Source organism: Ciconia boyciana, chromosome 11, assembly GCF_034638445.1.
Source record: "Ciconia boyciana chromosome 11, ASM3463844v1, whole genome shotgun sequence".
NCBI classification, from domain to species: domain Eukaryota; kingdom Metazoa; phylum Chordata; class Aves; order Ciconiiformes; family Ciconiidae; genus Ciconia; species Ciconia boyciana.
The window spans coordinates 7,178,207-7,408,728 of record NC_132944.1 but is presented as its reverse complement, the minus strand read 5'-3'; the positions used below and the strand labels follow the sequence as shown (position 1 = coordinate 7,408,728).

At 48.1% G+C, this 230,522-nt stretch overlaps 6 protein-coding genes across 20 annotated transcripts; 3 read left to right on the top strand and 3 right to left on the bottom strand.

The window, feature by feature from the left end:
• Nucleotides 1–1,864: 1,864 nt before the first annotated feature.
• GLYCTK (glycerate kinase) lies at nt 1,865–21,469 on the bottom strand. Of its 4 annotated transcripts, XM_072875958.1 has the most exons (9): nt 20,709–21,266; nt 19,980–20,156; nt 19,415–19,511; nt 17,847–17,893; nt 14,780–14,891; nt 12,456–12,849; nt 11,946–12,097; nt 9,886–10,061; nt 1,865–9,253 (listed from the first exon to the last, which is right to left on the bottom strand). In XM_072875958.1, the coding sequence occupies exons 6-9, from the start codon at nt 12,740–12,742 to the stop codon at nt 8,345–8,347; spliced, it is 1,524 nt and encodes a 507-aa protein (XP_072732059.1). In that variant the 5' UTR covers nt 12,743–12,849; nt 14,780–14,891; nt 17,847–17,893; nt 19,415–19,511; nt 19,980–20,156; nt 20,709–21,266; the 3' UTR covers nt 1,865–8,344. The 4 variants fall into 4 exon arrangements, with proteins under 4 accessions (XP_072732059.1, XP_072732061.1, XP_072732058.1 ...); XM_072875960.1 differs by lacking the exons at nt 17,847–17,893; nt 20,709–21,266 and adding an exon at nt 21,394–21,469; XM_072875957.1 differs by lacking the exon at nt 17,847–17,893.
• A 141-nt stretch (nt 21,470–21,610) lies between these two features.
• On the top strand, nt 21,611–40,536 carry WDR82 (WD repeat domain 82). The gene is made up of 9 exons (XM_072875965.1): nt 21,611–22,033; nt 27,254–27,351; nt 30,730–30,796; nt 31,001–31,100; nt 33,142–33,258; nt 34,063–34,218; nt 34,308–34,377; nt 36,216–36,358; nt 36,853–40,536. The coding sequence occupies exons 1-9, from the start codon at nt 21,873–21,875 to the stop codon at nt 36,880–36,882; spliced, it is 942 nt and encodes a 313-aa protein (XP_072732066.1). The 5' UTR covers nt 21,611–21,872; the 3' UTR covers nt 36,883–40,536.
• Nucleotides 40,537–41,573: 1,037 nt separating this feature from the next.
• On the bottom strand, nt 41,574–49,206 carry PPM1M (protein phosphatase, Mg2+/Mn2+ dependent 1M). 2 transcript variants are annotated; one of them, XM_072875961.1, is made up of 10 exons: nt 48,940–49,206; nt 47,538–47,661; nt 46,600–46,854; nt 46,016–46,146; nt 45,358–45,442; nt 44,911–45,029; nt 44,364–44,427; nt 43,323–43,430; nt 42,875–43,023; nt 41,574–42,610 (listed from the first exon to the last, which is right to left on the bottom strand). In XM_072875961.1, the coding sequence occupies exons 1-10, from the start codon at nt 49,164–49,166 to the stop codon at nt 42,466–42,468; spliced, it is 1,407 nt and encodes a 468-aa protein (XP_072732062.1). In that variant the 5' UTR covers nt 49,167–49,206; the 3' UTR covers nt 41,574–42,465. The 2 variants fall into 2 exon arrangements, with proteins under 2 accessions (XP_072732062.1, XP_072732063.1); XM_072875962.1 differs by having other exon boundaries at nt 46,016–46,128; nt 48,940–49,205.
• A 78-nt stretch (nt 49,207–49,284) lies between these two features.
• TWF2 (twinfilin actin binding protein 2) lies at nt 49,285–74,329 on the top strand. Of its 2 annotated transcripts, XM_072875963.1 has the most exons (10): nt 56,430–56,536; nt 56,999–57,090; nt 59,444–59,521; nt 63,728–63,906; nt 65,445–65,540; nt 66,398–66,502; nt 71,828–71,953; nt 72,050–72,200; nt 72,637–72,758; nt 72,938–74,329. In XM_072875963.1, the coding sequence occupies exons 1-10, from the start codon at nt 56,445–56,447 to the stop codon at nt 73,103–73,105; spliced, it is 1,209 nt and encodes a 402-aa protein (XP_072732064.1). In that variant the 5' UTR covers nt 56,430–56,444; the 3' UTR covers nt 73,106–74,329. The 2 variants fall into 2 exon arrangements, with proteins under 2 accessions (XP_072732065.1, XP_072732064.1); XM_072875964.1 differs by lacking the exons at nt 56,430–56,536; nt 56,999–57,090 and adding an exon at nt 49,285–49,399.
• A 7,679-nt stretch (nt 74,330–82,008) lies between these two features.
• Nucleotides 82,009–89,392, bottom strand: ALAS1 (5'-aminolevulinate synthase 1). The gene is made up of 10 exons (XM_072876524.1): nt 89,078–89,392; nt 88,133–88,339; nt 87,013–87,168; nt 86,709–86,931; nt 86,038–86,222; nt 85,265–85,444; nt 84,896–85,060; nt 83,534–83,802; nt 82,894–83,056; nt 82,009–82,297 (listed from the first exon to the last, which is right to left on the bottom strand). Exons 1-10 carry the CDS (start codon nt 89,277–89,279, stop codon nt 82,137–82,139), a joined length of 1,911 nt encoding a protein of 636 aa, XP_072732625.1. The 5' UTR covers nt 89,280–89,392; the 3' UTR covers nt 82,009–82,136.
• Nucleotides 89,393–91,612: 2,220 nt separating this feature from the next.
• Nucleotides 91,613–208,406, top strand: POC1A (POC1 centriolar protein A). Of its 10 annotated transcripts, none has more exons than XM_072876527.1 (12): nt 91,860–92,486; nt 92,603–92,771; nt 94,099–94,243; nt 128,527–128,698; nt 132,831–133,010; nt 134,114–134,221; nt 135,579–135,694; nt 141,000–141,133; nt 151,397–151,465; nt 154,523–154,621; nt 171,017–171,157; nt 184,553–184,834. In XM_072876527.1, the coding sequence occupies exons 3-12, from the start codon at nt 94,108–94,110 to the stop codon at nt 184,649–184,651; spliced, it is 1,254 nt and encodes a 417-aa protein (XP_072732628.1). In that variant the 5' UTR covers nt 91,860–92,486; nt 92,603–92,771; nt 94,099–94,107; the 3' UTR covers nt 184,652–184,834. The 10 variants fall into 10 exon arrangements, with proteins under 10 accessions (XP_072732629.1, XP_072732627.1, XP_072732628.1 ...); XM_072876532.1 differs by lacking the exons at nt 91,860–92,486; nt 92,603–92,771 and adding exons at nt 120,367–120,924; nt 125,195–125,279 and having other exon boundaries at nt 94,163–94,243; XM_072876530.1 differs by lacking the exons at nt 91,860–92,486; nt 92,603–92,771; nt 94,099–94,243 and adding exons at nt 117,583–118,070; nt 120,367–120,924; nt 125,195–125,279.
• Nucleotides 208,407–230,522: the final 22,116 nt, after the last annotated feature.

Below are 230,522 nucleotides of genomic sequence, written 5' to 3'. Positions count from 1 at the left end.
GGCAAGGTGGGTGTCCCTGTGCAAGCGGTGGCATCTCCCAGTGTCAGCTGTGGAGATGGGGACCAGGACCGTGGCATGCCCCACCATGTGTTCCTGTATGCTTTGCATCCTCCCTGCCCTGTGGCTCTTCTGCCATGGTGGCACATGTCCCCCCTGTTTCCTTGGGTCCCTGTGTTCCTGGCTGTCCCCCACCCTCAGGGCTGTGCCACCAAGCCCCCTTGTGTGGGCAGCCTGGTGCTAGGACTGGGAGGTGGCAGCAGGAGCTGTGCCAGCCGCCGTCGCCGGCTTGTTTGCTTCAGTGCCAGTTCATTAATATCGAAGAGCTAATTAGGATTCCGCAGTCCTTCCTACCCGTCCCTCTCCTTCGGAGGCTGGAGGATACTTGTTGTCTGCGGGATTTTGCTGCAGCCCTGCGTTAAAAGGATTCAGCCCTGGTCTGTCCCAGCCCGGCAGTTTGTGTCCCTCTCTCCGCTCCCGGCTAATCCACATGGCTAAAGCCCCTTGAAGCCTGGCAAATGGGAAGTGATATTTGCCAATAATCCCTCCGCTCCCCCAGGCGGGCTTCTCATATTACGGGTTATTAAAAATCCGAAACCCAGGCAGCAATAACTGCGGCCCGGGGAGAGCCCAAGCGCAGATTGCTCCTGGTCAAACCCCACCCAGCAGAAGGGCTGCTGCAGGTGGAGACGGCACGGCACAGCCAGATCTTGTGGGGCATCTCTAGGCAGAGCCCAGCCCCTCTTGCAAGCAGAGAAGGGATGAGCCACAGTCCTCTTGCTCCCTGGGGAGCAAGCAAGGATTCACGAGTCGCAGACTAAATCCTGTTTCTCTCCGCAGAGGCAGAATAAACCCCGCTATCGCTCTCTGTGGCTCCCCACCCCGGTGCCGGCATCTTCCCCACGGCTGGGGCTGGGCAGGGGCAGCTCCTGCGCTGGCACCTCGTGGGGACAGCATAGAGCCGGCACTGCTCGCCTGCTGCCCCTCTAGAACAAAACCGGCCTCTACTCCCAACTTTTTGCTTTGCTTTGCAGGGCTTTTGAGAAAACTTGCCCAGAATTGGCGATGCCGTTTCCTCCGGGACAGGGCAGTGATGCTACCTGCAAGGACAGGTTTGTCCTGCAGGACATTCAGTCTGCAAAAGATCTGTAGTTACTTGCAATTTTTTTTTTTCCAAAAATATCGATTTCCCTGCAAAGAGTCTCACTGCAGCTCGAAATGTTTCATTGCATGGGTTGGGGGGTTTTCTTCTGGTTTTAAGTCAACATTTCCCCTTAAAATGTCACTCAGGGAAGGCTACTTTTTTTTTTAAGCAAAAGTCTGTGATGACATTTTTAAGTGGAGAAGAAAATTGCTGCTTCATTTTAAAATGTCAGCTTTGAGTGGGGCGAGTTTGGGGTTTTTTATTCCAGTGTTTCTCAGGGGAAAAGCAAAATGGTTTCATTAAATTTGAGTAACTGTTGCCCCCCCCCCCCCCCGTCACCCCCAAAATAAATCCCTTTTTTAACCCGATTGCGTTTTTGCAGCAGAGAAACTTTTGCCAGGAGAAGTTGTGCTCTGGTGGGGTGCTGCCCCTGGAAGGGACAACCCTGTCGCAGCCAAACCAGGTCCCCTCTACAGCCACCAAACTCCAGCAGGGACCTGCGGGAGAGACTCCATCGCTGCCGGCCGGCTTCGATCGCTGCGGGGATTACAGGGATTACCGGTGTGTCCAGGTTTTGAAGCTCTCCTCTTTCTGCTTTCCCTCTGCCTCGCACCCCTGGTTTTCTTTCACGCAGCTTGCCCCGAAAATCACTTGTGCTAGATTAGGCTAGAGACTGGAGTTATCTCCCTTTTATTTATTAGGGTAATTATACCTAATGATTCACATGCTCGTGGAGAGTAATTACTCCCAAATACAGCACCGGCGGTGTTCTTACCCAGCCTGGGTACAGTGATTCACAAAGGCATCATTTTGTACAAATCGTCAAATGATGATCCCTTAATTGCCGATTTGGTTTGGAGGCGGTTAAGCAGCGATTGAGGACTCGCCGGCACCGTCACTGTGCCCGGTTTGCTCTGGTGGTGTGGTCACTCGCCCGCTTCTCCCCCCCGCCATGCTGACGGCCGTCACTGCTCGCCTCCTGTGTGGGTTTTGCTGGGGATTTTGGTTGGGTTGAGCCCCTCAAGCTGCGGGACTTGTGCTTTTTGAAGAACTGCGACACCTGATCTGGCAATCGCTGTGGCACAGCCTGGCCAGGGGAGAGCTGGGGCTGCCCCCCTCCAGGGTGGGGATGACCCCTCTCCATCCTCCCAAAACTCGGCAGTGACGTGGCTTGACCCTGTCTCTTTGCAGCTCTTGGAGCAGGTGGGTGAGAGCTCCTGAAATACTGATGTGGAAAGCCAAACCCTCCAGGTTTTGCACCAAAACAAGGCCCCTTGCTCCAAATTGTTCAGCGTGGGGCAGCTACAAGGGATGTTTCCCCTTTCCCCAGAGCCTGGCAGCCCCTGCTTGCACTGCCCCAGGGAGGGGACAACATGGGGACCCTCACCCCTGCCTGTCCGGCTGGGCAGGAGCATCCCATGAGAGATGACGTGCAGGGTCATCCTGCTGAGCTGCCTTGGGCTTGGGAGAAACCCTGACCCTGGGGATGGAGGAAGGTTTCTGGGGGTGTTTTGAAGGGTATTGATGCTTCCCAGTGCTGCCACGCGGCTTAGAAAGGCAGCCTGGAGCTTGAAGTTCCTCCTCGTGGGTTAAGGGGAGCCTAGGGTGATGGCTCTGGGGTGGCTCAGCCACTCTGGTGCTGCCCAAGGCAACGCTGCAGTGCTCGGCTGGAAGCTGGTGATCGGCCGTGGCCTCTTTGGGCCAGTGAAAAGAGGTTTTTTTGGTGCCCTCAGTGAGCAGAGCATGGCTGTGCATCACTGCTTTGCTCTTTTTTTTAGCTAAAAGAAACTCTTCCCTTCTTGGTGCGTGTCTGGACTGCATTGCACAAGCCCACACCCGCCACCCGTCTCCTCCTGCCATGGGCACTGTTTCGGGTCTCCTATCCCGCAGATGCCAAAATCACTGCCGGGATGTGAGGCGGGAGGAGAAGAGGCAGCACAAAAACTCCTTTCTGCTGGCTGCCACTTGGCTTTATCCCCGACATCGCTTGGGTGGGCTCCCGCGGGAGCCTGCCCTAGTCACCCCCCTACCCTAGCACGTGGGGCTGCCCGCAGCAGCCGTGCCGGTGCCGCTTGGTAAGCGTTCATTAGGGCAATAGCTCCCCAGTTTCATTCCACCCACGTCCAACTTCTTAGCGGAGGATCCGCGCTCGTTCGCGCCGGTGCCTGGCCCCCTGTCAAGAGCTCCTGCAGGCAGCTGGGAGCTGCTCGTAATGGGCTGCCAGGGGATTTGTGCTCCGACAGTCGGGCGCTGACAGCTCCCTGCAGCCGCTCACTCCACCCGCCGGGCTCTCCTCTTCTTGGCCAGACAGCGGAGGGTGCTCGCACTGCTGCGGGGAGGGGGCTGGCTCCTTTTTCCCCCCCCACCAGGTGTTTGCAATGGTGCTGAAGGGTTGTGGTACCCGTTGCCTTGGTGGGGCTGATAAAGCCCCGGGGATGATGGTGGTGCAAGCAGAGGGTCCCCAGGCTGGAGAAGCCCCGGAGGGTGATGCTCTGGGATGGGCAGAGGGGAGGTCTGGGTGTACCACAGGGCAAGTCTTGTCTCGGCTCCAAGAGGGCGCGTGGGGTGGGAGGCCCCTGTTAGCTGGGAGCAAGTGCTGACGCCCTGCGGGGCTCCCTCTCTAGCGGCTCTGGGGCCTCCCATGCTTTCTCCTGCCTGAAACATCGCCTCTCTTCTCTGTTTGATGCAGGGTTCCTCTGTCTCCCCACAGACCCCACGCAGGGACTGGGGTGGGGGGGTGCCTGGGGGCTCCCCGGAGCCCAGCCCCATCCCAGCGGGGGCCGTGGCAGCGACTGCAGAGGGACTGGCCTGTCGCCCTGTCAGCACGGAGCAACTTGCGGCCTGCTGTCTTGTATGGCTTTTTATTCCTATGTGATTATACATCCCACTTCATATAGGGATTGAAGCCGTGCAATACGCCGGGGTCCTACGGCGGAGAACAGCCCCTGTGCCACAGGAGCCACCAAAGTTATCCCCTGAGGTGCTGGAGGAGGGCTGCTGGCCTCAGCCCAGGCTCTGTCCTGCATCCTGGGCTCCCCAGCCCTCTCGGGGGGCAGGCGAGGGGTGCCAAGCTGCTTTGGGGTGAGGCCGGCACAAGCCCACTCCTTGCATTGAACCCTCTTGCAAGGGTGGGCCTGGTTCTGCACCACATCCGCTGCGGAGAGCCCCAGCGGCTGCACTGGTGGGCTCATCCCTGGGGAGGCTCCTGCTTTGCTTTTGCCCCCCGCTATCCCAGAAGATGGGCGACAGCCTCTGGCAGCATCTGGGTGCAGGCGCTGGAAGGAGGTGCTGCTGGCAGGACACAGGGGGGAGGAGGAAGAAGAGGAGGAGAAGAAGAAGAAAGGAGCTGGGGAATGACCACGGCAGCAAGGGCTGTCCCAAGCACGATGCTCTTCAAAATTTCTCAAGAGGCCTCAGCCACTCTTTCAAGGTTTGCATTAAATCTGTCACATTAGCGAAAAATAGTGAAAATTACCTGGCTTGTGGAGGAGATGAAAGGCAGCCCCCTTCCGATCCCTCCATAAAGGAAGGGCCCCATTAACACCTAGTGAAATATTAGCCATTAATCAGGCTCCGTGCAAAATAAAACCATCCACATTTATCATTATTGGATCCTTAATGAAGTGATAATGGGAATGCTGGGGAGCTGTGATATTAATGTCTCCTAAGAGGCAAGAGCAGAGCCAAGGGCGGCAGCCAAGATTTTTAATTTACTGCCAAAAGCTTGCGCTGTTAACGCAGTTACTTTTCCCGGCCATTAGCACTGTTTGGCTACGAGCAGCCCGCTTAGGAGAACAAACCGACCCCAAAGGCACCCGGGCTTTGCTCGCCTGCTCCCTCCCCAGCAGCTGGGTGTGCTTTTCCCGACGGCCGTCCCTGTGTCCCCTGCCCACCTACGGGGATGTGGCCAGGGAGCTGTTGGCCATCTCCACCCATCTCCTTCCTGGAGGCTGGCTGGTATAGAAAGAGTTTTGCTTTTCTGATAAAAAGGGAAGGAACTGGGAGTGTCAAAACCAAGCAGCTCTTACTGTCCTCACTCTTTCTGTGACTTGTCTCCTTAGGCGCAAGCACCCTGGAGCCAGGATGGCACGGAGCTGGTCCCAGCATGGCCCACGCACTGGGATCACTCGGTGTGACCACAGTTGCACTCTGGGTTTCTTCATTTGCCCAGGTACGCTCACGTGATGCTAATATCCCATCCAGGACAGCACGGGCAAGCTGCAAAGCCCTGCTCTAGCTGTGGTGACTCACTCAAGTTCCCGATGGGAAAGTCATCACTCCTGGCAAGCTCCGACTGCCCAGAGGCAAATCGTTACTTGGCAGGTAAGCGATGCTGATGCGTCTTTTGGTGCAACTGTTATCTCACAAATCCTTGCAAAACCTGACCAGTGTAGCCCAAATGTATGCTGGCGCATGCATGGGGCCTTTTGCTGTGAGTGAAGGGACTGCAGGTCAGAGGGAGCTGGCTTTGGGCTGGAGCAGTGACAGGCAATTCTGTGCTGAGCAGTGTCCAGAGGAATAAAATGATGCCTTGTTTGTAAGGGGTGCACACACTCCCAAGCAATCCCTCAGAAATGGAGCTTCAATCTATCCAGGTAGAAGCATCAGAAGAGGAAAAGTGTTTCTGTAACCTGGGTGTCCTTTGTCAACTTCCCCCTGTCCTGTTATCTCCTCATTAGAAAAGAAGGGACAAGAACAAAAACCATATATGGAGGACAAGCAATATAGATGTGAAGTGCACTTCAAACAGCTCCATCCTTTCAACAAACCTTCTATTAGCCTTCTCTCCTCCCCAACACAAACTCCTTTTAATCATTAGCGAAAAGCCACTGTTTAGAAAGCAAGGACATTGCTCAGGGTACGCGTGGTATGCATTTCCCAAGAGAAGCCAGCGAGTGCTAGCCCAAGGTCTTCTGAACTTGACTGCGACGCGGTGCAAGCGGCAGCTGCAAGGACTAGCACGGTGCTCAGCAATGTGGCAGGGCTGCGGGCAGAGCGCAGGGGTATGGCGGACCTGTGACAGCGTGCCCAGGCTGGCACGCCGGACCTGCTGCTGAAGATGCCAGTGACCCTTCTGCCAGGCACCCCAGCCTGAAACTGGAGTCACTCTGGATTTCACTGGAGCAGAATTGGACAGGAAGCATTAACAACATTTTGGAGCCAGCTTTAGCCAGTTACCCTGGCCGCAGCCCATACTTTTTGGCTATATCCCTGCGTGTTAGTGCCCCTGTGGTGCTGGCATGCTGGGTATGGAGGAGGCGACCTCCAGAGAAAAACACACAGCACAAAGCAGCTTCTCCTGCGCAACCGCCACCTGACACTACAGGGGCACAGCGAGCTTTATAATGCTTGGCAGGTTTTCCCCAGCAGATCTCAAAGCTGTTTGCCAGCGTGAGCAAGTTCAGACATGTTACAGAAGACCTTCAGACTCTGAGGACAAATGAGATGTGTGGATGAGTTTAAACCACTGGGGTAAGACCAAGGTTTTGAAATCCCCAGGCTTGTGCCTTGACACTACGCCTGGGCTGTGGCCCAGACAGTCCAGCTGCCAGCCTGGCATCAATACCAGGCCCTATGACGGTCCTGCTGATATCCCTGCTTGTTAGATATTGGCTTCGAAACCAAAGCAGGAGGTGTCGCATCCTCCTCAAAAATCCATCCTCCGATCCATCTTGGAGCGGGGCGCAGAACAACTGTTCAGTGAGACACCACGACTCACGGTGTTGGGCAGGACGGTGTATTTATGTCACGAGATGAGATCAGCCACACGGAGTAGGTCTGTCTGTCTGTCTGGAAAGAGTCTGAGTCAAGCGTGTCCTATTAAATTAGGGCTGGATTTTCAAAGGAGCTCAGCTCCCACTTAGGCTCTGTAACAAACAGGCAGATATTCAAAAGGAGTCAGACGTGTTGGGTCATACTGGCTGCTGAGCTGAAGTCCTTTGAATATCCAGCCAAAACCATCACCGTGCCTGTTGCTACAGGCAGAGCCCTTCTGAAATCCAGCCCCACTGTGGGCTCTGTGTTCTGGGAAACCCAGCTCATCTCTGCTCTCCCACATATTGCACTGCAGTAGGTGATGAAACCACGATAACCACCCTATCCTCATACATGTGGGGGAGCAGCTCCCTGTCAAAGCATGGCTCTGGGAGCTTTGCCCTTTGATCAGTTCAGCAGCATGGGTCAGGAGAGCCAAGCGTGAAGGTTTCCTTGCCTTTTGTTCTGCAGAATTAGCGGAGTTAATCAGAGTGACAGCGACTTCTGCCTCGGCGCAGAAGAAAGGTCAGTGGCTCAGGCTGGCTGCGTGACTGTTTTCTAGGCAGTTGGAAAACAATGCTGTGAAAGCTCATAGCATACATGCTGCTGGCACGGAGGCTCTCCCCACAGGGATCAGCAGGGGAGATGTCCCCATGGAGGAAAGGAGGCTGGAGGAGAAGGGCTCCACACAGCTGGCTTGCCAACTGCACCTCAATTGTCCCCTTTTTTATGCTGCACAGTGAAGGTATACCACTTTCTGCGTCACCGTGCACTGCTTTTGTCACGCGTCGGAGATGAAACGCTGCTCTCAGCCAATGTGCTCCTTAGCCACACTGCTGGGTGTGCGTCATGCTGGGCTTGGGGTCCCAGTGTCACCTCAGGCACCCTGGTGTGGGAGGAGCTTCAGGGCACTGCACTGGCATGTTAAGCCAGTGCTGAGTGTCCCCTTCCCACTGCATCCCCCCAGCACCTCCATGCCTCCAGCTGGGCAGGCCTTGCTATTGCTTTGACATCTTTCAGTCACTGTAATGCACTTCTGTGAACTTGCAAAAGCCCCCTCATGAGCTGCTCTTGAGCTGGGGGCACTGGTGGTGCAACAGCCACAGTGAGGGCTCTCCCTGGCAGCCCTGCCATGGCCTTGATTTCCCCACATCTTTTAACTATAGTTGAAGCAGTCACAAGAGTTATGGCTCTCAGCAGAAGCGTTAATAAATCTGGCCTCTGTGTCTGTAATGTGACCTCTTACTTTCCTCTGATCCCAATTACAAGTGCTTGCTTTTGCTGTGGACATCCACTCATGTGTCTAATTAGTGGATTCTTTCTGTCAAAGGTATCAGCACCCTCAACAGTGAGCCTTAATTTAAGTAGTTTACATTTGTCTGCAGCGTTCATGCCTTCATTTACCCCTGGTCCTAATTAAATGCATCTGGATATCTGCAGAGGGAGCTCTCATGATCTCTCCATGGCTCTAATTAAAATGACCTGGATGTCCATGACATTGGTGCCTGTCAAGCCTGTCACCAGGAGGTGACGCCCACCTTGGAACTGGCTGAAGAACGTATAGGAGTCATTGTTGCTGAGAAAGGCCTCCACATCGAGGCCCTCCTGCAGTGCCTCATCCACCAGCTCTGGGCTGCAGAAGGCCCCTGCCGCCTCCGTCGGCCCATCCTGCCCGTCCGTTCCGCCGCTGAGGAAGACAATCTCGCACCTCCCTTGGGGGCTGCTGACTTTCGTAGCCTGTGCCCTGTACAGCCCCAGCCCCACGCGCAGGGCCAGCTCCTGGTTCCTCCCTCCCTTGCCGGTTCCTTGAAGCTTAACCGTGGTTTCTCCGCCAGCCAGGATGCAGACTGGTCTTTCAGGCCCTAATCCTCGCAGGGCCTGTAGAAACTCGGCAAGGTCCAAACCACCCGGGATCTCTAGCTCTGCTGCCAGCTGCAAGAGACTCCCCCTCACCTCGTCACTCAGGGGCCCTTCTCCGAGGCCGGTGAAGCCTAGGCAGACCAGCTGGATCAGCTGGCAGTACAGCGTGGCGACACGGCCAACTTCCCCGCAGATTGCTGCACTCAGAATCAGAGTTGTGTAGCCCAGGCCCTCGGCTTGGCATTTGGCCTCATCTAAAGCCAGCGTATTTGACCCAATGATGATGTTGCAAACGTGGGAGTAGTCTTCCGGAGCAGTGGGCTCGGTGGGAGAACTGGACAGGACTGTTTCCACTGACTTGGGCAGGTTGTGCAGCAGGTTGTATTTGGCAAGTATCTGAAGGCAGTCTTGGACACTGTGGGAGCTGGCAGCAGTGGGCCCACTCGCTATGATGTCCAGGGGGTCACCAATCACATCAGAAAGGATGAGGCTCACCACCTACAAAAAGAAACGCCCACGGATTATTGCGGGAGGCAGAGACAGGTGACCACGCAAGAGCTCTGGCATAAGCGCTCCTCTGAGTTACGCTTGCGCCACCCCCATGTCAAAGCAGATAGAAACGGGCAGATCTCGGACCATTTTTGTTTTACGGTCCCTTGCCCTTCTCAAACCCACAGATCTACAATGTCCTTTGATGCTGCACCATCACATTGGAAGACGTAACCCGTGACACTGCACTTGTCAGGCTGATAACCTAGTGTGGGTTCAGCAATGGCACGCGCTGAGAACAGCCCCCAGGGGAGCCGAGGGTCAGACCCAGCCTCAAAAGCGCTGTGGTGGAGCACCAGCACATTGGAAGTACCTGCTGGGTGAGGGCTGGGGTCTGCTGAGAGTGGTGTGATGGGACAGCCGACATTTGCCAAGTTTGAATTCCCTGTCTTCCACCTCTGTCTCCCTGAGAGTTTGGGTCCTCGGTGACATCTGAGCCACAGAGTCCCAAAACAGTGTGCAAAGGTGGTTCACTCAGTAAGGAGAAAAACCCTGCAAGCATGCTTAGGTCAGTTGCTTAAACCCCTATTTTGAGGGCAGATGGGTGATCTCTGGGCAAGAAGGGGCTTCCCCTCAGTTACCTGTGCAGGATATGCGAGCCGGGCCAGCCCTCCACCCTTTAGCAAGGACAGAGTCTTCCGTACAATGTTCAGCTCCTGTATGGCAGCTCCTTGGGAAGCCAGCATCTTTGTGAGTTTCTCCTTCTCTTCGAGGAGGATGGGAAGGATGGGAGCAGGCAGTAGAGCTGATCCACCCCCTAGGATGCAGAAGAGATGGCAAGGACATCAGGACAGCAGGAAAAGGAGGACAGGAGGAAAGCAAGGCTGTTCAACGCTTGAGCCTTTCCTCTTCCCTCACCAGTGTGCAGTGGGAAGGCAGGTGTGGTTGGGGAACTATGCTAACACCTCTGGAGAATTCAGTCTTCACCAATGGATTTTAATCACTGCTGCCCTGCGCTGTCTGCAGTCAGCTACACTTCACCCGGGCGGTGTAAACCTCACTGGCCCAGGGTACCGCATGCCTGCAGTGTTGTGGGGATGACAGAGAAGGGCCAGCAGTTACTATCCCCATGACATCAGGATACTAGTGTGTCATCACATTGATTTTTCAAGGGCTACCTGGATGGGTGAGCAGGGAGCACGGGCTCCATGACTCACACAGCAGTCAGTGCTAAGCAGATGGAGACACTGCCTGCTTTGCTGGTTCCATTTATTCAGGACAGTGTGTAAAAACACCAGCTACGGCTGCAGCAACATCGGAAACTGCTGAACTGCACTCATCTAGGCCTGGGAGGAAAGGAAAGAGGGAGAGAGTAACACAAAGGAGAAAGCGCGCCCAGAGCCCAGGGTGATAGCGTCATTGATGGGAATCCTGTCTGATACAAGTGGGCATTGGAAATGCAGAAAAGAAGGCAATGAAAAAAGGCTCTAATGGAAAAGTGGAATGGATGGACAATACAGAGTAGAAAGGAGCAAGATCTGAGCAGAGAGCGAACATGCACAGAAGTGCAGCTGAAACCTACTGTCAAAAGGCAAAGCCTGCTCAGAGGTTTGAGACAAATCAGCATCAATAAAACATGATGAGCAAGAAAAACAAATGCAAATGCCTGTGTTTCAGTCAATAGCTGGGGATCTAGCTGAGAGGCAGGAGCAGTTGGGGACCGGCTGCTGTGTGGGAGTGCACATGCATAGGGAGTCACAGCCACGGGGAGATCCTATACAGGCTCCCTGAAGGGCTGAGGAGTCTCTTGGAGATCCCCATAGCCAAAGGACAGGAGGAAGCCCAGGGGAATCCCCAGCAAGCACAGCTAGATTCCAGTTGCTTGGGTGTTCGCCTAAGAGCACTACTCTCTCTGCAACAGATCAGGCTCCAGCATCCACAGAGGAACAATCACTGAGCAGAGGAGATCAAGGGGTTTCTACAGAGCTGCTCCAAGCCCCTGCATGCTTTTGCCCTGTGATACCCACTCACCCAGCCGAACTCAGGCTGAGGCGACGTCACTGCATCCCTCTGATGCACAGTATCTTACCTTCCTTACACAGCCCTAGGTCTGGGGACAGCCCAGGGGCCCAGCAGACGGGGCCTGGGGGTGTTCAGGGCTGACCCTGCAAGGCATGCAGCTCACTCTGCTGGAGCCTGGGGACCTCATTTCCACTGGCCGGGAAGCAGCAAAGCCCTGGGAAGCATCAGTCCTGAACCTCAGCTTACAGACACACCCCTGCACAAATTTGGAGCATGCAAGTCCACCAAGTGCTTGCTTCTCCAAATCTGCATCCCCAAATGTAAAGAGGGGGCAGGAAGAAAGCGTTTCCTTGCCAAGGGGTGAGAGCAGCTGGCAGGCTGTGCCCAGAGGTGCCATCTGACAGTGGTGGCACAACCGCAGGACCCAGCCTGTGCAGCTCAGCCTCTCCCTAGGGCTGGGAGATAGCGTGTCCACTGGAGCAGCAGGTAGCCCTGTGCCCTCCCCTGCTGCATCCCTCGAGAAAGTCTGGTGGGAGAAGGGAGAGGAAAAATCACAGAGGTGCAAGCGTTAGTGCTGAAAGGGCCAGCACAGCGCAGCGCTCCCCTGCTGCATGGCCATGTGTGGGCAGGTGGCTAGAGGGCCATCAGCAGAGCCCATTCCCTGGGATCCCCACGCTACCTGAGATGAGCACAAGGAGCAGGTCATCCACAGTCAGACCCTCAGCCAGCTCCTGGATGGCAACTGCTCCCCTCAGAGCCTCTGGGTCTGGGAGGTTGTTCTTGGCACCTTCGATAACCTGGATTTTGCTGTGTGGCTTCAGGAGCATCTCCCTGGTGAGGTAAGAGAGGCAATCACAACACTGATGCGTGCACCTACACAGCCAGCCAAGCTGTCACTCAGCAGGCAAATGGGCCTGGTGCACCAGAGATGCACGGCGAGTGACCAGGACAGGGAGGTGGCCTTTGCTGAGTGTCTCTTCCCCAGGGCTGGGGAGGCAGCACATCTAGTACAGGAGGTGGGCTGTGCCACTGGGACGTGATCAAGGTTGAAGACCAGAGCAATGTGGTGGACAGGGGGGGCACCAGAGCGAGGGCAGCTGGAAAGGACTGAAGGGGTTCACAATAACATCCCACAGAGGATAAATCTGGCAGCCTACCCCCCAAACTGTCCAGACACAGCCCCCCTTACTGCATTCCTGCTCGCTGCAGGCTCTCCTGGATGCCTAGAGGCACATTGATGATCCCCCGAATGAGGTGGTCTCCCAGGATCTCTTCTGCTGCTGCGGCCATCCCCAGCACAGCTTTGCCAAAACCCACCAGGTATACGTCCCTCTTCACTGCAAAGACCTGGCCCTTCACCAGCAGCTGAGGGCACCCATCTCCCTGGAGCTTCACAGCCCTCTTCAACATCGGAGCTGGCCGGACAGTGCCCACTGCGCTGCGGAAGAGGGTCAGTGCGTGCTCGCGGAGGGACATGCTGTGCAGGGCAGCTGGGCTGAGTCAATCTGCTTGGTGGGGTGGGCTTGTACACACTGCCGACACTGGCAAGGCCTCGAGAGCTGGGGCAGCCAGCACCCTCCAACCTGCAAGGGAAAGTGAACACTAGAAGAAGAGACAGGGCTGTCACAGAGAGAGTAGGGAGGCCAAAACATGAACCATGGAGCTCTAGTTCCTGTTTCCTCTAGATGAAGATGCCACATCAGCAGCATTTTCAAATCTTTGCCCAGGCAGGAGGGAGGGAAGGACAGTGTCACATTCAAACTGCCTGTCAGCTTGTGGTTCCCCTGCAACCCCATCACCTCCCACAGGGAAGGTAAGCCCTGCCAGCCAGCTTCTCCATCAGGGAAGGTAAGCCCTGCCAGCCAGCTTCTCCATCACTGTAGATTTGCCACTGGCAAGCCATAATTTCTATTTGCTCAGCATTTGACGCCTTTCCAAACTGTGGAAGCTGCTCTCTGTCCTGGAGAGAGCAGGGTGTCTGGGTGGAACAGCTTTTCACTACATTAACTCCCTTCCTCATGCTAGCCAAATGCTGATCTCATTCTCTGGCTGCGCATTGCCCCATGTGTCCCTGCAGCATCACGCACGGACTTTGGAGAAACAACAGGCTTGCTGGCTGCCTGACCTCTTGCTGCTGGTGGCCACAGTGAGACCAGTAATGAGGTTTCCCCACCAAACAGCAAATTAACACAAGGCTTCATTCGCCTTTATTTTTTAGTCCTCTCATTATCCATTAAAATTTAGAGCTCAAATAGGACTTCAGATCCAGGCAAAGTTGCCAGACATGTCTGTGAAAGCCCATTTGAGCTAGTCTCCACTGAGTATTAGCATTATATGCAACAGAGATGAGTGCGGACCAAAGTACCTCAACCGCTCAAGGGCAGACACTTGTCCTGACAGAGGAAAGGCAGCCCCTGCCAACATGCATGCACCTATTCCCTCCCAGTGTTTCTCCTTCCCTCTGTTAACTGGCAGCAGGTTCACTGCTGGTTTCTCAGGATCAAAGATCCTTGTGATCTGCATCTCTCCCGCTCATGGCAATTATGGTGCAGGCAATTAAGGCAGGGGGCCAGGAGGCTGAAGCAGCCTGGGCAACACACTCGAACACAGACACATTCAAATTACCTGAGAGAGTTAATCCTCTCTCTAGTAAATGGATGCGTTTCAGTGCAAGGCCAGTGGCTGGCTTCTTCTGGGAGAGCTCATGAGTCCAGAGGTCTCTTTGTCCTAACACTCCCATAGCATTGCAAAGTGTTAATCATTAAGCCAGACAAGATTTCCAACAGCTCCTCTGGGTCTAAATCTGCCCTATTTTGCTGCAAGGACCCAGAGGCTCTGTGAAAACCTCCACACAAGCACCTTCTCAGGCAATGAAACTTCGGCACACTCTGAAATCTATTGGACAAGGGACTTGCAGGTAAAACTATATGGACAATCATAGGTTTGCCAGAGAAAAAAAAACGATTAAATGCTTAAGAGAAACAGATTTTAAAGGCAAAACACAGGGCAGATAAATTACCTATCTACACTCCCTTTAGATATTGGTCAGGACTGGCTTTTCAATCACAAGGAGAGATAAAAGACAGGGTGTCCTGACCGCTTTGTTACTAGACTCCTAAACTTCAGGGCAGTTAGCGCTGCCAGCAGTTTAAACCACTGAGCCTCAGCCCTCTTAGAATGAGGGCCAGAGTAACCGTGCTAACACCAGTGAAGTCAGCTGTACACCTCTCAGGAACTGAGATTAGCATCTCCATTCCCAGCAGGTCTCCGATTCACCTGGCAGCACAGCACAATCAGAGGAAGGTGTTACAAAACAGAGGTGCATCACGCCCCAGGTCGGCTCGTCTGAGCTGCGATACAGGGTTTGCAGAAGTCGTTGGAGAACAAGGCTTAAATGGAGCCAGGGGAGTTTAAGAAAATAAAGCCCCAAAGCTTTTAACGGGCTCCGTCTCTGCCTTGATGTTTCTGTGCATGGCTGACCCTGAAGACCAGGGGAATTGAGCACAACCAGACCTGCAGCTGCGGCTCCTGTCACACGTGCCCTCCCGGCGGCTCTGCTCAGCTCCAACTCCAGACACAACACAGCAGGCGTGAGTTGTTTAAAAGCAATCCTCTCCTACTGGAGCTGAAAAAAATAAATGCCAGCTTAATTCATCTAGCACTTGTGTACATACTGCTAATGCTTGCTCTGGAAAGCATTTCGCTACAATAGCAGGCATGTAATGCGTTTTCTGCACTCTGAACTCAGATTATATTTTAACCATCGAGGCCTGATCCAGCATCTGTTGAAGTCAGCATGCGTCTTTCCATTGCTTCTAAGGATTTTACGGCACGCTGTCTGACACTGATCTCAGTGCACAGGTGTAAACGCAGAGTAAATCCGGTGTAAAATCCCCTTGCAGTCAGAGGTTATCCAACTTTACACCAACGCAACAGAGAGCTGAATTTGGCACAGACCCATTAGCTTTGGAGGTCTCGGTGTGTAACTCTGCTCCTTGTCAGCTCTGATTAGACACGCAGGCTCACTGGAGGCTCCCCTTGGAATGGGGGTGCTGCTAATGATGCCACAAATCCATTTTTATGTAATTTATTTATACAGTCTCAGGCACTGGGTATTAAATGTCATCAGGGAACAACTATAAACCAGTGCTATGAAATCTACTGTAGATATTAACAAAAAATAAAACTCCTACTCATTTTACTAGGGCTTTAAAAACAAGATCAAGAGAACTGAACATCACCCCACACCAAGACATAGGCAGCCTTGGAAAGAAAAATAATCCAAATGGCAGCTCTCAGACTACCTCCACGGACAGTGGGAGTAGAAATGATGTAACTGCCAGTTAGCTGCTGCATATTGCATGTGGGGAAATTACATCCTCACATCCCTGTGTTTTCCTCTTCCCACTGCTGGCTAGGAGGAATCTGGGCTGGGAGAAGGGGCTGATGATGTGACTCATATTGCTTCACACACTAATCTTTGTTCCCCGGTTTCTCAGGGAAATCACATAGGGATGAACGAGCCCCCTTCTATATGGATATAAGGTGGCATGCTACAGGCAGTAGTGGGACTCAGGTTTCCCCTTGCTCCTGCTTGGGATAATTTGGAGTTGGGGTATAGACAGTCTTTTGGAAAGTTTTCTAGAAGTTTGCGCTAAGCTTAGGAGGAAAACGATGCTAAGAATTGCCTGTTCCAAAGAGAGCAGGAGGACTGTAAGGGGTTTAGATTAATCCCCTTTAAATGAAAAGTTCCTCAGCTTTCATTGATGAATAATGTTCACCATCTACATACTTGTTTGCATGCGTTACCATTGTAAGTTCTTCCTTCACAGGGCTCCTCCTAAGTCTGCAGAAACTTCCACTGTTAACTCTCACAACAAAAAGCAGCAAAAACCCAGCTCCTCATTTTCACCATCTCTGGCAAAGAGGGAGGGAGAGGAGCTGGCCTGTGAAAAAATACAGGCAAAGCGCTCGTTTGCATTACCTTTCATTAACTTTTTAATTAAAGCAATTCTGCAGGCGAGGAGCCAAAGTCAGAGGGAGACGGAAACAATCCAGTACGAGGGGCAGAAATGTGGTAAGCTGCCAGGTAAATTGGATGGTGGCATGAGACCAAAAGCATGGACATAGGGGGGCATAGTCTGAGCCATAAACTTGGAGTCACACTGGGGAGGAAAAGAGTGAGCGAACAAGCTGGCCGTGGACATGCAGTGAAAAAAACTCGCTCCATGACAGGTACTTGAAAGCCAGAAAAATATTCCCTTCTAGGGGCCAGTCTGCCATCGCTGGGCAGAGCTGAGCTATTCCAGATGCTGTGGTTGAAGGTTTGTTCAAGGGTTTGCATCATGGGCTTGTGGTTTTCTTGAAGTTGGGGCAACTGGGCTTGTTGCAGGCCAACCCAATCACACATCCTGAACGTTTCAAGTGCTGCAAGACTGGAGGATGCTGTGTATTAATGCTACGGGATGGTTAATTTAACTGAGATCTTTAGGGGTCTAAGTTAGTTTATTTTTAATGTCATTGGGACTTCTCTGGATTTCCCCCAGTGTGGCAGTGGTCGGTGGCTGGCCCACCATGTACAGGGTCCACTCCAAAATCCCTGAGGGGCTTGGAAAATATTTGAGATGGCACTGGATCAAACCCCAATTGTTCAAGGATAATTTTGAGCTCAAGCTCTAAAAGACAGATTACATCTTTGTTACAGCAGTAAACTACCAGACACAGCAAGTTTTAGCAGTGTCTCTTGCTACTCGTTTTTCTTGCTACATGACTTTCTTCTGGCCTCTTGGTACATAAATTACCGTTAGACTCACCGAGGCTTACCGCTTCCATTTTTCATGCATTACCATGGGAGTTTACCTATGAAGTACAACAGAGTGGAGATTTTACTGCCTTAAACTCCCATGTTCCCACTTACTGACACATCTTTTCTATCATTTGATATATCAACTTTAATTTGCCTGGTGAGCCCTGCTCAAACTCAAACTTGCTGCTCCAGATGGTCCCAAAAGCATTATGAGAAAATTTTCCAGGAGATGCACTGAACCCAGGAGGGAAACAAAGTGGTGAAGGTTTGTTCCAAGTGACTGTTCTGGGAGGATTAGATGGGGGATTTTTCAAGACTAATCTCTTTAAATGAAAATTTCAGAATTTGATTAATTTTTTAATCGGCACATGGATTTGCATAAAATTACCACACTGCCTCATTTACACTTTGTAAAAGAGAAAATGCCTGCAGCTAGGAGGGACCACCTTATCACTGGTCAGCTATGAAGGGTCCAGCACACAAGTGGGTGCGCAGGGACAGGGTGAAAGGTCCTTTTGCCCCTGCTCACTGTGGTGCTCCTGCATCCATAACTGGGAAAGAGGATGATGGTGGACAGAAGCAGTACGATGAGACCAGAGAGCTGCAGAGAGGGTTTGCCAGGCAGGCAAGGGAGAAAGTAGGATGGAGTCTGAATACCTTTGCTTCAAGAATATGCTGAGCTTTGGGAAACCCAGGAGTCCTAATTTCTAATACATGGCTTTCTATAGGTTTCTTGGAAAAGAAATATGTTGCTCTCATGACTGATTTACTCACCAGGAAAGTGTCAACAGGGTCTCTTTGCCTTTGATGGGGAATGTAGCCTAAGGCCAAACACAGGGAAGATAAGTGTTCTGTTCAGCATTTTATATATATAGATCAGTATCATTAGTAAAAAAATTAACTGGATTTGACATATGCATCTTACTAGTTTTTCTAGGTCACACTCCCTTCACTCCCTATATACCTTTTGGAAATGATTTTCCCATGCACTGGGGATTGCAGGGAAGAAAAATTTTTCACTAAAAAATCCTTCTGTAGCTCAACGCAGAACAGTACTACCCTGAAGCCAAGTCCATGCCAAATCTATTTCCTTTCATGCTGTAATTTCTCAAACTCCCTATTCTGAGTCAACCTGCAATCAAAGTTGAGAGTCATTTAAAACACAGGGAAGGATCATAGTATTCTAGAGAAGATGAAAAGTTGCCAGCCTTGAGGACTGGAATAATAGGAAGGGGTCGAAACTCAGTACTGCAAAATACAAGGTCATGCTCTTTGGGATTAATAGCAAAAAATTATGATCTCCTCAGTTGGAAGTAATATAAGAGGAGAAAGAGCCAGGAATATTAATCAGTCACAGGATGACAATTATGGCTGCCCTCTAGGCTAAGACAAGGGGCTATGGGGAAAGTGTCAGATGTAATCTACCTTGACTTTAGTGAGGTTTTTGACACCGTTCTCATGAGCACGCTGAAGAAGTGTGGGCTGGGCAAACACACTGTTAGACTCGCTGAAAAACAGCTTGACCACTGGGCTCAGAGGGTAGAAATCAGTGACTCAGGGTCCAGCTGACAGCTGGTAATCAACAGGGACTCTGCTGGGGTTCGTGTCACCCTACGGCTTCATTAGTGACCTGGAGGGCCGCGCAGAATGCCTAATTTGTGGGAAGTGTTGACAGAGCCACCTTCCAGAGGAACCACAATAAACTCAAGGTCAGGGCCAACAGAACAGAAACCTCATGACGCTCAGCAAGGAGAATTGTGAAGTTTTGCTGCTGGGGCAGGATCCCTGTGCATCAGGGTGGGCTGGGAACCAAGTGGTGCAACCAACTAAGGAGCAACCTAATAGCAGCTACAACTACTTGAAGGGTGGTTATAAAGACAGCGGGGACGAACCCTTCTTGGTAGTGGGAGAAAGTGTAAGGAGGAGCAATGGCCACAATTTGCAAGTCAGGACATTCACGTTGGACATTAGCAAAATAGAGAGGGTCGCACAGCACTAACTGGATCAGGCCACTCAGAGAAGTTGTGGTCTCCATGCTAGGTGTTTTTCAGCATTTGGCTAGACAAAGCCATGGCCAAGCTGATCTTGTACTGGTGAGAGTCCTGCGCTGAGCAGGAGAGTGGAGCAGGCAGCTCCAGAGGTCCCTTCTCCCCACACTTCTGTGATTCCATGTTGTAACAGCAGGGACAGGGTTTGATGCTCCAAAGCATCACGCTTAGTTTCAAGAGCCCATAACGAGATGCCAAGTTGTAGGATACAAACCCTCCACACAAGCCTTCAGTCATAACCGTTACCCACTGAGAATCATCACTCCCAGCAGAGTCCAACAGAAATATATTCACCTGAGTAGTGTTGTTTCCAGAAGCACCTCTCTGAAATTCATGTCCACCCATCTGAGCAAGCACGGGTCTGTCTGTATTGTGCAGGTTACGGTGGTATCTAATATAGAAATGCATAGGTAGAATGACTGCATTTGATCAATATTACTCAAGCAGCAATTAAACATTTTTTCCATTAACTAGTTTTGCAGGGGCATTATCCATAATTCCTACATAATGTGACATTTTTCTAGGAGATCCAATTATCCTGCCAGATAAATTCCAGCTTGGTATAAACTGACAAACTACGTTCCAACAATTAGGAAGAAAGGCAGAAGAAAGAATAAAAAGGGAGTGACAAAATATCAAATCAACAACCCACGGTGTTATACAACTCTAAAACTTAGCTAAGTATTGTAGGTGTTTTGAAGTAAATTGTCTTATGATGGTATTGGTGAGTCACCTTCAGGGCCCACATGAGATAATCTGGGCTTTGATTGTGCAATTTACAGTATGCAAGAGGCATGCTGTTCTGCACTTCTCTAAAATCTCTCCTCCCATGAAAATCAATCATAGGTTTTGGACTGACCTGCAATGGGGTAGCTGACCCTGAGACCCTCGGAAGTAACGAAAGCGTCTTTTGTTGAGTGTCCCTAGACTCCTGTGTGAAAACCTTGTCTCCGTTTCAAAGTAAAAATTGGTGAATCATTCTGACGAGCAAATCCCATCACAGCATGAAGGGGTGAATTGTGTTAGACGTCTAAACCTGTAATGGTGAACACCAGTAAGCAAACAGTAAGAGCAAGTAATCTCAGAAAAGGCTTTTGTTTCACTAAATCGTATATGCACATAAAATAATTAAGTATGTTTGAATAACGTGCAAGCAGACCTTTGACAATAGTTCCCGGACTTACTGTTGTTTGACCACAGGAGGGCAATATTATTCTAAAAGCAAAATCAAACTCAATTGTGGAGACTATGAAAGGAAAATGCAATTAACATTTATGAAGGCATCTATGGTTTTTTTTTGTTTTGATTCTGAGTTTCTGGAGGACCGAAATGACAGAAGATCTGGTGTCCTTCTAAAATTAAAATAGTGGGGTGCTGGAAATCTTCATGGGGTGAGAGATTCTCACAGCTAGTTATACTCCAGGAACAACTGTTTAAGGTACGAGATGTACCAAAACACGAACACAAAGCCTGACATCAAGAGTCATGATAGAAAAAAATAACAGTTCCAAGGTGTCTGTATTGGAGCACCAGCCCCAAAAGCCAAAGCGTCTTTCTCCAAGGTTAAGCGTGTGCTGCTCATCATTACCTGACCTCGTACGTGGTGGAAGACCGTAGTGCTATAGCTGCGGTGCTTCTGTAGTACTGCTTGGAGGCCAGTTTTTAGAAAAATAAAAAATACTGGCAAATAAAAACGTGTAGTAATAAACTGAAAGTAGGAGGGGAAAAAGAACGAGAAAGTGATCGCTGTGTATGTCAACGGAAGGGGATCTGACCCCGCCTCGCAGTGGGGAGGGACACACGCGGGAACGGGCGCTCGCCAAGGACCTGCGCTCTGGGCTGTCCCCAGCAGATCCCCTTGTCACTGCGGGTCCCCTACGGGACCCCCGAGGGGCCGGCGCAGGCCACGCGCCCCCCACATCCTGCTTTCTCGCTAGTTACCACAGGGAACGCGGAAAAATACGTTAAGTTCCGCATCGGGCATCCTACGCGCCGCGTCAATCTCGCCCGGGGGTCCCTGGCCGCCGCCGGAGCGCGCAGGCCCCGGGCGGGAGCGCGGCTTCACCTCACGTTCCCCCCGCGACGCGAGGGGGTCCGGCCCTGCCCGGCACCGGAAGTGACGCCCCCCAGGCGCGAAGCCGTTGCCCGCATTACGGGATGACGTCACGCCCTCAACGCGACTTCCCTGCACCCCGCGAGGCACGGGTGGGTGGGTAATGACGGCCCGGCCCCGCTGCACCCGCCCGGCCCTGCCCTCGATCGCCCCTTCCCACCTCGGGCCCCGCGAGGGGCGGGGACGCTGACAGCCACCCCAGCCGGTGGAGGGCAGGCCTTCCTGCCACACTCAATATGGCCGCCGGGCACAGGCCACCTCCCCGCAGCGCCCTCCCCAATCCCAGCAGGCCGTGCGCACGCCCCGCCCCCCCCACGCCGAGCTCCCCCAACGCCCCGCAGGGGCCGAGCGCGCGCCCCCCCCACCTTCCCAGGGTGCCCCGCGCACCGCCCCCTGCCGTTCCCGGAGCAGCAAGATGGCGGACACAATGAGGAGGAGCCGCCTCTCCGCGGCCTGAGCGGGCCGAGCCGAGCCGGAGGGCGCCGCCCGCCCCGGCCCGCCGCCCCTCCCCGCCCTCTGCCCATCCCCGCCGTCCCGCGAGGCCCCGCACGTCCGCTCCCGCCGCCGCCCGGAGCCCCGCCCGGCTCCCCTCAGCGCCGCCGCCGCCCTCGGCGCGGCCCGGCCCGGCCCGGCGGCGGGATGAAGCTGACGGACAACGTGCTGCGGAGCTTCCGCGTGGCCAAGGTCTTCCGCGAGAACTCGGACAAGATCAACTGCTTCGACTTTAGCCCTAACGGCGAGACCGTCATCTCCAGCAGCGACGACGACTCCATCGTTCTCTACGACTGCCAGGAGGGCAAGTGAGTGGCGGGGAGCCGGCCTGGCCCGCCCCTCTGCCGGGCCGGGGGAGCGGGGTGCCTGCCTCGGGAGGGCTGGGGGAGTTTCTGGGGCAGGGTGGGGCTGTGAGGGGCGCCGGTTTGGCCGCTGCCCGCTGCGGCGTTCGGGGAGAAGCTGTGCCCGGCTCCGCACCGGTGCGACTGCGCTGAGGAGGTGGCAGGTCTGGCTGGTAATCTTTAGCTTTTCTTTTCTTGTTTTTTAGCGTAGGCTTGTAAGTGGAACTGCAACGATGTCTGACCCACGGGGGGATTGTAAACGGCTAAATTGGGGCTCAGAGGTGGGAGCAGCATGGTTTTGTCTGCGCTACGGGTGTCTCTGCTTGTTATCTCTGGTAGGCTAGAGCCAGTGATGAGGCTGGAGCCAGCCATGGTAATTTCCCAAGTGTGAGAGAGTTCACTGCTGTGAGAACTAAATAGTTGTTAAGTTTAAGGGGTTGAGTCTGGTCACATTTCCAGGTCTCGGGATTGTTACAAATATGCAAACTGACTTCTCAGGCTTCTCTGGACTTAAGTCTTGCTGATTAAAATAGAAGCAATTGCTGTGAACAGTGCACAGATGTGCCATTTTAAACAAGCTAATTTGAGTGTAACTTCTTGGATAAATGCTTTAAGCCAAAAGGTGAAGATGGTGTGGCGTGTGTTTACTGTAACTTCTAAAAACTTCATCGTGTTTTCCTTAAGAACCAGTTCCTAAGTGGTGTCTGGAAGCATTGCAGGAAAAGGTGGTCCTCTGTGCTTTAAATCCTTTTCTCTAGTTGCATTTTTATCTGTAAAGCACAGTTAAAATACATGTGTGATTTACGTGTGTCTTCAAACGTTGTCTTAATTTATATTTAGTCAATCAAGGTGCTTATTGATTTCTGTTACTTAAGATTAATGAATTAAGGTGTGTGTGTTTCTCACTGAACAGAGTTGTCTAGTTTATCTTTCTTCTTTCATTGATCACACAATGCTCATCCAGAAATTTGCATGGCACTTGAGATACGGTGCTCTTGTTCAGAGGATAAAACCGTGCAAATAAGACCACCAGTAACATTTGCAGTTGATGTCTTGGAACGTACACAAAAGGCATTTGTATTCTATGAGAGTTGGAACAAATTGAGCCCAATGATGTCATCATTCCATTAAAATCTTTCTCAGTTGGTAGAAGTATGCATTTGGCTGCTTTAAATTCTTTTAAGTTTTAATTTTCATGTGCTTCTTGGTGTAGAGATGGAATTCTGAGGTGATATTTTTTTTGTAAATTCAAGACTAGAGACCATCCCATACATATAGAAAGTGAAAGAAAGATGAGCATGTGTATTGTAGGAGAGAGAATAAAAGGACAGGGTAATGCAGGAATGAAAAAGAAATGGCTTGGGAGTACCAGGAGGTAGATGTGTCAGTGTTGTGTATATTTTTTAGTAAACCAGATATTCCTAGTCCTCCTGCCTTTTCAAGCAGACCAAGACATCGTACTTGCTGTGTTTGAAAGATTGCATCCTGCATACTTTCTTAATATTGCAGAACACTTACTATATGTTATTTTACACTTCTGTTTAGTTTGCTTGCTTTACACGTTAAAATTGTTGGTGTTCCCCATCTGATAGAGTGAACTCTTACTTGAAATTATTTAATTTTTATTTGTGTAAGAATAGGTAACTTTATACGTATGGTGTCTGCCATGGATTGTATTCTAGATCCTAATTATATAGCATAGTAGAAGGGCTGAGTGATGTTAATGCAGATGGTATTGATTGCTCTTCCCCTTTGAAACTTGTAGAGAATAGTTTGATGGGTTGGGAGGCATTTAGTCCTTTCATCCCTATCTCCATCTAGTCCTGATGTATGCTTTACAGTCAGAGGGTTTGCTTTAATTAAGTTAAATGTAGAAGATCGATAGTCGTCTGCTGCAGTGCTACAGGGCAATGAGAGTAGTTTCATCAAGGTAACCCCTGTTTCAGGATGCATTTATCTAGTGGCTATAAAATTAATTTGAAAGTTTCTCTTGTACTATCAATTGATTTAAAAGTGTAACTGTGATTTTTAGAGGTACCTAGGGATGCAGGACACACTTTTTCTCTCACCTGGAAAGTTTTAGCAGTGAATTACTTTGTCACTAGAGATTCACATGGAGATGAAAACCCAAATCTGTGACTGATCATTGCTGTGACATGGTGGAAATTGGCAGTTTCAGGCCTATAGTTTATTTTCTTTCTTTAACCACCATTTCAAGGGCCTGGAACACTCACCTTCTTGTATATGTCATTGCTAGCGAATGTAATGGCCAGGAGGAAATGTCCTGCTTGCTGGGTTTCAGTATAAGATACCCTACTTCATCGAACGGCCTGAATGTTAAAACTATTCACCATGTAAAAGTGGCAACCTTTGGGGTTTTTTTCCCCTGTTAATGAGCCGTTCTGCTGTTAGAATTAAAATGCAACTGTATTTGGTTATACTTTGGGTACACCCTCACCTAGTTTGCTTTGTTTTGCCATACCAAAATGAGCCATACAGCTACAAGAGTCGTTACCAGTATGACCAAGCCCCATTTCACTGAACGGCAGTTTCTGAAAGTGTCAGGACAGTTTAAGCAGTGATGTGTAGCCAAGGGCTGACAGGGCAAGATTATCTCCTTGAAACACAGATTCTCTTATCATGTATATCCTGAGCTTAGGCAACAAGCTTGAAAAATTTGTCCTGCTTCTTCATGAGCATCCAATAATTTTGGACCTGAGATTCCAATTCTATTGCAAAATGTGTAAACAACTAAATTGTTGTTATTTTTTTTAACTAATTCTGCATCACCAAATATCTCCACAATAGGCTGGCTCAAAAGCATAACCAAGAGGCTTACCTGTGTCTGTTAGGGCTTAAGAATGAACTCTGAAAACTTTTATAACAGCGTTGTGCGTTGGGATGTGCAGCAGTCCTTGAGGCTGGGAACAGGAGGCTCGTGACTGCAAATTTGTAACTCTGGTATGACATAATGGTGGTCTAGCAAAAGTTTAGCTTGTATTTTAGTATATATCAATTGTGTATTATTTATACAAATAAAAAGGTGATGGATCTGGACTCCTGCTTAGCTGTGGTGTTTACTAGACATATCAGTGAGCCTGGTTTTGGGTGATGGTTTTACCTGCAGTAGTTAGTGGTTCCAACCAAGGCACAGATATTATTACAAACCTCGCCTGTGGTTTTTTTCATCTTTGTAGCAGATTTGACTGTGATCTCGTAAAGCATTTTTCTTTGGTGATATTGCTTGATTAGCAAGTGAGCTGGATGGATTAACCTTAAGCTTGGAATTACATTTAGTGATTGTGATTTGTTTAAAAAATATGTAAAACTTAGTTTTCTCGGTTGTGTTTTTAAGTAGTTGATTGGGAACAGGCGGTCAGTCTTGTGTGAAGTGACATGCTTCTGCTTATAGCAGCTTACATGAAAACTTCACCTTTCTTAAAAAACAGAAGTACTTTCTTTCCTTTTTTTTGGTAAATGTGCTTTTGTTCATCTGTTGATCTTTATTGTCTCTGTGTATATTCTTTGGTGTATATTCTCTTATTCTGAATAGAACTTCTAAGCTTTTAACTTCTCATAGATAAGGAAGAGCCAGACTAGCCATGAGAGTCCTAGTATGTTTTGCGTTTTTTGTCGGGGTTTTTTTTTGTTTTGGTTTGGTTTTTTTCCTTCCAATTTGGTCAACAGCATAGCTGAGGTAACTACAGAGAGCAGTATGGGGGAATATATCAGACATAATGTTACAGAATTCTGCTGTCTAAATTTACATTTGATATTTTAAAGCACATGTTTATATGTACTGTTTTCAATTTGTAGCATGTTTGCATCTGAAAAATTGATCTAGAAGTCTACTGGAGCAACTGAGGAAGAATATGTTGAGATTTGGTCTAAGTGGTACATGTGGTGTATGGGTTTTAATTACACTTGCTGTATTGGCTTTCAGTTAATGGAAGCTTGTCCCCAGCAAATTCGTTTGAAGTCAAAGCCCTATGGCTTCTGCTGTTTGAGAATTAATCTTTAAGAATGAATGTCTATTTTTGTTCCGATATGAGAAGTCTCCAACTCATGCTTTCATTTGGGTGTGTCAATTTGAGACTAATGAAAATAAGGAAAAAGTTGAGCATTTTAGAAATACCTTGTCAGAGGGTGTAGCCTGATAAACTTTTCTTTTGGCAGTGATATTGGTTTAAACTGCTCCTGCTGTTTGTTTCCATTCCCATGCTCTCGTCCTTGGTTTGTGTTGGTAAAATATTTTGTGGGCCTGTGTAATAACCGGAGTTATGAATTTCTGGATTAAAAATAACTCCCGGAAGAGATTGTATAATTTCTGATGTTGATTGGTACCCCTCTTGGTTGACTGCCCAGCTTTGAAACCACTGTGCTACCTCAGTTGAGGAAGAAAGGGGAAGGAGGGTGGTGGACACCTTGCACTGCTTAAACAGGTGCTGCTGCTGCTGCAAGATACGCTTATTAACCAGCTACTCCTACATTTACTTTGCAGTTTAAATTTCTAGTACTGCAGTACATCACTTGCTTACCAGACCCCTAAAAATCCAGTTCTGTATGTTGTCTTCACTCTCACTAGAATGTCTTTAATTCTGTTGCAAAATGTTACATTTGAGTTTCATGCTTTAATTAAGATTGGATATGAGTGTAATTCTCCAGTAGGTTGAGAGTCCCTGTGTTACCATTGCTTTTTTAGACTACTGGTATATATACATGTTTGTGTTAATACTGAGAAACCCTATTCTGAATGAGATGCCCTGTTCTAGGTTTTGAAGTAACACAGAACAAAAAGACAAATTATTCTCAAGCTAAATAAGCAGCAGATGAATTAGAGGTTTGGATAGGCAAGGGAACGATAAAGCAGTGCTGCTTGACATTAAGGGCTCATTATGCTAGCTCCTTGCAGTCTTTTTACAGTAGACATCATGGAGAAAAAGAATTTTTGGAGGAGACAAAAGGTGTTACAGGGAACTCCTCAAGCCTAGGGATGGTCTTGGAGAAAGCACCAAGGTGCTCATTTGAAAATCAAATACAAATGCTTTTTTTTCTTTGTATAAAAACATCTGACTACTTGAAACAATCTTGTAATACCTCAGTGAAAACAGGCCTTGTTAATGTGGTGAGTTTCAGTTTGAGCTTTTTGTTGCAGTGAATGCAATTACTTCTGCTTCCTTCTGACAGACCAAAGAGAACGCTGTACAGTAAGAAGTATGGAGTGGACCTCATCAGGTACACACACGCTGCCAACACTGTCGTGTACAGCTCCAACAAAATAGATGGTAAGTGATCTGCTGGAGTTTAGCATATTTAATATCCTTACACTTAAAACTATATGCCTGGATAAATAGCTCTAAAGAGCTGGGAAAAAATTATAGCAACTTTTCAGTGATAAATGTGCTGTCAGAGACAGAGGAATTAATGTTCATCTCTAATGCACAACTCGGTGATATCCCCTTGAGCATGCTGACATGAGTGTTGTTCACTGCTGCAATAACTAAGGGATTAAACATTGTTTGTGCGATAAAAGTTCGGTTCTTGATCCTGCTGTTCACTTTGCTGTTTGATACCCGTGCCGTCAGGTTCCATGTCTTAATTTCTTATGTGTGAAATGAGGTAGAAGGAGCATGTGGCCAGAAGGTCAGCTAAATGCCATAGCTCTGTCTGATACACACACAAGTCAACTGCAAAGGAAGGGAATGTTTTTCCATTCTCTGTATGCAGCAGGGAAGGCAGGAAGTTCAGGTAACTCAGCAGATCACCAGCCAAGCCTGGAGGAGGTCACAGAGCTCTTCTGAGGCTAGCTTTGCTTCTGTTAATCTGTTTTTTCCATGTAGTAGACAAAAAAACCATTTTCATGCCATTTCTCCACAGTCAGGGTCTGTGATAGCTACACTCTGTAAATCGGTGACATCAAAGGGCTTCTAGAGCTTCATGACAGGCTCTCAATTAATGTATTTGAGTTTAATTTAAAATTCAAATTTAAGACCTGGCACAGATAGGTACATTAATTCTTCTATCAGGCAATACTTCCTAAGGTTGGAAACAGGTAGTGTTAATTTCAAATTTTGTCTCAATTTTGTTTGTTGTAGTCAGTGTCTGACATTTTTTCAGTGAACAAGTCTCTTAGCACAGCACTTTATAAATGGATTTTAATGTCGTATTTGTAAAGTCATCATAATTTCTGGAACAGTGGTTTCGTTTTGGTTTTTCCTTTGCAGAGATGGAGCTTGACAGTAGAGATACTGGTGCCTTGTGTTGTGTGGTAGATTACTTAAGGAATTTAGAAGAGTATGAATTTAGAGCAGATGGAAGTTAAGAGTTAGGCAGTCAGGTTAAACTAGAACAAGCTGGGCCTGAAACTAGAGGAACAAGGAAGTTTCCAACGGAATTGGATTTAATGGTGTAAAAGGATTAGAAGTGTGACGGGAAGCACTTGCCTTTTTAGTCTGTTTCACAGCCTACTTATTTTTTTTAATAAGTTTTTACTTTGTTATGTCACATTTTTTTGACTTGGCTGTTATTTAATTTACAATTAACAATTTAATGAACCATTTTTAATGCCATTTTGAGTTGTGAGTTTTGGTTCCTCAAAGGCTTACCAGTGCTTATAAACAAAAACTTTAGAGTCTTCATCCTGCAGGGTAGCATTATGATAAATACTTAATTAGAAGAAAATAAGATAGAATGTGAAAGTATTTGTTGCTGTTACGAACTGTAAGCCTAATAAAACCATCAGTGTGTTCTGTAGGGGTTCAGATACTTTGTAGTCCCTAATGCATGCAGTCTTGGGCAAGGTGCATTGTATTTAACCTGATAACATAGTTATTGGGAGGGAAAATTAACCCAGGAACACGTTACAGGAGGGCTGGCGCTTGCTTCCAAGCATTTTGTGTGTTGGAGTTGCTACCAATCCACTTACTTCTGAAGATTTCCTCAAGACCTTTGAGCCTACTTCCTCTTGCCTGATTCCAGGCTGAGGTAGTAGTTTGTACAGTTTGAGGGTCTATGATACCACCCGGTACAGGAGATAACTGTACAGGCCACTGCCTTGCCTGGGACAGAGCGCTGCCAACAAAAAGGATCACAAAGGATCACAGTTCCTCAGTGCTTCCTCTTTAGCAAAAGAAGATGAAATTCTGCATGGATACTTTGGAAATCAGGTAACGACAGTTCTTGCAGGAAAAACTAGAGATGTATCTAAACAGCATGCTTGAAGTGTATTGGTTCTAGCCGTGATGGGATGTGACACTGGTGTTGGGGACTTTGGAGAGTCACCTCAGGTCACTTAGAGCCTTTTGGAGTGGTATGTCACCAGCATCACGTTTCCAACTTGATCAGTCAGCTTTAGTTTTCTTGTCAAATACTGGAGGGTGGTCTAGAACTCTGATCTCAGCTTGATGTGAAACCTCAGGCAAAAATGGTAACTTGATCATTTTTTCCACAGAAACTAAATTTTGCTGAATGAGCCTTTCAAAAATCTCTGAACACAGTAGCCTTTATGAGTGTTAAAATGCTCTGTGCATATTGCGTCCTCCTGGCTCTTGTTCTTCCGAGTCAAAAGTAAAAATGTCCTTTCCTTCAATTTATCTTTGGAGCCTCAGCAGGACTTGTTGTTACAGCAGTGTGGAGTCTCTTGGTGTTGTATTATGCAGGTGCATAATGCAAATCTCTTCCATCCAGCAACAGCTTAAACTAGTATCCTTTAACTAGTGTGAGAAGGGATTTTGCTGATGCTGCTTTCAGATATCAGAGGTTTAACTTGTGCTCTTCACGTTTCATTGCTCAGATGGATCTGCACATAAAGATTAAAAAGTGGCTCCTGTGCTTTAATAATTGTTTCCTCTTACAAGGATTTATTTTAATTTTGGGAGAAAGTCTCAACAGCATCTTCCAAAATTCTGGGCTACTCTTGGTATGTTCATCTACACTCAGAATAAAATTACCACTTGAAAAATGTTGTGGTGCTGCTCAATATATGTTGAAGATTGCTTTAAGTGCACTAAGCTTTAGATTACTCCTCTGTCCTCTTCTTAAAGCTTAGCTGCTCTAAGTGCAGAGAATGTGTGAAGCTGTTGATTGTCAGATTAAAAAAAAGAAGAGAGATTTGCTACTTTTTAATGGTCTTGTCCTGGCTTTGAAGTTCATGTTTTTATCTTCTCGTTGGCTAAATGCTAGAATTCACACATTTCCTATGCTTACTGTTTAGTTGGAGATTTATTTGCTGGATGTGTATGTAGGTAAGACAGCAAGATTCCTGTTGTATAGCAAAAAAAAAGTGGTAGTATCAACTTTGTAAATTTGATACTCTCAATTTGTGAGAATGATAGAATAAAACCTACTGGTACTTAAATTTTAGCAACTTTGAAATTAACTTGCATAAATCACGTGACAGTTTGCCTTTAAGATGCAATATGACTTCAGACTGTGGGAAGTATCTTTTCCTGGTGCCTGATTTCCAGTTCTGCCTTGGAAACGAAGTTGTTTTATGTCTGTTTCTAACTTGATTCTGTTTCAAAGTCTGACTTGAAATCAAATGACCAGAGTTATTCACTGTGCAAGATTGCTGTTGCTGTGGGGAGCAAGTTTACTGTGTGACCACTTTTAGGTAACGTTTGGTTCATGGTATAATGGAGCATATGGTTTGTTTATGTTTTCAGATACAATCCGATACCTCTCCCTGCATGACAACAAATACATTCGGTATTTCCCGGGGCATACAAAAAGGTAAGATTTGGCTTGGAGACAGTACAGGAGAAATTGAAATAATGATTGTAATGAGCTTGAGTTATGTTACACTCGATTCACTCTGGTTTTCACTTTGTAGAACTGTTCATGGCAGTTACAAGCTTGTACACAACTGTTGGGGAAGGTGTTGCTCCGTTCACTTCTTTTGGGTGTCTCTGATGTGTGTGGTCTTCTGTGTTGCAGAGTGGTTGCTCTTTCAATGTCTCCAGTGGATGATACTTTCATTTCTGGATCCCTTGATAAAACTATTCGACTTTGGGATCTCCGCTCTCCAAATTGCCAGGTAGGAGATCAAATTCATGCGCATAGTGTTGCATTTTCAGTTAGAAGGATGAAAAATGGATGTGTGCTTGTTATAAAACAGAAATACTGCCAGAAATGTATGCTGCTGATTTAGTGTTGACACCTTCTTGGCATGCTGAAGGAGCCTTGATCACAAAGCTCTGAGAAATATGTATGTCGCATTGTGTAATGCCACTCACTTTCACCTATGCCTCTGCTGGCGAAGCACTGGGAAGAGCAAGAAATAACACCCACAGCTGATGAAACAAGAGAAGAGCTGGGTGTCAGCTTGTTCATCAGGCTGCTACCCCATGCAGAGAGTGTTCTCTCTTAGCCAGCATCTCTCCTGGGTTGAGAATGCATCTTATCTGAGTGTTTATAGTGTGTGTTTAAAATTGATGCCTTGATGCAATTAAATTTGATGAAGAAATTGATGATCTAAAGTAACACAGCCACCATGTGGTCTACTCCCTCCTTGCATCACCTTCGTTGTTCATCAGACCTGTTTGTGAGCAGATTTAACTCTCTAGCAAGGCAAAACCGTATTTGTTTTTATTTATTTGTTTTGCTGGAATACTTTACTGTACTCTTTTTAGTGGAAGCAGGCTTGTGTGGGCTGAGAAAAGTACCAGAGCTGGCAGCAGGGGCAGGAATGAAAGACTAGGGGTAGAGTCTCCACCTTTTACTGGTGATGAGCTGTTTTGTCCCTATCTCTGGACACGTAGTGTTGTGCTCTCATATTTTCCCATCTCACTGGGACCATTTTGCTTATGAGGGGGCTATTTACTTATTCCAGATGATGTAACTGTAAATGCAAAAGGAAGAAAAGGTTACATTTCTTACAAAATTGTTCTATCTGTCTTAAAACCAAGCTTTTTCTGACAAGGAATCTTAATTTTGCCTTTCTCTGGGAGTATGCCTTTAATGCCAGCGTGTAGGTTTCCCTTGGGATGAATCTCAATCTCAGAATTGCTACAGATGAGATAGGGTTGTAAATTCAGTAGCAGTTCTGTGATTTATGCTAATGCCTGAAGTTGGAAGAATGGTAAAACTTGTGACTGGAAGCTGCATCCAGCAAAGTTTGGGAAACAGGTTGAGTGTTACTTGTAATTTTCAATTTGCCCATGAGATGGCAGCCGTAGTACCTAGAAATATGGGGAAACCAGAGATGTCCCACTTGCGAGGGCCCTGAGTATTGGCTAGCTTACTGCCTAGCCTTCAGAGATCACAGGGAAAACTGACCTAAATTGGAAAGAAGAGAGGAGCAGTGAAGTCTCTAGACTTCTCCAGAGAAGAATGGTATTTCAGAAATGCAGAAACTTCTTAAATGTATTGTTGATTTAATCAAAGATGTGTTCTTATTTATGTGCACACAGTTACATAAAGACATTTGGCTAACATGCACAGACCTGCCAGTCAGGATACAGAAAATTATATATCTTGTTGGCTTTTACCAAATTTTCTCAAGTTTTTTCTACTACATGAGTTTAGGGAAAAGTTAACATTAAAAATAAACACTGATAGTAATCTGTCAATTTTAATACGTAAGGTCTGTTGGCTTCCAGAAGGTATGAGTTTTCATTAAACAGGCATGGAAGGTTCAGCAGTGGTGTTCACTGGAGCTGTTTCTACTTGCTTTCAAAAGACATTTTATTCCCCTCCTTCGCAACCATACCTGGTAGAGCATTGCTATGAATCCCAGCAGCAGTGTTTTGTGGCACTGTCTGGTATGGTTATTAATACAGCCACATCATCCTCCCGTGTCTGGGTACTTTTTGAGTGGATGACATCTCAAATGAGGTCTTGATGTTCTGATGTAAACTTTGTCATTGCAGCAAACTAGAAGCTCCATATGATGACCTGAAGTAGTTGGAGTTGCTTTTGAGAAGCTGAGTTCTGAACCTTTGTAAAACTTCAGTATTTACAATTGAAATTAAGTTGTTCCACCCATAGGCTACTGTCCTGCTCACAGTGGGCTCAAAGGGTGATGGTAGAAATGTGAGCATCAGCTTTGTGAAATAATTTGGACTTCTATTTTCTAGGGTTTAATGCATCTCCAGGGGAAGCCTGTGTGTTCTTTTGACCCAGAAGGGTTGATTTTTGCTGCTGGAGTAAATTCTGAAATGGTGAAGCTTTATGATCTCCGTTCTTTTGACAAGGTGAGGTACCCTAACTTCACTTCTTACACTTTTTATCTTGCAAGAAGTAGTGTAAACTCAGTGCTCAGAGGCTGGATTTGTTTACTCCAGCTTACTGTCTGGGGGTGCCTACTTGGCACCTAGAGAGTTTTTGGTAAGTAAAGATCTCTCAGACAGAGAGGGGTATGCGCTGTCACCTAATCCTGAAATTCACTCTTGAACCAATGTTAAACTAGTTCCGCTAACTCTTTAACCTGTTCCAAACTCCTCTTTAGGCTTTTTCTTGTTGTTGGGTTTTGGTGTTTTGCTTGTATTTTTTTTTTCCTTGCTGCTTATTCTGGAAGAACACTGGCACAGATGGAGCCAGGATTGTCAGAAAGGATGGAAATTTCAAAGGAAACTAATTGGGTGGGCAGCTGAACTGGCTAAGCACGGAGCATAGTTAGTTCCATGGTTTTCAAAAAGTCAGATGACAATAACACTGACTCAAGCTCTTTCTCTAATTTTGATTAGTAGCCTTGTTTGAAAACTTCATCCTACCTTAAATTAATTTCTGCTGTTGAATGTGGTAGTGTATGGGACTATTGGGTATTGAAACACCCTACTGTGGCTCTTTTTTGCTATAGAAACTATGGATTCATACTTCCTTGAAACTTACACATGCAGTGACATGTTCTTGCCATGACACTTTTCTTTGGTATCTTAGGACTAAAGATTTCCTTTTGAAAAATCCTAAACTTTTTCCTGAGCTAAGGTTAAAAGCAGACTTTTGTTAGCAGCAATGCATACAGAGTCTACATTGTATTTCCTGTTTTCTCTTTGAAGGGGCCATTTGCTACATTTAAAATGCAGTATGATCGAACATGTGAGTGGACAGGCCTGAAGTTCAGTAATGATGGCAAGCTCATCCTCATATCGACTAATGGAGGGTTCATTCGACTGATTGATGCCTTTAAAGGAGCTGTCCTGCATACGTTTGGGGTGAGCACGTTGCCTGTGCAGATGCCCTTTGGTTGCAAGATTACTGTGGACACACTCTCTACTACATATTCTCCTGTTTTCTGCCATAGGGTTATAACAATAGTAAGGCTGTCACGCTGGAGGCATCATTCACACCAGACTCTCAGTTCATCATGATAGGTAAGATAATTATTCTTGAAAGAACTTCGGTGCTCTCAAATTAGGTGTGTTACGTAGGACTAAAGTTGTGTCTGTGTTGGGAAGCAGAATGCATTTAAATAATACAGTGCAGCTGTAAGCTTTCTTTGCATTGACAGTTTTCTGTTTTGTTGGTTTGCTCAGCATTTTCTAGACTGAAACGTAAACAAGCCTGCAAGAAGACTTTTATTTTTTTCCTTTAGATATGAAAACTATGCCAAAAAAAGATAAGAAACCAGCAAACTTTTGTAATGCGTGGAGATCTGTCACATAACTTATGTCAATGATCCTCACCCTGTGGCTAGGATGCACTCATGTGCTGCCTCTAAGTGTTTTGGGGCTGTATGTTGTGGCCTGCCCTCCATTACCTTGATGAACAAGGCACCTGTCTGTGCTTGGGCGATTGGTCTCATAGCCTGGTGCGTTTGTACACCTCCCAGGGACATTCTTGCACTGGCAATGTGCTGGGCAGCTGCATTTTGTTCATGTGGCTCTTGTAAATTCCAATGTCTGTGGAACAAACTCTGCTTAACCCTTGATAGAAGCAGTAGGCATCAGCCTGATGGCTCCCAGCATGATTCCTCTGGCCCAGGCCCCCTTCCTCACCCCCTGCAGGAGGGACTCCTGAGTGAAGTGGGTGGCAAAAAGCAGTTGCAGCTCTTGTAAAGCCTGGTGCTGCAGGTTGGGCACCCCAAGGTAAGTGCTTCAGATACTCTGCTGCCCAACAGGACCCATGAACACAAGTCAGACATATTTGTGTGGTGCTGCCCTCTCCTAGCACTTTCTTTTTGTTCTTATTTATATGTCTGGTACATCAAATATGTTTAACTTTGTGGTAATTGGAATCCTGATCCTCATTTTTCCTGGATGAGTGATGGTCTTGGCAAAACTTCTTTTTTTTGTTCTGGCTGAGAACTTCCTGATTGCAGAGAAGGCGGGGGGGGGGGGTGTCTTTGTTTAGTCTGTCTCTAGAGAGCACTTGTATTGCACATATTTACTTTCCTGCTGTGCCCTTCCAAATGAAAACTATAATGGAAGAAGTTCCAAAACACTTATTTCTGTTCAGTTTTTACATATGGTTAAGTTGTAACTTGTGCTTCTTAATTTTTCCTCCTTGAAAGGCTATACGTATAAATACAGAAGCAGAAGAAAATTCCTTGCATTTTTATTAGGAATCCTATCTAAAATGAGACTATTATAATTCAATTCTGCTTTAGTGTTAAGTGCCCAGCCTCAGAGTTTGCGAAATGCCATGTTAAAGTGAAAAACCTATCCCGTTGTAGCAATGTGGAGAGTTGACATCTCCAGTGAAGCTTCTGGTATTTGGCATAGTGCATTGCAGCCTGGTTACCTTCAATGGTAAAGCCTTTGATTTGATTCTGTGCCTACCAAGTGAAATATTTATCTCCTGTGTCTGAACTGAGAACTTGTGTGAACAGTGACTCTTATACCCAGCTTTTGGCCTCTTGCACATGGGTGCAAGTTGGAAAGGGTCTTTCCTCCTTAGCTGGATGGTGTCAGCCCTCCTTTTCTACTGGGTGACTGTAGTTGTTAACCTCTTTGCCAGAATAGCATTGCACTGTTGCATAGTTGAGTCTCTGCAGTGCAAAGATACAAACCTACTGTTTGGATACAGGTGTGTAAATTTTAGTGATGTTTTGTAAATGCCCTAGTGATACTTTGAGAATTTTAAAGTTAAGCTATGAAGACGAGGCATGCTTGTTCCTACAGTTCTCTGACGGAAACCATTATGTACTTCACTTTCTCTGCTGGCCTCTCCAATGTATCTTGCATATCTTGTTTTCCATTCCTGCCTGCAGGTTCGGAGGATGGGAAGATTCATGTTTGGAATGGGGAAAGCGGGATGAAGGTGGCTGTGCTGGATGGGAAACACACAGGTCCTATAACCTGTCTGCAGTTCAATCCAAAATTCATGACTTTTGCTAGCGCATGTTCCAATATGGTAAGGAAAGTGTTTTAAGTTCCTCCTAGCTCAATGAAGTGCTGACCCTTTTAGAAATGAATCTGAGATGGCTCAGTGCCACTGATGGCTGTTTCCTTGGGCTTTGGTGAGAGCCTGGTCCCTGTCTGTCCCACCTCGCTTGTGCCTTACCTGGCAGGTAGATATGTGGGGCAGCACACCTGGCAAGCCAGCTTTTGTACACACACCTGAAAGCAGAGCAGTGAGTGCGCACGCAGAAGTACGAGTCTTTAGGTCACTGTGCATGGCTGGTATATTCAGTTTGTGTAAGACTGGCTTGCTCTGGAGAATGTGCAATGCAAACCAAACCAGCTTAAGCAAGGATTGTAACCTTAAACTGCTGGGAGGGTGTTGCTGCCTCTTTGGTAGTCTGCCTGTGTGCTTACAGGAGGTAGCAGTGATCAGCTCCTACAGTGTGCTGTAGGAGAGATTTGTGTTCTGCTCTGTAAAATATGTTCTTTCTTTCCTCTTTGTAGGCCTTCTGGTTGCCAACTATTGACGACTAATTCCTATGCTGCGGCTGCTGTCAGATGACTTCCATACTGCGAACAGCAGCACATCATTACAAGCATAGTATTGGAATTGCCTGGGTCTCCTAGACTGTGTTCCTGTTCCTACGTATGTTTCCTTATGTCTTACCTTTATTTGCTGCATTCCTTTGTGAGGACTCTTCCACTTGGCCTCCTAGCATGTTCAGAAGCGGCATGCTACATGTTCTCACCTTCCAGTCTGTGCCCAGCAGGCTTCAGCTGAAGTTGGAACTGACAGTATTATTTCTAAGAGCAATGAAGTCTGTTTTATTTACAAAACATTTGTGGCATTTTTTTAAGCTGTAATTGTGTGTTTTCCTTCTGTAAGTGCACAAGGCTATTGATGTTCCAAGGTGGAACGTGCAGTTCCTTCCCATAAGTGCATGTTTTTCACATCTGGGATCTCTGGTTTCACTGCAGTCCACAGATGCAAAGTTACTTCTGTGCCAAATGTGAACACTGACAGTTTTCAACTTAAACAGCAGATGCTGGATTCTCTGGCAGTGGAACACGTGCCGAAAGAGTGGGTGACTGTAAATATGCATTATATATCCTGTCATCCTTTTTTTGGTGATTTAGTGTGCAACAAACCATATAGGTTTTGTCCACTGCCAGAGCTTGCTGAAGCCTCCCTGCTGTTTGCTGTGCCAGCATCCCAGAGGGCGCAGACAGTACTGATGAAGTCCAGTCAGCAACCCAAGCAATAAAGGAGTCTGTCAGCAGGAAGATGGAGAAACCAAACTGAGACTGAAAGCACAGTCTGCCTGTGTATCTTCCTTATGTATCATCTTGGCTGATCTTACTTGTAAATATCGTGGGGGGAGGGCAGTGGGAATGGGCCATATTTTTTTACTTTTAGATATTAAAGAATATGATGTGGGCCAGTATTGTGGGGTGTCTAGGCTGTTTACCTTCACCGATGCAGTTTTCCCCTCCTGGTTTGTAAATAAGCTCCATTAAATTCTCCCCACACCAGGCTTAGACCTGTATCCCTTTGTTGATAAAACTGACATGCAGTTAGTTCATCATGCATTTTGTTACAGGCCCTGCAGGTTTTCAGCGATAGCCCCAAAAGAGCGATGCTTCCTTTGTCAGATGGTGTCTTCAGAATTGAATTTTTAAAATCTTACGTGTGACTCTGCTGACTCTGTTTTGCTGTGGCCCTGCTCCAAGGAACACCCCTGCAAGAGATGGGAGGGACATGCTCTCCTGCTCCAGAGGGGCTTGTGGACGAATGGCACAGAAAGGCTGGCAAGCTGGTCTTCAAGCCTGGTTCCAGTTTCTTTTTCCTGAAACACTGCATTGATCAAAGGCATCCACCAGTAGGTTGGGACAGGCTCAGCGTAAATGTGGTGTTCATTGTATTCTTGCCTTTCCAAACACACTTGGCTTTATGTGCTGGGTCACAGCATGGGAAGTCCATTCTTTCCCTCGCCCAGTCACCTGCGCTCCCCCTCTCCTAAATGTAAAATGCTGGTAAGGTGACAAGCACAGTAATGGGCATGTTCTCTCTGCTCTCAAGTGCCAGTCCATACTGGAAAACAGTGCTCGAGCATTTTACCTTAGGTCAGTTGTCTAGATGTTCCCCTCTTACAGCAAAGTTCATCTCAACTGTGGGGCCCTGTATATAATTCAGAGCATGTCTCCCTGGAAAAGTAAAGCGGCTTGTAGAACAGCTTCCTCCGTTTTGCTTTTCCTCGCCTTTTTCTTTTTTTACAGCCCTTGCCAGCGGAAATCTGCTGTGCTAAGAGCTGGGGATGGGGAATGAGCATTTCTCCGCTGCTGGTGCCTTTAAAGTAGCAGCGCATGCTGAGCTGCAGCATTTGCCTGTGACAGTCGGCAGGAGGACTGCCCACACGAGGCAGTCTGATAAACTTGGCATTTGAATTGATGCTGCGGTTGAAGCTTCTCCTTAGGCTCCGTGGCTTGCCTCTGCTGATGCTACTGCACGAGTTCAGAGCCATTTCTAACAGCACGGTCTGTGATGTGAGTTTGCTGTCCGCCAGACTGGAGGAGCGAGGGGAACAGTGGACTGATGCTTTCGATCCTGCCAAACAGACCTGCTGTTGGAGATGCAGATGAGAGATTCATACTACTACACCAGCATCCCTCTTCCGGCTTGTGACAGTGGGACAGCACCTCTAAATGCCCAGCGCAAAGGGAGATGGTTATCTCGGTCCTCACAGTTGAGTAGTTTTCCACAGCCACCTCTTCAACTCAGTATTGTTGCATTTCAGGCTGCTTGGTGCTATTTTACCATTGTTGGTGTTTCTGTAAGCAGCTGTATTTTGCAGAGGTTTTTAACATACAGGTATTTGGGGTTTGTAGTGCATTTTAACAGTTAAACTTTAGTGTTCAGTAGCAAATTGTCTTTCAGGGTTTTACCAACTCTGTTGCCTGAAGAAGTGAACAGATAGCCCCCAGCCATTTTTCTTGTTACTTTTCACAGGGAAGCATTTGGAAGTCTTTTATTCTAAAAATGCTCTTGGCTAACGTGGTTTGAGTGCTTGTCTAAAAACTGTTGTTCAGCGCTCTTCCGCTTGCGGTGTTGTAAAACATTGTGCGTTGCAGCATGAAATCTTTAAGAAGAAGAGGACCAAAGGACTGATCTAGAAGGACACATACACTAAGAACATCAGTGGCTTTCTGGAGGGAAGATAAATTTACAGGTTTGTGCACAACACAGCACTAATGCTCAGTTCAAAATTAAAGCTGAATGCCTTCTCAGGGCTGATTGCCACCCACACAGGCAAAGACATCTTTCTTGGTTGATGTAGCACTGAGTGTTTTCCATCTGCCTTTAAAAGAGGGCAATGTGCCAAGTATTGTCAAGGAACTTGAGTATCTCGTGTTTCTAGAAGGTTAGATGGGAAAGGTGAATAAAGCTTTTAGCTTCCAGCTTCTATGTGCTTCTCTTAAAGCATCGGGATTGCGATTCCTGTGCTCTTCAGGGCAGCCAGCTAATGAGAAACTGACCTCATTAAAACAGCTCTCCCAGCTCTGATGGAGTGTCCAACCTTATGTAAAGCCAAGCAGGAAACGGCATTCCCCCTCCAAATTTGACATTTAAAAGATTAATCCCCCCCATGTTCTTTGGGATGAAGTAAAGACATTTCTTCAAAACAAGGGGGAAGTGAGACTCAACAGCCCACTTCTGAATAAGCAGTGGTGGTGGCGGCTGAGCACATCTGCTTGGGCTGTAGGAGATTTGGGTGTAATTCTCTTCTCCAAGTTGGTCTTTGAGAGAGTTTTGGTTTGGTTTTTTTTTTTTTTGAGGCTCCCAGGTCCTTGGTTAATGTCCCAACCCCTGCTCTGGGAGACACAGGAACAATTGAGTGAACAAATTTGGAAGCAGCAGTGTATCTTTTCCAATGCCTCTTGACTGTATTTGCACTTTAAGAGACTTCACCTTGGTTTGAGGTCAGGGGCTAGGATCCTGGCGAGCCTTTTAGAAACTGGTCTCTTTGGTCATGAGCTGGTATGCGGAGTTTGACTCCTAGGTGGCATCTGCCAGATGAGTGTAAATACATAAAGTCATATTATGCTTGGTCACAAAATACTACGTATGTGGAGAATTCAATGTTGTGGCTGTTAACAATAAATATTTTGTAGAGAGATCGAGTGCTGTAAATTCTGTGTTTGTCCAGTGTGATACAACTTGCCGTTTTCTTGGAAGGGAACGGGAAAATCATCCATTTTTTTTAAAAGCCCCTTCATTTCGGAAAGTCAGAAGCTCTGCAGTGGAAACTCTGATGCTCTGAAGCTATCCCTACATAAACTGCCCGTTTTAAGAGACACTTCTTGCCCAGGAATGTATCAGGATAGGGAAGCGGACTTGTGACAGCTACTTGCTTGAGGTATGGTCCCCTAGGTAGAGGGATGTTCACAGAAGCCTGTGGTCTGGATGGAAGAGCTGAGCCCTTTCTCAGCAGGAAGGCAGGGAAACAGCTTGTTGCTTTGGAGTAACAGGAGACTTGGATCATTACAGTCAATGTATATATAGCATTACAGCTGCTGTAGGGGGAACGGCAGCTAGCATCAGGTTAACATGGGTAAAACCCCATGTGCATCATTTTCAGGTTAAACTCAAGAGGATGGGGGAAAACCGAAGATGAGAGAAATGGGTTTTTTTTCCTATCCCTTGTTTAAACCATGAGCAGATAGCTGAGAAGGCTGCCTCATTCCTGGGTCCAGGCCTCCCACTGCAGGAAATCATCTTCTGACACCTAGCCCTAGGGGTAGTACTGCTAAGGGAATACTTCTAGTGACAAACAGGTTTTCAGCAAAGACAACACCAAAGCAAAAACTCCTCTGCAATTTTCTAAGGCTGTTTTTCTCCATCTCAGGTCTGTGTAAAACCTCTGGCAGGAATAAAACTGCAGTAAGATGCGTGGGGAAAAAAAAGTCTTCTTGTTTGGATGTTCATCCTTGTTGAACTTACAAATTGGGTTTGTCCGCTTCACTAGGGAATCCTGCAACTTGTGTACTGAATCATGAAAACAAAAGTGGGGACTCAGGGGGGATGGGAAACTTGTCCAGACCTGAATTTGCCTGGCTAATGAACTGGTTGAGAAGCAGATCCTCAGAGTTTAAGGCACAACTCAGTTTGGCACGTCTTCTGCACTGCTGTTCCTGTTGTAATGAGCATAAGTGGTTCTGATTCAGCAGTGCAGACAAATTTGAACAAACAGGTTTTATTTTACTTGGAGCTTTTCTACTAAATCAGCTGATGTACTTAAACACTTCGGTTCTCATCAGCGCTACTGCTACAAAACCACCCTTGCTGTCAGAAATGACCTGAATGAATAGAAAAAGTGTTACCAAGTGTTGTGGACCAAGATTTGTTAGAAATCCGTACGTTGCATTACATGCTAATATACTTAAATGCTCTTAAATAACAGTAAGGCATGTATCTTTACACAGGAGGCTCCTGTACACCAACGTGTAGCTTCATCTGCTAACATCGTCTGTTTTGAGGTGGTGCTGCCTACAAACGGCAACTTTCTCAAGAGGTCTGGGCTACTGCTTCAGCATTTGCATCAGGCAGGCACGGCCATGCCTAATGCTGTCTTAGCAGCAACTCCTGGGTTTTCAGTACATCTCACATTACAGCAAATGGATACGAGGGACACTTTAGCTTACGCATCCAGCTTTACACAACTTAAAGTCTGATTAAAATCCAGCTCTTGAGACCAGTTGGATCTCAATTGATCCTCGTTCTTCAATATTAAAAAGGGAGAGGGGTCACTAGAAATGTGCATTTGAGTCTGGAAATAGTACCCTTCAGCTTGCTTGGCCCCCTTTGCAATTTCCCCTTGGCCCAACAAAGAGAAAGGAATAAGGGGAATGATTTGTTGCCCGCTGTTCCTCTCTTCCATATTCTTAAGGAACTAATGTTCTTGTTGATCTTCTGCATAAGTGCTAGCTGTGCATTTCAGGTTCCACTGCAGATGGTTTTGCTGGAAGAAAGTGTACATGCACAGCAGAAATCCCTCAGTCTTGGGCTGATGCTGAATAGCACCACAGTAGGGAGACACAGAGATCCTGCATGTCATGCCGTCAGTCCTCATCCCTGTTGTGAACTGGGATGACAAATACAGAGATGTCATCGTAGGATGCCTCGTGGCTGTCATCCAGCATCCACTGGTGGCCTCTCTTCTTTCCCCTTGCTCTGCATACCAAGTACTTGGCCAGTTCTGAGAATCTGTGGGTGGAAAAAATACAAGGTTTGGTTTAATGTGGCACTATCCCTTAAGAACAACATTAAGATGTGGCTTTGTGTTGCTGAAATAGACACCAGCTTTATAATTGTTTCTTTAGGATGGGGAAAGATTCAGAGGCAGTTTCCAGAGCCACAGAAAAGAGAGCTTGGCCATGCCAGAGCTGACCTAGGAGCAGAGTGATCTCAGCCTGCTTTTGGTCTGACCAGGTTCTCGGGAAGGGAAAACGACGGCAAGGCTGGTATTACCTGTGAGGATCTGTCCTGTTTTCTGCAAGGAAACTCCTGACCATATGGGCCACCTCTTTGTTGCACAGAACATCCCAAAGGCCATCGGTTGCCATGATGAGGACATCATCTTCCTTAATGTCATGCAGAGCAAAGTCAAATACGTTCACCTGGGAAGCACAGGAGTAAATCAGTGACAATTCCTGCAATGTACCGGAGAGGTCAGGGAGATGACTCTTCCTCTGAGAGAGGACTTAAAGTGGGACCAGGGTGCTTTGAATCTTTTGCGTCCCCTTGCTGCTATGCTTCTAGATTCCTCTGTCTTGAGGATCCTCTGGGCAGCATGCAGAGAGATGGGGGATGGAAAAAGGACACGGCTAAGACCTGCCAGGTCTGTAAAAGGTGGGTGCTACAGCAGAGGAGCAGCCTGTTTAATTCCATCCTGCAATTCCCATGTGCCACAACTGACCTTGGGAATACAGGAGAGGAAAGGTTTGACTTCGATGTTGGTGTCGATGACTTTGAGTTGATGATCCCCCAGACCTCGAGAGACAGCCAGAGTCCCCAGCAAGCGAGCCTGGCCCCAAACAAAGCAAAATAACTTTAAAACCTAAGAAAGTGGCACCTTTAAAGGCTAACGTGTGGCTCGTCCTGACTGATCTATGTGTTGCCTTTAGGACCCTTCTCCAAGCATCACCCAGAGGTGCCCCTGGAGATTTCAGAGATGGAGGAATGATCAGAAGTGATGGCCTGATGCGAGCGTGGAGACAGACAGCCTGCAAGTGGATGGCTTGTGGTGGCCCGTGCTGTGTTCTGGAGTTAGTAGCATGTACTCTGGGTAATGCTACAGACCTCAGGAAGCCCATGGTGGCACCTGGGTGGCGAGGAAGAAAACTGAGTTGGGGGGGGGGGGGGCGGGCAGGGAAAAAGGGTCCTTCTGGCAAAGGAAGCTCTGCACTGACTCCTTGCAAAGGGGGTGGCATGTGGGTTGTAGCGCTGGCCTGCTCGACCCCAGCAGGCAGACTGGATGTGTGCAGTCATCGCTTCTCCCTGCTGCCTCCTTCCCTCTCCCAGCTCCTTTTCTCAGCCTCTCCTTGAGGAAGAGGGTTTGTGAGAAAGGCGCTAGTTAGAGCTGGAGGAGACAGTCCAAAGTGGGATCTGATGAAATGAGTTCTCATCTGAAGTGAGTTCTTGTGTGCAAGGAGAGATGAGGAAAGGGCAGGCTGGCTCAGGGCTGCTGTCTGCTCTGCTAGCAGGTGCTCCGGAGGAGGGTGCAACCTCTCTGCTCTGGAGGGCTCTGGTTTACACCAGCCAGGCAGCTTGGCGCTAGTGAAGGGAGCTGCTGTATCGGGGCTGTGGGACTGCACCGTGCTGGACAACCCCAGAGCACTGGGTGCTCCACAGCTCCAGTCTGTCGTAGCGCCCCGGAGCGTGACCATGAGCGACGAGGATGCTGAGGACCCCCAGCAGCCTTGCCTCTGCCTTCCCAGTGTGTAAAGCATTAAGCTACCTGCTTCCCATGACCATGGACAAGAGGATACTTGAGGTCAGCTTTCTCCACCGTCTTGTATCCCCTAGAACAGAGGATTCAGCATTGATTTGGGATTTGTCTGACTTGAAGGTACAACCCAGCCCGAGCATTTTGACTGTGATTTAACCCTTGTGGTGTCCCCACGCAACTGACTGAGGCAGGGGCAAAGTGACTTGCTGAAGCAGATGCAGTGAAGAATGACCCCTTGCCAGATGCCCAGGGATTTGTCCCTCCCCTCTTCTTCCCCAGCTTGTACCTGCACCAGGCTGGGGCTCTCTGCACCAGCCCCACCTCACAGGAGCCCACCATCTCAACTGCTCCCTAACCACCCTGCCAGTGCCCCAGTCCTTCAGTCGGGGGGGGAGGCTGCTCACAGAATCCTTCACTTGATCTGTCACAGCTTTGCACCGTCAAACCTGCTGCTCTCGCCAGTGGGGCATGCCCCTTCTCCTTTCACCTCCCCATTGCTATGAGCAGGTAAAGCTGCCCTGTGCCACAGCCTTATCCTCAGGCAGAAAGGACTCACCAGCCCTCCATGAAGTAATCCCGGTACAGGACTTTCTGGCCCACGTCATCTCCCTTCAACCTCCGTGGAAACTCAAAGCGTGTGAACTCGCCGTCCAGGAGCTTGGGGAAAAGAAAAGCCTGGAGGAGGGAATGAAGGCATGAGGATGGACAGACTCTGCTTCAGCAGAGATGGGCACCAAAAATGCTTCTGCCTCAGGACTGGCACTCCCAGCAGCAGAATGGAGAACAGAACTGGGAAAGCACATCTCAAGGGGGATGTGAGCATCTCCTATACTAAAGGCTGTTGGCTGAATCTTGCCCCCAGCCCTCCTTGGCTAGTGCCAGATGACATTCTGGCCACACAGTGGCCTTCGAGGAAAGCTGGTGGTCCTCTTGCCACAAGCTCTCTCTGACCCAGTGGGATGCTCACAGCTGGATTGTCTGATGCACGGAAGGAGTCACTCACCAACTGCTGGATTCGCTGCCTCTCCGTCTCGGGTGTGAACTCACAGCTCATGGGCACAATGTTGTCCTTCAGAACAAGAATCGCCCTATGAGGGGGAAGAGGCAAAAAGCTGAGCTGTGTCCGTCACTGCAGCCCTCCTCTTACCGAGGCTAGCCCCAGGGTCAGCCAGGTGTGGGACTGGAGGTAACCAGCAGCAGAGGAATGCCAGAGAATAGCTCTGCATCCAGGAATGTTTAAAAATGCTGGTGTATTTTAAATAACTCCATTGCAATTGCATTGTTGCAGCAGAGAACTGAGCCTGCCTGGTTTGACGATGGTAGAGCTCACTGCTAGAGAAACGGTGGGCCAAGGCCAGATGAGGAAGCTCTTTAGGATGCTTTGAAATCACCTTCCACTTTTAAACACCTTCCACGCTGAGCTTACTGCTGCACTACCATCCCAACACTGCCCTGTGGCTGGGCAGTGTTAGTCCCTTGAAATCCTCAAACCCTTCCAGGGGGCATGAGAGCATCCGTCCATCCAATAGGTCCTGTGGCAGGCAGGAAGGAAATGGCTGGGCTGCACATTTACCTTCCATAGGGTTAATTAAGATGCTGGAAACCTTGCTTATCTCCCAGCTCTCATCCCCCAGCAACTTTGCCCTTTTATTTTGGCTCACCTGCTGTCCCCAGCATTAGCCACATACAGCTTTCCCTGGAAATAAAGGGCAGCCAGAGCAGTGCAGCCTCCTGTCTGGTTCGTAGCTTCCATCTCCTGGCCGATGACTTCATCCTGTTGATTTAAACAAGCCTGGAGAGTGACATGAGCTGGGCTGCTGCTTTCTGCAGCTGCCTTGTGCCTCCCAGCAGAAATCCAGAGCCAAAACTGATTGCAGATGGGCCATGGGAAAGCCAACAAAGCTGTTGCTACTGGACTAAGGACTGTTTTAAGAGCGTGATGGGGAGATCTCAAACCTGTATGCGCCGTATGAGTCTGACAATAGCCACCGTCTAGCCCTAAAGAAACGTATCCCCTGGGCACAGCGTAGCTTTGCTCTGGGTCAGCACTGCCAACGTGCAACAGAACTAAGGCAGATCTTGGGGACCTGACCCAGCGTGATCTCAGCACGCTTAAAGGTACGGCCGAATGTTCCTGCCTGCTCGATGAGCTGTAGAACTGCAGAGCTTGCCCACCCTGGGAAGCAGGGAGGGACAGACTGACTGCTTGGGGCAGCAGGACCAGTGCCCTGCACAGGGTACTCACACATTCCTGGAAGGCATTCTCCAAGGCTCCCACCACCAGGTCTTCAGCATGGATGTGCTTCTCCTCCACAAACTGGGGGTCGCTGTCGCAAACACAGCGTCCGCTCAGATGCATGGGGGGACGGGCCTCTATGATGCCTCCCACAACCTCCTCCAGCTTCTGCTTGATGCAGTAGTGCAAATAGTTGGAGGCGATGATGGCAGCTTCTGGGCCACCGTGGCCGTCAAACAGTGCCCAGTAGTAACCAGTCAGAAACTGCAGTGGGGAAAAGGGAGAAGAGAACAAAAGGGAGCTTCAGAGAGGGAGAAGACAGGGGCTGGAGAGAGGTCGTGCAGATGGCAGGCTCACAGCCAGGATGTTGCTGTACATGTTTCGCCTGGCTCTTCCACCCCAGCTACCCTTCCCTGCTGCCAGTTAATCCCCTGTGCAGCTCAAACTCATGTGACGCCCATGGGCTGCTCTGCCAGAGCCATCATCTGAGCTCTGAGCGGCTGGATTCACAGCCACCCACCCTTACGCGCTATTCCTCTGGGTTTAAGGGGAGATGGGGCTACTCCATTTTACAAGAGGCGAGGCAGAGCCGCTCCCAGGTGAGAGCATCCCGTGTGCCTGGTGCACGCTGCTGTCCCCCAGTGATGACAACACACACCGGCCCTTGAAAGAAGAGCAAGGACAGTAGAAGAAAGGTGAGGGCACCGAGTAAAGGGCTTGGATGACCTCAGATGCTGCAAGGCATGGGCCGTGGAAGTAGAAATGGCAGAGCTGGGCATTTGCTGGCCAGACATAGGGTACACGGGTCCCCTAAATGCATCCAAGGAAGGATTGCAGCATGAGGGCATGTAGGACTGATGGGGCAACCCCATGTTTCCTGTACCTGGGCCCTTGGGTGCGGACCAGGGCTGGCAGCGGGGTGAGCACAGCCTGCCCATGGGCTATACCTGTGTGGAGCACAGGATCAGCCATTCCTCGTCCTCCTCCAGGCCCGGCTCTCTCCTCCGGATGGAGATCTGACAGCAGGCAGCCTGGTCCTCGTTGAATTCCGACTTCTCAGCATTGATAACCCTGGGGGTGCAAAGGTTCCAGGTAAGGCACGCGGACGCACTGCACCTTGCCTGCTCCCAGCCAGCTGTGCTGGGTGCTCAGCAGCCACGGCGAACAGCTGCACCTTGCCCCATCCTTCCAGCCCCATGCTCCCTGCTCCCTTTTCAAACTCGAGGATCTCTTTGCTGGGGACCTAAGCAACAAGTCCTTTATGTGCAGCAGGAAAAAGCTTGGTCAGGGACACAGGGACAAGTGGCTTTGGAGCACCCTGGCCTCAGGCAGCCTTTGTCAGCAGCCCACACTGTGCTATTTCCTTGGTGACACAGTGAATTGCAAAACCACCATCACTGTTTTTCCTTCCAGCCTTGCTCATGTTTGTTCCCGGATGGGAGTTTGCTCTCTTTGCACAGCTCAGAGGTTTCTGAAATTCTGGTCTCCCCCACCTTTGTTTTTAAGGCGCTTTGCTAGGAGCAAGGGGATGGAGGCCCAGTGCCGCTAGTCCCAAAAACCACCCCCCACCCCTAACATCCTCCCTGCTCCCCCGTCCCTTCCCCCTGCAAGGGAAGGTTTTCTGCCAACCGCCGCCCAACACAGCAGCCCCATGGAAGAGCCCTGCCCGACCAGCTCCCTGCAACCAGGGTGCGGAGCAGGGGACGGGTGACATCCCAGCGATAAAATTACAGTGTAAACATCGTTGCATTAGAGGCTGGGCTGACCTGATGCTGCTCTCAGGCGTGCCCCTGCCACTTGTCACAAGCAATGGTGACCTGCTCTGCGGCTGGCAGGCTGCAGGCAGCTAAATGCAGGCAGGGAGGTGGGCAGGTGTGTCCCACGCTGCTGCCAGCCACCGAGGGGGAGGGAGAAGGGCCGAGGAAAAGGGAAAGGGGCCGCCACGTCAAACTTCGCGCTGCTGCTGTGCCTGGAGGAGGAAGCTGCTGCCCTCCTTGCAGGCGGAGGCGGGCAGGGGGGCGATGTCTGCCTGCGAGCCCTCTCCAGGGGACGGCTGGAGCTGCGTGCCCGGGCCGGGGCTGCAGCCCAGGGGAGCAGCGTGGGGGGAAGAAGTGGGGTGCGACCGCCCCCCTGGGCACCAACCCAGGAGTCCCCTAAACCCCCCACGCACCCCCTACACCCCCCAAGAGCCCCCTAGCCCCACGCAGACCCCGGAGTCCCCCCAAACCTGCGCTACCCCCCCAAAACCCTACAAGCACCGCGGGAGCCCCTCTAACCCCGCGCCCACGCCCCCCCGGGGGTCTCCCCGAGCCCCTTCCCGGGGCGGCCCCGCTGCCGGCCCGCACTCACTCGGCGTAGCCCGCGCCCCAGGGCAGGGACCGCTCGGGCCCGGTGCCCCGCACGGCCCGCCCGCCCCGCGGGTTCTCCTCGACGCCGCCGCCGCCGCCGCCACGCAGGAACTTAGGCCGGCGGTAGCAGAGGGCGGCGGGCGGCGGGCCCGGCCCAGGCCCCTGGGTGCCGCCGGGCCGCTCGGCGGGGCCGCCCCGCCTCAGGCGCCGCAGCCACTCGCCGGACATGGCGGGGCCCGCTTCGGGCACGCGCGGCGCCGCCAAGCTCCGCCAGGCGGCGCCACAGCGCTGCCCCGGCGCGGCGGCTCCTCCCCGGGGCGGGGCGGGGCGGGGCGGGGCGGGCGGCGGCTCCGGGCTCCGGAAGCGGGTGGTGCTGCCCGCGGAGCCGTTTCCTGCCCGGGACGCGGCGGAGCCGGAGCCGGAGCGGAGCGGAGCCATGACTCACCAGACCGGCATCCACGGTAAGCGGCGCCCGCCGAGCCGCTGGTCCCTTCCCGCGGGGTGCCCGCAGCCCCCGCTGCCGTGCTGGGCTCGGCGGAGGTCGGACCCCCCACCCCCCCCCACCCCCCGGGCTGCTCCTCTGCACCCCCCCTCGGGAGGCACCCAGCGGGGACGCGCCCTGAGCGTCCCCCGGCCCCGCCGCGGCTGGCTGCCGGGCGGCGTCGGTGCCGCGGTAGCGATGATGAGAGCGATAAGATGACGCTTCCCGAAGGAGCTGGCAGGTTTTCCTGCGAGTAGCCGGGGGGAGGGGGCGCTGAGCCAGGCTCAGAGCATCTGGGGGCTCTTAGGAGGCGAAGGAGCGGGTCTGGCTCCGGGGATGCTGCCGGTGCGGGGCTCTCCTGCATCCTTTGTCTGGGCTGATGCTCAATAAACTGCCGTGACACCGCTCGTGGAGACGCCTTCTGCTGCGGCAGCACCGTGATCCACGCAGATCTGCTTCTCCGCAGCCCCACATCAGCCCCGGCCAGATCCCCCCTCCTGCCGTGACGCTCGGCCCCAGCGCTGCGCCTCCTCCCAGGGGGGTTGCGGAGAGCCTGAATAAGTTCCTGCCTGACCGTTGCCGTTGTACCTGGGGGGAAGCTCCCCGCTTTCTCCGCTCGCTCCCTACAGGACCTGGCCAGCACCCTGAGACAACGGCTTTTGCATTTTTGGGTGTGTTTGGTGCATGACTGTGTCCTCACGGTATTTCCCTCCTGCTCCCCACCAGCCAACTCAATTAACAGTATTAATCGGGAGTAGAGGTGCTGCATAATTTATGTAACTGAATCAATATGCAAGCAGGGATGTGAGAGCAGCCGCCCCTGAAGCCCTGCTCCGCACCAGTCGGGTGCGAATCCAGCACCGCTGCGTGCCCTGGGAGAGGAGCTGGGACGTTGGCCTCGCAGCTCCCTTCCTCATGGCCAGCACCTTTGCGCAAGGGTGTCGAATTAGCGGCTGCTGTTCTTTTGTGGCACGAGCATCCTTGTTGCTTGAGTGCACGGTCGAGAGCATCCTTCCCTTTCAGGTGCTCCTGGAGGAGCTGTAGTTGAGAAGCGGCTAGCGATGGTGCTTAGATGTTTTTCCTGCTTTGCCTGGGAGTGCTGGTAGCTGACGACGTCTGAGTTCAGTTTCATTGCTTCTAGTTTAAGCTGAGACACTGAAGTCCAGGCTCTGGGTGAATGTTCCCTCTACTGTAAAAAAATAATAATAATTTAATTTAAAAAAATCAGTGGGATGGACCCCAGCGCCCACCTGAACTCTTGATGTGCTGGCCCTGCTCTGCAGAGCTCTCTGTGGGGTTTGGTGCAGGCAAGGCCTGCTGCGCTGCCTGTGCCCCAAGAGGCTGCTGCCTGTTGCTTGCTGCCGTGCCCGTCCGCTCCTACACCGTTGATGCCATCCTTCCTGGCACCCCACGGCTGCCGGGGGGATGCTCTGGCTTGGCAAAGCTGTTGAGCTGCTCTCCGAGAGTTGCCCACTGTTTGGCAAACCCTGCCGGGACCAGCACTGAGAGTCGCTGCAAGTTGTCGTTGCCTGTAGGACGTAACGTGCTCCGTCAGCAGCGCTCTGCTGGAAAGGGGAAGGGACTCGGACTTCCCCTGAGGAGCTGCGGCTGGTGCAGGGTGGAGATAGACCCAACAGCTCTGCCCAGGCAGCAGGTCCCCAAGCTGTGGGTGGTGTAAAAACCTCCCCATGGTTACGAAAAATAACTTGCATTGGGTGGTCTTGCTCTCCCAGCATCTTGGACATCTCTGGGTGGCTTCTCTGGGTCTGCTCCTCCATCCCCTGCTGCGCGGTCCCTCTTCCGGGAAGCGGCTGTTTCCTCTCTGAATGCAAATTTGCCACTCGAACACCTGTGATGCTGAACCGGGGCACTCCGGGCTTTAAGGGAACCACCTGGGGGGACTTTTGGGGTCTTTTGTTCCTCCCCATCCAGGCACAGTGATCAAATTAATTCCTTTGCTTGGCAGATGGCAGATTTGGTATTGGATGAGGAACAGCAATCCCGCTGCTGAGACGCTGAGGTCTGTTGTTTGCTGAGGAGGAGGGATTTTCTGCATCTTCCTGGTTTCTGGAGCCTTGTTATTTTTGTGTGTGTGCATTGCTTTGTGTTTTTTCATTCCCATTTCTCCCCCTTTGCAGGAAGGCGTCTGCTCCCAGGGGAATTACGATTGCACCCGCTGGCCGGCTTAGGGGAGGTTGCAGGCAAGCTGGCGAGAGATTTTGGTTGCTGCTGTGGTAGATCAGCGTGAGAGCAGGGTGATGCGGTGATGGGGCAGCCCCTGGAGCACCCCCCTGCTGTGATGCTACCGAGTACTAAGTCATCCCGGCTTTTGGGGAGAAGCGGGTGCTCCCTGGGAGGGGAGTGATGGTGGTGCTCGCTCGGGGGTGCAGAGCCACAGGTTGGGGGTGTTTTATCAGGGCTGAGCCTTTCACGCAGAGGCAAGAGGCTAATTATTTTTTTTTATAGGTATCTGTGGCAGCTCCCTTGAAGGTGCTGGCAAGAAAACCGGGCTGCCATGGAGACTGCTGGGCTGGGGAGGTGGTTGGAAGTATTGAGGGTTGCTGTGGGCTTCTTGGGGCTGGAAACCTGCTTTTTAACTGCAGCTGGGGGATTTGCCAAGTATTTTTCCAGTCCTTGTTCTGCCCTGAGTGGCATTAGATGAGGACAGCATTCACTGTTTGAGTTTAAAAGCCAGGCCTGGCCACCATGCCTTAGGAAGATGCTGCTGAACCAGGGCTTTGATGCTGATGGGATGTCACCCAGTTGCCTCTGGGTGCTCTTTTGTGACCTCTGCGTAGGGAGAAAAAGTCTCTTAAACGGGATTTTTTTTTCATCTAGAAAGTAAAGAAATCAAATGCACGTTGTTTCTTCAACCAAAAAAACCAGAGGTTGGTGCCTGCTCTTGCTGGGGGAGGTGGCAAGGCGTGGGGATGGGGAAGGACCTTCGCTCCTGTCCACGGCTGAGCCTCTGCTTTGCCCCAGGTCTGGATCTTGCATTGGGAAAGTGTCTGGTAGGAATGGCCGTTTGCTTCAGGAGAAGCATAACCGTGATGTATGCAGGCAGGAATGATGTCAGATTGGGAAGAAAGGAGCAGAAAGGGGGGACCTGGGAGCTGCTGGGTCTGCAAAGGTCTCCTTCAAAAGCAGATGGCTTCCTGGCTCTTCAGCAAGAAGAAAGCTGGAGAAGAAAGAAGGAGCTTCTCTCCCCATCCACCACTTCCTCGGCCCCTCTCCTCCTGCCGTGCTGGGAGGCAGTGCTGTCTCCCGAGGCACCTAGCCACATGAATTCGGGGGTGGCTTCATGGCTGAGATGCCAGGGGTAACCCCCTAACTGGGGATGCATCACACTGGGCCATCAGTGGAGGAGGAGAAGGGATGGCTGGTCCACAGCCCCTGGTGTCCATGGGGGACAGAGGGCACCGGGCTGCTGCAAGGATGGTTTTGAGGAGCTGGTTCCTGCTTGTGAGCTCTTTTCTGGGGCCAGCACCCAACTCGGAGGTTGACACCTCGCTTGGGGTGATGGCCCATGTCCCAGCCAGTGGCATGCCAGGATGACAAGAGCCACAACGTGGATGGAGGACCAGGCAAATAGCCTGAGATGTCAAACCCCTTGAAGTTAAGCACCTAAAGTCACAGGGTAGAGGAAATCCCCTGGAAAACATTTGTCAAGAGGCTCTAAATGCAATGAGATCACTGCCAGCGTCTGTCCTGGCGTCCCTGTTCCCCTTGATGCCCAAACCAGTGCTCCCAGTGGTGGCTTTACTGGGCAGAGAAGAGGAACAGCAACCAGCAACTTCTGCAGGCAGAGTAGGACTGTGCATGCTTGGCTCTGGGATGCTGTGTTGCTGACTGGATCCGACCGATGCTGCCTGCATGGTGGGCACTGCCCACCCCGGAGCGAGGGAAGGGCTGACTAACTCCAATCTGAGGTGCCAGAGCAGAGAAAAGACGGGTCCCAGGCACGCAAGTGGAAAATTGGGTGCTGAGAAGCAAGCGGCTGGCGTCAGGCTGAAAGTCTCCAGGTGGGATTTGCAATATGGACCAGGAGTCATCCATGTGAAATCCTGCAGGATACGGCCCAGCCTCACAGTAAACTGGGAGAAAAGCTTTGGTTATGTCCTCTCTTGCTCAGATTTTTTTTTCCCCTTCTTTCTATTTTCTTCTGACATCTGTAGCTTTTTCCCTGAGAAAAGATTCCCTGCAAGGACACATATTTTTCTTTCCATGGTGAGAAATAAAATCCTCTTAGGGCTTAAACTGGCCAGCCAAGTCTGTCAGCAGAAAAGCGTTCTGCAGCGAGTGGGTTGAGCAGGCGCTGCATGACGGAGTTACACTGGGATAGACTGAAAAGGAGGAATTTTAGCAGCAGCAACAGCTGTTTTGTGCCTGTTGCAGTTGTGCCCTTGCCTGGATGCCCTGGCAGGAGTCGGGCAGAGCTGCCTGTGGAGGGAAGGTGTGGGTGCTGCAGGTGTAACCCGTCTTTTATCCATCAGCATCTCGACTACTGTCAGGCCAAGCATCCCTGGAGCTTGGACAAGTTTTGCCCAGGTTAGCGGCTGGATTTTTGGCTGAGTTTCCCTGTTGCATCCCAGGCACGCTGTGCCTTGGATGGTGAAAGGGAAGCAGCCACTTGAAGTTGCATCGACTTGAAAATTATGTCCAGGGAATGAAAGATTGATGGCCGGAGGCTAGGGTTTCCCGTTGGGAGGGCGAGGTGACTTGGTGTATTGAGAGAGGCATCTGTTTCAGGGAGCATGTATTATTGATCTGGGAGCTGCCATCGAGTTGGGGGGGATTGGGAAGGGTTGAGTAAGCAAAAACCTGTTGCTCCCCCAAGAAGCGAGCGAGAGGATGGAGGAGGGAAGGGTGCAGGGGTGGTGGCACGGCTGTCACCTCCGTCCCCATCCCTGTGGTGCTTCCCCGGGGGTTGCGTGGGCGGCTCTGCCGGCACCCTGGCATCCCCAGGGAGAGACCGGCCCGTTGCCATGGCGACGGCTGTCATCACGGCGTGGTGCCTCTGTCTCCCTCCAGCCTCCTTACAGCCTGGCTCTGCTCAGATAAGCTAACTGGGGCTGTAAACATCAAAAAAAGGCTCGGATCTGGGGACAGCTTTTGTGGCAGGGTGGTACCCGCAAGCACCATCTCGCCAGCGTTTTTGGAGAAGTGTGATGCTTTGAGCCCGGCACTGAAATGTCCCAGGGACCGATCCAAACGGCCGCATTCTGGGGCAGGGCAGCCGCTTGCTCTGGCTGCAAACAGCACACCCACTGAGTAGATGCAAGGATCTGGCTGCCCTGCTGGTCCCCAAGGCGTGGGGTCTTCAGGCTTTGGTCTGTGCCTGCTCAGTGCTGCCAAGAGGGGAGGCACCTCCGTGCCTTCCTACCGCGAGCTCCTCTTCTCCTCTGGCAGCTTGCCTGCATGGTCAGGGCCACCTGAAGGCCACCACAGGGCCACCATATCGTAACCTCCCTGCTGTGCCACGAGCTGCCCAGCCTGGGTGCCCGGGTGCCGACGGCCGGCTCCGCTCAGCCCTCCGTCCCAAGTGGGTGACAGGTGCCGCTGGGCGGGGAGGTTTTGTGGTGCGAGGGGACCTGGGACACACAGTTAGCAGGCTGCTAAATGCAGGTGGCTCACGAATAGGGGACAACTCATCTGCAGCCTGCGAACAGGCGGGAGAGGGAGGTGCTGCACGACTCGGTGGCTGGAGGCGATTTTTGGGCTGTCATGGGAGGGTGGCTGAGGAGGCATGGGTGCTTGTGCCTGCCGTGTCTGCCAGGAGGGTCGATGGCAGGGCTGCCTTGTAGAAAGGCCAGAAGGTTCCTCAAGATGCCACCGAGCTCACCCTGCCTCAAAGCAGCAGCATCCCAGGAGGGTTTCTGGCGGTTTTTCGGGGCAGGGATGGAGGCACGGTGTCCTTCCCGGGGTTTGATCACCCTCATTATGAGATTTCCCAAATGCCAAGGTGGGACCTGATGTTTCTGGCCAGAAAGCCAGTACAAGTTGTTCATCGTTTTTCTTCTCTCCTCTGGGCCGACCAGCCCCATTCCTTTGGTTGCTCCTGCATGCTGCGCCTTCTGGCATAGGTGCCATCCGTCCTGTGCCTTGCTCCTTGCACAATGCTGAGCCTGGACATGCTGTTCGTGCTGTGCCTGCAGCCTGCAGCACCAAATAACATGGTCATGCCCTTGTGCGTGCCTTCACGAATGACTTTGCCTGCAACGACATGAAGCGATTAACCTGAACTTGGCTTGCAACCCACCTCTCTTCTCTGGAGCTGCTGGATGCTGCCCTGCATCAGTGTAGCTGGTCCTTCTCCTAGTTACGGTGCTTTGCTTCCTATTGAGTTTCATCCTATTTCTTTTTTTTCCAGCCCGTTTCTCCAGTCTCCTGAGAGAACGGTGAATTCTTCTCCAGCGTGCGCTTGCATCTCCTCTAGCTTCCCACCTCACAGCTGCAGAAAGCACTGTTGCAGTTGCCAGAAGTGTTCATGGAAATATGGACTAAACCTGGACCCACCACAGGTCCCCAGGAGACCTTGCTCAATTCAACCTCTGATACCTCCCGGAGTGAGCTATCCGTGCAGTTTTGTGCTGGTGCTGTAGGGGTTCACCACCACTGTGTTTCCCAAGCTGGCTTCCAACACTTGGAGACACTTAAAGCTGAGCTGAGACCCTTGAAGCCCACAGGTCTGTGGCTCTGCTGGAGGAAGCTAGGTTGATCTCATGCAACTTGGTCTTGGTAGATCCCTGCTGGCTGTAGCCCACCTTGGGTTTGTTTGTGGATTATTTGTTCCAGGATTTTCCAGGAACCCATGTCTAAAGAGCGAGTTGGACGCGTGGGTCCCCCTCCAGTCCTCTGCCCTGTCGCTCCTCCCTTCCCCATCCAGACACGAGGATGGTCACAAGCTGGCCCTATGCATTGGCCGTGCTGATGTGTGCCCAGCATCTTCTTTCCCACCTTGCCTCGTTGTCAAATGCAGAAGGAGACGAACCAGAAGAATAAGCTGATTTTTGTGGTTTCCCCACATGTGGGTTTTTCAGCCCTTGAGTTGGGCCCTGGAGACTTCCCAGCATGGAGAGGCCTCCGGGCGGAGGTACCGCTTGCTTCCATCTCCAGGGTAAGGTCTCCTCCTTGCCTTTCTTCCAGAGCTGGCTTTGGACTTTAATATTAATATTTCAGGCATGCGAGCCATCTCATCAAGTCTGCTGTGCCAATTAAGTCGTAATCATGCTGTAATGAAGCAGTTGCTGAGCTCGTGCTGAAAACCTTCGCTAGCTTATTCCTCTCCCTCCTCGTTGGCTCTTGGCACTGCTTCGTGAGAGACAGAAGGGGATGTCAAAGACACCCCAGTGATTTTTTCATTTAAAGGAAAATTGCTTTTTTATTATTATTTTTTATTATTTCAGCAGAATTAAAGCTTGGAAGCCCGCTCTGTGTTTTTTGAAAGCTCTGCCACTGTCTCCTCTGGAAAGCATCTCCTTCCTTGGCAGACTTTGTGGTATTTCCCATCATGCGCTCAGCTCCTCTGGCAGCATCTGTGCTTCTCCCCATCCCCTTAAACCCCTCTGTATCTACACAGGTCCCAGCGCTTGGCCGTCACTTGTCAATCACTCAACTGTCAATCATCCCAGCTGTTGATCCAGTACTTTTGGGCACTCCTAGCATTTCCAGGTGGGTTGGGGGGTTGCATTTGCCCAGACTCCTGGTTTTCCAGACCCCTGTGCGTCCTTGGCCTCTGGGAAGGATGGGGTCAGGCTGGAGGGATTTGCAAGCTCATTAGTGCTGCAGAGCTTTCCTCTTTTTCCCCCAAAGTTGATGCTATAGAAACATCCACATCCAAGACCAATGTAATTTTCTCCTATTTTGGCGGTGCAATAGGATTTGGTGAAGCTTAATGCTTATCAGGAGCTTTTGTCTCCTGCCTGAGGTTTCCTGGGTGTATAAATGTCTCTCTTTCTCCTCCTCTTCCTCCTCGTGTGTTTGCAATAACCACAGATGCTGCCAAAAGGAAAGAGCCACTCTCAACAGAGAAAGGGGCTAAAAATATCGGAGCAGCCTTGGATGGGAACAGCGGGAGCAGGCTGAGCTCCCAGCCAGCACTGGGAGAGGGTGAAGGTCTGCGCTGGGAACACATGCCTCGATGCTGATGGAGGGAGAAGGACGGTTTGCTTGTGGTGGGATTACCCCAGCAAACCTTCTGTGTGTCCCCCCTAAAATGCCATTAGGGACTGATGTGCCTTTGCTGGGGTGTCTGCACGCCCGTGGGGTCCTGCTGGGGTGGCATCTCTGGGTTTGCATGGGAGCGCCGCTGTTTGCAGGATACCGGCCTGTGAGCTCTTCCTCATCTGTGCCTCTTCTCTTCGTGGGAGGAGAAACCATCCGGACCTCTGATCAGGGCAGGCTTTGAGCTGGTGGAGCAGATGCATCTCAGACGTATCGCTTGGGGGGGACAAGCAGGAGTTCCCCGGGGAGCTCCCCGGGACATCCCTGTCCACCTCTCTGCCTGCATCGTCAGCGTTTGTGCGTGGGGACAAATCCATGCCCGCTCCTTCTCCCTCGGGGCTGGGGGAGCTGCGGGCAGTGCCCCAGCCCGGGTCTGCCTCCAGGGGACAGAGGGCACCAGTGTGTGACAGAGTCGGTGGCCCTGTGTGTCCTTTGGGTGAGTGATGGCTAACGTCCTCCCGCAGCGATGCTGGGGGGCTGTGCTGAGGGGTGGTACCCGCTGCCAGTGGGACTGAGGCGGAATGGACACGGTCCCTGCCGGCAGGGAATGGCTTCTCCAGCCGCTGCACCTTTCTAGCTGACCTAGCGATGGCTTTCTTTGCAAAGTGCCTCGGCCATGGATGCTCCAGGGACCAAAGCAGGGCTCCTTCCTGCCGTGGGCTGCTCCGGCAGAGTGATCGGTAACGGGGAGGCGGTGTGGCAAAGCACTGGGAGTGGAGGGTTGCTGATGGCAACTCCGAGCGTGGATCCTGGTGTGGACTAAGAGGGGCGTCTGCCCGGGGCTCTAATCATTGCAACACCGGTTTCTTTAGTATTTCTAACAAGTGCAGAGCTGCCTGCGGCTTTGAACTCACAGGACCCCCTTGGCTGCGTGGCCGCATCCAGGAAAGGGCTTGGGCGCGTAATCGAAGGGGCTTTCAGGGGGAGCTGGGCTGAGAGATGCTGGGCACTCCCTCGGCTGGGAGATGCTCCTTGTCGGGGGGCTCGGCCCCTCCAAGCTGCATCTCTTGGGCGTTGCCTTTGCACGTAGCATATCCCAGGTGGGATGGGGAGCTCTGCACCAGTGATGCTTTTGGGGTGGGCAGATCAAGTCTCTGACGCTGGCTACAGACTGCCCCTTCAGCATCTGCTGCCCGCTGTTGCCTCCTGGTAGGATGCTGAAGACCAGCTGGCAGTGCCTGGTGCTTGGGGAGGGGGGATGAGGAGGAAGGTGGCTCCCCAAAACACTTCCCAAAAGCCTTCTGCAACCAAAGCCCCGCCGGCTCTGGAGCAAAACCCCAGGGACTTTCCCTTCCCCAGGGACTCAGCTTCAAACCAGTGCCTCCAGTTTGGAGCCGTGCTGGTCCCCGGCTGCCTCAGGAGTAGCATCCCCACAGCGTGTCACGAGTCCAGGACGTCACAGCCTGTTGGGACATCTTCCAGCCACCCCCCATATGCAAAGCCTGCCGCTCTGTAAAGCGAATAAACTTGTCACTTGAGCTCTCCCTGCCTGCACTGGCCAAGCCATCGTCTAAATTTGGGTGATTATGTTCACCCAGGCCAAGTATCAAGTTTGCTGGATCACATGCACTCCCAGCTGCTATTTAACGCTGACGCCTCGGGGAGACGCAGCAGTTTGCTCCCAGCTGTTTGTGTTTTGTATTATTATTTTTATTATCATTTTTTTGGCACCAGAGATTTTACTTTTTTTAATTTTTAAATTTCTGTCCTGCCAAGTTGCTCCCCTCCCTGGGTGGTCGCCGAGCAGCCCAGTGCCTGCTTTGACTACTAAATCTGATCACGATGTTTCTGGTTCTTTCAGCCACCACGGAATTAAGGGACTTTTTTGCCAAAGCCCGAAACGGTTCAGTTCGGCTCATCAAGGTCGTCATCGAGGACGGTAAGTCCCATTTTTAAGTGCTTTGGTTTACGCCATGTCGGTTCTCTGTTTTGCCTCTCCTCCTTTCCTCTTTGCCGCTGTGGTGCCAGCTCATGTTTTTGGAAACCCCAAGTAAAATCTTTCTGGGATTCCCTGGCATGTGGCAGCCCGGAGCTGAAATACAAGCCCAAAATTTGGTTGTGCTGGTGAGCAGCTATTGGAGCACCGGGGTGGCTCCGGGGAGGAGTAGCGACTTTGCCCATGGAATGACGCTGGTGTCCGGGATCGCTGCTGGGCTCTGGGGGGCTCTTGCTGCCACTGTGTCAAATTTTATTACGGGAGCCCTGTGAGAAGCTGCTGCCGGTGCTGTGGGGCTGTGGTTGGGGGCAGCGCGCAGCACCTTCCTCCTTGGAGGTGGCATCCCATGGCAGGCAAGGAGGTGCTTTGGGCAGGGGGGTGCTCCTTGGTGCGAGGCTCAGCATGGGGCCCCAGCTGCATCCCACGAGGGATGCTACACTCCGAAACCCATCCTGTCCCAGCCCCTGCTCCTGTGCTCCTGCTCCTAGCCCGGTTTGCAGGCTGGCGCCAACCTGCCCATGTTTGCCCCATGGAAAGGTGCCTTTGGGTGGCCTCTACCTCTATCAAACAAGCAAGCAGAGCAAAGCACTGATTTAGCATCCCAGCGGGGAGCCTCCCTGGTGTAAGTTTTCCATCGCCTCGGCCTCATACAATTGCATATGAATGAGTTGTTTCTCACGGCAGCGGGGACATTAATGCCCTGCCAAGCTGCCATCACCACCTCCCTTGGGTGAGCCACCAGGACCACGCTGCAAATGCCAGGGTGGACGTGGTCGTAAGGAGCCCATGCTGGCCTTCGGAGGGGCTGTGAAGCCCCATTTGGAAAAGCAGCGTGGCTTGTAACACGTGGGACACATCAGCAGGGCCACTGTAAGGTTTGTCGGTGCTGGCTTTGTCCTCGACGAGGTCCTTGTGTGTTGGGATGTGACATCTGCATTGTTTCTTCAGAGCATCTTTGACAACGATGTTGCTCTCTCGGCTCCTTTTTCTTTTAAAAAGTGAGAGTCAGGTTTGCGTTAGGATAAGTCATGGGTGCTCCTAAGCCTGGACTTAGGGTGCTAGGGCTTGTGCTGCTGGCTTTGGGTTGTGGCCAGTGACACCAGCAAGGGAGACTCTTTACCATCAATGGAAACCACGTCCCACCATCTCCACTCGGGCTGAATCGGATATATTTATCTGACTGATGTTGGCAGCAGCAGCTGCGTCATGGACCAGCCTCGCTCAGCAGTGCTTTGTGCTTCCCAGTCCAGCTCTCCCACCCTGCCGGCTCCTTTCCCCTGGCCTGGACCAGTCATGGGCAGCTCTGTGAGATGCAGCAGAGCCTGAGGCTCCCGTGGGGAGGCAGGTGGAAGGAGAGCCAGGAGCATCTCTGCACTGAAGGGCTTGGTCTGCTGGGGAGAAGGTGGTGCTGGTCCCACCAGCCTGGCTCTGGGACCTCCTGTCTGCCCTTCTGCCTGACTTGGGACAAGGTGCTCGGTCCCTCTGGGCCACCACTCTTTTCTGTAACACAGAGGGCATCAGCCTGCTGCTACCCACCAGAGAAGGACCTTTGGGCAGTAATGAGTGGCCAGACAGATGTCACAGCTGGGCAGACGGACTCAAGCACGCTGACCCTGGAAGGGATGTGTCCTGAGCCAGCTGGGGAGGACATGCCAGATGCCCTGCCTGCACAGGGGACGTGGAAGAGGAGCCTCTAGCTCTGCTCGATGGCTTGCAGAGGACCTTCTGCCCTACAGGGCATTAGTCTTGGGGCATGTTGGAGCAGGCAGTGGCGGGCGGAAGGAGAGGAAGACGGTGCAAGGAGCCTTTGTCTGGACATCCCCAGGACAGCAGCTATGGCTGAGCAACCCTTTGGGATCTCTTTGAGCTGATGTTGCCTTTGGGAGCCTGCTGGGAGAAGCCAAGGTTGGATGGAGGAGGAGTGAGGGGGAGCAGGTTGCTCACCAAGGCTCAGCAACGGTTTTCTGGTATGAGAGCAGCTTGTGGTCCAACGTGCTTTTAGATGATGCTCTACTCCTCTCTGTCAGTGGGTTTCTGGACAAGGTTGGCTTTGTGGGTTTCCCTGTTGGGTGCGTTTCTTTGCACGTAAGCGATGTTGTGCACTGAGCTTTGCAGACTCACGGCTCCTGCACTGTCTCCCCGTGGCACCTGCCAGAGCTGCAGGCAGGGCTGCCTTGTACGGGCATTTTGGAGCTGAGTGCTGGGGGCACCTCGAGGGCCAGAAACGCTCCCAGCTGCGCTTTTTCCAGCAGCAGCACCCTGCAGAAATAGATCCTGAAATAGCCAGCGCTGACGGTGATGCTTTGCTGAAGGGCGGCTGCTCCGGGTTTCCCTTTCTCGATGCTTCCCGGGGAGGAAAATTTGGCCCTGAATGTGTTGAGCTGAACTGCGAAGAGCCCAGTGGGAGGCAGGGGAACAAGTGGCTCCTCCAGCCCAGGGGAAAGCTGGAGGCTGCTGGCTCGTGGCAGCACGGCGGGGCTCTGGCTTGGGCACAGCCCGGGTATAGCCTGGAGTGACCTGGCACCGATTGCCTCGTGCGTGAAGTGTTGGGATGTTTGGCAGATGGAGACACTCACAAGCTGCCAGTGGGTTTGGCTGGGTTAAATTCCTTGCAGTCTCTTTGGGATCCCAGGTCTTTGCGATACAGAAATCTATTTGCAGGGCTTTATGTTTATTTTAGGGGTACATTGAGGTTTTTATGCTTCTCTTTCCCAAAACAGGTAGTTTTGCTGAAGGTAAAGTATTTTCAGCACCTTTTTCTCCGCTGTCCTTGTTACTGTACTGGTAGCATGTGCCCCTCGTGCGCAAATAATTATGGGTTCAGCGTGCGATGGCAGATGCCGTGGCAGGGTGGCGTTGGGCAGGGAAGGACTACGCTGCTGTACACGGGGGGATTCCCTGCTCACATGGAAAGTGGGGGTGAGTGTAATTCATCCCAAACACTTTATTCCTCAACTGTTTTCCTTAAAAGCTTTCCTGCCGTGGGATTCAGAGCTGCTGAGCTGGATGGGTTGGGAGGGAGAGGGCTGTGCCCCAGCCAAGGGGCTCCCTGGCTCCCAATGGGCAGCAGGACTGTGGGCAGGGGTCCAGGCAGGGCACGCGCCAGGCTGAGCATCCCCTCAAGTGCCAACTGTCTAAGGCCCCAACTCATTTTGCTTTGGCACCTCCGGATTTTCCTACATCTTGTTCTGAGTCCTGACATCTCCCCCCAGACCTTTCTGCATCTAAAAATGGAATAAAAATACAGGCTGTTTTCCAGCAACCTACGCTGATCATCTCCGGTGCCATCGCTTTTCCATCCAGCCATCCCAAAGCTTGGTTTGACCCTCACAGTGGGGGTTTTCATGTTCATAGGATGCCTGCACCAGCGTTTAAATCCCAGCTGAGCGCTGCCCGGCTCGCGGGGCTCCCAGCCCCACCACCGCTTGTGTAACAGCTAAAAAAATACCCTCCAGATACACGCGTGGTAGCGTCTCAAGTGAAATAGGTAGGTCGCTTCCAGAGGCTGGGGCTCTCCTGGCAGCATGGTCCCACCCCAGGCTGGGGTCTCTGGGACAGCTCTTGTCCCCGCAGATAGGGGCTTCAGGTATCAGCTCTGATTTTGACCCCTCTGAGGTTATGGGGAATCCGATGAGAGCAGCTTTGGCTCATCATCCTGGCTTTTGCGATGGGACCTTTATTTTTCTCAGCACCCCAAATCTAGGTGGTTCCTCATGTACCTGGTGAGTTATTCTAGTGCACCTAGAGCTTGTCCAGGTGGGATGGAGGAGGTCTCACGTTCCCCTGTGAGCAAGGAGGGATAGTTGGGGACTACACGGCTGGAGGGAGAGCGGAAGGATAGTCACCAGAGAGGAGGCCTCGGCGGTGAGGAGCACGGGAGGGGAGAGGAGATGGTTGACAGGAGGCAGTGGGATGCTGGCAGGAAACCAGCTCCTCCACAGCAGCCGCAGCCCTGATGGCATCTCCTGGGGGGTCACCCCTGGGGGTTTACACTCCTGCACGTGGCTTGAGATCGTAATTTGTTTTTCTGCAGGATGGCATCATTGTTGGTGCTGGAGCTGCGGCGAGCCCTTAGATGAGCCGCCACATGGTCCTGCAAGGTGAGCCTTGCCTTCATCTAACACCACCTTTTCCATCTTCTCCTTCCAGAACAGCTTGTGCTGGGAGCCCACAAAGAGCTGTCCCGGCGCTGGGATGCCGACTACGATGCCTTTGTGCTGCCCTTGCTGGACGAGCAGCAGCCGTGCTACGTGCTGTACCGCCTGGACAGCCAGAATGCCCAGGGCTACGAGTGGCTCTTCATCTCCTGGTCCCCTGACAGCTCCCCGGTGAGCACCGCACTGGACCGTGGCACCCCAGCCTGGGGACACGGACACGCTCTGGGAGGTGGAGGTGGAGGGCGAAGGAGATGCTGGCCAAGTTGACTTTGCGCTGGGGCTGAGGAGGAGCGTTCACACCCTGCATCACCGTGCCCGGGTTAAGAAGTGGAGACCGCTTTGGGGATGGGGGAATTTTTTAAGGCACAGTAAGATGGACTGGGATTGTGTCTCTGTCCTCTTTGCAGCGCTGCGTGAGGAGGTGGAGGGACTGGGATGTAGAGGGGGGAGTGGTATGGACTGGAGATGTCCCACCACAGCTCCGGCCAAAAGCATTGCTGGGAGGAGCTGGCGCTGGCACCGACTCGCCTGGCCGTGCGTCCAGCCTGGCCCTGCTCCGCATGAGGGCTGCCGCAGAGTGGCTGCTGGCCCACCTCCGGGCCCAGCTCCAAAATCAGCCTTACAAAGGGCTGGGCAGGCCGGTTCCATTGGAGCCGCGTGCGGCCGGGCCAGCATTGACACCTGCTGGGCTGGCTTGTGGGGTCGGAGACGGTGTCGGAGAGTGGGTGCAAAAGGGCTGGTGGCATGGGATGGTAGTCTGGAGGATTTCAGCGGTACGGCTTGGAAAATGCCATCTCATTGAGCACAACGGGCTTTCAGTGGGACCAAGATTTTTTTTTTATATATATATATACACATGCACACATATATACCTCTCTCTATATTTGTTGTATATTTTATATAATCTATATGCTATATAGATTTACTGCCATGTTAATATGTGCACTTGTCATATATATGTTGTTGTTGTTATATATTATTTTATATATTATAACACTCGTATATAAAAAAGACCCTCTGCAGTTTGAGATATATCTAGCAAATATATATTATTATATATACACACGTGTATACATACACATACACACCATTATAATAAAATAATATAATCTATATAATATGTAATTTTAATGTGTGTACATGTGTGTATGTGCATATACATGTGCATATATATAATAATAAATCATAATAATAGATACTTTTATCTATATCTCTCAATAAACTGTGGAGGGTCTTATTGCAAAAGAGCGCACCAAGGAGCTCTTGCCAAGGCTCTTCCCTGTGTTTTGCAGAACGATGCAAAAGAAGTGCCAAAAGGCAAAAGTCGCTCTTAGGTGACTCCGGCGGTATTTGCGCCTCCTCTTACCCAGATGTGGGCGAGAAATGATGTGCTGGAGCTCAGCGATGGGAAAGCAAAGCACAGAATAAACCTGCTGACTGCAGGCAGGGCTTGGCAAGGCCGTGCCGTGCACGGGCAGTCCTGGAAATAGCGCTGATGGGTTTTCCTGGCTGCTCCCTACCCGGAGATGCTGTGGTTGGAAATCAGCCTGGGCTAGAAACGAGGTGGTTGCTTCCAGGGAGGGCTGAGGTTTGCGGAGCTGGTGGTGGGATGGTGGCCGTGAGCATCGGGCACCTCTTGTGGGACCTCCCTGGTCCCGCCAGGCAGGGTCCCCTCTCTGACCACGCTTGCCACCTCCCTCCTTGCGCAGGTCCGGCTGAAGATGTTGTACGCTGCCACCAGAGCGACGGTGAAGAAGGAGTTTGGGGGAGGGCACATAAAGGACGAGATGTTTGGAACGGTGAAGGTACGGTGGTGGGTCCTGGGCAGCCTCTTGGGTTCAACCCTGAGCTTCGGGAGCCTACCCTGGGCTTGGCGCTGAAGCTGGGCGGGACATGGGATGCTGGCACTTGGTGGGGGGACGGCATGGAGGTTTGTCCCCACGCTGCTTTAGTCTGCTGGGGGGCTGCCGCTGCTTTCTTGTGCCCACGCGGCTGTGGTCAGTCTGTGGTGGAGACCGTGGAAGAGGTGGGAGGAAGGCTCCGAGGAGATCCGGAGCTTTATTCTGAGCAGGAAAAGAAGTGCCAGGCGGTGGCAGTGTCACTCCAGCGGCGAGAGCGGCTGCCGCGCAGGGGTCATCCGGCTGGGCTTCCCCGGCAGCGCTTGGCAGGAGGTTTCTCCTTCTAGGAGGTTTCTCCTTCTCTTCCATGGGCTTTTCACAGAGGGAGCTGCACAGCGAGGGCCTCCCGGGCATCAGCCCCCTCCGGGGCTTCTGGTGCCGATGGGAGCCGGGAAGCATCCCCGGCATCCCCTCCTGCACCGGTGCCCCTCTCTGCTGCTCACGGGCCGTGGTCTCTGTCTTCCCATCTCACTTTTGGGCTCACAGGCTCTGTTAACCAGCCAGAGGAGCCACGCTGCCGGAGCCACGGGTCTCCGGGGAGGGGCAGGGTGGTCTGAACGGGCACGGGCGGTTGTGGGCACTGTTTAAAATCGAGTGTGGTATTTGCACGGAGGCATCTAAGAGCACGGCTCAGGTTGGTCCTCCTGGTAAGGAGAGACTCCTAGACCTGCTGAGTTGCTCAGACGCAGCCTCAAGGCTGGGGGTGCATCCAGCCCTGCAGCGATAACCACCCCCTGATGATTCCCCTGTCCCTCTGTCTGCAGGAGGACGTGTCCCTGAGCGGTTACCAAAAGCATGTGTCCTCCTGCTCCGCCCCGGCCCCGCTGACCGCAGCCGAGCAGGAGCTCCAGCAGATCCGCATCAACGAGGTGGGTGTCCACGGCCCGGGGAGAAGGAGCCCAAGACCCTCGGGGTACGCAGGGATGCAGGATGCAGGGATGTGTTTGCTGCCGGAGGTGTGGGAGCGAGCATCCAGCTAAAAGGGATGGCTCACTTTTACTGCGCGCTCTCGTGCATCTGCAGTTTAACCCATTCCTGCCCTTGCTGAGGTCGACCGAGCATCCTCACATTCAAATTGGTGGCACAAAGAGGAATTTACAGACACACCACCCCCCCTCGCTAGGACATGAACCGAGGGCTCCGTTTCACTTGCTGTAATTGGCAGTCAGAAGAAGGTTTGAGGCTGAAAGCAGGCAGCAGTCTCTAACCTCTAGGTATTGGGGCAAAAGCCAGAGCTGAGTCTCAATTCACGGGGGAGGCAGGAAGAATTCAGGCTTATCTTTGGGCTGCAGCAGCGTCCTTCCCCATACTCTTCCCCTGTACTCTTCCTCATACTCTTCTGCTGTAAATAGGAGGGATGCTGTCCCAGGAAATAGACGTCTTAGCCTAAATTTGGGGGCTTCTGTGCTGGAAAAAGATGTGGAAGTAGCCTGGGGTAGTGTTGGAGGCAGACAAAGCTGTAATGCCATCGTCTCCCCACCAACATTTCGCAGCACTCGTGCCAGCCTCCGTGGTGCTGTGGAACACTGAGGAAGGGAAGGGGATCGGCTCGCCGGGTGGAAAGACCACCTGGAAGCGGTATTTTTTGGGGGATGGGGGGGGGAATGGGACACGGACTTCACTTGGATGCCGTGGAAAGCCTTCCTCCCTAGAGGAGCATCCCTCTCTCTTCCGCCTGTGCTGGGGCTGTGCGGCTCATGGATGGGTCAGGACATGCCTGGGAGATGTGAAGCCAGTCAGCCTGATGGCGTTAATTAATGGCAAAGATGGAGGCAGGAGGTTTCCACTCGCCAGAGCAGGTCTCGGGGCGGCAGAGTTGAGGGAGATGCCACCAAGGGGTAGTCTCCACTGCATGGGTCTCGGCGTGGTTATCCCAGCTCCCAGCCTGGAGGAGCTGAGCAGCATTTGTGCAGGAGGATCCAAGGTGATGTCCATGCTTGCAGAAGAGAGAGATGGATGCTCACGGTGGCTCTGTGGCTTGTTTGGCACCTTCGGGTGTCTGTGCCATCGCCTTGGCTGGCCAGTGCTGCAAGATTAAGTAGTTTTGGGGGTTTTTTTCAGGCTGTGTCTTGCAGGGTAAAGTGCCCAGGTACGTGGTGCTCATGGTACTTGTTTTCCAGTTGGTCTGCTGTGCTCTACTTCCCACCCTCACCTTTGCGAGACGTGGCACCTGGGTGAAGGTGCTGCTGCCGTTTGGTTATTTTAAAGGTGCGCTGTCCCCTGTGTCGGCCCAGGCCACGGGGAGTGGTCACCAGCATTTAGAAAGAGAGGAAAATTGATATGTTTTTGTCTGTGAATTTAAAGATGGGAAGCGGCCAAGCGCTGGGTGTGCTGAAGGGTCTCCGAGTTGGTGCGGGGGCTGCCTCCGCTCGGCCCGGGGCACGGAGCAGGAGGTGGTGGGAGCTACGGCTCCAGTGCTCGGTGCCACGCTTACCTCCTCAGGGTGGGGAAAACTCACGACTCTACAGTAAATGCGGCTTCGAGCGAGTTTCTTCAGCCTTGCAAAGCAGAGGGCTTTCACCGAGAGGAGCTGTATGGGAGCAGCTCTCAACTTGCAGCAGCACCCTGCTCAGTGCAGCAATGCCTCCAGCCTTGCGCGTTGCCTGCAGGCATACAGGGTCCTTGCACGTGCGTGCACATTGTGCACAGGCTGCGGGGTCCTTGAACACGTGTGCATGTTGCAGCGTCATTTTGGGGAGCAGATCTAGTGCATGGGAGCGAGCAGTCAGGGCCGGCAGCAACCTGGGAAGCAGCCCCGGAGCAAGCCCTGACCTCAGCACTTCTGCATGTCTGCCCATGCCCCCGCTAGCAGTTCAGGACCCTGCACATCCCCTTGGGTTCAACCAATCCGTTAGGATTTTGGCAGTGACGCAAGGGACATTGTTTCTTTAAAAAACACCAGCTTGCAAGTGCTTTGCTGTGCCCCTTGCCTGGAGCTGCTGCTGGTGGTGCAGCTCTCTTCTCCAATGCTGTTGATGTATGACCCTCCGACATCCCGACCTCGTTTGCAGTCTTCACCCCAAAGGTGGCTGCGTTTCTGGGCTGGCAGAAGCTCCCTGGGATCCTCTGCAACCACCAGACGAGTGCGGAGAAGGGGTAGGAGGGGAAGGGCAGCAGCAAAGCAGGAGCGGGGAGGCGATGGCTGCATGGCAGCGGCTTCAGGGCCGGCACAGCAGCCTTTTACACCGAGATAGGAAGGACTCAGGTTTGCATGTCCCCCAGCAGGCTGCCCAGCCTTTGGTAAAGCAGGTTTTAGGCTGTATGAGCCAGGCTTTCCCTGTGGTTTCAGGATTGCATGGGTAGAGGTGATGTTGTGAGCTACTCTCCTTCTTGATAGCTGGGTGGGAGCTCGCAAAAATTTGCCATTTGCTTCATACTTATATATTTTAAATAGCTGGAAAATGCATCGCCAGCTTTACTGAGCTGGAAGTTGTCAGCAGACCGTGGGCTAAGAAATGGCTTTGAATTTGGGATTGAGCTACCTTAACACCCATGAGTAGGAATTCTTTCTAGAAGCATCACAGGCTCAGAAACACGGAGGGGAGCCAGGCGTATCACATCATGGGGCCGCGGGGGAGAGGAAGGCAGCTTTGGAGCTGGGGGATGAAGCAGAAGGATTAAGAGGAAATAAAAATCGCTGTGCCATTGCAGCGTGTAAGGAGGTGCCATTTGTGGCTGCCATACAGTGTTGGTGGGTGGGTAGAGCAGAGGCTTTGCCAGAACCACCCCTCATGAAGGTTTCATCATAAGACAGAGAAATACTCGTTAGCTGAGGTCAGCACCATGCCAGCAATGAGGAAAGAGGGGGAAAAAAACCTACCCTAAAGAAAAGGAGATAAAATACACACACCCCACACACCCCCCCAAGCCTGCTGCTGGCGAGGCCGGGACTGGGGAATGGTATGTGGCACATGCTCCGCTGTCCCATGATCGGCTCCCGGGCTGTGCCCTGGGGAGTGTTCCAGTGAGCCAGTTTTTAATGTTTTTGAAAAGGGAAGGAGTAGAAAATACAGAAGTATATGGGGGAGTTGACACTGCTAGGACAACTTTCCACCTCTTGAGAGTTTTGGACTTCAGCGTGCTTTGTGCCGCAGCTTTAGCTCTCTCTGGTCCGGCTATAACCCTCCCAGCCTCCTTGCATTTACAGGGGAGAAAGATGAGGATCTGGAGGTGTTGGCAGCGGTAATGTCCTCACGCCACACCTCTTCACAGGGTAGGACCAGGTGAGCTTGTGCGCATCCTCTGAACCCCTGCGCACTTGCCCTCGGGCCCTTGCTGGTGCCATGGCACCCCGGGGACAGCAGAGCTTGGAGGTCAGCCAGACCTTTTGCCCACCCAGCACTGGACGACCCTTGAGCAATTATTTCCCTAGAGCTGCACGTTCACACCCTGTTCGTCCTCCAGGATGCTTGGCATGGCTAGAGGCTTGGGCATCTTTTTCCCCCAAAGCCTTTAGTATACGCTGTTTGGTGCGGGATAGCCCAAAATCTATTGCTGCAACTGCTGGAACTCCTCCAGACCCTGGGTTGGGGCGACCCTGGCTGGGGAGATGGCAGGAGATGGGGCAAGGACGGGCTCTGTGCGGGGACGTTGGCGGAGACGTCGCCTGTGGGGCTGCCAGCGCTCGGGGCCGAGGCTCTTCCTCCTGCTCCTCCCTGGTGCTGATGTCTCCCGTGTTGTTTTATGCCACTCTCCCTGCCCGTGCTGCCAGGACCTGCCTTCCCTGGCCTCCAGCAGAGAGATGGTATGCCTCCGTCCTCCCGGCATGTCCATGTGTCCCACTTCCCTTCTCGTTTCACACGAGGCCTCCCCTTCTGTCCCCACGCGGGGTGCTGTTGACGGTGTGTCTCCTCTCCCCACGCTCGCAGGATTCCTGTTCCCAGGACTCGAGCACCGAGATGGTAGGCTGCTCTGCCCGCTTGATGCCTGGTTTTCCTTCTCCTGGCGGTGTTCTTCTGCATGCTCTGCTCTGGGCACCCGGGTCCATCACGTCCCCGGGGTGTGGGTACCACATGGGGCTGCTGTAAAGGAGGGCAGCCTTGTAACGAGATCTGCTTTGGCACTGCCGAGCTGGTTTTTGAGATGTGAGCTCAAAACTCCTGCATTTCCCTTGGCATGCCTTGATTTTTCTTCCTTTTCTCTATCAGGGGGAGGGAAAAGAAGAAAAAAGAGGAAAAAAAAAAAAAAAGGCTGGATTGTCTTTATCCAAAATCCTCCAAACTGATCCCAAAGGAAAGGGACCCATGCTCGCTGCGGAGCACCTGGGTTAGCGTTGCCGGACTCTTTATCCAGGGGTCCCGGGAGGGGTGGGGAGGGGCAGGTCTGGAGGTGGGATGGGCTCCTCTGCCATCGGGGTGACGCTGTCTCCCTGTATTCTGTGGCAGATGGTGGGGGGCTGTTGCTGCTGCCCATCGCTGGTAGAGTACCCCGGTCCCAAGGAGGTATGCCGTGCCTGCTGCGTCCTACCCCCCCTTCCCTGCTGCCAGCTCACAGCACCCTCCGGTCCCGGTCAGGGACACCCCAGTTGCGGCTCCGCGCAGGATGGAGGCCCCCAGGGTGATGTGATGTCCCCACAACCTCTCTTCCCTCTTCAAAGTGGGGTTCAGTCTCCTGGAGTAGGGAGTTTGCTTGGGGTGTGGGCAGCAGCCTCTGCCTTGCAGGGGTTGCGGGGAAGACAGCGGCTGGGATGTTTCCAAGCTGTGGATCTCCAGTTCCCCAGCTCCAGCGTCAGAGGGGCTGCCTGTCTGCTGCAGTTAAACCCCCTGAGGAGGGGCTTGCCCTCCCCACCGGCGGGCACCCGTGCGTCTGAATGCTGTGATTTCAGGGCTCCCCCCATCTCCCGTGGGTTGCAGTGGGAGATGGTCGGAGGCAGACGGTGGTCACAGCACCCCTGCCAGGGTCTCGCTGGGAAACACTGGTTTTGAGATGGTCTTTGCTGAGAGGGAAGCCGGGGGAGCAGGGGTGCAGGACGGGGGCCAGGTGACCTCCTGGCGTGGTGCTACGGTGACAGGCATCGCTGCCCTGAGCCTGACTGACTTCTCGGTGGTTTAATGCTGCGGTCCCCCTGACCCAGGTGTCAGGTGGCTCCTTGGATGAGAAGCCTTTTGCCGCGGCACTGGCCGGTTTTCCTTTCTCTCCCTTCCCCACCCTTTGCCGGTCTCTGCCCTGACGCTCAGTATGGTCTCCATCCCCAGGTGAAGACGGAGATCAGTGTGGAGAGCAAGCACCAGACCCTGCAGGGCCTGGCCTTCCCCCTGCAGCTGGATGCTCAGCAAGCCATCCAGGCGCTCAAGCAGAAGAAAATCAACTACATCCAGCTGGTGGGTCCCTCGTGCAGCTCCCCCGCACCCCGCTCCCCCTGCCTCTTGCTGCCGCCTCTCACTCCTGTCCGCTCCCCCATCCCCTCTGTCCATCAGAAGCTGGACCTGGAGCGGGAGACCATCGACCTGGTGCACACGAGCCCCACAGAGATCGCTGACCTGCCCAAGAGGATCCCCCAGGACTCGGCTCGCTACCATTTCTTCCTGTACAAGCACTCGCACGAGGGAGACTATCTGGAGTCTGTTGGTGAGTGCCCCGGCACTGGCAATGGCTGGCTAGAGCCCACACTGGTCCCCACTCTCCTTGGAGCATCGCTTGCATGCGGAGCAAGCGGGGATGGGGATAGGGATGGTGCGGGAGGGGACCTCGAGTCTGTTCCCACTTGCCGTCCTCCCGTGGTGGGTGCTGGCAAGCCCTTTGGTGCCAAAATAAGCTGCCATGCGCGGTGCAGGGCGCTCTGGGTGCTGCCGCAGAGGATTTGTGCGGGTGGTTTGGTGGCCATTGTGTTGCAGGTGTACCCGGAGAGATTTGGGGAGGGGTGATGGATGGGATGGCTCACCCATCACTGAGTAGACTGTGACTCTTGGGGCTAGAAAAGCCATGACCAGGGTGGGATGTGGCTGGCTGGTGCTCCCTGGCCACCAGCCCGGGCAGTGCCACAAGCCCTGCTCTCTTCTCGCAGTCTTTATCTACTCTATGCCTGGGTACAAATGCAGCATCAAGGAGCGCATGCTCTACTCCAGCTGCAAGAGCCGGTTGCTGGACACCGTGGAGCAGGAGTTTTGCCTGGAGATAGCCAAGAAGGTAAGTCCGAGCCCACCTGGAGGTGATGGAGCAGAGACATGTGCTGGGCATCTGCAAGGGACTGTGCTGCAGCCGTGGTCCAGCCCCGCCGGTGGGCTCAGGGGGGAGTTGGGTGCCCCAAAGGTGGGTGTCAAGACCCCAGGGAGCTGCTAACCCCCGCTTGCCGCTCCCGGACGCAGATCGAGATCGATGATGGAGCTGAGCTGACGGCGGAGTTCCTCTACGAGGAGGTGCACCCCAAGCAGCATGCCTTCAAGCAGGCCTTCGCCAAGCCCAAGGGGCCCGTGGGCAAACGGGGACAGAAGCGGCTGATCAAGGGGCCGGGAGAGAACGGCGAGGACAGTTAGATCCCGCGGGACCGGGCGGTGAACGGACAGCATCCCCGCGGCGCTTCCTGGCTTCCTCTCCGCTGACCTGGGGATCTTTCCCTGCATCTCAGCCTATTTTTTTTTCCCCCCCTCTTCTTTTTCCTATTTCATTCCTTTTTTTAAACATCAGGATGGCTTGTTGCACCTGGGGGCAGAGCGATGGGGAGGGTTCAGGGTTGTTGGTGTTTCTTTTCCCTGCATCCTTGTGCAAGCCCCGGCGCTGCCGGAGGAGGATGGGAGCAGGAGGGTCGTGTCCCCCAGCCTTGCTCCTGTCCCCCCCGGGGTCACAGCACTGCTCTTGGTGTCCCCTGGGTGACTGAAGGACGCACTCGCCTGCAGGCTGCTCTATGCAAAGGGAAGGGGATGGTGTTGGGGATTCCTGTTTGAAAAGAGAAAATGCTTCTTTCCCTGCTCCCCCAGCCCCCAGATTTTGCTCCCCTGTCCCGCTCTCGGTGTGCACGGCCCCTCTGCCCCAGGCCTGGAGCGATCCTGCACCCCCTCAGGGTGCGGGCAGGACCCCTCCCTGCAGGGTGGGCTTTGCTGGCAGGAGTTTGTCCCTGAGAGGAGCCAGCCGGCAGGAGGTCCCCTGGCCCTGGAGAAAGGTCATTCTGCCTTTGGGTGATGTTTGCATCCCCTTTTTGAACCCCCCAATAAGGCTTTTCCCCTCGGAGGGAGCTGTTACAGCCCTGACTCAGTCCCATTGCTGTTTAGGATGGGAGCTGGGGGGGGAGGACCCGAGCCCCGGTTCCTCCCCATGTGCTTCAGCCCCCACTGTCACCCCCTGGTTTGTTGCCTGCTCTGGTCTGGGGCAGCCCCATGTCTTAAAAATCACAGGGGCTACCCTAAATCCTTGTGTGGGGAAGCGTGGCAGCCCCCGCGTGCCTCCTGCCCCCCGGGAATGTCACCAGCTCCGAGGGCCGAGCTTGGCCCTGCGGATTAGGCGTCACTGGGGGTTTGGTGGGGGAGAGCGCCTTGCTGCTGGGTACCAGTGAGGGCTCAAGAGCCGCCTGCCTCCCCGGGAAGATGGAAACGGGGTCGGTGAAACCTGCCCTCTGCTTTCTTGCTGCCCCGGAGGCTGTGCCCATGTTGCCTTGGCCTCGGTGGAGTGGGAGCGGGCAGTGTGGGGGGGGTTGAAGCTGCGGGGAGCAGAGCACACTGTACTGAACGCTGTATTTTCTAAAGAATAAAGTATTTTTAAAACAGTCTGATGCTCTTTGGAGGTCCCCTGGGTTCCCCAGGGTTGGGCATTTAGCAGCTGCGGGTGCTGGAGCTGCAAAACAAATTGCTTGGACATCACTAGCCAAGAGCCAGCAACCATTGTCGTCTGCCTGCTGTGGCCACATCCAGCCCTCGCTACCCCCAAGGACATTTGCGCTTTAATCCAGGGGTCTGGGACAACCCTTTAATGCCCGGCAGGGGTTTAAAGCCGGACCCCTCCAGCGCTGCCCAGAGCTAGAGCCGGCTGCGGGAGGCGGCGTCCCTGCTCAGCCCAGCTTTCCTCCTTTTAATGGCTGGTGATGATTTTGCAAGGCTGCGCTGCCGCTGCCTGGGGCTGTTGTTTTCTTGGCTGGAGTGAATCCCTGCGTGGTGATGGGGAGGAAATGTGGGAGGATGCTGAGCCAAAAGAAGGGTTGGGAAGGCAATGGGGGCTGCCCGCGTCTGGGCCCCCATCCCTCCCACTCCTCACCCAGGCAAAGGCAGTGTTTCCCAGGCTCCTGGGAGGGGAGCTGGACCCCACAACCTCTCTTGGCGGTGAGCAGTTGCCCTGCCAGAGCTCTTCAGCATCCAAAAAAAGACCAACAGCCAAAATCTTGTCATGCCAGCTAGGCTGCAGGGTCTGAATTTCCCAACAGCGGGTCCTGATTAGAGAAGCAGGGAAGTGTGTCCTGGCTTGTGACATAGCCACTGAAAGCCACTGCCTCCCCCTTCCTTGCCCAGAGGAGCTCGGCTGTGATTTGGATATAACTTTTTTTTTTATTTATTATGGTGTCCTGAGCAGGTTTCCCAGCGGAAGGGCTCCCTTCATGTTGTGCTGGGACAGCCCAGGCCCCGAACGAGCTCTTGCAACGAGCCCAGCAGGGTTTGCACCGGGTCAGGGCTGCGCCTGTGTCTTGGGTTTACTCACCATGCCCAGCACGATTTGGGAAGCTGGCTGTAAAACAAAAAACAAAAAAAAGAAAAAGAAAAAAAGTTCAATGCAATAAAGAGCCAACCCCAAATGAGTTTCCCTTTGGTGCAGAGGAGGAGGAAGAGGGAAGATGCTGCTATGCATGGAGCAGCCTCGGCACAAGAGAGCTCCCTCTGCATATAAATACTAGTAATCCTGGGCTGATACCACCAGAGTCATCTGACAAGCTCATTCACCCTTCTCCTTTGGATCCTGCTCCCCTTCTGTGTTCAGTAATTTTTAAACTTATCCAAATATTGAGGGGGAGTGAGGGGTGTCTCCCATTTCACACCCCCCACTTCACTGCTCCCGTCCCCCTGCCAGCGCAGACATCCAGACATGAAAGCCCACCTGTGCCAAAGGACGACTGTGTGTGGCCATGGGGGAGATGGGCAGGAGCAGCCCAAGGACTGCAGATCCCCAGCTGAGCACCCATCCCATCCCATCCCAGCTTGCCCCCTCTCCTCCCATCCCATCCCATCCCATCCCATCCCATCCCATCCCATCCCATCCCATCCCATTCCCTCCTGCCCCCCTGCCCCCCCATCCCATCCCATCCCATCCCATCCCATCCCATCCCATCCCATCCCATCTCCTCCTGCCCCCCTGTCCCATCCCACCCCACCCCATCCCGTCCCACATCCTGGCCTGGTTAGGTGTCAATGGGCCAGGCGCAGGCAGGCAGGCAGCACTGATCGAGGGCAGCCCGGCCACACACACAGCCCGGCTCTGCACAGCCCTCCACCCCCTCGCGCTGTGGGGGGCTGGAGCCCCCCATCCTCCTGCTCACCCACCCCATGCTGCACAACACCTTTCTTGTCCCAGCTGCAGATCTGGTGGCCCAGGGCCGGGCATTGGAGTCTCTAGTGTCTAATATAAGAGTTGAGCGCAGACGGCTGCCTCTCCTGCAGGCCAGCCTAGCAGGGACACGCCGTCCAGCTGTTTGCTTTTGCGAGGCTTGACAGGATTTAGACAGACTCACAGCTCACCCTCTGTTAGTTTTGGTCGAAAATTAGTAGAAGAGAATGTATAGAGTGGGATGGGAGGGTGCTGAAGCAGTGCAGGGGGAGGAGCAGAGCTGAACAACTTGCGGGCAGAGCACCAACCATCATGTGTGCCATGCTCCCTTTGGAAAGCGGGTTACAAAGCCGACCCCAGCTCAACACCAAGCAATTCTTGGGGCAATTAAAGCTCTTGCAAACCCAGCTGCTGCCTCCTGACCCTGCATCCCTACACGCAGCGTACATGCGAGGGTTCACGCAAGCATCAACCCCTCTCTTTCTTTTTAAGGTCTGAGCTAAAAAAGTCTTCCCTGCTGCAAACCCAAAGCTCTGGGGTTTGAGTTGATGCGTGGGAAACCCTGGTTTGGTCGGCAGCCTCTGGTGCCACTGTGTGGCACCTCTCTGTGGCACCCAGTAGCCTCTTGGGGCACATGTGCCGGGGACAAGGCCACCCCACCGCAGCATTTGCCCGGCGGGGCGGGAGCGGCAGGGCACAGCCGCCTTCAGAAAGAGGAGGCAGTTGCAGACAGATGAGGCTGAGCACCCCGCAGCCAGCCCAAGCGCTCAGGTTTTTTTAGGACTCGCAAACAAGGGTTCATGAGCCCTATGGCAAGCGAGCCGCAGGGGGAAGGATGGGACCGGGATGCTTTTCCCTACGGGATTCCCAGGTGGAAAAGTGCGAAGGGCAAAATCTCAGAGGAGAAACTCATTTGGCTTCTGCTCCCCTGAGAGCTGAAGTGGAGCAATTGCAAAGTAGTTACACGTGGTTGTAAGCCAAATGTGTGAATTGAAAGAGCCGCCTGGCATCTGGGCTATGAAACCACAGGTGCCCACAGGAAAGGGAGACGAGCCCTTGCCCTCTCAAGAGCTCCGTGCCCTGCCCAAAGCCCCGCTTGGGGGAAGGCAGCCAGCAGGGAGGAGGGTGTAGGAGCAGTAAGGAGTTACAGGATATTTACCCAAGGGGGTAAGTATATCCAGCATCAGCCCCCCCCCCAGACTGTGCAAACCTGGGGTGTAGAGAGGAGGGAGCCTGACCTAGCCTGGGGATGAGAGTTCAGGGTCAGGCTGGAGGGTGGCTGGGGTACAGAGCATCCTAAATAACTCAAAGCCCAGCCATACTGGTGCTGGGCTAGTGGCTCTGGGCCAGTGGTTACCCTTGCATTAGGCTTCGGTGCCTTGAGCCAGCACTAGCTGCAGCCCAGACGGTGTCTCCCAGGTCTGTCTCCCTGAATGAGAGTGATTTATATGCCTGAACTATGGCAGTTTGCAGTGAGTCCCTGTGTGTGTCCCCCATTCCAGCTGCTGGAGTGAGTCCCCATCCCCCTGCGGGGCAGGGGACTCATTTGCAATCCCCTGTGCAAGGAGCTCCCTGCTGCTCTTCCCTGGGGAGCAGCCGGTATGGGCATTGCCCCCTCTCTCCTCTCTGGGCACCCCACCCTGTGTCTGCCAAGAAGTGGAGTTTTCTGTGTGCAGAGGCTGCCAAAAGAGGCACCCAAGGGAGGGCTCCTGTGCTGGGGCGGCAGGACCCCCACGCAGGGGGGTGGGAGGGCTGCGGCTGCAGCCTCCCTTTGCAACCCCTTGCTGGGATGGAGAACCAGGGGAGTAGCTCTTGCTGGGGGACGAGGAGGAGGGGGTGCTGTCGGGAAGGGTGCTTTTGCCTTGCCCCGTAAAGCCTGGCACCTCCCTGGGGAGCATGGGCAGCAAATCAGGCTCTGCTGTGGTCATGGAAAACCCCAAGCAGTGGGGCTTGGTTGCCACCTTCTGCTCCATGTGATGCATGTGGGAGAAGGGCAGGGCTTAAGACTTCTGACCCATTGGATAGTTCCCTGCATTAACAGCTTGTTTCTGCCTAAAACACCCTGTCTGTCCCATTACCATCTGTCCCTCAGGCTGGGGTATGAGCAGTCATTCCTGATGATTTACAGCTTAGCTAATGTTATAAATATTATCTAAAAGCAAGTGTCAGTTCAAGGCATAATCCCAGGCTGACATGTAGCTAGGTGGCCCATCTGAATACAAGAAAAGCAGGAGATATGGACCTGTGATACAGTTATTTGGTGTTTAGATTGAGACCCACTGTGTGCATCCACCCAGGGCCTGTGAGAGGCAAGTGGGTCCTGTGGGGAGCAAAAGTTCAGCCCGGATTTTTAAGAGGAGTAAAGCATGGGTTTGCTTTTCGGGAGCAGGAGAGGAAAGGCCTTTCAGGGGCTGAACACCCTGCAAGGGAAATGCACGTGGTGAGCCACCAGCGTAGGCTCTAAAATACCCATTACCAAGCAGCAGCCCCTTCCCTGAGCTGCAGATATCGGGGAGCTCATGAGGCTTTTAAAGCCCTGGCATGTGGAGCAGAAACGGGCTGCATGGCCCTCTCTGTGCTGGGAGAGAAAGCCTGGTAAACGTGAGTGCTGGGAGACCGAGCAGGGGCTGAGGGGCTGCAGTGTGAGAGATGGACCCTAAAATAAATGGGTGCAAGGCACCAGGGATACAAGAGCTGTGAATCTGGTCATGTTAGTAATGCTCCAATTATTATTACTATTATTGCTGGCTAGGAAACAGCATGGACTTAATGGCCGAAAGCAGCAGCAGTGAAAGCAGGTGCTAGGAATGGTTTTCAGGGCATTTATTTCCCCGCAGGAGTGTGTTTCAGCAAGGGGCAGCTGGGGCTGGGTAAGGCGAATGAACGCCTGGTGCAGCACGGGGCAGTGGGAGCGCGCAGCCCGGCAGCCGTGAGAGCATTCTCTGTCTCCTGCGGCAAAGTCCTGCCGGCGGGAGGAGCTGACCCCAGCCTGACGGGTTATTTTTAGTCCAGTTCCCTAAAGAAATGAAGGTCATGAGCTTGTGATGCTGGTTTCCTCCTTCTGGGCTCAACCCACGGGTTACATCCAACCACCTACAGCATGCAGCGAGGGGCTTGGCGGAAAACCAAGGCCCCCCCCAAAAGCTTCATGAGCATTAGCAGCTCTGCTAAACTAGCAGTCTCTGCCCCGTGGGACTGTGCCGTGGACCGGGGTGGAGGAGGGAGCGAGAAGCTGGAAGACGCCACAGCCTGTCTAGCCTGGCACCTGGTCCTGGCCATGGCAGGAAGAGCACCCTCCTGATGCCTCCTCCCAGCGATGGGGAACACGTGTTCCTGTTTGCACTTGGGATGTTTTCGCTGCGCCTGTACCGCCTGGGGTTTCTCTGTTGTGTAAATAGGTTGAGAAATGGAGGAGGGTATGAGTTTAGGGCTATGCAATGTTCAACTAGATGAACTACTTTTTGCCCCAGACAAATGTCAGCAGCGGCTTTACAGCTGTGTTCTTCCTTGCTTACTCTGCCACTGCCATGGACCATTTGTCTCAGACTAAACGCTTTTTACCGATTATTTCCTCTATTATTTTTCCAGGAACCAAACTAAAGCTTACATAACCATCCCTTGTTACACAACCCACCATTCAAGTTTTGTTTGCTGGGAAACAATGTGTTTTATTTTCATTCTTTGTCCTTTCCATTGGGGAAAATTTATCCTTTCTATGTCTCATTGGATTTGTCTTTCTTTTGCAGCTAAGTGATGAACTTCTGCTGGCCTCTTAATGCGCACTGGTTCTGCTTTCACATCCTTGCTTGAACTTAAGGTAACTTGTCACATCTGATGTTAATGGGTGTGGAGGTACCGATCGCCAGGTGCCAAGGTTAGTTGTGCTCTTGTCATTTCAAAGGTTGCTAGCTTTGAATCTTAAGATTTGGTTCTCTCCTGTGACTAATTTGGAAGAATGTTTGAGATTTCTCATAGCCAGTACCCTTTCTGTGTCGTTTCTTCTCCTCTGCAGTACAGAATGGATAGTAGCTGCTATAAAAACTAGAAGGAAAAATTGGGCTTATTAACTGGTATGTAAAATGCACTGGGCCAATTCTGAATGCTTTCAGTGAAGAAACTAGAAATGCAGTAACCTTGTACTGTCAGATTATGGCTAGATAATAGTTAACAGGTCATGTGTCCCCCTTCCCCACGCATCGATTGCTTACGCCAGCAGTTCAGAATGGCATCGAAGGCACGTTACAGTGTTAGAGGACACTGTTCTAGGAAAGGCTGATGTAGGTAGGATCTGTGGCTTTTTATTTGATGTCTCAAGTTAATGTAGTAATATAACCTAATATATAATGAGAAAAGCTCTGTAATGGAGATGCATATTAATTCAGTCCTAGGCCACAGACTGCTTGTGGCAAGGCAAGGAAGTCAGGGTGTGGCACTGTATTTTTTCCTTGAGTAGCACTGAACTTGCCTCAGTAAGATCAGGATAATGTCACAGCAAGTGAAGCTAGTCCACCTGAATAGCAACGCAACTACTTGCATATACAATCATCTGGTGGTAGGTTTGAGCATGCCAGTTCATAAGCTGCCTTGTTCAACAACAGAGCTAAATTACCATGTTAATCCTATAGCCTGGTGGTGGGTAGTTTCCTCCCTCCTGCAGAATACCTGCACATGACAAGCAACCACTTGACTGGCTGGCAAGTGGCCTTTAAAAAGTAGCTTGATTGCTTGGGAAGTCAAATATTTTGCTAGGAATTCTTCTGAGAATAGCAGCGTGCTTCAGTATGTGCTTAAATGGATCCCAAATGGGAGCTTCACAGCATGCCTGTGAGTATAACAGCAAGAGGCAGTGCCAGGAGGCTGGCTTGTTACATCCAGAGAACAAGAGTACCTGGACAGAGCAGCTGTTCAGTGACTTGTGAAAGCCAGAGCATAGCAGTTATTGGGCATGCCTGTACATGAAGGAAGCAGTTCAGTACTTTGCTACTTTGCTCTAGACTTCATGCCAATATTGACCTCTGAGTACATGTGTACACCCACAAAACAACTTCCCCCTGTTCAAAGCATACCCTTGCTATTCATGAAAGCTTTAAATAGCATGGCAATTAGGCAACAGGCCTAAGTTTTCAGAGGGGTTGCAAAAGTAGCAACATTGCTACTCTCTTAGAGTATACTCTCTTACAATGACTTCTGTCAAAGACCTGAATTATTAGATTGCTTACTCTGTTTTTAGTCTAGCTCTGAGTGCACTGGAGAGTAGTGCACTTTAAGACTTAACTGACTTTAAGACATAGGCAGCCAGAGGCAACTTGCATCTACCACCCACAGTGGTGAACATGTCCTCCTTTTCCACCTGCTATACCACCCTGCCACCTTGGTTTTCTAACTGTCAAGCAGTCACCAAATACCACTTATTAAGTCCCATTAGCACTTTTTTCCCCTCTTAATAGTGAGCACCATGCTGAACACCAAAAGGGAAATACTTGTGCACAAAACTACAAAGGAAGACTATGGCAGTAGAGGGAGACAGCATCTAGCTGAACCCATTCTAAATGCCTGCCTCCAAAAAAAATGGGTGCAAGCTTATTATACAGCATTTCTTAAGTAGTAGACTCTTGCTTAAGTTTTAGTGTGTGTGTAGTACCATACCTGCATGCTTTCAGAAGCTTTCAGGTAAAAGCTCATGAAGAGCTATCAATACCAGTTTTCTCTTTTCATAAGAAATAAACCTATCACTTGTAGTACACCAGGAAACACTACTGAAGTTCTTTCAGCATAAGCTCATGGAAAAGGCAGTAGTTCAGCTGACAGGGATTAAGCTGTAGACCACTGTTTTTATTCCCCCAGATGCCCTTCCAACCACTGACACTTCAGTTCCACTTGTGGAAGATAAGTAGCGAAGCAAAGAGACAACTGGGCATAATGGCTCTAGAAATTTATTTTCAGAGCTTAGTGCTTCAACTGTGATTAAAATACTTATTAAGCAATTTAAAAATGCTACTGACTGGGTACTAGAACTAGACAAGAATACAACTAACACCATTACTTTCATGCACTGACAGATACTAGTTTGCTCATGCCACTGAAGTAGGATCTTTCCCGTTCACTCATCGCTTCAAAATGTAGGGGTCTTCTACAGAAGTTGCATTCAGCTGATGAATGTGGTTTCAGCTCCAGACCAACATCCTTCCACGTAGCCAGCAGTTTTTCTGGTAGGAATGTAAAAGTTCATCAAGATCAGTGGATTGCTTTAGAGAAGCAGCAAGAGAAGTGCCAGCATACTTAGTCTCCTAGCAAATGAGGAGGGATAACAGGAATTCACTGAGACATAATTTACCTCTTGAGTGAGGTGACTGGGCTGCAACAACTAAGTCTCAGCTATCCTCATACTACCTCTTCTCATAGGATCAAGAAGTAGCTACTTGCCCTGGACAGATCTGTGTTTAAGACAGGTTAACGGCTCAGCCAAGGAGGGCAGATTTCTTTGGGCCCCACATAACAAATGAAGATTGGTTTGGACAATGCATGAGCAGCGCCCCAGCAGAGGTGGCTGTGACAAAACTGGCTGGGCATAGGACTGCACTGGCCTTGCACACTCTATTCCAGGTTGGAGTGGACTGGCCTTCACATGTCACGCTCAAAGCAGGTTAAGGGCAGAAGTATGTGCTACATATGCTGCAGCAGTGGAAAGACACTGTCCAGCTAGTGACATCTAAAGCTTACCTGTTTCCTAGTCTCATCTTTAATATAAAGACTGCATAGACAGCCCAGTATTTTCATTGCACTGATGCAAGAACCCACTCACCAAGAAAGTAACTCATCATCTGAGGGGTGTGGTGAGGCGTAGGAGCAATACGTAGCAGCTCTTCTCCACGGGAAACTGTGGGGTAGTTGATGGCTTGGACATAGATGCTGTGCTGGCTCATCAGCTTGTCACAGATATCTGTATTTTTAGCAGCATCTGCAACCTAAAGTTCAAAATTGTAAGTTACAAGATCAACCAAAACATGCAAGGTAGCAGAACTGTCAGCCCAACCTAGCTAGCCACAAGAACCAAATAGGACTAGTTAGTCTTCCTTGTGCCACTATAAATAGCACACACATCATAAAGAACTACAGATTTGTGCTGTAGAGCCCTCTGGGCATAAGCACAGCATTGCAGCCTAGGTGGGTGGCTGTTTATACCTGAAATCTTTTTTTACTAGCTTGTTACCAGTCTCCTTGCTTTCTGTATACTGTTAGATTGTGGGTTTCATACACTTTATCATTCTGCTTTACAACATTCATAGACTGAGGTCAACTTAAGCCAGACTCCTAGCACATCACTGCTGAATACAAGACAGGTTTGAACTTTGTGAATGTTAACTAATACCTGAAAGAGTAATGTGATCATGGACAGGAGAACAGGCACCACAGTCCTGTGCCACAGTATACTAAGTACTCACCCTTATTGGAATGATGTGACTGGGGCAGTGCACCACAGGAAGCCCTGCATCCATCAGCATCTGTCTCATAAGCTTCACATTGCGTTGGTGCTGGCGCCTCAGAACTTGCCCCTCTGCACTCTTCAGAGTTCGGACGGATTCTAGGGCACCAGCTAAGAGCATGGGTGGCAGGGACGTTGTGAAAATAAAGCCAGCAGCATATGAACGAACAGTGTCTATCAGAGAACTTGTACTGGAGATATATCCTCCTACACAACCAAATGCTTTGCCTGAGGGAAAAAAAAAAAAGGCAACCAAGCTTATTCCTTCTGCCCATTAGAATGGCTTGAAGAATTGCAGCCTTTCTTTGTTTTCACTTGAAGGAATGAGTTATTTTGATTGTGTACTTAACATAGTCATGGCAAGCAACAATTCTAGCTCCCTCCCCCATCTTGTACTTACTCAGCACATGTTACAGCTTTGTTTTTAAGCCAATCCTGATAACATGGATCTAGTTATTACACAGCAAGGACAGTTCAAGACTCTCTCAAATACTCAAGTTTTGATTTTGGGGAAGACCTTAAAGCCCAATCATCAAGCATAGACTTCAACACTAACCCCAAGAGATGAACACTAAGTCTCTCAGCAGATTTAAAAATAATCTGTTCCAGAGATGCTAGAAATAGCCTATGCTCCTAAGGAGCACACAAGGTTGTTACTGTGATTTGCAGTTGACACCAGTCCCCCTTTCCAAATACAGGGGGATGTTCAGGTACCAGATTAGAGCCACAGGTAGAATGAGGGTGTCTGGTGAATGCTTCTGTTTTTATTATTAGGCTGTTACCCAAGACTAAGTTTCAAAGCCATGAACTTCCCTGGTAAGTTTTATTTATGTTTTGGAAGCTGTTTAAACAACTTCCCAATTTGCAGCAGTAACTTACTCCTAAGCCTGCATTCTACTTGGATAATAGCAGTTGCTTCAATACTTGCCAAATCTCTTTGCATAACTCCCCATCTCAGGTTTCTAGATTAGGAGCACTCCATTTCACATAAAAGAACTAAGTACTACTAAATATAGAGTACTACCCTACTAGCATTCTCACCTGAATTTATTCTTCAGTTGTGTAATACGCCACTGGAGGACTTTTTGCTAGCTTGTTTAAAGAAAGAAAAGGCTACCTTAACTGATTTGTAAGGCAGTGTAAGGAGCTTAACACAAGCTTTTCAAACTGTGGGGCATACTTAAATCCTTTGGGCTTTTTGAAAAATCCTATCCCCCCACAGCCCTTAGCAAGTTCATTTGAATAGACTGATTTTGAGTTAACCCACTTAATTTGGCTGCTCAGAAGCTTTGCTTTTGTGAAAGTGCCAGGCCATGCATACCAAGCGTTCCAGAGATGATGTCCATCTTATGCATGATTCCATCCCGGTCTCCTATACCACCACCTTGAGCTCCATACAGCCCCACAGCATGCACTTCATCCACAAAAGTGATTGCCCCATGCTCGTGGGCCACGTCACACAGCTCCTCCAGAGGACAGACTGCACCTAGGAACCAAAGCAGTGACTGGCAGTTTAGGATTCCCTGTACTCAACTTGGATAAATATCAGAAGTACCCCCAAACACTAGCATTTCAGAAGACTATTTTCATGTAAACCCTTACAGCACTGTACACTTTTTAGACCTAAAATACAGATGATTTGAGCACTAACTGCACTGGAAGGAGAGAGAAGAGTTTGAAGTCAACTTACCATCCATTGAGTGAACAGTTTCAAATGCAACAATTTTAGGGGTAGATGGATCAGACTTCTTTAATAGTTCTCGAAGATGGTTGACATCGTTATGGCGAAATATGTGTTTTGGCACCCTGCTGTTTCGGATCCCCTGGATCATGGAGGCATGGTTTCCAGAATCAGAGTAGATCTCACAGCCTGAGGAAACAGCCCAGTTACACTTTAAGTATAGAAAGCATTAACTGATTGCCAGCATTGCTTTATGCATGGGAAGAGTCCAGGCAGCACGGGTAGCATTGTTCTAGAAAGTAATCCTCTTGATCAAAACAGGAAGTTACAGATCATGAAGCAAGAATAATATTTAAGGCTTATCTTAGGTGTTTAAACTAACACAAACTTGAGCTTAAGGAAATACAGAAGGGTTTTTCCAAGTCCTTAATATTTTTAACTCTCCTAAATTCTGACATTAGAGAGAGAGGTTCACACCCATAGGTGGGATGCCACTAAATTTCTGCTGCCTCATTTTCAGGTGGAATTTACATGCAAGAGCAGAAGACTGTGCATTTTGTCTAATGCCTTCTACAGTTCCTAAGTCTCAGTAGGCTGGTACTATGATTTGCATGAGTTGAACATAATTTGAATATGGCATTAAAAAAAACCCCAGCCATACTTTGTTGATCACGTAGGATTAATTCTCACTTTGGGTAGCCATTTGTAAAACATACTCCCAACTGCTTAGGGCAGGGTTGTGTTTTTTTCTGGTAAATAGGGGGTGCAGTTTGAGATCTCACCTGGCAGCATCTTAGCTAGAGTGAAGAGGGTGGAGTCATTGGCTACAAAGCAAGATGAGAACAGCAGTGCTGCATCTTTTCCATGAAGATCAGCTAGCTCTTTTTCCAAATCAACATGAAATTTACTTGTTCCTGAAATATTTCTTGTGCCTCCTGCTCCAGCACCATGTTGTTTCAGTGTATCCCTACAGAGGGCCCAAAGAGAGACATTAGCATTACTGCATGACACAAATGAATAAAGTATCATTGCCAAAAAAACATTCTAGTACATAATCAGTATTGTTCTAAAAAGGAACTGGCTGCACAAAGCAGCTGTTGGGTTTAAGGTCTTTGAGCAACCTGCACAACTCAGGAATCCAATAAGCTAAGAAACCAGTTACCAAGTACAGCTGCAATATACCATTCAGTTTATTTGGTAACATCTGGGGGCTTCTGAGGAAAATCCAAGGAGCAGGGTCAGTGACTGACAGGTATACTGCAGCCCTAGAGCTAAATACTCAGTTACCTGCCCCAGCTCAAAAGAAGAGCATAAGCTTAATTATACCATGAATAATACCAGAAGCAGCTTATGTAGTACAGTATAGAAATAAATTCTTCAAAAGCCTTCCCACAAAAGCTTCTGCAGGGCACCATAGCTTGAAGCTGCCTCTTAAGGATATGGCACTACTCACATAACTGCTCCACACACACGAGGGTGACGACTCATCCCCAGGTAATCATTGCTGCACCAAACAGACACCTCTTTCTTGGTGATTAGAGAATCAGTATAGTCATCTGCCATGGGAAAGACTTGTGCTTTTCGGTTCACTGTTTTGAATACTCGGTAGGTGTGATCCTTCTTCTTTTCATCTATCTTTTTCTCAAAGAACTGATCATACTGGAAGGTGGATACAGCTGAAATGAGACACAGACATAAGCACACAGGAAATAATCACAAGAGACCAGGCTTGTGGCGGTTTTGCCAGACGATCTTACATTTTGGCAAGTTATCCTGAAGCAGATGAGAGACACTTTCGGGTCTTTGCTTCAGCACGATATCTTTAAACTTCTTGAGCAAGCCACTCCACTCTTCTCCCTCTGTCTCAACGTTTCTCACTGTGGAAGTAGTTGGTCTTTTGGCAAATTCTGTACCTACAGACATTGTAATAAATTCCAGTGAGCCTAATCAGTTTGAAACAAAGTGAAGCAAGTTGAGTTCAGCAAAGCAAACACTAAGTAACTGTAACTCTTCATTCTTTAGGAAGCACATGCCTGAATTCATGTGCCCGTTAGGATCAACTATTTTATTTGCTTACAGTTTTGCATTGTATGAAAGAAAAGGAAAACCATGCTATTCAACAACAATACAACATGTGATTTCCTTACAACACATTTGGTACATCATGACTCAGAAACCCTTTCTATACAGCTACAGCATTTATCTGAAAGAGTTGGTACACACCTAACTGAAGGCAGAGTTCAAGTTAGCCGCTTCCTTTTCAGTCCTAATATTTTGTTCAGTTAGTACAGTTTTTTTTAAGACTATGCCACAGAACACAAACAGAAAAGTAAAATAAGCTTCCCGAGACAGACAGCAAGGCTTTACTGATATTGGTGAAAAGTTCCTTCCTTTGAAGGACAGCCCTTCCGCATCAGGATTGAGAGCCAGCCAACACCCTTTAATTCCATAAACTAAGAAAAACATTTGCTTGCTTTCCAGCTTGGATTTGTGCTGGTACTTGCATAGTAACTCAACCCAGTTTCTTCCATCCCTGGATACACCACCTTTGTCTATACTAGCACCCTGGTAAAGCTCTCTTCAGTCCTAAGCATCCGCTCTGGGTGCAAGCATAACAGCTCAATTCACACATTTAGAGCCAGCGTATCAAAATACAGCATATGGTATTCCTGCAGCAAAATCACCCAGGGGAAACACCGCACAATATTGCAGGTATGCCATTAACACCTACATTCTTCAGCAGCTTTTTATTGCAGTCTCCCATAATCCTACCTGCATAATTTAAGTGGTGACTGTTAAACTTCGCACACTCTAGAGCCAGGCCAGGCACCAGAAGCTCTTGGAAGGAACCAGTGCTTCAGCACACAGAATACATACCCTTCCTGTCCGCCTGCATTTCCTGCACATCCTCTTGGAGTTCTAGGCTGGCTTTGCAGAAGACATTGCTGTTCTTGTGATTCATTTGAGCTGCCAGGAACGGGCATTTAGTAGCAGAGCTCTGGCTAGCACCAGCAGGTGGGTGGCCAGGAGGTGGCTGGGATTCATCTGTATTCTGTTGGGCCACCTCTTTGGCATTTTTGGCCTCTGAGGTGGGGGCAGAGAAAGGAAAGCACTTCAAGGTCATCATTTTAACACAGAGACATAAGCTTTTCTATCCATTACCTTCACAATTAATTTGGCACAAGCCATTCAGAACTATTTAACTGAGCATTCACGTTTTATTTACACATGCACAAAACCCCAGTAACACCCAAGGGGAATCTGATTTAAGATACTAGATGTAGCACTGTACCCTTTGAGGGAAAAACAATAAAAATCTCTCTCTCCCCCCCAACGGGGAGATTTTCTTTTGAGAAGTTCAGCTATTTTCAGCCACCAGTCCTTCCTCTGCTGCAAGCCTCAACTCTTTCCCCTGAGTGCCAGAGTAAGAATCCCCTAAGGAATGTTACTGGGTGAGGTAAAAGCCACTCAAGCGTGAGAAATCGCAGCTCCAAGATCCAGGATCACGGATCTCCAACCAGAGCTCACTGCAGGACGTCCTAATAGGCCGGTCTCCAATTTGTGCCCATACGTAATTGCCACCATTAATTTGAAGAATTAAGCAATCCTTATCTCGAAGCTGCCCATTCCAGACATTTCCTTCTACGATATACGATGTCTGTATATATTTTTTTTCTTAAGGGCGACTAGGGCTGTCCCTAGGAAAGCTCCCCGCTACAGCTACCGTGATCCTGCCCAGTGACCCGCTGCCCACCCTCAGGAGAGGCCTGGCTCCTGAGGGGCAACCCGAGGCCGCTGGTCCCCCCCTCCGACCGTACTCACCCCGGCGGGCGGCGGGGGTCTCCTCCTCCGCCTGCTGCCCGCGGGCGGCGGACGTGGCCAGGGCGCGGGCGGCAGCCGGGGGGGCCGCCTCCATCATGCGGGGGCAGTGCTGGGCGTAGAGGAGCAGGGAGGGCCCGGCCTTCTGCAGGAAGGCCTGCGAGACGCGAGCCAGGAACGGGCAGCGCCGCACCACCGCCTCCATCCTCGCCGCCTGACGGGAGACCGGACGTGACGTCAGCGCCCACCGTTGACGACCACCACCGGAGCGGGGGCGAAACTCAACCACCCCCCCTGAACCGGCCTGCGCCGCCGCTGCCTATATAGCCCCGCCGGGCACCGCGCAGGCGCGCTGCGGCCGCCCCGCCGCCACACGGCGCAGGCGCGCGCCGGACCTTGAGGGACCGGAGGCGGCTCCGGGCGGCTCCGGGCGGCTCCTCCAGGAACGGAGCGGGCGGGGAGGCTCCTGCAGCGCTGTGAGGGGATGGAGGGGCCGGAGCGGGGCCGGGAGGGCCCAGCGGCGGCTCAGGCGGCTCCGGGGGCATCATGAGGGCACGGAGGGGGCCCGAGTAGCTGCCGGGGGTGTGTGTGAGGGAACAGAGGGGGACAGCCGGCCTCGGGGGGCTGTGAGGGGACGGCCCACAGGGGGGCATGGCCCACAGGGGAAGAAGAGGCGGGTAGTTGTCCTGCTCTGGGTTTCCCCTCAGGCTATGCAACGCTTGCTTCCCAGAAGTATTGGAGTCACTTACCCCCAGGACAGTAGATTTTGGGGGCCCCTAGTGTGCCTGTGCATTGGAAAACACGAGCTCTGAGTCAGCTGAGTAGGGAAACCCAGTGCTGCTCGGACACATCTCATGTATTTTCGTCCTAAATGCGCACCTCTGACTCCCTGCGGAGTCCTTGCGCAGGGGCTCAGAAAGCAGCAGTTAGTCTCAGTGGTGGTGGTGGGATCCTGAACCCCTCTCGCTTTGCCTACAGCCAGTATGAATCTAACAGTTTCTCTGTGGGTGGTGCTCAGACTTCCACCATGGCATTTTTGAAGCATAGCACCATTGCCCAGGTTTTGAAGATAAGACTCGTGAGAATGACAGCAGCAAGTAAAATTGAATCCTGCGTCCTCTGTTTTGCAATGGGCATTAAAGTTTATTTGTTTAAAAGAATATTTACAGGTGGGTAATGATAAAAGGAGCTCTCCTTATATATCTGGCCATCTGAGCTGCGTTAGTACTAATTCCCGTAAACGTATACTAACTGCTGAAGTCTGGAAGGAATGGAGAAGAAAGATGATGATGCATTTTCTTCCTCATCTTGCGAAACAATGATTTCACAGAAGACAGGATTTGGGCAGAGTACTGCCTCTCTCGGCCTCGCATCCCTCAGCCAGCCGAGAGCTGGCTTGGGCACTTTGAGGCAAGAGTGGTTTTTGTAACGGGTACAGAGTTTTGAGGAGAGCTCTTTTAAAGCTCGCTCTTACTTGACTTCTGTCTTGCATGTAGTCACATTGTGTAGTTACTAGAAGGGGCTCGTAGTAGAGTGATTAGGGAAATACAAAACCTATGTAGGACTGTGGCTGCTGAACTCAAGTTTGGATACAAAAGGCACTCAGAAAGTATTGGTCAGTATTTACATGTTGCAAATTAATCTTTAGATAACTCCTCTGCTGGAGGGCAGCGGGAAGACCAGCAGGATATTTGCCTGACCCTCGTCTCCTCATCACTGACTCACCTTGAGGATGCTGGTTGCAGTATGTAAATTTTGTGATCCGAGTAAGTAGATCGAGAGGAAGGCAACCTTAAACCATAGTCAAATGGCAGACTCGCTGTCAACTCCAGCGCATTACTAAGCTCTGAGGTAGGAAACGGGACAGAGTTCTGCCCTCACGTACTCCTCATGGGGCCCTGCAAAAAGTAGATAGGGCTTTACAAGGTGGAGGCATGGGATTTGGGTTTTAGTAGGGCTAGATGGGTTTTTAAACACAGTTCACTTCTTGCTTATTAGGAATTTAAGACAACATTGTTTAATAAGTCTCGATGCTTATATCTTAAACAATTCAATTCAGTGTTCCAGCAATGTAATGCAGAAGTTACCATTAAGAAACAGCCTTTCATCAGTGGGCATCGTTAAACTTTATATATGCTAGTTTTAATTTGTTCTGTAAATAAATTATTAAACTAAGGCTATGGTATTTGACCTGAGCCTGTATAGCAGTTGTGATAGCGAGACTCTTGGTCACTTGGTAATACCAGGACAGTACTTCCAATTATTAGTCCAGTTTGCTCATGAAGGGTGCTCTTTTTTCACAACTGGCTTTCAGTTAGTGTTACATGCCTCAAATATTTACATTTTGCAAAATATAATAGTTAATTAGCACTTGAAGTTTAAAGATACCTGATCTGTGTTTCAGATTACTGCTCTCCCCATTCTCCTGACCATCAACATTTGACTCCCTATCCTGAAGCTTTCTATCACATCAGTTACTTTAAAAAATGAGGAAACAGCACAACATTCTACCGTGCAGATACCTGGACAGTGTCCTTAGAGCACAGAGTTAATGTGTCTGAACCTCAGGGATCACTCCAGTGCTCCTTGGATTAATGTCAGTTTTAACAACAGAAATCAAGTCCCATATGCTTGATTTGTAATATGTTGATAGTATTTTTCCTTCTCCTCCTATTGTTCCCTTATTAATTGACCACATTACTTAACAGGGACAGAGAGAATAAGTGGTTTGTTGTAGGGAGCACCAGAGAAAGGTGTTGTGCAAATGTGCTGGCAGAGTACTGCAATAGGCTGCAGAGCTCATCTGCGTGGACACCTGCCACAGCAGGTTCAATCCCACAAAAATCTGATAATGCTTCTTTATCCTGATAATCTTAACAGCAGCATCTTACCATGTTGCAAGGTTGAGGGATAAAGTGCATTTGTCTGGTCTGTTGCTGGAATTTAGAATCTTGTCATTTTGTATTCAAAAGTGCATGTGAAGTCTGAAGCCTGAAGAGCATCTGCTTTTTACACAAACATCATTCAAGGCTGGCAGCTGAGACACAGCGACCTTGGCTACGATACAGAGATCTCCAAGTGGAGCAGAACTCTCAGCTTTCCTGTTAGACTTCCCTATAATCTGTGCTATTAATCAGATCCCGCAATAACACTTCCTTAGAGCTTGATTTTGGTTAATTTATTTAACCTTGTACATGACAGGAGTTGCGCAGAGCTAAATAGCAATGGAATGACATTAACTTGACCCTCATCTTGGAGAGCTGCCGAAGGAACATGTCCTTGTCAGTACACAGAGATGGCTGTGAGCTCTGGGACCAACAGGGCGGGGAAAAGTCAGAGGAAAATGGCGTCTTGTCAACGGCTCTGCCAGTTCGCTCCCTTTGGAAGTACTGCCAGAGCTTACATGTTGAAGGTGAAGTAAATACTAATAAAGCTACCATTAATTAAAATTTCTTAGGGCTTCAGTGGATCAATTAAATGGTATTTAAAGATGATAATTGTGGTGATGTATTATCATCATCCTACCAGGCTCAGGAGAAACTAGCATGAAGTGCCACATGAGTGCTGTTTGCCACATTCCAGAGGGAGGACTTCAGACTGCGACAAGGGACAGTACCTTAGCAGCCAACGGGGGAACAGGGAGCCCGTCCTGAGAGAGAAAGCAGGCTTATGTAGCCCATCTGGAGAGAGACGGCAGGTACAGCAGGCAGGGGAGAAGCAATGACTGCCTGTGAATATGTAAAGGGCAGAGTAGCTTGTAATAAAGAAGGAAAATTGTTTAAGCTGAAGGGATAGAACTGATGTGAGAACAAATTTATTCAGCTGACCGTGACAAAATTTAGGTTGGAAGGTGGGTAGTTCCTAGCTGTAACTGTGTTTTGGAGCAGTTTTTGGAGCTGGTACCTGAGACGCTGCATACCAGATGGATTCAGCAGAGGAAGCTTGATCTGCCTGAAAGGCCTGTGTGATGCAGTGGCAGGGGAAGGGAAGACTCTCAGCTACCCTGAGAGCCTCTGTTGATTTTAGTTTTCTAAAGCCAATTCCATTCTGATGACTTATCCATTCTTTGCTAAATAAGTTGCAAGAGGGGAAAAAAAGGTTAAATTCCAGCAGTTTGGGAGGTGGATGAGAAGCCATAGAAAGTGCTTCCCATATAGAATCATAGAATTGTTTAGGTTGGAAAAGACCTTTAAGATCATCAAGTCCAACCATTAACCTAGCACTGCCAAAATTAAATTGAAATGGGGAAAAAAAAATCCCCTGCCACAGGGTCAAGTTGATTTCTGCAGATGTCTATGAAGAGTTGCTGCTGAAGATGGTCTCTTTCCATGTTACCGGTTTATCATATAGGCTTCGCTGTAAGTTACCTTCAATACTTCCCTCCCATCCCTCTTCTCTCAAGCATGTGTTGCCCAATATTCCTGAAAACAGAACTTGATTCACAGGTTTGTAGCCTTCATCCGGCCTCACATCTGTCAGCAGTTAGCTCCTTTCATGGAATTTTAATGAATTGTGGGCTTTTAAGAGAGCATTTAGATACTTCAGCAGAAAAGCAAAGAGTCAAATCCCCTCTGCACTCAGCCTGTCCAAATGAAAGCATGTAACTGTACCATTAGCAACATTTAATCCCTTTTGCCCCCTTCTGAAGTCAGAGCTGTGCATATTCCTAATTTTTTCCCACCCAGTCAGTGTCACGAGAGGGTGAGCCACAAAAACAACTCCCCCTCCCCATGCACAAGCCACTGTCTATATTGAGATCTGAATTTTCCAAGGGAGTGGATGTGATTCTGACATCTGGATTTAATCCAGACTCAAATTCCAGGCTTAGATCTGAGAACTTCCACCTCCGGTCCTGAGACCGGCATTTTTTAGAACTTAGTTTACCTTTTAAGGCAAAATGCGAGGGTTGCGATAGTAGCTGCATAGTGAAAATTCTTCCCATGCTGAATTTCTTTAGCAGATTTTCCTCATTTGGATCCAGTGTCTTCTTTACATGACAGAAAGGAAATCTCATTTCTCTCTAGGACCCTCTGATGGGTAGAGAATTTGACCAAGCTGAAGAGCTGCTGAATGCTGAGGCACACGCGACCTGTTGCAGAGCGACCGAGCAGCACCCCTGTTTCACGGACACAGGCCAGGCAAGCTTCTTACCCCATCTCATGCAAACAGGTGCCAAGTTGTTTTTCTCCCCCATGTAATGGGTATCTTTTAAAATTCATGAACTGCTGGTGGGTCCTCGCAGAGGTGTTGGGTCAGGACACTTTTGTTTGTCTGACGGGCCCCAGGTGCTGCCCGTTGATGCAGAGGAGTTTGGTCTCTTGGCAAAGTCCCATTAAAAGGGGCATGACTCACACTCAGTTGGGACAGCAGAAAGCTGTTGCCGCCCTTGTACAAGGTACCCTGCCCTTCTGCTGAAGGGCACCACTCCCACACAGGCGGCTGCGGTCTACAGCCCATCTGATTAACACATCCAGCAGTCGTTTATCTTAATTCCAGAATATCTCCCTGACATCTCTCCGGTTGCTTCAGATGTGGAAAATCACACAATAGGTTTTTTTTCATCTTGAATCCTCGAGTTTGTCTTCCTCTGTGCAGCACACGCCAGGAAATGATACGTGAATCCTTCCAGCTACTGTGAGCTTTGCCGCACTTGCAATGATTTGCATTCACACCCTTGTTTGCTCCTCTCTCACACCTTCTCTGCTCCCCCTCCTTCTCTTAGAAAGAACCAGTAGACTCCAACCAGTATATTTTAGTTAGGATTATTGCTGAGCTTTAGCCTGTCATTTTTCTTGCATACCTCAGCCCTCATTTCTCCTCATTAGCTACTCAGGCAGAGACACCACCTTCTATGTCCAGTTCAGGAGCTTGAACTTTCTATGTCGTCAGCAGAGAGCAGAAGTACCTTAGAAAAAGTGAATCTGAGTGCTTCCTGTATCAAGGTGTGAGAAGGTGGGGAAAGGACTTAGCTCTGAAGTCAGAGTTCTCTATAGGTCTCTATAACTGGAGTTTCCAGAAAGGAATTAAGTAGATAGCCTGCTCCTCTCTATATAGGAAGGGCAGCTGACAGAGGAGAGTAAGAAGTGTGTGTCTCTTCTTTGTCTGAATTTAAACCCAGAGAGACACTCAAGTCATGTTTATATAGTAAAACATCTTTGCAATACCAGGTAGCTCTAGTGAGCTCCTACTGCTGCTCATATCTGCGCTAGTGTGGGCATTGGCAGGAAAGTGGAAGTCAGAGCAGAGGCAGGATTGTAAAAGTCCTTGAAAACAAGAAATTGACCCCCAGCAGCGAAAAATGCTGTGCTGGAGCCTATGGGCTGTCTCCTTTAAAGCAATGTCAATGTTAGGACTTTTCCGTCAAGCAGAAGGTTGCTAGAAATCAAGGGCATACCTTGTTCTCTCCGTCTTGCCCTGTAAAAATGTACTGGTTTTGGCTGGGATAGAGTTTATTTTCTTCATAGCAACTTGTATGGGCCTATGTTTTGCATTTGTGATGAAAATAGTGTTGATAACACAGGGATATTTTAGTCATTGGTGAACAGTGCTTGCACAGCATCAAGGGCTTTTCTGTTTCTCACACTGCCCTGCCAGTAAGTAGGCTGGGGGTACACGAGAAGTTGGGAGGGGGCGACCCCAACTGACCAAAGGGATATCCCACACCATATGACATCAAGCTCAGCAATAAAACTGGGGGGGAGGTTGGCTGGGGCTGCCATTGCTCAGGGACTGGCTGGGCATCGGTCATTCGGTGGTGAGCAATTGTTTTCTTTTGCATCACTTGTTTTTCTGGGTTTTGGTGGGGTTTTTTTCTCTCTTTGTTGCTTTTTTCCTCTTTTTTAATTATTAAACTGTCTTTATCTCAACCCACAAGTTTTTGTACTTTTGCCCTTCCGATTCTCTCCCCCATCCTACTGGGGTGAGTGAGCACGTGGCTGTGTGGGGATTAGCTGCCTGCTGGGGTTAAACCACGACAAAAAAATAATCTCTCTAACTTGTATACCTGTCCCATGTGCCTTCCACGGACACCTTACAAGACAGTAGCATATTCAAGTGCCCTCACTCCTCGCCAGTCACCCCAGACTCAGTTTGACACAGTAAGTTAAATCCTTTATATAAATTGATGTAGTTTTGTTTGTCAAAATGGAGATTCCCTGACTAGGTTTTTAATCAGTACTATTTCCTGCAGATGTACATGCTACCTTTCTTTTCCCAGGTGTAGTAATACAAGTAAGATTGCCTTTTCAGCCTGGAAATAGGGCTAAAGGCATTCTGTGAAGTCCTAAGAGTCTCTGATCTCTTTTGGGCAGGTGAAAATGATGGCATTTCAAAAGGCTGTCACCTTAAAATGTCTATTGTAGGTACAGTACACCAACAAGCAAGGCTAGTTGTTGCGGTTTGTTTCAGCAAAGGATTATTCTTCTCTTATGCATCCGGTATTTTCATTTCTTCTGCAAGGATCGATATTTCAGTGAAGTAAGGAGAAGGAGACGCATTTCAGAATGAAATACCTGCTGATGACATGAGAAGGTGGGGGAAATCCCCCTCCTGACTAGACCCAAGCTGGTAATTCCTGTGTGGGTGTTATCCCATGAACAAGTACCCAGTGAGGCAACAGGACTCTTCTGTTACCTGGGTGGCTTTTCTTCTTACCCAGCTATTCCATAGCATTAGATATTGCTGGTCTTGAGACAGTCTTAAGAACTGTCTTGGAGAAAGCAAGCAATAAACAGACAGACGTGTAAAGCAGTTTTGATCTTTTATTGTTTCCATCAATGGTCAGGGAACCTATAAAGTTAAAGAATTAGTTGTTAATATTAGTTGCTATAGTTGTATAGTCAATTAGAATTAGCTCCTTGAAAGAAACAATCCAAAGGGTTGAGAGGGAAGTGGCCAAGCAGAGTAGAAGGATGCCTCACATCTAAGTGGAGATGTTCCAGACATGAAAATAGCATGAAAGTGTGTGGCAACAGGGGATATGAAACATCACAGGGCCAGGCCCATTCCTGTGAGTGGGAGGAGAGTCTGTGTAACACCATAGCCTGTGTGCCACAGCAGAAAGCTGTAAGGATGAGCTACAGCCTTCTTGGTATCCAGCTCCTTCCTCTGCAAATCTTTTCATCCCCCAGTGTAAGTGTTGGTGCGTTCTGCCCATTGGGTTTGCTGTGCTATTTTGCAATAGCTCTTGTTGCTTAACCTTTGAGGTGCAAGACGCATTATTCCTCCTCGTGCTCTAAAGATTATAGAGAAAGTTAGAGGGTGGTGATAAGATATTAAAATGAGAAGAGTGTCAGCAATAGGGAAGAAGGGGCCAGTGCTGAAATATTAAGGGAGGAAATTAGCACATCATATCTCCAAATCTGAACTGGGGAGCTGCAGACTAGGGAAACTGTGACATATTCAGGTTATTGGAGTATATGATGCTTCGGTTCCTTGTTTGCCTTTGTACTGAACTCTTCAAAAAGCTGGCAAGTGCTCTCCTTGCACTGTCTTACAAACAGCCTAAGTCACGCAAAGCTCTGGCCTCTACTTTCAAGGCTCCTGAGCCACTCTGCCTGCCAAGCAGCACAGGCGGTACCAGGAGGAGTGCGTGAGGACCAGCCAGGACAGCTGGGATGGGAGGTTTCTTGGGGTACTGTGACCCTGCTGGCAGCCTTTTCTGCATGTAGTTTATTTGACCTGATGGTTTTGCAGCTGCTTTGAACACCATTCCAGCTGAGATCTACGGGGCTAGAGGACTCAAAGGAGCAAGTTGTCTCTGACTTGGTATGCTAAGCAAACCTAGTCTTGTCAGGTGTTGGCTTGGGGTGGTGGTAATGGTTGGAAAAGGTTTAATGTGTTGTTCTTGTATCTCCAGGAGACGTGGTAAACAACCTGGAGTATCTAATGTCTTTTTTCAGGAATCCCTCCACTTAATCAGGCAAGATACACGTGCTTTCTCTTGGAAATGCACATTGTCCCAGCCCTGGACGAAGAAGAGAAAAGTTGACGCTAGGAAATGTCCTAGAAAGAGGTGGAAGTGCAAACTTTGCATAACAAAAATGTTGAAAGGGATCAGCTGAGAAACTAAGACTGAAATGGCAAAAATACCTAGGGTTAAGTCATTCCCTTTACTTCCATGCCCGGTTTCTCATGTCGAATTAATTGTAAGAGCAAACCAAGGGAGAGTAGAGGGTTATTGCTGGCTTAGCATTAGTGATGGATCATGTGATTGACCTGTGTGCTATGGTTTCCTATAGAGCTCTGCCAATCTTACAGAACTTTTACATACATTAGAAATTCTAGTCTCTTCAGACTTGCAAGTTGCAGCACTTTGCCCAAAAATTCCTTCAGCCATCCCACAACCTGCTAGGAGAATTAGAGTGTAGGTTTAGTTTTTTTTAAGTACTTCCAATCTTGATTTTTAAAGACCTCTAGTCTTGACAAGTCTCTGCTTTGAAGTTTACCTTGAAAAAGCAATTCAGAGTTCATGTTCTCAACAAGTTGCATCTTGTTTCCAGTGTGAAATTTGATAATGTGTTAATTAAAAAAAAAAAAAATTCAATGTTAGGACAGGAGACCTTTCCTGAGACATCCCCCTCTTAGCACTGATAAGGGATGATTGATAATGTAGGGAGAAAGTACTGAGCCATGTGAGAATGTGGTGTGGAGGGGTGGTGGCTCTACGTGGAGAGGTGATTTGGGGTGAAGGGAAACTGATTCTCTCCAGCCATCGGTTGCACCAGCAAACTTTCAGATTAACTCCACTGCACAAAGCTATTGCTGGGATGCTCGGGTTTAAGCGGTCCCCAAAAGCCCTGATGACAGTTATGTATTTCTGTTGTTTGGCACTTTGAAGTCTGCAAATACAGTGCAGCTGGCATGCATTATTTCAGTGTTTAACAAGTAGAGGGGTGGTTGGGTTGCCTTGCCACATTTTTCCCCAGCCCATTCACTACTTAAAGGTTAATTCTTCTGCCTCTGATGGGGTGTGCTGAGCAATCTCTGTGTCTGGATGGGTGTGAGGTAGGGGTTTTTTGCCAAGCTGCATTTTGTGAGGCAAGGATGTCTTGGAAGAAGCAGTTTTGGGGAGGGATGTCATGCTGGGCAACACACACTTACTAGGCCAGGCTCTAAGATATGAAGCAGACATTCATCCTGTCCAAACTGCAGCAGGAATGAGACCCTGTAGTGGAGGGTGGGGTACCTGGGAGGGGGGCAACCACCACTGCAGCCACAAAACCGGAGCCAACAACTCTAATACGTGAAGGTGTGCAAACCCCCTGGATCCTTGTGCTATCTAGTGCTGAAATCCTGAAGGGTCTTCAGGGCTTGCAAAGTGTCTGGTCTTGCACTTTGGCTGGAGGAGGGAGAGAGGAGGCTGGTGCTTGCCACAGCAAACAAGTGGGCTGCTCTTCTGTGGATGAGCGAAGGGGGCAAGCTCTGGGTTCCCTTGTGAGCCTTTGGGACCACGCATTGCTCCATGCTACCTGTGCTCTCTGTACTACTGACTCAGAAAGGTGATTACCTTTCCTATGTGTGTCAGCTTGGTTCCCAAAACTGCATGTCTCCTCCATAGCAAAAACCTGTCAAGATATATTTACCATGAAGGATGATGAGATTTTGAGCAAGTAACTGAGATTTAAAGCTCCAATTACAAGAGCAAATAAACTAGAGCTGCTTCCTAAGCTTGTGTTTTAATTGGAAGAAGTGATTTCAGTACATCCTTCCCAAAGTCCTTGTACTGTCTCTTGGGCTTGACAGCCAGTGACCTAGTTTTCATGGAGTGATCTCGTGGCGGTGCGGTCCCTCACCCAGCTGCACTTGGATGAGGGAGAACAGTGCATGTGTATGGTGATGGTGCATATGCCTTGCGTTTGATTGCTCTGCTTGCTATTCAGAGTTTACTTGGGTAGAAATACTGTGTTATGTTTACTTGGCAGCTTTTCTCCTTGCTACTTATTCTGGTTTAATTGTATGGAATCATGTCTGTTCCCTGGCATGCTGTCATTTGTGTATGTTGCTGAATACAACGCTTTTGGGGGTGGTAGTGAGCGCAAGTGACACCTTAATAAGGGTCCCTGGAGACATGGCTTTAGTACTAAGCTGCCCCCATCTCCCAATAGTTGTCAGTTTAGGGCTTATTAGTCACACATCCCTCCTTTCAAACAACTATTTTTAATGCTCCTGCTCTGTGCTGAGTCCTCAGAAGCCCTGTTAGGTTTTGCCATCTTTGCTGATGGTGGCCGCTTTTTAATTGCTCAGGTAGCAGAACCAGGACTTGAAAACTCAGTCAATATTATCTCAGCTTATCTCCCTGTCACCAGTGGATTTAAGCAGATCAAGACATTCACAGGGATCATGTGTAGATGCAAAACACAGCTAGCTGTAGAGGCCAGGGCAGATCACATGCACCTAGACTGTTCTCCCAGGTGTCAGCCATCCATGCCCTTGCCCTCAGCCGGTCTCTGCCACCCTGCTGCCAGATGGGGTCTCCGCTGTCATGGTCGGGGACAGGTGTTTCTGCCAAGTGAACAACCTGTTCCTGCTGGCACACGACCTCTCCTAACTTCAGCTGCAGTGTCAGGCCCTTTTCTACACTGGCCTTGATGCCCCTTTGCAGCACCCGTGTCTCAGCCTGTGACTGCCAGCCCAGCATGCTAATTTAACCCTCTGTGCAAGCTGAGGCAGCGCATGTGGAGAAACTGGTATCTCTTAGCCTCTCCCAGAAGAGTCAGGGGAAGAAGCAACTTGGGATAGCACACCCCGGCACAGAGGGGTGTGGGGGAGAAGAGAAGGGCTGCGGGTGAAGTGCAGTGCAGGGAGCTGGGGCTCAGCTGTCTAGCAGGATTTGGTATGGCTTGTCTGCTGGAGCCCCATTGCTGCCTGCCCCTGGGCTGTTTTCGATCCCATCTCTCTCCTGTTTCATGGTTTATGTCAGTGTGGTTTGGGCAGTGGCTAGTGAACAGGCTCCAGGCTGCCGTCGCTTCCTTGGAGGAGATGGGGAGAGCCCGGTGTGTCTGCTGGCTAAAAGCTTGGCAGAGAGCAGGCTGGGCAAAGCAGCTGCTGCTGCCAAACGGGATTTTGCCCCCAAACCTCTGGGCAGGCTGGGGTCTGGCATTACCCCTGGCCTGCTTCTGGGCTTAATGACCTACCTTATCTGTCATGTTCCCCATGGCAGATGGGGTCTCTTCAGGATTAATTAAGGATCATAACTGTGACCTAGTTACCAGACTTGCACTATTGTTACTGGAGCTCTCTGAGTCATCAGGCTGTTTGAGAGAGCTTCTTACCCTTGTCTGCTCTGGTTACTCGCTCTGTATATCCTTCTGGGACTGACTCTGAGAGCCAGGCAGGATTATGTTGCATTCATTTCTCTAATAGATTCCTGCCTTACCCTTGGGTAGGTAGCTAGCTGGTTCCTGCTTGCAGTGCACCAGTCAGTGTAGGGATTAGATATGCTGGTTTACATCTTTTGCAGCAGTGTCTCCCATTTGAGAGGGGGATCTGAAGATGGGGAGAGATCAGCTGCAAGATTAGAGAGGATGGTGCTGGAGACAACATCCTGAGTCAGTCCAGTTCTGTGCTGCCATGCCTTAAACCATACTGATGCTGAAGGGATTTCCCAGGGTCTCTCTTCTCTTGGCTACTCAAATCCTTCTCATTTCCAGTTTGTACTTTATTGTAGTAAGCCTTTAGGAATGCTCCCCATAAAGGAGCAGAAATGACTAGAGCTTGAAAAGTAAATTGAGTTCAAGCTCTTCTAACCCTGCTTCTTGCCTGCCAGATTTTCAGGCAGGGCACTGTTCCAGCTGGGGACGACTTGGTCTTTTATTCCTGTGGTCTGCAGACCTGCTACAACCATATCCTTCCTTCGGCTGGGGAGGGGTTGCACCACAGGGATCATGGAGGGGACTTGTCCCCTTCACATCTTCCTGCTCTCTCCTTCCCTTCCTTTGCTGCTTGTTTGATGAGAGCTCACCTTGCCTGGTGGATTGAATCTCACGCAGCCGGGCCATTGCACAGGCTCACAGCCTTGTGCGCAGGGGCTGCATGTGGCATGTTTACTGTTCACATGAGGAGGGTTTATGTTCCTGAAGCTCCCCTTGGTCCCCCATGGAGCTGGTCCTTAGCTAGCCTGATGTTCTGCTCAGGGTCTGATCGTGTCCCCAGTGGGATCCCAGCAGCTCCCACTGATTTCAGACAGGAAGAGCACGAAGGAGGCTGTTGAGTGGGACCCCTGGGAAACAGTGCTTCACTCTGTCCTCAGAAGCACGCGCAGCAGGGGAACTGCTTGGCTTTTCTCCTCTGCCTCAGAAAACATCTCTTGTGTTCCAGTGACCTGCTTATTATGTAGGTCATCATCAGCTGGAAGGAAAAAACAATTTCAAAAGTAGGAGAAATCTAGCAGGGTTCCTCCACTGAGTAGCTCTTTCTGGAAAAGCAGGGAAATTGCCCTGGGGGAGGTGGCAGGCAGCGTGGCCTGCTCCTCTTCCACCCAGCCTGGGAAGAGTAGTTGGAGAGGGGAAACTCTGCTGAGATGGAGGGATATGCGATACCCTGAAAACAAGCAGGTGCAGTGTGCCCTGGGATGGGGGAACAGTGCATTAAGGTAGACAATAGGGACTTGACTTGAGTGGTCAGGGTTTGTTTGTCCTTTAATGATTTTCTTGGGCTTGGTTTTGGTAATTAGGAGGTTGTTTCTGCTGGTCTTACCTTGGTCATGTGTCTGCACAGCGGAGACCTGCGCCATATGTGCTGGAGGAGCAGTCCCTGCTGGGAGACAAGACTGTCCCACCAAGGGTGAAAAGGTGACACAGAACAAGCAAACACCTCTGGATGCCTAAGGTAAAACTGGGACCCAACCCAAAATTAATCTCAGTGTCATGCCAGTGCCATTACCCTGAGGCTGCTCCAACTTTGCTTGTACCAGAGCTGACATCTTGTGATACCCACTGAGAAAAGAGAAAGCCCTTAGCGTAAACCCCTGACTGTAACCTAAGCAAGGGACAGATTTCTCTGTGAATAACAGGTTTGGTGAAGTCCGACATCACTCATACTTGCCTCTGATGCAGTAACTCTTAATACCCATCACTGTTCTTGCTTCTCTCCCGAATCCCCTAAATACCAACTGGGCTGGAGGCACTCTGTGCCCTGGCTACTTCCCGCTTGGGGAAGTGTGTGTGTGTGTGTGTGTTTGCTGGCTGGCCAGCCAGCAGGCAGCCCTTTCCTTAGCAAGAGCACAAACGTGGCTCCCCACTCTGCTCACTGAGGGATTTCTCTTTTCCTTCACGTGTACACGTCCATACACGTGTCTGTGACTGGACTGTCCTTCCTCTTCAGCATTTTGATCATGGTGGTTTCCATTTAATATATGAAGATGTCTCCACAGATCCCAGTTCCCCTGCCTTGTTGATCCTTAGCCAGCACACGGAGGGTCATCTCTGACTCCTGGCCCACCAACTTGGTGAGGCTGAGCAGTGAAAAAACTTTCTTCTCCAATTTTAACCTCCCTAGGGGATGTGCCCACATATTTGTTCACCTGCTAGGTGAATCACACATTCTCCCACTATCTGGGCAGACTCACCAATGTGCAGCAGGGCTGGGAAGGGTGAGACAAAGTGGCTGGTGGTGGATGGTGGCTCATGGGTGCTAGTGCTGGAGCTGCTGAGCCTGGAGCTCGGTGGCCAGGGGAGTTCTGCATTTCCCTCTGCAACTCGGACAAGTCAGCTGCAGCTCTGAGACAGTCTCATGAGCTGCTCCTAAGCCAAGTCCAATTCTCACTTTAGAAAAGAAGGACTGTCCTTTTCTGAAAGACTGCTAATCTCTCTCCTAAACTACTGGTTTTGTGCAAGTTAGAGCTCGGTGGCTTCCCAGGGCAAGGCCTGTTGCTTGTAGCTTATTAGCTGTCTAACCCAAGGGTAGGCAGTCCTCGTTGTCTCATTACACCACAGTAGTCTAGAGTGAAGTCGATGTAGGAAGCAATACAGCAATGAAATTTTGAACAGAATGACATTTTTTTCACCTACAGTAAAAAGACATCTCCCATGCTTTGTGCACCCAAACGGAGCAGAGCATTAAGAAAGCAGGCAAGCAGGCATGTATCTTAGCTGGAGGCACTGCCATGTGATCTGCCAGTGTACCACAGACAGCTTGGAAGTCTTACTCAAGATATAGGATTAGGGTAAGTTCATAGCACAAGATTTTTCAAGTTAGACAGGGGATGGGTGCCGTGAGGCTGGGATTGTCATGTTTGCTTGGTGGATCCTTGCACAATGAGGCTGCTGTGTGCTGTAGACAGCAGAGTGCTGGAGCTGTCATGTACTTGTGGTGAGAAGGTTGAGGATAGCCTGTTATCTTTGCTTGGATGAAGGGTTTGATTAGAAACTGTCTCATAAATGTGTGGTTATTGAATGAGTTGCTCCTCCACTATGTATAAGCCACCTCCATATACACGCCAAGTGCATCTGTCCTGGGCAGGCATGCAACTGGTCTAAAGTAAAGCAGATGAGCTTTCCTCATCACAGGCTTTTCCTAAGCTTTTTCCAAATTGCTCCCTGCATGGAGCAATTCTCCAACAATATTAAACACAGCAGTAGGGTGAGTCAAGCAGATCTTGTCAAGGCTGCCCTACTTTTTCTCTTTTTGGTTTTATTTTAAATCGAATCCACTGTGTCACAGGGCACAGTGCTGTTCCCAGCACGATTGGTGGCAACAAATAGCTACCCAGGAATGGTATGTATTGTGTGGTAGCTGCGGAGAACCTCCTGTTCCCAACATCTCTGGCCTGCCTGGGGCTTGTTCCCATGAAATTGTGGAACTTAACTAAAGGATGATTGGGCTGTGAAAAAATAATTTTAACCACCGATTAACTGAGTTTACTTATGTGTGTCTCATTGTCTTCAGAAGTTGGTGAGGCCATAAATTTAGCCAGATGGAGCGTCTAACTCAAGTTCTTAAATGTGAAGCAAGGCAACCTGGTGTTGTAATGAACAGTGATGCTTTCCCGAGGGAGTAACGGGTGTTATGGTCCAGATATAAACCAGTCCCGAGGTACTGGAGGGCAGGTTGAGACCTATGCAGGCAGGCTGGGGTTCTTGCACCTCCTTGGAAAGTATCTGGTGTTGCTCTGGGTAAGAGATGAGGTTAGGCAGCCCTTGAACTTGACTTCTTGAGTTGGAGGTGTCAGCAACTCTGCCTAGCCTGGGGCTCTGCACAGCTTTCTGTTGCGACAGCACATCTCCCATTTGCTCAGCTTTGCTTAGCTCATATCAAGATAAGTCTTGATGTTGTTTAATGCAGGTTTTCATCCAAACCATGGGACAACAGTTTAACAGTTACTGTAGCCTCAGATGTTGCTGAACTATTGTGGGTAGTGGAAGAGCTGTACTGGAACATGGAGGGTCTTTAAAGTAAACACCAGCCTGGGTCTTGAATAATAATCAGGGCTGCTAGTGAGTAGCTGTCCCACCAATTACTTGTCTTGCAAGCTTCAATTGTCCTGTGAATGAAACAACCTTTATTTGAATTAATCTCAAAGTAGAGGGTGCTTGAAGGAGCAAAACCCCTTGGCTGTTCATGCTGCAGTGAGCTCACTGCAACATGGGCTTGCTCTTTCCTGCATGCCCCCCACCCTGCCAGTGCTCAGGTCCTGGCTTCCACCTCTGGGGTGCTGCAGTGGCCCCAGCCCAGACCTGGGCTGCCCAGGGCTGGAGTGAGGAGCACAGCTGGGCCCTGCTGGGCAAGAGAGGAAGGACGTGGAGATGACTGTGCGCCTCTGGATGCATGTCAAGGGAGGTGAGGAGGCAGGGTGAGGTCACTGGAAGCTCAAACTGATGGTCTTAGCACGCTCTTCTTTCTGCAGCCTGCAAGCATATCCTAGTAGCCTCTGTCCCTGTCCCCGCACTGCCCCCTTGCTCACACGATATTTTCAGACACTGAGTAAAGCAGGTAGGATACCCTCCCCACTAAGCCTTCATCAAGAAGAATGAGATGGTGTAATTACAAACAGACAAAGCCTTAAGGATCACAGCCCCCAGTAAGCCACTGACGTCTCTAGTTGCTCAGCCCAGTGTGGTCACTGCAGCTTGGAGTGGGACCACTCATGGAACTGGCTTTACAGCTCTCTTGTGCTGGGTGAAATCATGTTGGGGTGACAAGAAAATAGACCAGTGTCCCAGCATGAATCAGCCATCCATTTATGTACAGCTACTGCTTCTCCAGTGGTACCAGGCAGTCCTGCAGGGTGATGGGCTGCAAGGATAAAGGACTGACTCTCCTCTTGTGACAGGAGGGTTTATGCTAGGCAGTTGTGGCTGGCTACTGTTTGTGAGAGAAGAACAAGACTCCAGATTTGGACTGAAGAGCTTCCCTACTGTCTGGGCATTCAGGGCTGAAGATCTGGTAGCTAGATCATGACTGTTCAAGCTTTTTGGTTTGGAGGTTCAGGCTATATCTCTGGGAATTGAGGGGACAAGGCTACAAACAAGGATTTTCTCATTTTATGCTTTTTCAGATTTGGTATTGCAATTTTCTTGCATTTTAAAGGATTTTTGGTAGGCTATTATATGATTCACTATTGGCTTCCTTTTCCATCTGTTTTAAGCTGAACTTCATGATGGCACACGTTGCTGTGGTTCTGCTGACTGCCTGCCAGCGGCTTTGAACATGGTGGCCATGCTTCAGTTCAGTGAAAAGCTCAAAGAACAGTAAAGCTTTTAAAGGTCCCTGAGGGATCTCTGAAACCACATAGCCAGTGGATAGGGACCTTACAATACACTGACCAAGAAAGAGGCTGTAGCAGACTCAAACCATAATAGCCATAAGGAAAAAAAAAACAACCCAAACATGCAGAAACTAATTATCCAAATACTAAATCCATGAGGGACCAGGTTTCCTTAGGTCTGCTGTTGATGGAGCTCCTTGCATGGCAGAGGAAACAAAGTTGCTCACAAATTAGAAACCAAGCGAGTGGAAAAATTTTCTGGATTGCCTGCAACTATTTGCCAGCAGTGTAAGGCAGACAAAGGTTAAACATTAGCTTCTATCTAGTATCTTCTGTACTTTTTTTCACTTGCCCAGTGCTAATTCAGTGTAGCTATCTGGAGGATGGGATGGCATGCACAGTGCTGGGAGGAAGAGGTGCTTTTCGGTGAGTATATAGCGTGAATATCCACCTTTGTGGGATATCCTGCCAGGCCAGGGCTGCTGTTGCCAGTTAGACCAAATGTCACGGAGCTGCCGGAGCGAACATGTGCTGCTGCGGGACTCTGCCTCAGGCAAGGTGCTACTCACAGCAAGCACGGGCAGGAGGATTTGGCCTTGGCATCCAGGGTTGCTTCCTCCCTGGAGTTACCCTGCTGCAGTCAGTCCCACTACGTACAATGGTATCGTTGGACAAATGAGAATGAGGTGATGACTTAGCCTGTGTTATAACCCCTGCCCGGAGTTTCTCCAGGCCCGTCAGTTATGAGTCACTGTTTATTTATTTGCAAAATGCATGCAATCAATATCAATACAGAGTAACACTATTACAGATGCTGGTGTTTGGACATCAGGCTGTGTCTGCAGAGCAGAGACAGAGTAGTTGCACAATCTGTGTAGGAAGTCACCCACTCCTAAGAAAACCAGTCAGATATCTCAGTTTGTCCACCTGACTAATTGCTTTAGCCCAATGCCCTAACTCTCTGTGGTTGCTTTTACTATGTAAGGGGTTTGATTTTCCTGCTGCAAAGGAAAATTTCCTTTAGCATGCATGGGCTTTGTATCATCTTTCCACCCCCTCTACTGCATAAAAGCATTAGGTCAAAAGCTGTAAGAGCATCACATCTGCACAGCTGTATTTCACTTGAGAAGGGAAGGGGTTGTATAAAAGATATGTTTAACTTAAAACAATTTAATGAGTTTACTAGTGATTTTTTTTTAATGCTAAAGCCTCCTCTCCGCGGTCTAAGCCCAAAGCAACTATTGTGAGCGCTAATATCACCAGCAGAGCAGCAACCATGGCTCAGCTCAGGGGCAGTGTTTGGTGCTGTACCACACTGAACAAGGACATTCACCTGTGTAAGAGCTTATGCTGTGGGTGGCACCAGGAACCTTTAGCTTATAAGTAGGTTATCTGGAGGTGAGATGAGGGTACATCTTTATAGCAACAAGGAATTCTTCCTGTAACTGTGCAAGAAACAAGAAACTGTGCAAGAACAGTTGCAGTAAAATCATGCTTTTGCTGTTTGGTTGAAGTTGTAAGAACAAGGCAGCCCACCCCAGAGGTATGGCAGAAAATCTGCTCTAGCGTAGTCCTGAGCTAAGATAACGGGCAACAGGTAGGTGCAAGTAGTTGTTGGGCTAGCACAAGAGAGTTGGGAGTCTTTGTTTATAATTAATGTAAATAAGCCATGATGATTCTCATACTCCTCTTCTTTGGGTCGTTTTTATCCATGACACTAGTGATTGCAACGTCAGCATGACTAATCCCATGCATGGGACGTCTGTTTCGTCTGAGGTTAGACTGTTTGTTTGCACAGTGTGTTGTAATACTTTACAAACAAGAAGTAGAGCAGCCCTGTGTGGAGGTTTCTGCCCTCTTTGGGGATGGTGGCCTGTCTTCTGCTCAGGCTCACAAGAGACAGAAGGAAGAACTAAACGCATGAGACACTTTGAGAAACAAGCCTGTAACATCCTACACCACCAGGCAAGGAGACTTTGTTTTCACAAACAAAATTGAGCCTTGAATAATTGCATCTTGGCTGACTGTACGTGACAAGCAAATCAGACCAAATGTCCATCCAGCTAGCAGCAGACACTAAGGGAAGATGCTGGCGTGCACTATGCTCCTGGCAATCCCCTGAGCCAGAGGATACAGCCCAGAACGTAAAAGTGCTGGTGAACCCGTTCTGCATTGATCTGTCTAACCCTTTACGAAGTTGCTTGGTTTAGATCCAGAACTTGGCAATGAGTTAGACAGTTCTGTATCACTTGGAAATGAACTTCCTTCAAAGAAATTAGTGTTATGTGTTCAATGTCAGCTGCACTTTCCTGCCCTCTAAACTGTAGGATAGCATATCACACTGTCATAAAACTTGCTGGTCTTTACAGCTCACAGTTTGAAAGGCATAAGGTTTCATTTTGGCTAAGTATCCTGTAATGTCAACAGCTTGCATTTCTGACATCTTTTGTTATGGTGTAAGTAGTTATGGCAACTATGTTATGCTGGAGGGTTTTTTCCCTGAAGGTCAGGACAGCTGCAGATGAAATAGCCTATCCCTCCTGTGCCAGTCCCTTACTGTACCTCTGCAATTTCTAATAAATGTTTGCTGACTAGAAAAATTACCCTTGGAATAATTTGACAGAACTAAATGCTGCCAACCCTAATCTTTCAAGAAGTTGACTTAGCAAGTGGGGTCCTTCCCCTCTGCCTTCTGGTTATGAGCCTTTGTGGTGCACCTAGGTTTGCGATGAGGACCATTCTGCATAACTAGGAAAACAAAACACTAGATGTTCTTAGCATGAAGTTCTCCTGCCCCCTGAAATCGGACACTGGCTCTCTTCAGGTGAATATAAAATACTGAAAGACATGTAATAAAGATAACAGGAGTTAGAAACAACTGGCCTGGCACCTCAGCTCTAATTATAACAGTGTTCAGCCACTGCCTGCACTTGGCAGAGGTACTGTCTTCTCTGAACAAAGCACATAGCTCGAACCAGTGCTTGGCCATTCTCCAGTGCCTGGTTTAGTGCGGCACTTCTCTGGGCAGGCAGCGCCTTTCTCGTGCTGGTTCTCCAGGGAAGTCCCTCACACAGGACAAGTTTCAGTGGATCACTTCCTCATTCTGCTCTTCTGCTTCTACTCGCACAGGTTAGAAGTTACCACGAGCTTGAAAACTGGGCGGTAGCCATGCAGCTCTTGAACTGGTGTAAGTAAGAATGCAGCTATGGTGGAGGCTGTGGAGCCTGCTACCATCAGCTGAGGGTCTGGTCCTTCTGTGCAGTGATGGTTATTCAAGAAACCAAGCAAACCCTGAGGAGCAGTTGAGTGTGATATTCCCCCTGTTCTCCTCCTGGATGCTTGGAGCATCCCAAAGCCCAGCAGGTATTTTCCATTCAGCTGTGGTAGCAGGCTGTGTAGATAAATACCTACATATTCAGCAGGCTGAGCAGGAGGGTTTGTGCATGTCTCTGTTTAAGCTGCTCTCGACTTTGTAATGTTCTGCCTCTCCTTCCCACATGCTTCCTTCTGTGTTTCAATAAAGCAGGATATGGCATCACTTTTGGTTTTGTCTTTGGAAGAGTAAACAAAACAGAAGGCCAAAAGCCACCTACTTAAAACACATTCCTCTGCTGTGACTGGGAAGAAATCTCTACTTCAGATACAGGCATCCACTGTTTGCATTGCTCATCCTACTGGCAGGGGTTATGGGCTTTGTCTGCCTCACTTGGTTGGAGCCTAACCTATTTTTGAGATTCCTGATATGCTGTCCCTTCCTCCCATGGATCCTGGGTTCCAGCTGCTTCCCACATCTCCAGGAGTTGATAAAAAAGATCTCGTACAATGGGTCAAGGGACAGTGATAGACAAGAATGCTTTTGGTCTTGATAGGGCTTGGTTTATCTATCAGGCATGTTGCAGACCTGGCATTGAGCTGAAAGGCAGAGGAATGTGTGTGCTTTCCAAGAGGGATTAAACCTGACCAGAAATGCAGGACTGGGTGACTTGGGGTGGGAAATAAATTCTTCTGAGAAGGCCTGGGGTGCTGCAGGGGACAGTGGCTTCTCCTACACCTCAAGGTGACTCAAAGCAGCACATCTCAAACTCACTGCAGCTGTAGTGCCTCTTTTTTTTTTTGACTTGTTTATCTCCCTGTGACAACCAGCTCCTTTCTTCCCCTTTCTGCTTTTGCAGGAGAAAACAGAACAAGTTGCTTCCTGAAGGTAGAGATGGGAGAGGTGGCTGCGATCAGCGGGTCCTGGCTCTCCACCCCAAAGGGTTTGCCCTGCTGCCAGCAACTACACGTTGCTTGCTGTTCCTTGGCTTGTGTGAACACTTGGTGAGCTTCACCCTCGGAGCAAGCCTAAATTGCAGAGGATATTCTGGAGATAAAGTGAAAGCCAAAAGCTGAGTATGGATACTTTTCAAGGGTCAGAATGTGTTAGGAACTGGCTTGTTAGTTGAATCTGTGTTTTGGGTGGAGGATTCACATCCATTTGCAAAAGTCTGAAGCTAGATAGTGAAATACCCTCTGCTCCTTCCATTTCCCAGCACTTAATGCAGTATTAAAACTCTGTCACAGCATTTTGAAGGACTCATGCTTAGATATAAACGGTTCTATAGAGGAAATACTGTACAGTAATGTTTGTGCTGTTCCCTTGTCCTGCTGCTGGTGAATCTCCCTCTGTTGACAAGCTCTTCATTCATTGGCATGGGAGCAGCAAGCCTGCTTTTAGCACTGTTTCCAAACTTAGCCAATACTTAGAACAGATTGTTAGAGAACAGTAACCTGGGACTGCTAACAAGGTGAGCTCAGGGGTTGTTCTGGGCTCTCAGCTGTCTGCTGTGGGTCTCTGTCGCCTTAGAAATAGCCTCCCCTGTTATAGAGCTCACAAAATGCTACAGCCAGCCTGCCGAGAGAGAAGCAGGAGCTCAGATACCCGGTACCGTAGACGGGTCCTTTGCATTGATCCTGCTGGCATGAAGAGGGTTTATGCCACACAAAGGCTTACTGCAATGTGTTTCAACAAGGGAAACCCTTTCCCCTTGCTTGGCAGAAGTATTCATAGCCCCTTTGAAAGGTTAGTTTGCTACCAGGGAGCTTTTCCAGCTGCAGGACAGATCTCAGGGCATATGAGGAGTCCTTGTTCACAGATTTTTAAATGCTGGCCTGAAGGAGCTTTGTCAGTATTGTGGTAGTGCCTGGAGCATTGGGTCAGTATAGCTTATGTTGAACACATAAAGCTGGCTCAGGAAAAACTGTTGCCAGCTCTTCAAATCTAGAGGGTATTTCAGGGCAAATTTCTTCATGCACCCCCTTCCCTTTCTCATCAAATATAAGAAACAAAATGCAAAACCCAGTTAAACTCCTCCAGGGCTAGAGAAGCCAAAGGATGAAGGGCACAATGCAGCTGGTGCCAGGGGCGGGGGGGAGCACACTGAAAGGTTGGAGGACGTCATGGCACCACATGCCTGGAGCATGACAGTGCCTGGTGGCCGTGACAAAGGTTATGACAACCCATATCAGGCACAGCTTGACTGTCCTGGTGTGCTGGGCTGGGCTGAGCTGTATGCTGAGCTCCTCCAAAAGTGTCCGTGCAGCTCAGAGGGAAAGATGCTGATCTTTCACCAGCCCATTAGGCTTCTCTTGGAGCAAAAATACTATCAGTGCCTGGGGAGACTAGAAATTACTGCTGTGCAGTCATGCAGTGTTCAGAGACAGGAGTATTTTGCTCGACTTTTAAAGAATGTGCAGCCAAGGCTTGTAAGATGTTTCTCCAGTGAATCACAAAAACTTCAGAAATGGGGGCACTGGGATGCCCAACGCTGCAGCTGTCCCCACTCCTCCCTGCGGACCCTGTCCTGGATGCAACTGGACACAGCACGGTCCTCTCATAGCCTACAGCCGTTCAGCACAGCTTTATTGACTTCTGGGCTCTCGAGATCAGACCTCTCCTTTACAGAAAAAGCACCTGATCCTGTAGAGAGGGTGTTGATTTAAAAGCTTTACAGAGCAGGATTGATTTTGTTGCCTTTGTTCCTACATTTGAAAGAGCAAACCAAGGAAAGGGGGGGTTGCACACCTGTTTACATTTCCTTTGCACAGCCTTCATAGTGTTTTACTTCCAGTTGATCCTACGGAGCAGCCCCTGGGAGACTGTGGAAATCTGGGAGGGGAGCATTGCCTGGGTGCACACCTGTTCCCTTGCAGAAGCAGTGCTCTTCAAATCACAGAGCCCTTCTCTGTCTAGAGAAGAAATGGGCAGCAAACAGGAAGATTTCTATTTTCTTACATTCATTCAGCTGGGGAAACTGACTTCCCCACACTGCTGGACAGCCCAGAGAGAAATAAAGGGGACTAGGAGGGACCTAGTCAGGGTAACGCATGGGGAAGGTGAAGCACCGTCTGGATGAGGAGGGAGCCCACAAACCCAGCACTCCGGACACTGGCTGCAGCCCCAGCCCTGCTGCTTCCCACTCTCTGCCAAAGGCTGTGAAGCAGGAGCTCAAGAGCCACCAGCACAGCAAAGACCGTAAGGACGTGTCTGCAGGTGTCAGAGGTGCCCAGCAGGAAACCTTCCCAAACGGGGCACTGGGATGCCCAATGCTGCAGCCATCCCTGCTCCTCCCTGCGGACCCACTCCTGGCTGCAAGCGGACACGGCACGGTCCTCTCATTGCCTACAGCCGCTCAGCACAGCTTGACTGACTTCTGGGCTCTGGAGTCCCACCACCGCTGGCTCTGGGAGGGAAAAGCAACAAGTGCTCTTCAGCAATTTCTCCTCTGGCTGCTCCCTTCTGCCAGGGCACGGGTGCCACCCTGCGATGTCACCGCCATGTGGCACGGGTGCCACGGTGACATTTGAGAATGTCCCATGGGAACCTGCAGTCAGCCAGTTGGCACCAGTTGGCCTTCGACTGGTGTCTGGAAGGACCAAGCCTGGCTGGCCAGAGCGATGGTTGCAGAAGAAAGGTCAAGCCCAAATGAGACTGGATGGCTTCAAAAGGAGCCGTTACCAGCTGAAATCTCCTCCTTCTCTTCCTTGGACGAGCTGGGGGAGTCGTCAGGCTCAGCTTCTCCTGCCTCTCCTGAGTGGGATGATCCAGTAGCTGGGGATGCTGCTGTAGGAGCAATGATGGAAGAAGAATCTTTCCAAGCTTGGAGTGATGACAGCGCTACGGAAAGAGACACTCCTGCTTCTTCCAAGGAGAGCGCTGGCAAAACCGAAGACCTCTCCTTTCTCAAGCAGCTCTGGAAAATTGCCCATAGCAACGAGTTTCAGTCCATTTGGTGGGTTGATGATGGAGTCTTTGTTGCTGTCAATGAGGAGATGTTCAAGAGGGAAGTGCTGGCAAGAAGCAGACTTGGGAGAGTTTTTGAAATGGAAAGCACAGAAAGTTTCCATCGTCAGCTCGACCTCCATGTGCTGTGCAAACTGCCAGAGGTGTCTGATTTGTCTGACTCCAGGGATGAATTTCCAGTGGAAGAAGCAGATGCTCCTGCTTCTAGAAAGGTACATCAGTTCCTCTGCACAGGAACTGGTGGGAGAGACTGATGTTCAAATCAAATAAGCCTTGGCAACAAAGGAGATGGGGATGGCCATAAATGTCCTCACCTTCATTTCTTTCTCAGGGCATTTCTCAGGTGAAAAGCCAGGGCTGGTGATGGCTTAGCAGAACTGTATTGTCACGTTTGAGACAGCCCGAGCTTGAGGTTTCCAATGCCCCTGAGAGTCCTTTTCAATACCCACCTTTGTCTTTTGTGATCAAAAGCCTTAGTTCTCGTACTCTTGGTTTTTTTCCATGCAGGAACTGGTGGCAACTCACTCTTCTTTGCATTGTTTAGCTTCTGTGCTTCCACTACAACCCCAACTTTAAGAGGGACCATCCCCAGCTGCTGGCAAGGTGCATGCCAGGAGTGGGATGCAAAAGGAGAGCCCCGGCTGCATTGCGCCTGGATGCGGAGCTGGAGGAAAGCGGCCCCTCAGGAAGACACCAAGATCTTCAGCCTGCGTGGGGAGCCACTGCTGGGGGGGAGAAGGAGGTGTTTGCACCAGCTCCACCGCAGGACACACCAGCGTCTCTCCCTCGGAGGTCTCCACCAACAAAGCTCTGGGCTAAAGCACCTCCCGGCCTCAGCAGCGCCCAAACCCCTTCCCAGGCAGCTGCTCCCCAACTTCCTGACCCTGCTGGAGCGGCAGGCTGGGAGAGCTTCTGGGCTGCCTGTGCTGGTTTTGGCTGGGGTAGAGTTAATTTTCTTCAGAGTAGCTAATATGGGTCTATGTTTTGGATTTGTGCTGAAAACAGCGTTGATCACACAGGGATGTTTTCGTTACTGCCGAGCAGTGCTCACACAGAAGTCAAGGCCTTTTCTGCCTCTCACCCCACCCCTACAGCGAGTAGGGTGGGGGTGCAGAAGGAGCTGGGAGGGGACGCAGCTGGGACAGCTGACCCCAACTGACCAAAGGGCTATTCCATACCATATGGTGTCATGCTCAGCATATAAAGCTGGTGAAAAATAAAGAAGGGGGGGACGTTCAGAGTGATGGCATTTGTCTTCCCAAGTAACCGTTATGCGTGTCCTGGTTTCAGCTGAGATAGAGTTCATTTTCTTTATAGTGGCTGGTGTGGGGCTATGTTTTGGATTTGTGCTGAAAACAGTGTTGATAACACACTGATGTTTTAGTTGTTGCTGCACTGGTCAAGGACTTTTCAGCTTCCCATGCTCTGCCAGGTGCAGAAGAAGCTGGGAGGGGACACAGTCAGGATAGTTGATCCAAACTGACCAAAGGGCTATTCCATACCACATGATGTCATGCTCAGTATATAAAGCTGGGGAAGAAGAAGGAAGGGGGGGACATTTGGAGTGATGGCATTTGTCTTCCCAAGTAACCACTACGCGTGATGGAGCCCTGCTTTCCTGGAGATGGCTGAACACCTGCCTGCCCATGGGAAGCAGTGAAGGAATTCCTTGCTTTGCTTTGCTTGCGTGCGCGGCTTTTGCTTTACCTATTAAACTGTCTTTATCTCAACCCTCGAGTTTTCTTACTTTTGCTCTTCCGATTCTCTCCCCCATCCCACCGGGGCAGAGTGAGCGAGGGGCTGCGTGGTGCTTAGTTGCTGGCTGGGGCTAAACCATGACAATGCGTGATGGAACCCTGCTGTCCTAGGGATGGCTGAACACCTGCCTGCCCATGGGAAGGAGTGAAGGAATCCCTTGTTTTGCTTTGCTTGCCTGCGTGGCTTTTGCTTTACTTATTCAACTGTCTTTATCTCAAACCATGAGTTTTCTCCCTTTTACTCTTCTGATTCTCTCCCCCATCCCATTGAGGGGGAGTGAGCGAGCGGCTGGGTGGGGCTGAGTTGCTGGCTGGGGTTAAACCACGACAGTGCCCCATCCCTGGCACCACCACCCAGCAGCCAGGCCCCAGCTGGCCTCCAACCTGCTGCTCTGCACCGCACCAGGCTGCACCTCCCGCACCACAGCTGCGGCCTTTGGCACCAGGGCTGGGCTTTCCCACCTTCCCCCCGTGCAGCCCGGCGCAGCGGCTGGGCTGGTCCCCTGGGCTGGCCTCTCACCCCTCTGCAAGCCCTGGCTGGCACTGCCCGTGCTGGCAGCAGCCCTTGCCATGGCCGTGCCAACGCCATCCCACAGCCAAAGCCCAACAGCCCCACATTGTCCCACCTGCACCTGCACCACTGACGCTGTGGCTGCAGGTGATGGGGCTGCACCTGGTGTGGCACATGCTAGACAGAGAGGAGATAGCTGGTACCGAGTTAGTGGAGACTATTAGCATTATAAATAAGTAGAGTCCGATAGTTAGTAATAAATGGAGCCAAATAGAGTTGGTAATAAACTGTTTGAACAATAAACCTTTTCCAGTTGTCCTGTCCTGTTTGGACAGGACAGTGGAAAGCACTGTTCTTAGATAGTTCTGTGGCTTTAATGTTCCCACTTGTCCTTTAGTGGCCTTAGCAAGACAGACATCCAAGCACAAGCATGCACCAATATCATGGTAGCGCCAAGAGGTCCAGCAAAGCCTGAGCTCCTGTTGGCACCGCACAGAAGAGCAGCCAGGCGCCTCTTTCTCTCTCTGAGGATGAGATGTTGGAAGGGGAAATGATTCGTGCAAGGAAGCAACCGGTTTGGGTGGTGGGCAGTGGGCTGCACTGCCTCTCCAGTTCTGTCTGCCTCAAACTGGCTTGGAAACACAAAGGACCTCTGTCTGTCCTCTCACACAGTTAAATTCACTGCAGAACGGTCTGGCTTTACTAACTCTACAAGCTGTTCAGAGAGGGGAAAGAAGCTGCAGGGGAGATGGTTAGGTGGATGCCACAGTTAATGCTGGTTGGAACCAGGGCTGCTCTGACTTTCTGCAAACAGGTGCATCTTTCCCTTCAGCTTAGAAAGGCAGCAAATGCAACAGATACTTAGTTTTGTTCTGTGGTCTGCCCTGGTCACATTGATCGGCCATTCCTCTCCACAGCCTGCAGGAACGGTGTGGAAAGGAGAGCAGACCACCTGGGGTCTTCAGGAGGTGCAAGGCCACTGGGAGTGTAGAGCTTTAGAAGATGGACCAGACGGTTGCGTGCTTGCCTGTGCTGACCAAACTCAGTGCGGTCAACAGGAGTTTCTCTACAAAGGTCGATGTCCTCCTGCCCACTCTGCTCTTGGCACGGCCGAGGGTGCATCTTTTGGCCCTTCCCATGTAATACTTTGCATGGAAACTCAATACCCTTTAGCAGGGGCAGACTGATACCCTCCTCTAATCTGCAGAATGAGGATCTGGACTTTGGATATTTTGGGACAAAGATTTTTGACAAGATTATAGGCTTAAAAGTTAAGGCCAAATGTGATCCAGCCCAGTGATCAATGTTGATGGGAAAGCAGCCTAATGGAGAGAGATTAAGAACTTGAAGCATGCTCCTCTAGCACTGTTCACGCTGATACTACCTTTCTGGTGGTGCTGGACTGTGCAGCATTACCTGCTCTGGCCAGGCCTGCCCCAGCGCCAGGGTCTGTGCAGCAATGCCCCTGCTGGGTGCAGATGTGGGGTGCATGCCCCACGAGTGAGGAACTCCATGTCCCAATGGTCTCAGCTTCACTCCTGTGAACTCAGCTAGCATTTTCCTAGTACCAGCCTCCGTGCACTTTGGGTTCTGCGTTGATGCAATCGTGAGTTCAGCGACGTCTGAACTCCGCTCACCCCTGCAAGGCAACAGCAGAGAAGGTTCAGGGACTGAAAGCAACCGCCTGCCCTTGGTCAGCAAGATCAGCAGAGCTGGGGTCACCTGTACTGGGAGACATTTTAAAGGTGGGTTTGATCTACATTCGTGTAACAGATTTGAAGATCTTACAGTGGCTTAAGACACTAGAACCAATGTAAGTGGTCAGAGACAACTTCGTAGATGGCTAGAAAGGTGCTGCTCAGATTCTGGCTGGATCCAGCTTGCCAGGATTTCTCACTCCTGAATCTTTCTCCTCCTTTAGGCCAGTTCTGGAAACTGTAGGCATGTATGACCTCCCTTCCCTCCACCTCTCTTGGATGGCTGAAGAACTGTATAGCTTCACACAGGGAGTGGCAGTGTATTCCTCTGGCGCTCCAGGATATGTCCTGGTGTCAGTATGTCTCTGTCCCCTCATCACCCTTCCCCTCATCACTTCAGCTATACGGATGAGCAGTGAAAGTAGTACAAATCACCTGCAAAGACAAGGCAGCAAATAAAATACAGTATTGCTATTAACAGGGTGCTTTCTGGCTCTCTGCTTAGCAGATGCTTTGGATCTGAGACAGACAAATTTTCTCTTAGTGGCCCAGGCAGCTCCAGAGCCCAGGCTCTGCCGACCCTTTGCTTTACAACAGCAAAGCACCCCTGCAAGCCGAGTGCTGAGGAGGGGTGATGAGCTCCGCCAGCCCTGTCAGCCTTTTCCAGTTGTTGCTATAATCAGCTCATGTCACCTTCCTCCCTCTTTTCAAGGGTCTGATAACAAGCACCTAGGATAGCCAGGTGACCTTTGGCTGAGCTTCCTCTTTAAACTCCTGTAGCTTTTGCTTCATTGCCTAGTTGTTACGCAGCAGTAAAGATCTGTTCCGATAGCAGCAGAGTCTGCTCCCCTCCCCTTTCCCCTCTGACTGACACAGGATCAAAGCTCTCTGAATTTGCGTGAACAAATTTGCATTTAGGTCAGTGAGAGATTTACTTGAGGAAAGGATTTTTTTTCTCTCCCGTCTTTTTCTTAACTCTGTAAGAAAGCAAAATAAGCACAAAGGCAGGTGGGAGAAAAATATTGTGAGCTATAAATAAATGGGTTTGGCACACATGGCAGGACGAAACCATTAGAGACAAAATCACTGATGTGGCAGCAAGCTACATCTTCAGCTGATGTAAAGCAGCATGTCCCCATGGAAGCAATAGGACCATGTCATTGTCATCAGCTGAGCTCCTTGGTGGACCTGGTCCCCTCTGCAGTGCCCAAACTGGCTGCAGCGGCCTCCTTCCGCAGCAGCAACGAGGGAAGTATGGACAGCAAGGCTCTGGACTACATTGATCTTCATCTGCAATTTTTGGCTCCTTGTAGCTGTCTGCTTAGGCTGCCTAAATCCCTGCTGTGCTCTCTGGATGCAAAGTGGCAATAACAGGGTGGCTGTCCCATGCCAGCTAGTTGGGCTGACATGCCAAAGCATTGCAGGGTTGGTTGGTCAAGGCCCCTGTCTCCATCTCTAGGGCATATTGGGATGGGACACAAAACAGCTGTGGAAGACCCATGCTGGGATCATGGTGGTCAAGGAGATGGGATGACCTTGTTCTGAGTGCTGCTAGCAACTGGGAGACCTGGGTGCAGTTGCTGGTTCCATCTTAGCTTGTGCGCATTGCCTTGACCAACTCCACATCTCTCGGTGCTTCCTCTGTAGATGGCAAATACTTCTTCCCACCGCTGTCTCTTTGAGAACCTCAGCTTTTCCAGAAAAACAGTCTCGTCATGGCTTTCTGAAGCCTAGCACACTGTCCCCCGGGCTGGCATATTCTTATAAGTATGTATAGAGACTGGTGTGCTCAGCAGTTTAAATATTAACAGGACACATGACACCTGGGGTTTGCAATACAGAAGTGGTAAACATTCAGTTTAGTTGCTAAACTTAGACCTGCTCACTCTAGCAAGAAGTTCAGGGCTTTCTGAATTGGGCTTGAAGTCAAAGGTTAGCTGTAATTTCATGCAGGAACGACCTACCTGAATTCTGGGTGGGTCTGATGCTGTGCAACAGCTTTGCTGCCCAATGTGGCTGCGTGCTGCCTTGCAGCATGTAGGGGCTGCAGCCCTGGCAGGGCTGGCAATGCAAGGCCCTGTCGTTACGATAGAGGTGGCAGATCCTGGGGCTTTTCCTGATTCATGGTCATACAAATAACCCCAGGGAAGGACTTGCTGAGAATTACTATATAATGTCTAGGTTGCAAGCTGGGAAGTGGTATTTGAAAGAGGCCAGCTCAACGCTTTTTTCACCCAGAGTTATGGTAGTCTTAACAAAGAAGCTGGATAGTTTGGCATGATTCATCTTCAATGAAATCATGTTGCATTTTATCCACTTTTCATGCTTATTTCTGTATCTTTAGAAAACTGAAGGCTAGACGAGGCCTCAGCCTGCCCTCAGGTGGTCATCTGAAGAAAAGCAAGAGTCACACTCCTGGCCGTGCCTCTTCAGCCGGTGGTGACACCGCGGTGCTGCCGTGGCGGGGTGACAGCACATGGGCTGAGGTCCATCTCCCTGGCTGGGGCGTTGGAGGGGGCAGGCTCCCAGGGCCACGGCTTCTGAGGAGTGGGAAAGTCCCGTCCTGCCCAAACCCAGGGCAGATAATGCCACAAAGACGTTCAGATGCTGGGACAGAGCCTGACCAGTGCTGCCCTGGCCAAACTGGGCTATCTGGAGACCCCGTCCTCTCCACCACAGGACCTGATGTGTGCCCGTTGCTCCTGAGGGTCCTTTTTTCCCAAAGACCTTGGCATGAATATTCTTTAATTATTCTTCTTTTGACATTTGTTCTGGACTGCTGCAGGTGTGAATGTCTCGCCAATGGGCTGCTGTTTCCTCCGGCTGTTGGTGTTATGCAGTGGCACCCCAGGGCTGAGGACTTGGCAAGTGAAGTAGTATCTGCTACTGTATCATCTAAAAGGTGGGCTGGGTTTTTTTTGGGTGGTGGAATCCTTCAATAAAAGCAAATGTTCCCATTTCCCACTTTTCTAAGTGGGAGTGCAACCACATGTTTCTGACTTCATATTTCTCTAAAACGGGTTGTACAAGGCTTCTTTAGCACCTTGGGCATATTTAGCATCTTTTCCGTGTTCTGGTTTATTTCCTTGCAAGGAAATAAAAGCTAATAGCCAAATGCCAAAGAATTTCATGAGGAACAGATTAAGCGATGCTGGAAACTGGTTCAGATTTATAGATCCGAGATCTGTAGCTTTGTGGGCAGAGGGGCTGTGCCTGAGGGTGGTATGTATCTCTTCAGATCCAGTAACTCAAAGAGCTGGGGGAAACGGAGAGCTTTTTAGACACACAAACACCCTTGAGCCAGCAGACTGTCGACCATGGGATGGCAGCGCAGGGGGGAGAAGGACGGACGGCTTCCCTGAGAAGCACAATTCATGGGATTGTGTTTATGGCTCCATGGCAGCCTGGATCGCACCAGTATTGGTTTGTTGTGGCCATGAGGGACGTCAGTAGGCTCAAGAGGCAACATGTAGGCAGTGAATGCAGGCTGGCAGCGGCATATGTAGCCTCGCACCGATGCTGACCTCAGCGTGGATTTGTGTCCTTTTCCCACTCGCTGGAATCTGGCGTGGAGGTGCTGGGAGGTGCAAGTGCTGTCCCCAGGGACTGATCACAACTGCTGTGGGTGCAGCCAGCGCATACTAAGACTGGCTTGATGCTGGTGGCTGATTTAGGGGGAAAAAAGCTGCAGCTGGCGGTGGGAGAGGTGTGTTCAGACATTGCCCTAAGCAAAGCATCCTGGCAGATAAGGAAAAGGTTTGAAATTGTCAAGTGTTCCACTTGGCTCTGCTTTTCCTTAAGAAAGCAAATGTTTTTTAACCCTGCATGAAGCAACTTTTCAGTTAGAGTATTAATCTTAAAGAAGAAAAAGGAAAAAAGCTGTAAAAGGCACAAATATGCATTTAAACAAAATACACAACCAGTTGCTTTCTGAGAATTGGAGAGCTTGATTGCTTGGGCTGATTCACATTAGGGAAAACTTCTTTTCCTTTTTTTGCTCTCGATTAGGAGTGACAGCAAAGTAATTTCTGGTCCAACTGTCTTTTAAAGACAGTTTTAAAGACAGAAATCTGTCTTTTAAAGGTTCTTACTGCTTGGCTGTGCTCCCGGGAAGCACCGTGTTAGAGCCCATCCACTACCCTTCACCATAACAGGCAGTTTTCAACAACAAAGCCAGACCTGTGTAAATTGGAAGCGGTTTGATAACGCTGGAATGAAAGCCGGAGGATTCCCCCTGTGTTGAATGAAGCTGTCAGTTCCTTAATAACTGGAGAAAAATCAATTTCATTTTTAACCCAATTTCACATAGTAGAACAAGCTCCCTCAAAAAAACCCCGGCTTTTAAGTCACAAAGCCTGCCAACAAGTAAGTGCTGTGCATTTATGAACAAAGCAGGAGTGATTCAGGTAAAGTGAACAGGAACATCTCCTGCCCAGAGGATGAAGAGGAAGGAACGGAATGTTTGAGCCTGTAAAATACAAGCAGGAGAATTACATGCAGTTCTGTTCTTCTTGAACGTCAGCACAGTTAGGAAGCACATCTCCTGCTGATGTGGTAACAGCTGTGCTGGGGAGAGGTGTAACAGGATGGAAAATGCCATCTCGGCAGCAGTGAGGGCAACGTACTATGTCATGAAAATTTGTGACTGGCCCATGCTGACCAAGGAGAAAGGCCGGTCTAGAATTACAAGGGTAAATAGTTATTTATGTACAAGGTGTCCCAGCCAAATCGGGGCACCCCAAATGTGGTTTTACACAGGGATCTTATATGCTTCAAGCGTTCAAGTACAACATGATTTGACTAATCCCTAACACCCACACTACAGATTGCTAATCATAGGAAAACTTTGCAAAGCAGCTCTATTTCTGCAGCATTCTTGCTGCTTGTCTATCAATCCAGATGTCCCTGGCATCGGTCTTGCTGGAGTTACTTGTATATGCTGCTGGGAAGGTTTCAAAGCCATGTCAGAGAGGCTAGGATGCTGGCAGTATCCCTGTTGTTCAGGGGTATCCTTTATCCCTCAGGGCAGCTCTAAGCTTCCACACAGCACAGGCCTTATACACAGGGCCAGGCCGTCCTTTAGTTTTACTTAAGCAAGAAGAATACCAAAGACTGCAGTAAAATTACACTACCTCCTTACATTGCAGCATATAACGTGAACTACTACATATTTATAAAGCTAATACGCTTTCATACTGTAAAGACTGATTGACTGATGTAATAGTGAGGGAAGCACATTTTCCTAACACTGGTGAACACCCTCGGGGCCAGCTGTGCTCAGAGGAACTGGCTTTCACGACAAGGCCTGCGAGGCCCGTTCCTTCCCCTTCCAACAGGGCTTGCTTTACAGGCTGACTGGCGGGAGGAGGAGGAGGATGACGAGCCCCCAACTCCAGCACGTTCCCGCTCCGGCTCCCGGATCTGTAATGGCGGCCCACCCTCAGTGGGCAGGCCCCGCCCACGGCCGGAAGTGGCACGCCCGCCCCTTCCGGCCCGGCCCCGCGGCCCCTTTAAGGGCGGAACCGTCGCTACGGGGCGCGGGATGCGCGGGAACTGAACTGCGGTGCGCGGGAGGTGTTATGGCCGCCGGCTGCCTGGTGAGGGGGGGGCCGGGCCGGGCCGGGCCGGGCCGGGGCCTGCTGTGGCTTGAGGATTTAGTGCCGCTGGCGCTGGGCTGAGAGCGGGAAGGCCTAGGGGGCCGGGCCGGGCCGGGGTCTGCTGCGGCTCGGGGGTTTAGTGCTGCTGAGAGGAGGAAGGCCTGGGAGGCCGCTGGGGCCGGCCCGGGTGTCTGGGAGGGTGCTGGAGGGGGGCTGTGGCCTCTGAGGTCGGGGAAGTGTTGGGGGCCCTGGTGCTGGAGGGGTAGCTGGGGCCCCTGGGCTCGGGGTTTGATGGGGTGGCCCTTGGGGTGGTGCCGGGGGGCACGGTGTAGGGTCGGGGAAGGGGCGTGTCCCTGGTGCTTTGGGGGAGGGAGGAAGGCAGGCCTGGTGCCGGGCCGGGGGCCGTCTGGTGCTGGTGGGGCCGGGCTGGGCAGGGGAAGGCCTGGAGGGGCTGGGGTGGTGATGGGGGCGGCTCTGGGTTTGGGCGAGGCTTAGTGCTGCACGGGTTGGGCTGTGCAGGAGGGGCTGTCCTGGGCTTGGGCTCTGGGGTGGCCTCATGCAGTTGGCGCTTGGGAGGAGCTGGGGGCAGCATTGGGCTTGGGGGGGCTTAGTGCTGCTGGGGGGGGCAGCCCCGGGTCTTGGGGTGCTGTTACAGCTGGGATTGGACTGTATTTTTGTGTGGGGGCACCTCTAGGCTGGGGGTGGAGGGCTGGTGCAGGTAGGCTGAGCTCTGGATCTGGGGAGGGCTGTTGCTGGGTGTTATCGGGGGAGGTCAGCCCAGTTATTCTGGGGCTAGGTGCTTGTTTGAGCAGGCTGGGGCTGTGGTCAAGTCCTAAGGGCAAGCAGGCTGTGGTGGGGGTTGCCACGGAGGCAGAGGCTGTGTGTTTGAGAGCAGGGATGGAAGGCTGATCAGTCTGTTCTGAAGTCTGGACAAGTTTCAAGTGTTACAGCTTCTTGTAACAGTTCTCTCAGTGTTTTTTGGGGGTTTTTTGTGTCATGTTTTTTTTTTTTTCTCCTTGCTGACCTCAGGCTTTGTTTGGCCTTTGCAGCAAGGTGCTGTGTAGGACATGCTGTGTTCCCCAGATGTAAGGGAAGGGTAGTGGGTCAGTCTATTTTGCTGCAGTTCTGAGTCTGCCTGTCTGTTTTGACAGGTGTGTTAAGTCTTGCAAATTTGTCCCTTCTGTGCAAACAGTGGCCTCTTGCTACCCCTGGGCTGAGATGAGCAGCTGTCAGAGCAAAGTTGAGCTTGACCACCTGCTCAGGTGGTCATCATCGTGGCTGATCTGTTCCAAAGTTGGCTTTGGGGTCTCTGTACCAGCAGCATGTTGTAAAAATACATGAATGATTTGTGCAAGTCACCTAAGATCCAGGGGGATTATCAGCTTGGATAATTTTCCTCTTTTAAAGTTTTTTGATACATGTGAAATTCACATTTTGTGTTGCATGGTGTTCTTGTGTCTGCCTGGCTTTTGTGGGGTGAATATGTGGCTTGGTTCACTTGTCATAGAAATAAAATGGTTTTATTGTGCGAAGATGATTCTTAATCTATAGTGTCTGAACATTATTGTCTTTTAGGAAGATCCGTCCCTGGAGAGACACTTCAAAGGCCACAAAGATGCCATCACTAGTGTGGACTTCAGTCTCAATAAGAAACAATTGGGTAAATTGTCTCTCTGTGTTTTGATGACCAGATGATAAAGGAAGAGCTTCTCTGCTTTAGTTAAATGGAGGGAGCAGTGGAGGTACTGAGCTCTATAAGAGCAAAGAAGTTGTTTTCATGATGAAGAGATTTTGGAGAATTTCAGGATGAACATTTCTATGTCCCTTGAAAAAAATCCTGTTGTTGAACCATAGGGGTGGCAGATTGTGTGCGTCCTGCTAGAGCTTTTGGGACATCTGTTGCTTATCATTTCACATACCTGGCTCTACCATGCAGTCAACTTAAGGTAAAACCTTGCTTTTTCTTCTCCATCTTCCATTTCTTGCCTTTGACAGCTGCCTGTGGTTATGCCAATACTTGTGTCCTAGTGGCTACTCAGTAACCCACTGTGTGTACATTGAATAGGAAGCAGGAGGGTTTTTGGCTCTTGGTGAAGTTGCTGTTCAGTCTGTGTGGCATGGTGAACATTGCTTTGGCTCTCAGAGAAGATAAGGCAGAAATGATAGTTTGAGGCAATATATGTGGTAGGCAGTGGGTGCAGTAGGCACGAATAAATAGAAATGCAGCAGTCTAGCCATCCTGTTCTGGATCTTGCAACCTACACAGCACTCTGGAAGCTGCAAGGAAATGAAAATGAATCAAACTTGTCTTGGACCCCCTCTCTCCCTGCTGCTGTTTTTATTGTTGTCTGCTATCTTTTTCTTTCCACTTCTTGTGTCTTTGATGGCAGAGCAGGAGTTTGGTCTGCTCTGTGTCTGTGATTCTGTTTGTGTATCCCTAAAATTTATCCAGTCAGTGCAGATCTCTGTTTAGCAAGGGTGCTCTGAATGTAATTTAGCATTGCTTTTGAATGGCCTTTCAGAAGTAGTACGGGGACCTTTGCCTCCATCTAGACCATGAAAGGTTCCTCTTGATATTTTTAGTAAATGAGATCAGGTAAGAAAGGGAACAAATTCTAAGAAACTTTTTTTCTGGTACTATTGGGTCAGTTGTGTGTGCTTGACTCTTATGAGATTATAAAGTTCTTTTTCCCCATTTCCATCCCCAAAAAAACCCAACCAAACCAAGAGGACTTGGTCTTTTTATTCCATTAGATTGCTTGCCCCATCCAGTAATGATAATAGTTATTGCCAACAAGTCATGTAAGCAGTATCATACTGAAGTGCTTTACTGAGATGTTGGAGTATTATTTTCCTTAATTTTTTTAACATCAGTCCTGGGGAAGCTATGGTACTGCAACTTAATATCCTTGTCAGACAATGACTTAGTCTAGTTATGACTGACATTCAAATCTCTTGACACTAGGCTGTGTGCTCAATCTACTTTTACACATTTGTCTCCCCTTAAATTTTTATTTAAGGAAAGGTGTTGGTGACTAAGGTGACTAAGGAAAGGTGTTGCCTATATGAAATACAAAAACAAACAAAAACAACATTTGAACTGACAAATATGTAAGGTTTTTTGTTTCCCCTTAGGGGACATGCATAATGAATGATCCTGTTTGAAATGGGCATATATTAATCCTGAATCAATAGCAGGAAAAGAGATTACTCTTATTTTTGTGTTGAAATCGCTGTGAAATAAAATCTGTTTGGTATTTTGCCATAACGCTAATGAACTGAAACATTCTTGTATTTATGATACTGCTATATCAGAACCTACCATCAAACTGGTCTTTTTTTCTAGCAGCATCTTAAGATCTCTCTGGAGATATGCCCCACTTGGCACTCAGGTAGAGAGATACAGATGCAGCTTGGGTTTGTTGGCAGACTAAGATATGTATATTCTGTATTTGCCTGTGGAAAATCTACAAAGTTTTCCATTATTTAGGCATTAAAATTGATTTGAAGGGGTATTTTTACTGTCATTGTTTGAGACTTTAAGTTGCTGTGGGCGTATGCTTGCTCTTTTACAAATCACTAGGGTCCCAGCACTGCAGGCTTCACGCAATACGTTGGGCATTAAGGGACAAGCTGCTCTTCAGTTTTCACTGTGAGAGGTGGTGATGGGACCTGAGCAGGGGAGTTTTAAACTGAAGTGAAATTTACTCTTGTGTTTGGGAAACCTGTTGCCTGGTATTCCTGGCAGGGACTGATATTGCTCCTGTCAGATAGGGAGGGGGATGTAGCTTATATGAAGTTCAGTGTAATGGAGATGTCTGGAAGCTCTCATTTGAGATATGCTGCTACCAAGTTGGAGCTGGCCACTGCCTACAGCAAGCAGTGTGTCCTGCCTGGGATGCAAGGCAAAGGAGAGCGCCTTTGAAGATGGGATCAATTGTGCTTGCAATGGATGTAGCATTACACCTGAATTCTGCCTCCTACTTGTGTGACCCTTTGCTCTTGCTGCTGAGGGAGATCTTGAAAGAGCAGTATCTGTCCTGGGGGACAGCCACCTTCCCATAAGTAGAGTCTTTGCCCTCTGGGGTCTCCCTCCAGCCCTTTTTCTTCCTTCTTATTTTTGGAGAGTGCCTTTGCCCTCTTCCCTGCCTTTCTTGGAAGCCCAAGAGTAAAGGCAAGTTGTGGTGGTTGTTGGTTGGGTTTTCTTTCCACAGGTGAGTATAGGCATGAGAATGGAAAAGCAGGTGTGAGTAGATGGAGGGACCTCATCTCCATCCATAGTTCTGTAAAGCCCCTCATGACTACCACCAAGTCCTGCTGACCTCTCCTGCTAATAGCAAAGTGAACACTGCTATAATCTCTTTGCAAGCTTGGATTTCTTCATAAATTGTTAAGAACTGTTGAGCTGGCTTTGAGCAACATTTTGCAACAACGAGAGAGATGTTGGAGGGGGATGTAGCTGGGTTGCCTTTAAATCACCAACTGTCACAGGGCTTCTCTGCTTAATCTGTAGTGTGTTACTTGATATTTAACCTGCTGCAGCTGATAGCTGCATCTGCTTCCCAATAAAAAAAGTGATGAGAGAATGTTCATCCACAGACCTTCTATGTGTTTTCTTAGTGTGCAGGTATTTGGAAGAAGTTTTGCAACTTGTGTGGCTTTTGCTTCTGCAGCTGTTGCATGAACTGACTCTTGGAAGTAGAATTGTCAGTCCAAGCCAATGCATGACTTTGTTTTGTTTGAATTACTAATGAAATATACAGTATGCAATACATTGGTGAAGTGCAAAGAACAATGTGCTTGAGATTGCTGGAAGCTGTGATGGTGAACTGAGTGTGAAATGCAGTTTCGGTGTAATTGGAGGAAAACTAATGTGAGTTTGGTTTTGTTTTGTCTTTTTATTTCAGCAAGTGGCTCGATGGATTCGTGCCTGATGATCTGGAGTATGAGACCTCAGATGAGAGCCTATCGCTTTGTGGGCCACAAAGATGCAGTGATGTGTGTTCAGTTTTCACCTTCTGGTCACCTGGTGGCTTCAGGCTCTAGAGACAAAACAGTCCGTTTATGGGTTCCCAGTGTGTAAGTACCTATTCCCTTCTGTGTCTCTTCTTGTGTTTTAACTATGGATTGGGATTTTCCCTTGCTTCTTGATAGCAGTTCTCCAATTATGGGACTGGGATCTGTTTGAAGGAAAGAAGAACCATTTTATGTGGCAGCTCTGACAGAGGAGAGGCAGTTTGGTCTTGAAATAGCATTGGAAACAAAACTAAAATCCTCTGCAAAGCTTAAAGTCAGTATTAACTTCCTCTGCTAATATAACAAGTCACTAATGTAACTTATTAGTGGTGAATGATTGGATTTTTCTTCCCCTTCCTCCTCTAGTCTCTTTCCTCCTTGCAAATTGATCCTTTGCTTCTCTGTCAGTGTTAAGCAAGATGCTGAAACACAAGTTGGGGTTTAGTGATGGAGATACCTGTTCTGTGAGCAGAGTGGAGGTTACTAGCTTGCATGCTTGCTGTAGTCCACAAAATGGTTAGGTACCTTTAATCTTTATTTCTTGGTCTCAAACTAGTAACTCTGTCTTCCACTGACAGTAAATGATGGCATATTATTAAGATGAAAGACTGCTTTGGATGGTGTATTGACTTTTTGTGAGCTTGCACATGATTAACAAGAATTTACTTACCCTTTTAATACCTTAGCTGTCTTAATATATATTTATGAAGTTTCTATTTCTTGAGTAGAGGGTTTAGTTGCCTTAACTCATTGCAGGGTTGGACGAGATGACCTGTAAAGGTCCCTTCCAATCCAAAGCATTCTGTGATTAATGCTTGTCAAGTCCTTGACAATCATCGGCTGAGAGACCTCAGAACTTCTATTGTTTTATGCTGCGATGCATTATTTTAAGTGATATGTCTTCAACAAGGAATACTTAGTTGAACTACAACACAAACAGGAGAGAGTTGTGGAACTTCTGCTTGAAGACTTGCTGCAAGTAATGAGAAGCTTTTTGCAGCCAAGATGCAGAAAAGCAGCTGCCAGTGTTTCCTCTGGTCTCTTGGTTCCCACACTAAACAGTGGGATTGTTTTTTCTGAATGGACAGGCATATATAAAGATATTTGAAGTTCCTTTGCTTGTGAGGTTATAAATTGCTGCTATCAAAGACTAAAAGATTGTGTCCAGAAGCAGACCTGATGATTGTGGTGGCAAATAAAAGGGATTTAAAAACAAAACAAACCACACAAAACATACCTCAACTTTAAGATAAACATGTCACTTCAGGAACCTGGGAAAGCATTTCTAGTTGTTTATTTTTGATGAGTTATTCTGGTTATGATTACCCATTGGAAGCTTTATTTGATGATCTATTAAACCGTAAGTAACCTCTGCCATGGAACTGATAGGTTCTGAAAGTGACTTTTTAAAATTGTGATAAAAGTGACTTTTAAATATCTATTATAATGTTTGCTAGAGTAATACCTTGCTCTAAGTTAAACTAGACTGATGTCCCCATTTTCCCCTACCCATTAATCATCATGACGCTCACCTGAAACTATCGGAATGTCTGAACTCCTGTAAATGTAAATTCCTAGCACTCACTTTGTATTCAGAATGAGTTATGCAGCTGGGGCAGATACGCTGTTATTCACATGTGACAAAAGTATAGGCCCTGCTTTTTGGGCAAATTCCAATTTATCCTTTAGCTACAGAACTGTCTCAGTGCTTTTGTAATGGTGGAGTGACTAAAGAGTAAATATGGTAGAAAATACATAAAGTTAAAATTTAATTTATAGTGAAATAAAACTAAAATATGCAGCTTGTAACTTCAATTATAATTAATTTCACTTTAAACTTTCCTGGAAGAAGTGATCACAATGACACGTCAGCATACATATTACTAAAAGGCACAAGGTGGATTATGATTAAAATTTAATCTTGCTGCTCATCAATCTCCTATAAAGAGACTAACAGTGTCATTTTGCTGTCTCCAGAGCTGTACTGCTAACACAGAATGTTGAAAATAAATTACGGTGTAAACTTGTTAGATTTCTTAGAAGCTAAAGTATAAAATTTAAGAAAGGACCAGGATGTGATGGGAAAACTGAACTTAAATGATGTGTTGGGTGATTCTGTCTCAGTTGCTTAGGGATGTGAGCTCTGTGGTCTAAACTGCACCTATGGTTGTGTTGTGGTTTAACCCCAGGTGGCAACTAAGTACCACACAGCTGCTTGTTCACTCCCCCACAGTGGGATGGGGAAGAGAATCAGAAGAGTAAAAGGGAGAAAACTCGTGGGTTGAGATAAAGACAGTTTAATAGGTAAAGCAAAAGCTGTGCACGCAAGCAAAGCAAGGAATTCATTCACTACTTTCCCATGGGCAGGCAGGTGTTCAGCCATCTCCAGGAAAGCAGGGCTCCATCATGCCTAACGGTGACTTGGGAAGACAAACGACATCACCCCGAATGTCCCCCCCTTCCTTTTTCTTCCCCAGCTTTATGTACTGAGCATGATGTCATATGGTATGGAATAGGCCTTTGGTCAGTTTGGATCAACTATCCTGGCTGTGTCCCCTTCCAGTTTCTTGTGCACCTGGCAGAGCATGGGAAGCTGAAAAGTCCTTGACCAGTGTAAACACCACTTAGCAACAACCATCAAAGTGTTACCAATATTATTCTCATACTAAAATCCAAAACACAGCACTATACCAGCTAGTAGGAAGAAAATTAACTCTATCCCAGACAAAACCAGTACAGGTTGTCATGTCAGAAAAGGGCTAGTGTGGACAGGGAGTTGTTACTGTTATGCCGGTTGCGAATACCTCTGTGTATGGCACCCTTAATCTGTGTGTGTTTAGTATTCTTTGTCAATTTACTTTCTCTGGATAGAACAAAAAAAAGAGCACTGAGGTTGAATCAGGTTTGAGACCTTCAGCTTGCCAGTTTTGCACTGTCATTAAAAGGGAAGGGAGAAGCTGCCCCATAGTCTGTTTGTGGGCCAGGACTTTATTTCCAAAGAATCTGAAAACTCGCAGTCCCTTTCAAGGGTGATATGTTACTAAAGGAGTTAATGCTACACTGGCATGTGGATTTTTGTCTTTGGGGTTTGTTTTCTATAAGCCATGCTGACAGAATTTTGTAATTTCATGTTTCTGCATGAGTTTTTATCAGACTTGGGGATGTTCTGTGGTTTTGGACAGAAATAAAACTTTCCTGAGAAGTAACCTTTACTGTTCCTTGCCTTCTGGCAGCTAAAGGACTAAATAAAACTAGGCAGCTCTGACCTTTTCTGAGGAGGGAGGGAATATTGCTGGAAGGTATATAGTATTTTTGATTTTTTTGGCCTTTACAGTTTTAGTAGTCCTTAGCCTTAGTATAAAGCCTGTTAAATCCTAATGGAGAAAGGAGCAAACCACTGTGTCTTTCTGTTGTTCTCTTCTGTCTGTGAATATGGAGCTCCTGGTAGTACAGTAATGCTGGAGATGTATTTTGGATCAAGAGTCCCATATACCTGTTGGATCTCTAAATATGTTGTGCTTTGGATCTCTAAATAAGCCTTGTGTTTATTTGCCAGAAGAATGCCTCTTGCATTTATTTGGAAATGATGGGTAAAGAAGAATAACAATACCTTGTCTTTTGTCTTGCCTGGCTGAGTTAATGGTAGCTTGCTCAAAGTTGTACAACATCAGGCATGCTGAACTCAGCTGTGTTATTTCTTGTGCAATGCTGCATCAGGAGTGTTCAGCTGGAGTATGGGCTGTTACAGGAACAGCTGTGAGGTGGTTGCCTGCTTGGCTCTGTCTAGGTGAATGGTGAAAGCACTTACCTCTCTCCTCGCCTGCCTTGCAGCTATGGGCCTGAAAACATTACAGAAACTCAGCATCTTTTATATTGATGTTCCCATAAATGTTGTTTTAAATGGTTGCGCAAATTAACAATAGCATTTTTGCCCCTTTATAGGAAACATGGGTTGTTTCCTGTTGGATTGGGCTCCAGTATCGAACCTGAACAACTGGTTTTAGCTATGTATTCTGTATAGCTCAGAGTTTGTTTGGGGTTGATCGATGTTTTCTTCCTAATGTAAGCACAGGCAGTTCCCATAGAAATGGTGGTTAATAGCACTGCTCAGCATACAGAAGCTTTGTGTTTTCATGTACATAATGTCTTTGCTGTCCTGTTGTGCAGTTTTAAAGTATTCTTTCCTTCTGTATAGCAAAGGAGAATCAACTGTCTTCAAGGCTCATACAGCAACTGTAAGAAGTGTTCATTTCTCCAGCGATGGCCAGTCCTTAGTTACAGCTTCTGATGACAAAACAGTCAAAGTGTGGACGGTTCACAGACAGAAGTTTCTGTTCTCACTTAGTCAACACATAAACTGGGTTCGCTGTGCCAGGTAAGTACGGCTTTCTGATGAATAGAGATAGGGATTTATCCCTCAAAGCAGAGACTGAGCATCATGGTCTTGTGCAGCACACTTCTGTTCAGGATGATTCAAGTGTGTCTAGTGACTGAAATGTATTGCTGACCTGTAGAGAGATCCCTTGGATAATAGTTGTGTACTCACTTTGTGCTTCAGTGATCTTTGTAAAGTAGAGACTTTCCTGCTTAGTGATATGCTTTTACCTCGTATGGAGACTTTAGCATCTTGAAGTTGCTAACAGAAGCAAAATGAGAGATTTCTATTATAGCTGTTACTTCAGTTTAGTTACTTTTAGACTTGTCATGCCTCTAATTAAAAATGATCACCTGAGCTCCTTCCAAAATGCTAGAAGTGCTGCCATAATAAAAACATTATTTCCTGATAACTATCTTGGATTTGGTTTTCAGTTTTCCATCTCAGTTGTTCTGAGGAGTTTTTATGTACATATGTATTTAGGATAAAGCCACGGTTTCTCTGTGGGTGAAAAGTTCATTATAGTTCTTGAACATGGTGGTGGCTGTGGCTGGTAGTACTATAGATGCCCACAGCAGAGCAGAAAGAATGTTTTTCCAGTATGTACGATGATGTTCTCTAGTTGGGGACTCAAGTCCTGATCCTGTAAAATTATGCCTCTGAAGAGATATATTGATCTCTCTTGTATATGAAATTTTACAATAAGAGCTTAATACATTCTTTTACAGCTGCAGCTGTTATCTTGGGAGTAATTATATTGCTCTGAATGTTTGTGGCAAAGGTAGGAATTGCTTTGAATCAGGGTGGAGAAACGACTTGAGATATACTTAAATTGAAACAAGTGGGACAGGAGATCTTAAGTCAGACTGAAGACTTTCCTGAGGGTTATTTTATGTGCTTGTGGAATTAAGGATAGCTTGAGGACTTATGGCTTGCTTTTTTTCCTTCAACTTATAGCAATTGTATTTTTAGTCTCACTAATGCCGGTGTGACTTGAGTGAGAGGTGTGTTTACCAACATACTTTGACAGCTGGCCAAATCTAGTTGATGCCATACACCTTTTGTTTGAGGGCGCTTCTTAATTGCTATAATTCTTGTCTTAGATTCTCTCCTGATGGACGATTAATAGTGTCAGCCAGTGATGATAAAACTGTCAAACTGTGGGATAAAACCAGCAGAGAATGTATACACTCCTTCTGTGAGCATGGGGGGTAAGTACCTGGTGGTGCATGAGGACTGACTTTCTTGTGATTGCTGAAAAGGGGATGCCTTGTTTTGTGACTGCAGTCAGAGGTCCTTGTCCTGGCAATCACTTCTACCTCTTAAAAAAAAAATAATCACTAGCTCCTATTACAAAAGCAGCCAGCAGAGGATGAGGTGCAAAAAGAGCTTCCAAAATTGCTTTGACCTTTTTATGACTTGTCCAGATTGGAACCTTGAGGCTTATATTTTGATAACTGTCCAACATGTCAAGCCTTAATTTCTTTATGCTTGCTTATTTTTGGAGATGCTTAAATTCTTTATTTCTTCTAGCTTTGTTAAGCTTTTTTATTTTGCTCTGAGTTGAAGTAAATTAAAAGATCAAAAGTATACTGACAGATTGGTACTTGGATGCTTTGTTTCATTCTCAGATTTTTGAATAACAAAGTTATTCTGAAAAACACTTTGTGTTCAGAAAAAGAGCTGTTGAATTGGGATTTTTTCATGGAGAATATTGAGCCACAGCAAAATTTAATTTGTCTAGAAACACAAAGCAAGCCCTTAGAACTGAGACTGGAATCTTCATAGTTTCTTGTTGCATTGAATTTTTAAGTACCAAGTTTTGTTCTTTCCAGGTAATACTCAATGATACTAAGACAGATTCAGACAGCATTAGTTTTTCCAGTGCTTTTAAGTATATAACTTGTTCAAACAACCAATTGAAATATCTTGTCTTTCTCAGCATTTGTTAGAAGAATACTCAAAGGGTAATTTATTTTATCGAATTTCTTGCATGGATTGGGTGAGGAGTTACAAGATGCTCTTCACTGAGGGTTCTACTGTACTTGTGTGTTCAAACTAAGATTTGATTGCATACAAGTCCAGAAAGGAATTTGGTCTCAGCCTCGCTACCTTCTAAGTGGCAGCGTATGATTTCAGGGACAAATTCAGTAAGTTCCATCTTAAAATTAGTTAAGAGTAATAGAAGAAAAATATCTGTTCAGCCTTGTACACACCACTCTACAAATCCTGTTAATTTAATAGAAGGCGTATATTATGCAAACATTAAACGAACACTTGAAAATGTTGTTGTGACAGTCAGATCCATCAGACTTCAGGAGGCTTGTATCTACAGCTCCTACACCTGTAATGCAAAACATATCTAAGCATACTGTCTTCAATAATGCTGCAATCTCCTTGGGCTTATAAGCAAGGTCTTAAGAGAAATTTAGCAGTATGAATTTTCAGGTTGTTTCCTCCTGTCTGTATTGTTCAATGCATCATGATGTAGCTTCCCTTCTTGAAAAGACCTTTTTGATCTTTAGCAGGAGTTGAATGTAAACAGTTGGATTTAACTGCAATTTACAGGTTTGTGAATCATGTGGATTTTCATCCCAGTGGTACATGCATTGCTGCGGCTGGTACAGATAACACAGTGAAAGTGTGGGACGTTAGGATGAATAGACTTCTTCAACATTATCAAGGCAAGTTAAGATCCTAGAAAAATCGGACCTTTCCACATTTTGATATGAATTGCTCTGAAGTCCAAGGACTGTTTCTGTATCACCTGCTGCTTTTCCAGAAAGGCACTGGCTTGGGCCTGCCAGTGGAAGCCTTTTTTCACCAAACATCATGCTTTGCTTTGTGTTGACTCCAAGACTGATTCTCACATATTGGTGAGAAACACCTCTATTCTGATTTCTTTCTCTGTCCACCATGAAAAAAGGTGAAAAAGCCCCGATACTGACAGTCTTGTGTTGCAGGTGTTATCTGCAATGCCACTTGGCTTGTATTCACTGTTCTTGAGAAATGATAGGCAGTAAAAAGGATGTGGCCTTTGCCTCTGAATAAGCCTATAGGAGGAGTCAGATGCATTCCAGCAAAGCAAAAGGTTAAGTTTTTCATGAGAAAACTAGGAGAAGTTCACCACAGAGGAAAATCAAAATCAACCAATTGCGAATCTATACCATGATCCAAGTTTACAGTTCTTTCTCCAGTATATCCTTTGGTTTTCTGGTTCCAGAACTGGCTTTGACCTTGTTATGACTTGTCCAGGTTGGCTTGTCCTTGGAGTAGTTAGCTTTTATATTTAGCAGTCTACATTTGTCTGTTTTTTTTAACCCTTACCTTCAAAATGGCATGTTACCTGTTCTTGTTGAAATGATTAGTGCTGCCATTTGGTAGAACTGGATAGAAAAGGGTCCTTTCCCATCCCTGCAAGCTTCTTTGAGTTTGATCATACTGTTTTGTGCATGTTAGTTGCTTGAGCCTACACATGGCTTTTATTTCCTTTACTGTTAACAATTTTTAGGGCTGTTGTAGTATATTCACATATATACACAAGCACTGTTTCCAGTATAGATGGCTTATTAAACTTAATTTTGTTAGCTTTTCATGAAGACTGCTTCTGGCATGCTGGTAAAGCAGATGAGAGATACAGGGCTGGAGCTTGGTGTATTGTTCTTTCTGCCATCCACATCAGATATTGTCAGTTCCTGCTGTGACAGCCTTATAGCTGAATGCCAGGCAGAAAAGTCAGAGTAGTAAAATAATTTGCAGTTGATTCCTGCAAGTTAAGAGACAAAAATTGAGTTCTAAATGAAAGCTGTTGGTCCTCCTGGCTTTATGTAACTAGAATTGTTTTTTTTTAAAGTGCTTTTAACTGTATATCCCCTTTACTCATAAAGCCTCATAGTCTCTCAATACAAGTTTTCTATTTTCCCTTGATATGGAAAGAGAAAGTGTAGCGATGTTTAAGGAGCAGGGTTCTTCTGTTTGTCTTCCTTCACAGCAAGCTGTGGAAAAACTAGACCTTTTCTGGTAGATAAGAGCAATGGGAGTTACTTATCTTGAACCAAATGCAGATTGTCTGCAGAGAATTTTAGATTATGAAAGCCCTTTGGGACTTATAAAAGATTATTAAGATTATGAAAGTCCTTTGGGTTCCATAAAATAAATAAAAGCTCCCCAAAAAGAGGTTGCTGTGGAGTGGGAACAGTCTGCAAACTTTACAATACTTTTGTAATTCTGCTGTATATAGAGTGCTGTTCTTTAGCTCTTTGCATATAGATGGAAACACTGTTATGATCAATTGATCTGACTGTTAAGCACTAATGGTGATGACACCATCATTGGAACAGGGTTTTTACTTGGGTAGAAAAAAAAAATCAGATTTCTAGCATCCGCTTCCTGCGCCTGAATTGTGTTTTATTCCTAGCTTCTAAATGTGAGGTCCTCTTCTCAAGTGTATTCTCCCTGTAGGGTCAAGTCGAGCACTCTTTGAACTCTTTCAACTGTTAACCTGCCTGAGCTCCTTGAACTCTCATAAAATATGATTTATTTCTTCAGTTATTCTCATGGACTCATGATCACTTCCAGTTCTCTGAAAGTTAACAAAATCTAACCGGAATCAAACCTGTTGAGAACTGTTCATCAGTATTGAGCATTACAGTGATGAAGATTGAAGTGTGAGTCTTTGTGTAATAAGTATTGTTAACTTGTGACCCATATCAAAACTTGGAAATGTCTTTCTGAAGTCTTGTTGCTAAAATAGCTAGCATGTTTAAATACTTGAACAGTGTCAGATTGCCCTTTAACATACTTTATCAGCTTTTCACCAGTAGCAAGATCTGCACTGTGTGTTTCCAGCCACAGTATAACTTGGCTCAAAAAGAATCTCTTCCTGCTTTCCACTTACTGCTATTAAATTGTCTGAATCTAATGTGGTTTAGGTTTGGCTGCCAGACTTATTTTTTGTGTCTTGGAGTTAGATTTCCCCTGTATCCCACCCTTACTGAATGGCATTTTAGTGTGACACCCTTGCTATCGAAGTGATCTTTTCCTGTTATGAGTGTTATTTTTAACAGCTACTGTGTAAATCCTAATTGTGTATTAGACTTTGGGTTAGAAATAGTCTTAAAAGCTAGAGAAACATAAAATTGCAGTGGTAGCTGTATGCAGTCACTTCATGCACCTGTGACTGCAAACTGATGGATTTGTAACATGTTCTGGAGATGTGTGTTTAAGTCTTGCTCTTATGAGGGCTTATACACTTACCTTTTGGCTACATCAGATTTAGTTTTGTGGCTCTCCCATGTGAAGCTGCCATCTCAGTCCCACTAGAGGGCATCTCCTCCCTCAGTACATGCTTGTGCTGCCTGGTTTCAAGGGAATCCATTTTAAAGATTGAGTTGCATCGATGAATTAATAGATAAGTAGCCCTGCCACACACTCTTGCGTCTTAAAGTTGGGTTGTTTTCCAAAACTGATTAGTCTTTTAGCTGTGTTGCTCTTGTTGCCAGGAGTGTTCCAACTGTGACATTTGTAAATGAAAGTTGGAAGTAGAGAGCAAACTGCAAAACCTTTTATATGGTGTATTTTTGGATTTTTTTTTAGCAAAGTAAAGTATGCTCTGGTCACACTTACTGTACAGGAGAACAGACAGATGCTTTATTCAATCCTCTACTTGGCGCTAACTTTTTTGTATAGCAGATCATCCCCCTACAAAAATGGCCAATGTTTATTGCCTGACATTTTTTCCTGTGCAAAGTTGTGTGTGGGGCACCTCTATTGCAGGTCTATGGAAACAGCTCTAACCTTTTTTTTATTGCTGTTTAAAAACAGCAATTGGTACTTTATTATACAGTTCAGCTGGGGCTGGATGGTGGTTATCTGTTCACTGGGGACTGTGGCTGTGTCAAGTCCATCCTAATTTATCTTTTGACTGCTGGTTACTAAGAGGTTACACTCACCAATTGCATAAAAGTAGTATTGCCAGACTTAGGACAGTTATGTTCAGTCACTCTATAGGCTGGCATGACTCTATTTTAGTAATTAACCCCCTGCAGTATAAGTCCCTTAACTGGCTGTTATTTTTCTAGGGCTTGGCTGGCGGAAGGGTAGGCTTGTAGCAACGAGTCACTGGGAGATGCCACCTTGTGCTGCACTGGAGTTATTGTTTACAATATGAAATAAAGTGAGGTTGCAGGATGTGTTGGCAAGTTTTTGGAGAGATGTCATGAATGGTCTTGTGGGAGGTATGAGTTGTTTTGGCAGAAGAGAGATGAAGTTTTCTCTGAGCTTATGACAGCCAAGAACTCCTTGGGCACAGAAGCTGTGACTGCTTACACAGCCACAGTCTGTGTGATTTCTTTTCATTATGAAAAGGTTTTTTGGTGAAACTGGAAATATTTTATTCACTATCTGGAACTTGGAGGGATATATCATTAACTTTGTTTATCTTTGGTGTGATTCCTTTCAGGACTTGTCTTAGTTGACAAAATGTTTGCCTTTATCTGAATATATACTCTAATGGGGTGAGGAATATTACAAATCACTGGGAATAAAATTTGCAAAGCAGAAATGCATTTAGCACTCTTTCAGGAGGAAAAACTCCATGTAGACTTTTTCTCCTTCAATATGTAGTGTAATACAGGGCTGGGGGGGTGGAGGAAGATCTAGCTGTGTGATAGAGGCAGTGTTGACCAACAAGAATAACTGTTTAGAATTTACCTGTGAGTTAATGTTTTCTTCTGTATTTTTTAATAGTCCAGGTCAAGAAGAGTTATGTTCTTAGAACTTAAGCTTGAGGTATCTAGTGTTTCTGCGAGTTTAAAAAGTAGATGCATTCTGTTTTACAATTGAGCAAGGTTATTTCAGATTTCTGCTTCAAATCCGCATCTGCAAAAGATAATATTTGGTTCTAGTATCTTTAAAATTGTATTTGAGGGTTTTTTAACATGCAGTTTGGATTTGGAATGCGTAGTAGACCTCAAGGGAATATAAATTTAGTTGGAGGGGGGTGTACTTGTAGTAGTAGATTTGAGATACCAGAACATTTGGAGGGCACATAGTATAATTAAGAATAATTGGATATTTAAAACCCTCTTCAAGCATAGTCTTAATATTCTGTAATGTCACATACGCTCAGAAAACTGTGCATATGTAAAGTACTGCATGTTCTCATAAATAAATATGTTCAATAGCCTGTTTTGTAAAAGTTCGGGGAGGGGAAAAAAGCCCTGTGTTAGGTAGATGTTTAATGTTACAGTGAACTTAAAAGTGTAGTTTGACTCTTTTCCTAGAGAATTTTCTTTAACTCTTTTCAAAATAACTCTTAGGCTTCATCGTCATGCAGGAGGATTGCTTTATTGGAAGTTCACTCTTGATAGTTTGTCTATTCATACTTGTTTTAAATTTTTGGTGAGGTGAATTGGATGGCTGAAGGAATAATACTTATACTGGACCATTTTCAAGTCGCTGGTGGTTCTTTCCTAGTTTCTCTGAAACCCAGTCTTCGTTAGAGTCGGGTAGTAAACAAAAAGAATCTGTGCAATGCCAACTTTGAGTTTCTTTCATCGTAATTTCAGTCTTCTCCTTAATGTACCAGCATATAGAGTTTATTCTAGAATCACTTGGGAGGGAGAACAGCAGCTCTATGGTAGTAAAATATGTCAATGTCCAGCGCTCTCATGGAATCATATAGCTCACTTGTGCATATAGTTAATTTTGGGGCTACGCTTGGAAGCTTTTGTAGTCTTAAATCTCCCAGAATAATTGGCAAAGCTTCCTCTTTCCTTTCAGTAAAGTAGTACCTATTTTTACAAGAATTGAATACTGCCCTTGTTCTCCAATGCTTTGAAGAGTTTTTTGTGGAATGCTTCCCCAATGATAATTTTCCTGTTAAACTTTATAATGGAAAATTGGAATGTGCTTGCACTTTATTCTTTTGCCTTGGGCTTATGTAAACTGGTTTTGGTGATTATTATGTATGTTTTTCTCCATCTTTAGTGCACAGTGCTGTGGTAAACAGTCTTTCCTTTCACCCCTCTGGAAACTATCTGGTTACTGCTTCCAATGATTCAACTCTTAAAATTCTGGACTTGCTAGAAGGAAGACTTCTATATACTCTTCATGGTCACCAGGTGAGACAAAGCCTCTTATACAGTAACGTACAAACCCATAACAAACTGGGCAAACTTGTGCTCGAGCCTTTCATGGCCAAAAATCTTTTGAGAACTTCCTTGCATAAAATGATGATGATAGTACTAATAATAATCTTTGAGATCATGACTGTTTTGAAGGGAAGGCCTATGGAGAGGGAAGGAGGTAAGGCAGGAATGGGGAGGATGAGAAAACAAGGCAGAAAGGGAGCTCCAGTATTGAGGATGCAAGTCTAAGTCCTAAGAGGCACAGTCAGAACTGCACCCCAGACTCTAATCCTGTGTCTGTCGTGCACTCCCTGTACCACAGCTCTGACTCCCTCTGTAGAGTGGTGGCAATAACACTTGGCCCCCTGACTTAAGTGTTATGAAGATAAATGCTATTCACCTGACAGGAGACTTAGGGACAGTAGCGGTAAAATGGAGGAAATATATTTTGGGACATGATCTGGGAACATGTTTCCATTTTGTTAACAGTCTGAATTAAATAATTGAAGGTGATAAACACTGCTGGTTGGTTAAGTTTAACTGATTGGCCTATTAGTATTATGCTGCTGGGTGTGTTGCTTGTAAGGTTAATTATATGAATGCTCAGAGCTCTCTTTTTAAATGTTAAATGAAAATAAATAGACTAATTTAATTGTCCATGCTGAGTGGGGCTCAAAGGCATGAAAAAGCAGACCTGCTTTAAAGGGTCCCTTTCCAAAGGGACAAAGGGAATAGAAATTCTTAACCCACTTGTGTGTGTGTTAAAATGAGGGCTGAGTCTTAAAGTATCAAAACTAGCTGGAGAAAAATCACAGCCTGAAGCTGTTGGGGGTGGTGGAGATAGTTCTGGGCAGTAATGGTAGCTGTGTAAGCTGCAAAACTGATAATTCTGGCTTCTTGTGGCTTTGTTTAGTGACTGCCTTGTCTGATGTCTAAAAAGGTCAAGTTTGTTCTGTAACTTCTCTTATACTATGTGTTAATAAACTTTTCTCCTTGTTTGTAATATTAGTGGAAGAATAAGACAACCTCATACTTAAAGCTCTACTTCATGGGAAGATCTGATTAAAACTGAGTAAAGGGTTCAAATGCTGAAAAGAATGAGGGAAAGATAATAAATGCTGGCTATCTTAACATGTAAGCCTCAACTACATAAAACTTCCTTACTTTGAAAACTGGACTAAGTGGATACTCCTGTCGGATAAGGGCTGCAAAGCTTCTAACTGTTGTCCTCATCTCATTTTCATATTTGTCTTGTGTTAATTGGCCAAGTGAGTGCTTAGGAAGTAGCTTTCATGGAGAAGGGTAAGTGTGGAGGGACAGTGGATCTTTGTACACCTCATCCTTGTCTCAGGAAGGGATGTGCCTGGATATTGTTCAGCAGGAGGCTGAACCTTCTTTCTGTTTTCTTCCCTTCTGAGCTGTAGGCTGCTTCTTGACAAGTGCAGTGGCACAAAAAAAAGTTTTGCTTTGAATGAAAGTCCAAAACTGATTATGGTGATGGAGGTCTTCAGAATTAGACAACAGAAAGTCCCTTTAGGCTGATGCTGTACTTAACTCGGGGCTTCTACAGAACAGTTGGTTTGTGAATCATCTGTTCGGAAGTAGGGTGAGTTAAAGCTCTATATTATTGCTTCCCACTGTTTCAGGTCAGTTAGATGTCTTCCACTCTCTCCTAGGCATCTAACTGGCACTGGAAATGCTTTGAGACTGGCACAGCTGAAGGGTAGTTGCCATTGTGGGATTACACCTCCTTCGGTTTGGAAACAAGCAGATGTATAAAAGTGGCTGGTAGGGCTTTCTGGTCGTCTTTAAGGGTATTGCACTGAGGTGGCTGTGGAACCAGTCCTGGCATAGCCCTGGGCAGGCATTCCCTCTGCTGGCATGTGCTGTAGTGTTGTGTGTTGGTTCTTTTAATACCTGATTTAACAGATACTTTGCTTTTCCACTAAAAGTGTATGATAACCTGTGCTTCATTCACAGTAAGCAATCAGCAGTGACAACAGGCCTTGCTTTCATCAGAAGCTGCTGGGGTGGATTCCTGCACCGGCTGCTTCTCTAGCCTACTCTGCTTGTAGATAAACCCAGGCTACTTAATACTGAGGGCTTTTTTTTTTTCCTCCAGCCTCACTGTGATTTCTGCCAGTATCTCTAAGTGACTAAAAATGAAGTGGGTGTGGATTTTTTTGGTCATTAAGTAGATTTGCCTTTTTAAGTGAGGGCTGTAGGTTAGTCACTAAATGAACAGCCTGTTCTGAAGACATTCTTGAGTTGTGACTTCATGTGGGTGAATATGCTGGTTGAGACTTTGTTCTTACTCTGACAGCTGACTGCTGTTAAGTTTTTCTGGGAAGGCTGCATGCGAGTGGACACTTGAAGGAAAAAAATGTAAGGTCCTTTAAACATGCTTTGACGCAACTGCTGGAGTGCCAGGAATTTGTTAGCAGCTGATTAGCTGTAGTTTACATGGGGAGGATTGCCAAGTTTACATTGCTGTCTTTAATTGTCATGTAGCTGGCCCCCTTGTAGCAGAAGGATTGTTAGAGACAGGAGTTTGCAGCTTGGAGCTGACATCTTGCAGCTGCGAAATATCATTCTGTATTGTGCTGCATATTTTAGTTCTGGAGTGCTTCAAGCTGTGAAGCACTCTTGCCTAATTCCATACAGATGAGTCACCAGGTTGGTATGTAGGTCCACCTCTGGTACTGAATCATCATCGAGGAACAGAATGTTTTGGGGCCCATAACTCACCTCCGGAGAGTTGCTAGAGGAGAGCAGGTATGTACACGGTGCCTGTCTGCCCTTTGGGGCGATTTGGTTAGAGCATTTCCAGACTGATTTCCTTAGTGGAATGGAAGTTCTCAGTAAGTATTTAGAAAAATCTGCATGGTTATGTTTATAAATAGGAAGGCAGAAAATGCAAAGTTATGTTTCTTCAAGGAACCTTGACTGAACCATGAAGTAGCTGCATTCCACCTACTTGGGTGGCATAAGTGCTCTCTGCTTTGCTGGCTGACTGAAGAGCAATATCTTCTGAGCAGGTGCACAAGAAACAAATGTGTTCCTTTACTGTCTGCTGCCAGCTCTACCTAGGTGTCATTAAACATCTGTGCAGGCCTAGTCTTTTGGAGGGTGTGAGGACATCTCAGGGCTGCACAGAACTGGACCAGCAAAGGGAGAGAAGGGGTGTGTTGCAAACAACAAGCAATTGATTTTAGATTAGCATTCTGAGTATTAAAAGGACATATGAGTACTCTATTCTTCCCTTGTATTTTTTTAAACTGAAGCTTTTGGGAGTTAAAAAGCTACTGAAGATTCAATTATAAGGTGCCAGTATAAATTTTCCCTATGTTAGCTGTAGCCCTTACTCCCCGGTAAAGGTAGGTGCAGGCATGACAGTCTTGCTCTGTGTAGTGATACAGGAGTTTTTCAAAGCTCAGTGGACTGAAGATCCTTGTGACCTCTTGTCAGAGGTATTCTGCATGAAAACATCTGTTGTTGCCATTGCCATCTGTCCCCCGTGCTTTTCTCCCTGGTTACCTTTTACTCTCCTTTTCTCTCATTTGTGTTATCACCCCCATTGTGCAGTTTCTAGGAATTTGCCCTTTTTATCTAAACACTTTTCTTCTCCTTATCGTTAGAGATGCAGATTCTTTCCACAGCCCCTATTGCTTTCTACTCCATCCCCACTTGAGGACAATACTCAGCTCTGTCCTGTACCTCTTGATTTGCCAGTGTGCAATGCCTGTGCTGACACCTTTTCCCCTCTCCACATCGTCTTTGGGGTATCTGTGTTGTTTGTAAAAAGACAACAAACATCCATGGCTTTCATAGTGCTCTCTTTTTTTTTCAGCTCTTGCCTCTTTCTAAGATTTGGATTTTCCTGTCTGATGCTTCTTCTGCAGGATATGTTCTGCATCCTGTACCAGATCGTGAAACAAGTGTGTGTAACTGTCACCTGTCTTGCCCCTTGTATTTCTTCCTGCCCCTGTTGTCTTCTCTGAATTCAGCTTTCTTCTATGTATCCTGCTACTGTCTTTTTTACCTTTTCTGATGAGATTGAATGGATCTTCATAGCTGTGGGTTTCCTTGCTGCAAGTTTGTCATTGATCCCGAGATACAGGCTCAGTGCTTCTGCCTGACCAAAAGGTCTGTTAATTTGAATTGGTCTTCATTGAACTCTCTTCACTGCTTTATCTGCTGCTGAAACCAAGTGTTAGGTGGAAGACACATGACATCAGCATCTCGTCTCAGGCCCTCTATGTTCTTTGGCACTCGAATGCATTTATCAAGTTTCTTACCTGCTCTTGGTGTTTTCCTAATTGTCCTGATCACTTGTTCTTTGCATCTTTTGCTCCTCTACCCTCAGTAATTTCAATGTCCATCTGTCCAAGTGTGACTTGGCCTCTTGTCCTGTGCCATGAAGCAGTTGAAAGCACTGTGAACAGTGGCAATGACTGCTCTGTTTATTATTTCTTTTATGCCTTGAACTGATGATATCTTGCCTAGGATCCCAGCGTGCTTGTTGCTGCCTCTGATTTGCTTCTCAAACCTCATCACCACTTGTATCTCCTTTTTTCTCTTTGCACTAGTTAATCTGTTCCAGGAGAGTTTGAATGTACTGGCTTGTATCTTCCCAATTCTAAATCTTTTTGTGGGCAATGGGAGAGGAAGCTCTCCTTTAACTCAACTGTTCACATCCTCTAGATATGCCTTGGTCCAGCTCTTGGCACCTCCCTTATGCTCTTCTCTGGTATGCATTAGTTTCTCCCAGGATTTAAAAAAAAAAAGGAAACAAAAAGAAAAATCTACTGGCATCCTTGACCTCACTTGTCTCTCCAGCTACCTTCCTCTCTGCCTCTCCTTTCATCGTGCAGATTGTGCATCATTGAACTGCTCTCCTCTGGTTTATTCCTGGACCCTCTCCAGCCTGGCTCTTGTTTCTTCTGTTATGCTGAAGCCAAAATGTTAGCTCTGTTCCTAGCTGAAGTTTGCAAGTCTGGCCTCCCTTGACTTAAATTGACTGTTGGTGTTGGCCCTGCTGTTCTTGAAATCATGTGCCTCCTATCTTCCAGCAGTTCTATGTGGGAGAATAATGGTGTTCAAGAGGGCTTTGTCTGTCCACTTATTATTTATAGATGGAACACATTCATCTGCTATCTGCATGCAGGTAAGACTGTTTGCTCCAGGCATATTTTGCCAAACTAAACTCTTGGCCTTTCTCTTAAGTATTTATTCAGACACACCTATTTTTAGCTCCACCTTTGAAAGCTTTGTGTTCAGGGATGTTATTCCTGTTGTCTCTTGCCGTATCTTTGTCAATTGTTACTGATGCTATTAGCATCCTGCTGGTCACTCATTCAGTGTTGTAATCTGTGTCCTGGCTTTGGATCCCATCTCTCTAGGCGATGAATGCGTTCAAGCCGTTCAGAACTATTCTGAATGATCTTTTCCTAAGGACACACTTAATGCTTTGTGTAACCTGATCAACCTGTGGATTGCTAGGGCAATAAAGGCCTTTGATCACTAGCTTCCTTCTGTAGGAAGTGGGAGAACAAGGAGAAGGTATAACCTCTGTCTCCATGGGGTAGTCTGCACATAAATTAGATTGTGTAACATGCTGTGCTTTTTATCCTTCTTACCTATGTATGCAGCTAGAAGTGGGATGTCACCTGGTGTTTCAGCTATGCTGGCATGGCTGTCTTACTTTACCTTAATCTTCATTGGGAACAGTGCTGCAAAGGACTAAGTTTGATCCTGTTATCATTCCTTCTACATGGCTTCCTCTTTTTTTGTTTCCAGTTTCTTTGCCGCATCCACTGTGTGAGCAATTTGTCCTTTTCAAGGCACCCTGGGGCTTATTTCCACCCTGCCTGGTACTCGCCTTTCACTAAAGGAGGTGAGCTGAATATTGATTAGTGGCAACGTTCTTCCCACTCAACATTTCCAGTGGATGACTTTTTACTCTCTTCTGTACTTTCCCTCAAACCTTCTGCAGCTATCTCCCAGTATTACCAAAACTATTATAATAAATGTCAAACTTTGACATGCACAAAAACTCGACAGTCCTCTTGTTGTTGGCCTGCTGAGGACTAAATAAATGTTCCTTACCGCTGACTTGGTGTATCTCATTGTCCAATCCCTTCTTTCTGCAGCTTGCTGTTTAATCTAAGGCAAGAAGCTGTAGGAATTTGGACTGGTGCTAGCAGCTTGTGTGCAGCACCTAGCATGATGAGGATGCTGAACTGCAACTTCTGAACCCTCAGGAGATACTAATAGAAGGGCGTTTGTATCTCGCTACAGAAAGAGGAATAAAGTGGTCCTTTAGAAGGTTGCTGCATCACGCATGTTCTAGTTGCATGGGAAATAAGCTTAAAATTCTCCCTACAACTTATATAGAAGAACATGCAACGGCTGCTTTCTGACACTTCTGATGCAAACAAGTTTAAACCAGGGAGGAAATCTAAAGGAAGATTTGAATTCTTCTGCCTCCGACCATGTACCTGTTGGATCTCTGCAGTGCTTACCTGGAACAAATGGGGGTTAGGCTGTTTCTAATCACTGTCATGTGTAGCTTTTATTTTTGTTTTGTGTGTTTATATTAAATTGTGAGAGTATTTGGCAAACTATTATTTGTATGTTGCTATAGCAAACCTGTTATATCCAGGAAGTGTGCTGTAAGTGTATGTAGCAAAAATACTTTTCACTTAATTTATGTCAACAAATCTGTAGAGGATGTTGTGTCTATAGACTTGTTTGTTCCCCTTCTTTAAATTTATAAAGGCACATTCAGTCTTTGATGTCAGTTTCTATTTTGGGAGGATATGTTCTGCTGAACCTTTTTTTTCCCCTTCAGAATGCCATGACTTTGGAGTCAGTTCATTGCCTGTTTTGGTGTGATTTGTATTGTGCTAAATTTTGTCTAAATACACTGAAAAACTTAGACTGATAATTTTGTGAAACATTGCTCCTCTCCAGTATTCCTCACTTGTACTTGTTCCTGAACATTTTGTCTTAATGTCTTGAAAGCTTTTTTTGCCCTCTGAACCTCATTGGTTTATTACAATCAGAGTGCAGCTTCTGTATCCTCAGCTCTGTTATCTTTGAGCAGTGTTCACCACTGAGCAGCTGTCTGGGTATGTACTTGTTTCTGCCCTTCCTTATTGCTTATTTGTCTTTTGCTTTTGCATTTTTTTTTTGAGAGTCTCCATTCCTGACAGTGTGGTTGGAGAGCTGAACTGCTGGGGAAGGTGGGTGGGAGTAGAAGGCAGAGGCATGCTTTGTCTCAGCTGACTGATGGCGGTGTCTCTGGTTTGAAATATCTGCACTATTTAATGCTGTGTTAGTTGAACAAGCTTAGTCACGCTCATGACTGCGCATGCATTTTGAAATTGCTGCTACTAGATCAATTCTGGCAAGATCTCTAGAGTGAGATGTTGCTATTAGAAGGCCTCAAAACCTTTTGAAATCACTGCAGGTGAAATGATAATATGAAAATACTTTAATGTGTTTTAAGGAAGCTAAAAGTCTTCACACTGGGAGTGACCACATCAAGACTCTAGTTCTGCCAGCATAACCTTGTGCCAGCATATTTGAAAGCACACAGGACTGGGACACAGGTGCAGTGAGTTGGGTGTTATCCCAAATGCAATCTTTGAGTATTTGTCTATCTTCAGGATTTATAATGATGAGTTCACTTTTACAAAGAAAGAAAGAAGGGAAACCAGAAACAAACTAGATGTGACATTTCCATGTGATGCCTATTGGGAAGATGTGAACTCTTAATAGAATAGTCTGTCCTTGCAACTTGATACAGGGTGAAGAGAAGCGTCTTAACTTGCCTTCAAAGTTACATGATCTTACTTGAAAGAGGATAACTCTACTGCTGTCAGGAGGTGTGTGTGTGGTAGGGTTTTCTGGTGGTTGTGTTGTGGCTTTTCTGCTTGTTTTTTGGTTTTGTTTTTTTTGTTTCAGCCTGTCACAAGTTCAGCTTGCTTTCCCAGCAAACTTGATGGTAGGCAACCTCTGGAAGTGCTTGTTCCTACCTCTGTCCATTTCAGCTTGGGCAAAAGCTCAGGCTTAGGACAGTCTGCAAAGTAACATGTTCAGTAGCTGACATAAAACTTAACTATCTGGGTCCTCAGCTGTTTATTCTAAGTGGAACAGTTTGTCTGTTGTGCCTGCGCTCGAACATGCGTAATGATTTCCCAGCTCTGTTTAACTGCCTCTCAGAGTGCCTGCTTCATCCTTCCCATGTGCGTCCTCCTGTGTGCTTTCTGAAAGGTTGAAAATGTATTAAAATAGATGTGTGGTGTGAAATGCATGCTTTTACTCAAGCAGTGCTATAGCAGTCAGCACTATTTAAAGCCTCTCAGAACTGACTGTTTTAAGAGCAAGGCTGCTTCAAAATGCAAGTGCCTGTGCTATACAAAGATGACCCTGAATGCGTAAACGCTGGCATCTCTTCTGTGAAACTACTAAGAGAAAAGTAGTTTTAAGCCAGCCTTCCATTCTTCAGTTAAAAACCTGGTAACTAACACAAACCTGCCTATAGCAGGTTTAGATTAGTAGCCTATAGTGTAAACATGGCAAACAGTGGTGGTATAAGGAGTGCCTGCCTGCTGCTTGCATTCTCCTGTGCTGCTGCAGGTGCCTGTTTGGTTTGAAGCCTCTATCATTGCTGGGCCACATGCTCCATGCGTGAGGGCATATGGCGCAGTGATTCTGTTTTGATCTTGATGGCTTTGGATGTTCCCCTGTGTTGACTTTGTCCTGTTAGTTGGTATCCAAAGAGAATAACTGTCTCCTGCAAAACTCTGCTGTATTCTGTAGTACTATCTAAGTAGAAGCTAATGTACAAATACAGTATATTCTGCTGACGCTGCGCTGTCTGCCATTCAGTGTCCTGCTCTTCTTTCCAGTGCTCCTCAGGTAGCCTTGGCTCTTTCTTCCTCCTGTACTGGAAACAGTGGTCTTGTACTTTGTGGACTTCTTGACTGCCAAGTCTGACATAAAATGAGTAATTGGATTCTGCTCTGAATACTGAATCTTGTGCGTTCAGTTATTCTGCTTGTACATATTCCTTGACTTAAAATGCTTCTAACCTTGGCCAAATTAACTGATGTACATTGATTGCTTTGGTCGATAGCCGGTCACGCATGCTTTGAAGTTATGTTGTGGTGGAGCGGGCAAGAGCTTTAAGCCTTGGGTCTTCTGCAGTGAGCAGTTTGCATGGAATATCCTAGAAATACATAGGAGAGCATGTGATGACTGTATATAAAAAACAAACTCCAACTTTTTCCTTCATGGTAGAACTGATTCTCTCACTTCTTGCCTGTCGCCCTGCCTGTTGGCTATTTTCATCATTGGTCATGTGTTTTATGCTGTCCCTTAGTGACAGCTGTGTATTTTCAAAGAAAGGCTGTTGGAAAAGCACGTGGGGAGAAGATACTACTTTCTGTGGCGAATCTGGTGTGCACAGTGGTTCATGAAATACGTTGTCTTGTGGTGTCAGTGTCTTGAAGATTCTGGGTAATGTTTGAAGTGGACTTCCCTGGACTTCCATAATTATGTGAAAATCATGGTTCTAGTTTTCATGGTGTGAGGAGGAGCTTGGAAAATGTAAATTCTGAAGGCTTGACAGGTGGAGCCTGAAAGGTGGATTCATCACTCCTCAAATTTGTTTTAAAAAAACTTGTAGTTTTCTAGGATACAGCTTATGATTCATTAATGCCTAGAATTGTTAGGTGTGAGGGTATCTTACTTCTAACTCTCTTTCTCAGTATGCCCTTTGATGCTGCTCTGTGTGTATCTGTGTGTTTAAGCCTCCTTTTGCACTTCAGACCTCTCCATCAGGTGGCTAACTGAAGGCTGCATTTAACAAAACTCAACAGTGTCACCGCTTGTAATAGATGAACAGGAGTTTTAGGTATTTCTAATTCTAGAGGGAAGTGAGGATGACTGAGAGGGAAGAAGCCTGAAGCTGTAAAACCTGGTTTGTTCCTGTCTGTCTTAATGCCATGGATATTGAAAAGTGGATGTCTTAAACTGGGGGCAAAAATGTGGGAAATGGTAAGTGCCAGCGAACTTAGCATGTTAATTGTAGCCCGCTTACCTGACAGATAAGAGCTTTTTAAATTTTTGCCTTTAGACTGCTGATGTCAAATGAGAAATACCTTGTAAAGCTGTAGTGAATGGAGCTTTATAACACTTTAGGTTTTTTCACATTTTTTTAAACCTAGCTCTTAAATCTGTTTGCAGGGGCCAGCCACTTGTGTAGCTTTTTCAAGAGCTGGAGATTTATTTGCCTCTGGAGGTTCTGATGAACAGGTATGTGACTGGTTTAATTTGATAATTTTGTGCCTTGTTACTGTTTTCTAGGCATCTTACTGCTTTCAAAGAAAACAAATATTAAAAATAGTGAGATATGGTAAACAGACTTTTCTTAGTGAAGAAGCACTTCAGCTGGATTATCTGGGAATGGGTATGTACAACAGAGGAAATATTACCCTGTATACAGCCCTTGTTATATGCCTTTCTGAGGCATCTGCTGCTGGGGAATAAGTTAGATGGGTGTACAAATGGCTATGTTGAGATACCTTGAATATCACAGGCTATGCTGATGGATCGTCTCCTGATCTGCCACTGGCTAGTTCTGAGACACAAGCGTAAGGACAAGGCAAGCAGGAGGGATGCTTTCCTTGAATACTCTTCCAGGCCCCACTGGTCTACAGCGCCCTGTATTTCATATTCCTCAATTCTCTCCTCCTCTCACGGATCTCTCCTCTCAGTCTTATTTGAGACACAGTAGCTAAGCTATCTTCGGTGACTGAGACCAGATGGTTTTGAGTCGGATTAGACACAAATATAGGCTGCAGGTCTCTTTATTAATGGGAGTCTGGTGCAAAGCTGTGCTAATGCTGCAGTTGCACAGCTTTTTGGATCAGAGTTGGACTTCTCTCTGCTGATGTTGATATGTACACTAGGATTAAGAGCCTGGGTGTCTCATGCTGCTGGTGAAGGGTTTTTGTGGATGAAGCAGTTGGGGCAGGAGGGGAGATCTCTTCCTTTTACTTCTGGTTCTGACTTATAATCCAGATTCACATTTCTTTAAGAGCTGCTGGGTTTTGATTTCTGTTGTCAGTGGGGGGGGGGAAGCAAAAATGTACCCAGTATTGGTGGACCATGCTGAAATGACTTGCTTGGGTTCTCTACGTAATGTGTGTTTTCAGTTGTATTCTATCAAGGAGGAAACCAGTCCTAGGGTTGTAGCTCATGACAGTTTCATGAGCTGCTGCTTTTTCACTCTATTTTATGGATTTACTGAGATAGGTGGCATAGCTTGTCATCCTGTCTCTTTAAGACTTCTTTTTATTTAAGCCTTTAAACATACTGTTTTGAAGAGATGCGCGCAGTTTTTTGTCTTATAAAATTGTATTGGGGTCACTATATAAGGGTTTGCTCTTGAAATGCTTATCTAACACAAGAAATATACCTCTCTGCTGTTGTTCCTCTCTTCCTTAAAAGCCCTGATGTAGCTGGAAGTTGCAGTTATATAGCAATTCATTGCCACTTATTTTCAATAGAAAACTTCAGAAATTTTATTTGTCTTCAATTTCTAGGCATAGCCAAGAAGCTGACTTCTTATTTATTTCATTTTTAGCTTAAGAGGATGTATTGGCCTACAGTTCTCTGTGTAAAGTAGATTCCTTCAAAAGGCTTTTGTTTTATCAGCTCCCTCTTTCTTTCCTATGGTTGGGATTTATTTAAACAAAGTAATGCTCATTGCAAAGTATCACCTGGTGTTGTTAAACTGAAACACTGAATGGCAATGCCTCCCCAGAAAGGTGCTTTGTAAAGGTACATTTATGACATGGGGTCATAACTGATTTCTTTGGCAGCCCTTTCCATTGTAGCTCAAGGCTGTGTGTTTCTGAACGCATGTATTGGGAAGGGTGGCTGTTGGCTTTCCTTTTCTTAGCTCCCATGAAGGAACTGCCTCTCTCCTCTTAGGTTTGTATTTGAAAATGCAGGCTGTGCTTCCTTCTGTGCATGGAGAAGGAACTTTAACATACAATATATGTATGTATTAAAAACAGCATTAGTCTTAAATTGCCAGTTGTGTATATACAAGAAGCTTTATCTGTGGAATGCACCTTGCTGAATACTAGCTTTCTGTATCCAAGAGGAATAATAATCAAGAACATCTCTACAGGTCAAAAAAATTTTTTGTGGGGTAATTTAGACATGTAGCCTGCCTAAAAAAAAAAAAATATTCCTGAACTGCAAACAGCCCTGTTGTATGAGCCCACTGTGGAATCAGGAGGTGCTATTTGCACCCTGTGCTGCAAATATATGCTGGTTTTAACATAGTGTGAATTGCCCCACTGAAGATATGGACGGACTTCAACTCAAAGCAGTGGCCTGAGTAAATATCCATTTTTCTGTCATCAGTCTTCACTGAGCTGTGTTGCATTGCTCTTAATCCCCAGGTTAGACTAAGTGGCAATGCCCATCTCTGTTGTGATAGCACCTTTGCTAGCTGTGAAGGGACAATCTATACAATAAAGAGCATCACTTTTTTCTGTTACACGATGGAATGGCCTTGTTGGTTAACTATGTAACTACAAAAGAAAAATGCTTTTTTCACACGAAGCAGGGGTGAAAACTTATAAGTGAAGAATAAACACTGATGTTTCTGATAACCAAGATGAGCTGAGCTGCCTGGTTTCATAGGTGTCTTTCAGACTTCTGAAATAGTTGATTGATTGCTCTTAAACTTTTTTTAGACTTTTAGAGCCACTGCTAAGGATTTTTCTCCATAGACTTGCTCTTGATATATTGAAGTGGTTTGTGTTAGAGGCCTCTCTTCTCTTCTGAAATAAATACTGCATTATGGAGAGAAGATGCCTATAAGTGGGATTTAATTTTAGTGTTTAGCTGACAAACTAGCTCAAGATCTCTAATGCTAGTCTCAAAGTACTAACTCTCCTTTTCCTGTGAATGAATCTCATGATAAACCAGTGACTAGTTGTTTGGGGTATGGCTGATAAGTGCTATAATTCTAAGCATGGTATTTTAATATATTTGTGGTTTTAATGGTGTATTCTGCATGTTGGTTTGAAGTTCTCTAGGTAGCTCTAGTTTCATGATGTTCCTGACCCAAAGAATGTTGGAAGAGGTGACTTACCTACCCATTGAGAACAGTTATGCTATGTCTGTATTCAGTAGCATATTTACAAATAACATCCTTAATTTAATCGATGGTAAAGCTTTCTTAGGTATGCTTTGGTGTGCATCTGCTGACTCTTCTCTGATGTGTTGACAAAAATGACCCTTAAGCAAATGTAGATGGAAAATTTTAATAGAGAGAACTTTCTTCTGCAGGTGATGGTGTGGAAGACTAACTTTGATGCAGCAGATTATGGTGATATACTGAAAACACAGAAGTCTGACACTACTGTGGATGGGACCCATCACACTCTGGTAGGTCAGCATACAGAAATTGCATAGAGTTCCTTTTCAGTATTCTTTCTGCAACTTGAAAGCATGTGGCTCTTTCAGGTAGTTGAACTACAGAGCCATCTTTCCTTAGTATTTATTTGAGCTGCAGGATGTCTGTTTTTAACCAATCTCATATTGTTTGTTTTGTTTAACTGTACTTCATCAGAAAATAATATATAATGATTTTAAAAGGGAAATACATGTAGTGCATGTATATACATGCATTTTTTTATTAACAGCCTGTTTTTAAGCATGTGTGGTAGGCTTGGATGATAGTCCACAAAAAAAGCACAGATGTGACTAACAGCTGAAGTCAGTTTTGCTAGCTGATATGAATCCTTTAGGCTGGTGTCAGTCCTGAAAATAGATATTGTTCATTATATCTCTTCACTGACAGTCAGCAAAGACAAAAGAAATCTCTGTGCATAGACTTCACATGTGAGAAATAAGTAATGTATTATACTGGAGCTTCTTTCCTAAATACCTGGAGACATCAGTTCATATCCGTTGCCTGAACCACGTGTTAAGAGACATCTGAGTTCTGACTGTATCTAGTGGATAAATCCACGAACTGAGTTATTCAGTATGATGCACTGATCTAAGCGTAGTACTGATGTTGCATGTCATGGCTATTACAAGAGTAACCCTTTAAAGTTACTGCCCATATGAATCATAAGTTTTGCACATGGTGATGCATCACTTAAACTTCTGTATTTTGTCTTGTCAGTCTTTGGATATTTTTGATATATTTGAGTATACCTACACGATTCTGAAATATGTTATTACCGTGGCTGTCTTTTGGTACATCTTGTTCAACATGAGCTGTAAGCTAAAAAGCAGTTTGTGAACCAGGGGGTTTATGCATATTTGGCATTGCCTCAGAAGGTAAGCTTCTAGCCAACATTTGTTGCTCTGTGGCAATGTCTTTAATCTTATCAACTTAGATCTTCTTTACTGGGCTACTAAGTTTCTGTTCTCTCTTAAACATAGTAGCATTTTTATTTAATATGACTTCAGTCCATTGCTTGGAGGTGTTGGAATAGCTGTAGTATTTTGTGATGGACAAGGTCAGAGTCTAACTTGCTGCAGCTCTAAACCTGGTGCCTTACTATGTGGAGTGCTCTGTAAAGAAAGCAAACACGACCAGAGGATGTTAGTGCTAGGTGAGTGGGAGAGGGTGGTAGCAAGCAATCACAGAAGGAAGGAGGAGGTGAAAGTGTTTATCGATCCTTGGCTGGTTTTGGCTAAAACTGACTTCTTCCCTTTCCTCCTCTCCTGTGTGCTAACTCTAAAGTTATGCAGGCTATGAAACTAGCAGTCCAATGACCTCTTTGTTTATTAGCCTATTGAACTACACTAACTTTGAACTTTATCTGTTTTAATTTAAGACACTGTGTAGTATAATTCTGGGATGAAATACAGCAGAGACAAAGAAAGCCTTTATGGGAAGAAATATCATTTGCAGTTTGTAATGTTCCAAGGAATGGCTTAAATAGTGTAGGCAAGGTGTCTGCTAATGGGAGATTATGGTAAGCTTACCCCATCTGTACTGCTGTTATTACAGAGAATACTATCTAGTAGTAATTTAAGGAAAGGAAGGAAATGCCTGAGCTCTTCTAAAACATAGTTCTTCATTATAGAACCTCTTAAGATGTTCACTGAAGGTAGCTACTGAACAAATCCCTTGAACAATGACTAACCACCCTGAACATCTGTCCCTCTAATAAAACTATTCACCTGTGGAAGAGGGTTTACCTAGCAAAACCTGTAATAGATGCTGCTGGGACCAACTGTTTGTGTACTACTGACAGGCAAACCCATGTCATGTTGTGTTGGTTGACAAGGGGTTGCTCTACTCATGCTCTGAGCCTATAGGAAACAGGGCACTGCAAATTATTTGAGGTGTAATATATTGGTTTGGACCAGGTGCTGTGTTTTTACAGAGGGCAAAGTGAATCCATGCTGAGTCATGTGGAAAAGACATGCTTTGGTTTGGGGACCTAAATTACTTCAAAGGAGTGAGTATTTTGAACTGCCACCCAAATGCAGCCTTTGGCTTGGGCATGCAGCATGGGAGCTGCTGATCCCAGCAGTACTACTTGAATATAAAAAGTATTGGAAAGTTACTGTGTTATGCACAACTTATGGAAGATCAAATTGCGTGATAGTCAGTAGGATTCTTCCTTCCTATTTACTCCTTGGGCAAATGTGGTATTGTCTTTTGGTCCGAATAACACAAATGATGCTTCCACTAGATCTGTCAGACTAGCTATGAGCATGAATAGAGACTTGTAAATTAAACCTTTGAATGCATTCAACAGTAAAATTATCCCTGGTTAAAAAGCAGGAGTGAAGGTGGTTGCAATGGAGAGCTTAGGCGCTACCTGGCACAACTAAGACCAATGCCTTAATTGATTAAGTCTGTTGATGAAGCTTAACAATGTGATCTCTTTTATGCAGTTAAGAACATTGTTTTGCCTTGAAAGCGTGGTGCAGCTCTGTCCTGCTATAAGGGAGTGGAGTTTCCATTTTTGTCGTGTCACACAGTCTGGTGCTGCCAAAGCCAGTATAGTCTAAATTTTTGGGGGATATTAGCTGTATTGTGGCTGCCTGTTACAAGAACAATCATGTAGCATGCTAGAGCCTATACCTGGTCTGTACTAAGAGCTCACTACACTTCATGAGAATGGAAATGCAACAATATGACTAGTACTCAATATCCTTGTGTATGAGGTTATTAGGAATGCAAAGCTTTAATATTAAGGCAGTTATAATGGCTAAAGTTAGAAGGGGAAGAATAAACAATGTACTCTGAGAGCCTGTTTTGAATAACATAGGCTAAGTTTAAATTTGGAATTGATATGAAATGTTCTTTGCTGTTGGGAAGAAGCTGATATATTTGAAAATGGGTTGGTTTATTTTACGGAATAAGTATAACCTGAGCATGGAAATCTTGGCTCCATAATAACTTGTCCATTCATGGCAGTCTACTCTTTTCTTTCAAGTGAATTTCATGACTTATCTTTTAGAAATGTATTATGCTGGACTCTTAAAGAGTACTGTCACTGCTACAACTTACTGCAAGACTTAAATTTCACTATATATTCGGTTCCTTCTTGTATTGAGCAAAATGTTTGGGTTTTTAATAATGAAGTACTCTTTAAGTGGTTTTTGTGTAGTTGAGATCAGCTATTTTTTTTCCCATCAGAATCAGACTTGAAGCTGCCACCTGTGGCCTTTCATTTCATGCTGAGGTCACCTTTACCTTCAATGAAAAGTGAAGCTGCTTCATCTTTCTCTACTGCTGCGTTAGTGTGTCAGGATTCCACTTCTTGAATAATACTGAGATTTTGCAGACTTTTTGGGATGTAACTATGTTTAAAACAAGCATATAGGTTATTTGGTTTTGTACCCCTAAAACACGTGAATGCTATTCTTGACACATCTTGAATCTGTTTCCACTGTTTACTTAAGTCAGAGGGAATATTTTTCCAAGGAGAGCTTATGCCCTCCTGTGTAGCTGTATAATTTTTTTCTTAAGCATTGTGAAAGCACAAAGACTAATCAAAACAGCAGCTGTGTAAAAACACTCAGTTTAGTATCCAGTTTCTCATGGGGAGAGTCAGACTAATGTGCAAGTGCTAAGAAAGGATAACTGAACACAGACATCAAAACCAGTTTGTCATCAAGATGAATTGGAAGAAAAAAAGAATCCTAAATAACCTGTGGGATAAGAGGCATGGAACACTGCCAAGGTTGGTGAGCTTGAAAACAAACTTGCTCTAAACCAATTTTCACTTCCATAGGCAGAGGGGGACTGGAGCCTTTAGAAGATGCTGGTTTTTCAGGCCATTGGTTAAAGTTCATTATGAATCAGGGTACTGGGCTTGTTTGCAACAATAGGCATGAACTTCAAAGTTGCTCTGCCCACCTTCTTGTGTTTTCTGTAAATATATGAGGCTTGGGAGATGCAGCTTGCTTTGAAAGTAAAACTGCTCCATGCAAGGACTAATGCAAATGAAAGAGAAGCTCATGATGAGCAGGAATTGCAGTCATGACTATGGTGTAAAAGCATAGACATGAAAGTGTGATAAAGAAAACACTAAAGCTGTCAGAAGTGAATTATAAATATCTTAGTGTAGATGTGAGACTCTAAATGTTACATCAGAACTACAGTAGCTCTGAAATAAATGCTTAGTCTTAAATTATAAGCTAATGATTGTTGCCATTAAGTGTTGCATAATTGCCTTGAAAACTGAAGTTGAGGGCAAGCATTTGTGATACATGCTGTGTGAAGCTGATGGGAAGAAATGAAGTCTTCTAGTCTTGTGTCTTGATCCTATAAGCATTTGTGTTTGCTTGGACTTAGAATCTAAGGCGTAAGAGTAAATTCATGCTTTAAGCTGCAATATTGAGTGGTGGAGTGGTGAGGACCTAAAGGAAAGTCAGAATAAGAGGTATAGATTTTGCATGTGATGTCATAAATATGGGCTCTTATGCTTGTCCTGGGGTCAGTAACTGTAAGCATACAGGTCTATCTGTATGAAGATTTGTGTAGGATCAGATCAAAGGACATGTTCATGGATCTGCTATGTTGTGAAAATATTCATCATATAATGTATTCTTTCCAGAGAGGGCAGATAATGTGTTTTATTTTGGGGATTTGGTGGTGGGTTTTTTCCCCAAATACAAAGAAAGCTTCGTACATGTTGATGTGGTTACAGCTGATGTGAGTATACAAGAACACTTGTTTCGTTATGTGACAGACTTGCTGCTATTCTCAACTAATTCCAAGACGACTATGTATGGTCAAGTGTTATGAGCAAATGCTGAACAGTTGATGTCACATGGACAGTTAGAAAGTGCTTGGGTGTTTAAACTTGTACGCTGAAAATTGAGTAAAAACATTGTAATATAAGCTAAGTTGGTAAATAGTTTTTAATGCAATATTACAAAAAATAGGAGATATTCATTGATACAGAGATTCTTTACTCAAGTCTAAACATAACCCTTTTTTAGGCATATTGTAACTCTTTGTGCAAAATACTACTTTGCAAAGGAGGAGGCTGATGAGGAAACTTTAAGCCTCTACATAAGCTTTCTAGAGAAAAATACTTTAAAATGTGTTTGTGTGGCAGTACCTCAGAGGCAAAGCTATCTTGAACAGGGGGAGTGGGAGCTTCAGATGTCCAAAAGGCAGTGAAATGCACAGTCCACAAGGGTTGCGTGTAGTCTGTTTATCTCAAGCTAAGGGTATCCTGGTGAGAGAGGTACAGGTACAGCAGAACATAAGCTTACAGGTGATGGGGAAGTGTTTCTCTTGCCAAGAAGTCTTTCTGCTCTTTTGAAATTCAAGAGCACATGTTTTAAGTATCTTTAGCTCCTTTGAAGTTAAATGGTCCTCAATTGTGGAGCTACCAAATTTGAAAGCTAATGGCATAGCAGACTGCACAAAGTTAAGCTTGGGAAGAGCAGTGCTTCAGTGGAAAGGACTTTTAAACAAGTAACCTGTGACTCCTTAAAATGTGTCTTTAGGTTAAGATAGGCATTTAGGCCTCTTCCTACATTGCTGGGTTTAAAATTCTCTCCAGACATTGGACTGTGCTTATTTCTTCAATGGCTATTTTTCCAAAATAGTTCTGTTGAATAGGATTGGAGACTAATTCCAAAACAATGTCATCTGATCATAAAGTTGCCTGAGGCCTATAACTGAATGTCCAAAGCTGACTCTACCTCTCTCCTTTGCTGGTTCTGTTTTGTGTTTGGTGACCTTGGGTGCCTCCTGTGCTCAGCCCGTGGTCTCTGTGCTGACTGCAACAAGTTCATTCTGTCAGCCGCTTGTTCCTTGTGTAAATAAATTCCTCCTGAGTTACTCATGGGCCAGATGTGCCTTTCTTCTTTTGACCTTTTGGCTTCCAAATTGGTAACTATCTCTAATTTTGGCATCCGTTAATACTTATGAATACTCTTGTACATTTTTTCTTTTTTTTTCTTGCTGTGAAATCCCGTCCTGGGAAGCAGTTTCATTGCACAGAGCTGCAACTCTTCGCAATTGGATGTGAATGTGTGTTGTTGTTTGCACCTCCTCTGCCCCCTTCTATTTATTTATTTTTAAGAGTTGTAAGGGAGGAATCCTGTATTCAACAGCAGGGGATCCAACTTTCAGCCTTCAGGATAAATGTGGTCTGCAAAATGATTGTTTTTCCTGATCTGCATGTCACATTGTTTTTCTGAGGATGCGTTCCTACTCCAGGAAGCTTTAGTCTGGTACATGATTGTCTTCCTCTTGGAGTAGGTAGGTAGATTATTTACTTAAAAGAACAACAGTGTCATGAGCGCTCAAGATGTTTCCACTGTTCTCTACCCTGCTTGGCTGTCCGAGCAGAAGCTTCATAGGGATGGGCAGGAGTCTTACTACAACTGATCACACGATGCTCAGGAGCTCTTCCCCACATCCTTCACAAGCGGTGCAGTTGCAGATGGTTACTCATAGCTGCCTAACCTTCACTCTTCCTTCATTGAAGGAAGCCCGCTCATGTAAGCCTATTGCAACATGTGACCTCATTTTTTTTTTTGCAAGGAGACAGAGGTTCAACAGGAACAGAGGAAAAGGCTTCTTTCCTCTCCCTCCTTTGTGGTGTGGATACCTTGGCCTGTGCCTGAAGAGAATATGCTTGTAAACCTTGTGAGAGCCATAAGCATGTAATTTTCTTTCATTGCTCATGTTCCTCTTTTAGTAAGAGCAGCTAGTTCTTACTGTGCAAGAAGTGTGCGCCCGTGGTGTCTTCCACTCACCTTGCTGGAAACCAGAGGTTTAGAGCAGGATGAACTCTAACCCCCAAGAGGTACCAGACCCTTAGTTGACTAAGGGAGCTGTCATGATGAGCAAGCCTGGCTAGCTGAGAATGTTTGCTTGATCTCTTCTTGCCTGATTCAGCATCTTCAGACTCTGGGAAAATAATCATTCTTCCCATTGTGGTAGTGTGGTTAGTAGGAACTATGGCTAACGTGGGCCAGAAAGAGCACGCTGCCCATTCCTTTATAAACACACCTTCTTGTTAACAAAAGTTAACACGTTCTTGTCTTGCATTGTGTGTCTACAGTCCTATCTGAACTCCTTCACTGTGGTACAGATAACCTGGTTCCAGCCCAGAACATCAGGCAGGAAGGCATCAGTGTTGCATCATCTGTTCTGTGGGTAGCCCCTGAGGGAGTAACCCCTTGGTTTCATCACTGAAAAGGCTGGATCCAACTGAGCTCTAGTCTAGCTCTAATTCATTGGAGAATAAAGTCTAGCAACAGTACCAGGTGTCTTCATATCAGGAAGCCTGAGTTTATCTGAGCAGAACTGGATAGCTGTATCAGTTGACTGTGCTCTTTGTGCAGCTTCACTGCAGATCTCACTGATTTTCTGCATCTTAATTTGACTGTGAGGCTGCATCAGAGTAAAATAAATTATTTTCTCTCACTCCACTAAAGTGTCTACCTCACAAACAGCTAACAGCAGAGCTTCTTTCTGGAAGATATTCCAGAAAGCCTCTGTTAATGGCTAGCTCTCTAATACTCTATCTCAGCTTTTTTCTTGTTGCTGTGTGAAACTGAATTTTTCACAAGCTGATGGGTTTTGCTCCTATGTTGTTGCTCTTTTCCCCTGAAACTTTTGGGTTTGCTTTTCTCTTGATCTGGTCAATGTAAGAAGAGGAGGGTGTGCATGACAAACAAGTGAAAGCTTATGTCTTCTCTGATTTTGTGTTAACATTTTTTACACATTGTTGCAGACGGTTTATCAGAGTTTTCATATCTTGTCTTGATGAGGGACTTGAGAGAGGAAAAGACAGGGTATAGGCACCCTCAGCTTGGCTTCCCAAGAGGCTCTGAATGACTGCAACAACCTGCAACAGCTTTGGCCTTAGTGGATGGGAGCAGCCATGTTGCTACAGCTGTTTTCCCTTGTATTCTGGTTTGACAAGATTTTTTGCAGAAATAAGAGGATCAGCTCTTAATTTCTGTCACCTTACAGCAAATAGGTATGTTCTTTAAGGCTTCTGGAACAGTAAGGCAAGCCCTGACAAGTCATTATTGGTCAGAATAAAAATTGTCTTTTAAGTTCAGCATCTCAGGCTAATTAATGTAAATTCACCCACTTAGGTTGCTGCTGTATGTGGCTTGTTTTAATGCTTGAGTCATAATTCAAAGAGAAGAGATGGAGGCAAGATTTGTATTTTTTTCCAAGCTGTTATTCTGTGTCAGCTTTGAGATGGATGAAGGTGGCTCAAGCTTTAAAAGTTTCTAAGATCTCAAACTTGTCTGCTAAAATCCAAACTTCAAGCAAGAGTAATAACAAATGGGCATGTTATAATATGCGTGTCTGCATACGTTTATATATACATAACATGCATTATTTACAAATAGGTAACATACATAGGCATGCACATGATATGTAAGTTGCATAGCATATACATATTTCATTAGAAAGAGGCAAGTGATTCTGATGAAGAAAATGAGCTGGAAGCTGTTGTTCACACTTCAGGAGATCACTGTGTGTAGTGTTTCTTGCCTTGGAGACTGTTGCTTTTAGTGTAAAAGAACCTGTAGCTGGATAACCCAAGACTGAAGATAAACACTTTTTTTCAGTGTTTGGCTGCTTTTTCTTAGGAACTTTTCCCAAGAGCAATCTTAAACAGGGCCAGGGAACAGTAGTTCAATTCTTGGTGAAACTTCTTACCAATGGTTGTCATTTATCGTTTTGTTCCTATAGAGGCTTGTTTCCACACAGAACTGGTCCTCTGAGATTTTTGGTGCTGTTATTCTCCAGGAGCAGTGTTAGGATAGGCAGTTGAGCATCACCTGTACAACAAAGCTTAATTATTCCATCCTAAGTTCTGGAAGACCTCTTAGTATCTCCTAAGAAAACACTAGGACTGATGGGAGCGGACAACTGGTTAAGGGAGGTAAAATGCCTATATGAAGTAGGAAAAGACACATCTAAAAGGCTGAAGACTACCCTTAGCTTTTCCTTCTCAATAAATAAAGACCTGCTTTAGTTTTAAAAAAACAGCTGGTAGTCATTAAGTTTCACCTGTCCATGCACTCTTTAACTGGGCTTTCAATGTCTGGCATCACTGTTTCCCATTTTCACTCATCACAGAAATTCTATTTGTGCTTTTAGAAATGTAATATGTGTGAAACTTTCCCATTCTTTGATGTTTGTAGAGGGCTCTTTAGCTATTTAAAATGTAACCAAATTGGAGAGGAGCTTGCTATTGAAAATTAGTTCCTATTATTTTAGCATCTTTCCTTAGTAAGACTGTGAATTAATGTAATATTGCATTAATTACTAGTCATTTGGAAACTCTAGCTTTATTAGAGGTACATTCCTTACTGGTTTTGGGTTGTGGTGATCCCCTTTGCCAGAGCTTATCAGATTTCTATTCCTTCCAGTGCCAAATACACTCCTCCTTAGGAATCGGTGCAGGGATCTACTTTCCTTCAACTTTTTGTATAAAACAAAGATCACATAGCACAAAAAGCCATGAGCCTGATCTCAGCGGTGCTCAGTATAAACCAACTGAAAAGCATGGACAGCATGTAGCTCGGATGCTTTTAGCAGTCCACATAGATGCTTGTTACCTGAAGTTACCTCAAAAACCATGATACTAATGTCTGTCTTGGTTTAAAAGTGACACTTACAGAGTATAGAGATAAGTTAAGCAGACCAACAGACAGTGAACCAGAAGAGCAAGGTCACTGAAACACAGGAGGGGAACAGCTCTTCCCTTCTGGCAGGCAGGAGCAGGGTGAGGACCTGCTCTTGGCCAGAGATTGCTGGACAGCATCACTTGCAGAGATAGGATCCTACTATTTCTGAAAGCAAATGCAAATTTCAGTCCAAGTGCAGTCATCTATGTATGGATAGGCTGGCTTCATGCGTGTTTGAGTGCTGTAGCTGGCCATTAGTTGTTACCCCTTTTTCTTTCCTTTCTGGCAGCTTGGCCAACGAAGCTGGATGGTATGATACTACTTCACTTAAATTACACAAACCTTACTCCATCCACCTGCCTCTGCCAGTGGTTCACTTGGGCTTTGGCACAAGAGTGCCTTGGGATTTAAAGGGGTTTGAGGTGTACCTATTAACTCTACTTCTTCTTGGGGTTATCACAGACTTAACATTTGTGGGTCTATGGTGAAACATGGCTGTTACTGTAGAGGTGCCAAGTTTTAATGTTTTAACTTGGTATTTTTAGTAGCACCGATAGAGAGAAGGGTTCTGTCTAAATAATTTCTGGCCTCTTGCTTATCTAACCCAACTTACCTTTTGGTGTGAAGCAAAAATGCAAACAAAAATGAAAGGGAAGTAATGTTCTTTTCACCTCCCTTCTCTTTCTCTCCCCCTCCCTCCCAAATCCCCTTCTATTATCACAACTTGAATCCTGAAATAAGAGATGAGTAGGGATGAATGGTCCTATGAATTGTTTCACAAAACAAATTCAACTTGTATTTAAATTCTAGTTGTTACCTATGCTGGGCTGGACAGTAGATGTGGAGTAATGCAACTCTTGAAGAATGTGACTGCTCTAGAAATTTCAGTGCTGCCTTGAAGAGGGGGTGCTTTTCCAGTCTAGAGAAATGTGCTTGTGCTTGGAGAGCTGTGTTCAGTCAATGATATTTTGTACGTAGCAGGGAGAAATGAGGTTATGTCTCAGTTTTTAATGAGTCCTCCAATCTAGCATGGTGTACTCCATCTGACCTTCCTGTGGAGCTTACCTTGAAGCTAATATGCTTCCACTGGATGTCACTGTTGCTCTCTGGGAACACATTTAAAATATCACTTTACCTGTGGTGAAAATGACTCCTTGAAATAGAATACTTTTAAAATGGTATTTCTGTCTCATTTGGATTAGTAGAATTGGGGTCTGAATAAACAGTGTACATCACCTTTGGGAGTTTTCTGCTCCTCTGTTGTTTCTAGGGGAATTTTTTTCAGCTAAGACAGTCAATTTTATTGCACTTAGTGAATTTTAATACATTGGATGTCTGTATTGAATTGAATACATTGGATGTATGTGTTGCTTAAAGGGAATGCCATCTTTCTAGATACTTGAATATGATGTTATCAAGAATTAATTTTCTCTTAAAAAAAAAAAAAAACAACAAAAAAACCCAAAAAACCCCAAACAGTAGATACACTGTGGAAATTGATTTAAAGGGACTTAAGGTAGAGCTGAAACCTACCCCTTCGCACCACTCAGTTCCTCCCTTCCAGTGGAGAGGGTTGAAGTTAGAAGGGAAAATAAATATTTCCTCTGGATTGAATTGTAAGAATCCTACTTTTTATTAGTAGGTGTAAAATTCAGGTAGGTAGTTATCCTGTCAACATATCTTCTAAATATCACCATTTAGAAAGCAAAATGGCATTTTTTATTGTCCCTTGCAGTTTTACTACAGATGTACATGTGTTGTGTAGTTAATACTTGCTTCCCACCCCCTGATCAGCCCTATAATAGCTGGCCAGAATGCTGTTTAGCCAGAAGAATTTTCATAAGAGGCTCAGTAAGAGACCTCTGGAATGAAGGCTGATTAATTTTCCCCTTCCCCCAAGTAGTTGCACTGTGCTGTCTTTAAGTGGTTGCTATAAATAAATCACTTCTGTTTTCCCTTTGTCACTGAGAGCTGTATTGTATTCTGAAACTGCTCATCTATTCTTCCTTTAATGTTCAGCTGCTTCTCACTATACTCCCAGTGCTTAATAAGCAGATGTTGTAATAAGATATTTAATGGCAAATGCACTTGTTTGGTTGTGCCCAATAAATGGCCCACTTGAACTCTGACTAAAATAGATTAAACCTCTGCAGCAGTGTCATTTTCTGCTGCCTGTCCTCAGGATTCAGCTGGCACTTTACCTTGCAGGTGAGTCAGATGGGAGCACAGGTGTCTCTCCCTAATAGTGATGCTCATAAGTACTGAGACTGTCATGAAGCTGATGCATATTTCAGGGCTCTTTCTATATTTTTGCAATGTTTTTCAAAATCTGTTAGAATTTAAATCACTAGTGGCTGGCTCACCACATGATATAGATTACTATTAGAAGAGTGGCTGTAGTTTGGTCTGTGAGGGTTTTCTTGTTCATTCTTACGGATGATAGGAGGGATGATTTAATCCTCTCTTACAAAATTTGAAAAAATTTCAATCTGGGGGCAAGTCAATTCTCCCTCACGTGGGTGCACGTTTTCTTTCAAATATACTGGCTATTAAGGTAGTGGTAAGTACAAGTTGTAGTCTGGCTGTTAAGGGAAAGTTTCCAAACACTTCCCTCTTTTGTTAAAATGTAAAGGGCAAAGCTTCCTCTGAAGAACCCTACAATGATGCTTGCCACTGTCAAATTTGGAAGCTGTACTAATGATTTGGTAGAGGCAGCTTTATTGCCTTTATAATGCAGCTCCAGCCAGTGTCACTGCTGTATTTGAACTACGACAGAAGTCCAGGTAGGTGCTTATGGCAGACAACCTGTCCCTCTGAGCATTGCAGTCTTTCCAATTTTTTAATGAAGAGTGTGTTTGAGCTCATCAAAATGTTTGGCAGCTTTCTAAAATTAATGTCAAACAAAATTCTGAGTGTCCATTTGGATTTAGGATACCTGTGAAATGCCCCAGCATCAGCCCTGTGAAGTCCCAGTTGTGTTTTCTTAGCAGGCAAAGCTTTCCTTGATTGTACAAAAAAACCCCAAAACTTTGCCATGAGAAATCTGAAAGGATTAAAAACAAAACAACAACAACAACAAAAAACAAAACCAGTTTTTCTCTCCTTGGTGCCATGGTATCATTGTTCCCCTCTGTTCACAAGGCTTCTGTTACCTGGTAGCAGAGGGACATGCTCTGGGTAGTGTCAGTACAAATATACCTACTTGGGCTCCTCAGCCTCTTCAAAAAAAGTGAGTTGAAATTAGTCAAGTGAATCTGATCCAGATGGATGCAAATGCTCTGCTTTAACCTGTGAAAAAGTGCTGTGCCTTTGAGATGCAGCAGTGTGCATGTCCACCTTGGCTGGGCTGGCTGTCAGCAGATCCTTTGCTGTTGTCCTCCTGTTCTGTACATCGTGGGTTGCATTTATGGCTTGCAGTGTTTCTGTGTGTGGCTAGCTGAGGTCTTGCAGGCATTTTCAGTGAGCTCCACCTTGCGCTGGACATGCCTACATTGAACAAATCCAGGCTTAACCCTTGTTGAATGCTGTATATAGAGCCCCTCTTTGAGAAGCCTACTTGGATGTGTCCCAGACTTCAGATTGCAGCTTGATGCCATCAGAGCGGGTGGGATGAGTAAGAACCTAGAGCAAACTGACTTCAGCTTCTCTGCCTGACTGTTTGTGGGCAGTGATTCAAAGTGCTGTCTGTAGGTGTGGGTGTTGGATACTTGTTTTTTGCACCTGCTGTGGCAGGGAAGGCTAGGTAGGATGTGCGTGTTCCTAGAACTGAATATTCAAAGACCTTGGTCAGTTGAGAAGCCTCCCTTTTGGAAGTCACTCTCCATGATACATTGACATAGGTTTTTATTTGCTGGCTGAATGTGTCCCTGGCTTAGACAGATGATTTAACTCACAACTTCATTGCTGAAAGTATGAGCTACAGGTTATCTTCTTGATGATGTTGGGCTGTAAGCAACCTTTCGAGTAGCTGTGGTTGAAATGGGGCAGTATGCCATACTGTCATGCTTCTATTTTTAAATGTAGATATACTTCTGTTCCTGGGAGTATTGCCACCAGAGTGCCTTCAGGAGCCCGCACAGGCTTTGTGGAGGTGGCTTGCTTGGCTTTTCATGGGGGTGGTACATGGCCTGTGAGCTGATCAGCAGAATGTAGCATCAGTGACAAACAGCTGCTGCCACCTCTGGCTTCAACTTGACATGATGAGGGACCACCTGACTGCTAAAGCATCAGGTGTGGAAACATCTATGCAATATTGCCCTTGCAAATATGCCAGACTCTTAAACTCTGTGGACTGTAGCAAAGAGAATATCAACTCTGAGTTCAACCTAGCAGCTTTTTATGAAAAGCTGTCTGACATATGCTATAAAGATAGAGGGAGAAAATATGTTGGTACAGTCATTTTTCTGCTTCTGTGAGTCAGCTTGTTCTAATGGGTTTTGAAGTGGATAGCTCATCATCATTTGGGGTTTTTAAGTGCAGGTTGTATGCAGTGTTAGCTCACTCAAATTTCTGCTGTGCCATGATTGACTGGCCTAAAGTTATATCATCAAAATATTATAGTCAGCCTTAAAATAACAAGAAAACATGCTTTTTAATGCTAATTGCCTATTGAAAAGCAGTGTTTTGGTTTTTTGGTTTTACTTTTAAATTTGAACAGCAAATAGCAGTTTTGTAAGGCTGGCTTTATCTCATCTCTGCAAGAGCATATTTTAGTTGATTAAATCAATGCATCAGTGAGCAACATGTGGCTCTTGGGCTACCTGCAGCACAGCAGTAGTTGGAGTGTGGCTCCCATGCTGGGGCTGTGCAATGTGACCTGGAGTGTGGGCTGTGTTGGCCTAGGGCCTGTAGATAATCCAAATTATCAAAGCAAGAGGGAGGAAGCAAATGAGCGGAGGCTGGTGTGGCTGGTACCAGCGGATACCCAGCTGTATCCCAAGCCTGTGGTATAGCACGGTGATCCCTTTTGGAGCAGTTGTTATATGTATCCTTTAAACCTTTCCCTTTCTTTCCTACTCCTTATGCAAAACTGGTCTTGCGATGCTTGGCTGTATGAGGATAGTTTGGTTGGCAGGGTCTGGAAGAATGATTGGCCCTTAATAGCAGTTAGTGGACAGCAGGAAGATGTTCTCTATTGCTGTGACCTCTTTTTTTTCTTCTACACCCCCTTTCCTCCCAGTCTCCAGCTTCCCTATGTAGTCATGTTTCTGTTCTTTGCACTGCTTATTGCTTATTTTGCCTAACTTGGGCTGGACCTCAGCCTTGGGAGTCTTTCTGTGGTCTAAATCAGTGACTCCCAGCAGCACAAGTTTTTTTAATATATATTTATTTTTAAATATATATTTTTTGTGTGTATGTGTATACGCATATATGTGTGTGTGTGTATATCTTCATAATGCACTAAACAGTTTTGGGTTTAAAGTTATGTGAGCTGGCCTGAAGTCTTGTTGCAGCTTAGTTGCACATCTGCATACACCTGGCATGAAATATAGAGATAGCAGGTAAATCAATACAGCGCTGATGAGAAATGTATTCATAGTAGTGCATATGAGAGAAGAGATGGAAGCAACTCTTTATTTCTTGCTTAGAAAAAGTACATGCGGGAGAACTTAGAGACCATTTTTCAATCTGTCAGAATTCCTTGCTGCTTTGTTGATTTGCAAACTTCAGTCATTTATGTGAGTAATAAGTGCATGGGATGGAGCTGCACCAGGCATCGGGCCATGGAGAACTGTTTTGCATGCTGTGATCTTGCCTTTAGATTCAAATCTTGTCTGTTACTGTAAATTGAGAAACTTAAGTCTGCAATTGCTTAATCAGTTGGCCACCTTGTTTAGTTAGATAAACTTCTCTGAACTCCTACTGGTGGTAATGCAGATAAATAATGCAAATAATGTTTGTTCCAGAAGAAAGATACCATTTTGAAAGGGAAGGAAAGAAGAATAAGTTTGCTAGTAAAGATCTATTTGTGCTTTTAAAAATTTATTCTGAATGAAATATTCAAGCTTGCATAACTAAAACAGTTGAAATTGAAACTTCAAAGTAAACTTGTTCTTAACATTAATGAGGAGGGAAAACCAGTTCAAGATATAAACAAAATTAAAATGACTAAATCAAAACTGTCTGTTTTAATGCATATTGGAACATCTTGCTTTTGCTGAACTTAACTACGGTACTGCATCCTTGCCTTCTTACAACTACCAAACATGGAGAGAGGCTTTTCCTGCACTGTTGGAGTGAAATAATTGGACTCCTCTGAGTAGCTTGCTTAATTCTTATAATTTGGATGTCGTACTTCCACGTGGCTCCCATAAGTCTTCGTTTACCTGTACAGTCTATGCCTGTGTACCACATAAGCATGCCAAAGCTCTTTGCACATACAAAACTTGAACCTTGCAGGATTGCTTCAAGATTATTATCTAAGGCTTGCCTTTCCTCATGAAGGTTTAACCCCCCCCCAAAAAAAACCCCTCCCTCCAGCTGGTAAAGACAGACAAGTCTGCAGCAGCTTTTTCTCTTTACAGCTGTGGCAAGAATAAACAATTCCTGTTCTCTTTTGCCATTTTTAATTGCATAGACTGTCCCAACATAAACTGTTCTTTACTGTTTATGCTCCCTGAAACAGCAATCTTTCTCCAGTTGTTTGCATTGCAATAGCAGATTGTTTGTTTTTTCTAGCAATCAGAAATGGATTGTGGTGTTCATCTTAAGAAAACAAAACCTCAGGATTCTGGTAGGAACCATGCACAGCAAGAGGAGGAGACCAGTCTCGCAAATACCTTGGAGCATATTATGGGACAGCTGGATGTTCTGACTCAGGTATGGTTTGCTCTTTAATTTTGCAATGAAAGAGGTACCTCTGACTAGAAGAATTGGGAATATTTTGCAATAGTTTCATAGAATAAAAGTGTGGCTAGTTCAAAACCTCTGCGTTTTAGTAGTTTTTTGAATCTGTCTTCATCTGCTTGTCAGGTTATCTCTGTCAGTTCCCTTGCATCAACTTCCAGCTCAGGCCCTGCTCTTCCCCTAATTCCTCTATGCTGCAGTGTAGCAGAGTGCTACTTGAGCCAGCTCTGGTATCTTGTGCTGTTAGCCAAGGTTTATCTAAGGTGATGCCTAAAGGAGTGGTTGGCAGTAGGACTCTGTTTTGGTGAATAATCTGTGTCTCTTCCCTCCTCCATTGTACTGCAGTCTATAGGTAAACTCTGTTCAGATCCTGTTCCTTTCCCCCACCCAACATTCACCTACACAGTCCAATTTCTGCAGTATTTTCCTCCCAACAACAAGTCTGGGCCCTTCTGTGCCTCATCTCTGAAACATGCTTTTCACCCACAGCTAGCAAACAGCTAATCCCTTTCTAAAGCATTAACACACAGTTCTTCCGCAGAGTCACTAAGCAATGCTTGAACAGTACCAACCGTTAATGGTGATCATCACACTATGTGTTTACTTAAGAATTTGAGGATAGAGCTGTTTTTTGTTTAATTAAATAGCTGCTTATTGCTCCTGTGAAGAAATACCATTTGATCACTGTCTGGGGCTGAACTTCATTGTGTATTTTTGAGGTATGTGAGAAGCAGGGAGAAAGCATGGGATAGTAAACACTGGTGACCTCCTGTAGATGAGACCATGGTCATAGGATGGAAAAATCTGTGTGGGAGGGCTTTTTCTGTGAGTTTGAGTGTTGTTTCTGGGGAAGAACAAGCAAGTCTTGAACACTTGGTATTGAAAATACTGATTACTAGTGCGAGTTAGCTCTCTGCTCTTGAGAAGAAGTACCTGTCAAAAAGTGTAAGATGATGGGTTGGAGGGCCCATCAGGGGATTGAAGTAGGGCTGATTTAGGGATTAACAAACATTCCAGGACTACAGACAGTCTAAAATAGTGTAGGGTGAAAACCAAAAGGTATTTAAGTTCATTTGGCAGAAATGCAAGAAGTACTTTTCCTGTGATCTCTAAAACATTGAACATTGGAGGGAGGGGAAAAAATCTTGTATGACATTGGGCTGTCATGCTTGTGAGTAAAATGCAACCTGGTGTATACACAAAATATTTTATTATTGTTTGTACATCTCCCTAGTAAGTTTGGAATGTGATCATTATCTTTCATTACATAAATCAGATCCACACTTCTGATGATGAATGTGTAATGGCTCCTTTTCAACTTCATAGGTGTTTAGAGGAGGCAAATATTGCAGTAAACAGTATGTGTGGGATTTAAACTAGATATAAGCAATGCAAACCTCTCTCTCAGATATTGTGTAACCATAGAAAATTCCAAATGTTGTTTTAAACCTAGCAGAAAGAAAAATTGAGATCAGTGGGGGAGGAATAAATTAGTAGGTTATAGGATAAAATTGGAAATAGGCCTGAAATTATAGTAAAAACACGCAAAAAGCTGCCTTGAGTAACTCTGCATTCAGCAACCTTTTACCTTTTTTGTAGCTTTTTTGCCATACTTGAAGTACTTAATTTTCCATAGGTTCTCATCTTTGTATGTTGTATTTTGCATTAACACCATTTAAGGCATTGGTACAAGTAGATGTTCCTGACACACTGTTGAAATGGTTTCATAATTCTTCATTTTCATGCCAAGGTTTTGGTATTTAGCAGTGAAACAAACCAATACCAAACAAACTTAAGCAAATGAGCCTGGAAGAAGTCCTCATTCCTAGAGTAAGGGAGGAGGTTCCTCAAAGAGGAGGGATGCAGGCAGGTAGCAAGGCAGAGCTGTGGAAGGTAACTCTGGAGGGCACTTGCTTGTGTAGCTAAACTTTGGTTTTTCTGATACTGATGTCCTGTAACAGAGAAGGGAATGCAGCTCCGGTAGAGCCACTGTTACCCCTCTTTTGTGCAATTAGATGTTGACTGGGAGGAGCCATGGCGTGCTGATTGCTAGCAGAGATCCAAGTGAAAAGAAAACAGCGGCTGGTGGTGTTGGGCTAGTTGTCTTTCCTAGCTATTTCTGGCAAAGCACAACTGGGTGCTGCTCCCTGCGCATAGCAAATTCAAACCAATGTTGTGTGTGTTTATATGGCAGTTTTGGGCCTGCTGACTCCTTTTTGTGAAAGGAGGACACCATTCTTCAAAAATGGAACAAAAAGCTTTCATAAATAACACAACAGGTGTCAGTATTTTTCTCTTCTTGAAGAAGGGCTGAGGATGCTCCTAGTACTCTGTTATAAATCTGGTTCATAATTCCTGAGTGTTGCTTGTTTAAAGAGAACACTAATAGCATAAGCAGGGCCATACAGTTGAAGGGAAAGGACAGAGGCCCCGTGATATTTCCAGAAACCCTCTATTGACATAACCATCCATGGGTTTTTCAGGAATTTCTAATTTGTTAGCTCTGTGGGAACTTGGGTATATATCTGATGTGGTACCTTGTGTTCCTGCAGCCCTTGTTCTTGTTGTAGTTTCCAACACCGTTAACATGATGTAATGTACCATTGGGGGAAATGTAAAGTTGTGATAAACTACTGTGGGAAATTATGCAAATATAAACCTAATTCATTTTCCTAATATTTTTTCTGTAGCTATCACTTCAAGGTTTATCATGCTAAATCTGGTATCATGTAAAAGTGGGAAGGAGAGAAAATACTTTCAATTTCTGCTGAACGAGGTAATAGTAAGACATCAGCTGAAGGCTGTCATCTCTTCCCAGTGCACAGCTTTGTTCTGAGCTGCACACTTGAAGCTGCATTGTCTGCTGCTCACCAATTATCAGTACCTTCCCTCTGTTGACAATAGATTTCCAGATGAAGTGGGGTGTCATGTACTTGGAGACAGTGGGATTGTTTTTGTTCCATTAAGAGGTCTTCCTGCCAGACACCAATTGCAAGTAGAAGTGCTGAGGCTGTAAAGGCGTTGTGCCCCGCACAGCAGGATGCACTTGCGCAGACTTTCTCCTTCAGTTAGGCACTTCAGTTCTTATTAGAGAAAGATGGATCAGAAGAAACTAGTGGCTGTTGTATGCCACATCTAGCAGTAACCGCTATAGTGAACAGATATGGCCCCCTCAGATTTACAAAGCTTCATTTTTATGTTGTTGATTTTGTGCTATGATTTTCTTTTTTAAGGTTTTGGCAACTTTCTTTAAACTGGTGTTTGACTCAATGAAACCTTCCTCTCTTCCTCTTCACCAAAACTCTGTCACGACATCTTTTGTTTTACTTGTAAGAAAGTGGTCTAATGTGACCTGACAGGGTCTTCATGTTTTTTCTACATGTGGTTTGTGTTTGGCCATGCTTCACGTGCAAATAAAGAAGTTAATGTTTGACTGCCTTTTTCAGAAGAGTAGCACATGCTTAATTCTGCTGCCTTGAGGGATGGAGTGAAGTTGAGACCCACACATAAGCCGGTTGTTTCCGGTAGTTTTGGATTACTTAGATACAGTGGTGCCCCTTTGTAGGAAAGCAGGCAATTCAAATCTGGCAAAGGAATGAGGAAGATGAGTAATAAATGTGCATGATATAGATGCTTTGCTCCTCCATTTCCTGCAGCTTAGTATCTTGTCAGTGTCTCAGTGTTTAAAAATCCTGTTCTTTACTGGCACTTCAGAGATGTGAAAAGGAGGAAAATGCAAAATGTTTATCAATTATTTTTTTTATTGAAGGCTGGATCTCAGTATCTCAGTGCCTATATGAAGAGGTGGGCTGAATATTAAAGTTTAAGGGGAAAAGAAGGCGATTTTCTTTTGGATAACTTCCTGGAACAGAAAGGTGTGTTTTGGCTGCAACAAAAATGGAGCAGATATTAAGAGTTTACTTGGTTCAAATGCATTTCCTGCACTTGCAGCTGACCTGCACTTCTGAAAGAAGCTCATCTGTGAGTAACCATCTTGGCTGCAGTGGAAAACTTGCATTTGCAATGATCATCTTCAAAGAGTTGTATACTCTTGCTCTCACTCCAAACACCTGCAGCTGCCATGTTCACTCTTAATCTGTAGCACTGGTGGGCAACAGGCACTGAGGTGAAAGCTGCTGGTTTTATGTGGGAAGGAAGATGTCTGCTCCAAATGAAGAGTTCAGAATCAAATTAGCATAAAAATTCATAAATAGCTGTGATAAAGCTGTTTCCTGTGGATGGATTATTATATACTTCCCCAAACTAATCTTGCATTGAAGCTGGGAGAAAACAACAGTGAAATGGAGAAGACTTAAATCTGTAAAATAATCAAGCCTGAACTGAAGGACAATGTAGCTCATGTGAAATTGAAGGATTATTTCACTCCAGAAAAGACTGCAGAGGGAGGGAGGAGAATTTTTTTAAATTAAATTCTTTAGCATAAAAAAAGATTTGGACACAAGTGAGTTGCTTTTTAATTAAAATTGAAAATGTTTGCGTGTGCAATGCTTATAATGAAAATGAGTAAAATCACATTTGTTACTCCCTTCTTTTGAGATGTGGTCTCTAAAGCCTGTGTTGGTGGGGAATGAATGTGGCCCTTCTCTTCTGAGAGGTATTGAATGTAGATAAACAACTGGTTTAGTAAAATAAATGCTTTTATGACTTCAAGTTAGTTACAAGTCAAGAAGAAAGATTGGGGGGGGGTAATAAGTGCTGCTCTGTCTTGGCTTCTATGTTGCTCTCAAGACCTGAACACCCACTGGCTACAGGTGGGCCCAACACCTAGGAGAAAAACTGCAAGCAGTTTTTATTCAGAAAGAAATGGTTTGAAATCCAAAACACTAAAAAATGTTCCCATCTGAAAAATCTGTGAAATGCCAGATGAGCTTTGTTTTTAAATCTTAATTTAAAGGACACAGAGATCATTTCTCATGAGTCAAAACCATCTCTTGGAGATGCAGTAGCTTTGATCTCTCACTCAAAACAAATGAAGTACCCTGGTTGTTGCCAGTCCTCTGTATAATATCATCAGAGCTACTTCTTCCTGAAATTCACTTCCAAAATATCCTTGTTACAAAATCTCTAAGTCTCAATGCAAATACATTTTTCTTCTTTCTAAGACTGCCTAAATTAAATCCACTCCTAGGGCTATTGCTATATTAGCAGGACAGTCTAAAGGCTGGCTTCTCAAAAGCGCTGATCATCTCCCTGGAGGTCCACAGGGCCTTCACCTTCCATTATCCTTCAATAGGGAGGAATACTAAACACTTCCCATAATTTGTTTTCACAAGCAGACCTTGAAGATTAATAGAAATTGTTACTCAGCCATTGGGTACCAGCAGCTGGGTTAATTTAGCTGAGTGATTTGCATCCTTTCAGAGGTAGTTTGGGTGGCAGGGGAAGGATATGGGAAATCTTTGAAGTCTTTGTGGTTGGGGGAGACCTCTAGTCATTTGGGGTTATAACCTCTATATTGTGCAGTTGCTCTCATGGTACATGGTTGGATATTTTGTTGTAGCTCATCATAACTTGCTGTGTTTTCATACTGTGTGGTGAAACTTGAAGTCTCCTGACTCTCTTTTGCTGTGCTGGTCTAGCCCCAGAGGTCTAGGAGCTCTGCACCAAGGAAGCTGCCTGTACCTGCGCAGAAGCTTGCAGCCATTCCCTTCCAGAAACTTGCAGGATCTGATGCAAGTGCCATCAGTTTAGCTTTGGCTGATCGACTGTCAAGACTGAAGCAACAGCAATGTGTGATGAAACATTTTTAGTAAGAGGGCTGTAAATGGAAAAGCTCAGTTACAGATGGCTTCTGTGCCTTGTGTCCCCACACTGTGTGAAAGAAACTGGCAGAGCTTGTGGCTCATCTTCTTTGTGGCTAGGATTGATTTAACACAAAGGACATCCTTTTCTGTCCTCCAGGGTCTCTTTGGTCACTGTGATACTGGTATTGACCATGCTGCTTGGTCTGGCAAAGTGGACGATACTAGAATTTTTGGGTACTCTTGTATGGTTTTCCTACTATAAAAAGCACAATGAGCACTGTGAATGGTAAGTTGTTGTTGCTGTACTGAGTCTACTGCATGAGTAGACTCATGCAGTAGACCAAAGTTGCTCCTATAATTTAGTTAAAGGGTTGTTTAAATGTGATCCAAGCATCTGCAGAAAGTGGAGTGTACGGGGTGGTGGAAGGAGAGATGGCAGCTGATAATCATAGAATCATGGAATGGTTTAGGTTGGAAGGGACCTTAAGGATCATCTAGTTCCAACCCGGTGGCCATGGACAAGGATATGTTGCCCTAGATCAGGTTGCTTAAAGCCTCATCCAACCTGGCCTTGAACACTTCCAGGGATGGGGCATCCACAACTTCTCTGGGTGACCTGTTCCAATGTCTCACCACCCTCACAGTAAAAATAAGAAGGAGGGGTTAGCCGAGCAATACTGGCTTTGAATTTTATAACTACCCACTTCCTTCTTGTAATGCTTTGGACTGCTAAATATAAAAAATTCTTCACTTTTCAAGTACTGAGTAGCACGTGTCTGACTGTTGGCTGGAGAGCTGGTGGGACTATGAGCTCTTGTGCCCTGCACTAGAGAACAGACATTGAGGTTGTTTAGCCACACGACTTCTCAAGCAGAGCTGGAGCTCTGTGTAGGGATCCTGATGAGGCCAGTTTAGTGCTAGCATTTGCACGTCTGCAGGCATTGTCATGTATTCCTAATCCACATGACCCAACAGTGACATTGGATGAATGTGCAAAAACTGTGTTGAGGGGGCTTGTGGGACTTCCTAACCCACAGCTGTACAGCAGCACTGACCGATGTGTTCCTGTCTAGCCACACTGGAGCTAAGTGTTTTGTAGTGACAAATATAAAAGTTTGTGGATTTTGAAGCACATTGCAAAGTAAACCCAGGAAAATTCATGAAGTTGCATTAAAGAAAGATTGGGGGGAAGACTGAAGCACTATATGAACTGTCGTCTTCATTCTGAAATAATGAATACTATCCATAAATCAGCCTGGTGTGAAATATTCTATGCAAATAGTCTTTGGGAGAATTCACCTTAGAGTTTGAATTCAAAGCAATTGAGATGGTGAGGAGCTACAGAACTTACTTAAAATGTCCCTGGGGTAGCAGATCTTGTTTTAGTCTGAGCAGACAAGGAGCTATAATTTCTTTAGAAATCATTTCACATTAAAAAAAACAAAACCCACCTTAATTGTGTATTTGATCTCTGAGATTAAGGCTTTGACCACTAGACTAAGCCTAGTCAGGGCATGCAAAGAACCTTGTGTGCATTTGCTTGCTACATAAAGTGTTAATAACTGTGAAGGCTTCATACCTTGTTACACTCTCAGATGTGAGGCTTACTTCTTCCTTTAGTCTAAACTGCCAGCTTTTGTTGAAAATGCTTCTGAGAATACTGAATGTCAGTAACTGTTTCAGGACCCTATCTCAAAACTGTGTTAAGATGTAACTTGCGTATGAGAGCAGTCTAGCTTTCTTTAAGCTTGCTTACTAATAGCAGGGGTCTGCTTTGGGTTTCACTAGATGCAGTTGCTGAGATCGAAGGTAGGCTGATCACAAGTCAGGGCAAAACTTAGTACGATAGGAGGAAAGGCTGCTTCTTACCAGACAGGTTCATGCTTGAACCTCAGAGTGACTTTTGCTGCACAAGTTCTCCCATGAGCCTTTTAATTTTGCAGCTGAAGTTTGATATTTTAAACTATTGTTGGTGGAAGGAGTTAATTTTTTTTTTTCTGTAAAAGGTAGGTAGGGCTACCCTGGTGCAAACCCTTCCTGTGGTAGTTTATTTCACTCATTGCATTAGTTTAGAGAAAGGGCTCCCAAGCTTAATTTACCTGGATATTTGCTAATTCCTGTCACTGCATATATGTTCGGGGCTGTATTTAGCGGGCATTGGAGGTACCATTTTAGTGATCTGCATACAATAACTGTAGTCTCTTCTTGTCGATATTACTCACTTTAACTGGTGCATTTGAAGGTTGGCAACTGTGCTCCTTTCTTGCAAGACTGTTTTTACTTTCCAGTGTAGTGCCAACAGGTCTCACTGCCATGCAGCAGTCTGTGGTCCCGGTGTCAGGAATTTGTGCCCTAGAGGTATATAGGTACCTCTGAACCCACTCATTAGCACTTGCTGGGGAGGGACCCTTGGATGCTAAGGCAGTGTTTTTATGACACAGTTTACTTGCTGTACTTCTTGGCCATGTTTGGGGCTGAAATTGGCTCTGAAATAACCTGTTTTAGGGAAAACTGTAATAAGTTATAGCAGGGCATCTAGCTCTTCAAAAACAAGCAAGCATTGGCCTTGCTTGTTACAAAGGGCAGAGCTCTTTGCAACTCCAGGCCAAACTTGACAAGTCTTATTCTGCAAATCTATGGGCCATATATAGTCTTCATTGTACCTCTTGAAAGGCATCCCTAAGTCTGTCCTTGTACCAGGACAATGGAGCGGGGAAACTGAGTGCACAGAACCATACAAACTTCTGCATTTGTTGTGTGTTCCTTTGCAGGTGCATTTTTTTGATAAGTTGAAAAGAAGATGCTGTCTTCATAAATTAACATGTCAGACAGGAAAGAAAAATCTGAAGAGGTAGAAGTATTGCTTTTTCTTGGGCTATTTGATATGTTAGTGCCCTGCAAAATCTATTTTAGCATATGCTTAGAAAAACCGGTGGAGCAAACTTTTAAGAATCTTTTTATTTAAGTAAAGCTAGGAAACTACTTCTACCTCCTTTGAGATCAATGGAGAGGGATTTTATGTTATGAAATGATGACAGGAATAGAATCATAGAATCATTTAGGTTGGAAAAGACCTTTAAGATCATCAAATCCAACTGTTAACGTAGCACTGCCAAGTCCACCACTAAACCATGGCCCTAAGCACCACATCTACACATCTTTTAAATACCTCCAGGGATGGTGACTCAACCACTTCCCTGGGCAGCCTGTTCCAGTGCTTGACAACCCTTTCGGTGAAGAAATTTTTCCTAATGTCCAATCTAAACCTTCCCTGGTGCAACTTGAGGCCATTTCCTCTCGTCCTATCACTTGTTACCTGGGAGAAGAGACCGACCCCACCTCTCTACACCCTCCTTTCAGGCAGTTGTAGAGGGCAATAAGGTCTCCCCTCAGCCTCCTTTTCTCCAGGCTGAACAACCCCAGGTCCCTCAGCCACTCCCCATCAGCCTTGTGCTCCAGACCCTTCCCCAGCTCCGTTGCCCTTCTCTGGACACGCTCCAGCCCCTCAATGTCTCTCTTGTAGTGAGGGGCCCAACACTGAACACAGTATTCGAGGTGCGGCCTCACCAGTGCCGAGTACAGGGGCATGATCACTTCCCTAGTCCTGCTGGCCACACTAGTGCTGATACAAGCCAGGATGCTATTGGCCTTCTTGGCCACCTGGGCACACTGCTGGCTCATATTCAGCCGGCTGTCGACCAACACCCCCAGATTCTTTTCCACTGGGCAGCTTTCCAGCCACTCTCAGCCAAATAGAAGTGCAAGTGTAATGCTTTGCCTGCACGTAGCCAAGAGCACATCTGCTTTGCAGTCACTGTGCACGATTGTATTCCGTGTAGGTTCAGCCAAGCTGTTGTTACCTGATCTGAGTAACTGTTGTATCAGTACATGTTTTTTGGGGGGTCCTACAATTACTGGTGATCAGCCGGAGCAGTGTTACGTCCCCTCTGCTATTGTGTGTGCCAGCTCAATCAAAGCTGGTGTGAGTGGCATACTGAAAACCTGTGCGCTGCTTGCAGGGCAGGAGCTGCACCTTTTTGCTTGCAGGGTAGCCATCCCTTAGCAGGGTGAGCCTAACATTGTTCCATCATTCCCGTGCTCTTGCCCGCTTCACCCCTGGCTCTAGGTTAAGTACTGCTTTAGTTAATGAACAGCCATTTGTCTAGGGGATCTCCCTCTCCTGGCTACTGCAGGGACTCCCACCATTGCTCTAGAGGGTTGCTGAGGGCCTTTGCTCGCTCTGGACTCTGCTGTTCAGGTTTCCTTTGGCAGCTGTGGAACTGGTTTCTGTTGGCATTCAGTTAGCACCTGGTTCCCCTTATCTGTAGTCCTCAGAAGAGGCAGGACTGATTGCCCCTCCAGGGCTGCTGCAAAAACCTCAGCCCTGAGGCTAGTGGTTCTTAAACTGTCTCTGCTACTTAATCAGACAGGACTAAGAAAAGATGCTGATGAAAGCTGGAACTGGTGCAGGGCTGGCGCTTGGAACAGCATCACAAATCGCTGTTGTTATTTGGGTTGAGGGAGTAAAAGTAACATGGAGGAATATCATAGGGGACTTGTCATCATGTAAGCAAGTGTGATGACTTAGTGCTTCAGTTTAGGTGTGCTGGGGGAGAATGGAGCTGAACATTCTCCAGAACTTAAAAAGTAAATAGGATGCAACTTTTTTTTTCTACATAATTTCTCATTAATGTTTTCAAACAGAAAAGCAGGGTTTTTTTTTTCTAGGCTAGGGCTATGAAGATGAATGAAGACAAATGTTGCAGGAAGTGTTGGTGGAAGTGATTTAAGTAAGTTTTCTTTTGTGTGAAAAATTCCATATTCTGCTCTGGTGTCCGTAGTAATGCTCAGTATGTTACTGTAATGTCAGAAATACTCCTTGAACAAATAAATAGGTTGATCTTTCTTCTCATTTGAGCCTCAGCTGTTATCCTTCTGCCAATTTGAGCCAAGACTTCAATAAATTATCCAGCATTTAACTCCCTGGTGTGTAATGGAGACACGTACGGTGCTCCTGACACAACAGGAAGCCTGGATCCTGCCACAGAGAAGGGGCTCGAGCACAAGCCTGGCTCCAATGAACCCTCACTGAATCTGGCTAACGGTATTTTCCTCCTTGGCTTAATTATTGGTTCATTATCTTCTGAAAAGCAGTAGCAAAAACTTGCAGCAGTTGAATGGGTGCAGTTGAATTTGCCTACCAACAAGGACTTGCTTTATAAATAGCAACATGGAAATATTGTAAAACTCTTGTCAGCTGCTCGTAAAGGAACTTTTCTTTTATGTGTAAGTTACAATATAGCAGTAAGGGCAGCTGGGCAGCATTTGCGCTTTCCCTTACCTTCCTAGGATGTCAGGTGCCCTGTGTATTTCGGGCATCATATATTCAAGTCTACATGGACTGTAGTCATCAGTTCCGACTTCGGACTTTCTGGATTTCATTTCTGACTGCTACTTTTCCACTTTTAGTTTCCAAAAAATACTCGCTACAAGCTTTCTGCGTATACTTACAGGCAATTTCCATGCCAATAAACATTTTCCTTACAGCTTTTTCACAAATTCAACACTTTCTGAAATCTACTTTATTTGTGCTTAGTCTCATGGTGCTGCATGTAACAGCACTTAACTCGTATCGGCAGGATGGTGGTGGCAGTAAATCACAGGATGCAGGAACCACAAGTAATCTGGGGCTTTGCTTCTAGCGGGGTAGTGTGACCAGGACATGAATTTAGTTGATTATCTTTCTCAAGGAAATTTGATGCAGTGTTTCACCCCCCCCTTTTTTTAACAGAGTCTTGAGTTACTAGTAGTTCTTTTTTAAATGGAAAAGCCAGGATCCCTACTGCTTTTCATTCTCTGTCTGGTTGCTTGCAGGGAAAGATCTTTGCTGTAAACCCCTGGTAGACGTTCAGCCTGCTGTGTTCTGCCCTGAGCAGCTTTACTCCTGACCTCTATAAGACAGCCACCAGGCAATAGCATGGCTGGATACAAAAAAGATGAAATCGTTTCTCCTTTGAACAGACGGGAGGGCTCCTGCTGGCTCTGGGGCACCTGGGATATTACCTGCTGGCTCCACAACTTTTCTTCTGGTTCTCTGTGTACTGCAGTTCTTGTGCCTCAAAGGGGTGGCAATAGAGGAGGAAAAAACTTAAATGAAGCTAGTGCTGTAGCCTGGGGGAATATTTAAGCAATGCAGGGTTCTTTCTTTCAGGTGAAGCTTTCTGCAGTTGCGGCAATGCTGCATTAGGCAGCAGGAGTTAGCTCTTCTGCCTCATCACAGGTCAGCAGTGTATGTGTAGTAGAAATAAACTTTGAACTATGTTTGGGGAGGGAAAAAAAGGGTGCATTATGGTAAATGCCATGATGCACAGCCCTTTCTGACTTTGTTGATAGGTGATGCAAGATGGCTTTGCCATAGTGCTTGGTGTTGTTTTTACTACATCTGTTTTCTCCTCCCCCCCCCCCCCCCCCCAAATCATTTTACGGGAGACTTTTCCTAGTCACTCGAGTGGCCTTAGCCAAGTTATTTCCTCTCTTTGTGCTTTAGTTTCCCCAGCTGTAAAATGGGGATAATGAGACCTGCTTTCTTTTGTCAGGCACTTAGAGATGTGCTTATGAAATGTGCTATTAAAAGGCTTTCTATGTATAACTTCTATACAAATAGCAGTTGTCCAAGTTTATTTGAATTACTTTATTAAAGTCCAAGGTTCTGAACATCCTTTGTTTTTAACGGAGGATGTTATTTGTGCAGTAAAAATGCTCCAAATGTGAAGCTATTGATTGTTGCTGATAAGCTTATGGATATTAAGGCATTAAATCATCACTGCCTATTATCAGCCATTCTGGTGTCTTTGGAAGCTGAAAGCAGTTCTGCATAGCTAGGTCCCTTGATTACCTCGGAGTGATCAATAAAAGGTTTTCAGCAGAGGCTTTTATTGCCACGTGGTTAAAATGTTCTTCCTGTGCATTCTATACATGATGACTTCAGCTTGAGGAGAAAGATATAACAATCTTTTGTGGGCTAACTGGATTACACAAAAGTATTTAGGCATTATGTTGAGGTAGATATTGCCACTTTGGGTTTCAATTCCCCTTCATCGCCTGTTGCACTGCCTTATGCTGGGAGGGTTTTCTTGCTTGTCATTGTGTTTGTCCAGCAAGTTTTGCTTGTTTTAATTGCAGCAAACCGACGGCATGCAGAGAAGGGAGGAAAGAGTTGGAAGCAGAGAGGCAAAATCAAAGCTAAAACTGGGCAAAACTGTTCAAAACCTCTGTCTCGTTAGCAGAAGAGTGTCTGGTGGCTCATGAATTTGGAAGGGCAGAACCTGTCCATGATAGGAAATGCAGAGCCCAATTTGAAAGCACCGAGTGCCAAAACAGGTGTTCGGCATTGTCTCCAGGAGAGCTTTGTGCCCGCCAGCTTCCATTGCTCCTCTCTGAAGTTGTGTGGGGCTCAGCCCTGCTAAAATGCTGATACTGGAGTTACAGCCCTGAAATACCTCAAAATGCTCCTGTGGATTTAGCATTTTATTACCCACTGAGAGTACAGTACGTAGCTTGTCTTTGTGAGCTACTCAACAGGAGCTTTCATTTTGTTTTGCAGACGGTTTCCATCCTGGAGCAGAGGCTGACGCTCACTGAAGACAAGCTGAAGGAATGTCTTGAGACTCAGCAGAAAATCATTCAGAACAAAATGAGCTGATTTCCTGAGAGAACATGGGAGCCGAAGGCGTTGGGAGGTTTGAGGTTGGTTGTGTTCCTACCAGACTGTGTGTGACTTTAATGATTTTGAGCGCAATCTATTTTTCAGTTGGAATGTACAGTTATTATATCTGTAAATAAGCTTTGTTACTTTACTAAAATAAAAGGAATATTTTATTCATAAACGTGGATAATGATTGTGATCTCCTGTGTTTTCCAGAGATATAGTAGCCAGTGTGTGGTCTGAGTACTAACTAGGAAGGCTGCAGCTCTTCCGCCTTTGGTGCTGCTGAGTTAGTTTTAAAACGTTTAAGCATCTTGGAGTTGCCAAATGCCTGGCGAGGGCTGTATTAGGCTTGTTGCTGAGGTATGTGCTGGCTATAGGTGACGAGCAAAGAGCTCCCAGGATATTTTGGGCAGTGGGAGTTCACCTCTGTTCTCAGACCATAGTGAGCAGGTGAGGTCCCAGCGCAACCAGCACCTGGAGAAGGGTCTGTCTCACCCAAGTCCCAGGTGGTGCCTGGCACATCTGACAAAGAGCAGTTCAGACCCTGGATGGTATTTGTGCAGAGGTGATTAAATCCAATGGTGGGATTTAACCTGCTCCCTCATGCAACATGTGAAAAACAATTGCTTGAGGCTGGAAGAGAGGCCCCGGTGGGTCAGATGCAGGGTGGATTCCAAGCGGATTTTGCTTTGTCTTCGTCTGCTTCTTAAATTAAAGGCAGGGTAGAGGGAGACGAGAGGCAAGCAAATAGCAGAACGTTTGCTCCATCGTGGAACTTCCCTCTACTCACACCAGACTGCCTTTAATTTTCGGTCATTTTGCAGATGTTTTCACAGTTGAATAGCTCATCACTCGCACCTACGCTCTCACCCTGCTCCCCTCATTGCTCCTTCTGACTTTTTCAGGGCTTCAGCAGGTGTTCAATATGTAGCTGCACAAGAATTTGGACTTCTGGGAGATCCTGTTCTCTAACACCTCTTCTGCTAACACACACTGGAGGTCTCCTTTCTTGCAATAAACTATTACCCACATTCCTGGAGAAATGAGCTGCGGGAACTTGAGCACCTCAGGGTTAATGAAACCCTCCTCACTGCTGTCTGTCTGACCTCTTCAAACAGGGGGGCTGCCTCAATCCCTACCCTTGGTGGTCCCTCCTGCTGCCACCGCCTGCCAGCCTCACACAGCTTCCAAGGCCTCCGTCTCCAGATGTGCTGTGGGCATTTTGGATGCTTGCCTGCAGACTGGCTGGCATCCTTACCACACATGGGGCTTAGCAGATCTTAAGGCCAGGCCATGTGGTTTTGGTTTTGGGTTGTTTGGGTGGTTTTTGCACCTGTTTCTGTTGCAGGCTCTGTCTGCTGGTACAGTGTCTCGATAGTGTTAATACTCCTCATCCCATCTGGGTGAAGCTGTTGGCATTCCCAGGAAGCTTCCGGTCCCCTTCCCTCCTGGTACTTTCTACATCTCTAAGAGCCCCTTGTTGGCACTATCACAATATTTCACTCTTTCATTTGCAGGAGGCTGAGAGCTTTCTCATTTCCATGCTTATTGGGTTGATTATAAATCTGAGTTTCTCTCTGCTCTGCCACAGACTGTTTTCTGTTTCCAAGCTCCGAGTCTGATAAATCATAATTTTCTCTTAGATTACGCTAATGGAATCAATTCAGTGATGTTCTTCCATGCTCTTGCTATAAGCTTTCAGTGGCTTTCTGCTGAGAGACTGACATCGTTTTCATTGAAATGAGCTTACGTTGTGATGCGGGTGGGTGGGGAGGAGGGGACTCAAAGGTATGTGCAGCCAGTTTGCTGCTAGGAGAAGGCTGTTCCTGCCCTGATCTGCTGCCACTGAAGCGATGACAGAAATGAGTTGCAAGAGCCTAATTCATCAGCTTGATCCTCAATGTTGTGGACTGGCCTTTGGGGTGGGGGTGTGGAGGGGAGAAGAAAATTTAAGCTATTCCAACATTCATCAGTTTTTAAGCTTTGCTTTAAAAATAGCCTTTGCTTCCTTTTAATGCGTAGTTTTTAATGTAGAGACCACAGAAGCAATTTGTATATAGTATTTTAGGGAGAATGGCAATACAAATGACTTGGGCACATTTGATATGGACACTTTTTCTCTTCAGATGTTCTGAGTGAATCCATTTGAAAGATTTAATTGTGCTTCTAAAACAGATGAGATGCTCAGGTGCTGAAGGTCAAGCCAGTGGGATGCAGAGAAGGTTGCTTTTCTGGACTCAACTTCTTAAAAGCACTCATTTGATCAATACAACGTATTGTTGTAGAGGTAACCCAGGGTGAGTGGGTGTGAGGAGGTAGGAGGAGAGGGAATCTAACAACCTCTGTATGATTTAGGTGGCAAGAAAGGTAATCTGAAGGGAATTTCTTCTGACAGTAGTCTCCATCTCAATCACTTCCTTATCCCAAATCTCAGCAACTTGCTCTCTCTTAATTTCCCCTCCTTACAACCTCTTACCTGGAGTAGGATATCAGGACTTAAAATGTACCAGCACTTCTAAAGGGTGGCTATGGCTTGAGAGGCAGGCAAGGTGTGGAAAATGCAAGATTTAAATTATTATCCTTGTGCTTAAACATTGAGCAATAACCTCAAAAACACATCTGAGGAGCCCAAGTCCTATTGCCCGTCTTGTCCTTAGGCTCCATGCTTAACTCTATCCACTAAGCACCATGGTTTTTGAGCGCTGAGGAGAGAGTAGCCTCCGGAGTGAGTTAAATCCACTTTTCCTTTTACACTTACAATCTTTTTTTGACTTGGGAACATCTGCAGTGGCTGATTTGCGAAGCTGTTAACTCGGGGAGCAGTGGAACAGCCGAGTGAGGAGCAGCGCATTGTTTGTACTTGGGCTGACATTGCTTCTACGCTGTGTGAGGATATATCCTACCTTGAAAACCGCTTGTGGTGAACTCTCTGCACGGGGGAGGCTACAAAGAGTTAAAGGTTTTGTTTTGGATCTCCAAGGCATGCTTGAAGCCAAGTTCTTAAAGGAGTTTAATTTGTTGCCATTACATTTGCCAGATGTATGACCTCACTAAACTTTTAGCAACAGTTCTTTGTGCCGAGATTGGCCTCTGGGGAGCCCAGCGCTGCTGCAAATGGCTTTTTGGCTGCTATGAGTATGGAGCATGTTAAACGTAACCGTGATCTGTGAAAAAGTAAGAATCTTCAAGCACTGCCCACTTTCCTTCCTGTCTGGGAGCTGGAATTGGACAGATACCACAGCTGAGCTCATAACTGAATAGACAAAAACACCAGAGCGCTGTGGTATTGGCTCTTCTGGCCGGGAAGCGAGATGGCCAGGAGCATCCTCTGCCCGCAGGGTTGTCACTGGACATGAGTCCACCAGCTAACTATAAAATAAAATCCAACTATGATCTAAGTAGCTGGGCTAAAACTAGCCAGCCTCGTGGTACCAATCACTTATTATATAACATCTTTAAAGAGCTGCTTTTGAACAAAATGTTTTTTGAAACACGAGTGAGTAGGAGGGGAGGGAAGCGAATCGTTTTGCAAAGGTTTGTCACTTGTGACGTGAGAGCAGGGCTGCGTTTCTTCTCTTGCTTTTAGAAATGGTTGGTCTACAAGTGCTTCTCAAATGGCATGACCTGATCAGCTGTAGTTTTGCGAAGGAAATGCAATGGGAAAGAAGATTCTCTTATTGATGCTTATCTGCATGTTTAACCCGGATTTAGTTTGCTGTAGGAAGCTTTATGCGTATCTCCGGGAAAGCTGGGATCTATTTCCAGCTCTGCAACAGAACTGCCATCACAGGCAAACATCACTCTTAATCCCCTGTTCTCCTTGTCAGGGGAGATGCGTATAAATTACTTCCTCTTTCAAGGTACAGGTTCTGTGGATGAAGAGCTCGTTAGAGATTTGAATGTAGAGTCAGGGAAGAGAGAGGTGGGCTTGCTTCCAGAGCACAGGTATCTAGCGTCCTTTACTTTCCTTGTAGCACAGCAGCCAGCGCTGCTGGGGGATGTGTGCTGGGTGCCTTTCTGCTATTCAGCACCAGGGCTTGCTGTCACCTAGGGCTTCAGGTGGAGTTTGAAGTTTACTGGTATCACTTCTGAGCAAAGATCAGGCGTACATGCTTACATCAGTGCATTGGGAGAGGGTGCTGTGGGGTGGTTTCTGGCGGGGGAGGAGCATCGTGAACCACTGGGGATGTTCTGGCAGAGGGTAACTCATGGTCTGCTTAGCTGCAGCTGAGACAGGCCAGGTGACCACTGCTTGAGGCCATGAATTTGCCATCTGTGAGGAAGTCTTTCCCCAGTGACCACCCTTTTATTTCCTTATACTCACTCCAGCCCTCCAGTCCTTCCTCCCTGGTAACGCAATACAGCTGGAAACACAGCATTTTGTTGTCACAAAACAGTTAGGCTGAATCAGCACCATGACCCAGTGCCAAAAACCTGTCACATCGGTTCTCCTTTGCTGTTTCTGCTCCCTGCAGGCATCTTCCATGCAGCTAATAACTCACTGCTGCCTTCCGGACACCAGTCAAGCTGAGGATACAGTGATGCTCTGTGGGGCACAATGATTTTTCTGCAAATATCTAGTGAGGAGTGCTACAAGGCTGATGCTGCTTACTCCAAGAGCTTGTGGCTGCGTGGAGCGTGTGCCATTGGTGGTAGCTGTTCTTTCAGCTGGTGACTGAAAGGGTTAAGCTAAGTAGCTGTCTGGATGGAGCTCCTGCATGGCCTCACTTGCCTCTCTGGGGGCTGCTCTTGGCAATGTTTCCATTGTCACCTTTGCACAGCCCTGCTGAAGGCCAGAACCGACCTTTGGTGTGCAGATCTCCCAGCTGGAGGAAGAACTTCACTGCTCAGCTGAAATGGGCAGATCTTATGGGCCCTCCCAGCTTGGGAGTGTTCTGGGCACCATGAGATCCTCCCAGGAGCAGAACCTCCTTGCAGCATGATATGGGCTGGAGGGGGGGCGGGGGTTCATTGCTTTTCCCATCCTGTGAATCTACTCTGCCACCTGTAGATGCTGTAACAGCAAGAAAGGCTCTGCCTGCCTGCTGCTACGCTTGGTCCATATGGTGTGGCAGGCACCTTGTGCTAACCAGACTTAACCAAGATGGTTTTCATCCTAGGAATATCCTTTTTCTTTTTTTTTTTTTTTTTACTTCCCTCCTATCTTCCAGTTGCTCAGCTTTTCCAAAAGGCTGTGGTTGCTTCAGAGGACGTTGTTCCTTTTGTCCTAGGGGCAGTAGGTGTTGCTTTCTACATCAGTGTCTTCTGATGCAGGCCTGCGGCTGGAAAAGCTTCTCGTTGTGTGTTGGGCTCACTAGGCAAGAGCTTTCTCTAGGAGTTAGGGATGAAGATTTTGGCTTTTGGCACTTGTTCCCTGTGAGCATCGGTCAGTACAACCAAGACAGAGGTAGTTGTGCTATTGCAGAAGCTGCTGAGTGCTCCGTTTTCCTGTACTAAACAGGGTTGGAGCAGAAGTGCGTGACATGCTGCTACTGAGAACTGGTGGACCGCAAGTCAGTACAATTGAAAGTTTCATCTGGCTCGATCGCAGATCCTTGGAGAGACTCCGGGAGTGGGAGGGCAGGCTTTGGTTTTGCAGCTTTGCTTCTGCGGCGTTTTGTCCCATCTTGTGTCCGCCTGTGGTGGTGGTAGAGTTTAAGAAACCCTTCCCCAAAGCAGCTTCAAACTTGGTCAATGCAGCGAGGTCAAGGCGGTGTTCGGGTTCTGTTTTTGAGGTCGTAGGGAAAGACGGCACTTAACGTGGAGAAGCTTTGCAAAGCAAGGCTGTAACGAGCCCCTCCTCCACTTGCTGTTTCTTCATTTCTGCCACTCTCTGCGTTGGGCTGCAGGTGAAGTCCCTGTTAGGGTGGTGCTTTCTTACGTGGAGGTGGAACGAGGCAAAGGGCTGGAGTGGAAATGGCAGTGTACAGCTGGGAAGTGACTTACCCCAGGCTTCAGGTCCGAGAGCAGAGGTGGGGAACAGCGGGGCCTGACTCTGTTCTCAGCACTGATGCTACCCAGGAAAGGTGCTCTCAAACGCTCCTGCTCACCGGGCATCTCCCCTGTCATCCTCCGCAGCAGCGGTGGCACGGCTGGGCAGCAGCTGGATAAAAGAAAACTGTAGGATGGGGGGAATGTACTGGAACAAAAGCTCTCAAGATGATGTCCCAGCAGCAGAGACTAAAATTCTGCATGCCTGATGGAGAGGAGTGATTTGGGAGAGGTACAGCTGCCTTGCCATGGAGCTGTTCTCTTCTTCAAGAGCTTGGTCTTCAGTACGGCAATGTGACAAAATAGTACGGGTGCTTCCACAGCTTCAGGAGTGAGAAAAGCAGGCTTCGAGCTGCAGGTTTGTGGAGCAAGACCCCTCAAGGTGACCCAGTTGAATATGGCCATACCTATGTGCTGTTAAGTTGATTAACAAATACCTTTAATGCTACTTGATCTTTTGCTTAAAGATCGATGTGTGCCTGCTGGGTTATTTTTTTTGTAGCTTCTGTTTGTTTCCTAAGGGAGAGGTTATTTGACCTGTGTATTTGTGTGATGTGTTTCTTTCCTTTACTCTATTATTTATGAAATCAATAGATCTTAAAAAGGAACATTTGCTGCAAAGTGTCTGGAGCAAGGTGTGCTAGAGGAGAATGCGAAAACCTGCCTGCTAGCATGGCCTTTCCCATCAGCCAAGTGTCTTTGCCGGAGAGGGGGAGAGGAGCTCACCTGAGCACAAAGGGGTGGTTTGTCCATGAAAATGCCTTGACAGTGGCCCGGGTGATGGGGGGCAAAAGCAGAAATTCTTACCTGAGTACCTGCGGGTCAGGCAGTGAAGCAGGGGCTGGAATAAGGGTGGGCTATGGGACTGGTCTTCTAAATTTGGCAGCCCAAGTGGGAGAGGGGGGCGTGATCCAGGCTACGTGCTGCGGAGGACACTGAAAATTCTTTAGATACCTTTAACCAGGGCTGTTGTGGTGGCATTGAGCAGGCTCGGTTTGCTCTGGAGACTTTGCAGCAGTCCACGGGGCTGCTTCGACTCATCTTTAGAGGGCAGATCCGTTGTTGCTGTGCAGCACCCTGCACAAGATGGTATAAAGCGTCCATGCCAAGACTGTCCAGACTGTTGTTTACTAATACACCTGCAACAGCCCAGGATTTTGCCTGGCAAGGTGCCATGTGTTCCTTTGTCTCTAGGGTCCCATGCCCCACACTGGCCTGCTGCTTTCCGAGCTGTGGCTTTGCCAGCCTTCCCTGGAAGGAAAAGTCAAATTCTGTGTGTAAGGAGGAAGTAGTGAGCAGTCTCAGTTGACCCAGCCAGCCGGGATATACTTCGTAGCCATGTTTTGCAATGGGATCCATTGGTGAAGGGGCTCCTGGATAGCCAGAAATGTCCAAGGCGCGGCTCAAGAGCATCCTGGCTTTGCCTTCTCCCTCTGCACCCACGCGAACTGGAGAAGGGGCCTCAACCTTCAGCCTGGCTCAGGTATGGTCACGAGCTGGTGTGAGCAAAGAGCCCGTGCTCTGCTGGCTCCAGGCGTTAGTAGCCCAGCGCTAACATGGCCTTTTTAGAGGAACCGAAGCCACCAGAAGAACCAGCTTCTGAGCCAGCTGATGTAGTGCCTGCCTTTGATATCAGCTGGGGTTGTGGGCAGAGGCATCTTCTGCAAACAGTGGAGCTGAGTAAGAGAAAGTGCTTATTCCCCCCTCGCCACTTCTATGTTTTTCCTGTCTGCTTCCCTCAAGTCAAAGCTAGTCTGAGTCCCAGCAGGTCGGAACACAGATGCCTGCAGAATAAGTCCTTGGGGGATGCCCCAGAGCTGGAACAGGGACTGGGGGGCTGCAGGGGTGGCCCTGAGAGGGGAGAAGAGTCATGGAGAACTCGGGCAACATGACCAGGGGGAGCTTGGGGATAAACTGCCCCTTGCTGCTACCAGGTAATAAATTAGGTAACCTGGGCACCAGGCAGTAAACCACTCTATCTTCATGCATGGGGCAGCAGGGGGAGGGAGCGCGGGCGGGATGGGGAGCGCAGCCCTGCAGGGCACGGCAGCAGGGCGCACGTGTAGGTCCCGCTCCCGGGGAACAGGGAGCTCTCCTGCGCTGCCATATCTGCTTGTGGGGCCAGGAGCAAGCACCCGGGTGAAGCCCTGGTCCCTTGCTGCTCCACTCTGTGGGATTTCTCTGTGATAGCATCTCCGGATGGAGCACGAGAGCTGTGCCAACAGCCCCTCCAGCACCTGCGCTCCCCAGCAGTGACTCCTGCATGGAGTTACCTCTATCACCTCCCTGGTGCAGCAGCTGGCAGGGAAGCTCCATGTTGTCTAACTCAGCGATGGGTTTGCTGTTCCCAGGCTGTGGGTGAGGGCATGGCCACAGCAACCAGCTCTGGTGCGGCCCCAGCTTGCAGCACGCCTGGGGTGATTTTGTCACCTCTGGCAATTTGCTGCCTCGAGCAACTGCCTGCTTTACCTGTGCCGAGAGCCAACCTTGCTCCCCACTTAGGAAGCGACGTTTTAACGTAGCAAGACTTGCTTGAGGGACATCTAGAGCTCGGGATCGGTGCCAAGGAGTTCCCTGCACTGGGAATCAGTCACTTGCTTTGCTTCAAGAAACAAAGTTGAACAAGTCTCTGTCTCTGCTGCCTTTCCCACCCCTCCGATAGCGACGGGCCTGTTTGTTTCCCTGCAGCCGGCGGGTTTCCCTGCGCTCCCTGCCCTGTGGCTCGGCAGCCCGTTTCAGAGGTTACATTCTTTGCTGCAATTACCCTGCTCTCCTGCCTCTCCTTACTGTGTGCTGCCTTTGTTGCCAGCTCTCAGAGTAGAAGCAAAGATGAAAGAGAGTAGAGATGATTATATTTAATAGCAACGAAAATTGGTGTGGTGATGGGGGGCTGTTTTCCTTCCCTCTCTCCCACCTATTGAAGTTGGGAGGCAGCTTTGAAACTGCACATGGTCATCTCACCAGGACCGTGCCGGGCTCCACCACAGCACTGGAGGGGAGGGGAAAGCCAGTGGCATGCTTTACGTGCATCCGTGTTATCTGGGCTTTCCAGCCTGGCCCCAGTAGTCAGGAAAGTAGCTTCCCCACCCACCTTTTAAATGAAAAGCCCCTTTGCCCCCTTCTGCAAGTGCATGCTGCCCTGGCCCCCCGTGGATTGGCTTGCCTGCCTTTTAGATGCAAATACCTTGCTAATCTACAATGATGGGAAAGGAGCAGCAGAAAGCTAAATGAAGGTCAGCTAAAGCCATCGTTCCCTAATTCACCCTGGCATTGCACAGGCTTGCTCGGAGAGCTGCAGGATCAGCTGCCCCTCATCCTGCAACAGCTGCTCTGGCCCTGTCTTGGGGTCCAAGGCTTTGGGAGAGCTGTTGCACCCCAGCGTGGCTGCTGCTGCTCGGGTTACACTGGGAGAAGGCTGCCGGAGGTGTAGAGGTGCTGAAATGCCAATCAGTAGATCCTCAGCAGACACTGCAAAAGCTTCTCTCCATCTGGAAGGGTGATCTGAAATGGACCCCATGGCAGATGAGGTGTCGGGAGAGCTCGACGGCTGTGCCAGCGACAGACGGACTGTGGCTGTGGTACCACCGGTGGAGGCAGCGTGTCTGCCTGTTCTCAGCGGAGGGAGTGGCAAGGCCACTGGTGCAGTGTGACCACAAAGCCCGAGTGTAAGTGCATGCTGTGGCCTTGGCAGGAACCTCTTTAAAAGCATGAATGTGGTTCTTATCCCAGTATTAATGTCCCCTTCCTTCCTCAAGCTAAGCCGTGATTTACCCATGGGGACAACTACTAGGCTCAGTCCCCTCCTTTTCTTTCATCCGAGGACACTGCTGGCCTCCCTTTCCTCTCGCCAGGCCAGCACCTCTGCCAGCAAGGAGAGGATGGAGCTCAGGTGTGAGCTGAGTTCTCCATCGCTCCTGAAGGATCCCTGAACAGGCAGGGAAGAGAGAGACAGCCCATGGCAAGGGGCTTGTCGGCCAGTAGACTTCCATCATTAATGTCTCCTAATGGCTGCTAACAGAAAGCTTTGGGCCAGAGAGATAGGAGGCTTTTCCTTCCCTAGGGGGTTCACGTGTTGGGCAGCACAGAAATGTGTCGTGTTCCCTGGGCAGTCTGTGATGGGATGGAAGGAGACAAGAAACCAAGGCATGGGTAGGACAGCCTGTTTGTTCCTGCTGTGAGCCAGCTGTGGTAACGGGTTATACTTGGTATAAAGCTCATCCTCATCTTTGTGCTAGGGGCTGCGCTAATCTGAAATGGAAGTTGGCAGGTGCCCCAGAGAGGTGACCATCTGCCTTGAGGCAGGAGACTAATAGATTTGTCCAGTAAGGCAGGGACAATGGCGGTGGGTGACCCTGTCACGAGGGCTGGCAGGTTCATTGTCCCCAGGGTGAAGCGGTGGCTCGGTTACGGCGTGCTGGAGGCTGCGTCAAACTTTCCACCGCCCTGGACCAAACGCTGCTCACTGCAAGCGGCTTCCCCCAGCCTCTGCAGCCAGAGCGCGGGATTTGACAGCGAACCAGGTGTATTCCTGGCGTGTGGCATATTTACCTCTCTGGTGCGGCAGCCCAGAACCTGCCTCCATCCTCCTGAAGCCCTCCTGTCTGCGCAGGCCAGTGCGAGACTTTCCTTTCCTGCTGGAGGGGGAGATGCTGGATCCGGCCCCACCTCCTCCCCAGGTATCTCTGCTTTCCCCAAGGCATGAACTGCCCCAGGGTGTTCGGTGAACTGTGGCTTTTAGGTGGTGGAGAGCTGGAGCCTGTGTTGGCCACTCCTCTTCTTAGGATCCCTTTGCCTTTATCCTACCTTTTTCCCACTAAACGCTCCTTGTTTTTATCCAGTGAGAAATTTTATGTGGTTTAACTGAGACACGATACTGATTTTCCTTTTTCCTGAGCCTTTCCTTTCCTTGAGTTTGCATCCTGGCTGGACATAAAGCTGCTTTGTGGCCTTGCAGGATGAGTTGCACATTGTCCCTGCAGCTGGTGGTGTTCAAATGGGTCCCGTTGCATCTAAGGAACAGATGGGCTGGTGGCAGACCTGTGCGAAGCGTGGGAGATGGTGTTTCCAGGAGGCTTTGTGTGGGGTCGTGTCTGACTTTGTGGTCTCTGTTCTTATGCTGTGCAGGGATGAAGTCCATCAACTGGTATAGCCCACTGATGGGCCGCCGTGGCTGAGTGGTGGCACGCACTTGGAAACCTCTCATCACCCCCTAGTGTGACAACCAGGTAAAGCCAGAAAAACGATGTCGGGAATGCTAAGGAGAGCAACAGATGTGAAACCTTAAGAGAAGAAATGTGGTCACAGCCCACTGTCAGCGCAGCAGGGTCTGATGGGCCAACTCTGGTTTTTGTTTGTTCCTACTTACGCGTGCCTCTGTTAAGAAGCCTGGCCTGGCTAAACCACGTTACCAGAACTGCGTGCGCTGTGTTTCTCACCACACCCTGGCAGTCATGGGCTTCTGCAGGGCCCATGGCTGAGGTCTTTGCCTGGAAGCTGAAGCCTGGTTGATGGGTTCAGGGCAGTCGGTGTGTAGAGGAAGGGGACCCATTCCAAAGACACAAGGGAACCCTGTCTTTCCAGATCCTCTCACTAGCATCAAGGCCATCCTTGTCTCATCTGCAGACATGAAGGGTAAATCTCTCTTCCTTTACTTTCCTGTGCTAACAGATCAGGACTTCTTATCCTTTCTAGGTGGGCTTTGTCTGCTAGAGTTCCCCTGTGGAGGAAGGGGCTGTTCATGGGCTGGGAACGGAGAGGCTTTTGCAAAGCCCCTTTGCAAAAGGCTTTCAGGGCCAGTCCTGTGAGCTGGACCTGACAAAGCAGGGCTGGAGGGAAAAACACGCACCACTTTTGCGTGCTGGTATGTGGGTCTCACCAGTGAGTCAACTTACCCCCAAAAGTCTTGGGTAGTGCTGGAAACGGTCCTTTTCTCCAGCGGGGGATCCTTCACAGAGCCCCACCGCATCCCTGCTGGTGGGTTTCTCAGGGCTCCTGTCTGATGAAAACCATCATGTAGAGGGCATGTCACGTAATTGCAGCGTTCATTGTGCAAGCATCCTTAAGATCTTTGCTGGAGCCCTGTGAGATAGGAGAGGTCATACTCAAACCACCCCTCGTGGACAGGGATCCTGACTCACTGGAAGGTGGACTGACTTGCTTAAGACCGTGTAACTTGTCTGCATGCGATCACGCTGCTATCTCCAGCTTGGACACGGAGATGCAGGTTTGGTTTAAGCTGGCTGGCTAGGGTGCTGCTGGCAGTGGAAGTGCAGCACGGCTGGACCGTCCGGCTGTTTTGCTACTGTCTCAGCTGACTTTTGCAGCCTGCATGGAGCTCAGCTTCTGCAGCTGCAGTGGCTGAGCCAAGATCAGCACCTGTGTTCTTGTTTCTTTTGGCCGGGCCATCCCCTAGGACACTTGTGGCTTTGCCTTCTGGAAAGCACCCCAGCGTTTGGGTGCTGGATGGAGACACGGCAGTGCAGGGAGAGTTTGGTTTGGCTCTGGACTCCCTGTCCTGAGCTGGAGCTGGCGAGCTGAGTCCTGAAGACCTAGGCCTTTTCCTCCCATAGATAGGGATAATAATTTCTATTAATGGGGTGGTGTGAAAGTCAAAGCTAAGTGAGCAGAGGTAATGCTGAAAGACATGCAGGTGTTGGAAAGCTAGAAGTTGTCCACGCTCTGGTGATGTTCTCCTCTCCACTAATAGAGTCTAGGAGGCAGAAATGTCAGTCAAAACACGGGTTGCTGAGGATGAGCCAGTCTCTTTGGAGACTGCAGAACAGCATCCTAAAAACAGGTCTCTGCAATTGCCTGCATCCCTCACCAGTGTCCATGCTTGGCTGAGGAAATAGCTCGTGGCCATGTTGAAATACGTTTGGTTGGGTCACAGCCCAGGTGTGGAGCTGCGGGTGCTGTTTGATTTCCTGTGCATCTTATGGCTCATCTCTTGAGCGCTTTCTCAAGAGGCTTTCTTGTCTCCCACACCAAACCTCCTCCCTTGCTGACTCTCCACAAGCTGGTTTCTACACTCTTATTTTGTGACTTACGCCCTTCCTCTTTGTCTCCTAAGGGTTTGATGCTGCCTGGTGGGTTCAGTGGAGACCTCTGAGAAGGGAGGGATCCATCTCACTCCTTTTTCTTCCCTGAAGACTGCTTCCCTTGATACAAGACCTTTCTCCCCATTGTGTTGTGCTGAGTGACCAGGCATATATCCCTTCTTCAAGTCCATCTTCTTTGCTCACCCTGAAGATGCTCAGAATTTGCTGATAGGGTTTGTAGTGCCTGACAACCACCCCTTTCCTCGAGCATCAGGTGTGGAACGGGCTGCTGCTACCACTTTCAGACCAGTTTCCTCAGTAGCAGGCTTCAGGCACAAATCCCAAACTTAAATTTCCCTTCCCTCTCCCATTGCTGTGTTCAGCCAAGCCTGGTAGGACTCTGCCATCCCGAGCAGGACGCTGGGAGCAGGGCAAGCAGTAAGGTTCTGTGCGGTCAGTGCTGTGTGGCTCGGTGACTTGGCTTGTCCGGTGGAAGAGAAACACCGTCTCCCATTGCCCAGCAAGAGCTGCCGTGTGGTATGTTTCTGATATCATGCAGTGGGAAATCACCTCTCAAACCTGACCCACGGAGCTTGTGCTGATAAGCACATGCTGGACGGGGTCTGCCCTGGTTGGTCATGTTACGCCCGCATTGCACAAAGTGGATTGCTCAGGCGGTGGGGTTACTTCCTTCTCTAATTCATTTGGGGTGACACCCACACTTTCACCATTTCTTGGGGTGGCTCAGGGCATGAGGAGAGGCCGGTGCAACAGGCAGGAGAAGGAGCCAGGAGGTGAGGCTCCTGCTGCTCAGGCTGGCCGCTGTGGAGCAGAAGGGTTTCAGAGGTGCTTTTAATGGGGAGTCTACAAGAACTGGATGTGCTCAACACTTTCCCTGCGCCTGTGAGCTTGATCTGCCAATGGGCAAACTGGCAGCTCGGTTCCCCCCGCGGCTGTCGCTGTGTGGGGCTGCACAGCTGGAAGGAAGCCCGGGAAGCTGGTGTGTCCACTCCCCAGCCGTGGGGAAGAATTAGTTCGCTAAACTGTCCCCAAGACAATAAGCTGCACATCAAAGGCAGATGACGTTGGCCAAGCAGCATGCACGTGTATCTGCCCTTTGCCACGCAGCACTCCTTTGGTTCCTGCCTTGAGCGTGGCACCTGGGGGTCCGTGAGTGCATCCAGTGCGGAGTGGGAACAGTGCCTTGGGGGTCTCTGTGGTCAGGCCAGCATGCGGATTGTGGGGGCAGGTTAGGCTACATGGGAGGCATAATTGGGAGGTGACCATACCTTCTCTTATCTAAATGTCCTCAATTGTGTTTTCTGCAACAAAAGCTTCCAGGTTTGAGTAGAAATGAGTTTACCAGGTGGCTGCTGTGGTGTGGATGGGTGAGCAGCAGACGCCTGGCTGTGAAGAGAAGCTTGCAATAACTTGTCTTCGGTGCACGATGCTTGTGGAAAGCCTCCGGGCTGGCTGATTTCAACCATTTGCTTCCCCTGAACCCCCCACTTCGGGTCTCTGTACTGCCCAGGAGCATGCGATTTCATGCCGGGGAGCAGAAAATGGCAGTGAGAATATGGTGAATGAAGGGAAAGGAGTGTGGACCTCCAGCTTCGCCCTGGTTCTCTGGAAGACATTCTCTGCAGCATTAGGAAACACTTACTCAACTGGTCTAAGCTCTCGGTGAAGGAGCCCGGTTTCACTGCAGCAAGCATGTCCTCTCCAGCTGCCGTCGTCCGGGGCAGATGTCTGCTTTGCTCAAAGCCTGTGCAGCCTTTCTGTACAAACTCATTTTGGGAGGGATGTTTCAGAGCTCTAACAGTTTCTGTTGTTGAATATTATGACCCAGCTCAATAAAATTGTTTCTCAGCTCCCAAGCTGAAGGAGCTGGGACTGTCATACCCGTTGCGGGTGTTAAGTGTTCAGAGTTTAGGTTACACATGAAACTTTCCCTCTGCCCTGAAGCCAGGTAGGTTGTGAGCAGTGCCAGGGCGCACAGCCCGCTGGGCAAGGAAGAGCAAGTATCTTGGCGGAAATAGTGACACTGTTGCATTCCCTGATTAGTTGTCTTTCCTAATTTCCCCCAAATTTTGACGTCTGTGGACAGAAGAGCACTGCGAATCTTTTGCCATAAAAAGTGCCTTCGTCTTCCAGCTGACTCTAGATCTTATCGAAATATTTTGTGGCGGGGGTAATCAGTCACCCTTAGTGCAAAGTAATATTGAAATGCAAGTATAAGGTGTAAGACGCACAATTGGATGTTAGAAACTTTGAACCTCATTGCTCTTGTAGCAGTGATTTGGATCTCCCTCCTTTATGTTACATAGACATTATATAAGTTTTCATGTACTCAGAGTCATGTTGTGGAGGAGGCACCAAGCAGCAATTTTCTGTTTTTCACTCCCTGTTTAGAGACCTCTGGGGGTCTATGGGAGAAAAAATGATGAACTTTTTTTTATGACAGAGAGAAAATTTATTCTCTCTTTTTTAAATTGCTTGCTTTCTTATCTTGCTTTCTGGTTGTTCTTAGCCTTCCAGAAGGCCAAATGTTGTTTTTGTTATTGTTGAAATCTAATAGAAGACTTCCCATTGGATAGCATTGGGGAAAACTTTGCTTTCCAACGGTGGAAATTTTGGGAGTCTGTTAAGTGCTTCAGTGGGAGTCGTTCTGCAACTTCATCAAGGTGGCATCTGCTGCCAGCCAGCATCTACTGACTTGCTCTGAGTAGAGTGAAGTTGGGTGAAAGACTTTGGTGAAGAGCAAATTTGCAGAAAAATGTCACTTCCTTTATCCTGAAACCATTACAGATTCAGCCTGAGTCTGGTAAGGGCAGTGCTGGGGTTGTTGCTGCTCCCCCTGTGCTCAGAGCACTCCCTTGGGGTCGCGTCCAGGTGCAACTCCCTCTTGCTTCTGACAAGATCTGAATCCATGTTGCCCAGTTCCTAAATCGTACTCATCTCTTTTTTTTTCAGCATTTTTTTGGTCAAGTGGGAAGCTGCTCAGTTTGTACTGTGGTGAAGCCCATGGAGATCGGGGAAGATAAACCCTGAATGATCAAGGCATTAGACATCAGAGCTCATTTCTAAAATGTCGGGAAGGAAAAGGATCTTTAAGCCACGCACTCTGGCTTGGCAAAGCCGTTGCTGCGACGTTACCTACTTGGGTAACTACATCTGCGCGCCCTCCCTCTGGGCTTGGGTGACAAAACAACTCGTTGACGTTAGTGGTGTCCCCTTCCAAGTGATGTGGCTCTTCACCACAAGCATTGGAAGGCTGCTGTGACCTTCAGGTTGGTGAGGAAATCAAAGGGAATTGGGGCAGGGGCTTTCCTGTCACTGAAAAGTTCTTGCTTGGACTGAACTGCAAGGGAGAAGTGGCCAAACAAATCAGAGACCTCCAGAGCAGAGATGTCTCAGGCACAGCAGCTGTTCAGAGCAATGGGCCACTTGAACGAGACTCCCTTCCCACCACACACAGACCTTCCAAGGAATAGTGGAAAATAGTGGGTGTTTTTCTACATGCGCTTTGGTTTGGTCTGTCTGAATTTTGGGACCTTAAGCTCCCTCAGTCAGGGGCCCAATTAATAGCACATCCTTCAGGGTCACATAAAGCTGTTAAGTTTAATACTACTGCTGGGAGCTTTTGTAGCCCCTGCCAAGGAAGGTGCCTTTCTTTTGAAGGGGATGGGGTGGTAGGGTGACGCTTCCTCTGCGTACATCTCCAGGGAGGGAGAAAGGGCTCTGACCTGGAGTCTAATTCCAGAGATCTGGGCTGGAGGACCTGGCACTGGGGACAAGTGTAGCAAGGATGTTGTCTCACCTTCTGGGTGTTGAGATGTGACAACGCACCCTTGTGTAGGTGTGAAACGTCAGCAGTGAATGCTTACCAACGGTGCCTGACGTGACGTGCAAGGACCTGCCTGTCATTTTGGACCATCTGTTTCTTGCTGTGGAAGTGTCTCCTGCCTTTCCTGGTGTCTTCCTCAGCCTGGTTCTTCTCTTTCCAGTCATGGTCCCTGCTGCAGGTGCTGCTCTCTCCCTCTCCCCAGTTTTCCACCTGGAGCCTGCTCTGTAGCCTTCCTCCTGCCAACATACCGGTATCTTGGGTTTGGGTTTGATTTTTCATGGTGGATTTGATCCCTGAAGCAGTACCCCTCTTGTGAACTTGTTTTTCCTTGTTCAGGTAGTTCTTGCTGTCTCGCCCTCCCCTTTGCGTGGAAGAGAGGCACTCAGGCTATGCCTCTCTGACTTCCGCTTGCTCAAGCCCCAGGGATTGGAGAGCTTGTCCTGATGTGACCCCCTAACACGTGGAGCATACCCCTAACACGGGGTGAAAGTATTCATTGCCAAAGTAACCAGGGAAATGGAAAATGCCTGACTGACTGTATTTGAGCCCTTATGGTGGCTCTCCCAAAGGACTCTGCTCAGGGAAGAAACTCCCCTGGTCTTTTTTCCCTCCCTGTTCAAGGCTGGGCAGCGCTGTAGGAGCGTGTTCTTGTGCATCTGTGGGTGATTCTTACCCTGACCCCATAGCATCGGGTCCCCGGTGCAGGGAGAAGGGACCACGTGCCCATCGCGGCCTCATACAGATGGGAAAGGCAGCCCGACACGTGGCATGAGGAGATGTCAAGCGGGAAGTGATTGTAGTCAGTTTTGCCTTGATTTGGTGCTGGAGGGTGGATCATCCATTGCTCTCCCGCCTCCGAGACAGATGTTGTATTCTGCTCTGGGGCCGTCTTTCTCTGAAAGAAAGGGTGAAGACCCAGGAGGAGCAATCCCAGCCAGACCTGATCCTGTCGCTCTGCTCCCAGCCCCACTTGGTGCCAGGCACTGACTGCCTCCTCAGGGGTAGCCCCAGCCACCACCACGGGGGCTGGGTGGGCACAGGATGTCCCATGCCTTGGCACTTCTCCTCTGGCCATGGCTGGTTCTTGCTTTGTGCTTTCTCCTCCCTGGGCAGATGACAAATGAAGGAGAGCATTTCCCAGGAAATCTGTTCTGGGTGAGCCTTTATGGTGCCGTATTTATTTTGCCGGATTGATGCGTTGTGCACTTTTCTCTCTGGCTAATTCAAGCAAATGCACACAAATAATGCTGCTTTTATCTGCCCAGGTCCAGACCGTGCTCAAAGCCTCCTCTTGATGTGACTCACTCCTGGGCAAGCCCTGGAGAAAATAGATGTGGTAATTCAGTTGCAGATCCCGTCCTTTTCTCACAGCCCTGTGGTCAACTGGCTTTGTCAGACGTGCTCTGGGTAGCTGACGGAGGAGTGAGGTCCTCTGGGCAGGAGCCTTGCATCAGCCGAGCGCTCACCCCTGCACCTCCTGCCCCACTCCAGCCCTCCCAGAGGGATCCTCTGTGGGGGGACTCGTTCCTGCAGCCAATTTGCGACACCGTCTTCTCTGAGCCGTATCGGTTCGGTCCTGGTGGAGGTGTTGATGTAAACTGGGTTCTCGATCCATTGAGTAGTTTGTAAGAAGTAGTTCATAAAAAATGTGCATTGTGCCTTTTGTTGATGTCCTCCGTCTCTTCTGCAGGCTTCTGTGGGGGTAAATTTTGTTAGCTGAGAATTTTGTTGTTTTTACAAAATGATGGGGTTTTGTTATCCTTCTTTCCCCTTTCTCCTGTTTTCCCTTTCTGTGTCCTCCTTTTAAATCCTTAAGTAAAACCTCAACATAAAGAAAATTCCATATTTTAAGAAAAAAACCACATAAAATTGAAGGGGGAAGGTGGAATCCAATTTGATGAATAATAAATACTCAGGTGCAGAAAAGCCTCAGCTATTTTTCTCAAAGCAGCTGGTGCACTACTAGCTTGATTTGCTGCTATAAATATTGGCCAGGTTCTTTCAACTCTTCTGAAGGTAAATGAGAAGCAGTTGCCAGGTTTGCTTGGTATTGCATGTCTGGGATGATGAAAGGGCCAAAGAAACTGGAAGATCTGTAATTGCAAGTGGGGTGCTCAGCCATGCGGTCTGGGAGCCCAAGCGCTGAGGTGCAGCAGGGAGGCATGTGCTTGATGTGGGATCTCCCTTCGCCACGGTTTCTACCTGCCAAACACCAGCCTGGAAGATAACTCGAGCTGGCTCCAGGATGGGAGGATGCTAAAAGCGTTCCTGCCCAGATGAAGAGACAAACCTTGGTGACGTGACGCCAGGTGCACCTCCAGGCATTTGCATCGCTGCTCAAGGGCGAGGGGTTTGGAGTGCCTACACTCCCTGCACACCCCACGGTGACGGAGCAGTTGGACATCAGTGGGCAGGTTGGTGCTGTGATGCCTTTCCTTCCTTCCTTGTGCCTTAGAGGAGCATTTTTGCTTCCTCAGGTCCCACACATGACAGCTGAAGCTTTGTCCTCTCTCTGTTGTCAGTGAATCAAATTTTTATTCTGCTTTGCTTCGCAATCTGCTTTGGATGCAATAAACCCCCTTCTGCTTGACACCCTGGTAACTCTTAAACTTGCAGGACTTGTCTCTGCATCTCTCCATGCTTACAAAGCCCTTGCTGCTATTCAGCTCCAGGGCAGCCATCCTCCATCCTGCCCCCTGGGGTAGGTTGGTGCGGGATTGTGCGTGGTCCCTTTTGGCACGGCCCAAGCCTTGGATCTGGGCTTTTCCCCAGCCCTGCCCAGCACAGGGCTTGAGCACAGGCCTGAAGGAGGAGTTAAGTACAGCCTTCGTGGGTCCGACTGGAAGCATCTCCTGTTTCCAGCAGCAACCATGAGGGATGCCATGGGGTTAAAAGAAGAATTAGGGGCACGTGTAGACCTGTCCTTCCCTGGTGGGCAGCCCTTGCCAAGCCGTGGTTTAAGCTCTGCTTCCCCAGCATAGATGGTTTCCAATTCATCATGCTTAAGAGAGGATGGCTTCTTCTCCAGGAACTGATAGCCTCCTTTTTATCACAATTTAGGCTTGTCCTCTAGGCTCTGTGGAAATGCCCCCGTCACCAAGGCTGCTGTTACTGTCCTGAGGGGTTGCTCTACGCCCTGTGGATCGGGATCCAGGCAGTGCCCGCTCCACCGGGACGAGGAGGGCAGTGAGACCTTTCCATTTCTTCCTGCTCTTTCACCTTGCAGGTTCAAGACTGAGGACGAGGATATGTCAGGCTGGGACATGTCCTGCTCTTCACTGGCAAGGACTTTTCTCTGTTTCCTTGTGGTGGCTGATATCACACCCTCATGGGGCTGACGTGACTGGCTAAACTGTTGAAGAGACCAAGTCCTTGAGAATACTTATCTGAAGAACAAGAAATGTTTGGGGATGTTTGTCCCTTAGCTTACCTAAGGGTTATTAATGACTTTTAAGTGGAGCTAATTAAGCAGGTGTGTTGATAATGACATAGCAAGAGCTGCATTGCTACCAAGATAAATGTCAAGTGGTCTCCAACAGTCTCCCCCGTTGGTGCTACCCCGAGGGCTCGAGCAGCCGTGAAACCCTCTTGTCCCCAGTCTGGGAGGGTTTTACTGTTGATGGTTGGGGTTTTTTTTTAGCGACTTGGCCAAGGGGGGTCTCCAGCAGCACTGCCTCGGGGAGCCTGGCTGCGGTCCCTGCCTGTGCCCGGCTGTGCCACAGTCGGCCCTGGTAGCATCGCGGACATTTCCATGGCAACGGCACATGTGCGGCCGTAATAAAGTCAGATTACAGCTGCAGACAGGAAAGGAGTTTTCTGAGGTAAGAGCTCAAATGACTTGCAGAGTAGCGTTTTGGCTGGGGAAAGGCAGACTTTCCAGCAGCTAGGGAGGCCGTTTGTACAGTGCTAGAAATGCTAACAAAGATTGAGTGAGTTTTCTGGGATGTTTTTTTGCTCTGCCAAGTAGATTCCATGCACGCTTGTAGTAGGAGCTAAATTTAAAGGGTGATTGTCCAGAAAGGGCTACGGAGCAGGTCTCTGAAGTCTCTACCTGTCCCACAGGGCAATAACATGGGCTGTGTATTTTTTTAGAAGTGGCTTTAAAAGTTGCTGTGGGATCCAGTCTCAGCTTGGAGTCTGCTGCTGGGATGGCTGTTTGTCATGGGCCAAATGCCAACAGCCAGGCTGCGGGGAGAGCTTGCACACAGCCCTTGAATTTGATCTTCTAAGAGCAATAGCTGGGCAGGTCTGTGTTTTGGTTCGACCAATGATGAAGATGAGACCATGCTTGCTCTCTTGCCATGGCCAGCCTGGAGGACAGAGCTGCTCTGTTAGCTCTCAGCAGGGTTACCAGCATCCTTCGAGCTGACCTGAGAGGAAAATGGAAAGGTTCATTTGTTCTGCAAACCCTGGTCCATCCTGCTCTCCTTTGATCATCCTTCTATCACCTCTCTGCTGGGGTAATCAGGGTGCCACCCTCTCTCATGGTAGGTGACCTAAGGATCCTTGGGCCAAAGGACTTGCATGGTCCCTGTTCCCTCTGCAGCACACCTGCTAACCTCCCGTGGTGTTAGGGGTGAGGGGCAAAGCCCATAGCACGTGTTATACTGGTAGGGCAGGGGCTGCGGCAATGCCAGGGGCTACATGGCTTGGCAGATGATGCCTTTGCAACATCCTGACATTGTCTACTCCTCTGGAGCATGTGTTGTAGTCCAAGGGTATCTGTTTGGTATCTCTGGAAGCCTCTTCCAAATGAGGCCACGATGGGACTCTTGGTGGTTGTTGTTGATGGGACTGTTGGTTGGTTGCTCTCCAGCAGTGTCAGCACAGCAGCTGAGTTTGCAGGCACCCAAAATGACAAGTCCGTCGGCCCCAGCGTGGTAGTTCCAGCACGTTGGTTAAAAGTAGGAACCCTTTTAATGTGGTCAGACCTGGCTTTCCCTGTCCAGTTCAATTCCAGCTAGTAAAGTGAGATTCCTGGAGGGGTTTAGCAGTGCAATTTCTACTTAAGTATCTAAACTGTACACAAGACCAATGGGATTTAGACGCTACATGAGTTTTGGAGGACCGGGCATCTGAGCTGTGCTGAAGTGGGAGTGGGGATGCTGGGGTGGGGAGGACACCGAGGGAACTTGCTGCTTTCCGAGAACACCAGATGCATCTTGGTGAGGTTTCTTTGGTCTCTCCCCACTCAGTCTCGCGGGGTAACATCAAAGGAGGCTGCCAGTGGAAACAAATAGAGACTGAGGTAACACCTCGTCACGGGAGAGCTTCGGGAGCTCTGGCTGAGGGGAACCCGCCTGCCCGGCTCCAATCGGGCTGGCAAAGCTGGCTCTTCCCAGCGCAAAGCGTGCGGCTGTGCTAACCCTTCCCTGGGCTGTGTAATTACTGTGCATGGATGGGACTGCTGGCAGCTGCCCGGGGCGGCTGCTTACAGCAGAAATTAGGACAAGCGCCAGCGGGGTATCGCAGCCCAAGGAAGCTCCCAGAAGGTTTTAGGGAAGTATTTGGGTGTGGGTTAAAAAAGGTCAGGCCCCAGGTACTGCCAAATGTCACGGCGGTTCAGGACCACAAACACCCTGTGGCTTACTGCGTTCCCCCGCTGTCCCTGCCACCACCTCTCCTGCATCGTCTGTGACGTGGCTGTGAGCTGCGTGTGTGTTTTGGAGGTGTCACCTGGGTAGCACCCACCGACTCACCCGGCGGGTGTGAAAACCAGGGGCTGGCTTTAGCACCAGCCCTGCCGGAGGGACCTCAGCAGTTTCAAAGCATCCTCTCTGCTCAGCTGAGCTTGGCTCACTTTCAGCAGTCTTTCGCTCGAGCATCAAATTCCTTCTTGGGAAGTGTAATATTCATGAAGGAGACACGTTAATTAGCAAGCCGTCTGCTCCCTGCTTTGGCATGTGAGTAGGCGGTGTTACCTCTGGAATTAGGTTGAAATCCGTTTGGTATTTAGGTGCATTTGATTTGCAAGAGCTTGGAGGCCCTTTAAAGAGCACCTCTAAAGCACGTTGAGCTACACGCAACCTTCACATGATGTGTTTTCTCTCTGTAGGTCTGGGGCATGCAAGGAGACCTCGTTCCCAAGCTGATATCTCCTGGCTATCTGAATAAACTGCGGACAGCTGACCACCAGCAGTCGGAACAGATCCCATCATTCATGAGCGCATCCTCCCTTGCTGGCAGAGCATCCGCAAACAGATCCCCGATTATCTTGGACTTCGTCATGGAAGTTGCTCAGGGGAAGCTTATTCTGAAATTGCACTTTATCTTTGGTTGGAAGTCAAAAGAGCAAATTCCAGTTATGCAGCTTTGCTGCGGCCAATCACGTGGCTTTGCTGCTGTCCCCAGCCTGGAGGAATATTACTGCCTCCGTTAGAGTTATAAGCCCAAGGGTTATGTTTCAGCCTGTTATAGAACCCTGACAGCATGAAAGTGAACACAAAAAGGTACAAACACCACCAAACCCACTTAATTTCAAATGAATTCTTGGCTATTTCCACCACGAACATGGTTCCAGTGCTAGTATATAGTCTTCAAGTACCAATAAGTTTTGGCAACTTCTCTAGAGCACAAGGAGCCAGGATCTCTGGAATCCAGCTTTTTTTCCCCGAGTTTTTTCAAGAAGTCTCCCCCTTCTGCTAAATTCTAGGAGTAAGAGGGTAGAGAGTGAAGATGCTAAAAAAGACTATGAATCTTGCTTGTGTTGTAGTTGAGAAACAAAATTTTCTTCCCTTTTGTAAATGATTTCCAATGGTTTCAACATTTTTTTCTTTTTTTCTTTTAATTTTGCCACAGAAAAAAAAAGAAAGGAAAAAAGGGGGAGAAGTAATGAAAAAGCCAAATGTTTCATTTTCCAGTTAATGTCTTAAGAACTTTAAAGAGTAAAGAAGTGGCTCATACTAACTTTCTGCATGTGATTTCCCTGCCCCCCCCCTCCCCCCCAATAATTCATCCTGCCTTAAATTAAAACGTTTGATTTAGAAACTGGGGCAGAAGGTGAGTGTTTGTGGGTGTGTTGGCAGGGGCATCCTGAGTGGATAAAAGCTTTTGGAAGGGCAGCATGCAGCCCCAGCACAGCAGGATGAGCTATACTGGGACTCTCTTTGGGAAAAACCATGGTGGGTGCTGCTGGGGTGGACGAGGAGGTGAAGATGCCAGCCCAGAAAATCTTTAAATACTTCCAACACAGGAGCTCAGCCCCCACTCCTGTTAATTTGGGAGCTACTCCCAGCTGCTCTCTCTGGGTCCGGGGGATGCCCCGCTCCCAGGGTCAGGAGCCTGGGCGCCCAGCATCCCCCAGACAGGCCCTTGACCTCTCTGCCTGGGTATTTTGCAGGGCATCAAAGGGACTGGAGGAAAAAACCCAGCTTGCAATGAGGGCTCTGTGCCCTCCTTTCCCGTCAGACTCCCTGTGGAAGATGTTCATTGCTAATGCCATGTTTCTCTCATTTAAATGAAGGTTTCTGCATCCACATGCATCCCTGCTCTGGACCACACAGGTCTCCACTGCAGGACCTTGACCTCAGGGTAGATGGAGGCTTTGCTGAGCCCGTGAACTCCTGGTTATCTGCAGCATGAGGGTGCTCCCAAGCCAGGTTCAATGAGAGGGACTGAGCTGGGTGAGTCGTTTCCTTCCTGCCTTTTCTGAGCCTTTTCCCACCAGTGTCACCCAGTTCACCAAACATCAGCCCTCTGGGGCCGCTTCTCCACAGAAGTTTACTCAGAGCAAAGGTGTCAGGTGCACCCAGCCACGCTCCCCAGGGTGCTGGCCAACTCCGTGAGCAGCGAGGCATCATTTGCCTGGCACCTTCAAAAGCAAATCCTGCAGCGGGGGACCACTGTCGTGCCTACTTTCCCCAGCTGATGATGTCGGGGAGAGAAGGCACGTCGGGAGACAATGACTTCACGGAGCTGCTCCGGGAATTGGTCACCCCCTCCTCGCAGTGAGGGCTGCTGGAAGGGAGCCCAGGCGAAGCACTGCCAATGATGTCTTCATCCTCGTACCCCGTTACAGGCAGTATTTGCAAACGCTGAGGCGATGCTGTTCAGTGAGGAGCCAGCCAGCTCGGCTGATAACGTAGCTTTTGGTGGCTCTGCTCAAAGCCCCCAGAGCCTCACAGTGTGATTTGGCTTGTGGGTCACAGCGGTGGGTTTGGATGGCTCTGTGGGAGTGGAAGAGGTGAAAGGAAAAAACTGGCTACTTGGCTGCTTTTCTTGAAGTAAATGAGCTCTGCCTGAATGATGAACCCAGTACAGCTGTTTCTGGACCCCACAGCCCTGCAAGATGAGGATTTCCCCATTTACAGATGTAGTGATGTTCTCCAGCTGCACCTGAAGCACAAGCGGGGATCTCCTAATGCAGCTCAGCTCCCTTGGGCCAAATCAGTTGCTGGTGAAACAAACCCAGGCCTCAGCACGCTGTGAGATATCCCTGCAACCCACGATCGCAACAGAAGAGCGTTGCAGGAACACGACAGTCCTGGTGCAATGGCTGCGTGTGGCCAGAGCCCATCTGCTGTGTGTTGTGCAGGGAGGACCCCCATCCTGTCCCCCCTCCCACACGGGGCTGCTTTTGCAAGAGTGAGAAGCAGGTTCATCAAAGGCATCTCCACTATAGTATCAAAAATGCTTTAAAATTATCTGTTTTATAGAATCATAGAATTGTTTAGATTGGAAAAGACCTTTAAGATCATCAAATCCAACTGTTAACGTAGCACTGCCAAGTCCACCGCTAAACCATGTCCATAAGCACCACATCTACACATCTTTTAAATACCTCCAGGGATGGTGACTCCACCACTTCCCTGGGCAGCCTGTTCCAATGCTGGACAACCCTTTCGGTGAAGAAATTTTTCCTAATGTCCAATCTAAACCTCCCCTGGCGCAACTTGAGGCCATTTCCTCTTGTCCTATCGCTTGTTACTTGGGAGAAGAGACCGACACCACCTCTCTACACCCTCCTTTCAGGCAGTTGTAGAGCGATAAGGTCTCCCCTCAGCCTCCTTTTCTCCAGGCTAAACAACCCCAGCTCCCTCAGCCGCTCCCCATCAGCCTTGTGCTCCAGACCCTTCCCCAGCTCCGTTGCCCTTCTCTGGACATGCTCCATCACTTCGGTGTCCCAAAGTTTTGCATTGGGAAGGGGGAGAAAGGCAGAATGGATGGTTGTTGTAAGCCGCCTCACATGAAACACCAAAGGATGGAGGCAATTAATTAATTAATTTCACTAGCCCCATTAGAAGGGTGCTGGCCACAGCTCTGCGAAGCGGTTGATGGGGCTGTGGAAGGTGGCTGCCTCCCTTGCTTTGATCCAAACCTGTGTAAGCACCCGTGCTGGACGTCTGGAAACCCAGGGTCGCGCTGGCATCCTGCAGTGCTAAAGCCTGAGTTAAGAGACGGCTTCTCTTTGAAGTCGGGATCAATAATCTGTGGGGAAAAAAAAAAAAACAAAACAGGACCTCAGGACCTCCTCCTCTCTGCTTCCCCAATGGGGAAGATGTGACAAAGCCTTTCCTGTGTTCAGGGTAGTGCTCTAAGAAGAACAGGGAAGATTTCTAGCAGCCTATCTTCCAGGTAACGAACCCATTTCAATCTTGTGGTTAACTATATTAAATAATTACGGGATTTAGCTCATTTACCCAGGGCTTTTTCATGCCTCGTACTTGACGTGATGTCAAGTACGAGACAAAGCAATTAGGGGAGGTGCACTCCATGCCCAGCTCCACCGGGCTGCTCCGCCCGACGACGGTGAGCTCAGAGGTGTTGAGGCTTACATCGGCTGCGTGCTGAGCTTCTGGAGCAGGAGATAACGCAGCAGTAGTGTCCGAAGCACTCTGGGAGCCCTGGGAAGCTCTGGTGTGCGGCCGGGAGCTGTTGCATCTTGCTGTGTAATGAAACACTGCCACACCTGTGCAAATTTCCCCATAGCCTGGGGCTTGGGTGGAAATGTGTTGGATCATTAAATCAAGCTACTTAAGAGCTCCTTGAAGATGGAAGATGTGGAATCAGGCATATGAAATGGCAATCGTGCCTAGACGATCCCCTGAGCATCTGCCTGCCTTGAACAGAGCTGCTGTTTGCAGGGACTCTGGTTCTTGGCTTGTGCCCCTGGAGGGACAGGCAGAGCTTGCTCGTGCAGAAAGGCCAGCTAAGCTTCCGCTCTTTGCAGAGCAGTTGGGGCTCGCCTGAAAAGGCCAGGATGTCACTTTGCATTGAGGAGCCAGCCAGTGAGCTCAGGTTGGTGGTGCCTGTTAGGACGGGACCTAAGGGAGATCTAGGAAGAGGCATGCAAATCTGGGATGCAGACCCCAGGTGCTGCAGGGTCCACTCTTGAGGCAGAGTTGGTCCTGCTTTGTGGAAAAGTTCACACCGCTTTTAGAAAGGCTCTGCTTAACTCCTCTGCGTTTGTGCTTTCTCCTGGCCTCCTCCTTCCCCTGGACTGAGATCCCAATGAATTGGGAAGGAAGCTGGGTGGGAGAAAAAGCCTTTTGGTGTGAAAGGAGCCACAGGGTGAGTTGACACATGCCCCAACCTCATGCATTTGGGAGCTTCCTTAGCACGTTGCTGCATGCAGCCCAGAAGGCTGCTCCAAGTAGCTCGCTGCCTGTGTGCATCCCTGCGGGTTTCTGTGTTGCTCCCTCGCCTTTCCTTCCCAGGGCGTGTGATAACTCCTGAGAGCCAGGACCGTGCACTGGGGACTAATAATGCAACATCTTTTCCTTTGGTAGTTGAGACTGCAGGGTAGCCAGCTAATTGCAGGCGATATTTCATGCCACACGTTCATCCTACAGCTCCTCAATGGAGAATGGCATATCTTGCCTCAGGGCAAGGGGGTGGATCAGATCATGGGAGCCACAGTTTTCCCTTGGAGACTTGTGCAGAGCTGGAGCAGCTCCAAGCACTGTTCCCAGGCTTAGTGCCTGCTCTGTGCCAGGCTGCATTGGTACAGGGGCTGAGGGAGCATCCAGGTTTTGGCTGGCAGAAGAAGCCAGCCAAGCCACCAGTGCTATGAAGGCTGCAGGATCCTGCTGCAAGGCCAGCTCAGCTGCTTCTTTTGGAGGAGCCGTCTGCTCTGGTGCAGAGCAGGGCCAGAGACTATTTACTGGTGAGGAAGAGCAGAATGGGTTAAAAACCAGGTGTTTTGGGAGTGATTTCAGCTTGGAGTGTCTGTTTGGGGTAGCTGTGGGGGACAAGCCATGGTACCTTGATTGGTAAAGTATCCCCAGCCCATGAGTGTGTTTCATAAAGCTGTTTCCTTTGGTGCTGCCTGCTCCCTCCATGCAGCTTGTTGCTAATGACTCTCTGCATCCTACCTAGGAGACAGAGCCGATGCTGGCGCAGCATCAGCCGGGCTTCGGCCGGTACCCAGGGTGCCCACTGGAAGGGCTGTCACGCTGCGTCTGAAACCCAAACGCAATTACACGGTGTCTGCTAAGCCGCGAGGGGCTCACCTGGATCAGGCAGCAGACCGCTTCGCTGCCTGCAGAAGGTACCGGCAGCAGCCAGTAACTGGTTGCTTCTTATTGCTGAAGCATCATTGATTTTTACCAGCAGCTTCTCCTCTCTGTGACTGTAGCCCCGAGGCACTCTCTGGGCTGGGGCAGAGGGAAGGGGAGCTGGCAGGGTGAGGCTGGATGGAGGAGCAGTGGTTCTCAGTATGAATAAACAAGACGCAGGCAATGTGTTTTCCTCTTGTTTCACTGCTGGTTGCCTTCCATGCCTGTGTAGTGAGATGTCAGGCCGGGATGTTCCCCATGTCTCTGTGCGTCTGCATGGCACTGGGTTGGTCTGTAAATCCCTGTCCCCTGCATGGGGACAAATGCAAACGCTTGGTCACCCACTGCCTTTCCAGGCAACGTTCAGCACGTGCTTCCCTGCACTTCTGCCGCCTCCTTGCAGTCATAGCTCAGAAGCACCTCTCGGGCTGCAGCATCTGCTATCTTCAGCTTTACAGCTCTAAAACGCATGTTGGCTTCATCACATGTTTAGCACTGCTGACTGTGGGATGTGCTCAAATATTAAGTAACTTCCCAAGCTGCATCTAGCTCAGCCTGATGGGATCTAGGACTGTTTCTTTCCACTTGGGTCACAGAGAGCATTTGGATAGATAATTAGAAGAGATGCTGCCCTCCCCAACCTGCTGGTGGGAGAGGCAATAGCCAGGAGAGAATTGGGTTGAAGGTTTGCTTGAAGAAAGGTAAAGTGCAAGTCTACTGGAGATGTCTCACTGGGCCTGAAGATACCTTAAGTATTTTGGAGAGAACCAAAACTGATGCTAGATGGTTGCCCATCACTGTCAGAGGGGATATTTGGGAACCAAAAGCTCAACTCTAGAGCTTGATTTTGGGTTCCTCTTTCTTAGGAATGAGGCTCAGCACATGGGACCTGCCTTTCCCCTGCAGAAAAGGGGCTGGGTAGCCCAGCAGGGTGAATAACATGATGGCTGTACCCCCCAGCCCCAAGAGGCCTCGGGCAGCTCCCATTAGATCACTTTAAATCCAGCCCTGCTTGGCCTCTGTGTCCGATTTAAACAGCATGACCGAATACTTGCCGACGGGGAAGCCTTGTTTGATTGTGGAGGTAATAAGATGATTTGAACACAAGAGCTGATAGTTTCAAGTAACTGAAACTTAACCTCGCCATATAAAGCGTTATTGTCCTGCCACAGAAATCCTCTGTCCGGGAGAGCACAGCTGCGGGGAAAATAAATGCTGCTCTTCTTTTTTCTTTCTTTCTTTCTTTCTCTTTTTGCTGTTTGTTTGTTTAAAAACCGGGGACCTCGGGTTGGTTTGCTCTCGTTGGCCACAATGGAGCGGTGGTGGAATGCGGGCGCTGAGCTCTGCCCAGGGAGCTGGGGCTCCCCAGGGGACTGCGGGGCAAATTCCCTTTAATCCCAAGCAAAGCCATTGACGGTCATGGATTTAGTTGAGATCCAGGCCAAATCCTGGCCCCATTGAAGTTAAATGGGAGCTTTAGCTGCTGGTTTCAGAGGGATCAGGGCTGGGACCTGCTGCCAGGTGCTACCGACCTCAGCAGAGCTGGCTGCCCTGCCCGGCCGGGATCCTGCCCAGCGCACGGCTGGGATCTGCTCCCTGGGTGGTGCAATGTTTGCAGAGCACTTGGGATAGCAGCGGCTGCCCCGGTTGTGCTTTCCCTCCCCTGTGCAGGTCCTGACTCCAGACCAAGCCTACCTTGCTCCATTTGAGCTGTCTGTGAAACCTCACCGAGCAGCAGCCCTTCAGTTGCCTTCTCGAAACTCTCTCCTGATATAGAAAAAGCTCGTTGCTGCCTGCAACCAGCAGGAACGCCAGATCCTGCCAGCATCTGTTTTGGACATTGAGGCAAATGGGTCTGGGGAGGCTTTATCTGGGGGTGGAAAACCACTACCACCAACAGTGTTGGACCAGGGCTGCCGCTCTGGAAAAGCACTCCCAGACAGGCTGACCTTCCTAGGTGTGTTACAAACGGGGTAAAAAAAAAAAAAATAATGTTTGAATATATATATGTGAGTGGTTGTTTTGGGCAGAAGCTGCTGGTCCCTGGGTGCTGGGAGCTGCAGGAGCAGCCAGCTCCATCAGTGCTGCATGTCCAGCTCAGGGCTGGAGGGACCGGGCCCAGTGGCCGTATTGCCCGACTCATGCAGCCGTGTTGCTTTTCAGGCAGTTTAGACTGTGTTTATGAAGGTAAGGGGATTTTATTTTGTTTGCTTAGTTTTATTTTTTAAAAACTTCCTATTTTCTCAGATTCCTCACCCACGCAAATCAGTGGGGTGGACAGGCAGTGTCTTAGTCCAGTTGGTTTTGGGCATGCTCAGAAATCCCCATGGGGATTTTTTTTCTGGCAGGGCTGGGATACTCTCTTCCCGCTCGTAGCTACCATAAAAACATTTCTTCTGATTAAGTTGCACTTATTTATTTGTCCAAACACACAGCAGCCCAAGCCTGTATTTGTGTGTGTGCTCAAATGTCTTCCAAAAGCCACTCCTACCACCCCTGCAAAATAGCTGGAGGGTGATACAGGAATGATAAATATCTGGCCAATGGGAATACTTTGGAGTGAATGAACGGGAGTTGTGAATGGGAACGGCTCTGTGCGCTTAGTGCTGCGGCGATGGTGACTTCACTTGGTGTGAGAGCGAAATAACCGAGGTGATGCCCTTGTATCCCAGGGGAGAGGCAAAGACCCTGAGCGCCTGGCTCAGGAAAGTCCCTCGCTCAAGAAAGAGGCTTCAGTGGATGCTTCATCCAAGCTTTTGTGCTGGCATGGATCAAGGTCTGGATTTGTGCTTAATGGTTCACACTGAAATCCGGGCTTAACTCAACATTGTCTCACAAAGGGGAAGCAGTGATTTGTAATCTGTTGCGGGAATCAGCTGTCCTGTTCATCAAAGCTTTCAGCTTGGTCACAGAAGATGTTGTAAGAAATTCTGCTGCTTGGGACTGAAATAATGTAAATTTATTGTTAATACCCAGGGAAAGTCTCAGAGACTGTGTCTGTACTGAACGCTGGTTCACATGCTAGTAAAATCCTGCTGGTGTAAGTATGTTTCTAGACAGACATGATTTTTTTTCTTTGCTCTTGGGAGCTGGCAAAGTTTTATTATTTTTTGTTATTTTTCAAGCCTTGCCTCTACAAGGTACTCAAACTTCTTCAAGGGAATATCTTTGCCATTACTACTAAGCAGGTGCTTTTTAAAAGGATTAGAAAAATGAAGGCTGAAATGAAATCCAGGAATAATCAAATCATCCAGTTCTGAAATTTATTCTAAACCCAAACCTTTTCGGAGAAATTTCTGTTTGAAACGTCGTGAAGGATGTGTGTCGACTCTTCTGACTCTGAGTCCAGCCACAAATCATTTGTGACTTGGGTGAGAAACATGTGCAGCTTCGGTGGGGGCTGAATTTCCATCAGTGGAGACGTCCTGGCAGGTGAAAGGATTGCCTTTCAGCCCAAAATTGGGTTCTGAGGCAGGGATCATCCCTGCTCGGTCTTCCTGCTGCCTTTGCCGTTCTGCCCTGGTGATGCTCAGGCTGCCCCTTCCCTCCAAATGATTTTCCATGGGGACTGTGGCTTTCCCAGTTGACACATCCCCAGCTCTGCTGAAAGCCTTTCTGACAGTGAGACGTATTAGGCGATGGGATTGCTGAGATGCTGTACCTCCCAGTACACACCATCCAGCGGTGGAAGCAGGAGGGGATGCCAGGTCTGGAGCCCAGGGCTCACTTTCTCCTCTTCTCCAGGTGATGCCGGGGCAGAGGCTGCCACTCCTCACATGAGCACATGATACCCAAACCCATGAGTTGCTTTGCATCTCCTAAGTTATTTTCTCTGGTTTATGGGTGTCTTCCTCGGTCTTTTTTGGAATGCTTGGGTTTTTGCTTAAAAACATTGCAGTAATGGGAAATGGTTTTGACAGAAGATCCAGCCCTTTTTCTTGCATGTCCTCAGCACGGAGACAGCAACTGTTAGAAGAAAACCCCAAATATTTTCCGGATGACACATGTCTCATCTGCCACTGTCATGGGCACTGGGGAAATGCAAGAGCGCTTGCCCAACAGCCGTTGTAAACTTTGCTCACTGGCAGTACCCTGAATCTGCCACTTGCTCTTCTTTCCCAGGGCAGGAGAAACTGAGTCTCCAAAGTCAACAGAAGTTTCATGGTCCAGCTTTTCAGGCCCATGCCTGCCATGACCCACACTGCAAACAGCCCAGCTTGGCTCCGCACCCTCAGATGGTGTGGGGCTCCATGGACCACGCGGCCCTGCACCTTGCATCTCTCCTAGCCCCCATCTGCAGCACGTTTGCAGCTTCCTCAGGGATTGCTGGTGTCCCAGGACCCCACCACTTCTTGACCTGAATCTCTAGCCCTTCTGTGCTTCCTTTCTTCTCTCTGCTGCCCGTAATCAGGGGCAGATCTCAGATGACAGACCCATGTAGGAGTGGAAACGGTAGTTGATGTGGCTTGGCCTGGGTAAGGAGGACCTCAGTAATGGACTCAAATCCACAAAGACCAGGGTAGCTGTACTCTGGGATGGGTGTGATCTCCCCAAAGGCCTCCCTGAGTCCTTGCCTTCTCGAGTGAGGGTCCTTCAGCGTGTACCAGACTCTGATCCCAAGAAGCTCCAAGTCACATGTCACTTCTGCAAAGCCTTGACCTGCCCATCTCAAGCCGCAGATACTTGATGAAGCTCCTATTATCTTCCACAGGGGTCCAGAGCAGGGACCCTGGGTCTGCTTGTGTCTCCCCGGGTAGAGGTAGCTCCAGCTGCCAGCGTAATATCACTCTTTTTCTCCACCAGAGATGCATGAGCTGGGAAACTAGCCCAAAACATGCGGTTTTTATCTGCCTTGTCTCTTGAGAAATCTCTTTTTCTTCATTTGTTTGGTGACCTGTGCCTTAGCCCAGCTGGGGAAGAGCTGTCTTCCGACTTGTGGCTGGAAAAGAGAGGCTGAATCACAAAGTTTTGGCTGAAAGTGGGGTTTGAGCACGGTACCGGCTGCAGGAGCTGCGAAGGCTTGAGCAGCCCCCCAGGAGCCTCCCCAGCTGCTCCCGGACCATCTGCGCTTCTCCTAGAGGCAACCCCATGCTGGCATTGGGATTTCTCTGCATGTACCTTGATCCTAGGAGGGCTTTTTTTTTCTCATGGGGAGGGTTGCATGGAAATAGCGTGATGTGGGAATCTGCTCTTTGCACTGAAGGGGTTAAAGCCTGCTCCCTCCTTCTAGGCTGACCATGGAAAATACTGCTCATGCCAGGGTCTAAATGCAGGACAGAAACTAGGGCTCCTAGGATACTATAATACAAATAATACAATTTGTTCCATGAGTGGCGGAAAGCAGCAAAGCCTGGTTTCCGATGGTTTGTGTCGTGGGGTAAAGGGTGCTCATGGGCTCTCACCGGCCTGTAAAAGATAAACATGCGCTCATCAGCTTCTCATCATCTGCCAAACTTCATAAAATTTAAGTTCCCGTAATATATGGGAGCCCCATACAGTGTGGCTGAAAATGTTCAAAAAAAAGGAGGTGGAGAGGAGGGGTGCATGGATGGTATGGCTGTGTAAACCTTGTTTCCATAGAAAATCAGGTTGTAAAATGAAGGATGGAGGCAGAGCATCCTCTGGGGAAATTTAATGACATTTCTGCCCTAAACAACATATCTGCTTTGTGATGATGCTCATTTTGCCAGAGCCTCAAAAGGCAGAGGTGCCACATGACAAAGTGTTGGGCTGGGGTACTTCGGGTCCACAGGTGAGTGGAGGTGTCGTTCTGTTTAGCATTCTGGCTTTTGGCCTTCAAACTGGAGAAACCTGTGTCCAAGTTCCCATTTCAGCCTAGACTGGGGCGTTTTCGGCATTGATTGCTCCTGTGGCTCAGACCTAGGGATGTCTTGGGGTTGACAGATGCTAAAACCAAAGCCCTACTGCTGTCCTCTGCAACAGGTGTGGAGTAACACCCTGAGCTGTATCCAACACAGAGAAGATGCAGCTATCACATAGCCAGCTTCTGGTGGCCATGTAAAGAAAACACCAGTTCGGTTTTTCTATTTTTTTTCTGCTGGGGTCACGTCACACTTGTTTTCTAGGAGAGAAGAAACGTGTGATGGAGAAGTTTAGCGGATGCATGCTGGAGCCCCATGGCAGCCAGACCTTGGTCTGTTTGTCACAAGCCCCTTCTTGGCAGCAGCGCCAGCCCGTGCCACCCTGCAAGGGACAGAGGAGCAGTGGGGACGAGGCAGAGTTTTCAAATTAAACTCAGCAAGGGCACGCTTGCTGATTTGTTCCTCATCAGGATGTGGTGAAGGCTCCTTTGTTACACACTGGTGAGGAGGAGGAGGAGGAGGGAGCTGCTGTGTCATCTTCAAGAGGGCGGCAGTGGGGCCACTGGTGTCTCCTCACTCTGAGTACCCACCGGTGGGGAGAAGCCCTGGCAGAAATCGGTGTCCTATGAGCGAGTGGGGGAGATGGGGGAGCCCCGTTCTGGTCCCCAGTCGCGTGGGTGGGAAGCAGCGTGGTCCGTACTCGCCCTCCCCAGTCTTCTGAGCCAACCGGGAGAGTTGTGGCTCTGGTGTGCTCCTGGACAAGTTGCTCTTTGTTTTGAGGGATGAGCATAAATGCTGTCCCCAGGTAACTAGGGTGGCCAGGAGGATGCTTTGCGTTACTGGGAGGCCAGTTCTGAGCTGTGCGGTTGCAGGAGGATAACACCAGCTGAGACGACTTGTTACTGCAAATGTACTAGACGTTACTGGGGTGCCCTGTAAGATTAGCGGGAAGGGAGGAGAGGGTCTTAAGGTAAACAGAGCGAAGCTGGCAGATGACTGCGCCATCTATGCGCAACCTCGTCTAAGCCTATTTATATAAATCATGTGAAACCCAAATTAGAATTTCTTCCATCTGCTGTGCTGTAAGTCGCTCTTCCACCAGCACAGCAAGCCAAGAAAACGCTCTTAACTCCGTAAGATCTGCCTCAAGCATGAGAAAGGTTCGTATACAAGCCCCAGAGTTGGTGGGAGGGCTGAGATGCTGCATGTTGCAGCGTCCTGCAAGGCTGCAGGACACGTTGCCACCAGATCCTCCAGTAGACAGCAGTATCTTGACATCAAGGGCAAGCCAGGAACAGATGTGGATGTTCAGTGAGAAGCCTCCAAGACTCCCCACCATGTGCAGGAGGACAAGGGCTCACCTCTGCCTCATGCATGATATAACCGTGGGTGAGTGTTGGGCAAGACCATCTCTGCCTGGCTTCTGGTCCCAAATCCAGTGCCTAAACACTGGGGTGAACTTGTAGTGGTTTAGCGCAATGGAGAAGGTAGGGAAATGCCCTCTGCTGTGCCTTTCCATGTTTCCTACTTGCAACATCTGCCTCTCGCTGGACTTTTCAGCCTTTCCTTCTCAGGGAGGCTGTTACACACTCATTTGCTTTGCAGATGGGCAGCACTGTGTTCAGGGTGGTTCCTTCAGGGAGCTGCACCAAGGGCAAACGTGACCACAGGTCTTTGCCTGCCTTCACGCTTGGCTACTAAACTTGCCGCTCATCTGGAGAAGCTTCTGTAGAAAACTGCATGCTTACTGTAGAAGCATGCCATGGGCTGGTGACTCGGCCAGCTGGACGCTGCCCTGGCAGTCAGCACGGGGCCAGCCCCGCTGCTGCAGCAGGGTGATTTCTAGGAAGCACATACGGAGGTCCCTGATGAAGGTGGTGACTCACCACGGCATCTTTTTGACCATGCTACCTGGCAGTGTGGTGATCTGGCTTTCTTGGCATTTAGTGCTTTTCCTGTCATTAAAAATAAAAACCTACTTCTTTTTTTTTTCCTTTTCCCCTTGCCGAATTGAGGATTTCAGTGAACAGTTTGGGGGTAAACAAGCAAAGATGACTCTGTGGAGGAACAGTTGGTCAAGTTTGCGAGAGATGGAGCCAGATCTAAATATGGCACAGCCTCGCTGGTACAGAGCAGAAGGAAGGCGGCATATGTGTCTGAGCAGTTGGATTGCTGCACGCTGTGTTAGATTTCCTTAACATCAAGTGCGTCTCTTCCCTTTTTCTTTCCTTTTTAGCAAAAAAAGGAGCAGAAGCTCACCAAAAATGTATTCGGGCGGAAATAGGGAAGGGCTACAAGGAGGTAATGGACCCTCCGTGTCTTCTCTGGCTCAGCTGGCGGCTGGAGGCAGATGTGTCTGGACAAGATGCTCCTCTGCAAGGATGAAACCAGCAGGCAGTGGCCTCTTCCAGCAGATCTCCTTGCTGCTGGTGCCCACACATAAATTTGGCCTGGCAAAAGGCCTTTTCCCAGGTGACCTCCATGCTGCTGCCAGGTGTTTGATATCGATGGAGGAGCTGCTCTGAGCCATGCATCCCACAAAGTCCAAGACCTGCAAGAGGGAAGAGGTCACCAGTGGCCATGTGGAGCTGCTGCATACCATCAGCCTTCCAGCTGGGCCTCCGCACACCAGGAGCAAGCCTTTCCCAGGTGCTCTGGACTGGGTACTCAAACTGAGTGCCTCCTCCCAAGTCCCAGACCACTTCGTTGGCACAGAAAAGCCACTTGCCTCTGGCAGTTGCTTCTGGGAGGTGTATCCTCACACCCTGCTCATTGCATCAAACAAGTTTTTGAGCCTGTTTGTCCGCTGACAAAAAGACTGCAGAGAAATTGAGATGCTCTCGGACTGTGTTCACCACTGGAAAGAACTGAACAAGGATTTCCCTCTCCCTCTGTGGCTGACTGTGGAGACAGCTGGAGGCCAGGCTGCGCTGGGGAAACAACGTGCTCCTTGTGCGGCTCCTGCCTGTGCTGGAGGGGAACATGCAGTCCCTGTGCTGGGGGGAGTTGAAGCTTTCTTGCCTGTGGGATGCTCTTGCTAGACTTTCACGTGCCTGGGGAAAGGCAGGGAGCTGGGGAGGGGAAGCCAAGGGCGCGGCTGCTGCAAGCAGCTTCAGTCAGGACTTGACTCTTAAACCACCCAGTCATAGGGTTAGTTGTGGAGCCTTCTCCATCCCTGCAGAAGAAATACTGTCTTAACTGTGAAGCTGTGCGTCAGAGTCTCATGTCGCTGCGTTTGGCCATTTAAATCAAGGCTTCCTCATAGATTTTGAGCAAGAAGGCTGATGTGGCTGAGCGGGGAAGAGTTTAGCACAGATATAGCGGGTGGGTGACTTGTCTGACCGTTGCCAGCAAGGGCAGGGCCATGCACATGAAGGCTGGGAAGGAACAGGCGCTGTGTCCTGGACCTGAAGAAGACAGGAGCTGGGGGTGAAACATGGGAGTTGGGGACCTGCTCAATGGTTGCTGCTCCTGAGCATCTTCCCCTGCAATTGACCTCACCCCATCTCAGCACTAATGCAAGGAGCAACCAGCACTATCATGGGCAAAACCTGGCCTGGGCCTTTCTGTAGGTGTTTCAGCTCCAGTTGGCCCAGGGTCCTGTCCAGGAGCTGGGGAGGGTCTCCCCAGCCTGCTGCAAGCACCACAGCACCCTCCTGCTCTCCCAGGCTGGGCGGATGTGCAGCAGACTGGTGCATTTTGCAGAATGTGGTCCCCACTAAAAAGTCAGTATTTGCCAGCAAATAACATATGGTTTTTCTTTTGGTTTAATTGCCTCAGAGTCAGTCTCCTAATCTGCATGCCAGATCAGAGACTCCAAAATCCTCAGCACAGGGGAAAGAGCTACAGAGAAAGAATAAAACAAATACAGGTCCTGGAGCACTGGTTATGCTGTCTGGTATGTTGCAGCAATGCCAGCTGCCTTGGAGTAGCACCCCAGCTTGCTTTCAGCTACTTCTTCTGCCCTTTGAAGACCTGTGTGGAAATGACGGAGAAACAAAGTGCCCAGCCTGCTACTGGAAGAGTAAAAGGCTGTTGGTACAGCATTGCTTCAATGAAGAGGCTGAGGACGGTGCCTGACTTTCTGCATTCACATCCTGAGAAAACGGGTGGAAAATGATCCTTGTTTGGACATCCACTGCTGAGCTAGTTCTTAATGCCAAGTGTGTGAGTAAAAAAAAGGATTAAACAGAAGTTTAAGAGCTTTAATTACATAAAATTGAGGTGGTCAAAGTGTTTGTGTAAGGAGATGTTTCAAATGCCCATTTGCGAGTGCTGAGATTCATCTTATTTCAAGGAGTAGAAACAGAGGAATATAGAAGCAGGATCTTCTGCAATGCAAAACTGCCACTTGTTTCATATTTTGCTTAATTCAGATTTATGAACAGGCTTTTAATTCAGTTTAACTCAGTCTCGTTTCTCCCCCTGTTCCCCCTATGCAATGCAAGCTCATTTGTGTCTAGGTTACTGGCAACCAGTATATCGAGCTCTAGCCAAGCATGTATTAAAATAAAGCTGCAATCTGCTGAAAAACAGGTTTTAAGATGGAAACAAATAATTAGAAATACACAAATTAGTGTATGTCTGACAACAGGTTGAGCTCTGCATGGATTTAAACAAAGCTGTAATGGCAGGATGCGAGTGATTCAAACAGGAGGCAGTGGCTGAGTGTTGACTGTGATGGGTCAACCGGAAAAGATGCAGCGAAGGAGCAAACCCGGCTTGGGCTGAGCACCCAGAACTGTGAGATAAAATAGCAACACTTGGGGGCTTTGTGTAACTCATAGCCTTTCAAGGACTGAGGCCTCGGATGAAGCACGAGCTTTTGGCCGATGTTACGAGTGCTGCTGCTGAAGCACCTTGCCTCCAGCGTTGGTCCTTCCCTTCTGCTGCCTGCACTGGTGCATGTTTACTGGGCAGTGGCGGGGCACCAGTAAGCCTCTTTGGTGGGGAAGGTGTGGAAGCGCTTTCTGTGGTTTTGTACGTTTGCCATTGGGTGTTTTTATGCCTCCAGGCTCCCGTGGTCTGGCAATGACCCGGGGCCACGCTGCCTCCCCAGGGCAGGGCAGGGGGGAGCCCTGCCCATGCCCCTTGGCTGGGTGATGGACAGCAGGTCCCCTGGGCAGATTTCTAGTGGTTATCGGGAGCAAATGGGCATCTCACTGCTGAACTTGCAGGGTGCCAGTTTGGCGTGCATGTGAGCGAGCAAGATGCACCAGCAGCGTGGATTGTTCTTCTGCGCCCATTGTTATGGAAATTGCCTTAGAGACAGTTGCTCCGGTGTACATTTTTAGAAGCACGAGTGATTCGCACAGCAGGAAAACCACTCCAAGGGGAGGAAAACCGCCTGTCAGGCTCCCAGCACTGCCCCTTCTTCCAGCGGCACGGTGGAGCATTGCTGGCTCTCTTGGTAGGGATGGGATTTTGGGTGTTTCTTTGCCTGGTAAGGCAGGGAGAAAGAGCCTCTGGAGGAGCAGCCCCTTCTGCGTCAGTCTCCAAGGAAACCCGTGGGGCTGCGTGGCTCAGCCTTTGCTGCACGCCCAGAGTTTGGGCAGTAGCTCACATATCCCAGACTTGTGCCTGAACCATACAGGAGTCCTTCCATCTGCCAGTGGTGTTTCACTAGTGCAAATGGCCCCATTTTAGGCAAATTGTGGGGTTTTCCTACCCCTAGATGCCACTTTGTCTCCAAGATACTCACAGTTGGGTTGGCATGCAGGAGAAGTGATGTCCTCCCGTGAGCTCGAGAGAAACTAGCCCTATCTCTGTTTCAAATGCACATTCCTCACCGTTGAGTCTGAAAGAAGTCTTTTAATGCTCCCACACCTCCCAGCTTCTTGAAGGCAAGCCTGGGAGCTGTGGTAGTTACGAGGAAGCTTGGGCAGCAGGTGCTTCCAGGTCTGCTGCCACCAGCCTGGTTGCAGTGCCCGAGCCAGAGCAAGTCACCACAGGCTGCCGGGGAAGAGGGGCTGCCTCTGCCCGCTGCCTGGCAGCAGGCAGGAGGAGGGGAGGAGAGCAAGCAAGTCACTACCCCAGAGGTTTCCAAAACACCCTGGGTTAGGGGCTGCCCAGCCACACAGGCAGGTTCACTGCTTACCCCCCATTTGCACTGAAATGCCCAGCCATCCCATCTCAGTTTTGACCAAAGAAGTCAGCAATTCTGGTCTCAATGAGTTAAAAAGATGGGCAAAGTTTGCTTCTCTCGGGCTTTGCCTGAGCTCGTCATCGCTGCCTGCCGTGGAGCAGGACCAGACCTCCAGCCCGTGCCCAGGGCTGTGTGCAGCCTCAGCTGATGAAAGGGAAAAGCGCAGATCTGGTGACCTTTGTTTGTGTAACTGCTGCCCACAGTCCCTGCCTGACATTTGAGGAGCGACCGTAAGTGCCGGAGGGGTGCTGGGCAAAGCAGATGAACCTCATCCTTGCTGGCGGAGCATTAGGCTGAGCCGTGGCCCGCCCTTTCTCTCTCTGGAAGTCCCAGTTGACTTGCACGGTGGTGTCTCGCCAGGAACCAAGGACAAGAAACCTGCCTCCAGCTCCTCACTGGCCAGGTAGAGAGTATGGCCACAGTTTGTCTATTCCCAAGACCATTTTGCTGCCCACAGCAGCAATGGAGCTGGAGCAGGGTGGAGCGTTTGGTTCTGTAGGATGGTGTGTCGATCACTGCTGGTGCCATGGGATGGGGCGAGAGGGAGCTCACAGGCTGGAGTTGGGAGGGGACCTTGTCATCAAAACGGGGATGCTGGGAGTCACAAGGTGGTGGCAAGATGCCACGGAACAGCCTGGCCTAAGCTGGCCTGCTGGGTCCCCAGCTTCAGCCCTGGCTGCTCCTCAGCATCCCCCGGGCACTGCCTGGGGCTGCCCATGCCCGCGGCAGCGGTGGGGAAGGATGACTCTGTCCCGTGCCTGCCTCCTTTGGCTTTTGCAAGCAGGCTGGTCTTAATGCCTTCAGGCTCTTTGGGCAGAGCGGTGCTTCATGAAGGACCACGGTGTCAGGCGCTGTGGATGCGTTTGAAGCTGCTGAGCATCCTGACCTTTGCACTGGCAAATTGTCCAGCTTTGTAGCCAGTACAGCTGAAAGGGTATTTCTCCCCAAACCTGGGAGACTCTTTATCCTGAGGGTCCCTGGTGTTGCTAAGCCAGAAGCTCGACCTCGACAGTCAGAAGCAGAAGATTAGCACAAACCCCCAGCTGAGTTTCTTTTGACAAAGAAAATTTGGGGGAGGATGGGGAAGGGTAATTCTTTGTATTTTACATTCTGAGCCATAAGCTTACTTTACTTCCCTTGCTACTTTATCTGCTGCACTTGCAATGGCTGGAAGCTCCCTTTTATTTTCTTTCGTTTACTTTTAATGTGAAAACAGAGATTTTTTGGAGCAGGTAGCTGAAGCTTGGCCACAGGAACTGACAGCCCTGAGCCATGCCTGGCCATGAAAGTCAGATGCCTTTGCTGGACATCTAGCTGCTTTAGCAACAGATAGCAGGGAAGCACACTTTAATATTTATCCTGAGCTAAAAAAACAAGTAGAATGGAGAAAAATATACAAAGTAGGCCATGAAAACAGGGTTTGTGAACATCTGAGATCCGCTCCTAATTAATAGCAGTTCCCATCCCAGAAATCATACCATTCAGCAAAAGTTAATCATCTTTGCTTATACATACAATACACTTCAAGAGAGAATGAGTCACCCTCATTGAAATGTCTAATGTTATGAAATCCAGTGTGACTGATGTAACAGACCCGGTTAAGCTCTCCAAATTGGCCGGGAGCACCAACAGTGAAGCGCAGCCTGTGTGTAAGTTGACTTCAGTGAGTTTTGCTTGTTTGTACCCAGGCTGGATTTGGCCTTTAGTTACTAAAATAGACTCACAGGGAAGGGGCCAAGAAGGATGCGGGTCGGCAGGGGAGTGGGGAAGGTGCCGCAGAGAGGGGTGGGAGGGGTTGGCTTCGCCAAGCCTGGTGGTCCTCAGCTCCTGGTGTGGACCTGCACATCCCCACCTTTGGGAGCCCACGAAGCAACTCTGCACAGAGGCTGTCCGTGATCCTGCAAATATTTTGGCACACACATAATTCACAGCTCTGTTGGGGTGCCTGGGACCAGCACTTTAATCACATCACTCTGCATGTTTAACCATTCACAGGCCCAGGCATTTATTCTTATTTCTTGGTTCAGAGAGGAATGTAGGTTGAATTCAGCTTTAAGATTCTGCCTTGATATCAGCTGTTCCCTCTTAAATTAAATATTACTACCTGCAAACATTTTCTTTTAGCACTGGGAGCCGTTTGCTTGGTGTACCTTGTTTAAATGTCACCATATGAATTACTGAAAGTAATTTAAATATTTAAAGACATATACTGCAAGTCTAATTTTATTTTGAAATACTGAGCCAGACTCACAGCTGATGCAGCAGATAACAGCTCAGCCTGGCACCCCTGGTTCCTGTCCCAGTTCTTTAAATTAATAATTTGCATTTCCAACACCTTTCACCCAACAAGTCTGGACTCTGAGATTTTTTTTTCAGCCAATTTTCTTTTCTCTTTGAGGCCTTGCAGCCCCTCTAGGATGGGCGTGAGTCCCTCGGTGGGCTCCTCTCCCATCCATCCATCCACCTTTGCTGCCCTTCTGGGGCATCTGCATCAGAAATGCCAGGGCCCCAGCAGAAAAGACAGCAGCGCTCTCGTATTTCATGTTTTTCAACTAGAGAAGATCCCCCTCCTGACACAACCTTTTCATCTCTCATTATCTGTATGAATAGCTTAAAAAAAAGTATAATTTCTGGCACACTGGCCACGCTGCTCAAGAGCTGTTCCTCTTCCACCTCCTTCTTCACCCACTCAGATGAAAAGCTACAGGTAATGTTGGGGAGTAAATGAAAGGCTTTCCATGGGGAAATAAGGTAAAATAGTAAACAAAAGGCTGATTCTTAAAAGCAAATCAGCTGAAGATGTCATCAGGAAAACACGGTGACGAAACACTCCTGGTCCTCGGAAATTACCTTACATGCTGTTGGAAATTACCTTCTGACTCAACCGGCTCAATGCGTCTGATGCCACTTTGCTAATAGCTTTTACTTGACCTCAATACCCATGGTTTTCAAGGAAATAACATTCCCTGTGAGAAATGCCACCACCCAGACCCAAGCCTTCCCTAGCTTTCCTGAGAAAAGCTTGGGTTAGGTGGATGCTGTGATTTGTCCAGCTCCTGGGAGCAGCCTACCCTGATGAGCTGTGCTCCCACCGCTGCATTCTCGTGGCCAGCTGGTTTGTTGGGCCGGGACCGGCTCGCTGTGTGCTGAGCTGCGTGGGCACACCCAGAGCCGGCTCAGCTTTGATCTCCCACCTCCAGCTGCCATCTCAGATGGGTCTCCTAACGCAAGGTCCAAGTTGCCTTTTAATCATGCTGCAGGCATCTCCCTGGAGCATTCGTCTTGCCTGATGCCCTGTCTGCCCCTCTCCCTCCAGAGATGAGTCTGGCTCCTTACGCAAAGCTGGTGACTCATTCCCCAGGATGTTTTTGCTTAAAAGTTGCCTGGTCACCTCTTTCTCTGATCACTGCTTCCTTGCTTTTCAGATTGGGAGTGGAGAAACGGTGACACACAGGCACAATGCACGCTTGTGCTGAAATGGCACAAGCTGCTTGCAGGATCCCCCTTTCCTTGTGCCCTGTGTGTCCCCAGGCCATGTGTGTCCCCCTGTTGTGGTCAGTGGTCAGATGTGGAGAAGCATATGTCTCAAAGCCCATCCTTTTCTCCCTGCTCCACCACTTGATCTATTAAATGATGTGAGCTCTCCCTGCCCCCCGGATTTGCATGTGTCCCAGGGCCACCCCAGCTATAACAGCTGCCTGACAAAGCCGGGCTGTTATTACGGCTGGGAAGGTTTCCCCCAAGTCCCCTTTGGCCACCAAAGCTGGCCTCTCCAAGCCACGCTTGAGCAAGCTCCAGACCCTTGAGGACCTTTCAGAGGTGATGCTGTCAATGGGCATGGCAACACGTGCGGTGTCTTGGGTGGGATCTAGCAAGTGCCTTCGATGATGACCGGTTGTGCATTGCTTCCTCACACCAAAACCATCCAGCATCTTGTCTGCTGTGTTTGCTGGAGCTATAGACTGGGCTGAGGGTCCAGCAAAGCTTCCAGGGCTTGGCTGTTGTGAAATAGATACATTGCTCGATGCTGCACCAAGGGGCTTGGAGGACATCTGGGGAAATTGTGGCATCTTCATCCCTGACCTACAGCACAGCAAGGAACCAAAGGAACCACGGGACCAGCTGCAAAGCCGGGCACAGGAGGAGCAGTAGCTGAAGCCAGGATATCTTTGCCATGTCTCAGCAGCCAGGCAGGCACAGCGAGACAGGCCCACAGCACTCAGAGGGCAGGTCTCCTTCTCCAGACCATGCTGGCATGTCCTTTCTGGCGCACAGCGAGATGAACTAAAACCAGGCTGAATGGCCATGCTCAGGGGGTTGCGGTTAGCAGTTGAAAGGCCAGCTGGAGGCCAGCGGTGTGCCCCAAGGGTCAGCACTGGGACCAATATTGTTTAACTTCTTTATTAATGACCCAGATGATAGGACCGAGTGCACCAGCTTTTAGAAGATACAAACCTGGGAGGAGTGGCTGATCCATCAGAGGGTCGTGCCATTCAGAGGGACCTCAATGGGCAGAGAGGAGCTTCATGAAGGCCAACAAAGGAAAGTATGAACTCCTGCCCCAGGGGAGGAATAACTCCACACACCAGTATACACTGGGGGCCAACCAGCTGGAAAGCACCTTTGCAGGTAAAGACCTGTGGGGTCCTGATGGACAACAAGTTGACCATGAGCCAGCAATGCACTCTCACAGCCAGCAACATCATGGGCTGTATTAGGAAGAGTGTTGCCAGCAGGCCAAGGGAGGAGAAGGAAGAAGGTTTTGATTCCTCCTTCATCACCAAGCACTGCTGCCACTGGTGAAAACTGGACTTGCACCTTGTGGGTGTTTCAGGTATTTCTTGCCAACTTTTAGGTCCAGCAAAGTGCTGCATGAAGGGGCTTTAACCCCATTTCAAGGATCGGGAAGCAGGACACAGAAAGAGGGAAGGGACCTGCCCAGCATCACACAATTAGGCCAGTGGTGAGTTGGGAAGGGACCAGTCTCTTCCCTGAGACCTGGGTCATATGCTGGGTCATATTCTTGCGGGTCATATATGTGTATCTGAATGCTGTTAGTGTACCCAAGAGTGTCAAACAGGCTGGACCAGCGACCAGCAGGGATCGCTGAACAACTTCACAGAAAACTGGAATTTTGTTAAAGGCATTAAATAAAAAAAAAAGAAGCAAGTGAAAAAAGAGGTTGTCCCAGGAGAAGCTTTGTGTTCAAAATAAAGCTTTGTTTCCTGGAAACTAAACTTTTGGGGTGAAAAGAGCGGGGTTCAGCTGAACATTACTAACACTGGGAGGAAAACAGAAGTCATTTTCCAATGCTCTGAAAGGGGAACCAGCCCCTTTCTCACAAAATGCTTCACGGAAATGGCTTCTTGGGTTTTGTTCAGTTTTATTTTAATCGCAATGAGGGGTTGCAAAACCAGAGGACTTGGTGCAAGAAAAAAAAACCTCAGGAACCAGAGCATCTTGACGGATGGTCAGCAAAGCTTCCCAATGAAAAAGCAGTGTTGCCACAGCACAGGTGGTGAGACCTC

Bases quoted from the DNA above. Each gene is read 5' to 3' on its own strand.
- GLYCTK (XM_072875960.1), bottom strand. From the start codon at position 12,742: ATGTCCCTCCGCGAGCACGCACTGACCCTCTTCCGCAGCGCAGTGGGC. The intron at 12,098-12,455 runs GTAAGGGGGGCT...TTACCTCACCAG, and splicing joins CTGCAGCGAGCAGGAATGCA to GGAGATGCTCCTGAAGCCAC. The intron at 9,254-9,885 runs GTAACTGAGGGG...TTCTTTTTGTAG, and splicing joins GGCTCGCATATCCTGCACAG to GTGGTGAGCCTCATCCTTTC.
- WDR82 (XM_072875965.1), top strand. From the start codon at position 21,873: ATGAAGCTGACGGACAACGTGCTGCGGAGCTTCCGCGTGGCCAAGGTC. The intron at 27,352-30,729 runs GTAAGTGATCTG...TTATGTTTTCAG, and splicing joins CAGCTCCAACAAAATAGATG to ATACAATCCGATACCTCTCC. The intron at 31,101-33,141 runs GTAGGAGATCAA...TCTATTTTCTAG, and splicing joins TCCGCTCTCCAAATTGCCAG to GGTTTAATGCATCTCCAGGG.
- PPM1M (XM_072875961.1), bottom strand. From the start codon at position 49,166: ATGTCCGGCGAGTGGCTGCGGCGCCTGAGGCGGGGCGGCCCCGCCGAG. The intron at 45,443-46,015 runs GTGAGCCAAAAT...TCCCCCTCATAG, and splicing joins GCTAATGCTGGGGACAGCAG to GGCGATTCTTGTTCTGAAGG. The intron at 42,611-42,874 runs GTAATACCAGCC...TTCCACCCACAG, and splicing joins AACAGGACAGATCCTCACAG to ATTCTCAGAACTGGCCAAGT.
- TWF2 (XM_072875963.1), top strand. From the start codon at position 56,445: ATGTGGGTTTTTCAGCCCTTGAGTTGGGCCCTGGAGACTTCCCAGCAT. The intron at 72,201-72,636 runs GTGAGTGCCCCG...CTCTTCTCGCAG, and splicing joins AGACTATCTGGAGTCTGTTG to TCTTTATCTACTCTATGCCT. The intron at 72,759-72,937 runs GTAAGTCCGAGC...TCCCGGACGCAG, and splicing joins GCCTGGAGATAGCCAAGAAG to ATCGAGATCGATGATGGAGC.
- ALAS1 (XM_072876524.1), bottom strand. From the start codon at position 89,279: ATGGAGGCGGTGGTGCGGCGCTGCCCGTTCCTGGCTCGCGTCTCGCAG. The intron at 88,340-89,077 runs GTGAGTACGGTC...CCCCCACCTCAG, and splicing joins GACCCCCGCCGCCCGCCGGG to AGGCCAAAAATGCCAAAGAG. The intron at 82,298-82,893 runs GTGAGTGGGTTC...CATTCCTACCAG, and splicing joins GATGATGAGTTACTTTCTTG to AAAAACTGCTGGCTACGTGG.
- POC1A (XM_072876526.1), top strand. From the start codon at position 92,370: ATGGCTGTGAGCTCTGGGACCAACAGGGCGGGGAAAAGTCAGAGGAAA. The intron at 94,244-128,526 runs GTGCCAAGTTGT...TTTTTATTTCAG, and splicing joins ACCCCATCTCATGCAAACAG to CAAGTGGCTCGATGGATTCG. The intron at 135,695-140,999 runs GCAAGTTAAGAT...CTCCATCTTTAG, and splicing joins ACTTCTTCAACATTATCAAG to TGCACAGTGCTGTGGTAAAC.